General features: G+C 36.6%; 1 protein-coding gene and 1 pseudogene across 5 annotated transcripts; both read left to right on the forward strand.

Moving 5' to 3' along the window:
- Positions 1-31,703: 31,703 nt before the first annotated feature.
- On the forward strand, positions 31,704-172,162 carry PRKACB (protein kinase cAMP-activated catalytic subunit beta; the record flags this gene model as incomplete). 4 transcript variants are annotated; one of them, XM_079696334.1, is made up of 10 exons in its annotated part: positions 31,704-31,749; positions 126,325-126,386; positions 128,440-128,568; positions 140,701-140,799; positions 141,372-141,454; positions 144,177-144,303; positions 145,223-145,318; positions 147,733-147,855; positions 165,985-166,149; positions 172,037-172,162. In XM_079696334.1, the coding sequence occupies 10 exons, from the start codon at positions 31,704-31,706 to the stop codon at positions 172,160-172,162; spliced, it is 1,056 nt and encodes a 351-aa protein (XP_079552460.1). The 4 variants fall into 4 exon arrangements, with proteins under 4 accessions (XP_079552460.1, XP_079552459.1, XP_079552461.1 ...); XM_079696333.1 differs by lacking the exon at positions 31,704-31,749 and adding an exon at positions 95,342-95,525; XM_079696335.1 differs by lacking the exon at positions 31,704-31,749 and adding an exon at positions 121,787-121,805.
- A 61,148-nt stretch (positions 172,163-233,310) lies between these two features.
- On the forward strand, positions 233,311-233,896 carry LOC307048706 (large ribosomal subunit protein uL6-like; annotated as a pseudogene). Its single transcript has one exon. The product of its transcript is annotated as a large ribosomal subunit protein uL6-like (transcript).
- The last annotated feature ends 13,745 nt before the right edge of the window (positions 233,897-247,641 follow it).

Genomic DNA, 247,641 nt, shown 5'->3' on the forward strand with positions numbered 1-247,641 from the left:
TTTCTTCTGTATTCTAGCCTATGTTTTGCACTCCAGTCCCAGATAGGTTTGCTTATCAACTGTTCAGGCTGTTCCCACCACTGAAAGTTCTCCCCTAACCCCGCCCCCTTATATAACCATGTACCCAGTCATTTCAAAAACATCACTCTTGAATCTTCTTCTCTGTGGTGCACCAAAGACTAATATTCCTGTGCAGGCTGAAATGAGGCTATGGAGTTTGAAGTTGTTTTTATAATCAGTAAGAAAAATAGTAGAGGTAATTAAGCAAGGGAGCAACATAATATGCTTATAAATTTCCTGTCTTTACTGTAGTGGCATGACAAGTAAAAGACATTTTTGAGAAAAGTGATTTAAATTCTGAGCTAAAGTAAATAAATAAGAATTTGGTCTAAGACCATAAGAAAAGATTGTTTAAGCAATCTTACTAGGAATGTAAGGCAAACTCTGTATTTAACTATATTACCAATTTTCTTATTATGACTGGTTATTTCTTAAAATAATATCTACTAACATTCTAGCGGTATTTATCAAAGTAAAGTTTTGACTGAATCACAATGAAAGTATTGAAAGAGGAATCAGTGGAATAGTATTAGCATGAGAATTTAATCTCAGTAATTTCCGTGGATGAGTAATATATATCAAGGTTAGGTGTAGGTCTTTGGAATGTTTATATTCTTCTAAAAGATTTACTATTTGCCTTTTCTTGTCCCTATTCTACTTGGTAGGTGTCATGCTGGTCCTGATCCAGCCTCTTTTGAGGAAGTATTGTTCAACGAAAAAGACATTACTCCATTGTTAGGGTCAGTACTTGCCTCCTCTTGAGGAATCAGGAAGCAGGACACAAACCTTTTTATTTCCTAGGGAGTACAGCAGATGGTGAAGAAAAAAAAAAGAGGAGAGAGGAAAGAGAGAGATAGAGGAAGAGAGAAATTTTGATCTGTTGACAGAATTTGAGGGAGAGACATTAATTTTGGGTGCAGCATGGACTGAGATGTCTCCCTAAATATCTTCTAGACAAGTGTTTCAGGGAACTCGTGCCAGGTTCTTAGGTGTAATGATAAAGTCCTGTAAGAGACCTGTACATTAGGGGCAATTATAACTCGAACTTTTCACCTGAGCTCCAGACTCCCATATCCAGTTGTCTCCTTGACAACTTGACATAAGGTATTTAATGGTCATTTCTAAACTTAATGTGTCTAAAACCAAACTCTTGATTTCCACTCTCCTCAGTGTCCTCCAGCACTTCCCCCTCCCCCTCACTTCCCTTGCCTTAATACATTTCAAATTTTATTCTTTTGAGTTGCACTGTCTAAAAAAGCTATGTGTCTTCCTTTGTTCCATTCTTCCTCTCACGTCATACAACCAATTCATCAGCAAATCTTATCATTGATTTCTTGTTTCATACTATTGTGATCAGAAGAGATACTTGGTATAAATTCACTCTGCTTAAATTTGTTAAGACTTGTTTTGTGATCAATTATATGATCTGTCCTGGAGAATGTTCCATGTGTACTTGAGAAGAATGTGCATCTGCTGCTGTTGGATGGAATGTTCTATTTTGTCTGTCAGGACCATTTGGTCTTACATACGGTTCAATTTCACCATTTCATTGTTGATTTTCTGTCTGGATGAGCTATCCATTGTTTAAAGTGGCGTATTAAAGTCCCTTATAATTAGTGTATTGTTGTCTATTTCTCCCTTCAAATCTGTTATTATTTGCTTAATATATTTAGGTATTCTTATGTTGGGTGCATATATGTTTACAATTGTTTTATCTTCTTGATAAATTGACCCTGTTATCATTATGTAATGAACTTCTTTGTCTCTAGTTACTGTTTTTGGCTTAAAGTCTATTTTGTCTGATAAAATTATAGCTCCCCCTGCTTTCTTTTGGTTTTACTTCCATGCAATACCTTATTCTATCCCTTCGCTTTTAACCTATGTGTGTCCTTAAAGCTGAAGTGAGTCTCCTGTAGGCAGCATATAGTTGGGTCTTGGTTTTTTTAATCCATCCATCCACTCTATGCCTTCTGATTGGAGAATTCAATCCACTTACATTTAGAGTAATTATTGGTAGGTAGAACTTCTTAATGCCATCTTATTAATTATTTTTTTGGCTGTTTTCTAGTTTCCTTGTTCCTTTTTTTCCTCTCTTGCTGCCTTTGTGAATTGATGATTGTCCATAGTGGTATGCTCTGATTCTCTTCTCTTTATCTTTTGTGAATTTACTGTAACTTTTTTGCTTTGTGGTTACCACAAAGCTTACATAAAACATCTTATATATATAACAGCTTATTTTACACTGGTAACAACTTAATTTCAATCACATACAAAAGCTGTACCTTTTTACTCCCTCCTTTTCTGTTTTTGATGTCACAATTAACCACATTTTATATTGTATATTGATTAACAAATTGTGTAGTTATAGTTATTTTTAATCCTCTTGTCTTTAACCTTACACTAGAGTTAACACACCACCATATTACAACATTAGATTATTCTGAATTTGATTATATACTTACCTTTATGAGTGTGTTGCATACTTTCAAATGTTTTATGTTCAAATGTTTTATGTTCAAATGTTACTAATAAGCAACCTTTCATTTCAGCTTGAAAAACTCCTTTCACCACTTTTTACCTCTTCCTTCTCAGTTGCCAGCATTCTTCTTCTATTTTTTTAATTTTTAAAAATTGAAGTATAGTTGATTCACAATATTTTATTAGTTTCAGGTGTACAGCATAGTGATTCAATATTTTTATAGATTATGCTCCATTTAAAGTTATTGTATAATATTGACTATATTCCCTGTGCTATATATTATATCCTTGTAGTTTATTTATTTTATACATAGTAGTTTGTGCCTGTTAACCTCTCACCCTTCTCTTGTCCCTCCTCCCTACCCTCTCCCTACTGGTATCCACTAGTTTGTTCTCTATATCTCAGTCTATTTCTGTTTTGATATATCTATTCATCTGTTTGTATTTTAGATTCCCCACATAGTGAAAACAGTATTTGTCTTTTTCTGTCTGACTTATTTCACTTAGCATTATACCCTCCATATCCATCCATGTTGTTGCAAATGGCAAAAAATTATTCTTTTTTACAGCTGAGTAATATTCCATAATATATATATATATATATATGTATATGTATATACACACACCACATCTTCTTTATCTCTTCATCTGTTGATGGACACTTAGGCTGCTTCCATATCTTGGCAATTGTAAATAATGCTTCTATGAACATTGAGGTGCATGTATGTATTTGGGTGAATGTGTAAGGTACTGGCATAAAAACAGATACATACATCAATGGATCAGAATAGAGAGGCCAGAAATAAATCTATACACTTATGGTAAAGTAATCTATGACAAAGGAAGCAAGAATATACAATGGGTAAAAGACAGTGTCTTCAATAGTGGTGCTGAGAAAACTGGACAGCTATATGTAAAGAATGAAAATAGAACATTTTCCAACACCATATACAAAAATGAACTAAAAATGGATTCAAGACCTAAATATAAGACCAGAAAACCATAAAACTCTTAGAAGAAAACATACACGGAACAATCTTCGACATAAATCATAGGAATATTTTTTGGATCTGTCTCCTAAGACAAAGGAAACAAAAGAAAAAATAAACAAATGGGACCTAATTAAACTTAAAAACTTTTGTACAGCAAAGGAAACCATCAATAAAACACAAACATAACCTAATGAATGGGACAAAATATTTTCAAACAATATGACTGATAAGTGGTTAATATTCAAAATATATAAACAGCTCATAAAACACAATACCAGGAAAAAAACCCCACTAAACAATCCTATTAAAAATGGGCACAAGGCCTGAACAGATATTTTTCTGAAGATATATAGATGGTCAACAATCACATGGAAAGTGCTCAACATCAGTAATCATCTGCAAACCAAAAACACAATGAGATATTACCTCACACCTGTCAGAATGGCTATCATCAAAAAGACCACAAATAACAACTGTTGGCAAGGATGTGGAGAAAAGGGAAACCTAGCACACTGTTGGTGGGAAAGTGAATTGGTGCAGCCAGTTTTGGAAAGAGTGTGGAGGTTCCTTACAAACTAAAAATACTACTATATCCAGCAATTGCACTCCTGGGTATATATCTGAAGAAAATAAAAACACTAAAATTCAAAAAGATACAGGCACCCCAATATTCATAAAGCATTATTTACAATATCCAAGATACGGAAGCAATTTAAGTGTCTATCAAGAGATGAATGGATAAAGAAGATGTGAAGTATATATATATATATATATATATATATATATATATATATGTGTGTGTGTGTGTGTGTATACACACACACACACATTGGAATATTACTCTGCCATAAAAAAGAATGAAATTTTGCCAATTGCAACAATATGGATGGGCCTAAAGGGTATTATGTTTACTGAAATTTGTCAGATAGAAAAAGACAAATGCTGTATGTTATCAGTTATGCGTGGGATCTAAAAAATAAACAGATGAATGTATATAACAAAACAGAAAGACACTGACAGATATAGAGAACAAATTAGTGGATACCAGTGGGGACTGGGTAGCTGTAGGGCCAGAATAGGGATGAGGGGTTAAAAAGCACAAACTACTATGTATAAAATAAATAAGCAACAGGATATACTGTACAGCACAGGGAATATAGTCAATATTTTATAATAGCTTTAAATGGGGTATAATCTATTGAAATATTGAACCACTATGCTCTATATCTGAAACTAATGTAATATTGTAAATCAACTATACTTCAATTTTTAACAATTAAAAATTAAAAAATAAATAAGTTTTCTGCCCCCTTTTTCTCTTCTCCCTCTGGAAGTCCAATGATTTGAAAATTGGCCATTTTGATGGTATACTATAGATTACACAGACTTTCATTATTTATTTTTTCCCTCTTACTAAACAATTTAAAAAGTCTTATCTTCAATTTCAATGATTCTTTCTTCTGCTTGATCAAGTCTGTTCTTGATGCTGCCTATTGCATTTTTTATTTCATTCATTGAATTTTTCAGCTCCAGGATTTCTGTTTGGTTCTCTTTTTATGACTTACATCTCTCTGCTAAATTTCTCATTTTGTTGATGTACTGTTTTCGTGATTTTGTTGAATTGTCTTTCTGTGTTTTCTTGTAACTCATTGAGTTTCCCTCAGACTATTTTGAATTTTTTATTGGGTAGATCATAGATCTATGTGTCTTTGGGTTCAGTTACTGGAAGACTACTGTGATCCTTTTATGGTTATGTTTTCTTGATTTTTCATGTTTCTTAAAATTTTGTGTTGCTGTCTTTGCATATGAATAGCAGTCACCTCTTCCAGTCTTTACTAACTGCTTTTGGGTGAGAATTACCTTCCACCAGCCCTGCTAGAAATTTTGAGGCTTTCTCAGACCTTCTGTGGTTACACCTGCTCCCTCTTGTGGCAGAATTCTTAACCTGTATGCCTTCTCTCAATCCTGCAGTGCACCAGGTGGAGTGCCTGACAGCCTCTCTTTTGTTTTTCCAAAGCTGGTGCTACAGCTTAAGTTTGTGGTCACTTCCTGACCCAAAGATTCAGACCTGCTTTCTGTGCATGCTCACTAGCCATCCTCTAAAGTTTGTTTTTGCTCACCACCTTTGGGATCATGAACAGTGTGCTGGCTGAAGAGTGGAGAGGATGTGGGGGTAAAGCACAGGATGTGCTGGGGTTGCCTGTGGCCCAGTCAGGGGTATCCACAAGTGGGGCTTCCTCAGTGTTTTGTGGGCAGGCTTCTTGATGGAGTCCATATTTAGTTAATAGGATCAGTGTCAGTTTAATGCCCTCCAAACATTCTATGTGTGACTTTCCCAGACTCTTCCTGTCCCTTAGTCATGGAACTCTTCATTTAGTTTTGTAGATGGGGTGAGGGAGAAATGAGCCTCTTTGGAAAAATCCACACAGCTGGGGAAGCTTGGTTCTCACTCACATGCTCTCATTTTCCCCCATGGGAGAAACCATGGGCCGAGGAAGAGTTCTCTTAACCCTAAACTGTGCCTCCCTTGGGGGAGGAGTGACTTGGGTAAAATCAAACTCTTCCCCTTACCCACACCAATGCATCCAAACTCAAAACTCGTATTTTTTTCTCCAGTGGCATGTTGGATCTTCTCATCTGGAAACCTGGACTTCAGCAAAGTCTCTCTCATCCATGGGTGATTGCCTGAGTCAATGTTCCCCTGGGGCTTCCAGACTGGTTGAGAGGGGCTAGAGCTAGTATGTGGGTCACATCAGTGTCCACAGCTGGAACCAAGGTCCCTCTGCCTGTATTACCTGATGCATGGGTGGGTGAGATTCCTCCTGTGTACGTTGGCCCAGAACTGTAGTGCTGGACCCCCAGCTCCCACAAAGTCACTTTTATTCGACAAATTCAAATGAATATTTGTTGTTGGTGGGGGGGGGGAACAGCACGTTGAACTCTCAGCCAACTGCTCTCTAACTTATGCCTGAATGAAGCTTATCTAATACACATTTTCTCCGTAAAGCCCATCACACCTTTCTTGTGCTTAGGAACACTTTTTTCCCCCTGAGATCTGAAGAGTATTTCCCCCCCACACGCCCACCCCCACCCTACCTACTTTTTAACAGCATTATGGGTGGGGAGGGGAAGCAGGCTCTCCGGAGATTTTACTATCCTGATTGAATCACCTATCCTCAGGGTCATGACTCAGCTTCTCCTGACTCAGACACTATCACCAGTACTGAAGTCTGAAATAATAACAACTTAAAATTTTTTACCAGTTCCATTCTGCAATCCAACACTCTTCCCATGAAGGGACTGGAGGGTGGAATATCAGGAAACCTCATTAAGAGAGATGGATAAAGAAGAAAATGATTTTAAATGGTACCAATATTTTTTAAGCTCAAATCATATCACTGCCCCCAAACTGGGACAAATTAAATAACCCAAACAAGTGGTCATGGTGCAGGTCAAAGTGAACTGATGCTGTCCCCTTTGTTGTGTGTGTGTGTTGGGGGGGGGACAGAAATGACCACGGTGGTCTTATGCTGTCATGATGCTGACATAACTCTACCTTGGCTTTAAAATATATTTTAACATCTGATAAAGAAAGCTAGTTCTCTCCCAGTTACTTTTCACTTTTAGAATTTTTCTGGTTATTCTCTCTTATCTGTGGTGGACTGGGATTGGGAAAGGGTGGAAATGAAAGATAGCATTGGGTTATAGGATAGATATGACATTTGAAAATTATGGGAACTGTGATAATTATAAGGACTGTGGAGTTGCTGCAGGCTTTTGTTAACTTTTTAAAAGCTTGAAGAAGAAAAAGAGAAGCTCAGGTCATCCAATTCTTAATCCACATATTAATAACTTAATAGTGGTGTTTAAGGTAATCCTTATTTTCTGCAGGCTATGAGAATTTGACTCAAGATCTGTTTGTAAGAGTGTCAGTGCTATGATTAAGATGGAATGCCCAGCCTTTCCAGGTCTCCAGCATCAAAGACAGGGACCTGATAGTAAAAGGATGGAATCCTAAGACCCATAGGCAAGCCTGAGACTAATACCACCAGAATATGCTGAACAGCAGAACAGACTCCTGCCTCTTATTAGAAAGAATCAGTCTCCCCTTAGGTAAAAATCGTGCAAGAACTTCAATTGAGACATGTTCCTCAAAGACAATACTTGTCGTCTTCAGGATCTACTTTCTCCACTCCTCATTGCCTTGAACAGCGAGACGTAATCCCTGCTCGAGGAGAAAATACAGTTGATCCTGATTATTCATGAACTCTATATTTGTGAATTTGTCTACTTGTTTAAATTTATTTGTTACCCAAAATCAATATTCACAGCACTTTTGTGGTCATATACAGAGCTCAAAAGATTTGAGCCACTTGTTGCATGCATACTCACCTGAGGTCCAACAAAGCCACACTCAGCCCTCACATGATAAACAAGTGCTCTTTTTCCAGTCTATTTAGTGCCATATTTTTCACAGTTTTCTGGGGGGGGTGGGTGGGGTGGTTGGACAATTTTGCTATTTAAAATGGCCCCCAAGGATAGTTCTGAAATTCTGTCTAGTGTTCTTAAGTTCAGGAAAGCTGTAATGTGCGTTATGGAGAAAATATATATGTTAAATATGCATCATTCAGGCATGAGTTATAGTGCTGTTGGCTGTGAGTTCAATGTTAATTAATCAATGATATATATTAAATAAGGTGTCTTTAAACAGAACCACACATAAAACAAGGTTGAGGAAAATGTTGTGACCCAAGGCTAGCAGAAACCTAACCCTGCATTTAACCTAAGAGTAAGGGTTCAGTGTCTTTATAGAACATAACTACCTCAAAGAACAAAGTTGACTGCACTTTATACACAAAAGGAATTTCAGATCCTGGCTAAGAAGTACTTGAAGGAGCTAGGAGTACACCTGTGGGAGTAGATTGGTGGAAGTGAAGGTGGAGAAATATAAGACTGGATAAGGGAAATTTTATTGGCATGGGGAACATCCTCCCAATACCTTGTGATTCAACATTCTGGCAAGGACTAGTGGAGCCAGTCTTAATATGGTTTGAGGCGGCATTTTTGAAGCCTGGACCTGATGATGCCTACATAAAGGAAGCGAGGATACTAGAAATGCTTTGGAATAGTATTAAAGAAAGGCTCAGAAGGCTCCAGATGTGAGAATTTTGAATAGATATTTAATGTGAGACTAGAGAACCCACCACCTGACTCTTTTTCCTGGTAGAGCCTAGAGGATATTCTCTTCATTAAGGCAATGAAGAATCTACAAATGAGTGAGCTCAATAGCTCAGGGATGACAGGAGGAAATACTGCTGTGGAACTGATTTTCCTACTAATTAGTGGAAAATCTCTTTTCACGTGGACTTGTAATATGTACAACATTTGACCATGTAACTGTCCATAAAGTCCCTCTAAACAAATTATAGATTGAAATAATGCAAAGAATGTACTCTGACAACAATGCAACAATCTAGAAATCAATAAAATTTAACTAAAGAATCTCTTATAGTTTTTACATTTGTATATATGACATATTTTGAGTTATTTTTTCTATATAGTGTGATATATGGATCAAAATTCTTTTTTTAATATGGATATCTAATTGCTGAAGAACCATTTTGTTTAAAGACTATCTTTATCCACTGAATATGCAACATATCTTTTTTGCCTTTGTTAAGAATCAATTAAAAAAAATATATATATATACACACACACACACACATAGGTCTCTTTCCGGATTCTCTATTCTGTTCCATTGACCTACTTGTCTATGTTTATACCAATAGAACATTCTGTTGATTACTGTATATGATGGTTAATTTCATGTTTCAGCTTTACTGGACTAAGGGATGCCCAAATAGCTTGTGAAACATTATTTCTGAGTGTGTCTGTGAGAGTGTTTCCAAAAGACATTAGCATCTGAATCAATAGACTGAGTAGAGAATATCCACCCTCACCCATGCAGGTAGGCATCATCCAATCTGTTAAAGGCCCGAGTAGAACAGAAAGGTGGAGGAAAGGTAAATTCTCTTGAGCTGGGACGTCCATTTTCTCCTGCCTGCGGATGACAGAGCTCTTGGTTCTCAGGCCTTGGGTCTCTGTACTTACACCAGCTGCACTCCCCACATCCCCAGGCCTTCATTCTGAGACTTAAACCATCGACTCCCCTGGTCCTCATGCCTTCAGACTCAGACTGAGTTATACCACCAGCTTTTCTTCTCCTGCTTGCAGATGCCCCTTGCAGGACTTCTTGACTTCAGCCTGTGTGAGCCATTTCTTATAACAAATTTATATATATATATATTTATATATATATATATATATATATAGATAGATAGAGAGAGAGAGAGAGAGAGATATATATCTATCTATATCTATATCTATCTATATCTATCTATCTATATATATCTATATATATCTATATCTATATATCTATCTCTCTATATATATATATATCTATCTCTCTCTCTCTCTCTCTCTCTCTCTCTCTCTCTATATATATATATATATATATATATATATATATATATATATATATATCTCCTATTAGTTCTGTTTCTCTGGAGAACCCTAGTACACCATAGTTTTATAATAAATCTTTAAGCCAGGTAGGGTAAGCCTCCCAAATTAGTTCTTCTTTTTCAAAGTTGTTTTAGCTATTACAAGTCCATATGAATTTTAGAATCAGCTTGTCAATTTTATAAAAGACTTACAGTAATTTTGCTTGGGAGTCTATTGAATCTGTAGATGAATTTGGGGGAGAACTGACATCTTAACAAAACTGAGTCTTCTGCTTCATGTACATGCAATATCTCTCCATTTATTTAGTTCTTTAACTTATGCAGCAATTTAATAGGTTTCAGTTTGTTGGTCTTGTACATTTTTGGTCAAATTTATTCCTAAGTATTTAACATACTTGATGCTACTGTAAATTGTATTTTTAAAATTTCATTTTCTAAACTCTAAAAATACAGTTGATCTAAAAATCATGACTTGGTATTATGCAACCTTGTTAAATTTATTTATTAGTTCTAAAAGTTTATATATATATGTATATAAGTTCTGTTGTATTTCCTGCATAGACAATCTTCTGCAAATAAACAAAATATTACTTCTCCCTTTCCAGTCTGGACGGCTTTTTTTTTTTTCTTAATTGTATAAACTGTTGAATAGAAGTGGTGAGATCAACCATCTTTGTCAAATTTCTGACCTTAGGGAAAAAGCATTTGATTTTTCACCATTGAGTGTTATGTTAGCTGTAGGATTTTTGTAGATGTCATTTTATCTGGTTGAAGGAATTCCCTTGTCCTAGATTGCTGAGAGGGTTTTTGTTTTTTTCCCAATCAGAAATGGAAGTTGGATTTTGTCAGATGATTTTCTGCATCTACTGAGATGATTATATGTATTTTAAATTTTTTACTCCGTTAATATGGTGAATTACATCGATTGATTTTCAAATGGTAAGACAAACTTGCATTTCTGGGATAAGCCCCACTTGGCCATGATTTATTATCCCTTTTATATATCATTGGATTTGATTTTTTTAATTTTCATTTAGAATTTTTTGCGTATATGTTTACTATTGATATTGGTCTGTAGTGTTTTTTTTTCCTTATAAAATCTTTGCCTGTTTTTGGTATCAGAGTAATGCTGGCCAAATAGAGTGAGTTGAAAAGTATTTTCTCCTCTTCAATTTTTGGAAAAATTTTGTGTAGAATTGGCATTATTCTTTTTTTCTTATATGTTTTGTAGAATTCAGGAAAAACTGGAAACAATTTAAATGTGGATCAATAGGTGTAAACATAACCATATTTTAGAATACTATTAAGCAATTAAATTAACTGTTAATACATGAAACAACATGGATTTATCTAAAAATTATTATGCTAAGTGAAAGAAGTTAGACAAAAAGAGTACATACTGCATGAGAACATTGCATAAAATTCTATGAAATGCAAACTAATGTACAGTGACAGAAATATAACATAAGTCATGCCTGGAAATGGGCAAGGAGGGACAGGAGATAAGGATTACAAAGGGGCATGCCAAAACTTTTGAAGGTGATATCTATGTTCATTATAATGATTGTGATGATTGTTTCTTGAGTGCGTGTTTATGTGTGTATCATATTTTTAAAATTTTATTGTACATTAAATATGTGCAGTTTATTATATATCAGTTATTCTTCAATAGAACTAAAAATTAAATACATAAAAGTACTGTAAAGAAAGTAAAACTATAAGTGGAGAGAAGATAATTGCCACATATTCAGATTACAAAGGATTAGGATTCAGTAAATTTGAAGAGCCCCTAAAAATCAATAAGAAAAAGGCTAACAATGCAATATAAAAGTGGGTTAAAGTTATGAATGGAAATTTCATGTAGGAGGATGCATAAGTGGCTCTCAAACATATGAAATTATTCAATTTATTTGGTATGAAAATTAAAAGCACTTTCCAGATTGATTAAAATTGAAAAGTTAGATGAAATAAGTATATATTAGGATGTGGAACAATAGGAATTGGACATAAATTGGTACAACCACTTTTGAAAACAGTTTTCTGTTACCCAGGAAAATTTAACATGCTTAAATTCTACAAGCCCCACAGTCCCACTATGAGCTATATACCTAAATAAATTGTCAAATGTGTGTTTATAAGCAAGAATAAGAAACATTGTCAAAAAATTATAGAAGCAGTCGAAATATCCATTAACTGCATAATGGGTATATAATTTATGGTATATTCACACAACAGTATGAACAGACCCTTGAACAACACAGGTGTGAACTGCACGGGTACACTTATATGTGGATTTTTTTCAACAGTATATACTGCAGTACTACATTGTCTGAAGTTGGTTGAATCTGTGGATGCAAAACCACAGATACTGAGGAAGTGCTTTATGGAGAGCTGACTATAAGTAATACACAGATTTTCCACTGTATGGATGGTTTGTGCCCCTAAGCCCTATGTTGTTCAAGGGTTAACAGTGTTCCTAAGATATTATAAACATGTATAATGAATGAATTATAGTACATACATCAACATGATTATATCTCAAAAAAATGTTGAGTGAAAGAAACAAGTTACAGAAGAATTCTTATGAATTCTTAAGGCAGGCAAAACTAAAAACTGTATTTTAAGAGCTATATACTTAGGTAGCAAAATAAGAACAAGAACAGAAAGCCCCACAATAACTATAAAGGGAAGCAAGAGAATCATTAATTCAGGGTACTGCTTATCTTTGGAAGGGGACAATAAATGAGAGGGTCTCAGGATGAATCTGAGGTATAGTAATATTCTGTTTCTGGTCCAGATATGGATATATGGATTTTGGTTTATTATTATTACTATAATTATTGAATTTGCACTTTGTATTTTACACACTATTTGTTAGCTATGATCTCTTTAACAGTTGAAGAATATTTAATAGAAGAGATGGGAGAAAGAGGGGAGACGGGGTTAAGAGACTGGTTATAATATCAACCAGGGTTCTTGGCCTTCCCCAATCAATAGAGATTGACTAGAGGACAGACAAGAAATTCAGGCAAAGCTTTACTGGGGTCCCTGCTGCAGGAGGGGGTAGTGAAAACAAGTAACAGGTTGCCTTGCTTGCTCGCTCGCTCCCTGAGGGGGGGCAAGCTTGTTCCTTATATGGGGTGAGGGTAGGGGTGTGTCCAGGGGTCAGGCTGGAGGGGTGGCTTAGGTAATTGGCCCACCCCTTTGTGGTGCTGAGTGCAAGGGGCATGCGCAATACCCTGGTTTTGCTCCCCACCCCCAGTGTTTGCTCCCAGCTCTTCAGAAGTGGCAGCTGGGCTTTTTTGGTCTTTTTGTATCTTTTGTCCAGAATTTGCCCTAACTGTGCATGCACGCAGTTATTTTTAGTCACTTATAGTTTCTTTGTGTTTTGTTGTTCAAGGAGAGGTTTGTCTCTGTGCAAGCATTGCAGCACTGCAGCAAAGGGTCCCAGGTCCCATCCTGTCTCAATTATAAGACTAATGAAGTTATTTACACAAAAGAAATCTGAAGACCTGATGTTCTGTATTATCTGGAAGTTGGGGTGGTAAGTAGCTTGGATAATTATTTGGCATTAAATGAGTTTATGTAAGTGTTTTGCACAGTATAGGGCCCAAAGTAAGACTCATTAATTGTTAGTTTTCTATCTTCAACCCTTTTCTCACTGATTCCCCATATTGTATACATGTATAAATAGATAGCAAAGAATGAGTACACTAGATAAATTTTCAGTACCAATACTAGAAGTTCAGTACTATCCTAAGTATTCTCAAGGGTGTTGAACAACCTGTGTTAGTGCTGCTAATCTAGGGCAGTTAAGACTTTGAATGCAACACAGTAGGGAAGGGTAGTGGTTCTCAAACCTAAATATGCATAAGTCTCACACTTAAACACATCAGGATTACACATACACACACACACACACACACACACATACACAAGGATTACACTTTGTTAAGAAGTAGACTAGGGCTTCCCTGGTGGCGCAGTGGTTGAGAGTCCACCTGCCAATGCAGGGGACACGGGTTCGTGCCCCGGTCCGCGAGGATCCCACATGCCGCGGAGCGGCTGGGCCCATGAGCCATGGCCGCTGGGCCTGCACGTCTGGAGCCTGTGCTCCGCAACGGGAGAGTCCACAACAGTGAGAGGCCCGCGTACCGCAGAAAAAAAAAAAAAGAGAAGTAGACTAATTAGAACCCACACAAATGATTCATATTTAATAGGCTTTGATTGGGTCCAGAAATCTGCATTTTTAAAGCAAGCACTCCCCAATCATAGTAACGCAGATGGTCTGGACCAGACTTTTAGAAACGCTGAGTTTACTTGCTAAAGTTCTGGGATGAGACCGATCTGGATTCAAATGAAGTACATCTAGTTCTTCATTTCCTAGGTGTAAAATCTTGGGCCAGTTACTTTATCTCTCTATGTCTCGTGTTCATCTCGTGAAATAGGAATATAATAGTTCCTACTTCATGGGATTGCTATGTGAATTACATGACATAATGTATTTTCAGGGTTTAGTGCAGAGCCTGGTACATAGAGAACCTTCTATACTTTTTAGTTACAATTACAAATGTCGTCGTTGTTGTTGTTGGTGGTGGTGGTGATGGTGGTTGTGTAGCCCATCCAGCTACTTAATTCTCTACAAAACATTGATTCAAATCCGTTACATGGATTGCAGTATTCAAAGCCCTCCTTATAATATTGTACAGACTTCACATTGGCTTATGTTTTCATGGACCCATCTGGCTTCGATTTCCTGCCTCTGAGGAATTTTTGTTCTTTGCTCTCCAATAGCTTATGGCTATTCACTTTTCCATCATAATTTTAAGTCAAAGGCAAAAGTTTCCTTTGTACCTTATGATTTCCTTCAGAGCAACCACAAATACAAAGCTATTTCATATAGCAGAAATTTAGTTTAAGATCTGGGGACGACCTTAAGTGCTACATAGGAAACAACTTAGAGTCACATTAGAGCTTTTAGCTGCCATTGTCTGCACCATTCCATATAAAAACCCCAGTCTCCTGACACCTTGCTAATTCTTCCTTTCCTATCTCTCCTCTTCACTCCCTTCCTCCTGGATTACTCTGGAATTTTGAATTCTCCCTTAATTAGACTGAGCAATTCACTTTCTCTAGCCACTCATAAACTTGCACAATTATTCTTTAAAAAAAATAGCACCCTTTATTTAGCAAGAGTGAACATTTCTTAGAGAGTAATTGTGGTTATAAGTAGTACATAGTATAAGCTAAAACATTTGGAAGTGAATATTGAGAAGCGTGGTTGTCAGATTTAAAGTAATAAATAAATAAAAATCACCTTAATTTCCAACCATGGTTCTGCCACATTCCACAGATGTTATTTAAATAACCCCTTAAACTTCCAGATCAGAAAAACTAAGTTTTATTTAAACTTCATTCTCTTTAATTAGACACTCAATAGTTATTTAACAGAATAATTTAGAAGGCAATTAAACTCCCTTTTCCTTCTTTATCCTGTTTCCAGGAAATCAGTGTTTCCAAATAATGAGTTTCAGTGGTAAGAATTTCTAACACCTCTGTGTGAAGTGCAATGAACACTGGCTAGAATCTAGGGCCTGGGTTTCAGTCTTGATAATTTAGCAAATTATTTAACCTAACTCTCTGTCTACTCTATTTTTAAAATGGTGTGGGGTGTATTAATTTTCTATTGCTGCTGTAACAAATTACCATAAAGGTAGTGGCTTAAAACAACACAAAATTATTATCTCACAGTTCAATAAGTCAGAAATCTGACCCAGGTCTCACTGGGCTCAAGATGTCAACAGGGCTGGATTCCTTTCTGGAGATTCCAGGAGAGAATCTGTTTCCTTGCTCTTTCCAACTTCTACTGGCTGCCCACATGCCTTGAGTTTTGGCCCCCTTCCTCCATCTTCAAAATCAACAATGGCACTGAGTCCTTATAACATCATTCTGACTTCTTTTTCCCTCTTCCACTTTTTACCTTTGTGACTGCATTGGGCCCACAGGGATAGTCCAGGATAATGAGTTTTAGTGGAAGAATTTTTTCCAGCTAATTAGCAACCTTAATTCCATCTGAAACCTTAATTTCCCTTTGTCATTCGAGGCGACATATTCAGATTCTGAGAATTAGGACATGGACATTTCTGGGAAGGGCATTATTCTGCCTACCATATCAGGAAACAAAATATTTCTGGTATATTTAAACAAAAAAAATCTACGATTTTATGATAAAGTCCAGCACATTTTTTGGAGGAGAGAAGGGTAGTCCATTATAACTCCATTGAGGGGAAATATTTGTCTTTACTAACACTGTTTAATAAATCCTCTGCAGGGGACATTGTTGCCTTATTGAGTGCTCAGCTTCTATTCCATCTTGTTTTGGTTCTGGGAAATTTCTGCTTCCCCACTGATGAGTTCCATGGGACTGCTAATGAGTTGCCTTGTTCTGAGGAAGAAGCAGAAACTTAACCCAAGGTAGCAACTGAATTCGCTCCTTAGAAACTAAATTGTGGGAAAGGAACAAGACTGAAAACAGTATATTTTTTGTTGTTGTTCCGTTGGCTATTTCAGGTGAAAATGTCAAGCAGCAACTACTATTTGATTCTGTGGGCTGCCTGTTTCTTGAGTGTGCCAAGCTTGGTTCCTTAGTTTTCTTTTCCTTCCTACAAGCATCTGTATATTCTTTCAATAAATTTGTTTGCTTACATTAGTTAGAGTTGATTTCTTGTATGCAGTCAATCAAATTGATAGACCACTTTCTTTCTTGACTTGTGTGACTGCATTTCCTGGTTCTCTTTCAGCTTGTCCGTCCACTCCAGGCTCCTACCACACCAGGATTCTTTTAGCATTCCTTTTTCTCCTTTTTCTATAACTGCCCATTCCTAGCTGCCTTTTTCTCGCCTATATATTTTCCCTCTATGAGATTTCATTCAGAGCTGTGGCTTTGACTTTCATTTTTACACTGAGTTTATGACTCTTACATTGATCTAACACTACATTTGCCCGCTATTCGTTATCCCCATATAGATGTTACACTACCAACTCAAAGTCAGTATGACCCGAATCACACATCTCTCATTAATTTAAAAACTAGTTTCCTCTCCTTCATTCCTGATGTCTGTTATCCAGTCACCCAAGATGGAAGACTGACTGGGAGTTTTAACTCTTTCTTTTCACTGTATTGAGCATCAGTTGTTTTTTGTCTACTCTATATGACAATTTCTTCTAGAAAATTGCACTTCTCTCGTTCCATGTCAATCATGGTACCCTGACTCCTTTCTTCACAGGAATGGTCATGTGATCTATACAGAACAAATATGTATAATATATTTATAATAGATCAATATTGGGAAAGAGAAGGCATTGTTCTTTAAGCTGCTAAGCTGGGAGAATGTAAATCTGTCATGTGGAGACAGCCTATTTAGCAGAATACACTCAATATATAAATAGAATAGGATGAATAAGTGGAGTACATAGCTTTGAACCTAAGCCTAAAACTGTGCCAAATCTAGACTTTCCAGTTCTTTGACCCAATAAATTTTGCTGATTTTTTCTTAAGCTAGTTTGAATTGGGCTTCTATCATTTGTATTATGCTAAAGAGCCCTATTATTGGGTTGGCCAAAAAGTGTCTTCGGTTTTTAACTAAAAATAAAAGGAGCATTTTTCCTTTTCACCAAGAACTTTATGGAACAACGTATTCACACTTTCGTTCCACTACCTTTTGACATTTTTCAGGCAACTTCATAATTTCATCTTCCCAAAACTTTTAATCTTTTTGAGAAAAGAACTCTTCCAGGTGCCTTTTACAGTCTTCCAGGTAACTGAAATTTTTTTGCATTAAGAGAATTTTGTAAAGATCTAAATAAATGGAAATCCGAAGGTGCAAACTCTGGTGAATACGGCAGATGAATCAGAACCTCCCAGCCAAACTGTAACAGTTTTTGCCTGGTCAACAAAGAAACATGTGGTCTTGCGGTATCCTGATGGAAGATTATGCGCTTTCTGTTGACTAATTCCGGACGCTTCTCATCGAGTGCAGCTTTCAGTTGGTCTCATTGGAAGCAATACTTGTTAGAATTAATCGTTTGGTTTTCCGAAAGGAGCTCACCATAGAGGACTCCCTTCCAATCCCACCATATACATAACATCACCTTCTTTGAATGAAGACCAGCCTGTGGTGTCGTTGGTGGTGGTTCATTTCGCTTGCCCCACAATCTCTTCCATTCCACATTATTGTACAGTATCTACTTTTCATGGCCCATCACAATTTGTTTTTGAAACGGAACATTTTCATTACATTTAAGTAGAGAATCGCATGTGGAAATATGGTCAAGAAGGGTGTTTTTTCTTCTTACGTGGAACCCAAACATCAAAGTGATTCACATAACCAAGCTGGTGCAAATGATTTTCAGCACTTGATTTGGATATTTTGAGCATGTCAGCTATCTCCCACATGGTATAACGTAGATTGTTCTCAATTAATGTCTTGATTCGATCACTATCAACTTCAACTGGTCTACCCAGTTGAGCATCGTCCAGAGAGAGATCTCCAGCACGAAACTTCGCAAACCGCTTTTGACATGTTCGATTAGTCACAGCACCTTCTCCATACGCTGCACAAGTCTTTTTTTTTTTTTTATCTCAGTTGCATTTTTACCTTTTCTGAAATAATAAAGCAGAATATGCTGAACATGTTGCTTTTTTTCTTCCATCTTCAATATTAAAATGGCTACACAAAAATTCACCAGTTTTGATGAGTCTTTTTTTAAATGCATGCTGATATGACAGCTGTCACATACAATCTAACAAAATTATTTTGAATGAAGTTAAAGACAACTAAGTGCTACTAGAGCCATCTTACGGAAAAAAACGAATGAAGCTTTTGGCCAACCCAATAGTTTCTTAATCCTGTTACTCTTACATTCAAATGTCTCACATGCATCCTTTCTTTTGTCTTCCACTGCTGCTACACCACTCAATGATTTCATGTCATTCTTCTATTACAACAGCTACCTTACAAGTCTGCTTGCTGACAGTCTATTGATCATCCAATATATCCAACACACTGCTATCAAAGTTAGCTTACTAATAAAATGTGGATTATATCACTCCTTTCTTTAAATATCTTCAGTGTTTATTGCATAGTGAACGAAGTCCACATTTCTTAAAAGGCATGTAAGCTTTCCCCAAATGAGCATGATCTTAGTCTGAAACCACAATTCATTCACTTATGAATAAGCACCTACTTTTTTTTCAGACATCACTCTGGATACAGTAGATATAGTGATGACAAAGTAGCTTATATTCCAGTGGGAATGTTGCGACTCTTACAACTCGTTCCATAGCATCTGATTTTGATCTAAGGACAGTCATACAAGCCCCTGCTCTGAGTTTGCTGTTCTTAGTTTTCAATGATTTTCCCCACTTTTTTAAGAACAAAATCCAATGCTAAATTCTCTATGTCGTTGATCATTTAACAACACTTTTTTTATGTTTCCTCAGTGATTTATTTACATTATAGTACAAAGTTAATGAGTCTTGCTTTACATAATTGCTTACTTGCTTAAGCAATTGCTTAATGTGTCTTTCTTGCCTTAAACAAAAACTTTTTGAGGGCAGGGCACAGATTTTATTTACCTTTGTAAGCCCATCATGCTTTGCATATAGTAAGGACTCATTAAATTTGTTGGAATCATATTTATTGAATGATTGTTATTGAAACATAAATGCAAGAAAACATAGAATGTTATTGGGTTATTGCGCCTATTATACAACAAGTTATCCTAGGTGCTTTTCATAGGTGATTTAATTTAATCCATATAACTTCACACTTTAGGAAACTAAGGCAAAAGGGAATAAAGTAACTTATGTGAAGTTCTCAGATAGCGGCCGTACCAAAAGATGTACTCAGGTTTTTCTGACTACAAAGCTCAAACCCTTTCTACTTTACCACATACCACTCTGGTTTGTCGCTATCAGTAATATGAATAAAGTTTTAATGTAGTGGGCCAGATTCACCTTGGTCACAGATGGGCTTCAGTTGTAAAAGCTGAGATTTCATGAAAGTTCATGCTCCATTTGTTTGGTGATTTCATAAAGAAGAAAAAGGTTTGTAAATTTGAGTGTTATTTTTTGATCGAGTTACTCTCTAAAAATGTATAGTGCCGAACTGAAAGAGCAGAAATTTAGTCATAGTTTTGACAAAACACACTGGTAAAATCAGAATATCCCAAACATATACTTTTCTGAGTGTATTACATATTAAGAAAGGAAAAAAAGGTGTTGGTTTTGTTCTCCCCTCCAGGTTTTCTCTTTTTTCCTTAACGTTTCCTGTTTGTATTCTAGTCTCTATCCAAGAGATAAGCTACAACTCCACCTGGTACGTTCATTTTTGTTGACTTTGAGCAGGTTACTTAACCACAGTCAACTATTTTAGTCACCTCATCTGTAAGGGAATACCCAAAAAGGTGAATATCAAACTTCAGATAATAAATTTGTTTATGAACAAAGGGATTAGGATTATGCTCAACTGGAAAACTTTGCACTGTACTAGAATGATTTGAACAATTATCATATTTGTAATTTATTAACTATAAAATAACTTCCCCACTTTGAAAGTACTATTCTGCCCTTTGATACTTAATGTGGTATCATTAGGTTCAGGACATATACTACCATATAATAATGAAATATTAGACTGTGTGGATTACTAGTTATCATTCAAAATAATCATAATTTTATGATGGTTAAATAAATTCTCATTTGCACTTACTTGATGTAAAATACAATATAAAAACAAAATGACCTGGTCATATTTTCCAACGATTATCAATATCAGTTTACCTGTCCTGGTGATTGTAAAGGAAAAACAAGTGTTTTTGACATACATTGTTTTTGAGGGTGCTTACTTTTTAAAGGACTTGGAAATCTAGTTGATAGTATAAGTAAAAACTACAAAATAAATAGGAATAACAATTTACTAATTTTTCCCCACTTTCTCACTCCTTTCTGAAAAGGTGACTCTAGGAAGAATACAGGGCCAAGACTCTTTGTTCCTAAGGCTCAGTTTTCTCATCTGCAAAATGTGGATAATAAAACCTAATCTTAATGAGACTGAGATTACACTTGTTTCACACATTAATGGTATATAACCTAGTGCTCTGTCACTTACCATTTGAGTGAACTTGGCCTAGTTACTTCACTTCTTTGAACTTTTTTCTCATTTGTAAAGTGTGGATAATATAATCTGTCTTGTTCATGTAGGTTTTTTTTTTTTTTTTTTTTTTTTAGTTTCTGCTTTATAACAAAGTGAATCAGTCATACATATACATCTGTTCCCACATCCCCTCCCTCATGCATCTCCCTCCCTCACACCCTCCCCATCCCACCCCTCCAGGCGGTCACAAAGCACCGAGCTGATCTCCCTGTGCTCTGCGGCTGCTTCCCACTATCTATCTACCTTACGTTTGGTAGTGTATATATGTCCATGCCTCTCTTTCCCTTTGTCACAGCTTACCCTTCCCCTTCCCCATATCCTCAAGTCCATTCTCAAGTAGGTCTGTGTCTTTATTCCCGTTTTACCCCTAGGTTCTTCATGACATTTTTTTTTTTTTAAATTCCATATATATGTGTTAGCATACGGTATTTGTCTTTCTCTTTCTGACTTACTTCACTCTGTATGACAGACTCTAGGTCTATCCACCTCATTACAAATAGCTCAGTTTCGTTTCTTTTTATGGCTGAGTAATATTCCATTGTATATATGTGCCACATCTTCTTTATCCATTCATCCGATGATGGACACTTAGGTTGTTTCCAGCTCCGGGCTATTGTGAATAGAGCTGCAATGAACATTTTGGTACATGTCTCTTTTTGAATTATGGTTTTCTCAGGGTATATGCCTAGTAGTGGGATTGCTGGGTCATATGGTAGTTCTATTTTTAGTTTTTTAAGGAACCTCCATACTGTTCTCCATAGTGGCTGTACCAATTCACATTCCCACCAGCAGTGCAAGAGTGTTCCCTTTTCTCCACACCCTCTCCAGCATTTATTGTTTCTAGATTTCTTGATGATGGCCATTCTGACTGGTGTGAGATGATATCTCATTGTAGTTTTGATTTGCATTTCTCTAATGATTAATGATGTTGAGCATTCTTTCATGTGTTTGTTGGCAGTCTGTATATCTTCTTTGGAGAAATGTCTATTTAAGTCTTCTGCCCATTTTTGGATTGGGTTGTTTGTTTTTTTGCTATTGAGCTGCATGAGCTGTTTATAAATTTTGGAGATTAATCCTTTGTCAGTTGCTTCATTTGCAAATATTTTCTCCCATTCTGAGGGTTGTCTTTTGGTCTTGTTTATGGTTTCCTTTGCTGTGCAAAAGCTTTGAAGTTTCATTAGGTCCCATTTGTTTATCTTTGTTTTTATTTCCATTTCTCTAGGAGGTGGGTCCAAAAGGATCTTGCTGTGATTTATGTCATAGAGTGTTCTACCTATGTTTTCCTCTAAGAGTTTGATAGTTTCTGGCCTTACATTTAGGTCTTTAATCCATTTTGAGCTTATTTTTGTGTATGGTGTTAGGGAATGATCTAATCTCATACTTTTACATGTCCCTGTCCAGTTTTCCCAGCACCACTTATTGAAGAGGCTGTCCTTTCTCCACTGTACATTCCTGCCTCCTTTATCAAAGATAAGTTGGCCATATGTGCGTGGGTTTATCTCTGGGCTTTCTATCCTGATCCACTGATCTATCTTTCTGTTTTTATGCCAGTACCACACTGTCTTAATTACTGTAGCTTTGTAGTATAGTCTGAAGTCAGGCAGCCTGATTCCTCCAGCTCCGTTTTTCGTTCTCAAGATTGCTTTGGCTATTCGGGGTCTTTTGTTTTTCCAAACAAATTTTGAAATTTTTTGTTCTACTTCTGTGAAAAATGCCAGTGGTAGTTTGATAGGGATTGCATTGAATCTGTAGATTGCTTTGGGTAGTAGAGTCATTTTCACAATATTGATTCTTCCAATCCAGGAGCATGGTATATCTCTCCATCTATTTATATCATCTTTAATTTCTTTCATCAGCGTCTTATAATTTTCTGCATACAGGTCTTTTGTCTCCTTAGGTAGGTTTATTCCTAGATATTTTATTCTTTTTGTTGCAATGGTAAATGGGAGTGTTTTCTTGATTTCATTTTCAGATTTTTCATCATTAGTGTACAGGAATGCCAGAGATTTCTGTGCATTAATTTTGTATCCTGCTACTTTACCAAATTCATTGATTAGCTCTAGTAGTTTTTCGGTAGCATCTTTAGGATTCTCTATGTATAGTATCATGTCATCTGCAAACAGTGACAGCTTTACTTCTTCTTTTCCAATTTGGATTCCTTTTATTTCCTTTTCTTCTCTGATTGCTGTGGCTAAAACTTCCAAAACTATGTTGAATAAGAGTGGTGAGAGTGGGCAGCCTTGTCTTGTTCCTGATCTTAGTGGAAATGGTTTCAGTTTTTCACCATTGAGGACAATGTTGGCTGTGGGTTTGTCATATATGGCCTTTATTATGTTTAGGAAAGTTCCCTCTATGCCTACTTTCTGCAGGGTTTTTATCATAAATGGGTGTTGAATTTTGTCGAAAGCTTTCTCTGCATCTATTGAGATGATCATATGGTTTTTCTCCTTCAACTTGTTAATATGGTGTATCACATTGATTGATTTGCGTATATTGAAGAATCCTTGCATTCCTGGAATAAACCCCACTTGATCATGGTGTATGATCCTTTTAATGTGCTGTTGGATTCTGTTTGCTAGTATTTTGTTGAGGATTTTTGCATCTATGTTCATCAGTGATATTGGCCTGTAGTTTTCTTTCTTTGTGACATCCTTGCCTGGTTTTGGTATCAAGGTGATGGTGGCCTCGTAGAATGAGTTTGGGAGTGTTCCTTCCTCTGATATTGTTTGGAAGAGTTTGAGAAGGATGGGTGTTAGCTCTTCTCTAAATGTTTGATAGAATTCGCCTGTGAAGCCATCTGGTCCTGGGCTTTTGTTTGATGGAAGATTTTTAATCACAGTTTCAATTGCAGTGCTTGTGATTGGTCTATTCATATTTTCTATTTCTTCCTGAGTCAGTCTTGGTAGGTTGTGCATTTCTAAGAATTTGTCCATTTCTTCCAGGTTATCCATTTTATTGGCATAGAGTTGCTTATAGTAATCTCTCATGATCTTTTGTATTTCTGCAGTGTCAGTTGTTACTTCTCCTTTTTCATTTCTAATTCTACTGATTTGAGTCTTCTCCCTTCTTTTCTTGATGAGTCTGGCTAATGGTTTGTCAATTTTGTTTATCTTCTCAAAGAACCAGCTTTTAGTTTGGTTGATCTTTGCTATCGTTTCCTTCATTTCTTTTTCATTTATTTCTGATCTGATCTTTATGATTTCTTTCCTTCTGCTAACTTTGGGGGTTTTTTGTTCTTCTTTCTCTAATTGCTTTAGGTGCAGGGTCAGGTTGTTTACTCGAAATGTTTCCTGTTTCTTAAGGTGGGATTGTATTGCTATAAACTTCCCCCTTAGAACTGCTTTTGCTGCGTCCCATAGGTTTTGGGTCGTCGTGTCTCCATTGTCATTTGTTTCTAAGTATTTCTTAATTTCCTCTTTGATTTCTTCAGTGATCACTTCATTATTGAGTAGTGCATTGTTTAGCCTCCATGTGTTTGTATTTTTTACAGATCTTTTCCTGTAATTGATGTCTAGTCTCATAGCATTGTGGTCGGAAAAGATACTTGATACAATTTCAATTTTCTTAAATTTACCAAGGCTTGATTTGTGACCCAAGATGTGATCTATCCTGGCGAATGTTCCATGAGCACTTGAGAAAAATGTGTATTCTGTTGTTTTTGGGTGGAATGTCCTATAAATATCAATTAAGTCCATCTTGTTTAATGTATCATTTAAAGCTTGTGTTTCCTTATTTATTTTCATTTTGGATGATCTGTCCATTGGTGAAAGTGGGGTGTTAAAGTCCCCTACTATGATTGTGTTACTGTCGATTTCCCCTTTCATGGCTGTTAGTATTTGCCTTATGTATTGAGGTGCTCCTATGTTGGGTGCATAAATATTTACAATTGTTATATCTTCTTCTTGGATCGATCCCTTTATCATTATGTAGTGTCCTTCTTTGTCTCTTCTAATAGTCTTTATTTTAAAGTCTATTTTGTCTGATATAAGAATTGCTACTCCAGCTTTCTTTTGATTTCCATTTGCATGGAATATCTTTTTCCATCCCCTTACTTTCAATCTGTATGTGTCTCTAGGTCTGAAGTGGGTCTCTTGTAGACAGCATATATATGGGTCTTGTTTTTGTATCCATTCAGCCACTCTGTGTCTTTTGGTGGGAGCATTTAGTCCATTTACATTTAAGGTAATTATTGATATGTATGTTCCTATTCCCATTTCCTTAATGGCTTTGGGTTCGTTATTGTAGGTATAGTCCTTCTGTTGTGTTTCTTGCCTAGAGAAGTTCCTTTAGCATTTGTTGTAAAGCTGGTTTGGTGGTGCTGAACTCTCTCAGCTTTTGCTTGTCTGTAAAGGTTTTAATTTCTCCATCAAATCTGAATGAGATCCTTGCTGGGTAGAGTAATCTTGGTTGCAGGTTTCTCTCCTTCATCACTTTAATTATGTCCTGCCACTCCCTTCTGGCTTGTAGAGTTTCTGCTGAGAGATCAGCTGTTAACCTGATGGGGATTCCCTTGTGTGTTATTTGTTGTTTTTCCCTTGCTGCTTTTAATATGATTTCTTTGTGTTTAATTTTTGACAGTTTGATTAATATGTGTCTTGGCGTATTTCTTCTTGGATTTATTCTGCATGGGACTCTCTGTGCCTCCTGGACTTGATTAACTATTTCCTTTCCCATATTAGGGAAGTTTTCAACTATAATCTCTTCAAATATTTTCTCAGTCCCTTTCTTTTTCTCTTCTTCTTCTGGAACCCCTATAATTCGAATGTTGGTGCGTTTAATGTTGTCCCAGAGGTCTCTGAGACTGTCCTCTGTTCTTTTCATCCTTTTTTCTTTATTTTTCTCTGCATCAGTTATTTCCACTATTTTATCTTCCACCTCACTTATCCGTTCTTCTGCCTCAGTTATTCTGCTATTGATCCCATCTAGAGTATTTTTCATTTCATTTATTGTGTTTTTAATCGATGCTTGATTCATCTTTAGTTCTTCTAGGTCCTTGTTAACTGTTTCTTGCATATTGTCTATTCTATTTCCAAGATTTTGGATCTGGGAAATAGAATCTTGGATCAGCTTTACTATCATTATTCTGAATTCTTTTTCAGGTAGACTGCCTATTACCTCTTCATTTGTTAGGTCTGGTAGGTTTTTATCTTGCTCCTTCACGTGCTGTGTGTTTTTCTGCTTTCTCATTTTGCTTATGTTACTGTGTTTGGGGTCTCCTTTTTGCAGGCTGCAGATTCGTAGTTCCCGTTGTTTTTGGTGTCTGTCCCCCGTGGCTAAGGTTGTTTCAGTAGGTTGTGTAGGCTTCCTGGTGGGGGGACTAATGCCTGTGTTCTGGTGGTTGAAGCTCGATCTTGTCTTTCTGGTGGACAGGTCCACGTCTGGTGGTGTGTTTTGGGGTGCCTGTGGCCTTATTATGTTTTTAGGTATCCTCTCTGCTAATGGGTGGGGTTGTGTTCCTGCCTTGCTAGTTGCTTGGCATAGGGTGACCAGCACTGTAGCTTGCTGGTCGTTGACTGAAGCTGGGTGCTGGTGTTGAGATGGAGATCCCTGGGAGATTTTCGCTGCTTGATATTATGTGGAGCTGGGAGGTCTCTTGTGGACCCGTGTCCTGAAGTTGGCTCTCCCACTTCAGAGGCACAGCACTGACTCCTGGCTGCAGCACCAAGAGCCTTTCATCCACCCGGCTCAGAATAACAGTGAGAAAAAGTAGAAAGAAATAATTAGTAGAAGAAAGAGAGATTGAAAGAAAGGAAGAAGGGAAGTAAGGAAGGAAGGAAGGAAGAAAGAAAGAAAGGAGGGAGGGAGGAAGGATGGAAAGAAAGGAAAGAAAGGAGGGAGGGAGGGAGGAATGAAAGCAAAAGGAAGAGTGAATGGAAGAAGAGAGGGAGGGAGGGATGAAGGAAAGAAAGAAAGAAAGACAGGAGGGAGGGAGGGAGGGAGGAAGGAAAGAAAAAGAAAGTGGAAAGAAGAAGGGAGGGAGGGATGGAGGAAAGAAAAAGAAAGAAGGAAAGGAGGAGCGGAGGGAGGGAGGGAGGAAGGGAAGGGAGGAAAAAAAGAAAGAGCAGGTAAAGTACAATAGAATAAAGTATGAAATATAGTAGCGTTATTAAAATTAAAAAGTAATTATTGAAAAAAAACACGGACCGAAAGAACCCTGGGACATATGGTGGAAGCAAAGCTATACAGAGAGAATCTTACACAGAAGATTACACATACACATTCACAAAAAGAGAGCAGGGGGAAAAATCAAAAATCTTGCTCTCCAAGTCCACCTCCTCGATTTGGGATAATTCGTTGTAAAAAGAGGAAAAGGGCGAAAAGTCTGAAATCTTGCTAAGTCCACCTCCTTAATTTGAGATAATTCGTTGTAAAAAGAGGAAAAAAAGGGGGGGGAAAGTCTTAAATCTTGTCCTCAAGGTCCACTTCCTCAATTTGGGATGATTCGCTGTCCATTCATGCACTCCACAGACGCAGGGCACATCAAATGGACCGTGGAGCTTTAATCCGCTGCCTCGGAGGCTGCACAGAGAGATTTCCCTATCTCTGCTCTCACAGCTCCCGGGTCTCAGCCTTGGACCTGGCCCCGCCTCTGCGCGTAGGTCGCCGGAGGGCGTCCGTTCTTCGCTCAGACAGGACGGGTTTAAAGGAGCCGCTGATTCGGGGGCTCTGGCTCACTCAGGCAGAGGGGAGGGAGGGGAATGCCCTCTCCTCGCGCACCAGGAAACAAAAGGGAAAAAAGTCTCTTGCCTCTCCGGTAGCTCCAGACCCTTTCCCCGGACTCCCTCCGGGCTAGCACTAACCCCTTCAGGGTCTCTTCCTGCCGCCAGCCCCAGACCTCTCCCTGCGCTCCGACTGAAAGCCGATACCCGAGCCTCAGCTCCCAGCCCCGCCCGCTCTGGCGGCCGAGCAGACAAGTCTCTCGGGCTGGTGTGTGCCTGAGGGCACCGATCCTCTGTGCCAAAATCTCTCTGCTTTGCCCTCCACACCCCTGTTGCTGTGCTCTCCTCCGCTACTCCGAAGCTTTCCCCCTCCGCCACCTGCAGTCTCCGCCCTCGAAGGGGCTTGTAGTGTGTAGAAACCTTCCCTCCTTCACGGCTCCCTCCCACTGGTGCAGGTCCCGTCCATATCCTATTGTCTCTGTTTATTCTTTTTTTCTTTTGACCTACCCAGGTATGTGGGGAGTTTCTTGCCTTTTGGGGGGTCTGAGGTCTTCTGTCAGCGTTCAGTAGGTGTTCTGTTGGAGTTGTTCCACGTGTAGATGAATTTCTGATGTATCTGTGGGGAGGAAGGTGATCTCCGCGTCTTACTCTTCCGCCATCTTCCTCCGGCTCCCCGCTCATGTAGGTTTGTTGTGGGATCAGATAAAAAATGGCATGTGAAAGTGTTTTTATAAAGTACTAGAAAATGTAAGGATAATTATTTCCAAAGCAACTACCACTGGTCCAATTTTCCCTGCTACATAGTGCTGTATGTTCTTAGATAAAATATTATACAGAAGGGAACTCAAAGTCTTTTCTCCGTTATCACCTCCTTTTTTCTGCATCTGCTTTCCTAGGGAAACAAGATTTAGTTCTACCTTTGTGCTTGTCCAGGTTATAGAAAAGGCATTAGTGGCAAAGGATAGCAGTTGCCCCATTCTAGCTCCAGTTATTCAAGAATAACTCTACGGTTAATGAAATTTCTGCCCTTTCTAGGTGTAAATAAACAATTCTTGAAACATAAGTCTTTTATTTTATTTTTATTTTATTTTTTTTTTGCGGTACACAGGCCTCCCACTGCCGCGGCCTCTCCCGTCGCGGAGCACAGGCTCCGGATGCACAGGCCCAGCAGCCATGGCTCACGGGCCCAGCCGCTCTGCGGCATGTGGGATCTTCCCGGACCGGGGCACGAACCCGTGTCCCCTGCATTGGCAGGCGGACTCCCAACCACTGCGCCACCAGGGAAGCCCGAAACATAGTCTTTTAGATGGTATATAAACAATGGATTCCTAAAGAGAACTCTTCTCTAATAATGAAAAAGCAACTTGTATATAATTACAACTTGATGATTGTGAATGTTTACTAATTGAAAACGATTCATGAAACTATACTCTTGAAGTATAGTCTTCCTTGAATCAGAGCAGCAGTGTAAGTTAATATAAAAAAACAGAAATAATAGTATACAGAAAAAAACCCAAGATATTTCCAATTGTTGATGATCTTTTTCTTTCTTAACAATTAATTTCTTAAACAATGAATGATAAAGTTAAATTGAGAGAGAAAGGGACAAATTTGTAAAGCTGAAATTTTTGTCTGTTAACTTTCTAGGATGTAGTTATAATGCATCTTAACTCTGTGATCCCTCTCAACTGTCTCTTCTGCAAATTAATCATTTACAAAACAGATGGCTACCCTCTTGTTAGAGACCTAGAATTCAAAATTATGTTAAGGATAGGGACAAATTATGCATATAACCACTCTTTTATTATTAAAGCTGGTCTCTAAAAACAAGTACATTTCAAAACTTACCCCAATGAGGGCAGTATGAGTCTCCCAGGATTCTAGAAAGATTTCATCCAGAATAAAGTATATCAAAAAGTTTTTTTTTTTATTTCGTTTATGGCTTAATGCTATTTATTGAACTTCCTATGTATGTAGGGCAAAATATCACATCCACAACACAAAACTAAATGTGATTGGAAGGATGTGACATTGTTGGAACATTGTTGCATGCTGACACAATACCTCACAGCTAGTTCAAATCCTTCCTTCTCTACAATTTTCATATTACTTGGATTTAATGGAAACCCAGAAAACAATAATGAATTTCCCCAAGAAATAAACTCATTATGCATCCATCTTTTCAAGTCAAGGTAATTTTAAATGGAGAGAAAGCAATTTACCATAACATCTACATAATATTATGGACAAAAAGTCAGACTTTAGAGCCCAACTACCTAGGTTCAAATCCTGCTTCAAAGAGATAATAGCTGTGTAATCTAGGGTAAATTGCTTAACTTCTCTGTGCCTCAGTTTGTTCATAAGTGAAATAATGATAGTAAAACTCCATATCTCATAGGGTTCTTGAGGATCAAGTGAGTTGCTACCTGCATGGTAGTACTTGGAATACAGTATACATGATATAAACCTTTGTTGAATTAATTTAACAGAAATAGTAATAAGAAACAGCAGGAAGAACTTACTGAGAAACTTCTACAGTTACGACTCTGTTTTTGTCAGTAATGAAAGCTATTTCAAAAAAAATTTTGAGAGATTTCCTCTGCTTACTTTCAAGTCATCAAGTATCCATTAAATACCTACTGTGCCTGGTGTCTTGGGGACACAAAATAAATTTAGTAGTCTCTGCCCCGCGGGAAGTTACAGTCTTTCTACACTAAATTTAGAATCAAGGCTCACGGCGCAAAATTCAAAGAAACATGCAACAAAAAATACTAGAGTGCCGCAAAAAATTAACCTGGTAAGTAAAACTATTCACAAATTCAATATGTATATTAAGAAAAACGCAGTTACCAATTGGGAATGCATTTATTTTGACATCTACACAGAGAGCTGCTAAATACAATGATTCACATCAACAGACATTCTGTAGAAATAGTAATACTTTCCTTTCTCTCTGGGGTATTTGACAAAACCTGAGAGCGATCCTGCAAAACCACAGAGAATGAAAACTGCACTGGGAACATCAAAGGTCTTGTGACTGGTGCCTAAGAACCAGGAGGACAACGTGGTGGGCTCGGTGAACACCTGGATCTGGGAGGCAAAGACAGGCTCGGAACCACGATCAGGATTAGGGACGAACTTGTTCCCGCAGCTGATACTGACCAGTCCGCAAAGCCCAGTGGCGCGAACCAGGGGGCTCCCCTCGCGTCCGACCTCCCGGGCGTGGGGGACGCCAGGCTGAGAGACGACGGGTTCCTCAAAGCTAACGGTCCCCACGCCGCCTCCTAGATCTCGAGGATGGGCATCCGAGAGCAAGTCCGGGCCACCACGTCCCGGCTCGGTGGGCCGCTGAGGTGCCAGCCGAGGTTACCCGAGTCCGCTGCCCTCGGCTCGGCCCCCCTCAGCCCGCCGCCCTTGTACCCGGCCGGCACGTCACTTCCGGCGCGCGCGCCCGCTGGTGAAAAGGGACAGGGTCGGGGCCCCGGCGCGCGGCTGCCAGGGGGCGCGCAGGGGGGGCGGGGCGGGGGAAGGGGGAGTGTCTGCCCGCTGCAGCCGCCGCCGACGCCACCGTTGCTGCCGCCGGGGCTGAGGAGTTTGCTGAAGCCTTGGCCTCAGAACCGGCCCAGTCTTCCCGCCCGCACTCCGGGCGCCAGCGCCGAGAGCACTGACCGCTCTGACCGGTGCAGAAGCAGGAGTTGCCTCAGCCTGTGGAGCGGCGGGGACGGCCCCGGCTCCCCTTCCCCTCCCTGACCCCTTCCTTTCATCGTCTCAGTCATGGGGAACGCGGCGACCGCCAAGAAAGGCAGCGAGGTGGAGAGCGGTGAGTCAAGGGCTGGGTCTGGGGGCCCGCCGGGCGGGCCGGAACGGGGCACCGAGCGCCCCTCCGGGTCGGAGCCCGGAGGTCGCTGACACGGTCCAGGCCTCGCAGCGGCCTCCGGGAGCCACCCGAGGGGACCCTGGGGGACCCACTGCCTTCCTCTTCCACCCCCTCCCCCCAGCTCCGGCGCGAGGGCTGAGTGCCGAGGGCCGGATGGAGAGGGTGAGGGAGGAGAGCGGTCCCTGCAATTCCGTCTTTCACTAGAGCGCGCGCGCGGGGGTGGGGGGGTCTCCCATGCTTAGATACTTCCCCAAATATGGTCCGGATAAAGAAGTCTCTTGGACCATCCCAGCCCTCGCTCCCCCCCAAAAAAACCGCGGGCCCCCTCTTTGGGAGCCACAGGTAGTGTTGTGAGCAGAGTTGGCTCTTTTCCCTCCATCACTTGGGTCCATCCCAACCTTATCATCAGGTGAGGGGCTGCGGGTCTGGTCCTCCGCAGGTGAGGTTAATCCTAAGTGGGCAACTACGTTTTAGAGATCCTCCATCTTTTCAGATTAGGAGTGGAAAATACAGTAAGAGTAAACAAAAACTTTTCCCATTAGAGAAAAAAAGCAAGGCAAGTTTGCCTTTTCTTGAGACATGCAAGAATTTGCTACAATGTCTGTAAAACTTAAAGGTCCCTCTGAATTGAAGTGCTTCCAGAATACGGTGGATTTCTTCTGAGAGCTGAAAGTGCAGGCACTCTACACTTTACACCAAACAGTAAAAAGTGATGAATTTCTGTATGGCTGTATGGTTTTATTTATTTATTTATTTATTTAGCTATCAGTCAATCCGTCAGTCAATCTGGATGGTTTTTGCCTTTGCCAGGTTCAACTCAGATTTGATAATTCAGGATGAACAGAAAACAAATAGTATTCATTGTGTGACCGCGAGTAACATCTCAGCACTTGAGGGAATGCCTGATGAATTTATTCCAGTTTGTGTAAATAGTATCTTTTAATGCTTCTATGTTTTTACTATGTTTTAGGTTAATTTCATAATTTAGCATGAAGGAAATAGCTTTTTTCGGTATCAGTAAAGCAGAATCGATTGGGAAAGATCTAGTCATTCATTTTGTTTAATGTGAATAGTTAGATCAGATTATGTGGTTTGTGTTTCACCAATAAAGTTTTGGTGTTAATTTTCAGGAGCTCCAGAAAAGTTTAATGTCTTTAATATGTGATATGGAGATTTTAAAAAGCCAATATAGAGGTAGAATTTTAGTGTTTTTTTTCTTTAATTGCACAAATGTAGTAACTAACTGTACAAAAAGTATTAAAAATGCAGAAAGTAAAGAATTACTTGTGCCTTTCATCATTTTCCTTTTTAATTTAAAGCTAAAGATAAAACGTGCTAATTGTATTACAAAGAGTGTGCTTGGTAATGGAATCATTTCAGTGATTTTTATTAACAAGTGCTGGCCTGTACAGTGTTTATATTTTTAACAATGATAGTAGACTCTTTTGTGATTTATATATTTCCATTATTAAGTTACCAAACTAATTCTCCCCTAGACAGTATTAATTTGAAGCTCGTAGCTATGGGATACTCTTGGAATATTTATAGGAAACAGAAAGGAAACTTTAGATGTTTATCAAAATATCTTGAAATTATTCCTATGAGTAAATTCTTTCCTAAGCTTTAACTGTTAGTGATAGCCTAGTTCTTAAGTATGTTAGCCAGCTTTTTATATAAGTTTATTTATGGAAACTGAAGGTCATTATAGTAGTGTGAATAAATGTTGTGAAGTGATAAAAGAAAATAGCAAGCTATGTCTCATTGGGAGAGTCATTGCAAGTGTCACATGTTGATCAGTTTGTAATTTCATTTGGAGCAATGTTATCAGGTGCATGTTGCTGCTGTTCTACTGTGGTGAACAAAGAAATGTTATCAATATATCTTAAAACTTAATGAAAGAACAACTTTTACCATTATATACCTAACTGTTCTGTATAGTTTTTAAAAATTACTTTTGAAAATATATACCTTTCAAAATTTGAATGTAGTTATTTAAACTTCAGCTGATATATAAAAGCATAAACTTTTAGAAATATAAGTGATTCTAGAGATCAGCCTGTGTAATCATTCCATTTCAAAGCCAAAGTGCCTGACCTCTGAATAAGCTGGAGCTGAGATCATGCTATTCGTGATATCAGAGTAAGGAATAGAATCTGATGCCCTGACTCCATACTGTATCACTAAATAATCAATTAATATGAATATTTTCAAAATATCTACAAAGTGTATTAGTTTCATTTGGAGACTCTGTAAGTAAAAGCTCAAGAACTTTTACTATCTAGTATGAGAGAGAAAATGTACATATAAAAGTTAACTGAAAAATAAAATATGACAAGTGCTAACATTATGGAAAATGAACTTAAAACTCTGAAAACTACCAATAGGAAAATGTTTGACTTGAAATGAAGATATAAAAATATCAGGCCAGTTAGGATTTGAGGTTTGGCCCATGCCTCATACAGGTGACTCTGGAGCTTAGTTCTAAAAATATTCCAGAAGAATGAAGCTGGGCATAAAAATATTTGAGAACGGTCTTAGTTAGCTTTGACCATCTGGTGCTTATGTTGTACTCTATTGAAATTTATCCCCCTACACTTAGAAGAAAACATTTTCTGGGGTAAGACTTGAAAGCTGGGGAGATTTCATTTTCAACTCCACAGTTTCTGGAGATCACATTAAGTTGGGTACCTATTATTCTACTGTAGTGAACTAGGAAATTGTATTGATATGTCTTAAAACTTAATGAAAGAGCAACTGTTACTTTTACATACCTGTTCTGTGTATTTAAAAAAAATTACTCTAGTAAAAAATATGTGTCTCAAAATCTGACTGTAGTTATTTAAACTTCAGTTAATATGCAGAAGTATAAATTTTAGAAAAATAAGTGAGCATACAATTCTCTGAGAAATTTTAAACTTGTCATTCAAAGTTGTTTTACTTATCCTATCTCCCACTTTTTACTTTACTCACAGTCCCCAACATAAAAACAGATGCCACCTATTTTAGCCTAGGAGGGGTTTTTTGTTTGTTTATTTCATTAAAAAACAAACAAACATTAGATTTCCTCTACCCCCCACCACATGTTGCTTGGGAGCTTTATGTTACACTCTTAGCGCCAAGGTGTTGAGACTTATGGGTAAAGTGTTGGTAGAGATTTGGATGCAGATTCTCCCATGACTGCAAGTGGTAGAGCCACCTGTAAGCCAGTGTTCATATAATGATTTTTGAATGTTTTCCAGAGTCTCTCTGTCTTAAGAAGTTTTGAAGGTGAATGGAAGTTAAAAAAAGTCACCAGTAGAGTAGTTTCAACCAAAATGCAAGTTTCATAAAAACTAGCATTTTTTTAAAGGCTTACTATGTGCCAGTTTCTCTAAGTACTTTGCATGCATAATTTCACTTAATCTTTCCAACTGTATGATATAGTTTAGTTATTTCTCCATTTTATAGATGAGAAAAACGAGGCTCAGAGAGCTTAAATGACTTGTCTTAGGTTGCACAGCTAGTAAGTCAGGGAGTAACGTTTGAACTTAGGCAGGTTAACCCCGGAACCTGAAATCCTAACCACTGTGCAAACAGCCTCTGTATCCAATGGAAAATCTGATTCTAAGATACACAGAATAGCTTATACTTCATTTTAATCAGTTTGTTATTATAGAAAATTTTGGTGGTTTTCAATAGTGTCTTCATTTGGATATAGTAGATATCTTAAATGAAAGAGTTAATTTTTCCTTGTACTGTCTTCTAGATTCAATTTCTGTAAATTGAGGATGAAGGATTAAATTACGTTGAAAGTCTTTTCAGATTCAATGTGGTATAATTTCAAATTAATTTCAAATTAAGCCATAGAAAATTAATTTTATATACTTAAAGCATTCATTAATATTTGTGTTTAATTCTTTTTTTTCTCATTTGTAAATGTATACTTTCCCTTTCTGTGAAATAGCCAATTGACAAATTACTTTTGAACTTATATTGCCATTTTAAAAGTATTTGGAAATTTGTATTTTACCATGGTTTACAATAGCACTATCCAATCAGACTTGCTGCTGTGATGGAAATGTTTATATTGTCTCATGTGGTAGCCACTAGCTACATGCAGCTATTGAGCACTTGAAATGTAACCTGGGCAACTGAGAAACTGAATTTTTAACCTACATGTGGCAGGTTAGTGTTTGGTATATTGGACACCACACGTTTAGAGCATAGCTGTCTTTACATGTAATAAAAACACCAACCCATCTTTCCATCATCTTGGTAATTTGTGGATCCTCACAAGTTTGTACAGATGAACAAAATGCTGTATTTGTCTTTTTTCATACTAGAAATTAACTTATTTCTTTAGTATTTCCTCTGAATAAGCATTTGTACACCTAGTGAACAGATTATTATAGCTTAGTAATTTGTGTATAATCTGTAAAGTTAGGTACAAAGTTAATTTCCTTATTGGACTCTACTACAATTAGAATTTATTAGTTTTTAATACTGAATCCCAGTGAATAAATTTTTTTGAAAATTTTTATAGATTTAAATGTTGATTAGGAACAAGTTCACAGTGATCTCATATCTTATGTCTTTAAACTTTTCAATTATCATATTTTTTTAAAAGAAAATCAGCAACAGATATTTATTCCATTTTAATAGATTGGCAGAAGAATTTTGGAGTAGTCTTCCTTAGGTTAAAAAGTAAAGAAAAAAAAGTGAAAATAAACAGCCACACTATTTGGATGATAAATACATATTATCTCATACAGTTCCATGATTCTCTGATTCATTTAGTGCAGATCATCTACTGTGTAAAATTACCCTCCTGCTCAGGAACGATTTTTCCCATTCTCCTGGTCAGTGTCCTCTACTTAGGATATAAACAGATTGTTGATTTTCATTGCCAGCAGCAGGATAATTAGAGGCATGAAAGCCAGTTTAGAGAAGTAAGCCATGGCTGAGTGGCAGAAGCAGCAGATGAAAAGATACAGGTAAGCCAGCATAGCTATTAAGATTCTTTCAGATAGTAAGGAGTTGACCATAAGTCATTTTGATATTCCATTAAATTAATAAAATAATTAGTATAATTTATAAAATTATCTATATATCTGTGTGATAATAAATGTTAGTACACATATGTGTCCACATTTCCTCAAGGGAATAAATCTTAGGTTTTTAATGGAAAAAAAAAACTATGTGAAATAGGAAAATGTGGAACTTATAGGAGGTAAATATACCTTGGTCAGTACTATATTATTTTGAGTATTTTATCTTAATTTAAAAAATATTCCTCAAGAGTCCCTGTATTGTTCTTTTCTTTATTCATTTGTTCATTCATTCATTCTACATATTGAGTTACTAATATGTGACAGACTTTATGTAAGTCTATGGGAATAAAGGTTGAATAGGATACAGTATCTGCTCCAGAGTACCTGTGTTTCAGAAGGGGGAGACAGACATGTCAACAACTTAATGAAAAACAAAAAACAAACAAACAAACAAAAAACTGTTACAAATGCTTTTGTAAAAGTTCACTGGGGGAACCAATAGAAAGTATGGTCATTTCCACAGAGGTGAGGGAGGTGAAGTTCAAAAAGGACTGCAAAGAGGAGGTGAGCCCTGAGTTGAACATTGAAAATCGTAAATGTTCAACAGCAGGATCACAGGAGGAAGTTATGTTCTGAGTAGAGAGAGCACACAGAGTGAGCAAAGATACAGAGGGGTGAAACAGCATGACATATTCAGGGAAGAAAGTAAGTTGTCCATTATGACTAAGTGATAGAGGATGGGGTTCGTGGTAGGGAAGAGGGGAGATTGTACAGTGAAAGATGAGACTGAAGAAATGGACAGAGACCATGAAAAGAGTTTGAATTTTATCCCATGGACATTAGGGAGCTACTGTGAAATAAGAGAAAGATATGATAAAATTTGGGTTTTAGAGAGATTACTTTGGTGGTAATGTGAAGATGTCACCATGGAACAAGTGAAGTGTTTGGAGGCAGGAAGATCAATTAGAAGACTCCCTCTCTCAAGTGAGGGACTTTGAGGGTCTGAATCAAGGTGGTAGAGGTAGGGATACAGGAAGGATCTGAAATGTGAGAAATTTGGAAACTAAAAATAAGCAGACTGTACTGTACTGATTGCATGTTGGGAATGAGGAAAAGGAGGAATTGGGAATAACTCCCAAGATTTTAGCTTCTGTGTCTTGGTGGCTGGGTTGTAATGCCAGTAATGGAGTTAGGAAATGGATATAAGGGGAGGAACAGATTTGGGGGGGCATATTGAACTCAGGGTGCCTATGGCATTTCTGAAAAATGATTTCTGATTGGCTGTTTTATGTGTGGATTGTCTATAGTTCTCCCAGCTGTGGGGGAAAGAATGACCTTGGATGGTCAAAGGATCTTTTCCAAATTTCATCCTCATTTTGCTCCCCTTTTAAGGCCAGCTGTTTAGAAGCTATAAAACTATATATGACATCTGACATGACTTCTATAAATTAAGAACTATAGCCACTAAAAGTTTAGCTTCTTTGTTTTGAAAAAAGTAAAAGCCAACGCACTGATGAGAACAGCATAACTTTTAAAGAAACAAAATAATTTAAAGTCAGATAAATTGTGACTTTTATAAGTTACTTTTATAATTAAAGTAAGAATCCTATAAGCTGTTGAGTTTTGTAGAGTCATGTGGAATAGTGGAAAAAACATGTAAAATATAGTACCAACATATATTGTACTAAGTAAATATCAATATTCTTCCCTTAGTGTTCTTTAAAATTGATATTAAAAAGTTAAAGTGTGACTTAATAGTAGGAATATGAACTTAGAATAAGAAAAATCTAAATTCTCTTTTCTAATTCTTTCCATTAGTTTGCTTTAGACAAGTGTTTTAATACCTCCAAGCTGTACTATAAAATTGAGAAGGATGAATTTGATAAAGAGGCTGTGGCCTTTTCCAGCTTTATAATTCAGTGATTCCCATATATTTATTAAAAGAAAGAAGGTATATTTAAAAAGTAGCAAGACAAATAAATTATAGAAGATTCTTACAGAATTATGTGGGTAGAGAAATGGCAAATGATCCTCAGTGTGAGCAAATACAAGGTAATTTATTTAGGGGAAATTTTTGATCTGTACTTAAAGAACGATAGCCTCTGAGTTTTGGCCTAAGAAACAAATTTTGGAATCACTGTATTGATCGTTGAAGATATTTTCATGTTCTGCTGTAGGTAAAGGGACCACTTAAATGTTGGTCGTCAAGGGAGTGTATTAGAAACAAAACATAAAACAGTCTACTCAGTGTAAAATCCTTAACATATTATGTGTAGTTATGATGTTTTGTTTATAGCAGAACTGGAGAAAGTTAAGATCAGGGCAGCTAATAGGAGTAAGAGAATTGAAGGTCTATTGTATGAGGATAAACTTCAAACAAACAAACAAACAAAAAACCCCCAGAACTCTTCATTCTAGAAAGATTAGGGCTACACGATTGAAGTGTATAAACCAAATAGTATAGACAGAGAAAATCTGGCATTGTTCACCTAAATTTAAAACACTAGAACTCATGGGCTATTCCTCAAAACTTATAAAAGCTAGTTGTAGCGCAAATAAAAGGAAGTACAGTGAAACCTTCATAAACTTGGCTTAGAGAATAAATATATTTAACTGATTATTTATGTTTAAAGGTAAAAACATTTGTGCTTACAAATTCAGCTAGTATTTTTATCAACTTAAAAATTGCTGGAAAGTGTTGATGCGCTTTTACTCTTTTTATAGGTTTTGTAACCCTTTCAGCCCCTTACAGCTTCAAAAAGACTCATCAGTATTAGTAGACCTCTTTCTTGCTAATATTGAGGTTTACTACCATAATGCAAAAAATAAATTATTTCCCCTGATATGGAGGTATAGCTTAAAAGTTGCTTAAATAGATATAGAGGTATAACTTAACTTGCTTAAATAGAGATGGAGGTATAGCTTAAATTTTTATATTTCAATCCATTATAATTCATCTATTCATTTTTTTTAATTTCCGGGGGGGGGGGCGTGTAGGAGATACAGTTTGTCTTCATGTAGCTCATAGTCTAGTGGAAGCTTTAGATAAGTAAATGCATAATCATGAGAATTTTGTAGGAAGTATATTATAGAGTATTTCCTGTAGTAACAATTTGGTTTTTCACTTTTTGGTTATAATATAAGTTAGATTCAGTAATGTTCTATATCTATGTGGATAATTTTCTGAATCAAATCTGGGACTACTTGGGACTTCCCTGGTGGTCCAGTGATTAAGACTCTGTGCTTCCACTGCAGGGAGCACGGGTTTGATCCCTGGTCAGGGAACTAAGATCCCACATACTGTGTGGCGTGGCCAGAAAAAAAAAGGGGGGGGGACTCCTTTAAAGAGAGAAATGAACTAATTGACAATTCACAGTGAAGGATAATTCAGTAGCACATTTGACATTAGGGCTGCCTTATAAAATCCAATGTAAATGCCATATCTGTAGCTGATTTGCTGTTACAGGTATAAAGTCCCAGGCTTTATGGCTATGGTTTAAGGTTGTATTCCCTGTTGCCTACTATTCATATAATGTTAACTTTTCAATGACTTCTGAAATTTTTGTTTTCTAGTAAAACAACTGTTGAATCTAAACCTATGAATCCTTGGAAAATCTGTATTCTCCATCTGGACTTTGACCCAGAAAATCAAAGATACTGTCTTGAGATCTCATTATTTTAAGGTTCTACTTAATGAGTATTCAATTTCCACTTATTCAAGTAGAAGACCATATAGCATCAGCAGACCATTGTGGTATGTGAGCCACAAAATTGAAAGAAAGTGTTTATACGGATATTACTTAGCTTCTTTTCTAAGAGCCAATTCTGCTAATTTAGCTCCTCCAATCCTAGCTCAGCTAGGATCCTGTCCTAACTCAGCTCCCTAGATGTATAGAAGCCATGAAAGGTTAAACTGGGGAAGAATATGAATCTCTCTTTAGGCTGTAGTCTTGAGGTTACTAAATAAGCTATAGTTCAACTGATAAGAATGACGCAGAGACAGAATAGTCATTTGTTTGTCATTCATTCAATCCTTTAGTTATTCTCAATCAGTACTTAGTAAGTGCCTACCTTGTACCAGGCATTGTGCTAGTCCATAAATGCAAATATGAGAATAAATGTAAGACTTAGTTCCTATCCTTAAGCTGGGAGACAGATACATTCAGATATTTATGATAAAAATGTACAATGATACACAGGTGCCTGAGATTGATACTAGGGTGAAAGTACAACATAGGGGTTTATATGGGAATAAGAATTTCTGAGATCATCTTGGGAAATAGACTGTAACTGACTGAAATAGAAATTGGTTTTGAGTCCATTTTGGAGATATTTACATCTGTAACTCTAGCACTTATACTAACATTGATTTCCCAGCTGTTTCTCCTACTACACATTGTGATATGTAAGGGCAGAGACAATATCTATCTTGTTTAGGTAGATATCCCCCAAACACAGTTCCCAGCTCATAGTGGAAGCTAAAACTATGGATAATTAAATGGATTAAAAAAAACTCAAGCTTCTTTTAGAAATGTTTACCCTCCCCCCTCCCCAGTTAGCAGGTACTTTCTTTGTAATATATTGACTATTTGGGCCTAGTAGTTGATTTATTTGATAAGAGCGTACCTCTTTCCCTCTCTTCTTAGCACATAGTAGTTTATTCGACATTTGTATGTTAAAATTATATCATTTTTAGTTGGTAGGGAGAGATTGGTCTCAGGCTTCAGTTAGGAAGACATTAGATTAAGAAAAACTGTTATGCTCCCAACCTCTTAAAAAAACCCTCCTCATTTGAGGCCTGAATGTTTGTGTATCCCCCAGATTCATATGTTGAATCCTGACTCCCAAGTTGATGATATTTGAAGGTGGGATCTTTGGGAGGTGGTTATGTCATGAGGGCAGAGCCTCATGAATGGGATTATAAAAAAGGCTGAGAGCTCCCTTGCCCCTTCCGCTGTGAGGTTAACAGTGAGAATACGGCTGTCAATGAGGAAGTGGGCTGGTACCAGACACCAAATCTGCCGGCACCAGATCTTGAATTTCCAGCCTTCAGAACTGTGAGAAATAAATTTCTTTTATTTATAAGCCACCCAGTCTGGTAAACAGACTGGGTGGCTTATAAACAGACCAAGACAAGACCTATACCATTCAGCTGTATCACCATGTTCCTCGTCTATGTTGCTGTCATTTACCAATCTCTGGCTCACTTACTTTCATTCATCAAAAACTTCGGGTTACAAAATTTCTCTATACTGTAAGCCCTGTATTCATCCTTGATGGCTTTAACTTCTGTATGATGACTCATCCATTACCATTGCATCTCAATTCCTTGACCACATTATCCTTATCCCCTTCTCTTCACTTCAGTTCAGATAGCCAGTCTCGACAGCAACCTTGTCATACTCATTAACTGCGCAAGAATCACTATTGTAGGCGTGTCATTCTCTGATTATAATGTCCTCTCCTTATTGTTTGCTTTTTAAATATTCCCATTATGATCATTCTTCATTAGAACCTCTCGCTTCTTCATTTTTTCTTAACCAGTTTAGATTACGTGGTCCCTGAAATCCTTTGCACTTTTCTCTTTTTATCACATCCTTCCTTATGGAAGTCCAGTTGATAAACTTAACTTCCGCTTTCTTAGTGCTTTCAGCCAGGAGCTAAGCACTGCTGGAGAAAGCCACATGGAAGGGGCACTATAAATTCAATCTCAAATGGGCTGTCAACATGACTTGACAGTTGAACCACATTTCTCTGATTAACTCTGTTTCCCATTCATTACAATTTCTGTTTCATTCTCTTCTTTACACTTCTGAAATCCCCATTATGTCTCTCATTCTAAGCAATGATCTTGCCTCGTATTTTGCAAAGAAAATAAAAGGTATCAGACAAGAACCCCTTCAACTTCTTATATCAAACATCCAGATATCCTATATTTTAACTTTATCTTGTTATTCTGTTATAGTAAATGAGTTGTCTATTCCATTTATCTATTGTTAAATCACATCTCTCGTTTAGTGTCTTAAAGCAATGACAACATTTATTTTGCTTAGGAAAGTGCACTTTGGTCAGAGCTCTACAAGGACATCTCATCTCTGCTCTGTTTGACAACAACTAACTCAGCTCAAAGGTTGGGGCCTAGAATCGCTTAAAGACTTGCTCATTCACATGTCTCCTTGTTGTGCTGGCTGTAGGTGGTTGGAACCTTAGCTGGGATTTTCAGCTGGAATATCTACAGGTGGCCTTTACATGTGGCTTGGGCTTTCTTATAACATGGTGGTTGAGTTCCAAGGGAGAGGGAGAAGAGCCAGGTGGAAGCTGTATCCCCTTTTATGACCTAGCCTTAGAAGTCAAGCAATGTCACTTCTTCTGCATTCTGTTCGTTAGAAGTGAGTCACTGAGATGAGTCCATATTTGAAGAAGGTGTATTAGATTCCACCCTTTGATGGAAGGAGTTCAAAGAATTTTTGGCATATTTTAAAAACCCACCACATCACACATCTTTCTCTGCAAGGCCAATCCCTCTACCATTACTTTGGATCCCATGCTCTCTTGCTCTCCCAGGAACCTTATGCAATTGTGTATTCTTCTTTTTTTATATTCAACCTGTCTTCTCATTTGTTTTAACAATGTGCACCCCTTTTTCTTTAACTTTCTTTTGCTTTTTGACTACATTTTCTTCCCTTTTTCATCTCTCACCTAAAGTAAACTGGCCTATGACTTACTGTACACGTGGCCATTTCAGTTGCCTTCGGTGGCTAGGCAGGTAATTAAAATCTGTGTTGGATAAAACCTGAAGCCAGGATTTAAAAAAAAAGAGAAAGTGTTCTTTTTTTCCTCTTCTTGCTGTATTATAGCTACTTACAGTCATGACGCAGAGAATGTAACCTACACTTAATGCAGTTTAGCTTTTAGAATATAACACGTTTGAAAACTTGGACTGCCTGTAAGTAAATCAGTACGTAACAACATAAAAACATAAAAAAGTCTTAAAATGAGAGAGGGGCAAGTGGCTAAAAGTGTGTGCACGGAGGTGATCATAATGCTTGGCCTAAGGATTTATGCTTTTTTTTTTTTTTTTTTTTTTTGCGGTACGCGGGCCTCTCACTGTTGTGGCCTCTCCCGTTGCGGATCACAGACTCCGGACGCGCAGGCTCAGCGGCCGTGGCTCACGGGCCTAGCCGCTCTGTGGCATGTGGGATCTTCCCGGACCGGGGCACAAACCTGTGTCCCCTGCATCAGCAGGCGGACTCTCAACCACTGCGCCACCAGGGAAGCCTCGGGATTTATGCTTTTAAGGAGGAAAAAGGATATAAGGATATGAAGTAGAGTGAAAAGAATTGGAGACCTTGATAAGGTCTGAAGATTGTTGGAGTTGAGATATTAAAGTGAGTGGGCTAAAAAGATAGAAGATAGATAGATGGTTGCCAGAGAGAGGATAGAATGAAATGGGTCTAGGGTATAATCTTTCAAGTAAGTGTCTAAGATAGGGTAGGGTGGAAATGTATATATTAAGTGAATATAGATACTAAACTAGAAAGGTTGGAGTATATACATACTAAATAAACATGTATATTAAATGAACTACAATAGCCTAGTTTTATTTGTAGTGTTAAATATAAGAAATATACTCATATGTACAATGCCTGTTTAAAAATTCTATTAAAAATCTTAGCAGAGGCTTCTCTGGTGGTGCAGTTGTTAAGAATCTGCCTACCAATGCAGGGGACATGGGTTCGAGCCCTGGGTCTGGGAAGATCCCACATGCCGCGGAGCAACTAAGTCCGTGTGCCACAACTACTCAGCCTGCACTCTAGAGCTTGCGTGCCACAACTACTGAGCCCACGTTCCACAACTACTGAAGCGTATGGGCCCAGAGCCCGTACTCTGCAACAAGAGAAGCCACTGAAATGAGAAGCCTGCGCACTGCAACAAAGAGTAGCCCCCGCTCGCCGCAACCAGAGAAAGCCCACACACAGCAATGAAGACCCAATGCAGCCAAAAAATAAAAATAAATAAATAAATAAATAAATAATATTAAAAAAACATCTTAGCAAAGCACTTAAAAATTAAATTTTAACAATATAATTTTCAGATAAAAAGACAATATATTAAATATATTTTAGTGGCATGAGTTTTCAATTAATAGTGATAGCCAAAGACCAAGTGGGGTCATGTTGGTTTATATATTCTGTAGATAAAAATATACTTCAGTTTAAATATGTATCTCTTCTTGAATTTAAAAATATTCATACTTGCATAGTTAAAAGAGAATGTATTCTTATTCTCTGTGGAACTATAGCTTTTATTAACAGCTGATTTAAATTTATCTAATAGAGAAAGGAATCATTCCCCTCCCCCCTTTAAAAATCAATTAACTGAAAAGCCTTTGAGAATTTAGAAGCTAGCTAATTAGGTGATCAGAGGTTACTTGCCTGGGCACTTAATATTGTTAACCTGGTGTCTGGATCACACTGAGATCTAGAAAGTAATAAAAGTGTTCTCAAAGAAATAATAATAGATGTTACAGCCTATTTATATCAGTTCACACAGGTACTTTCAAAATCTTTCCTAATCTGCAAAATGGAGATAGTGCTGAGTTGTGAGATTTAGGAATCGTATATGATGTGTTTCTCTTGGCACCTAGAAGATGGTCAATAAATAGCAGCTATAGTTTTTAAGGGAAATCCTTAATCACTGTGTGTATAGATTGGGCACATTTTTTAACAAGTTGTCTGAATTGCAAGTTAATGGACAACTAGAAACAGCAAATTAATCTACTGGGGTAATGTTATATTAGATTATAAGGAGCTGACATATTCATAACCTCAGGATCATCAAGAATAAAAAGATATAAAAATTCAGTGGGAAATTTTAGCATTATCCACCAAAACTTTAAAAATTGCATAAAGCAGCTTATATCATTTATTTCTCACCATAACCCTATTAGTCAATACTATTATTATCATCACTTTTTTTTTAGTAAGAAAATTAAGGCTTAGAGAATTTTAACAAGGTCACACAGTTAAATGGCAGAGCTGTGTGCAATGCAAACTTAGTCAATTTGTTCTAGGCTTTCTACTCATAATCACTAGTTATTCTGCTCTCCTAACATGGTAATGATAATTTTCTTTTAAAAATTGTACATTTGAAACTGTACTAGAATCCAAAGAGCCCTTAGAAGATGTGTCTACCTACCATATCACTTTTTAGACTATTACTTAGCTTTTCCTATGTGCCAGGTACTGTTGTTGGTGCTATATGTATAATAACCCACTTAATCTTCACAACCCTTTGACATAGGAACTATGATTGCTCTTATTTTATACAAGAAGAAATTTAGGCATAAAGAGGCTAAGTAATTTGTCCAAAACCACATGGTTAGTAAGTAGTCAGGCTGGGATTTGAACCCAGGCAATGTGACTCTAGAGTCTGTGTTCTTAACCAACGTACCATATTGGCTGCTTTTCTAAAAAAATCTGTAAATGTTTTACTTTATTTACTTATCTCTTGCATAATAATCTTACCAGTGGTAGAAAACTCAGTACTCTATCAGCCAGGGTTACACCAGACAAACAGAATCAATAGGCTATATATTAAGAGACATATTGCAAGGAATTGACTTATTGATTATGGGGCTGGCTAAGCAAGTCCAAAATCCATGGGGCAGGCCGTCAGGAAGGGCATGCTGGAACTCTCAGGCACAGGCTGAAGCTGAAGTCCACAGGCTGACTTCAGGGAAGCTTCAGTTCTGCTCTTCAAGGCCTTTGAGTTTATCGAATCAGACCCACCCAGATTATCTAGGATAATCTTCTTTACTTGAAGTGACCTGATTGTGGACTTTTCATCACATCTACCAAATACCTTCACAGCAACACCTAGATTAGTGTTTGATTGAATAACCGGAGACTATACCCTAGCCAAGTTTACACATAAAACTGATCATCACAGACATTGTTTTTTTTTCTTTTTTAACCCTGGGGTGGAGGGTGGGGGGAGCTTTTCATTTTCCTAAGCCAAAAATGGAACTTTCTATTTTCTTTTCAACCTTCATTTACTTATTAATCACTCTGGTACCTCCTCAACACCATGCAGCCCCCCACCGCCATTACCACAGCCAAAAAAGATTTCAAGTGTTTTGCGATAGAAGGCATATACATAAATCATATTATCTTTAAAGTAAAATTTTAAAAATAAACAGGACCCTCAAAATAAAGTAGATTAAGATTGAACCAGAAAACTGATGGTGAGACTAGTTATTATATTTGAGCATAAAATTTAGCACTTTTTACATGGCAAGGGAGTTATACAGTATAGAACCTCTTCCGAATTCGCTGAAATTCTAACAGAAATTTAGGATTGAATTCTAACAGGAATTTAATCTATCTAAATATAAGGAGCATTGGCCTACATAATTCGCAAGATAACTATTGTTTGATAAAAGAGAGAACTCTCTTTAGATTCCTAGGTGCAAGAAGGAGGGTTTCAGAAAGCTGCCTGCAGTTATTATTACTATTTTTTGGCAATTTTTATTTGTATCTTGACCATTTTATCCTTTTTTGATAAATACAATTTAAAATGCCATAAGATCCTTTACTAAGAAGAGAATTTAAAGTGCTGCGTCATAGACTTTCAACTGGACTAAAAAGGCTTATAAGAATCTTTAAGTGTGTGTCTTACAGACCCTGTCAATTAGACAGTTGGGGTTTCTAGTAATGAGGACTTTGTCCTGTAACACAGCAGTCCCCAGCCTTTTTTGGCACCAGGGACCGGTTTCATGGAAGACAGTTTTTCCACAGACGGAGCGGTGCTGGAAGGTTGTGGGGGGATGGTTCAGGTGGTAACGTGAGCGATGGGGAACGGTAGATGAAGCTTCGCTCGCTTGCCCGCTGCTCACCTCCTGCTGTGCGTCCAGGTTCCTAACATGCCTTGGATTGGTACTTGTCCACAGCCCGGGGGTTGGGAACCTCTGCTCTAGCAGCCTTACATGAGGCCCAAGGTAGAGAATGGCCTTTCAGAGAGAAATGTGAATATGCCTTTTGTCTATTGGAGTTGATTATAATATGATAACATGAAACCCAGGGTTTTAAAAGGAACTGTATCACTTAGATTGAAAGGGGCAGAGAGAATTCATAATGAAAAGAAGCCTCTGGGCCCTCAACCTCCTGTGGAAAGGAAACAGGCTGAGAAGCTACTCAGCTCTAAACATAGGCCATTTGTTATGGAAAATGAAGGATGACTCAGGATGCAGCCCAGAAGCCAGAGAGTAGAGCTAAGAGACATGGAGAACCACTCCCAGGACTAGTCAAGGAACTGGTGACTTGTGCCCAACTGGATTTCAGACTTGCTATTGACTAATGACTGTTATGTACCTCTTGTTTTCTCCCTTTTTGAATGGTAGTGTCCCTTTCAATTTTCCTGTTCCTTGCCTCACCATTGTATATTGGGTTTGTACTGGGCAGATAACTTGCATCTTCACAGGTCGTCAAATTAGAGGAATCATACTTGAGGAGCTGCAGACAAGAAACTGGATTTGAGGAGCCTCCTCTCCATCTGCACCTGATTTAGACTAGGTCCTGGACTCTGAGCTGATGTTTTAATGGGACTTTGGGGGGACCTTGGGAGGGGTTAAGTGTATTTTGAAAATGGAGAAGTGTAAATAATATGTGGCCAGAGGATACTGTGACAGAGTAATGATGGCTGCAAATTTTTAACCACCCTTTCCATCCAGAGGCATAGTTGATTTCTTCACTCCCTTTAATCTGGGCTAGACATATGATTGTTTAAGCAATAAAATATGGTGGATGTGATGCTGGGTCAATTCCAGGCTTATGCCTTTGAGAGGTCTAATAGCCTGTGCTCTTACAGAAACCAGCTGCTATGTAAGAAGTCTGACTATTTTGAGACCAGCATGCCCAACTAGCCACTTAGAAAGAGAGAAAAGTGACAGTGAGAGAGAGAAAGAGAGAGAGGGGGAGACAGAGACAGAGGGACAGAGGGAGTTAGAGATAGGCTATATGGAGTAGCACCTAGGCACCAGACAAGTGAGTGACACTTTCTTAGCCGTTTCAGTCAGCCCAGCCTTCAACTGAAGCCAGATGAGTGAGTGACTCAGCCAGCAGTGAGAAGTGAGACGCCAGACATATGACTTCAGCTGGGCTGTTCCAGCTATCCTCCAGCTGTTTGAGTCACCCAGCTCAGACCCCAGACCTTGTGGAACAGAGATAAGCAGTTCCTACTGTACCTTGACCAAATTCTTGAACCACAGAATTGTGAGCAAAATATGCTCACAATTAACACTAAGTTTTGGTGTTTGTTACATAGTGATAGACAACCGAAATACATGCGAAGGAACTGAAATACAGAAAAGTTCTGCGAAGGAACTGAAATACAGAAAAATTCTATCGCCTGCCCAAGTTCAATCACATTTTAAACTGCCTATGTCCCTGTTCTTTCCAGAGGACTCTCTGGAACCTCTTTTCCATTATTAGCAAACTTGTCTGCACCTACATGTTCTCCATGTACTGCACATTTTTTCCCTACTACCTTGCATTAATAGTTGGACAGTTATGGTTAGCATACCTCCTTGATTTAATTCTAGAGTAATGATAGAATCTGAGATACAGCTGGGTACTATTTCTTAGTTTAAAATATCTCAAGTGGGATCTTCTCCTCTGAGTATTTCATAAAAGAAATCCCTCACGCAAAAGCATTTAGTTCTTAGCAAAGTACAACTGACTGAAAATTTCTTAAAGGAAATTCAGGATCATTTATGTAATATACCAAAAGGTAAACAATTTAGTACTCATGAGACATTAAGTTTTTCTCAAATGTCCTTCTGATTGTACTCTTGATTAGAGGTCTTCTTTCTTGACCATTCACTAGAACAGATGCTACCCTGGTCACTTCTCCCTTTTGGATATTTTTCTCTGGAACATCTAATTCCTTTCCACCACCTCATTATTCAGAGAAACTTCTTGCTTTCACAGAAAACCCAGGCACTGACACTTGCTTTTTTTTTTTTTTTTTTAACCTGGAGTGAGTTTATTCAACCATTTCTTTCAACAAATGAATTTTCATGATAACAATTAGGGGAAATTTTCTACTCACCATTACTTATCTACAATAAAAAGAAAAGAAAAATCTCAACTAGAATCCCACCATTCACAGATAACCAGTTAGCATTTTTTTCTTCAATATATCCTTTTAAAAAATATATGGGTTAGTTTTAACAAAAATGGGATTATAATAATATTGGGTTGGCCAAAACGTTCGTTTGGTTTTTCCATAAGATGGCTCTAGTAGCATTTATTTGTCTTTAACTTCATTCAAAACAATTTTGTTAGATTGTATTGTGACAGCTGTCATATCAGTGTGTGTTTAAAAAAAAACCATCAAAATTGGTGAATTTTTGTGTAGCCATTTTAATACTGAAGATGGAAGAAAGAAGCAACATTTTTGGCATATTATGCTTTATTTTTCAAGAAAGGTAAAAACACAACTGAAATGCAAAAAAAGATTTGTGCCGCATATGGAGAAGTTGCTGTGACTGATCAAACATCTCAAAAGTAGTTTGCGTGCTGGAGATTTATCGCTGGACAATGCTCCACGGTTGGGTAGACCAGTTGAAGTTGATAGTGATCAAATCGAGACATTAATTGAGAACAATCAATGTCATACCACACGGGAGATAGCCGACATACTCAAAATACCCAAATCAAGCGCTGAAAATCATTTGCACCAGCTTGGTTAATCGCTTTGATGTTTGGGTTCCACACAAGTTAAGTGAAAAAAACCTTCTTGACCGTATTTCCACATGTGATTCTCTACTTTGAAAATGTGCTGTTTTAAAAACAAATTGTGATGGGCCATGAAAAGTGGATACTGTACAATAATGTGGAATGGAAGAGATCGTGGGGCATGCGAAATGAACCACCACCAACCACACGAAAGGCTGGTCTTCATCCAAAGATGGTGATGTTATGTATATGATGGGATTGGAAGGGAGTCCTCTATGATGAGCTCCTTCCGGAAAACCAAACAATTAATTCCAACAAGTACTGTTCCCAATGAGACCAATTGAAAGCAGCACTCGATGAAGCGTCTGGAATTAGTTAACAGAGAACACATAATCTTCCATCAGGATACTGCAAGGCCACATGTTTCTTTGATGACTAGACAAAAACTATTACAGCTTGGCTGGGAAGCTCTGATTCATCTGTTGTATTCACCAGACATTGCACCTTCGGATTTCCATTTATTTCGGTCTTTACAAAATTCTCTTAATGGAGAAAATTTCAATTCCCTGGAAGACTGTAAAAGGCAGCTGGAACAGTTCTTTGGTCAAAAAGATTAAAAGTTTTGGGAAGATGGAATTATGAAGTTGCCTGAAAAATGGCAGAAGGTAGTGGAACAAAAGGGTGAATACGTTGTTCAATAAAGTTCTTGGTAAAAATGAAAAATGTGTCTCTTATTTTTACTTAAAACTGAAGGCACTTTTTGGCCAACCCAATAATAGTATGGTACTTACCATGTGTCAGTCACTATTATAAGTGCTTTAACCTGGTTTATTTTTTATTTGATCCACCTCACAACCCAGTGCGGTCTGTACTTTTGTTAACACCATTTACAGGTGAAGAAACTGAAACAGTTAAGTAATTTGCCCAACAGCCCATAACTGGGATTCAAATTTAGGTAGGCTTGATTTTAGAGCCTTCAATTTTAACCATTACCCTAATCTGCCATCTAAGTATACATTATACATTCTTATACTTTGTTTTGTATTTTTTCATTTTTACAGCACGAATTTTTCCATGCAGTCAGATGTTATTCTGTAGGGAATTTTTTTTTAACATTCAGTTAAGTTTATTGAAATAATAACATGTATAGAACTAATTTTTTTAACTCTCAACTTCAATAGTAACCATTCTTCCTACTTCCAATAGCATTAATTAGTTTTGCTTGTTTTATAAATGTTATCATACAGTAGGTGTTCTTTTGTGTCTGATTCATTCCTGTGGTTGAGTATAGTTAGAAATTGTCTGCTCTCTTGGCTGTATTGTATCCCATTGTTTGAGTATATAATAATTTATCCATTCTGTTGTTGGTATATGTTAAGTTTCCATTTGGGGGCTATTATAAATGGTGCTGCTATAAACATTCTGGTACGTGTATTCTGGTGAAAATATATATGAATTTCTATTGAGTATATACCTAGTTGTGGACATCCAGCTTTAATAGGTACAGTCGATAGTTTTCTGAAGTTGTACCAGTTTGCATTACTATCAGCATCGTATGAGAGTTCTCATTGTTCCACAATCCCAACAACTTTTGGTTTTCCTTCCTTGTTTGCTTTAGCAAAATGCTAGTGTTCCATTGTATGATTATGTACTGTCTTTAAAAAGGCAGCTCCTGTTGTTGGGCATTTAGGTTGTTTTCATTCTTTTTTTTGAAAAGTGTTGAGACTAGTATTCTTGTAGATTTATTTTTTTAGACTTCTGGTACATGTTTTCCATGCACATAGTAGTACAAATAACATGAGTGTTTCACTGAAACATTATAAGAATGAGTTATTGTAAGTTTTACAGCTTTAGTTAATCAGCATGAAATAGCGTCTCATATTTTTAATTAATTTTATTTCTAGCAAAAGTTGAACATTATGTTTATTGGTAATTTTTATATTTTTAATAAGTAACCTGTTCTCATCCTGTGCTCATATTTCACCTGAAATATTTGTGAGTGTCTTTATTATCATTATTAACCCTTCTCTGGCTATATGTTATAAACTTTTACTATTTGTCTTTCAATTTTGCAAAAATTTAAGTTTTTATGTAATCAAAAGTATATTTTACAGTTTTTGTCTTTGGTATCATGCTTTAAAAGATCTACTCATATTTTCAACTATTCCATTCCATTCTCTTCTTCCCCTTTGTGTATATATATGTGTATGTGTACATATATGCATATATTTGTACTATATACATACATTTATATATTCAAGTTTTACCATTTGAAAAATAATATGAAAATGTAAACTTTCTCCCTCTATGTCATGTCATCTTCTTTTTCTCAAATCTCTTTTAAAACTAAACTTCTTAATTAATAGGCTAATTTCACAGCTTTTACTTTCTTTCTGTTTATACCTCAAATCCTAAGGTTGATCTCTGTTCCGACCTGCTTTGGTAAGCGTCATCAATAATCCTGTTTGTGACCTTTTTTCTTTAGTTTCTCTCCTCCATAATGTTTCCCCAAGTGAGTCATCCACTCAGTTACTTCAGATACTGCCACTTCCTATTACTCCTTTGTGACCAACATATCTCTCTTCAGTTCTCCAGGCGTATTTAATTTTTACTGGGTGTGTTACCTGGAAAGTCAAATTGAGGAAATTGTCTTTTCCCTAAGTCTGTATCCCCTATTTAGGTGAAAATGGGGAACTTTCTTAGTCATGTAAGCCAGAAATCTGGGAGTCATTCTAGATTCTTTCATTTTCCTTATCCCCTACCTCTCATTGGTGACTGCATCTTATCAGTGATTTGTCCCCTCATTTCTGCTTCTACTGCTTCTGTCTTAGTGAGTTCTTTATCATCCCTTTCCAGGATATCTAAAATATTTGCTTAAGCAATCTCCTTACCTATGTTTTCTTAGCCATCTCCCAAAACTGATCTGGTTGCTCCCTGCTTAAAATCATTTTTTTGTCCTCCATTGAATGTCGTATAGAATCTGTTCTTAGCATGGCATATAAGGCCTGTCATGATTTGGCCCCTGTAACTTGTTTGATTTCCTTCCTATCACTCCTTATAGTGCGTTTTAAGACACAATAAGACACTGTTATTAACTATGATTGCTTTGGCATTTGTTAATGACTTTAACACCCAAAGCAGTAGTATTCAGAAGTATGCCCCAAACACAAAATTAATCTTTCTGTATTGCTAGCTAATGTTTATTAAGATATTACAAATAAATTTTTTAATTAGTTTGAGCAAAACAAATCAATCTACTATGGGAAAAATGGATTAATTCAAAACTGAATCAAAATAATTTTGTCTGCTGTTTCTTGCTTGAGATTATCTATATTAATATCTCCCATTAGTATGGATTATTGATTTACTGTACCTGATCTCTTCTTCCATTATTGATTTTATATAAACTTCTCAAAGGAATCAACCAAGGATATAAATAGTACCCGTACATAATTACCAAGTTCTTGATAATTAAAAAAATTGGTAAGTATGCCTTTTTTTAAGCTATAATTTCTGAAATTCACCCTGCTACTTTTCTTTTGTAAGGCCTTTACCCATACTCTCTCCTGTCTGGAAATCTTTTTATCTCTTTTCCTTTCACCTAATTAACCCTTTATCACATCCCTCATATTTCATTTCAATTATTATGCTTTTAGGAAGGTGTTCTCTGATCTTCCCACATTAGATTAAGGTCTCCTGTTGTATATTTTCATAGAATCATGCCTTTTTTTTTTTTTTTTTTTTTTTTTTTTGCTGTACGCGGGCCTCTCACTGCTGTGGCCTCTCCCGTTGCGGAGCACAGGCTCCGGACACACAGGCTCCGCGGCCATGGCTCGCGGGCCCAGCCGCTCCGCGGCACGCGGGATCTTCCGGGATCGGGGCACGAACCCGTGTCCCCTGCATCGGCAGGCGGACTCTCAACCACTGCGCCACCAGGGAAGCCCAGCCTTTTTTTATAGTACAGTCTTTCTCACTGAATTATAATATCTGTTTCTGCTATTAACTGAAGTCTAGCACACAGTACTGTGCTTGGCACATAGTAGGGACTCAGGAAATACTTGGTGAATAGATAAATACAGTTTCTTGATAGGCAAAGAGGATAGATTGGAAATATTTTTTCTGAGAGATGCTTATTTTAAATATAGCCACAACAACCTTGATATATCTAAAATACTGTAAAAAGAAAAAATCTAATCCTATAGAATGATATGCCAACTGGTGCTTTTAATTTTTATTTTGTATTTATTTCTAATATAAGATTGGGAAGATAGCCATCAAAATACTTCTGCTAGGTAGCAAAGAAGACTAATTATGTTCCTGGAAATAACTACAACTATATACTTTCAACTTCAGGCCTGGTTTACTTGTTACATTAGAAGCAATGTCTTAACAAGATACTAATATTGCAAGTGGTCTTGTGAACTTGACTCAAAAACAGAAGATCAAATGGAGATTTATTTTGGAGAATTGAGAATATAGTGGTGTAGCAATGAATATCCATTGGTGGCATTGCCATGGAGGTGAGTGTCCATTTCACAACAGACAGTGTCTTAAGTGCATTACTTCTCAACTGTGGCTTACCTCCTTTGGTTCCTCCCTTCACCTGGTTTTCAAGTCTTCCTAACCATTCTATATTATACCCATTTCATGAATTCCTTTTCTTCTTAAAATAACTAATATCCATTTTGTTGTTGTTGTTGTTTGTTTTTTTAACAACAACCTGACTAGTACATGTTCTAAAGGGGAATCTGATTCACATGTCCTCCCAGGAAAGGCAGCTAGAGGTCTTATTTTTATGTATATTTCATAGGGCTCCCAGGGAAACAATGAAAAGTACTCTTAGGATGGATAGTTAAGCTCTTAGGCACAGGAATCAAGGATCATAGAAGTGTAATTGATAGTTGGGAGTAATATTTTTGCATAGAAGAATTCTGAAAGATGGTGCTCCAAATTTCTTAAAAGATTGACAGGAAATATTTTCAGTGCAGAAAACTGACAGGATTAATATCCAGAATACAAAAACACTTTAAAAGTCAACAAAAACACTAAAAATGAGAATGGAGAGAAAAATACAGTAAAGGATGTGAATAGGTAAATTACTGAAGGTGAGATTCAGATGATCATTTGACATATGAAGAGATATTTGATGTCATTAGTAATCAGTGAAATTTAAAATAAGATGTCTTTTTTCATTTACCAGAATAGGAGAGATGAACAAACCACACATCTGTGTATTATGTATTGCAAGCATGTTGAGTGTAAATTGGGATAGCTCCTCCTGAGATGATTTGGTTATATCTATTAAAACTGAAAATGGGTATAAACAGTAACTCAGGAATTCCTCTTTTTGGTATCTTCTGAATAGAAACACACATGTGCAAAAACAAGTGTGTGCTTTTAAAAAAAAGACAACTATTGGCAAGGGTGTGAAAAAATTGGACCCTCATACATTGCTGGTGGAAATGTAAAATGGTGCAGACACTTTGGAAGCTGTCAGTTTCTCAAAATGTTAAGCACCAAATTACCATACCCAGCAGTTTTTACTCTTAGAAATCTGTCCAATAGACTTAAAAAAATATGTCTACACAACTTGTACACAAATACTCATAGCAGCATTGTTTATAATAGCCATAAAGTGGAAACAACTGGTGAAACAGAATGTGGTGTATCTGTACAGCAAAGTATTGATACATGCTACAACATAGATAAAGTACAAAAACATTATGCCAAGTGGAAGAAGTGAGACAGGAAAGACCGAATATTGTATCATTTCATTTCTGTGAAAATGACAAAATCTGTAGAAACAGAAAGTAGAATAGTGGTTGCTCAGGGCACATAGTGGGAATGGAGAATGACTGCATATGGGCATGAGGTTCCTTTTGGGGTCATGGATACTCAAATTAAGTAGTGGAGATGATTGTGCAACTATAAATTCACTTTAAAAACGCCATTGAGGGCAGAGTCAAGACGGCAGACTAGGAGGAGTGGAATTTATGTCTCCGCACAACTAGGGCCCCTACCAGGCACTGGTGGGGGACCACGGAAACCTAAGGGGATAGAGGAACCCCCAGTTACTGGCTTGTGGGATCTTGGTTCCCAGATCAGAGGTCAGGCCCGAGCTGCTGTGGTGGGAGCTCTGAGTCCAAACTACTGAACTAACAGAGAACCTCAGACCCCAGGGAATATTAATCAGAGTGAGGCCTCCCAGACATCCTAATCGCAGCATCAAGACATGGCTCTCTCCAACTTCCTGCAAACTCCAGTGCTTGACACCTCAGGCCAAACAACGAGTAAGAGGGGAATACAGGCCCATCCATCAACAACAACAACAACAAAAAAAACAAGAAATGACAAAAAAATATGTTATAGATGAATGAACAAGGTAGAAACCTACAAGACCAAATAAATGAAGATGAAATAGGCAACCTACCTGAAAAAGAATTCAGAGTAATGATAGTAAAGATGATCCAAAATCTCGGAAACAGAATGGAGAAAATACAACAAACTTTTAACAAGGATCTAGAAGAACTGAAGAGCAAACAAATAGTGATGAGCAACACAAAAACTGAAATTAAAAATACTCTAGAAGGAATCAATAGCAGAATAACTGAGACAGAAGAATGGATAAGTGAGCTCGGAGATAAAATGGCAGAAACAACTGCCGGGGAGCAGAATAAGGAAAAAAGAATGAAAAGAATTGAGGGCAATCTCAGAGACCTCTGGGACAACATTAAACACATCAACATTCAAATTATAGGGGTTCCACAAGAAGAAGAGAAAAAGAAAGGGTCTGAGAAAATATTTGAAGAGATTACAGTCAAACTTCCCTAACATGGGAAAGGAAATAGTCAAGTCCAGGAAGCGCAGAGAGTCCCATACAGGGTAAACCCAAAGAGAAACACGCCAAGACACATATTAATCAAACTATCAAAAATTAAATACAAAGAAAAAATATTAAAAGCAGCAAGGGAAAAACAACAAATAACATACAAGGGAATCCCCATAAGGTTAACAGCTGATCTTTCAGCAGAAACTCTGCAAGCCAGAAGGGAGTGGCAGGACATACTTAAAGTGATGAAAGGGAAAAACCTACAACCAACATTACTCTACCCAGCAAGGTTCTCATTCAGATTCGATGGAGAAATTAAAACCTTTACAGACAAGCAAAAGTTAAGAGAATTCAGCATCACCAAAACAGCTCTACAACAAATGCTAAAGGAACCTCTTTAGGCAGGAAACACAGAGAAGGAAAAGACCTATAAAAACAAACCCAAAAGAAATAAGAAAATGGTAATAGGAACATACATATCGACAATTACCTTAAATGTAAATAGATTAAATGCTCCTACAAAAAGACATAGACTGGCGGAATGGATACAAAAACAAGACCTGTACATATGCTGTCTATAAGAGACTCACTTCAGACCTAGGGACACATACAGACTGAAAGTGGGGATGGAAAAAGATATTCCATGCAAATAGAAATCCAAAGAAAGCTGGTGTAGCGATACTCATATCAGAAAAAATAGACTTTAAAATAAAGACTATTACAAGAGACAAAGAAGGACACTACATAATGATCAAGGGATCAATCCAAGATGAAGAATTAACAATTGTAAATATTTATGCACCCAACATAGGAACACCTCAATACATAAGGCAAATGCTAACAGCCATAAAAGGGGAAAATGACAGTAACACAATCATAGTAGGGGACTTTAACAGCCCACTTTCACCAATGGACAGATCATCCAAAATGAAAATAAAAATGGAAACACAAGCTTTAAATGACACATAAAACAAGATGTACTTAATTGATATTTATTGGCCATTCCATCCAAAAACAACAGAATACACTTTCAAGTGTTCATGGAACATTCTTCAGTATAGATCATATCTTGGGTCACAAATGAAGCCTTGGTAACTTTAAGAAAATTGAAGTTGTATCAAGTATCTTTTCTGACCACAATGCTATGAGACTAAGTATCAATTACAGGAAAAACACTGTAAAAAATGCAAACACATGGAGGCTAAATAATATGCTACTAAATAATCAAGAGATCACTGAAGAAATCAAAGAGGAAATCAGAAAATACCTACAAACAAATGACAATGAGAACTCAACGACTGAAAACCTATGGGTTGCAGCAAAAGCAGTTCAAGAAGGAAGTTTATAGCAATACAATCCTACTTTGAGAAACAAGAAACATCTCAAATAAACAATGTAACCTTACACCTAAAGCAATTAGAGAAAAAAGAACAAAAACCCCCCAAAGTTAGCAGAAGGAAAGAAATCATAAAGATCAGATCAGAAATAAATGAAAAAGAAATGAAGGAAAGGATAGCAAAGATCAATTTAAAAAAAGCTGGTTCTTTGAGAAGATAAACAAAATTGATAAACCATTAGCCAGACTCATCAAGAAAAAAAGCAAGAAGACTCAAATCAACAGAATTAGAAAGGAAAAAGGAGAAGTAACAACTGACACTACAGAAATACAAAGGATCATGAGAGGTTACTACAAGCAACTATATGCCAATAAAATGGACAACCTGGAAGAAATGGACAAATTCTTAGAAAAGCACAACCTTCCAAGACTGAACCAGGAAGAAATAGAAAATATGAACTGACCAATCACAAGCACTGAAATTGAAACTGTGATTAAAAAATCTTCCAACAAACAAAAGCCCAGGACCAGATGGCTTCACAGGCGAATTCTATGAAACATTTAGAGCAGAGCTAACACCTATCCTTCTCAAACTCTTTCAAAATATAGCAGAGGGAGGAACACTCCCAAACTCATTCTACAAGGCCACCATCACCCTGGCTACCAAACAGACAAAAATGTCACCAAGAAAGAAAACTACAGGCCAATATCACTGATGAACACAGACACAAAAATCCTCAACAAAATACTAGCAAACAGAATCCAACAGCACATTAAAAGGATCATACACCATGATCAAGTGGGGTTTATTCCAGGAATGCGAGGATTCTTCAATATACACAAATCAATCAATGTGATACACCATATTAACAAATTGAAGGAGAAAAACCATATGATCATCTTAACAGATGCAGAGAAAGCTTTTGACAAAATTCAACACCCATTTATGATTAAAAACCCTCCAGAAAGTAGGCATAGAGGGAACTTACCTCAACATAATAAAGGCCATATATGACAAACCCACAGGTATCATCATCCTCAGTGGTGAAAAACTGAAACCATTTCCACTAAGATCAGGAACAAGACAAGGTTGCCCACTCTCACCACTCTTATTCAAAATTGTTTTGGAAGTTTTAGGCACAGCAGTCAGAGAAGAAAAAGAAATAAAAGGAATCCAAATCGGCAAGAAGAAGTAAAAGTGTCACTTTTGCAGATGACCTGATACTGTACATAGAGAATCCTAAAGATGCTACCAGAAAACTACTAGAGCTAATCAATGAATTTGGTAGAGTAGCAGGATACAGAATTAATGTACAGAAATCTCTTTCATTCCTATACACTAATGAGGAAAAATCTGAAAGAGAAATTAAGGAAACACTCCCATTTAACATTGCAACAAAAAGAATAAATTACCTAGGAATTTATTACCTACCTAAGGAGAGAAAACACCTGTATACAGAAAGCTATAAGACACTGATGAAAGAAATTAAATATGATACAAACAGATGGAGAGATATAACATGTTCTTGGCTTGGAAGAATCGACATTGTGAAAATGACTATAATACCCAAAGCAATCTACAGATTCAGTGCAATCCCTATTAAACTACCAATGGCATCTATCACAGAACTAGAACAAAAAATTTCACAATTTGTATGGAAACACAAAACAACCTAAATAGCCAAAGCAATCTTAAGCAAGAAAAACGGAGCTGGAGGAATCAGGCTTCCAGACTTCAGGATATGCTACAAAGCTACAGTAATCAAGACAGTATGGTACTGGCAGAAAAACAGAAATATAGATCAATGGAACAGGATCGAAGTCCCAGAGATAAACCCATGCACATATGGTCACCTTATCTTTGATAAAGGAGGCAAAAATATATAATGGAGAAAAGACAGTCTCTTCAATAAGTGGTGCTGAGAAAACTGGACAGCTACATATAAAAGAATGAGATTAGAACACTTCCTAACACCATACACAAATATACACTTCAAAATGGATTAAAGACCTAAATGTAAGGCTAGACACTGTCAAACTCTTAGAGGAAAACATAGGCAGAACACTGTATGACATAAATCACAGCAAGATCCTTTTTGACCAAGCTCCTAGAGATATGGAAATAAAAACAAAAATAAAGAAATGGGACCTAATGAAACTTAAAAGCTTTAACACAGCAAAGGAAACCATAAACAAGATGAAAAGACCACCCTCAGAATGCGAGAAAATATTTGCAAATGAAGCAACTGACAAAGGATTAATCTCCAAAGTATACAAGCAGCTCATGCAGCTCAATATCAAAAAAACAAACAACCCAATCCAAAAACTGGCAGAAGACCTAAACAGACATTTCTGCAAAGAAGATATACAGATTGCCAAGAAACACATGAAAGGATTCTCAACATCCCTAATCATTAGAGAAATGCAAATCAAAACTACAATGAGGTATCATCTCACACCGGTCAGAAAGGCCATTATCAAAAAATCTACAAACAATAAATGCTGGAGAGGGGTGGAGAAAAGGGAACCCTCTTGCAGTGTTGGTGGGAATGTAAATTGATACAGCCACTATGGAGAACAGTATGGGGGTTCCTTAAAAAACTAAAAATAGAACTACCATATGACCCAGCATTCTCACTACTCATCATATACCCTGAGAAAACTATAATTCAAAAGAGTCATGTACCACAATATTCACTGCAGCACTACTTACAGTAACCAAGACATGGAAGCAACGTTAAGTGTCCATCGACAAATGAATGGATAAAGAAGATGTGGCACATATATACAATGGAATATTACTCAGCTGTAAGAAGAAACGAAATTGGGATATTTGTAGTGAGGGGGATGGACCTAGAGTCTGTCATACAGAGTGAAGTAAGTCTTAAATTGAAAAAAATACCGTATGCTAACACATATATACGGAATTAAAAAGAAAATGGTTCTGATGAACCTAGGGGCAAGACAGGAATAAAGATTCAGATGTAGAGAATGGAGTTGAAGCCATGGGTTGGGGGAAGGATAATCTGGGCCTAAGTGAGAGAGTAGCACTGACATATACACGTTACCAAATGTAAAATAGATAGCTAGTGGGAAGCTGCTGTGTAGCACAGGGAGATCAGCTTGATGCTTTGTGATGCCCTGGAGTGGTGGGATAGGGAGTGTGGCAGGGAAACGCAAGAGGGAGGGGATATGGGGACATATGTATGCATATAGCTGATTCACTTTGTTATACAGCAGAAACTAACACATTGTAAAGCAATTATACTCCAAAAAAGATGTTAAAAAAATGCCACTGAATTGTACACTTAAAAGTGGTTAATTTATGGTATGTAACATATCTCAGTAAAACTGTTATACATGATTAATAGCTGGGCACTTTATAAACATTGTAACCTAAGATGGTGGTCCAACACGTGCATGAAGGATCGCTGGAGGAAATTAAGACCAGAGGTATTTTATTAGGAGAAATAAAGAAAATGGAAAACAGAGGGGGTGAGTATGGAGGGGAGAGAGGAAGAGAGAGAGAGGAGGGGAGAGGGGAGAGGGAGGAAGATCACAATGTTCATTATCACATTCTTTGTAATAATGGAAACTGAAATAGCATAAGGGCCCATCAGAGAAATAGCTAAGTAAAATATGGTACATATGAAATAAGTAACTTGCAAAGAGGTATTCAGAGCATGATACCATTCAGGTATATTAAAAATTTAGTATATATGATATCTGTGGAAATATATGTAAAAGTATAAAAAAAGAAAATTTAAGGCTACAAGTAAATTTGGAATAGTGGTTGCTTCTAGGGAGCAGAGCATGGGAATCAGGATGAGGGTAGAAATCAGGAGGGCCTTCAGTATTGTATATAATTAATTTCTAAATAGATACTACATTCAAAATTATATAATTTTTGAAAGTATAAACAGGAGGCTTCCCTGGTGGCGCAGTGGTTAAGAATCCACCTGCCAATACAGGGGACACGGGTTCGAGCCCTGGTCCAGGAAGATCCCACATGCCGTGGAGCAACTAAGCCCATGCACCACAACTACTGAGCCTGTGCTCTATAGTCCGCGATCCACAACTACGGAGCCTGCGTGCCACAACTGCTGAAGCCCATGCGTCTAGAGCCCGTGCTCCGCAACAGGAGAAGCCACCACAGGGAGAAGCCCACGCACCGCACTGAAGAGTGGCGCCCCGTCGCCGCAACTAGGAAAGCCTGCACGCAGCAACGAAGACCCAAGGCAGCCAAAAAATAAATAACTAAAACAAATAAATTTATTAAAAAAAAAGTATAAACAGAAAAATGGACTTGAAGCAAGTATTCCAAAATATAAATAGTGGTATTTCTGGATGGTGGGAGTAAGGATGAGGAAAAAAATCAAATTTAAGAAACAAATATAAAAAAGCATCCTTTTCTTTGATTAGCTAGTGTAAAGCTGTAAAAAAAAAAAAAAATGTAAAAGTGGAAAAAAAAAGCCTGAAAAGTGGCAGTGATAACCCTGCAAGCCGAAAGCGGACCTGAGGAGCAGCAAGAGCACAACAACAGCTCACCATCAAGGTCACTGACTTTTGGAACAGAGCATCACTGACCACAGTAGGAAAACCTAGGATTCTGCCTGGAAACAGGGAATTTAGGGATCATGGTATTTTATTGATGGGGGCCATAATAATCCAGATTATAATACTTTAAACGTCTTATATTCACATGTGACACACTTGCCATCCTTTTTTGGTTTTTATTCAACAATAATCTTGCTTATAAAATTTGACAGTGTTTTTCAAACCACTAACAATGTTATTCACTTTTTCAGTTGAGGAAGTTGAGAATTCACTTCTCAGTATCTACCTGCTCTTAAAGGGTCTTCTTTCTATCTTCCATATATCATAGAAGGACATCTAATGGGGAGAACTTTATGTGCATCCCCAACTTTAGGAAGTGGAAGTCCAGGAAGTATTTTATAGCTTTCTAGCTTCTACTATTATAGTTGGAAAAGATGGAAAAAAGCAAATACGTTTTAAAGTTTTTAGCCTTGCCTGTTATTATAGAATGGAAAGGATGTTGCATGAGCCAATTAGCAACATCCAATGCAGTCTACTCCTTTGACTGTTCATCACCTACATATACCCTTCTACTGACATTTCCATACATAATGGTAATCACAGTATGCTACATAGATTTAATAGTAGATTTAATAGTAGATTTAATGCTACTATCCTTCATATAAATGAAAACACACTCAACTTCTACCTGGAAGGAGAGACTCAAAATTCCGTCAGTCCCTGTATCAATATCTGGATGATACTCATTTAGTCATAATATCAGTGTAATTTTCTGCTACCCTGTGCTAAATTATAAAGTCCACAACCACTAACATACCTTATATAAAATTACTGAGGAATGGGGAGAAGGATATTGATGTGTTAGATATATACATACATACATATGTGTACACATACCAGAACAAGGTGGTATTTATGAGTAGCTGCAATAGTCCTTGTTCTGTCTAGAAGTTGTGATGGGGGTGAGTATGCGTGTGTAAGCGTGTGTAACATCTCCACAGCTCCTTCATTGTTGTTCCGTCTGTCAGTATATAAACTAGAAGGGGTTCTATTCCAGGATAGTTGTTCAGAATTGTAGTTCAGACCATCATTCTTGAATTATTGAGACCTTGATAGTGTTTTCTATGTTGGATTGCTGAAGTAACCTATCCTTCTCACCAGTCAATGGAAATTATAAGAATATATCCCCACAAAATTTCCTGGGTTCCAGTCCTGTTCTTCTCTGCACACATTCTACAGAAAGAGCCTATGTTTCACTGATAAACAAGATTAAATACCCAAACAAAAATAATAACTCCCCTATTTTGCCTTTTCTCTTAAAGAAAAATAAAAATTGTAACAAAGCATTATCTTGTAGTTTAATTGCTGCACTTCCTTTTTTCTTTCTTAGTGGTATATAAATGATGATGATTCTTACAATTGGTAGTCTTAGATTCAATGAAATAGAGTAGTGAGGTCTACCACTCTCAGCTCTATTCCAGTGGTTCCCATATCTGTGTCTTCTGTGGTTGAAGAAACACCACCATACACTGGTGGCTGACAGATTTCTTTCGTATATGAACTGTAAGGTTTCAGGACATTTCTGGTTTTCTTGGCAATAATTAATCTTAATTTTCAAACTAACAATGTTCATTAATCATTTTTTCTTCAGTGTCCTCATTGTACTGGCTATTATGAATTTTAGGTATCTTTATCAATGTTAGAATTTTGTGTCAAATCAGCAAGAAACAAAACTATTTTATTCTCTTCATTAATTTGATTATGAAACAAAGTACCTATTCATTATTTTTATTTAGAATTTGTTTTCTTTTTAATAATTTAGTGCTTTGTGGGGGTGGTGGTTGTGGGATGAACTGGGAGATTGGGATTGACATATATACACTAATGTATAAAATAGATAAGTAATAAGAACCTGCTGTGTAAAAAATAAAACAAAAATAATATTTTAGTGCTTTTGTTTGATCCAGAAAAATTTTTGTTGTGATTCACCTTTCTAAATAAGAATAATTTTGTTGATTTCATGGCTCTTTTTCATCTTTGTTTTTATATTCCATTATGTTTTTATCTAAGTTTTATCTTACTTTTTTAAATACATAAATTTAAAGATGAAAAACGAGGTATTCTTCAAATGCGTTCAAATCATGAGTCCATAATTTCTTTTTTATTGAAAAATTCTAAAACTTCTTCCCAACTGCAGCTAGAATGGCATATTCCTATCTCAATTTCCCCTTAGCAAAGTCTCTAAAATGCTCGCAGCCGTTCTTTTAGCACCTGACATAATAGGAAGTGTGAAGGAGGGGAAGTTGGAATGAAAAGAACAGTTTTAATGGATTGTAGTTAAAGTATCTTTTGCAAATCTTACAAAAGCATATAGCCTGTGAACACAATGCTAAGAGTCTCTCCCAGGGTGTTAGAATCCCTCTCCCCTACCCCGACTTGTTTTCTGAATTTTAAGCTTCTTTAGCTTCACAGTAAATCTGCAGTGGATATTGGGTTTTCATTCTCTTTATGAAGGAAGACGTCTCCTCTGGCTGGCCACTTATGACTCCTTTGCTCATCTTCCTTTTTCTGAGATACAAAGGACAGAGATGCATTTTCCCTGCCATTGCAAATGGAGCTCTAACAGGTCTTTACTCTGCCACTGGGCCTAGGTGGCTTCATCCACCATTAAGTATCTGCATTTGGTACATTTGGTGAGTCCCCCATAGCAGCCCTTAACTACTGTGGACTCTAGAGAATGTCAAATCTCTGAGTGGTTCCCTAGAAGCACCTCATTTGATTTGAGGTGAGGGTGAAACACCTCTTCTCCTAAATGGTGTTGCCTGTCTCACAACTTGATTCACTACAGTTCTCTCCAGGACTCTTCAACCTCTACTTCTGATGTAAATTGGCTAATGTTGGCATATCTGGTTTGATGATCTGTTAGTTTGTCTCTGTAGGTAGCCTGGTCCTTAACTGAGGGCAGTTAGCACCTATTGTTTTGTGTTCAGTTTGAAGGGGCTGGTCACCTGATGGAAAAATAAAGAGAACCATTTTAGTACAGATTGATGTCTTAGGTATCTGCTTAATTGCTCTTATCCCTCTATTTTCTCCTTGAATCCTGCTTATGTGTTCTAGGTCCTATGATAGGTACCAGGAATGCAAAAGTAAACAGATCTATTGTAAACAGTCAAATGCAATACAAAGAATAATGTGGTTTACCTTCCATATATTAAGCCATAGTGCTTAAACCCCATTTAAAAAACCCAGTATAAAAACAACTGTTTTCTTTAAAGTTATATGAGATTTTGTAAAAGATTTCACTTTGCCACTATGTAGTAACTACGATTGAACTTATGAAATTAAATATATTACATGATAAAACATTTAGTAGTAATTCTTCATTAAATAATTCAGATGTGATATTGGAATAATATGGGGGACTTTGGAGGACTTCATTTTTCATAGCATTGTGGAAATAGGGAAGATTTATCAAAAGGGAGAATGGGGATTCGTTTCTACTATGGTAGTCTATGTGGGAAATTTATAGTTTGTATACATGAAATAATGTTCTTGCATATCTCTAGTACATAAAATTCTTACTTGTATAAGGATCTAAAATTGTGATTTTTGTGTACTGCTAAAACCTAAGGTAATGATAACAAAAAGATTTTTCTGGATTTGTATGTGAAGCCTAAGTGGCCTCATTCTGCCATCTTCTGGCTGACTCCATATCTTATAGTGCTATGAATTAAGTGTCATCTAACTGTTCCTGCTATTGTTGGCACCAGATCATTTATTTGGGGGCCTGGGAGATTACAACTGGAGTCAAGTTAAGCTATAATGTAGTTCTAGTGCCTCAGGCTCACGATTATTTCTTAATTCTAAGTGTGTCAGGGTTTATTGGAATAGCTTACCCCATGATGATGTGTCAGGTTGTTTCCTCTAACAGTATGTACTTACAACTACTACTGCTTTTCCATTGATGTTAAAACTATATCAAGTTTTTTAGCTATTTATCATAGTCGCAATAAGAAAATTATTTGGAGAACGATAGAGAAATCAAAGTTTTTGAAATCGCTCCTAAGCTCTTATAGAGAAAGTAATGTTGGGTTCAGTAATCACTTATCAAAGCTCTAAAATAAAAGCAGAAACCATGTGACTGCTAATTAAATCTTAGTATTTTATACCCTTGGTTTTATGACTCTTCAGTCTATTTTCATTTACTCAAAAAAGATTTTGGTAAAGGCTTAAAACTTTTGAAAATGTAATTCATTTTTGAAAAGTATGATATACTTCTTGGGGGAAGGTAGGGAGAAGGAATTAATATAGAATATTGCAATTTTGTCACCTTTTATAACATACTTTTACCTCTCTGTACCTCTGGAAAATTCGATAATAATATTCATCTTAAACGTGGGTTATTGTGAGGAATAAATATGTTATTTCATATAAAATGCTTACAACAATGCCTAAGAAGTTAGCATTATCATCAATCTTACAAAATTCAGAATATATTACATATTTTTATATAATTTATAAGTAAGTAGATTCCAAAATATCCTAGACAATGTTTTATATTTTCTTACAGTTTTATATCCAGTTATTTAAAAAAATAGAAAAATTGAAGATAGTGGAAATATTCTTCTAAAGTAGTGTAGAAGTATATGTGATATACCGGTGCCTAATAAAGGCCCTCTGTTTCCGTGTGAGACTCATCTTTGACTTGAGAAACCTAAAATTATCTCAAAAAAGAGCTATGGTGGGCTTCCCTAGTGGCACAGTGGTTGAGAGTCCGCCTGCCGATGCAGGGGACACGGGTTCGTGCCCCGGTCCGGGAGGATCCCACGTGCCGCGGAGCGGCTGGGCCCGTGAGCCATGGCCGCTGGGCCTGCGCGTCTGGAGCCTGTGCTCCGCAACGGGAGAGGCCACAGTGGTGAGAGGCCCGCGTATCGGAAAAAAAAAAAAAAAATACTATGGTGCTCTAAAGATTTAATCAATTCTAAAACATTTATTGAATGTTTACTATGTGATTACCGTTGTGTTAGATTCTAGAGATAGAAACTTATGGGAGAAGCTCAAAGAAGAGTTAGAAGTATAAGCATATAGTTATTGTACAGTGTGGTCAGTACAATACTGTGGGTATTAATATATTTTAGGAGCTAGAATAGAGGAAATAATATTAGACTTTAAGTAACAAGTAGGAATTTGCCAGGAGAAAGTCATCTTACATAAATGGAACTTTTATATTGATTTTTTTTGGACTACTGGTTTATCTGTGCATTCTAACATTTCATATTAGTACTGCTATACTGCCTTTCATATCCAGAATGCTTTGTCACACATTCCCTGAAGAATGAGATTTTCAAGCATTTGTATTTTAGTAGGGAAGACCAGGTTTCCATCATGGTAATTCTAGGTAAAGGTAAACTGTATTTTTCTGGGTGGATATTTGCAGTGCTGCTCTCTGAGCCTATAGCTCACTACATTCACCTCCCTATTCTGTGGAGCCAGATCTACCCTGGTGGCAGTCAGATACCTGAGGCCTGGAGCTTGCCCTTGTCTACACCGATGAGGAATCTAATTTGAGTGAAAAGAGTGACTCCATTTGTATAGTGGTAGTGGGAGTTGAGGCGATAATTTTCATCTTCTTTATTTCTGTTCCAGGTATTTAAAAAGTCCTTACATGGAAATTTAGATACTGGGCTGCCTGGATATAATGTTGGCTAATGAGTCAGTAGTGAGTCAATGGGAAGGTTCTAATCACTATAAAGAACTAAAGGGCTAGAGGGAGAGAGTGCCTCCATCAACCATGATTAGAAGTTTTATATTTTCATACTTCATATATTTTAGTACTTTGGAAATAGAATCCCACTTTTCCCACCCCTGTCACCTTATTACATTTAAGTCTGGTATTAGCTTTCTATTGCTGCTATAACAAATAACCATAAGTTTAGCAGTTAAAAACAGTACCCATTTATTATCTCACAATTCTGTAAGTCAGCATTCTTACAGGCTCTTATCTGCAGTTTCTGGGGAAGAATCTATTTCCAAGCTCATTCATATTTTGGCAGAATAGTCTCTTTTGACTATAGGATTGAGTTCTCTGTTTCCTTGCCATCTGTCATTTTGGGGCTGCCCTTATCTCCTAGAGGCCTCTCTATAGTCCTTGCATATGGACCCTGATATTTCAGAGCCAGCAGCGGTGCAATGAATCATTTTCATGCTTGCAATCTGACAGTTTTTTGCCTTGGCTCTCTTCTTCAAGCTGGAGAAAGTTCTCTGCTTTTAAGAGCTAATGTGATTAGATTGGGCCCACCTAGATAATCCACCAGAATCTATTTTCAGGTCATTAATTAGTAACCTTAATTATATCTGCAAAATTCCTTTAGCCATGTATTGTAACGTATTTACAGGTTCCAAGGAATAGATGGAACAAATTGGGGGAGGGAAGGAGGATTCTGCCTATCACAAATCTGTTAGCTTTCAAGTATGGCTTTTGAACCAAAGTGGGAGATTGTGTATGCAAAGGCATAAAGTTAGGAAAGGGCATTTTGTTCTCAAGAAATGGCAGTTAATTTAGTAGTATTATTGTTGAGATATAAATTGGTGAAATGGAGCTAAATGGAGGCCTGTTGAAAATTGGCAAAGGTCCTTGATTACTATGCTAGGGGTTTGGATTTTGTGGGCCATGGGAAATCACTTGAGTTTTTCTTGGGAATGACCTGGAATCGCGTTTTAGTAGTATGACAAATATGATGAGAGTCAGAATGAAGATGTCGGGAGTTTGGAGAGAAGAGGAAGTACAGAGAGACTGACCTTTGGAATGCATATCAGACTCTCAGTCACCATTGAGAGGAGGATTTATTTAATAGTTAAATTAAGCCATTCTTTCTTTCCCTGGACAACCAGAAATGTAAAACAGTTGATAACAGATATGCCTATAATTAAAATAAAATTTAGAACACAGTAATGTGTTGTTGACTCATATCCAGCTCTTTTTGGAATCTCCAATTTGATGTCTAATAAATGTCTAAGAAAACCTTTCATTATTAGAACATCCTTCCAACCTCTTCCTTCTTCACCCTTCCTCCTCTTAGTAATTGGTATCACTATTTACCCAGATGCTCAAGCCAAAAACATAGGTAATTTTTTTTTTTTTTTTGGCGGTACGTGGGCCTCTCACTGTTGTGGCCTCTCCTGTTGCGGAGCACAGGCTCCGGACCCACGGGCTCAGCGGCCATGGCTCACAGGCCTAGCCGCTCCGCGGCATGTGGGATCTGCCCGGACCAGGGCACGAACCTGTGTCCCCTGCATCGGCAGGCGGACTCTCAACCACTGCGCCACCAGGGAAGCCTGGTAATGTTTTTTGATGACTTCCTTTTATTCATTCTCTAGATTTAAACTATCAGCAAATCTCCCTATTTCTCCAAAAAATATATAAAATTTGTCCATTTCTCTCTCCCCTACCACTATCTCAGTTCAAGTGGCTACCATATCTTGCCTGGACTGTTAACTATAGTCTCAGTGGTTTTCTCTGCTTCTACTTTTACCCTAAACTTAGACCATTTCCCAATCCATTCTCTGCCCAGTATTTATACTGTTTCTGCCTCATTTTTCTTTCAGAGTCTTTAATTCATTGTTCCTTCTGCCTGGTGTACTCTTCTTCCATCTTCCCTCAACTTGCTCCTTTTATTAATACTTCAGGTCATACAACTCAAAAAAAAAGTCATGTTCCTCACATTTTTGACCTCTCTATAGAAAGTAGCCCTCTCCCTGCAATTAATTTCTATCATATCTTCTCTTATATTCTTTGTTTCTTAATGTGAAAAGGAGAGTAAATGGGAGGAATAGAGCATGTCATATTTATTCTCACCTTTAAGCCTTTATTCATATAGTTTTATCTCCTTGAATTAGCTTTATTACATTTTCTGGCCTATCTAAATTCTACCTGTCCTCCAAGACCCTTTTCAAATTTCACATATTCCATTCCATTTTCCTCAATACCTAGTATACACTGAACTCACCTTTCTACTCTTTATGGTGCTTTAAAGTTTCCTTAGTCCTTTAAATTCCCTTAAGCTGAACATACTAATAGGGATGTTAGGGTTCTAAAATGGTCAAACTTTACATTTGCTGTGGTGTCTTCCATATAGATCAAGTGGCTGGAGTTCCTTGGTATGTGAGAACTATTTCACAAATGCGTTTGGGTTAGTGTATCAGTAGGGTTGCTTTGTTAAAAATTCTAAGAGAACAGTCATTTGCCATAAATATTTAATTATTCCTAGTATATTACTGAACTAGTTTACTGTGTCTGACTATGATATAAATGAAAATTTTGTGTTTTTTTCCTTATGTTTTTTTCTTATATTTGATAGCTGTACACAGCAAATTTAGTTCTTATTGCCTGTTGGACTCTGACTTTTGAAAAGTTATTTTAACAACACATTGAATTGTCTATATTGACTCTTTTCCTATCTGGAGATTTATTAGTTATAAAAGTATTTTCAGTGAAAACATTTCATGTTTTGAATAAAATTTAACATTTCCTATTTTTAATGCCATAAAATTATATTAAACGTACATATATGTTCAATGGGAGTTTTTTATTTAAAGAAAACCAATTTGCAAAATTTTTCATTATGCAAACAAAAGTCTTTGCCCAGGACTGTTTAGAACCTAATCTATTTTTCATTAAAATTATTTTCATAATATAGGTACCTTACCTTCTAAAAAGCATAATTTTAAAAAGAATGTCTTGTATGCAAGATATATTAGTCAGTATGGGACACAATGAACTGACACCTTTCTTATTTTAAGAGCAGTATTGCCTTGATGTCCCTGCAATGTCCAGTCACATCTACAGTGTTCTGTCCAAACTGCCTAAATTGACTGTTATGGCACACCCACTGCTTTCTCATAGAGACACTGCAATATTATAACACAATAGTTTCAAAAAATCTTATTTGTGTATTTTGGTGTTTGAATGCTTCCAGTGTTTAGACATTAAAAAATGATGCTGAAGTATACTTGACCTTCCTTAATCTAAGTAAATAATAGCAGTGTGTTATTAATCAAATGTGTTAATGTAAGACCAGTCTGTATTTTTATAATATTTACAATCTACAAAGCCGTTTCACTTACATCATCTTATTTGAGTCACACATAAAACCAGTGATATAGTCAGGGAAAGTATTAATAATCTTGTTTTGCAGAAGAGGAAACCAAGGATTATTGAGATAACTGACTAGTTTAAAAGTGTCATAAACCCATCTATCAGCAAGTATAACAGATCGTAGTTTCTTTAAAATACTCGGCACGAAGGAAGACAGTTAATTCATAGAAATAACTAACTTGAATCGCAGTCTCCACAGTTCTTCCCATCTACAATATTCTCTTCAAATCTTCTATTCAGAACTGTTTTAAGAAAAGTAGTATCTATCAGCAGTTTTGTTTAATATTATCAATATACCTATCATTATTCAGTGGTTAAGTGGATAATCAGCTAAGATAATAGGACTCTTACCATCTTTTTTCCTATATCTTTTGATCCTGGGTATTTAATCAAACAAGTTTTTTCATTACTTTTTCTTTCTTTTTCTTGTTCAGACGGTCCCCTGACTTTCGATGATTTGACTTACAATTTTTCAACTTTATGATGGTGCAAAAGCAATATGCGTTCAATAGAAACTGTACTTCAAGTTTTGAATTTCCATTATTTTCCAGCCTAGCAGTATGCGGGTACAGTATTCTGTTGTAATGCTGGGCAGCGGCAGCAAGCTGCAGCTCACAGTTGGCCACACCATCATGAGGGAGAACAACTGATACACTTACATCCATTCTGTGTCTATACAACCATTCTGTTTTTCACTTTCAATATGTATTCAAGAAATTACATGAGATATTCAATACTTTATTATACAGTAGGCTTTTTGTTAGATGATTTTGCCCAACTGTAGACTAATATAAATGTTGTGAGCACGTTTAAGGTAGGCTATGATGTTTGGTAGGTTAAGTGTATTAAATGCATTTTCAACTTACAATATTTTCAACTTACAATGGGTTTATTGGACTGTAACCCCATAGTTAGTTGAGGAAGATCTATTATTTTAAAATTTAAGTCATTTTGTATCTCCTCAGTAAGCCTTGAATCAAATCAAATATATGGCTTGATGAAATCATGGTTCAAATAAATAATAACATACATAACTCCTAAAAATACTTCCAACTGGGAAATTTAAAATAAGAAGTTCATATTTAAAAAAATAATGTAAAATTCTTTTCACCATAAGCATGAACTAATAAGGGCTAACACAATTCTGGCCTATAGATATCTCAGGAACTGTGCTTGCATAAAATTTTGGATGTTCCCGTTGCCCAGTTCTGTCTAATAGAACTTTCTGTGGTGATGGAAATGTTCTATATCTACACTATTTAAAAGGTAACCACTAGCCACATGTGGCTATTGAGCACTTGATATATAACTAGTGTAATTGAAAAACGGAGTTCAATTTTGTTGAATTTTAATGAATTTTAATTTAAACAGCCATGTGTTGCTAGTGACTACCATACTGGACAGTGTATTCCAGACTCAAATATCTGAATAAAACAGTTTAAAATCTTGAAAAAGAAATTACAGAATGTTTCTCTTTCAATGTAGAACATGTTTTGAGCAATTATATATTCTTACATTAATATTTCAAGAGTCAAATCAGCTTCAACTTCTCTTTTAATGTGGATTAGTAAAATAAATACTATCTTTGTATCTTGTATTAATTTCTTATTACTTACTATGTAGCAAGATTATAAAGTTTTTTAGATTGTTATACATTGAGATTTATGTGTTATATTAGGTGTTATGGATAGCCTAAGAATGAAAAATATGGAGTAGGATCATGTAATTTTGTTTATATATTTGAAAATATATCAGTTTTCCAAGTGTGTAAGTTAATTCCATATTAATGATGGCACCATCTTTTTTATTAATAGTAATTATTAAATTTTATATAAAAATCATATTCAAAGAAATGTGCATTTAACTTTTTTGTCACATGAAGTACAGTAACAAAATACTACAGCATTATTGTGGGTTTATTTAGAGGACATGTTTGTTAATTTTACACTGAGATCAAGGTGGAGCATATTGAAAATCTAGCTGTATCCTTTAAATTTTTTGTTTATAAATTGATTATTAAATTGTTAAAATGAAAAGTGGTGAAATTGGTTTCTAGTTCCAATTAAGATAGAATAAGCACACATCACCCTATCTGTCCTACTGATTACACATAAATCATTGAACAGAACACATTATGTAGTTATGGGAAGACTTTGAAAAGTAAATAATAGCAAGCAGACTGGGGATGGAAATCCAAACTTGGAAGAAAGATACAGTAGTGAATTTCCTTGTTTTTCTGTTTCCTCCCACATCTCCCAGTTTAGATTCAAGGCAGTCTGAATCCCAGAACTGAAGGTTCTTCAGGAAGGAACACATGAGGGAAATTCTGGTTGTTTTTTTTTTTTCCTGGTCCTGTCTCTGAGTAAGACACACTCCTAAAACTGCACTCCTGTGGCAGTGGTGGGAGCAACAGGGACTGTACAGCTGCCTAAAGCTCTGAGAGAGAATAAGATGACAGAGGAAAGAGTGAATTAGTATAGAAGATCAGAAGAAATGTTCTGATGTAAAAAACAGAAGACAATAATTTTAAAAGAACAGAGCTTTAGGGACCTGTGGAACAATATAAAAACTTCTAATATACACATCATTTGTTGACTGAAAAAAACTCACAACCTAAAAGTTGAGAATTAAGTTTTATTTGGCACACAAAACAGGACTTAAGCCTGGGTCGCAGCCTCTCAGACCTCTTTGAAGAGGTGAAGGAGGAGCCAGGATATATAGGAGTTTTTGCAACAAAGACCAGGCAGTAGGAACATCAAAAGTTCACTGTTAATTAAAGAAAACTAGACATCTCAAGTTAATGAATTTAGCATTTTTCTATGTATGGGAAGATGCAAAAGTCAGAGCTCATTGAAATCATTCCTTTGATATGTACCTCAGCTACCTGGGGCTAGTATCCTGTGCTGTCTCATCCTGAGTCTTCTCAGGGTGCACCACTGGGAGGTGGCTGCAGTGGCTGATGGCTTGATGGGAGGCATCCTGTTTGTATCCTGAGTTCCCTCGGGGCTCACTGTCAGGGCAGCTGTAATGTGATCGCTTGATGGCTGCAACATCCTTTGTTTAGTGATATGGCAGGCAACATTTTTTTATTGACACATTAAAATTATAGTAGGAGAGGAAAGAGATTAATGCAGAAAAAAATGAAGACATATGGCTGAAAACTTCCCAAGTTTGGCAAAGCACATACATTTACAAATTCAAGAAGCTCAGTAAGCACCAAGAAAACCACACCCAAATACATCATAATTAAATTACTAAAACCAAAGATAATTCTTCACCAGAAGTCCTGTTCTAAAGAAATGGTAAAGGAAGTTTTTCAGGCAGAAGAGAAATGATACCAGAGGGAAATTTGGAACTTCATGAAAGGAAGAAGAGCAACAGAAATGGTAAATATCTGTGTAGATATAACAGTTTTTCTCTTGGATTCATTAAAATATGATGGTTGAAATAAAAAAATTGTAATATCTTTTCAGGTTTCCAATGTACATTGATGTATATACATGACAACTACAATATAAAGGAAGAGTTTAAAGGGAACCAAATGTCTATAAGCTTTATAAATTTCACTTGAAGTAAAATTTTAATTCTACGTAGACTATGAAAAGTGAAGTATGTATTGTAATCTGTAGAACAACACCAAAAAAACCCCACAACTATACAGATATGCAATGTTCAGGTAATCCAAAAGAATGCAGGAATAAGGAAACAGGAATAAAAGAGGAAGGTAAGAGACTTCTAGTTTCAGCTCTGACATATAACAAAGCTAGAAGTCATTACTCCTGTTTCTTTTTTAAAATTTTTTAAAGAGCTTTTATTTATTTATTTATTTGGCTGTGCCACGTGGAATGCAGGATCTTAGTTCCCTGACTAGGGATTGAACCCGTGCCCCACTGCAGTGGAAGCACAGAGTCTTAACCACTGGACTACCAGAGAAGTCCCATCACTCCTGTTCTTATAGAAGCAACCACCAACCTGAAATCTGGAGTGAGGCAAATCTAGAAAGTTGCAGTAGAGACCAGCTTACCAAGAGAGCAAGAGCCACTGGAGCCATAAATGGTTAGGAACATTTAAATGATAATTTTGATAAGTTTCTGGAGGCTGAGTATGGACTTGCATGAGGGTGTGAAACTCATGGGAGCCATAGTCTTAGGGAGGCCCTCATACTCCCATGGGCTTTACCTCCAGGAACCCCATCAGGTTCTCAAGATGAAGATCCTGGAAAAGGTCCCCTTGTGGCTTTTGAAGGAGGGAAGGGTAATCATTGTGAAATACGCCCAGAGCATATCTGGGGGAAAAGATATTACCAGAGCCATATCCCAGTTTGAGGTGGACATCCCTCCTACTCCAGCCCCCTCAGCCTTCCTAATTCATCTTAAGGGGGCTATACTGCTGGAGAAACACCTATGAAGTTCACATCCCAGAGAAATAAGCCAAGTAAAATATTGAGATTTAATCCTAAAATTGTAGAATGCTTTTCCTCCCCCACACTTTACCCTCATACCAACACCAAAAAAGATAAAAACAAAATATGCAGATGTATAACAGGGCTCCAGTATAGGAACAATGGATTACAACTGAATAGCTACAAGGCGTGGACTCTCTCTGAGTAGTACTGAGGGAAGCCCAGAGTCAAAACAAGGATACTAAGGGAACTTGAAGCTTCTGACACCTATAGCAAACATGAAACACAGTTCACCTCCTTGGACAAATTAACAGATCCACCCAGTAAATGCCTGTTTACCTCTGTTCTTATTACCCAATGCTATGGGTATTTACCCATGGTAAAGTTTACCCATGGTAAACTTTGAACAAAAAATTAGAAGACATGCCTAAATGCAAGAAAAAATAGTCTGAAGAGTCAAAGCAAGCATCAGAACCAGACTCAAATACTGTAGATGTTGGAATTATCAGATAGGGAATTTAAAATGACTATGATTATGTTGAGTCTAATAGAAAAAGTAGGCAATATGCAAGAACACGTGAGTAATGTGAGCAGAGAGAAACTGTAAGAAAGAAACAAAAGGAAATGCTAAAAGTAAAAAAAAAACACTGTAATAGAAATAAATGTTTTGATGGGCTCATCAACAGATTGGACACAATGAAGGAAAGTATCAATGAGGTTGAAGATAGATCAATAGGGACTGGCTAAACTGAAATGCAATGAGAAAAAAAGAATGAAAAAAAAAAAAAAAAAAAAAACCCAGAACAGAACATCTAAGAATTATGGGACAATTTTGAAAAGTGTAACATATGCATAATTGGAATACCAGAAGGAGAAGGAAAAGGAACAAAAGAAGTATTTGAAGTAATAATAGCAGAGAAAGTATTATAAAATTAATGACAGACATCAAAATACAGGCCTGGGAAGCTTAGTTTAAAAGTACCAAGCAAAATAAATACCAAAATAACTGCACCTGGGCACATGATATTTATACTGCAGAAAACCAAAGACTAAGAAAATCTTGAAAGAAGTCAAAGGGGGGATGGAAGAAAACCTTACTTGAAGAAGAACAGAATAAGAATTATGGCAGACTTCTCATCACCATGCAGGCAAGAAGAGAGTGGAGTAAAATATTTAAGAGTTGAAAGAAAAAACCCACTAACCTATAATTAATTCTATATCCAGGAAATTATCCTTCAAAAATGAAGGACAAAGACTCTCTCAGACAAACAAAAATGGAGGCTAGGGACTTCCTTGGTGGCGCAGTGGTTAAGAATCTGCCTGCCATACAGGGGACACAGGTTTGAGCCCTGGTCCGGGAAGATCCCACATGTCGCAGAGCAACTAAGCCTGTGCGCCACAACTACTGAGCCTGTGCTCTAAAGCCTGTGAGTCACAACTACTGAGCCCACACCCACAACTACTGAAGCTCGCATGCCTAGAGCCCGTGTTCCGCAACAAGAGAAGCCACCACAGTGAGAAGCCTGCACACCACAATGAAGCATAGCCCCTGCTCACTGCAACTAGAGAAATGCTGCGCACAGCAATGAAGACCCAACACAGTGAAAAATAAATATAATTTAAAAAAATATATAAACAAACAAAAATGAAGGTTATTCATTGCCAGCAGATCTGTCCTGCAAAAATCATAAAAGAAGTTCTTCAGTGAGAATGAAAATTACATAGGTTAGTAATTTAAATGTACGTAAAGAAAGGAAAAGCATCAGATAAGAAAAATGAAGGTAAAATAAAATCTTTTTCTTCATCATTGATCTAAAAGATTACTGTTTAATAATAGTAACAATATACAGGGTGATTATAGAATATGGGTAAGTGAGATGAATGAGAGCAGTATCATAAGGGATAGGAGAAAGGATTTAGAAATACAGTATTATAAGGTAGCTACACTACAAGTGAAGCATTATAGTGTTATTTAAAGATGGACTTAATTCAGTTAAAAATGTATATTGCAGACACTAGGACGACTAAAAAACTCTAAAAACAAGTATAATAAGAGAGGAGATGAAATAGAATCATAAAATCAGAAGAGGCAGAAAAATAGGGGAAAAAAGAAAAAAGAAAATAAGTGCTGCAACAAGTAGGAAACAGTTACAAACAATAGTGGATACTAATCTAACTATGTTAATAGTCACTTTAAATATGAATCGTATAAATACATCAATTAAAAGAGATTGTCAGAGTGGATTAAAAAACAAGCTCCTTGTATACAAAAAAAGACCCAGCTATGGGTTGTCTGTTAGAAACTCACTTTAAATATAAAGAACCAGGTAAAAAGGAAATGAATGGAGAAAGATATACCATGCTATCATTAACCAAAAGGAAGCTGGAGTACCTATATTCATTTCAGACAAAAGAGATTTTAGAACAATGAAAATTATGAGGGATGCAAAGAGATATAACGTAATGATTTGGTGGTCAGTTCTCCAAAATTTAACAATTTTTTTTTTTTTTTTTTTGTGGTACGCGGGCCTCTCACTGTTGTGGTCTCTCCCGTTGTGGAGCACAGGCTCCGGACGTGCAGGCTCAGCAGCCATGGCTCATGGGCCTAGCTGCTCCACGGCATGTGCGATCTTCCCGGACTGGGGCGTGAACCCACATCCCCTGCATCGGCAGATGGACTCTCTACCACTGCACCACCAAGGAAGCCCTAAGATTTAACAATTCTAAACATTAGCTTTTAACAACAGAGTGTCAAAACACATGAGGCAAAAGCTGATAGAATTGGAAGGAGATATAGACAAATCCACTACAACAGTTGGAGACTTCATCCCTGTTTTGATAATTGATAGATCAAGCAGGCAGAAAATCAGTAAGTATGTAGATGACCTGAACAACAGTATCAGTCAGTCAACTTGATCTAATTAACAGACTATGCCATTTAACAAAAGAATCTACATTCTTCTCTAGCTTGCCAGGAACATTCACAAAGATAGAGCACATTCTGGGCCATATACCACACCTTAACAAGTTTAAAACATAGTACTCGTACAAAGTATATTTGCAGACCACAATGGAATTAAATTAGAAATTGAAAACAGGGACTTCCCTGGTGGTGCAGTGGTCAAGAATCCGCCTGCCAATGCAGGGGACATGGGTTCGAGCCCTGGTCTGGGAGGATCCCACATGCCACAGAGAAACTAGGCCTGTGTGCCACAACTACTGAGCCTGCACTCTAGGGCCCATGAGCCGCAACTACTGAGCCCGTGTGCTACAACTACTGAAGCCCGCATGCCTAGAGCCTGTGCTCACAACAAGAGAAGCCACCGCAATGAAGAGTAGCACCTGCTCACCACAACTAGAGAAAGCCCACGTGCAGCAACGAAGACCCAACGCAGCCAAAAGAAGAGGTCTCAAGAAATTTTAAAATATTTTGAACCAATTTTTTATTATCAAAATACAGCTTCTCAAGATTTGGGGGATTTAGGAAAAGCAGTGCTTAGAGGGCAATTTATAACCTTAAATGCATGTACTGGAAAATAAGAAATATCTACATTCACTAAAGATATTGATGGCAAATAAGCCATATGAAAAGATGCTTAACATTATTTGTCACTAAGGAATATTAAAACAACAATGAGATACCACTATACATCTTTTAGAATGATTAAACACACACACACAAAACTGACTGACAATTGCTTACAAGGATACAGAGTGATAGGAACTCTTTATTGCTGGTAGTAATGAAAAATGGTACAGCCATTTTAGCAATTTCTTGCAAAGCTAGGCATAGTCTTACCATACAATCCAGCAGTCACACTCCTAGGAATTTATTATACTGATTTAAAAACTATGTCCACACAAAAACCTGCACGTGAAAGATTATAGCAGCTTTACTCATGATTGCCAAAAACTAGAAGCAACCAAAACATCCTTCAGTAGGTGAATGGTTAAGCTGTGGTACATCCGTACAATGGAAGATTATTCGGTGATTATTAAAAAATGAACTATGAAGCCACAAAAAGATATGCATGAATTTAAATGCATAATGCTAAGTGATAGCAGTCTGAAAAGGCTGCATGGAATATGATTTGAGTTAAATGACATTCTGGAAAAGGCAAAACTCTGGCAATGGTAAAAAGGTCAGTGGGTGCCAAGGATCAGGGAAGCACAGGGGATTTACTAACATGGTAGACCATTCTGTATGATACATAATTGTGGATACATGACAGTAGGTATTTGTCTAAACCCATATCACTTAAAGTACAAAGAGTAAACTTTAATGTATGCAAAATTTTAAAAAAATCATTTAGAAGGTTGGGGAATCCAAGAACCAATGCAGAGTGTGACAGAACAATCTAACTGTATTACAAATGTATGAAGCAGCTTCACTGAAGATGACACAATAGTTGCTGACCTAAGTAAATTTGGAAATAAATGAAGACTCTAATAGTAGAGGCAAAAGAAACTACATAGTAGTGTACTCTAGTTGATAAAGTTATTTCCCACGAGATTAAAGTTTTTAACTGTATCAAGTTCACAATGCTGGTGTTGCCATCCTTGTATACCAAAATTGAACAAGTAAGTAAATAGATGGTGGATGGTGGAAGCTAACTCCAACTCTCACTATTGGAGTGGGAGTTTTCAGATAAGAAAGGGGAGGAAGCTAAAATGAATTGTACAGTAATGAATTAGAGTTGGCGATACCAGGAAGAACTTATGTTTACCTTACTATAGACATAGGTGGTTACATCTAGAAATACTTATAGATTTGGGTATACATACATGTTAGTATTCATATATATTTCTCTGTTCTGACAGCTGAGAGGGCCTAGAAGCAACACCCCAGTAGCAACAAGCATACCTAGTTCCAAAGTATTGGTTTCTAATACCATTCTCCAGTAAAAGGAACTAGGGCTCCTTGCAGAAATGGCTGATTCTGGGACTGGGGTAGGAAGTATAGAAAATGAGCATGGGCCATTTTATAGCGGTAGAAAGTAAGTGCTCAAACACGCATGCACGTGTGCATGCACGCACACACAATTATATGTCAGAGGGACATAGAGACAATTGAAAGAGTTTCCAATGACCAAAGCTTGAATAATTTGAGCAAAAAAATAATGTAGTATTGGATTAGAGCCCAAAGTATAAAATAAATATCCATGAGTCTGTATTGCTGTTAATGATGAATAAATAAATAAATGGGGGAAAAGAGACACATTGCCCAGGCTGAGAAATTCCACTCTTCCTTCAAGGAGGTAGAGTAAAACTCTCTATTCTTTAAGTGTGCACTGGGCATAGTGACTTTATTCCAAAGAGTACAGTGTGGAAAGGGAGGGAAAAAATGTAATTATGCAGTGAAGACACCTGACAAACACTACCTCAACCAGGTGATGAAGGTCAACATCCACAGTGATAAGCCATGTTGATAGTGTGTAACTTTGATACAATATGATATAAATGGCACTTCTGTTGTCATCTTCTCAATAACCCATAACCCCAGCTAATGATGAAAAAAACACCACACAAATACCAACAGAGGGATACTCTACAACATACCTGAACAGTACTCCTCAAAGTTGTCAAGGTCATCAAAACAAGGAAAGTTTGAGGAAACCATCACAGCCAAGTAGAGGCTAAGGAGATATGAATACTAAATGTAATGTGGTATCCTGGATGAGATCCTGGAATAGAACAAGGACATTAGGTAAAAACTAAGGAAATCTGAATAAACTTTGGACTTTAGTTAACAATAAGGTAACAATATTGGTTTATTAATTGTACAAATCTAACATACTAATGTAAGATGTTAATGATAATGGAAACTGGATGTTGGGTACATGACACCTCTCTATACTACTATCTTTGCAATTTTTCTGTAAATCTAAAACATTTCAAAAAGTTTATTTTAACAAAAAGTCCCATTTTATATAAAAGTCTTGAAAAATGTAAATTATCTATATTATAAAAAATATCCATTGCCTGGGGATTTGGAATGTCAGGAGAGAGAGATCATGAAGAGTTCTGAGAAAAGTTTTGGAGGTGATGGATATATTCATTCTCTTGATTGTGGTGATAGTTTCACCATTGTATTTATATAGCAAAACATCAAATTCTACACTTTGAATATTTGCAGTTTATTGTATGTCATTTATATTTATTAAAGCTTTTTCTTTTTAAGAATAGGGGACAAACAGAAAATAACAGAACAATAGACCTAAATCCAATTATACCAACTATTACATTAAATGTAAATGGTCAACACCCAGCTATGTGCTGCGTAGAAGAAGTCTACCTTATATATACTGATAATTGGGGGTGGGGGGAAAGATATGCTATCCAAACACTATCAAATGAAAGCTTGTGGTGGCAAGATTATCCAAGATTAAAGAGGGACATTTATAATGCTAAAAATGTCAATTCAATAAAAAGAACAATCCTAAATGTAAATTAATCTAATAACAGAGCTTCAATATATGTGAAACAAAAACTACTATAGCTGAAAAGAGAGAAATAGCAAAATCTACAAAGTTGAAGACTTCTATAGTCATCTCTCAGTAATCTATAGACCAATTAAACAAAATCCAGAAGGATATAGAAGACCTGAACAATACCATCAGCCCAATTGACTTAACTGACATTTGTAGTGTATTCTACTTAATAACAATAGAAGACACTCTTCAAATGTACATGGAACATTCACCATCAGAGACCATATCTGGGGTCATAAGACAAAGCTTAACAGTTTAAAAAAACTAAAAATCATGCAGAATATGTTCTCTGACCATAATGGGACTAACTAGAAATCAATAACAGAAAGATATCAAGAAAATTCTCATATTTGTTAATTTAAACAGCACACTTCTAAATAATCCATGGTCAAAGATAAAGTCTTAAGGGAAATTAGAAAATATTTTTGTGATGAATGAAAATGAAAATGCAGAAGATTGATTCAAGATGGCGGGAGATGGGTTCAAAACGGCGGAGTAGAGGGACATGCTCTCACTCCCTCTTTCGAAAACACCGGAATCACAACTAAATGCTGAATAATCATCGATAGGAAGACACTGGAACTCACCAAAAAAGATACCCCACATGCAAAGACAAAGGAGAAGCCGCAGTGAGACAGTAGGAGGGGAGCTATCACAATAAAATCATATCCAATAACTGCTGGGTGGATGACTCACAAACTGGAGAACACTAATACCACAGAAGTCCACCCACTGGAGTGAAGGTTCTGAGCCCCACGTCAGGCTTCCCAACCTGAGGGTCTGACAACGGGAGCAGGAATTCCTAGAGAATCAGACTTCGAAGGCTAGTGGGATTTGATTGCAGGACTTTGGCAGGACGGGGGGAAACAGAGACTCCACTCTTGGAGGGCACACACAAAGTAGTGTGTGCATCAGGACCCAGGGGAAGGAGCAGAGACCACGTAGGAGACTGAACCAGGCCTACCTGCTAGTGTTGGAGGGTCTCCTGCAGAGGCGGAGGGCAGCTGTGGCTCACCAAGGGACAAGGACACTGGCAGCAGAAGTTCTGGGAAGTACTCCTTGGTGTGAGCCCTCCCAGAATCTGCCATTAGCCCAACCAAACAGCACTGGATAGGCTCCAGTGTTGGGTCGCCTCAGGCCAAACAACCAAGAGGGAGAGAATCCAGCCCCACCCATCAGCAGACAAGCGGATTAAAGTTTTACGGAGCTCTGCCCATCAGAGCAACAAAGCTCTACCCACCACCAGTCCCTCCCATCAGGAAACTTGCAAAAGCCTCTTAGATAGCCTCATCCACCAGAGGGCAGACAGCAGAAGCAAGAGCTACAATCCTGCAGCCTGAGGAACTGCACACACATTCACAGAAAAATAGACAAGATGAAAAGGCAGAGGGCAATGTACCAGATGAAGGAACAAGATAAAAACCCAGAAAAACAACTGAATGAAATGGAAATAGGCAATCTTCCAGAAAAAGTATTCAGAATAATGATAGTGAAGATGATCCAGGACCTCACAGAAAGAATGGAGGCAAAGATGGAGAAGATGCAAGAAATGTTTAACAAAGATCTAGAAGAATTAAAGAACAAACAAACAGAGATGAACAATACAATAACTGAAATGAAATATACACTAGAAGGAATCAATAGCAGAATAACTGAGGCAGAAGAACGGCTAAGTGACCTGGGAGACAGAATGGTGGAATTCACTGCTGGGGAACAGAATAAAGAAAAAAGAATAAAAAGAAATTAAGACAGCCTAAGAGACCTCGGGGACAACATTAAATGCAACAACATTTGCATTATAGAGGTCCCAGAAGGAGAAGAGAGAAAGAACCTGAGAAAATATTTGAAGAGATTACAGTCAAAAACTTCCCTAACATGGGAAAGGAAATAGCTACCCAACTCCAGGAAGTGCAGAGAGTCCCAGCCAGGATAAAACCAAGGAGAAACACACCGAAATACATAATAATCAAATTGGCCAAAATTAAAGACAAAGAAAAATTATTGCAAGCAGCAAGGGAAAAATGACAAATAACATACAAGGGAATCCCCACAATGTTAACAGCTGATCTTTCAGCAGAAACTCTACAAGCCAGAATGGAGTGGCATGATATACTTAAAGTGATGAAAGGGAAGAACCTACAACCAAGATTACCTGGCAAGGATCTCATTCAGATTCGATGGAGAAATCAAAAGATTTACAGACAAGCAAAAGCTAAGAGAATTCAGCACTACCAAACCAGCTGTACAACAAATGCTAAAGAAACTTCTCTAAGTGAGAAACACAAGAGAAGAAAAGGACCTACAAAAACAAACCCAAAGCAATTAAGAAAATGGTCATAGGAACATACATATCAATAATTACCTTAAACATGCAGGGATTAAATGCTCCAACCAAAAGACACAAGCTCGCTGAATGGATACAAAAACAAGACCCATGCATATGCTGTCTACAAGAGCCCCACTTGAGACCTAGGGACACATACAGATTTAAAGTGAGGGAATGGAAAAAGATATTCCATGTAAATGGAAATCAAAGGAAAGTTGGAGTAGCAATACTCATATCAGATAAAATAGACTTTAAAATAAAGAGTGTTACAAGAGACAAGGAAGGACACTACATAATGGTCAAGGGATCAATCCAAGAAGAAGATATAACAATTATAAATATGTATGCACTCAACATAGGAACACCTCAATACATAAGGCAACTGCTAACAGCTATAAGAGAGGAAATCGACAGTAACACAATAATAGTGGGGGACTTTAACACCTCACTTACACCAAAGGACAGATCAACCAAACAAAATTAATAAGGAAACACAAGCTTTGAATGACACAATAGATCAGATAGATATGATTGATATTTATAGGATATTCCATCCAAAAAGAGCGGATTACACTTTCTTCTCAAGTCTTCATGGAACAGTTTCCAGGATAGATCACATCTTGGGTCACAAATCAAGCCTTGGTAATTTTAAGAAAATTGAAATGATATCAAGCATCTTTTCTGACCACAATGCTATGAGATTAGAAATCAATTACAGGGGAAAAAAACGTAAAAAACACAAATGCATGGAGACTAAAAAATACGTTACTAAATAACCAAGAGATCACTGAAGAACTCAAAGAAGAAATCAAAAAATAAGTAGAGACAAATGACAATGAAAACATGATGAATCAAAACCTATGATATGCAGCAAAAGCAGTTCTAAGAGGGAAATTTATAGCTATTGAAGCCTACCTCAAGAAACAATCTCAAACAATCTAATGTTACACCTTAAGGAAGTAGAGAAAGAAGAACAAACAAAATCCACAGTTAGCAGAAGGAAAGAAATCATAAAGATCAGAGCAGAAATAAGTGAAATAGAAGCGAAGAGAACAGTAGCAAAGATCAATAAAACTAAAAGCTGGTTCTTTAAGAAGATAAACAAAATTGATAAACCATTAGCCAGACTCATTAAGAAAAAGAGGGAGAGGACTCAAATCAATAAAATTAGAAATGAAAATGGAGACGTTACAACAGACACAGCAGAAATACACAGCATCCTAAGAGACTACTAAAAGCAACTCTATGCCAATAAAATGGACAACCTGGAAGAAATGGACAAATTCTTAAAAAGGTATAACCTTCCAAGACTGAACCAGTAAGAAACAGAAAATATGAACAGCCCAATCACAAGTAATGAAATTCAGCCTGTGATTAAAAATCTTCAAACAAACAAAAGTCCAAGACTAGATGACTTCACAGGTGAATTCTATCAAACATTTAGAGACGAGCTAACACCCACCCTTCTCAAACTCTTCAAAAAATTACAGAGGAAGGAAAACTCCCAAACCCATTCTACAAGGCTACCATCACCCTGATACCAAAACCAGACAAAGATACTACAAAAAAAATTACAGACCAATATCACTGATGAATATAGATTCAAAAATCCTCAACAAAATACTAGCAAACAGAATCCAACAACACATTAAAAGGATCATACACCATGATCAAGTGGGATTTATCCCAGATATGCAAGGATTCTTCAATATGTGCAAGTGAATCAATTTGATACACCGTATTAACAAATTGAAGAAGAAAAACCATATGATCATCTCAATAGATGCAGAAAAAGCTTTTGACAGAATTCAACAACTATTTATGATAAAAACTCTCCAGAAAGTTGGCATAGAGGGAACCTACTTCATCATAAAAGGCCATATATGATAAACCCACAGCAAACATCATTCTCAATGGTGAAAAATTGAAAGCATTTCCTCTAAGATCAGGAACAAGAGAAGGATGTCCACTCTCGCCACTATTATTCAACATAGTTTTGGAATTCTTAGAAACAGCAATCAGAGAAGAAAAAGGAATAAAAGCAATGCAAATTGGAAAAGAAGGTGTAAAACTGTCACTGATTGCAGATGACATGATACTATACATAGAGAATCCTAAAGATGCCACCAGAAAACTACTAGAGCTAATCAATGAATTTGGTAAAGTAGCAGGATACAAAATTAATACACAGAAATCTCTTGCATTCCTATACACTAATGATGAAAAATCTGAAAGTGAACTTAAGGAAACACTCCCATTTACCATTGCAACAAAAAGAATAAAATACCTAGGAATAAACCTCCTTAGGGAGACAAAAGACCTGTATGCAGAAAACTTAAGATAGTGATGAAAAAAAGGAAAGATGATACCAACAGATGGAGAGATATACCATGTTCTTGGATTAGAAGAATCAATATTGTGAAAATGACTATACTACCCAAAGCAATCTACAGATTCAATGCAATCCCTATCAAATTACCAGTGGCATTTTTTACAGAACTAGAACAAAAAATCTTAAAATTTGTATGGAGACACAAAAGACCCCAAATAGCCAAAGCAGTCTTAAGGGAAGAAAACGGAGCTGGAGGAATCAGACTCCGTCTTTAGTCTATAGTTCAATGCTACAGTAATCAAGACAATATGGTATTGTATTGGCACAAAAACAGAAATAGATCAATGGAACAGGACAGAAAGCCCAGAGATAAAACCACACACCTATGGTCAACTAATCCATGCCAAAGGAGGCAAGGATATACAATGGAGAAAAGACAGTCTCTTCAATAAGTGGTGCTGGGAAAATTGGACAGCTGCATGTAAAAGAATGAAATTAGAACACTCCCTAGCACCATACACAAAAATAACCTCAAAATGGATTAGAGACCTACATTTCAGACCGGGCACTATAAAACTCTTGGAGGAAAACATAAGAAGAACACTCTTTGACATAAATCACAGCAAGATATTTTTGATCCACCTCCTAGAGTAATGGAAATAAAACCAAAAATAAACAAATCAGACCTAATGAAACTTAAAAGCTTTTGCACAGTAAAGGAGACCATAAACAAGATGAAAAGACGACCCTCAGAATGGGAGAAATTATTTGCAAATGAATCATTGGATAAAGGATTAATCTCCAAAATATATAAACAGCTCATGCAGTTCAATATTAAAAAAAACAAACAACCCAATCCAAAAATGGGCAGAAGACCTAAATAGATATTTCTCCAAAGAAGACATACCAATGACCAAGAAGCACATGAAAAGCTGCTCAACATCACTATTAGAGAAATGCAAAGCAAAGCTACAGTGAGGTATCACCCCACACCAGTTAGATTAGGCATCCTCAGAAAATCTACAAGCAACAAATGCTGGAGAGGGTGTGGAGGAAAGGGAACCCTCTTGCACTGTTGGTGGGAATGTAAATTGATACAGCCACTATGGAAAATAGTATGGAGGTTCCTTAAAGAACTAAAAATAGGGCTTCCCTTGTGGCGCAGTGGTTGAGAGTCCGCCTGCCGATGCAGGGCACACGGGTTCGTGCCCCGGTCTGGGAAGATCCCACATGCCGCAGAGCGGCTGGGCCCGTGAGCCATGGCCGCTGAGCCTGTGCGTCCGGAGCCTGTGCTCCGCAACGGGAGAGGCCACAACAGTGAGAGGCCCGCGTACCGCAAAAAAAAAAAAAAAAAGAACTAAAAATAGCATTACCATATGACTTAGGAATCCCACTACTGGGCATATACCCAGAGAAAACCATAGTTGAAAAAGACAGATGCACCACTGTGTTCATTGCAACAGCATTTACAATAGCCAGGTCTTGGAAACAACCTAAATGGCCATTGACTGATGAATGGATAAAGAAGTTGTGGTATATATATACAATGGAATATTACTCAGCCATAAAAGGAGAGAAATTGGGTCATTTGTAGAGACGTGGATGCATCTAGAGACTGTCATACAGAGTGAAGTAAGTCAGAAAGGGAAAAACAAATATCGTATGTTAACACATATATGTGGAATCTAGAAAATGGTACAGATGAACTAGTTTGCAGGGCAGAAATTGAGACACAGAAGTAGAGGGAAAATGTATGGACATGAAGGGGGGAAAGCGGAGGGGGGGTGGTTGTGGGGTGATGAATTGTGAGATTGGGATTGACATGTATACACTGGTGTGTATAAAATGGATGACTAATAAGAAAATAAACATTTTTTAAAAATTCAATGTTTCAGAATTTTTTAGATGTACTGTATCATCTTTCAGAAGGAAATAGTCTAAATTTCCATATTATGAAACTAGAAAAAGAGCAAAATAAAGCCAAAGAAAGTAGAGGGAAGGGGAAAAGATAAGAACAGGAATTTATGAAACTGAAAATGGAAAAAATGATAGAGAAAATCAATGAAAACAAAAGGTGGTTCTTTCAAAAAGATAAAAAGTTAGAATCCTTTCGCCAGACTGACAAAAAAGAGAAGGCAAATTACCAATATCAGGAATGAAGGAGGGGATATAACTACAGGTGCCACAGACATTTAAAGTCTAATAAGGGGATTTTAGAAACAAGTTTATGCACGTGAATTTGATAACTTAGTTGAAATAGATCATTTCTTGGAAGACAAAAACTACCAATATTCATTGAAGATGGTATAGATAACTGAACAGTATGATATCTATTGAAGAAATTGAATTAGTATTTGTGGCCTTCCGAAAATGAACTACTGGCCCAAATAGTTTTCCTGACAAACACTACCAAAAATTTCAGGAAGAGGTGATACCAGTTCCCTACAGTCTCTTCCAGAAAATAAAAGACAGAATACTTCCCAACTTATTTTATGCAGCTATTTTTAACCTGATATCAAAATCGTGCAAAAACAGTCCATAAAAATAAAAGTTCACAACGGTATATCTTGTAAACATATAAATCTTCAATAAAACATTTGTAAATTGAATCCAGCAACATACAAACAGATTAGTACACCAAGAAGAAGAGGTGTTTATCCTGGGAATTCAAGGCTGGTTTAATGTTTGAGAATTAATTGGTAAGTGTAATACACCATATTAGCAGACTAAAGAAGTAAAACCATATGATATCAACAAATACTGAAAAAGTATTCGATAAAATTCCACATCCCTGTAATATATAAAAACACTGCACTAACTAGGGATACAAGGAAACTTCTTTATCTCAATAAGGGGCATCTACAAAAATTTTCTACGGCTGACATAATGATGAGAAAGTGAACCATTTCTTCCTAAGATTAGGAATAAGGCAAGGATCCTCACTTTCACCACTTGTTTAATGTACTACTGGAAGTCCTAGCCAGCGCAGTATGGCAAGAAAAGTAAATAAACAACACAGGGATTAAAGAGGAAAAAATAAAACAAACTATCTGTTTGAAGATTACATGATTTTCTGCATAGAAAATCCCAAGAAATCTACAGAAAAAAAAAGATTCCTAAATATAATAAGTGAGTTTAGCAAGGTTGCAGTATACAAAGTTAGCATATAAAAATAAGTCATATTTCTATATACTAACAATGAACAATTGTAAACATATATTAAAGCACCATTTACAATAGCTCCAATTTAAAAATAATAAATGCTTAAGTGTAAGTCTAACAAAATACGTATGGGATCTGTATGCTGAAAACTAAAACACTGATGAAAGAAATCAAAGATGATTGAAAATGAATCAAAAAATGAAATATATATCATGGATTGAAAGACTCAGTATAGTTTTGATTTCTCTCAATAAACATAATCTCAATAAGTCCTAGCAAGATTATTTTTGTAGAAATAGACAGACTTTTAAAATTTATATGGAAAACCTAAGAAACTATAATGGCCAAAACAATTTAGAAAAAAAAATGTTGAAATATTTATACAATCAGATTTAAGACTTAGTAAAAAGCCACAGTAACCAACACAGTACGCTATTGATGAAAAAGAATCGACACAGATCAGTTTTCAACATTGAAAATTTTCAATTTTCAACATTTCAAAATTTCAAAATTTTCAACATTGAAAATCCAGAGTAGACCCACATAGATACAGTTAACTGATTTTTGACAATGGAATACTATTGAATAGTACAATGGAATACTATTCAATAAAAAATTAGTAAGCTCTTAAAACACACAACATGGATGAAGCTCAGTTAGTTATGCTGTGCTAAATGAAAGAAGCCAGTCTTAAATAGGTGAATCCATTTATAAAATGTATGAATCCATTTTGGGAAAGGCAAAACTATTACTGTAAAAGCTTTATTTGAATAGCAGGGGTCATGGTCATATCATTTGCCCTCCACATGGAACAAATACATTATTTACATATAAAATATGCTTCCGTGTTTTTCTTTAACCTTCAAACTCTAAAGTACATAGTTCTCCTTGGCCCCAAGATGACTGTAAACATAAATGTGGACAATGAAATTGCATGGCTATAAGGTGACCATCTGAATGAAAACATTCTCATAGCAGAATCTCAGACTCTGGACAGTGTGTCCAAGAACCATTCCCACCTCCTACCATCCTTTTATCCCTACTTCCCCACCGTTGTTTGAAAAAATCTTTACTTGTGGTAATCATTATTGTCAGTACAAAGGAGCCTTGATTTAGGAGACAGAAGACATAGGTCACTTTGCACAAGTCACTTAATATTTATGTTTGTTTTCTCATCTTAAAATAAGGATAATAATACCTGTCCTGCTTACTTCATTTGTAAAGATCTGATGAATCAATGGAAACCATTTTATGTGTTGTAAAATGCTTTGTAAATGTAAGGTATCATTACTATTATTAAACATAAGAAGTAAACCAATATTTTGTGATATCTTATGGCTATCAAAGGAGGTTCAACTCTGAAAATTATTATAATTTCTAAAATTAATGCAGAATGAAAAATAAGGACTTGATAACTTCAAAGTTGATTACTCTCTAGTTTTATTACCATATACTATTTAAACTATTAATAGGATATAAGATATGTTATTACAGCAAATTTTTGGGTACATGGCTAGATATCTTAGTACAAATTCAAGTTCTGAAAATACCATCAGGAAGGATAGCAAGCAATATACTTATTAACATTAATTTGAATTATGAAAGAATTCAGTTTCAGTTAAAGCTGTAGTTGTTTCTTTCTAGCAGTAGATGCCAGTAGAGTTCTTTTTAATAAAAATCAAATTGCCTAAGTACTTCGATAGCAACAGTTTCCTGGTCACAATACCATATATAGAAATATTGCTCTAAGGACTAAAGATTCTACTTTCTCTAAGGACTTTATAACAGATAAAAAACAGTTTTATTGAAAAAAATGCATAAATTTTAAATGTAGTGTTTTCTAGCTCTTCATCTAGTGAAGATTACTTTCTTCTTGATATAGTAATTTTGTTATAAAGCTTATACATTGCTTTAAATAAATTAATTTCGTGTTCTAATTAGAAATCTGGAATATCTGTATGAAACTCAAGCAACATTGGATGTAAGTCTGGCTAGACATGTGTTAAAAACGAACATCGTGGGGCTGAAATGTTAGAATTAGCCTGCACTTTTGGCAAGGGAATGCCATGAGTGTAGTATTTTGGGGAGGTTAATATGTCAGAGATGAGTGATTGAAAGGAGTGACTGGAAGTAGAGAAAACAAGTTATTTTGAAATCCACATTTTCACTAATAAAAATGAAACTCAAAGAATGAATAAATTTAGTAACTGAACGTAGAGAAAAAGAAGTTAAGTGGCATTACTTCTATTGCTGTTGTCTATATATGAACAACTAGGTGGTCGTTGGATAATTTACAAATATGATCCTATCACATATATAATTAAAATATTTTCAAGTGTTTGATTCTACTTAGACCTTTAATTTATTAAAACTGAATACTTCAACATATATTTATTGAGTATGTAACTAGCACATGCATTGCATTTATGAATTAAAGTAATTCACAATTTGAGACATAAATTTATAAATAACAAATTTTAACATAAAATTATAAGATCATTGGAAACAGTGGAGAGAGCAGTTTATTTTTCTAGGAAGTATGTGGGAAACTTCAGTGAAGATGTGACATTTTTGGTGAGCCTTGAGGATGAATAGAATTTATCCCAAGAGAGCAAGTCAAAGAATTCAGGAATTTTATGCACTTATGCCCATACAGAGACAGTTCCTCCTCTGTAGATGTTTATTGAAGACTGCAGACACCTGTTCAGGGTCTGTTTTGTATAAAGTCGGATGTTAATAAAGAAATTATTATTATATACACACATATTTACCAGAAAGCTACAATTTAAGAAGTTTGGTGTTGTAGATACTGTTGCCTGTTTGTTTAGATTGATCTAATTTTATTATACAAAATAAAATGTACACAAATGAGCTGTTATTTAGCAAAATTCATTAGCCAATGTTTCCTCTGTATGTGTGTGTTGTGTCCTAATTTGATTACATTATTATTCCTATTTATTCTATTTGTCATTATTGTTTCTATTTATTCTGTTTGTTAAGCAGTAGGCACGAAGTCTTGATTAAGACTTTTTTTAGATAGATTTTTAAAAATATCCTTCCTTCCTTCTTTTCCTCCTTCCTTCTTCCCTCCCTCCCTCCCTCCCTTCCTTTTTTTTTCTTCCTTCTTTCTTTCCTTTATTTAAAGCTTCCAAAGAGAAAACCACACAAATTTCTCATCCTTTAATAAGTATCAGAAGGCAAGTACTCAGAATCATTGTTAAATGTCACAGGTTACTTTTTTCATGCAAATGGACAGTTTACTTTTAACCAAAGGAGCTGTTTCCAAGTGAGACCCCCTAAATCAAGGATCAGGTAAGCAGTAGTCCTCAGTGTTAAGTTTAAAAATTAACATGTCTCAGTCAACTAGAAGGATTTTTTTTCCCTCTCAATTGAAATTTCTTGCTATGACTGATTTTATATAATTTTAAATATTATATATTTTTTACAAATTTTAGAATGTTTGAAAATGTACTGCTGATACACACTTGTCAGCAGATTATGTTTGGTAAGCAATACTGACACACTAAGTTTTTATAGTTTTTGTATATATTAGACTTAAGACAGTGAGTTAGCAACATTGAGTTTTTTTAAGTGCTAGTTCAGAGTTTTTCGTTAAAATTTATGTGTTAAAATTTGTTTTGCAAGTGTTTTGTGATATCCCATACCAGCTTTCAGTGGAAAGTTAACTATTTATAAGGATTCATAAAATCTGTACTAATCTGTATTAGCTGATTTCCTGGATAAAACACAACCTTTTCAACATATTATATTTGGAGAGTGGTTTGGCCTTCAGTTGTTTGTATAGGGTTGTAATACACGTTTAACTACTTTTCCTTTTTAAAAAAAATTTTTCAGCCTACTATCCATATGTAAAGCTTTATATTTAATGTTCTTATTAAGTGTGTATTAATATTAAAACACTCTTAAACATAGCCTTTTAGGATGATATTGCAAGTCTTTAAAATCTTCATCTCTAGTTGAGATGAACAGTTTTGCTAAGAAAGGCTCAGTAATGCGCTGTTTTATATTAACAGGAAACAGAACAGCAGTAGTGGTTTGAATACACTGCAAACAGGAAGTTTGATACATGCATAGCTCTTGGCTTCTGTGTAAGAAGTTGTTGAGCTCCTTCTGGAAATATTTTCAGTTACTTTAAATTAAGTGTAAATACACATGAATGGCAGCTTATAGAGCACTACCCTGTAATCAGTATACAGGTACAACTGCTCTTCAGAAATTGGAAGGTTTTGCTAGCCGATTATTTCATAGACACTCCAAAGGTACTGCACATGATCAGAAAACAACTCTGCAAAATGACAGCCTTCATTTCTCTGAACATACTGCCTTATGGGACAGATCAAGTAAGTTTTTTTTTTTTATGTTGCATTGTAACTGGAAACTAAAATGCTAATTGGAGTTTTAGAATCAAGCACAGAACTGTGTGTGTGTGGGTGTCTTTTTTATGATTTGCCCAAGGATATTTTGCAAGGTAAAGTTGAAAAAAAATTACAAAAACTTGATTATAAGTTGAGCTGAATCACATAGCTCATGGTTCTGTTTTAAATACAATTAGTTAAGTTGAATATCAGTGGGAAAATTTTCTACAAAATTCTTACATCATTTCTAGTGTATTTTTTTAAATTAAAAAAATTTTTTTTGTTCTTAAGTGAAATGCCTACAGTTAAGAAAAATAATCATTTTATTTAAAAAAATATCTTGGATTTATAAGCCTTAAAATTCAAAAGGGGCAAAAGGACTCTTGAATTTATAATTAAATTTTTGTTAAGTTTGCCATATTTTATTTTTAAATGCATGTGTGAAAGTTACTTGAGTTTAATAAGCAGGATTTATAATATGAAAGCATAGTATGATTATTCTATGTGAAATCTTATATTTGTAACATTATAAATATCAGAATCTTTCATATGGGGGGGGGAAACTTGTTTATGCATGCATCACATTCTTTCCAGGCATGGTAAAATGTTTGGACTTACTGCTTTGCTGAAATGGTTATACGTAATGATTTTTTGTGACATGCACATTTTAAAGGCTACATTTCACATATAAACAATACCAGTGCCTTCATTCCACATCTCACCTTGGACCCTCCCCAAGGTATTTTTGTTATTCTGATTAAAGGAACAATAGAATTACTCTTGGTACTTTTTAGTGTGTTTGATCATCAAATAGCACTGTTTTGCCTCTTTCTGTTTACATACACCATAGCAGTTAAGGAAGAAAACTCAGCTAAAAGAAAAGCAACAAAAAACCAAGAATGGCTTACAAAATTGACTCTTTTGTTTATATAGTACCTTCATAGATCCGCAGAAGTTTATTTGAATTTTTTTTTATTGCATTAGAATTTTTTACCTTCCTTAAGCTATTTTAGGGAGAAAGTAAAGAACATATATTTGTACAATTTTTTTTTACTTTATAGGTTTTGATTATTTATAATTAATTCTTACTATATAGCAAGTTGATGGATGAGGAATCTCAAATATCTTCAAGGTAATGAACTGTTGAGTATTGAAATAATAGTATATTATTAAAATTTACCATGCAACAAAAGTTTGTTATTCATTTTACTTGCCCTATTCTGTTAAATTGCAGTCTCCTAAGCCCTTTTGGAAATCATTTTTATGCATTTCAAGGACCTTTTAATTAAACATTCAGTGAGGAATGAGGACAGTACTGAATTAGTACACTAATCCCTGTTTCTACAAATAGTGGGTGTTTAGTAAATGTATCTCAAATGAATGAATATCATGGACTTTTAATATTTAAAAGTTATGTTTGAATTATACTCTCACCATTTTTAAATGTGTGGGGCTTGTAACATTTTCTGAGACACATTTTAAAATCTAGCAATTGAAGATAATATTTTGAGCTATGATTTCTTTTGGAAAAAACAGACTGATAAAATGCTGTTAACATTTTTCTTTATGGTGATGCCACAAAATAAATAGAATCATAGTGTACAGTGAAATTAGGTGCAAACCTTGTAACTGTTCAAATAATAGGTATGATATAAGAAATGCTTAAAGAGTAACTGAATGTTCAGAATCAAGCATTCTTTCACTTTCTCTTTCATATCAAATATAGAAATAGACACAATAATTTTATATATGTAGTGATGAGAATGGTAAGCATAGTGTTCTAGTTTCTTATTATGGAATGTGTTGATATAGAGGAGAAAATATGGATACAACAGAAACAGAGCAATCCTTTTGTTTCGAAATTCCAAGGTTTATTTTCATGATGAAAACACAGATTTTTATTCATTTATAGTGTGAGTTGTGGAAAGAGTTTTGACAGTATGAAGTTTTCGTACAAACCACATTCTTCAAAGCTACTTAAAGCAGTTTACTTGCATGACTTGTTTGACAAGGAAAAGGAATGTAATATCTCCTGATGATAAGCTCTCTGAGTATGCTTGTTCCAAAAGTGTGATTTAAGAAATGAGCTAAGCACAGAAACTACATGTAATTTTATAAAAATTAGGTTTGTGAACTACTGAGTAAAGATTAATTACCAATCTAGGCATGTATGAAATGTAAGAATTTTAATCCAAGTTTCTTTATTCCCCAGTGACATTAAATATAGGAAGAAATACAAAATAAAGGCCACACAGTGGTTTCCAGGTGCCTTAAATGTTTTATCTTTTACTACTAAATTAAGTAGTAGGAATTCCTGTTTGATAACATAAATATTTAACAGCTGATTCCATGCACATATAAGTACTTGAAGTTCACAACAAAAAACATGAAGGAATTCTTTTTATTCTGGCTCAGAATGAATGGGTGTATTGACATTCATTGAGTTCTCTTTCTAGCAAATTTATTTTGGTTAGCTTTTAAATCTTTCTTTGATCATAAATGGTGTGTTGAGTTATATAATGCTGAATTTAATGGAAGTTTTGCACATTTTAAATCTTGGACTTTATACATTTAATGTCTAATTACAATATTTTAAGGACTGAATAGACAAATACCATCAAATGCTTTACCTATTCTCCTTTCCCATGAATTGACAGGCTATTTCTGTGGCAGACACAAATCCATATTAGTGAAGCTTAGATTGAAATACTATATTGAACAAATGAACAATTTTGAATATGGATTTTTTTAGGTAGAATCAGAGCTAAAGTGGTTGTAATAAACCACTTTATCTAGTTAGTTTTACCTTTCCAAAACTCATACAGTCTTTAAGGCAGTACACTCCCATGCTTAATTTCTTAGTCCACTAAATCTGTATCATTCTAACTTCTAAGCTAAAAGACCGCCGACATTATCCTTTCTTAAAAAATTTTTATTGGAGTATAATTGATTTACAATGTTGTGTTTCACGTGTACAGCAAAGTGAATCAGTTATACATATACATATATCCACTCTAAGAATCAATATTGTGAAAATGACTAAACTACCCAAAGCAATCTGCAGATTCAATGCAATCCTTATCAAATTACCAATGGCATTTTTCACAGAATTAGAACAAAAAATTTCACAATTTGAATGGAAACACAAAAGACCACGAATAGCCAAAGCAATCTTAAGAAAGCAAAATGGAGCTGGAGGAATCAGCCTCCCTGACTTCAGACTATACTACAAAGTTACGGTCATCAAAACAGTATGGTACTGGCACAAAAACAGAAATATGGATCAGTGGAATAAGAAAGAAAGTGCAGAGATAAACCCACACACCTATGGTCACCTAATCTATGACAATGGAGTCAAGAGTATACAATGGAGAGCCTAAAAAATTTTAACTAGCATAATACAGGAAAAGTTAACTTGCTTATTCTACTACAGGGAAATGTATTTAGCTACTATACATCTTCTGTTGGAGCTGGACACTTAGTTAGAATTAGCACTTTTCTTCAGGACCTTTTTTTTAATTGAAGGATAGTTGATTTACAATATTTTTGTGTTAATTTCAGCTGTACAGAATAGTGATTCAATATTTTTGCAGATTCTATTCCATTATAAGCTTATTTCAAGACAATGGATATAATTCCCTGTGCTATATTTAAATCCTTGTTGCTTATCTACTTTATATATAGTAGTCTGTATTGGGTTGGCCAAAAAGTTCACTCGGGTTTTTCCATAAGCTCTTACAGAAAAACCAGAATGAACTTTTTGGCCAACCCAATCTTAGTTTGTCCTCCACCCCTTCCCTCTCCCCTTTGGTAACCACCAGTTTATTTTCTATGTCTATGAGTCTGTTTCCGTTTCTGTCTGAGTCAGATTTGTCTTTCTCTAAGCCTAATATTCTCTAGGTCCATCCATGTTGCTGCAAATCGCAGTATTTCATTCTTTTTTATGGCTGAGTATTATTTTATTGTATGTATATATATATATATATATATATATGTATATGTATATATATATATATATATATATATATATACACACCACATCTTCTTAACCCAGTTGTTTGTTGATGGGCATTTGGGTTGCTTCCATGTCTTGGTTATTGTAAATAGTGCTGCTATGAACGTTGGGGTGCATGTATCTTTTTGAATTATTGTTTTCATTTTTTCTGGATATATACCCAGGAGTGGAATTCCTGGATCATATGGTAGTTCTATTTTTAGTTTTTAGAGGAACTGCCATACTGTTCTCCATAGTGGCTGTACCAAATTACATTCCCATCAACAGTTTATGAGACTTTCCTTTTCTCCACATCCTCTCCAACATTTGTTATTTGTAGATTTTTTGATGATAGCCATTCTGTCTGGTATGAGTTGATATCTCATTGTGGTTTTGATTTGCATTTCTCTTAATAATTAGTGATGAGAGCTAACACTTTTGGTCACTATGTGAACATGGCAATGAATAGTCAGACAATGGAATCCCTTTATAACAACAGTGGTTATTTATGATGTTTCTCCTACCTGGAATTTCCTGTTCCTACTACTGCCAATGGTGAGATTTGCCCATACTTTAAGACTCTGCTCACATATTAGCTTTGTAACAAAATCACCAAAGCATTCTTCTGTTCCTCTGTTCTTTATCCTTTTTAGAATTCATGATCTCTTCCTGTGTTCTCATATCATACTCACTTCTATTACGTTTTATTTTATAGTATTAAAATTGTATCACATTAGTCCTCAAGTTACCTCTCTCCCCTATTTGAACTCCTTGAAGGCATAGAATTTGTCAATTTATTTTGGTATTGCCAGCATAGTTCTCAATACATCTTGAGTTCTTTGTTAGATTAACATTAAATATCACTACAGTCTTACACTAACAAGCTTTCTCTCAATTTGTTCTATTATGATCTTTGCAATTTATTTTAAAGGCCTGTGGCCATTAACCAAAAACAGTGAAATGCTGATCTGACCCTGGTAAATAAATATCACATTTCAGAGGCACTGGACTTTTCAGTGTTACCTGTACATTTTTATCATGATTGTTTATAAGAATCTGAGTAATTAGCAGCTTTTATAGTAAAACTAAGAAACCGGGGTATTAAATGATTTGAAATTAGAAAATGTTTCCATGGAGTGTTTAACAGTGCCAAGTACTATATCAAGTGTAATAATGAGAAGCTTGTACTTGCTTGTGTTTTACAAGAATAGCCATACTACATAGTTAGAGAAGGAAGATTGAGTATATACTCTTGATAGTGTCTTGCTCAAGTGTGGTCCCAGTTTAGTAACATTAGCATCATCTGGGAGCCTGTTAAAAAGGAAGACTTTCAGGCCCCATCTAGACCTACTGAGTCAGAACCTGCATTTTAACAAGATTACCCAGCTGATTCATATGCACATTAAAGTTTGAGAAGCCCTTTTTCCCTAATAACATTTTAATCTGATTGCCAAATACTATGTCTTCATTGGAGAAAATTTGCAAACCATAGAAAACAACAAACAAAAAAGTAAAAATCACACATAATCCCACCCAAAGATAATCACTATTAACCTGGTTCTATATATAGTCTATTTTGTGCATAGATACACAAATTTCCACTGGCCCTTAACTTTGGATCTCTCCGTACAGTGGTTCATAACATTTTTCCTTATTGTAAAGATTTGTTATACAATATTTTTTAAGATAGCTGTTTTGTATTGTCTTAAGGATGCACCACAATTTATTTAAACAGTCACTAGCCATCTAGATTGTTTTTAATTTTTTGCTATCATATAAAAAAACACTGTGATAAACATTCTTGTAGCTAAATCTTTGTGCATATCATTATTTTTATATTTTATAGGACAAATGTAGAGAAATGTTATAACCATTTTAAGCTTTTGTATTAAATAAGTTGCATCCCAGATATACACATAATATATTCTCTTGGAGTTAAATTTGTTTCAATATTCAGAGAAGACATGTTTAAATTCCCTAGTATAATTTTCTGGCACAAAAGCATGCTTTACTTTCTTATTATTAGTGTTTATCAGAAATTTTCCACTTTTCAAAATTGGTCAATTATTAGTAGCAAATGGTCTGAGAGACTTGTTTTAGTTGTTGAATAGAGCATTATCTTTGGTAATCAACATACTATAATCTGCTTGGGTTGGAGATTCAGTCATATTATAAAGTATATCCTTTAAATCTGATTCTGCAATATAGCAGTGACTCATACCACTTCACTCCCACGTTTCCTGGGTGGAATATTGTCATATACACTATCACATGAAACATTTATTTACTATCTGTCAGGCATTGTTCTAATAAGCACATTGCGTATATTAGTTTATGTAATCCTTTAAAAAACCCAATAAGATGTATACTATTATTATTCACATCTTTCAGATAAAGAGACTAAAATACATTGAGGTAAAGTAATTTCCTCAAGGTAACATAACTAATAGATAAAATTTGAATCCAGGCAGTCTGGCTCCAAAGCCAACACTGTTAATCACCATTCTGTGAAATCTTTCTGTATGTTTGTAAGAAAAACCGGTCTTTGGGTCCTATAGAAATGATTTCTGTCTGAGGTTTTCTGTTAGTTGCAGACCTAGTGCATATTATGAGGACCCAGAAGAATAACAAGCTGGTCAGAGAACTTTGAAAATAAAATGTCATCCAAAACGAGCTAGTAATTTGAAACTGGAAGGATGATGCATTTTCTGAGGGAGTGAATATTACTTGCAAGTCCTGAAACAATGGCTGCTTTTAGCTCTGGGGTCTGGTTATGGTTGTATAACAAGTGTAGCCCACTTGGGATACATATTAGGTCTCATCTTTGAAATATTCGAATTAATCACTGTACTCATCTGCTCAAGTTAGCAGGACTTCTAAATGGCAGTTTTCTTGGGATCTTCTTCCAGTCCTCTTTCAAGTATTGCTAAACTTCTGGGAGTTTACTCATTCCAGAGAAGCTAATCTTCTTTCCAAAGGTTGGATGAAGAAAGAGATGGGTATTTTGATTAGTATAGAGGCTAGTAATCTCATTTTCAGCTGCTATTGATTTTGCCAGTGCTACATAGTTTCACGGTTTAAACTGGTCCCAAAGAATTTGATGTATCCTTGCTCTTGATGCGATGCCACTGATACTTGTGGAGACCGGATTCTTAATGGAAGGATGTCTCCTTGTGGAGACACTGATTCTTTTTTTCTTTCTTTTTTTTATTTTGAGACACCGATTCTCTTTTTTTCATATTTTATTTAAATTTTATTATTTATTATTTTACAACAATCATTAAGAAATCCTTGTACTGTTTCATTAAAAAATTTTTCTTTTATTATTTATTTTTTAACATCTTTATTGGAGTATAATTGCTTTACAATGGTGTGTTAGTTTCTGCTTTATAACAAAGTGAATCATCTGTACATATACATATATGTATAAATATGTATTAATTTTTAAATTAATTTTTATTGGAGTATAGTTGATGAGACACTGATTTTTTTTTTTTTTTTTTTTTGCGGTACGCGGGCTTCTCACTGTTGTGGCCTCTCCCGTTGAGGAGCACAGGCTCCGGACACGCAGGCTCAGCGGCCATGGCTCACGGGCCCAGCCGCTCCACGGCATGTGGGATCCTCCTGGACTGGGGCATGAACCGTGTCCCCTGCATCGGCAGGCGGACTCTCAACCACTGCGCCACCAGGGAAGCCCGAGACACTGATTCTTAATGGGAGGATGATCCACCCTTTCCAGTGTTATACTCATTCAAAGCTTATATCACAGATTTAGTTTCCTTAATTTATACTTATATACTTAGTCATCCTGGCTTCATGCCAGGTTGAATGTGAGAAGGTGCTTTTGACTCATCCCCACACTGTACCAAAATTGGCCTTCCTTTCTTGAACATCTTTCCAGGGATAGCAAACTGGTTGTCTGTGACCCAGATGTAAATCACAGATATGTTTTCTTTAGTCCTCATGATATTTTAAAATAATTGAGTGTGATACCATTATTTTATATGTAAATAAAAAATATTGATTTTAAAACAAGATCTTTCATATTAATATCTGGACTTTCATATTCTTTTTTATAATTTTAATTTTTTAATTTTAATTTTTTTGGTTTTGTTGGGTCTTCATTGCTGCGCACAGGCTTTCTCTAGTTGCGGTGAGTGGGGGCTACTCTTCATTGTGGTGCATGGGCTTCTCACTGCAGTGGCTTCTCTTGTGGAGCACGGGCTCTAAGCATGCAGGCTTCAGTAGTTGCAGCATGCAGGCTTCAGTCATTGCGGCACGGGCTCTAGGGCATGCGGGCTTAGTAGTTGTGGTGCACAGGTTTAGCTGCTCTGTGGCATCTGTGATCTTCCCGGACCAGGGATTGAACCCATGTCTCCTGCATTGGCAGGCGGATTCTTAACCACTGCACCACCAGGGAAGTCCCTGGACTTTCATATTCTTGAACCATTTGAAAAACTGATTTCAGTGGCCTCTTATTCCCATATGAGAACAAATGGGAATTTGCACTGAATAACTATTCTCTTTAGTCGGGATTTATACTGTCTCATTTGTTCTAGCCTCCACTACTTCACTACTTCTGTTGTTTTACCTGCCTGTCCTCGGTAGGCACTTGAATTTGACCTACAGAGCCCCTAATATGAGCCTAAATCACCAGATTCTCCTTTATTCTTTGATAAAGCTTATTTAATGTTCCTTCTTACTCATGGGACACAGATACTATCACTAAAATCGATAAGAAGTTCTCGTAATTCTGAACCTTAGAAAGAATGGGGTCTAGGTTTCGATCCCTCCTTTTCAAATTCCTGTTTTATTTTTAATGCAGATCTACTTACCTCCTTCCCATTCGTTAGCTCTCTTTACCATAGGGTATTGAGAGGAACAACCTTTACCAAGCTCCAAAGGGTTTTGTTAGATCATTCCCCCAAGGTAATAGATGCCTACCAGCCTTAAATTTACATAATTAAGTTGTCGGCTGAAGTGATTCTTCCCACAGCAAAGAAGATCTGCCTCAGATTGATTCTACTTACGTAGAGACAACTTTTTTAAAAAGAGAAATATAATTTACATGCCATAAGACGCACTCATTATAAGTGTACAATTCAGTGTTTATTAATAAACATAGAGTTGTGCAGCCATCACAATTCAGTTTTAGAACATTTTCATCACCCCCAACAGTTCTTTTGTTCTCTTTTGCAATCAGTCCCCACCTCAGACAAACACGGATCTGTTTTCTATCCCTACAGATTTCCTTTTCTGGATAGTTTATAAAAATGGAATCATACAATATATATAATCTATTGTTGCTGGCTTCTTGAACTTACAATAACATTTTTGAGGTTCATCCATGTTATAGAACATATCAATAGTTGGCTCTATTTTATTGCTGAATTGTACTGTATTGTGTGGATGTAACATTTTTGTTTAGCCATTCAGCAACTGATGAACATTAGGATTGTTTCCAGTTTTTGGTTTATTTGGATAATGTTGCTCTATCTATCTGCATGCAAGACTGGGTAGACATATGCTTTCATTTCTCTTGAGTTGATGTCTAGGGGTAGAATAACTGGGTCATATGGTAAGTTTATGTTTATCTTTTTAAGAAATTTCCAAATTGTTTTCCTAAGTAGCTTAATATTTTATATTCCCATCAACAATGTAGGAGGGTTACAGTTTCTTCACATTCTTGTTAATACTTGGTATCATCAGTCTTTTTGATTTTAGCCATTCTGTTTTGTGTGAATTGGTATTTAATTGTGGTTTCAGTTTGCATTTCCCTAATGATTCATGATGTTGAGTATATTTTCATGTTCTTATAAACCATTCATGTATCTACTTTGGAAAAATGTATTTTCAAATCTGTTGCCCACTTTCAAAATTGAGGGGTTTTTCTTATTATTTTCAAGTCTTTAAAGTTCTTTATATATTCTGAACACAAGTTCTTTACCAAATAAATAATTTGCAAATATTTTCTCCCCATTGGTGGCTTGTATTATCTTCTTAAATGAATATCCTTGAAGAGCAAAAGTTTTTAATTTTACTGAAGTCCAGTTTATCATTTTTTCCCTTGATGGATTGTACTTTTGGTGCCAAATCTCAAGAAATCTTTATCTAACCCAAGGTAATAGAGATTTTTATTCTATGCTTTCATCTAGAAATTAATTTTTTGTGTTGTTTTGTGTGAGCTATGGAGTGGCGTTCTTTTTTTTAACTCATGTAAATATCTAATTTTTACTGCGCCATTTGTTGAAAAGACTTTTCTTTCTCCATTAATCATCTTGGCACCTTTTGTCAAAAATCACTTGACCATAATTGTAGGGGTTCAATTCTGAATTCTCAATTTTGTCCCAGTGATCAATGTATGTCTATCCTATGCCAATACCACATTGTCTTGGTTATTGTAACTTTAAAAAAATTTTGAAATCAAGTAGTGTAGGTCCTCGAACTTTGTTCTTTCCAAAATTGTTTTAGCTATTCTGGGTCCTTTACATTTCCATATAAATTTTAATCAGCCTGTCAATTTCTAAAGAAAAGCCCACTGGGATTTTCATAGAGATTTCGTTGAATCTATAGATTAATTTATGGAGACTCTTCTCTTAACAATATTGAGTCTTGAAGTCCATGAAAATTAAATAGCTTTCCATTTATTTCAATGTTCTTTAATTTCTCTGCAATGTTTTCTGTGTGTTTTTTTTTTTTTTAAGTGAGCAAGTCTTGTTAAAATGGATTCCTAAGTTTTTTTTTTTCTTTTAATACCATTGTGAATGGAGCTGTTCTTTTAATTTAATTTTTTGATTGCTTGTTCCTAGTATATTAAAGTGTTATTGATTTATATATATATTATGTCCTGTGATGTTGATAAACTTACTTATTAGTTCTCATAGTTTCTTTATAGATTCCTTAGAATTTTATACATATAGAATCATGTCATCTGCAAAAAAGACAGTTTTATTTCTTTCTTATCAATTTATATGCCTTTAATATCTTTTAAAATATCCTTTTTCTTACCTCATTGCACTGGCTAGAACCTTTCATACAAAGTTGCGAAGAAGTGGTGAGTGTAGATATCCTTGCCTTATTCCCACTCTTAGGAAAAGCGTTCCATCTTTCACCATTATATATAATGTAAGCTATAGGGTCCCCCTCTCCACTTCACCCCCAAACTCACCCTTTATCAGCTTGAGGAAGTTCCCTTCCAGTCCCAATTTGTTGAGAGGTTTTATCACAGGTATTGGATTTTGTAGAATGCTTCTGCTACATATATTGAGATGTTTATGTAGTTTTGTCTTTTATTCTATTAATATGGTGTATTCCATTAATTCATTTGCAATGTTGAACCAACCTTGCCTTCCTGGGATAAATCCTACATGGTCCTGGTCCTTTTAATATACTGCTGAATTAGGTTTGCTAATATTTTGATAAAGGGTTTTGTGTTGGAATGGATACTGATCTGTAATTTTCTTTTGATCTTTGTCAGTTTCATCATCAGGCCTCATAGAATAAGTTGGGAAGTATTACATCCTTCTTTATATTCTAGAAAAGTTTGTGTTGGATTGGTATTATATCTTTTAATGTTTCATAGAATTCCCCAGTGAAGCCATGTGGACCTGAGCTTCTCTTTGTGGGAAGAATTTTAATTACTGACTTAAAATTTTTGTTTGTTTGTAAGTCTTTTCAGATTTTTTATTTCTTCTTGAGTTAGTTTTGGTAATTTGTGTCTTTCTATGAACTTGTCCATTTCATCTAAGTTATATCATTTACGTAAAGTTGTTCATAGTATTCTCTTTTAATCCTTTTAATTTCTCTAGCATCAGTGGTTTTGCCATTTTTTCATTCCTGATTTTGGTAATTAGTGTCTGCTCTGTTTTATTTTGTCTTGTTTTGTTTTGTCTTATTTTTGGTCAGTCTAGCTAAAGGTTTATCAGTAAGACTTTTGGTCTCTTCATTTTCTCTATTGTTTTTTTTTTTTTTTTTTTTTTTTTTTTTTTTTTTTTTTTTTGCGGTAGGCGGGCCTCTCACTGTTGTGGCCTCTCCCCTTGCGGAGCACAGGCTCCGGAGCACAGGCTCAGTGGCCATGGCTCACGGGCCCAGCCGCTCCACGGCATGTGGGATCTTCCCAGACCGGGGCACGAACCCGTGTCCCCTGCATCGGCAGGCGGACTCTCAACCACTGCGCCACCAGGGAAGCCCTCTCTATTGTTTTTATGTTCCATTTCATTGAATTCTGCTGTGATCTTTTTTGGCTTTGGTTTAATTTGCTCTTCTTTCTAAGTTTCTTAAGGTGGAAACTTAAATTATTGATTTGAGACTTTTCTTTTTTTCTAATACATGTGTTTAAAGTTTTGAATTTCCCTCTAAGCTATGCTTTATCTGTATCCCATAAATGCTGATTTCTTGTGGGGTTTTTTCTATTCAGTTCAAAATATTTTCTAATTTCCTTTGGGATTTCTTTGTGATCTAAATCCAGATATTGGGATTTCCAAAATTTCTCTCTGTTGTCGATTCCTAGTTTAATTCTCCTATGATAAGAGTTCATTTTTGAATGAATTTTCTATCCTTTCAAATTACTATGAGATTTGTTATATTGCTTAGCATATGATTAGTATGGAGAATTTCCATGTGTACTTGAAAAGAATGTGTATTCTGCTGATGTTAGATGCTGTGTTTTATAAATGTCATTTTATAATATTATATTCAAGTTTTCTGTAATGTATTAATTTTCTTTTTTCCATGAATTATTGAGAAGAATATTGAAATTTTCAACAATAATTTTTGAATTATTTAGTTCTTTTTAAAAAAAATTTTTAATTAATTTATTTATTTTTGGCTGCATTGGGTCTTCGTTGCTGCATGTGGGCTTTCTCTAGTTGTGGCGAGTGGGGGCTACTCTTCGTTGAAGTGTGTGGGCTTCTCATTGCAGTGGCTTCTCTTGTTGCAGAGTACGGGCTCTAGGTGCTCTGGGGCTTTGGTAGTTGTGGCACGCAGGCTCTAGAGCACAGGCTCAGTAGTTGTGGCACGTGGACTTAGTTACTCCACGGCATGTGGGATCTTCCCAGACCAGGTATCGAACCATGTCCCCTGCATTGGCAGGCGGATTCTTAACCACTGTGCCACCAGGGAAGTCCCTAGTTCTTCCTTCAATTCTGTCATTTTTGTTTTAGCATTTTGGAGCGTATTTTGTTCATTGCATATACATTTCTAATTGTTAAATCTCCCAGAAGTATTGGCCCTTTTATCATTAGGAAATTTCCTTTTTTTGACCTTAGTAATATTTCTTGTCTTAAAGTCTGTTTTGTCTGATATTGATATAGGTATTCCACCTGTATTATGGTTACTGTTATATGGTATAACTTTTTCTCTCCTTTCCGTTCAACCTATTTTTATCTTAAAATCTAAAGTGTGGCCCTTGTAGACAGCATATAGTTGGACCTTTTTTAATCCAGTCTGATAATTTCTGCCTTGTGATCTGTTTATTCGAATTTAATATAATTATTGATATGGTTGGCTTTACATCTTCGATTGTGCTGTTTGTTTTCTATATATCTTAAGAGTTTTTGTATTGTTGTTCCTCTCTTCCTTCTTTTGTGTTAAACAGATATTTGTAGGATGCCATTTTAATTCCTCTTTGATTTTTAAACTACATTTTAAAAAGATATTTTCTTAATAGTTGATTTAGGGGTTAAAATACACATTTTATCTTATCACAATCTACTTTTCTAGTAAAATATAGTGACTTTGATGCACTATAGCTCCATTTCTTCTCTAATTTTGTGTTATCATTTTCACATGTTACCTTTATATTTTTATAAACCTAGAAAAGCGTGTTACAATGATTGCTTCATACAATTTTAAGGTCTTTAAAGAAATTAAGAAAAGAAAGATAAATGTGTTTATATAGTCTTTTACTTATATATTTATCATTTCTAGTCTTTATTTCTTCCTGTCCATTTGAGTATTGTCCAGTGTCTTTTCATCTGGAACAACTTCCTTAAGTATTTCTGCTTGAAGCACATATCCTCTGTTGTTGTTTATCTGAGAATGTTTTTATTTTACCTTTGTTTTTAGAGGATAGTGTTCCCGGATAGAGAATTGTGAAAAGGTTTGTTTCTTTTTTCTTTTAGTACTTTGAATACATTATTCCACTGCCTTCCGGCCTCTCTTATTTTCGTGAAGAAGTCATCATTAATCATATTGCTTTTCCCCTGTACATGATTAGTCATTTTCTCTTGCTTCTCTCAAGATTTTTTCTTTGTCTTTGTCTTTTAGCAACTTGAATATGAGGTGTCTAGGTATGAATCTCTTTGTACTTATCATACTTGGCATTGGTTGAACTTAGATTGCAGGTTAACATTTTTCATCAGATTGGACATTTTCAACCATTATTTCTTCAAATATTTTTTCTTTGCCCTTTGTCTCTCTCCTCTCCTTCTAGGATTCCTGTTACATGTATGTTGATACCCTTGGTATCCTACAGGCTTCTGAGGGTCTGTTCATTTTTTTCCTATCTTTTGTTCTCTGTATTCTTCAGACTGGATGATTTCTATTGATCTATCTTCAAGTTCACTGACTGAGTCTTTTGCCCTCCTCAAATCTGCTATTGGGCTTATGTAGTGAGTTTTAAAGTTTGGGTTATTGTACTTTCCAAGTCTATAATTTTTATACCTTGAATAGTTTCTCTTTCTATCATTATATTGAAATTCTCTTTGTTGTATCATTGCCATCATATTTTCCTTGAATTCTTTAAATACAATTTCCTTTTATTCTTTTGATGTATTACCAATAGCTGTTTTGAAGTCTTGTCTGCTAAATCCTATATCTGGGACCATTCAGAGACATTTTCTATCATTTTTCCTCATTATGAATTATATAATGTTTTTGTCAGAAATTTGAGTTTTCAAAATAATATTTTGTAGCAGCTCTGCATTCTGATTATTTTTTCTTCTCTCAGGATTGTTTTTATTTATATTGTTTTGTTTTAATAACTTCCATGGCTTTAATCTGTGGGCTGTATCTGCCATGTTGTCTGGCTGCTGATTTCTCTGTTAGGGATTACCCTGTGCCTGCATAGCTTAGTTATTATTCAGTGATTAATCAGAGTTTGTGCTCAAACATTCTGAGCCAGTCTGTGCTGATGGAGCTGTTTGTGGGTTGGAAAGCATATTCAATGTCCAGGCAGTTTTCAAGCCTGTACCAGCTTTAACTTTCCTTTGGGTCCTCTTGGATCTCTCCTATGGAGTAGATTCCTTGTCAAGCTGGGATATGTGGAGAGCTTATTTAGGCCCTCTCTGCCTCTCTCATTTACATTTTCTATACTAAATTTTTTGCTAGACCATCAGTCTACTGCTCACCCCTACTAAGGCCACAACTTCAGGTTAGCAAAGCTGGATACTTTCCCTCTTCATTTGCTACAGTTTGCTTTTTTTTTTTTAATAGACGGTATCACTTGTATGGGGTTTTTTAGCTTCCTCTCCAAATCATGTCAGCCCTCTCTGGCAGTAAAGCTCCTGGTTGTCATGGAGCCCCCCCCCACCCTGACAGAAGTACTGCACTGACTGAGCTGTGGGGGAACAGGAGCAGCACCAAGCAAGAATACCACAGACTCCCACTGTTCTCATGCAAAGTGTAGCAATTTTTCATGAATAAATGCTTCTCAGTTTGTTGTTTGTGATTACTAGATGTCCAGAACCATGAAGTCATTGTTTTTGATAATTTTGTCCAACTTCATAATTGTTTCTTGGAGAGAAGATTTGCTGACTTACTCATTCTCTCATCACCGGAAGTCCTGTCTCACCTGGCAACTTTTAAAATGGCATGCTCACTTGGTGACATTCCACTTAACAAGAAACCATTCTATAGATCCCTTGTACCATTTTGGTACAAATTTTGGGTCTCTGGGAATCAGAACAGCACCATACCATCTACCTTGCTATACAGTCTGTCATCTTAATCCTGTTTAATGTAAGGGATTTTACACTTCAACAATAATTGTCAGTAACTTTTTTGTGTACTCCCCTCTTTTGAAAATCACATAAGTGGCATCTGACACTGTTTGTGATACTGAATATAATGGAAGTTTATAAATAAGTTGTTTTACAATTCTCCTTTATAAATGAAGATACATAGTATTATATTTTGTCTCTTCCATAATAACAGAATGTTTAAATGGTTAACATTTGTGCTGCAGTATAGCTTTCTGGCTCATGAAAAATGAAAGCTATCAGCGATCTGGGCAATAAGATTCATCGCCAATAGTCACTAGCAACAGCACACAGCATTTTAATATCAGTGAGGTCCACAGCGAGCAGTAAGAGCTGGTGTAATTGAAAGACGTTTAGGTGCAATCATTCTGCTGTTTGTTCCTTGCCAGGTTCAACATGGGATTGTGTGAGTATTTGAAGAAAACAGCAATTTTTAAAATGTCTTTGAAAGATGTAAAAATGGTAGATAAGTGCTTAAATTTAAGAAACATGGTAATTTTTAAATCATGTGGTTCTAAAATAAAAAGGCATTTTATTTGTCTTGGTTGATTAAAGCTTTAGAAAAGCTACTCCTTGGTTACAAGTGAACCGATAATTCTGCTCTAATGTTGCCGTGGTAACAACTCATGCTGATATAATTGAGAACATCTTATACATCCTGGTTCGAACATTTTCTCCCTGCCATTTTGAGTTGTTCTACTGGTATATGAAGAAGCCTAGGATAACTAGCTTGAAAGAAATTAAATCTAGTTTTACACATCTTTGGCATTAATCTGATGTTTACTAGTGATATCTCGCACTGAGCAGTTATGCTTTGCTTCTAGAGGCTTCTCTTTTTAAAACAAAAGAAAGCTCTTTTAATTTTCTGTGTGCTGCATGCTCTAATGTATGTGTTTACACCATCGGTTCTTATACCTCTAGAGATTAGCATAACTCCCTTTGCCGTTGGATTGTTGTTTTGAGCAGTATGTTTTGGAAAGGTTGATTTTCATCATGAGTGGTAAGTATGCTCTCTGAGACTCTGTAGGTTTGTATTTTTAAAAAATATTTAACTATAAAAGCAAAAAAATGTTTTTTAGAGGGGCAGTTGTAAAGCCAGAACTACAGTGGATTACATTTTCTCTTGATGCTTTTGCATTTAGGGATTATAGTCATTTGCCTTTTAAATCCATTAAGAACTGTGAATAATTAATACCACTATTAATAGTCAATACCAGTAATCAGTTTCTAATCTATTTTATGGTGTGATTTATTGTATTCATTATATTCATTAATACATTGTTATTAATTGTTATAAATTAGTGAGTAAAAGACCCACTGTGGTAAAGGAGGAATTTTTTTAGTATCTGATCCTGAAGATAATTAAACTTTCCTTTTATTGGCTTTGTCTTTCTAATATTAATTTTTGTTAGCTTCTTTTTGGTTATATAAAAAATACTCAATTTTACATAAGATGTTGCCAAAATTTTATTGATTTATTTGTTGCTTTTAACTATAATTCATTGAGAAATAGGAGTTTAATTATGAAATAAATATATGCATTTTGGTTTTGGAGCCTTTGTTAAAATTTTTAGAAATAATTTTTTGGGAAATAATTTGTTAGAACAAGTACTTTTGTGATAGTTTACTTTTTGTTTTTGTAAATATGATTTATTTTTTTCTAAACATTTCTAAAAATGTTTTTTGAGAAAATATACTACAGTATATACTGCAGTTTATCATAGGGTAAAAGCTGTTCACTTTAAGCCAAACCTGAAGCTAAAAATAGATATCCTGTTGTTAGAGGCAGAAATATTTGCTTAGAGCATAATTCATTAGCATCTTTTTGCTTAACTAAAAAAGAGGATGTTTATTAAGTTAACCTTTGAATCAGATACATGTTTAGGAGAAGTGTTATATGGTTTTTCTCTTAAAGTAGTCTATAGTTTATACTTAAAAGATTTGGAATTGGAATTCAGAACCTGAGAGAGTTGGATTTTTGTGGTATAGTGGTAGAATTCCAAATAGATGAACATTTTCTTCCATAATTGGAGACTATCTCATTATTGCCAATAAACATTTTTTATCCTACTGCTGTATAATACAAACCTCTTCAACACTGTTAGGTATTTATTTATAGAATGATATTAGACGTTAAAAGAGCAATTTTGCATGTAATATATTAAGAATGAATTATTGTTATTATCCTGTTATTCTTCTGTTAGATAGATCTTTCTGTTCGAGTGTTTTAAATTTGTGCTAATATTACAAAAGCAACGTGTTGACATTTCTTAGGATTTCTTGGATATCAAAACTGAATATACCTGGTTATCACACTTAAAATACTGGATTTCTTTGAATCCAGGCAGTGTGTTTTTCTCCCTGAAAATGTTCTAGAGGTTTTACAATTGGATATGTTGATTTTAGCTGAAGAAAATTGTTACTGCTTCTCTATTGCTTTTTCTTTCAAGAAAGCTATGGATTATTCAGATAGTATTTGATATACTTGATCATATTGGTCTGCCCTTATAGCCTTTTTTACCATAGGAATTACAGTAATGACAACTAAACATTCTGACTTTTTCAGGATTGTCCAATTTCAACTAATGTTACTCTTAGTGGTTAAATGCCTCAGCCATTTCAAAATGTGGAAAATTTCAAATGAAGTGTGGTTTTATTTGTAAAAATGAGCAAATGCCTGACCTTTTAATCTAAGTCTTTAGCTATACATGTGATATTTATGTGTATATGGTACTTTTCTAGTTAAAAAGCTATTTCTTTTCTCCTTCCTTGCCTATTAAATATCAGCTTTTGGGGGGAATAGTTTTCTCTGGAATCTATCTTTAGCCCTCTTTTAATGCTGCATTCTCTCTGAATGATCTCATCCAGTCCCACATCTTCAGTTGTTACCTGAATGTTTAGTGCAAAAGTGAATTTTCTCTTTCCATCCCAAATCTGCTCCTTTTTCATTCATCCTGATTTTTGTTAATGATCCCACTCACCATGCAGGAACTTAAAACAGAAACCTTGTAATCACTCTGAACTTGTTTTTTACTCCCCAGACATGCACTCAGCCATAAATTTCTATTGATTCTACATTAGAAATGTCTCAAAATCACTCAATTTTCTCCATTATCACTGGCACTGAGAATGCTTTTGGATCAGGAATTCTGTATCTTTTCAATCCTATTGCAGTAACAGCTTCACTGGTCTCAACTTCCAGTTATATATCCCTCCAGACCATTTTCCATGCTGCCATTTTAAAACTGCAGATACGCCCATTTCTTAACCCAACGTGAAAACTTTCAGTTACTCCTTAGTGCCTCTCAAATAAAGGCTAAACTCCTTAGTGGGGCATATGAGAGCAGTGGCCTGCCTTTCTGGCTTTATTTGCACCACTCTCATAAAATTCTGATCTAGTCATATTATACTACATATTATTCCTTGCTCCTTTTCCATATTTATATCTTTTATTATAAAAATTCTGAAAACCAGGTATGCTTTTCAGTGCCTCCATTATTGACTCTGTAGAGTCAGATGATTCCTCTATACTCCCAAAGCAAACTTATAAACTATAACAATTATTTGTATTATACTGAAATTATATATTTGCATATCAGTTTCCAATCACCATCCTTTGAACTCCTTAAGTCAGGGATAGTTCAGTGTTCATCTCTGTGTTTCCAGCGGTTACCCTAGTGCCCCAAACATAGTAATGAACTCATAAATTCTTGTGAAATAAGTGAATGATTAAAACTTATCCATTTTTTGTATAGTACAACACTTTTATTACATTATTGATGAAGAATATCAGTCATGTATTTTGATTTTTTTGGTTCATGTGCTTATCGGAACACAACTAGCATCATATCAAAATCTCAAGTGAAAACTCTGATTGGCCTTGCAGTAGTTGAGGGCAAATCTCTGAAAAAGATTTGCTATGCTTTGAATTACAGGAAAGTTACAGACTTGAGCAAAAGCATTTGAGTAATTCCCTTTTTTAGATCAATATTTTCAAAATTGAAAATTTAAGAACACAAAACTGGAAAAACAGTATATCAATGGAATTAAGGAAGGGTACTTGCCTAGAAATGTACAGTATCAGATTGAAGATCAGATGCCAAAGTTTAACAGTTTTATTTTGAGTAGTTTGCCTTCATGGAAAAGAAATAAAAATAATTTCACCCTTACTAACTTGGATGGATGAAGCTTTTAAGAAAGACTGTGGGAGAGATGAGTGGAAAATCCAACACTGCTGATTTCTTTCATTCTAAAACAATTAATAGTGGGACAACCAGAAATTCGTTAGTCTAATCAAGCTGAGAAAGTGGCTTTTTTTCTTCCAGATATAACAGGGCTCTTCCCTGATGTGACGGGCATCACAACTAGTAAGGAACCCTATAGTCCTGGCTCCATTCCCATTTTGGATTATTTAAATGATAATATAAATATGTATATGTATCAACTAAAAGATCTGAGAAGTTGATTCTGACATACCCAAATAGGAGGTGGGAGGGTCCACCTTATTTTGGGGGAGCATTTGTAAAGTTTTGAAAGGCTTCTCATTGTTCATGAATGAATAAACAAGAAAAGTACCAATGTAGAGCCTATAAAAGAGATCATGCTCAAGGATAAGTTCACAGCCTTCAAGAGGAAGAGAATGAACTTAAGTTTAGAAAATATTTATGAGGGAGGGTTTAAAATAGGAAATTATAGGTAGCGTCCATGTGGAATTCTTAAAAATTTCAAGTGAACATGGACTCTATAAAATAAGATGTTAAAGATAAAACAAGAGACTAGGATGAGAGGAGAGCTGGACGAGAGGCAGGAATAGAAAAGAAGCAATAATAATATGATAAGAGAAGGTTATAAGAAAATGAACCTAGCATTTGTAGAGTATAAAGCTGCATTAGAAGCAGTAAAGAGCAAAATAATCACTGCAGGAAGGTAAATTGAACATGTAAAGCACTAACTTGATAAAAGCTACCAGAATGTAGGGAAAATGGACAGGATAAAAATTATGAGGTGAAAAGTATGTTAGATAAAAGTAGGAACTCTACAAATTGAATGCATAGCATTCCTTCAGAACAGATAATGACTAATAGAACAGAAAAAATCATAAAAAATTATGATTCAGGAAAACTTAGTTGAAGAAAAACCTAAAAGTATACACTGAAAGAACTCATTGTGTATTGACAAAAATTAACAAAAATACCAGCACCTAAATATATCCTGATGGAAGTTTGAATTACGAGGATAAAAAATGAATTCCACAAATATCCAGGTCTCCTTACATCTTACAACTTAACACACATTTTTTCCTATACAGAAAAAAATCCATAAATTGGAGACTGGATAATTTGAAAATCCTTCTAGACCAAAAATTAATGAAGATACAACAGCACATAGAAATACTGAATAAAATATAACAAGCATCCCTTTAAATGAATACTTGAATTTACAAGAATATAATAGAAATCCCCAGTGTGAAAAAAGTCAAATAGTAAGTGAAAAACCAGAGCTGTAAGGAGGAGCATACTTTGACTACCCTGAGGAAATTTTCATACCTTGGTAACAAAATGGCTTTTGTTTTAAATGACCTCACAGAGACAGAAAAGTTCTTTGATCCATGCAACTTGGGATTTCTTAGACTCGTGTATAAAGCCAGTATCCTCAAAAGATCATAACCTCAGTGAAAGCATAGACTAAAAAATAAAACGTCTCCACTGACACAGGGGGAAAATAAGGAAGCTTACATTTCTTGGCTTGGGTTCCTGGGGAGGGGGGAGGGCTGTGTGTGCATGTGTATAGGATGCTTTTCCTGAGAGTTTGTAATCAACTGCTTCTTCTCCAGTAGCTTTCACGTTATAATCTGTATTAATTGTGTGGTTTAATAATTTTAAATAAAATATCTTATAGTAACAGTTCCAGGCTGGTAACATCTATTGGATGCCAGGCAGAAGCTAATACAAAACATATCCTCATATCAAACCCTGCGATTTTCTCACAGATAAAGTCCCCCTGAACTTTGAGTTCAAAGTCCAAAATCAAAATAGATACATAACACACACACACACACACAATCTACAACAAAAGATATTTAGCAGATACAACAGCATTAGACCCTACCAAGAATGTCAGAGTAGAATTGTCACATACAGACTACCATTTAAATTAATAATCACGTAAAAAAGAAATATAAGAGAAAAAAATTGTATGTGCTTCCCACAGAGCCTCAGAATATATAAAACAAAATTGACCTGTTTAGAAGGAAAAATTATAACTATGTAAGATTTATAGATGTATATAAAGAATTCTCACCCAGTAATTGGAGAATACACAGAAATATATAGAACACTTACAAAATTGATGATTTGACTACACATATTTGATATACTTTAAAGAATTGATACATAGGCTGTGGTCTCTGACCACAAAGCAATTAAGTTTAATCAATAATAAAAGACTAATTAAACAAGTAAACACAAATGTTATATTTGGAAATTAAAAAAATTCAAATAACACACAGGTCAAGAAATAACTCATAAATTTAAAATTCAATTATGTATCAGAACTTGTGGGGTGCAGCTAAAGGATTTAGAGACAAAATCTTAAATGTGTATGTTAGGAAAAGAGAAAGACATTTGTGATGTAAGGATGCAAGTAAACAAGTTAGAGAAAGCACAGCATGGTTAATCAAAAGAGGAAAAAAACTAATAGAGACATGAACAAAAATCAGCGGAATAGAAAATATTCATCAGAGCCAAAGCTTAGTTCATGGAGAAGACTTTTAAGAGAACTGATTAGAATTGTACCTATTTAAGATTTAATCATAGTTAAAATGTTTATTCAAAACTTAGCAAAATTAGGACTGGACAGTTTTATAGTCAAGTTCAAAAAACAAAAATTTTAATCTTGTACAAAATTTTTCAAAGAATTAAAAAGGAGATATTTTTAACTTCTTAAATATATGTATTCTAGTAATAGTTTTACAAGTAAAGTATGGGAAAGAAAAGCAGTTAGAAACATGTTCTTTGAAGTTAGGAACAGCAGTAGGATGCTCATTGTCTCTATCTGTACAGTATAACACTGTGAGTCATAACCTACACGGTAGGACAAGAAAAAGTTGGAGTAAAAAAAATTATCATTATTCACAAATATGTGATTATCTACATAGAAAATTCAAGAGAATCTACCAGTGTTATTTTAGAATTAATGAGAGTCTGCCAGTCTGCCATATAATAAGATCAGTATATAAACATCTACTATGTGCTATACATCAGCAACAAACAAATGGTAATTTTTTAAAAAGTCTCCCTTTTACAATAGCAACCAAAGCTCTAAAGAACCTAGGAATAAATCTAATAAAAGAATAAGACCTTTAAGAGAAAAAAGTTATAAAATTCTACTGAGATATTTAACAAGCAGATATCATTTGATACCCATTATATAAGTAAAAATTAAACAGTAACATTTTGTTGAGGATATGGATCATCAAGGATAGAGTGGTAGTATAAACTGGCACAACCATTTATTGAGCCACTTACTATTTAGTTAAGTTGAAAACGTGCATACCCTATCATCTAGGGATCCACTCCTAGCTCTATACTGTCCGGCAACAAGACAGAACATTTGAATTCAGGACCAGATGGAAAATCTTTAGCATATGATTCTGGTAGATATAATGTCCTCTGAGAAAAAGCCTCAGTGAACAATTAAGGAAGTAAAGTACTTTTCAAAGAGCATTTCAAAAATTGCCTGGGTCATTAGTTTTATGACTATAAATTTACTTTGTTTTATCACAAAATCCTTTAGGGAACATCTTCAGTCAAACATGGCTTGGATGGCCTAGAAAATCCACAGCATCCCTAGATAGAGAGCAAGTTTGGAGAGAAAGCATGTACATTTGATCATTTAAATATATATGTCTCACCAAAAGTTTAAAATTTTTTTAACAGTGTAGTGAAAGAGTGGGTCAATTATAATGTTCACTTGTAACCAAGACTTGATAAAAAATTAACTAATAAAAAATTATAAGAAGAGGACAGAAGAGTAAATGTAAGTAGTATTGCAATAAGAATAGCCTTTATTGCCTATTAAATTTTCAACCACTCATTCATGTTTGACTTTGTGCAAGACTAATTAATATCTTAGAAAACAAAAGTAGGCCCGTTTGTGCCATTAAGTAGTCCCATCCACTGAACTACACAAATAACAGTTATAGTAATTAAAGTTGTTTTTTATACCCACTGTTATTGTAAGGTTACAGTGAATTTGCTTTGAACGAACATGTTTGAATATGGTGAAGCAAAGTGTCTCTTCAGCAAAGTGAACACAATTGCTCTTCAGATTAAAGGGATAGAAATATGATATTTCATTAATACATTTCCAGAGTAGGGTTTTTGACGGGTTAAAAAAATATATGTATCCAAAGAATTAATTGTAATCATTGTATAAAACACTTTTGAATATGTGTTTTTCATTCTATTCCTATGTGTGAATATCTAATGAACATGTGTGGGTTGGTAACTTCTTGTGTGTGTGTTATTTTATGTGTTATTTAATCTGTTTAATTTATTCTTTTTGATCAAGCACGCAAATCATCAGAAGCATCTGGTAGGAAACCACTTTTTACAGAATAATTTGTTTGCTTTGTTGCTATAAGTTGGATTTTATGAGGCATTTTGTAGCAACTAGAATATTTTATATTAGTTTACTGAAAATATTTATACTACAGCATGTATGTGTGTGGGGGGTATACTTAGAAATAACAAATATAGAGTTCTAAAGAGGTGAGTGTTTGAAGTAGGAGTGCCAGAAGACAGTATTACAGTCTACTAGATTTACACTTCCTAGAGGTTTTGGAAGAGATTGTACTGTTATTTTGTTGATAGAACTTGGTATTTTCATAACTAATTTACCTCCCTTCCCATCCTGTTTTGTGCTTTCTGACATACACTAAATAACCTAAATAGAATAATGCTTTTACTTAGGTAAAGAATGAAGATGAAAATAATTTAATTACAAAGAGATTAGGGGGCCCATGAATTATAATCTCATTAAAAAAAATTTTAACTTATTACAAAAAAAAGATACTGTTAAGAAACAACTGCTTATAGTACCTAATACTTGCTCTTTCCCTAATAGAAAATTTTAGAGGAACAGCTCCTTCTCTTATTCCCTAAATGGATAGCCATCAAGATTTAAAATATTCAGACCTGTAACCCCCACTGTTCTTCCTCCTTACTCTATCTGGCTCCCCTCTTTCTTTAGCAAGTGATCTTGCCTCCTGTTTCCCAGAAGAAATAGAGTACAGCAATTGTGAATAACTCAGTTTACTCCTGGGCCTTTCCACATACTGAAAAGCGTCGCTGTGGCGAGCAGCTACGTCCGGGATTGGGCACTTTCTTGCCCATACACTTCACCTCCCACTGCTGCTCTACACTTTTACCCTATGCTGCAGCTATTTCAGGTCTGTTGACATTTCCTGAGTAAACCGTGCTCTTTCCTTTATGCATTTGATTCAAGATCATCCCAGCCTATCTTTGTCCTCAACTTCATCTGCCAGAGGAACTGTTTATCCTTCAAGATTCAGCACAAATGCTGCATCATCTTTTATGCCTTACCTTACTACCCAAGAATTTCCTCTTTTGAGCTCGAATAGCACCTGTAGATTTTTTAGTTGTAATCCTTGTCACATTCTATTACAGTGGTTCATCTATTTCCCCTTTAGCTTCTCATCTCCTATATAGTGGAGATGTGTTCCCAGAGTCTAGCTCAGTTTCTGGTACCATTGAACAGTGCTCAATAAGTGTTGAGAAGATTGTTAAACCAGCACCAATGAAGTAAAAATACCTGGAAGACACTACTGTCTCTCAGAAGGGACTTAATGAAGTATTACAATTCAGAGTGTCTTTCCTACAGTAGAGTTTTGAAAAAGAACAGAAGTCCAGAGATGGCATTGCAGTAATTATAGGATGTGTATTTCAGTATATGCTACTTAATATTATTAGCGCTATTGCTATGAGGAGTTACATTTTTTGTTAGCTGTTTTAAGGAAAATTAGAATGGTATTGATTTTGGTGCTGAACAGTAATTATTGATTTTACTTCCTAACCATTTAATTTTAAAATATTCTATTTGAATATGTTCAGTCAAATAATCATTTCTACATTAATGTTTTAGTCTGTACATAATATTCTGTAAAAATGTGTATAAGTGATTTCATGCTAATATGCTGTTTTTATGAGTGTCATTTAATCATTGTTTAATTTATTTTTCGGATACAAGCTTGCTCCTCTTCAGAAGTATCTGGTAGGCAATTACTTTTAATAAAACAAATGTTACCTTTTAAAACTTTTTATTTGGTTGTTTGCAAGTTGTTATGCTCCTCTTAAAGTTATATTTTTATAAAATATTCTGAGTTAATAAAATATTTTAGTTGATGGGAGAAATGGTTTATTTAGTTTTATGTTGAGTTTTATCCACAGAAATTATTTATATTGCAGTTTCTTGTGTGATATTTTAGAAACAACAAATATAGCACTGTGAAATAGTGGGAGCTGTACAGGGTAGCATAAGACAGATTAATACACACCACTTAAATTAGATAACAGCTTAATGAAAGGTTTTTGAAAGAAAAATATAGTTGTAAATTTTGAGTAAAACAGCTAATATTTTAATTGGGTATTTACCCTAGGAAGTTTATATTCTATTTTGTTCCGTTTTCTATTTGTTTCCCTTCTATTTTCTGACATCCATTAAAAGAAGTTAAATAAAATTGTGCTTTTATTGTAAAAGAGGTGTCAAAGAGAGAGGTGACATTTATCACATTACAAAGAAAACTGGACAATTCAACATCTGGAGTAGTTATAATCTGTTCAGTAATAGATTTCTAAACCCTTCTTATAAAACATGAATGATAACCTCCTTTAAGCTTCACATAATGGCATACTGTAATGAACAACATGCCCTTTTTATAATCAGTAGCAATCTAGAATCTAGCAGCAACACAGAACCAAAAATTGCCCAGTAAATAAATTTACTAACTATAATTAGTGAAACATTGCAGAATTATCTGAATCACATGGAATAAAGATATGCCGTACTTGAATTTTTAATAAATTTTCCTAATGTTTAAAATGAACTCTCTAATTTTTAACAATGTCATGTGTATAAATATATTCAAAGATATTTTGAGGGTGGTAAGATTTAAGTTTTTTTTAATGTACTTGTAGATATGCATAAAAATTATCACTTTGTTTCTTCTTTCTTCATCTCATGAATGTGGGTAAATATTTCTACAAACCAACCCTGGGTGAACATATAGATTCCTTTGGTATTTCTTAAACTGAAGAGAAAATAAATTTATGTGGAAAATAAATGTAATTGAAGTATATACTTCTGGGAAGAAATTGAGGTAATTTTTGGTGTGTCCTCATTTTTTTTAGTACCTAGTTTGCTCCATTATTGACCAGTACAGAACAAAATATTTTTGCAGAAAAATCCTTTGTTGAGATGTTTTTTCCTAAGGAGTGTTACTAATCACTGTGTTTTTAGATAGGTACTGATGATTACTAAGAAGCATTACAACCAATATTATAACTCATATGTGTTGAGCTCCAAAACCTGTGGCTGTTGCAGGATATCACAAGGGTTTAAATTGAGTGTAAATGTAGATATGGCTTATATACGAACACAAGAAAACAATTGAGAACTTCAAGTATATGCTTTATAGGGAACTCCAGATTAAATGTGCTGCAGTGTTTGAATTTGGCTTTCTCCCACCACTCGTTTTATTAATTAGTTGCCAACACCTTATGTCAGTGGATATAAACTTTAAAAATAACTAGAGAAAAGCATTTAGAAAGTTAAATTCACCACTGTGTAAAAATAATAAAATCCAAAGCAAATACATGTGGTTCTAGATTGCCTATTGTTTTAGAGTTATTCGTAATCTAGCATGTTATAAAATATTTTATTTTTTGTGTTTATATTTATAACGTATATATTTTGTGTTTATATTTATTTTTTGTGTTTATATTTATAACGTATATATTTTGGTTAGCCAGTATTTTTACAAAGAGTTAACTGTGTTCATCTTTGCATCTAAATAGTACACATATAAACCAGATATTTCATGTGTATATGTATACTTATGTGACAAAAAGTGTTGCAGGAACAGAGTTTACTTTGTGGAATTATTTAATGACATTATAATTAATGCTTATCCTTACTCTAAAAGGGAATCTATTTGTTGAAATAATTTTCAAAATTTAACATCTTTAATTCATACCATTTCTGATAATTTTCATATAAGACCTTTATGAGAACTGTTATTTACTTTCTACAGTAAACTCAGAATACTGATGAGTACAGAGAGTATTTCAAAGATTTTCCTGAATATCCTATCAGTGCATGAAATTCAGTAGTACTTAAAATTTTTCGTTTAGTTTACTCACCAAGCAGGAAAAAAGGAAATTTTCCTTCAACTTACCATCTTTGGCAAATACTGCCAGTCCTTCCTTTGACCAGTTACTTTTTTCTTAACTCAAGATCCAATTAGCAAGAAGTGACAGGAGAAGCTGAAACAGGATGTTAGGGATTTTTTCCTTTTCCTGATTTTCTTCCATGTCTCCAAAGTATCTGTACTCATGCAGGCATCTGGAGAGTTTATACTGCAACTTGATGTGCAAGTTCTATAGATAGAAAATAACTAAAAATATTTTTCAAAAGAAATCAGAGGTATATTTTGGGAATCACAAGTTGTTTCTTAAAAGCCCCAGTTGCATTTAGCAATAAATTATGTTTTTAATTTATTTTATAGCTGTCGTTTCCAAGTCATTGGCCTGTGCAGATGTCTGTTTCATGCAAAAAAAAAAAAAAAAAAGATCTTACTTATAAAACCACTCTTCTTCATTTGTAACTAGTATATTAACTTTTTAGAAGTAGGATGCCTTGAACCTTCCTAAACTCAAAGAAAATGTAATAATTTTCCACCCCCAAATCCACCGCCAGGAAGAATTAGATCATATTTGCATAATTAGTTGCAATTATTTGATTCATTGTTTTGGTGAATGAGATTTTCATACAATGGAAAATTCTAATTTTAAAAATTATTTTTCTCAAATTTTCTAAAATAGGTATTTTGAGAGTATTTTGCAAAATACAAGTGACAGTTTATATAAAGTAGTAAAATAATATCTTCAGAAATGCACACTAGTGTTACATAAAAACTAATGTCTGGGCTTCCCTGGTGGCGCAGTGGTTGAGAGTCCGCCTGCCGATGCAGGGGACACGGGTTCGTGCCCCGATCCCGGAAGATCCCACATGCCGCGGAGCGGCTGGGCCCGCGAGCCGTGGCCGCGGAGCCTGTGTGTCCGGAGCCTGTGCTCCGCAACGGGAGAGGCCACAGCAGTGAGAGGCCCGCGTACAGCAAAAAAAAAAAAAAAAAAAAAAAAAAAACTAATGTCTGCTGTTGGTGCCTGTTAACACCATTTTGAAATCTCAAAGCACTTAAAATGCCAACAGCTTTCTTGTTTAACAGTATTTTGCCAAAGGTACTTCAGTGGGGGTAAAGGAGGAAATTACAATATATCTTACACGCCTCAGTTTAATACTACTGCATCATTAGAAGATCTTATTAAAGTATTTGTGAACCCCTCATTGAACTTTTGTCTTTTTATCATCATTATCATCATTCTTATTATTACTTCTGAAATAAATGCCACTGTGCCATTTGTTTAGCCTTTTACTATTTCAACACTATTTAAATCCTACTTTCATCTTTATTTATAGATTCAGATATGAGAGGAATATTGGGAACCCCCCCCCCCCCAAAAAAAGAAAGACTAAAATAATTACTTCTTGTGTAGTTAGGTTTTGCTCTCTCAAACCTAACTATGGGAAAAATAATACATTTTGTTAATGCCATTTTATCTCTCTGAAATTTTTTTCCTATTTGTTTCTAAAACACTGAAGTTATTTTGTAAACAGAAGTCATTGTTAATAGCTTTGTGGGAAGACAATGAAAAAGAGGAATCCTTTTAAATGATTCATCATTTATCCAATCTAAAACTTCAAACCAAAGCTCTATAAAATAATGTGGCTATTATTGATCACTATATAAACATCTGATTTTGAATTGCTTTACTTTAGTTTATATTATAAATTAGGCATTCAGGCCTTTCGTTTGCTCCAAATTTAGAATGAGAGTTTTAAGCTGTTCGGGTTTTTTGGCTGTGGTTTCTTCTGTTTTATTTTTAAGTCTTTGTGGCTATTCTTTGTGTTATTCTGTAGTTTTTCCCTTTCACTTTACCTTTAGTAGAGAGGATACAAATCTAATAATATAAATCCTTATACCTGAAAACAGCCCTTTATCAAAGTCAGTTATTTTTGAAACTCCACAAATCAACAAATCCACATTCTCCGGATTTTTTACTTCTTATGTTTAAATGCTCTGTTAATATCTGCTGGCTTATTTATTTACAATAAGTATTTTGTCCTATATTGATTTCTAACTTTTTTCATTACTTTCAGGTATGTTTTCAGGAACAGTATTTTTATTATTAAATTTGAAATTATCAAAGTGACCTCCATAGAGAACAGTATTAGATATTCTTAGAAACTGGAGAAACTGTTTGCTTCTTCTTTAGAGAAACTAAATAGCTCTCAAATATATCATGGTTGTGAATACATGTTTCATGGCAACCATAGTTGACTTAAGTCTGTGTTTTTTAAGCAAGTATATTTATGTGTAATGTATTTATGTATGTAGTATAAATATTCTTAGAAGTCAAAATTTGGTTGTTTTTTTTTTTTAATATATTTTCAGTGAAAGAGTTTCTAGCCAAAGCCAAAGAAGACTTTTTAAAAAAATGGGAAAATCCTGCTCCGGTAAGGAACATTTAAAATTTTCTATGATTTAAAAATCTTGCTTTAAGTAAAATCATGATTCTCACCTAAATAATTAACTACTTCAGAAAGTTTAATTTTCAAATAGCGTTAATAAATGTAGGCTGAACGTGAGAATTTTGCCATAATATTATGTTTTGATTAATAATTTTATGTATACCTAAATTGGAGAAGGAACTAATTTCTGATATAATACCTGATTATACATTTTGATACTAATTCCAAGTTGCTACAAACTCTTGATATTTTCTAATATTCTAGTAATTTTAATTTATGCCTTTGATACCATATTTATTATTTTTATTAATTATGACAATTAGGGATCATATTGTGCAGTTTCAAATTCTTAATCACAAATACTTGGCCACTGACAACATACCAAGTACACTAGGATCCTTTCATAAATGTTTTGATGGGTTAAGTTCTATATAATTTAAGTACTTTAGATCTTAACTAAGATCTAAAAATTATATATAAAAAGAGCCATCTACACTTGCCAAAAACTCTTCTTCAATTTATTTTTATAAATAATTAATGACCTTTAATAGTAGGTGAAATTTTGAAAACGTTTTTCCTAGCATAAAAATCCTTTTGAAGTATTTTTTTCACTAAAAAATATGTAGTTCTAAATAAAATGTTATGTTTTATGAAGATGCCATCATTACCAAGATTTAGAGCATGAGCTATATAATTTATGAGGAAGATGGCATATTCGTATGAAAAGCAGTGACTAGCAGAAAGAGATGTTTTGTTGTCTATTAATGATGTTTATTTTCATTATTTAGTTGGGAACTTTATTAAACATTTCAATCCATTGTTGTTGATAAAACCAAAAATTAAATATTAATCCATAAAATTAAATACTTTATTCAGTCAGAATTATAAGGACTTTTTCTTTCTGTATTCATACAGAATCTCATGGCAATTTAAAATTATTAGAAATAAGAATGACAACAAGTTTTATAAATAAAAACTTAGAGTTACTTGCTTTCTCCTTAATGATTCAGTAAGAAGCTGTGATGTGTCTACAAAGGCAAGGTTGATTTGCAAAAGATTAAGTCCAACTACAGTGAATTCCAGTAGCAATCCAAATTCCTCACTTATAAAAGAACCATATTGCATCACATTTTTCTCAAGCTTAATGCTATACAGAATGGCCCTTGGAAATATTTTTTCCAAGATTTTCATGAAGATGTTTATAATGAAAACCTATTAAGCAAATCGGTTAGCAATTACTATTTGGTGCCACTTAGCGCATAATTTGTTCCTAGTAATTTTCATTTTATTGTGGCAGCAACAAATTCAATAGATTGATGCCTTCAATTCTTTGCTTCTATGCTATAGTCAAAGCCAAACAAAGATGTTTGCTTATAACAAAGCATCTTTCAAGGAGAAAGAGAGTGATTATTCTTCTGGGACTCCGACTCCTGGTTATCTTTGTGGGAGTGAGGAACTCTTTTTACCTTATTGTTCCTTTTTTAGGTAATACTGGGTTATTATCACATCAGAGAGAGAAAACCATTAGTATCTCTCATGCTGTTATTATCTAGTTCATATAAGGATAGAAATGAAGTAAGACAGTGTTTCTTCAGAGGTAACTAGTGAAAGGACTCTGATCCTCAGCTTATCTATTCATTATAATTACTTGTAAGTGCATTAAGATTATGTGGCTTCCATGACTGCATACTTCTGGTCAGTTTGTAATTATTAAAATATGGAGCTAATTTATTAGAAGTCCAATACTATGAATTCATATTAGAATATGACCTTTCATATTTCAACTGAAGATCTTACTTCCTCACATTACTATTATACTTTGTTTTGCGATGTAAGTCTCTTCTCAAATATTAGATCCTTTCTTATTCAAAGGGAAAAATAGAACCAATAATCTGTAATTTCAGTAGTCTCTTTGTATTGTTTTTAAATGGGTAGTTATAAATTACCTATTCTGATAGTATATCATTAAATCTATTATAGTTTTCATAGTCTTATGAAAATTTCTAATTTTAAAGTTTATTTTTTCATGTATATGTAGAATAATGCCGGGCTGGAAGATTTTGAAAGGAAAAAAACCCTTGGAACAGGTTCATTTGGAAGAGTCATGTTGGTGAAACATAAAGCCACTGAACAGTATTATGCAATGAAGATCTTAGATAAGCAGAAGGTTAGTGTATTCATTGGTTTGGGTTTTTTTGGGGGGGGAATTTAAAAAAAAATTTTTAATTGAAACATAGTTGATTTACAATGTTGTGTTAGCTTCAGGTATACAGCAAAGTGATTCAGTTATATACATATATATTTTTATTAGATTCTTTTCCATTATAGGTTATTACAAGATATTGAGTATAGTTCTTTGTGCTATACAGGTTCTTGTTGGTTATCTATTGTATATATAGTGGTGTGTATATTTTAATCCCAAACTCCCCATTTATCCCTCCTCCCCCACCTTTCGTTTTGGTAACCATAAGTTTGCTTTCTATGTGAGTCTATTTCTGTTTTGTAAATAAATTCATTTGTATCATTTGTTTAGATTCTACATATAAGTGATATCATATGATATTTGTCTTTGTCTTGCCTACTTCACTTAGTATGATAATCTCTAGGCAGAATACTCTTTAACATAAATTGCAGCAATATTTTTTGGCCCCATCTCCTAGAGTAATGGAAATAAAAACAAAAATAAACAAATGGGATCTAATTAAACTTAAAAGCTTTTGCATAGCAAAGGAAACCATAAACAAAATGAAAAGACAACCTACTACAGAGTGGTAGAAAATATTTGCAAATGGTACGACTGACAAGGGATTAATTTCCAAAATATACAAACAGCTTATTACAGCTCAATATCAAGAAAACAAACAGCCTAATCAACAAATGGGTGGAAGATGTAAATAGACATTCCTCCAAAGAAGACATACCAACAGTGGCCAACAGGCACATGAAAAGATGCTCAATATTGCTCATTATTAGAGAAATGCAAATCAAAACTACAATGAGGTATCACCTCACACTGGTCAGAATGACCATCATCAAAAAGTCTACAAGTAATAAATGCTGGAGAGGGTGTAGAGAAAAATGAACCCTCCTACACTGCTGGTAAGAATGTAAATTGGTACAGCCAATATGGAGAACAGTATGGAGGTTCCGTAAAAGACCAAAAACAGAGCTACCACAGGATCCTGCAATCCCCCTCCTGGGCATATATCTGGAGAAAACCATAATTTGAAAAGGTACATGCACCCTAATGATTATAACAGCACAATTTACAGTAGCCAAGACATGGAAGCAACCTAAATGTCCATCAACAGATAAGTGGATAAAGAAGGTGTGTATATATACACAATGGAATATTACTCAGCCATAAAAAATGAAATAATGCCTTTTACAGCAACATGGATGGACCTAGGGATTATCATGCTAAGTAAAGCAGTCAGACAGAGAAAGACAAATATCACATAATATTGCTTATATGTGAAATCTAAAAATGATACTAGTGTATTCACTGTTATTTACCTGAAGAATAAATTTTATCTGCTAGATTATTAAACACATGCAATAGAATAACTTACCATTGACACCTTCAGATAATTTTATTGTTGTGTTTAATTTGCATTCCTCTTTATTGTGACTATATGACACACACAATTAATAGTTTGAGTGTAGGGGGGTACATTATTATTTCAATAATTATTTATACATAATAGGTATATATATGTTTGCTAACAAAATATTGAATTCTATATGTAAAGAACAGGCATCTCTGTTACATTCGGCTTTGTGGAAAAATGTTGGGACCAATTACTTGATCCTTAGATTGAGGTAACAGAAATTTAGTGATTTATTTTATGACTTATTTTAATTGACACTTGAAGCCCTGTTGTTTAACATGATTGAGCTGTTTAATTTAAAATGTAAGTTAAAGTAGGGAAAAATTTGAAAACCTGCATACTGTAATAAATATCAAATCATTATATTATACACCTCAAACTAATAATGTTACATGTCAGTTATAGCTAAAAGAAATTAATTAATTAAAAAATGAATTTTAAGTATTTATCATATATTAGTGTTATCTAATGAATCAAGGTGTCTGAATTATTCATGCTTTAAATATTAAGCTTCTGTTTTCCTAGTAATCACGATTGAGGGAAAGTAAAAGAAAAATGGCGAATCTTGATATGTTATCTTACAGATATTATGTACTCAAGAATGACATTTTGGCTTGCTGGGATACAGATGGGAAAATGTGGAGGAAACAGTACTGAATGAGTAATCAGGGTTAGAGATGGTGGGTAAACTAGTGCTATCCAATAGAAATATAATGTGAGGCACATATGTCATTTTGAGTTTTTTAGTAGGTACATTTTTTAAAAAATAAAAAATAGTTAAAATTATTCTTAATTAATAGATCTTTATTTAGCCCAACGTATCTAAAATACTATCACTGCCACATGTAATTAATATAAAAATTACTGGGGCTTCCCTGGTGGCGCAGTGGTTGAGAGTCTGCCTGCTGATGCAGGGGACATAGGTTCGTGCCCCAGTCTGGGAAGATCCCACATGCCGCGGAGCGGCTGGGCCCATGAGCCATGGCCACTGAGCCTGCGCGTCCGGAGCCTGTGCTCCGCAACGGGAGAGGCCACAACAGTGAGAGGCCTGCATACTGCAAAAAAAAAAAAAAAAAAAAAATTACTGAGACGTTTCATATTCTTTTTTTCATACCAAGTTTCCAAAATCTGATGTTTATTTTACACTTACAGTATATCTCCATTCAAATTAGCCACATTTCGAGTGTTAAATAACCACATGTGGCTAGTGGCTACCATATTGGACAGCACAGCATTAGATTGGTCTGAGGCTTCAGTCCAACCTCTATTTTTTTTTTTTTCCTTTTTTTTGCAGTACACGGGCCTCTCACTGTTGTGGCCTCTCCCATTGTGGAGCACAGGCTCTGGAGGAGCAGGCTCAGCGGGCATGGCCCATGGGCCTAGCCGCTCCGCAGCATGTGGGATCTTCCCAGACCAGGGCACGAACCTGTGTCCTCTGCATCAGCAGGCGGACTCTCAACCACTGCGCCACCAGGGAAGCCCAACCTCTATTTTAAAACAAAAACCAAAACTAACCTTTAACATGAAAAGTAGTAATGGATTAAGTCTCTCTAAAATTAAATACACCCATACACACATTTGTGCATCTTTGTCTACTGCCCTCTTTCACTTTATCTTTTCTAACCATGCTTCTTGAAAAAATAGTTTAATCACTATCCGCTAACTCACTTCCTTTTAATTCTTCAACCCACAAGAATTTAGCTGCCTCCTTGTTTATCTCCTGCTTCTTGCTACTCTACTGAAATGGCACTACCGTGGACCACCAATCCAGTGACTTAATCACCAAGTCCAGTGGACTCTTTTTGCTCATCTTATGTGACTTTTTTAGAGCCTATGACTGTAGTGATGCTCCCTTGAAACTGTCTTGTCCCTGGACTTCTGGAACCCCATGCTCCTAATTATAGTATTTCCTTTCTGGGCTCTTCTTTTTCATGTGCCTTTTCCTGTTTTGTTCTATTTTTTCCTTCTCTCTGCTCTTTAAAGATTGCTAATCTCAATCTCTGGACTATCCACTCTTCCTGTTTTCTTGTTCTATACCCTCTTCCCATGTACTCTAATCCAAGCTTCAACTCATCCTTGAACTCTACACTTCTGATTTGTACATGCATGGAGTAAGAGCATGGAGCTCTTAGAGATCAACTAGTCCTTACCCTAATTATCTAGATGAGGTAATTGGATCTTAGGGAGGGTAAGTGACCAGCATACTTGTATTGCTAGCACAACAACAAAATGTCTCCAATTTGCTTGCTTGCTTGTTTGTTTGAAGCATAATAGACTTACAATATTATATTAGTTACAGGTGTACAACATAATGATTTGATATTTCTATACATTACAAAATGATCACCATGACAAGTCTAGTTACTATCTGTCACTATACAAAGTTATCATAATATTATTGACTATATTTCCTACGCTGTATTTTAACCTGTGATTCATTTATTTTGTAACTCTTAATTTATCCTGTAAACTCTTAAAGTTCATATCTCTTAATCTCCCTTACCTATATCATTCATCACCCCACATCTCCTCCCCTCTGAGTTCTCTGTATCTATGAGTCTGTTTCTGTTTTGTTATGTTGTTCACTTGTTTTTTAGATTCTACATATAAGAGAAATCATATGGTGTTTTTCTTTGTCTGTCTGACTTATTTTTTACTCACCATAATACCCTCTAAGTCCATCTATGTTGTCACAAATGGCAAGATTTCCTTCTTTTTTTATGGCTGAGTATATTCCATTTTATATTCCATCTTCTTATCAATCCATCTGTTAATGGACACTTAGGTTGCTTCCATATCTTGGCTATCGTAAATAACACTGCAGTGAACATAGGGGTACATATATCTTTTTGAATTAGTGTTTTTATGTTCTTTGGAAAAATACCCAGAAGTGGAATCGCTGGATTATATGGTAGTTCTACTTTTAATTATTTGAGGAACCACCATACTGTTTTCCATAGTGACTGTACCAGTTTACATTCCTACCAACAGTGCGTGAGGGTTCCATTTTCTCCACGTCCTTGCCAACACTTGTTATTTGTGTCGTTTTGATAATAGCCATTCTAACAGGTGTAGGGTTGTATCTCATTGTAGTTTTGATTTGCATTTCCCTGATAATAAGTGATGTTGAGCATTTTTTCATGTACCTGTTGACCATCTGTGTGTCATCTTTAGAAAAATGTCTATTCAGGTCCTCTGCCCATTTTTCAATAGGGTTGTTTTTTGATGTTGAGACTTATGAGTTTTTTTGTATATCTTGGATATTAACCCTTTATCAGATACATTGTTTGCAGTTATTTTCTCCCATTCAGTTGGATGCCTTTTTGTTTTGTTCATAGCTTCCTTCACTGTGCAGAAGTATTTTAGTTTAAGGTAGTCCCATTTGTTTACTTTTGTTTTTGTTTCCCTTGCTTGAGGAGACATATCCAAAAAAAACACTGTTAAGACAGGTGTCAAATAGCATACTGCCTATGTTTTCTTCTAAGAATTTTATAGTTTCAGATCTTACATTTAAGTCTTTAATCCATTTTGAGTTTATGTTTGTATATGGTGTGAGAAAATAACCCAGGTTGATTCTTTTGCATATAGCTGTTCAAGTTTTCCAGCACCGTTTATCAAAGAGACTATCTTTTTTCCATTGTATATTCTTGCCTTGTTTGTTGTAGATTAATTGACCATATAAGCATGGGTTTATTTCTGGGCTTTCTATTATGTTTCATTGGTCTATGTGTCTGTTTTTATACTAGTTTCATACTGTTTTGATTACTGTAGCTTTGTAGTATACTTTGAAATCAGCAGGCATGATACCTGCAGCTTTGTTCTTCTTTCTCAAGATTGTTTTGGCTATTCAGGGTCGTGTTTACATATGAATTCTAGAATTATTTGTTCTAGTTCTATGAAAAATGCCATTGGTATTTTGATAGAGATTGCATTGAATCTGCAGATTGCCATGGGTAGTATGGCCATTTTAAGAATATTAAGTCTTCCAATCCATGAGCTCAATGTATCTTTCCATTTGTTTGTGTCATTTTTAATTTATTTCATCAATGTGTTTTAGTTTTCCGAGTACAGGTTTTTACCTCCTTGGTTAGATTTATTTCTAGGTGTTTTATTGTTTTTGATGCAGTTGTAAGTGGGATTGTTTTAATTTCTCTCTCTGATAGTTTGTTGTTAGTGTATTAAAACACAAATGATTTCTATACATTAATTTTGTGTCCTGAAACCTTACTGAATTCATTTATTAGTTATAATAGTCTTTTTTGTGGCATCTAAAAAATGCAGGGGGGAAGTAAGAATGCAGCGTCATTAGAATGCATTCAAACATAAGAGATTATCAACTTAAATAACCACATGTATGTATAGTTTGTTATATATAGACCTCCTGGTGTCCACAAACCAAAAATCTATAATAGATACACACACAAAAAAGAGAAAGGAATCCAAACATAACACTAAAGATAGACATCAGATCACAAGGGAAGAGAGCAAAAGAAGAAGAAAGAAACAAAAAAAACCCACCTGAAAACAGTTACCAAAATGATAAGTACATATCTACCAATAATTACATTAAATGTAAATGGACTAAATGCTGTAGTCAAAAGATAGAGTGGCTGAATGAATAAAAAAGCAAGACCCATATATATGTTGCCTACAAGAGACTCACTTCACATCTAAAGACACACACAGACTGAAAGTGAGAGGGTGGAAAAAGGTATTCCATGAAAATGAAAATGAAAAGAAAGCTGTGGTAGCAATATTTATATCAGACAAAATAGACTTTAAAACAAAGACCATAATAAGAGACATGAAGGACATTACATAATGATAATTGGGTCAATGCCAGAAGAAGTAATAATAATTATAAATATATATATGCACCCACCATAGGAGCAGCTAAATACATACAGCAAATATTAACAAACATAAAGGGAGAAATTGATAGTAACATATTAATAGTAGGGGACTTTAATATTCCACGTACATCAATGGACAGATCGAGATAGAAAATCAATAAAGAAACACTGCCCTTAAGTGACACATTATACTAGATGGGTTTAATAGCTATATATAGAAAATTCCATCCCAAAGCATCAGAATACACATTCTTTTTCAAGCACACATGGAAATTATCCTGGGTAGATCAATGCTAGGCTACAAAACAAGTCTTAATAAATTTAAGAATTTTGAACTCATATCAAGCATCTTTTCCAACTACAATTATATGAGACTAGAAATCAACAACAAAGAAAAAGTACAAGAAACACAAACACATGGAAGCTAAATATAGCGCTACTGAGCAACCATTGTGTCACTGAAGAAATTAAAGTGGAAATCAGAAAATACCTGGAGACAAATGAAAATGAAATTCAATGATCCAAAATCTGTGGGACACAGTAGAAGCATCTCTAAGAGGGAAGTTTATAGTGATACAAGCCTCCCTCAGGAAACAAGAAAAATCTCAAATAAACAACCTAATCTTACACCTAAAAGAACTAGAAAAAGAAGAATAAACAAAACCCAAAGTTAGTAGAAGAAACCATAAAGATCAGAGCAGAAATAAATGAAAGAGAGACTGAAAAAAACAATAGAAAAGATCAATGAAACTAAGAGCTGGTTCTTTAAAAGATAAGAGGCTTTAACCAGACTCATCAAATAAAGAGGAGAAAGGGCCCAAATAAATAAAATCAGAAATTAAAAAGAAGAAGTTACAACTGACACCACAGAAATACAAAGGATCGTAAGAGATTACTACAAACAATTACATGCCAACTAATTGGACAAACTAGAAGAAATGGATAAATTCCTAGAAGAGTACACTCTCTCAAGACTGAATCAGGAAGAAATAGAAAATATGAACAGATCGACTACCAGTAATGAAATTGAATCAGTAATTAAAAGAAAATACCTCCCAACAACAAAAGTTCAGAACCAAATGACTTCATGGGTGAATTCTACCAAACATTTGAAGAAGAGTTTACATCTGTCCTTCTCAAAGTATTCCAAAAAATTTCAGAGAAAGGAATGCTTGTGACCTCATTGAATGAGGCCAGCATCACCCTGATATCAAAACCGAAAAAAGACACCATAAAAAAAGAAAACTATGGGCCAATATCTCTGATGAACACAGATGCAAAAATCCTCAACAAAATATTAGAAAACCAAATTCAATATATTAAAAAGATCATACACCACGATCAAGTGGGATTTATCCCTGGGATGCAAGGATGGTTCAGAATCCTCAAATCAATCAATGTGATACACCACATTAACAGATTGAAGAATAAAAATCATATGATCATCTCAATAGATGTAGAAAAAGTTTTTGACAAAAAAGCTATTGACATGAACATCCATTTATGACAAAAACTTTCAACAAAGTAGGTATAGAGGGAACAATACCTCAACATAATAAAGGCCAAAAATGACAAGCCTACAGCTAACACTCATACTCCCTGGTAAACTGAAAGCATTTTCTCTAAGATCAGGAATGAGATAAAGATACCCACTCTGTCTACTATTATGCAACATAGTATTGGAAGTCCTAGCCACAGCAAACGGACAAGAAAAAGAAATAAAAGAATCCAAATTGGAAAGGAAAAGGTACAACTGTCACTGTTGGCAGAGGACATGATACTATATCAAATTTATATGTTTTTTATTAAACTTATTTAAATGTTATTATCTGTACAGTCCCTAATATTTTTTGTTTCTTAAGATGTTAACAGAATATACTCTAATCATAAAATATTAAAAGGATTACAAAAGATACCATTTTTATGCTTTAAAGTATTTAGGGAAGTTTCAAATTCCTTTTTTGGTAAGATAGTGACTTGTGTAAGTTACTGAGAAGATTAACTCATTGATTAAATCTTGGTGAAAGAGCATTTTCCAGAAGAATAGCTGCCATTTTAAGTCATTTCTACTGTGGCAATGTTCTGGATCTGTTCATAATTAGGACAAAGTGTTTATGTTCTGAATTTTTTTCAAGTTTATTTACTGTAATTTGCTAAAGATAAGTAATAAAATAACACTCCATAATAACCTTTTTGCCATAAATCTTTCAATTAACTCTTTTTGGCTTCTATCTTATAGTGTATGGAGCATGGGGAAGAAAATCAGTGCAGAAATCAAGGGAATCTCATTTCTTTATTCCTTACTATATGTCTAGCATTGCTAGGTACTTTATATTATTGTATCAGTGAATCTTCCCAACAACTTTGTGTGATATTAATTTCCCTTTTAAGCCCATAACCTATTTAAGTAATTTTTCCAAAGTCAAACAGCTAGTAAGATGAACTAGGAATCTGCACAAGCTTTGTCTGATTTCTATGCCTCCACTCCTTGTTTAATTTTTCCTTTGGAATGTATTTGTTATCCCTAAGATTCTTTCTACCACCACATAGTTTGGTCTCTCACTAATGTTAACTGGGCTTTCACAATAGCATCTTAATTAATTTTTACAACCCCACACTTTTCCCCTGTACTAATTCACCCTCCTTGTTGCCAGTGAAGTTTTCTTACCATGTCATATCACTTCACTTAGTCAAAAAGCTTCCTGATGTTTATTAAATGAAGCCAGAACTCTGCAGCCTACTTTCAAACACTTTATAATTTTCTTCCAGACTCCATTATAGGCTTATTTGACACTGTTTTCCTACATGTCCTCTACTTCTCTGATTGAAACTTGACTCACAGGAGTATTTGGTGCTCTGCTGGGTGGTGCAGGGTAATATGTGATGATACATGGCCTATCTTCTATATTACTATCTTCTCAAGTGTTTGGCTAAAAAAAAGTCAGCTGATAAGTAATTATTTAGAAGTGCTTTTAAATCTATATATTTAAATTAACATAAATGTTAAGAAGTAAATATAAATTTTATTTGAATTTTGAAAATAAAACATGGACTATATTCTCAGGGGTACTTGTTAATTTTCTCTGCCATTCTGGCATACTTCATTACCAAATTTTGAGAAGCACTGTCCTAAGCTATTACCAAATGGAATTAGCAATCAGACTTACCTTTTTTTTTTCTTTCCAGTTTTACTGATATATAATTGACATATAGCACTGTATTAGTAATGATTTGACTTATATAATAACATCATGAAGTGATCAGCATAATAAGTTTAGTGAATATCCATCTTCTCATAGATGCAAAATAAAAGAAAAAGAAAAAAAATTTTTTTCCTTGTGATGAGAACTCTTAGGATTTACTCTCAGCAGCTTTCATATGTAACATACAGCAGTGTTAATTATATTTATCATGTTGTACATTACATCTCTAGTACTATTTATCTAAGTATAGAAGACTTATCTTTCTATATTTTCCCCCTTCAGGTAATGGTTCTGGATATTAACCCTGCCTGTACTACTCTTCTATGTTTTTCTAACCTTTGATATCTATCCATCTTTAAGACCCAGCTGAGCCCTCACCTTTTTTAATAGATTATAATAACAATTGACATTTATTGAGCTTTTACTTTGTGTCAAGCACTGTGTTAATCACTTGACATGTATTGTGCTACACAGTCACTTTCAAAGTAGGTATTATAACTATCGTCAGCATTTTATAGATAAAGAATCTTGGACTCAGAAAGATTATGTACTAGGCCTAATGTAAACATTTTCTCCTCTGAACAATTATAACATCATAACTCTTATTTGGCAGTTATTCATAAATTGCTATTCTCATATTTATGCATCATACTTTCAAGTAAATGTTATGGAGCATGAAGGGAGATACTCTCTTGTCCTTATCTCTCTTGCACTTGTTGTGCCTTACATGTAGTAGATATGCATATTTAAAAGTAAATTAAAATTTAATTAGTTAATTTAAAAATTAACCAACATTATTTGCTTTGCCAGCTCATATGTCTTAGATTCATTTTAATTGTTATGCCCCCCAACATACACACACATTTGGCTTAAGGCTATAATGCAGAAAGCCTCTCTGTTACAGTTTTCATTACTTATTTCACAAGGTAACACATTGTCTATGCCTAACTAAAAACCCAGTATATCGTAATACATAAAAGTAAACACTGTGGTATATCCAAACAATGGAATGTTCTTCAATGCTAAAAAAAAAAGAAAAATGAGCTATCAAGCCATGAAAAGACATGGAGGAAACTAAATGCATAAACTAAGTGAAAGAAGCCAATCTGAAAAGGCTAAATAAATACTATATGATTTCACCTATGGAACATTCTGGAAAAAGCAAAACAATGGAGACAGTAAAAATATTAGTGGTTGCCTGGTTTTGATGGGGAGGGAGGGATGAATAAGTGGGGCACAGAGGATTTTTAGGGCAGTGAAACTACTCTGTATATTATAATGGTGGGTTCATGTCATTACACATTTGTCCAAACCCATAGAATGTACAACACCAAGAATGTACCCTAATGAAATTAATGGGTGATAATGATGGGTCAGTGTAGGTTCATTAATTGTAACAAATGTGCACTCTGGTGAAGAATGTTGATAATGGAGGAAACTATGCATGTGTGGAGGCAGGGGGTATATGGGAAATCTCTGTACTTTGTGTTCAGTTCTGCTGTGAACCTGAAACTGCTTAAAAAAAAAGTCTATTAATAAAAAGTAAACACAAAGCAACAATAATTCTCCAGCTAATGTTATATAATTTATTGTGATAAGTATGGACTAATTGGTTCTGTAACCAGTTAGAATGTGGACAATAGTGATTCATTCACTTCATGTTTTCAGGTAAAAAAAAAACAGCTGAGGTCTGACGAGTTGAAATAACATCTCCAGTGTCACAAACTGGTTGAATAGAAGGTCTAGAGAACACAGGTCTTCTGACTCTTAGTCAGTTATTCTTTACTCAGCATTATTTTTATACTATAATTTTATATCCTAATAATGGATGGTATCTTTGATAACCTTTCTTATTCATGTTCAACTTCTTGAGTTCTGTGACTACCCCACACTGACAATAAGCCTCTGTCAAGAAAAAATGCCACTTCCTAATGATTTACACATATACAAAGCCCTGTTTTTCTTAAATTCAGAATAGAATCACATGTGGAATAGAATCACAGTCTTCATGAAGTCAAGATAAGTTTCTTTCCCTACTATGTAGCTGATTGATTAGACAAACCAGTGGAAGCTTGATTAATCCTATATGACCTTATTTGTTATAAAGACATAGTCATTTTTTTCAATATTTTGTGGCTCTGCAAATGTTCTTGTATTTATTCAAGTATTATGAAATTAACAGATTGTTCATTTTTAACCTCCTGTTTTTTAGTTATTGACTTTTCCTCAATCTTTAATTTTCTTGCTTATCTTCTCAAGATTTAAAATCAATACCTACTTATTACAGTAATTTGTGCCAGCTCTTTTAGTGGACTATAAGTCATTAGGACCTCAGTATTTTTGCATATTAATTTTTTAAGTAATTTATTATAAGTCCCTTTTTTCTTAGTTCTTGCTTCTTTACTGAAAGTTATAGTTAACCTTCCGAAGACCAAGTTTTAAACCTCTGTTAGGTTTTTCATTTGAATCTGATAAGCCTAGTTGGTAGTTATTATTATTATCCTTATTTAAGCTAGCAATTTTGTTTATCCAAGTTCATTATTATATGGAAAACTTTTTTTTCTTTTAAAATTATAACAACTTTTAAATTTTGTTCAAATACATAAATATATCTTTTTTTTGTCAATTACAGGTTGTTAAACTGAAGCAAATAGAGCATACTTTGAATGAGAAAAGAATATTACAGGCAGTGAATTTTCCTTTTCTTGTTCGACTGGAGTATTCTTTTAAGGTAAATTTTACTTCTATCTAAATGAAATATTTTCAACTTCATATTTTTTAAATTAAAAGGCTATAATAGGATTCTAATCTATATGATAAACCTGGAGAAAATGAATAAACAAAAAAGTAATCTATTTAGATTTATTCTTTAAATCAAATGAAGATCTGTGTATTTAGGATGATGTTAAAAATCTAATGTACTAATTTATGTACTAATTTAGTACATAAAATGTAAATATTCTTACTAACTTTTTCAAATTTTTTTTTAACTTTTGCTTACACTATAGCATTATGTCATTGCCAAAGTGTTTAATTGTTCAAGAGTTAAGTGTTCCCTGCAAGAGCAGGAGCAGCAAAAATCCCAGACTAATCTGTGGCAAGAGTACCAGGGGGGGAAAAATAAGTGCCCCAGTGTAGAAAAGTTAGGGCCTTTTCCATTTATTCTCTATTTCCCAATGTTAGTAATGTATCAAATTTTTAAATTTGTCTTTTTCTAATTGAACATGGTGTTATCTTAAAATATTTTCGTGCAAAATAATGTTTCATAATTTTGATTTATTTATCCTTTTTATTTGTTCATAGGATAATTCTAATTTATACATGGTTATGGAATATGTCCCTGGTGGTGAAATGTTTTCACATCTAAGAAGAATTGGAAGGTTCAGGTAACTAACACTTTACACTCCTCAAATCTTTATATACTGTTAAACCAAACTTTTAAGTTATTGTCAATGTTAAAAATTTATTTCATTTAATTTAGTAATATTTTAGCTATATGAAGAATTACATGGAAACATTAATAAGAGGCCACATCATACTGAGTTTTAAAAATTAAATAAAAGCACCATGATAGCAGTATAAATATTCTAGCGTTCGTAGGTATCATGAGGGTCCATTATTTGAAGAATATCCAGATATTGCAAAAATTAATTGAATTTAGACCAGTATTTACTGAATAAATATTAATAATACATCTCTGGGGAAGAAGTTTGTGTAAGGATGAAGATAAGAAAGAAATATATAGAAAAGATAATCATTGGTATCATAGTGATAAAATTATGCAAGTTTATTTTGCACAAATTTATTCTCCTTAACGTTGTTGCCATGTTGAGTTTTAAACATATATATGTCATTTAAAAGGAGTTTGTACCTTATCATTAGGTTATTACTAATAAGGTCACACAGTTATTAAAAGAGTTTATAGATTTTGTTAACTTTCCCTGTGTGTAATAGTTTGTAAGCTACTACTATTCATTAAAAATCACTATTAGAATGAAGCTGAAACCAAGAGCAGGTCCAGCTTTGTTCAGTATACTGTATATTGACATAATTAAAACATCAGTATGAATTCAAACAAGACTGAAGATGGTAATTCAATTCATGAAAACATGATGGTAGACTTGGATTACCATGAGATCATATTCAGTAATGGGCCAGAATGAGAGTTATTTTAGTTACCTGAGGCCTAAACCAAAATTCATTTATTGACCTAATATGTATAGGACACCTAATATATGTCAGGCACTGTGCTGATGCAGAGTAACTTCTCTTTAATGATTTTTTTTAACTTCCTGTTGTCCTCTCCTACACTCCTTGTCCAGGCAGGTCCAGAATTCTTATATTGCCCTATGATAATTTAGAGTTTTACACTGAATTACCACACCTTAACCTGTCTTCAAAAAATATTTTATCCATTTTCTGTGATTGTTTATTTTTTTGCAACTCCCCACACTCTTATTTCTTTAATACTTAACTTGATACTAAGAGGAAAGCAAGTTGATTGACATAACTCACACAGAGACATTGTCTTTTCTAACCTTTCACACATACTATTTATATACTTGAAAGGTTGCTAACACCCACCTTAGAAACTTTGAGGCAACAGGAAGACTGAGTTATTGTTGAGCATGGTTCTAATCAGAATCAGTGGAGTCATTACGATTCTCTACTTAAATAGTAACTGTCTAGACTTAAAGCTGCTACAGCATTAAATGCTCCTTATAGAATATTTTGCTCTGACCTTTCAACAATTTGATTAAAGATCTATGTAATGTTTGTGTACCTCCAATCAAACACCAGTGTGGAGATAAACATAAAATGCTGAGTGCATCTTATGTTTATGATGATAAGATGATAAATGCATCTTATATTAACGGGTGTATGAAGAAAATGAGAGGGAACTTCCCAGGTCAAATGCTTCCAAAATTAAGGATAAATGTTTCAGTGACCAGGATGATTCTTCTAATCTCCCTTTACAGTATTCTCATTCCTTGTCATAGGACATATGGTATAGCTTGTTACAGTGTCATGATAGGGCTGGAACTGGAAGGATATCATAAAATATTGCCACAAAAATGTTTTTCTTATTGAATGAATATTCAAATGAATATTCATTCATTTAACAAATATTTGCTGAGCACTTGGTGTGTATCAGGCTAAGACCTTGGAAATATAGTGAGTGACAAGCAAAAGTAGTAGCATATACAATCTCTTTTTAGAATTCCTATTTTTGGTGCTACCAGATCAAACTCATGCCAGCCATCTTGAGGGAAATTCTATTCATAGTTAAGGTTGTTCATTGAGGACACAAATCTGAAAGTCATTGCAATATATCAGGAAGATTAGAAGAATTCAGTGTATACACGACAAGATGAAATAGAAACTCAAACTAGAAAACAGTACATCCTTTTGGAGTAATACTCAGAATGTGGCATCAAAATTACCATAATCTATCAGTTAATCTAACCTATGTATCCAGAACTGTGTGTATTTACCTAAATATACAGATTATACCTATGTTCAGGTATCTGTATAAATATGCATAGTAGAAGATTTGGAAATTCAGACACCAGGATTAAATCTGGTTTCTGAATGGGATTATTGGTATCTTTATTCTTCATTAATATTTTATGGCTCTTTTTCTATAATGAGCATACGTCACTTTTGTAATAGTAACAGCCTGGGTAAAATGGCATAAATCTGCAGATTAATGCAGAAATTCTTTAAGTATTTGAAATTTATCTGAAAGGTAGATGAGATGAAGCCTATCAGCAATAGCAGTTGCCCCGACAGATAATCTAACTGGTGTTTTTCAGTCATTCTCAATGTCTTCTAACATGGCCAATAATAATTTAAATTACAATGACAATCTGAGAGTTAAGTTTTCTTCAACATATGCTGCCCAGTAAGTATATCAAAGCATTATTTGAAGATGATTTATAGATTTAGTAAATATTTGGAAACTAACATATTTCTTTACATATGTTTAAAAGAAAAAAAAATTTTTCTCCCCAAATGCCTCTACCTCATGTTATTTTTTTTGTATATCCTACTAATTACTATATGTTAACCTATTTTACTGAAAATCAATGTTTTGTTTCTTTGTAGTGAACCCCATGCACGGTTCTATGCAGCTCAGATAGTGCTAACATTCGAGTACCTCCATTCACTAGACCTCATCTACAGAGATCTAAAACCTGAAAATCTCTTAATTGACCACCAAGGTTATATCCAGGTATGACTTGAACACATTATATATAATATATTTGAGAAATACTGGGTAAGAAGTTATATGTATTTAACCACAACTACCAATATTGGATTCTTTTTTTTCTTTGAGGGAGACAATTCTTCCTAACAGTTTAAATTGAGCTCACAGTTCTGTTGCTATTACAAAGAACCAAAAGTTCCATCAAAGATGGAACCTGTTTCTATCTCCCTTAGTCTATAGTTGTGAACTGATTTCAGGCTCCTGTGTAAAGAAATAATAGCTAAATTTGTGAGTACTCACTTAGTGCCAGGCATTATTCTAAGTGTTTTACATGTATCACCTCTTTTAATTCTGATAACACTATGAAATGTAAATACTATTGTTATCCTCATTTTAAGGTTAATGAAACTAAGGAACAGCAAGGTCACACATGTAGAGTCATAATTTGAATCCTGTCAGCCTGTCCCAAGAGTCCATGCTTTTTAACGCTACAGTGCAGCTACCAAAGGAGGCCCAGCTACCAATAATGGACTGGTGGTAGTGTTTTCTTTCCATCTGTACTATCAATAGAATGAGAGCATTCCTTTTTACGCAGTTATTAAGATTCTCCCAGTGATGCTTTTGCACTTCTGAGGATGTAATTAAGGGCAGAGGACAATGCTGGACTTAAGGAACACTCCTAGCACTGCTTCATTTTTATTAAAACTATTTTTTTTTTTTTTGGTTCATTTGTTTCTTTGTTTGTGTCAGGGAAAGGTTCTCCAGCATGGGTTGCTTTAACCTTTATTCACTAAACAGTGCCTTCTTGGATTAGTCTCAATTACATTGACTTAATTTTTTTCATGGTGTTAATTTTAACTCTGACTTTTAACTTTCAACTTAGGTACAGTAGTACATTTATTATGAAATAATAAATGTTTACAAGTTTTTTTGTCTTTTTTAGGTCACAGACTTTGGGTTTGCCAAAAGAGTTAAAGGCAGAACTTGGACATTATGTGGCACTCCAGAATATTTGGCTCCAGAAATAATTCTCAGCAAGGTATATTTATAATGTAGTTATGTAAGAAGTAGAAATATAAGGCATGCATCACTGTGGACGTTTATAAAAATAAAGTTTATTGATCTAATTTTACATGTTTATTTAATCTAAATATGAATTTAAATCTATTTGTTCATAATTATTACAAAGTAATTATTTAGAGTCTACCAGTAATCCCATAAACTGGTGATTTTAACTCTGAATCTGAGAGAATTAGTATGAATAAATCTGACCTCTAGATCCATGTTTTGAAGCCAAAAGCATAGCCTTTTCATAATTATTCCCAATACAGAAGGGCGAGGAGGCCCTTGCTCTGGGTTACACCAAGAGACAAACTAAAGACGACATGTACTAGTTGTCAATTCTTCCTTTGTTTCAACTTTACCACTTAAATGAAAAAAAAGTATGTGAATTATTTTTTAAAATAATCTCACCATCCAGAGGTAGCCTTTTTAAAAAAACATTTTAATATATTTTTCTATGCATGTTATAGTGAATGTACAGTTTTATATTCAGCTTTTTCACTTGAATGGTAATAGGCATGCAAATATAATTCTAATGGCTTACTTGAAAATGTACCATATTGTATTTTGCCATTTTCTGTTTTTGAGTATTCAGGTTATTTCGTTTTCTTCTATTATAAATCACTGTGATAAACATCTTTGTACATAAAGCTTTTTCTATATTTTAAATTATTTTTTTAGGATAGATTCCTAGAAGTGGAATTACAGGGTCAGAGAGTATGAACATTTTTAAGGCTTTCAATACATGTTGCCAAAGCACTGTCCAAAAAGATTGTAACAATTTTGCACTTCTCAGCAGTGTTTGAGAGTACCTGTTTCACCACACTTTCTCCAGCATTGGATATTCTTGTTTTAAAAACCATTACTAATTTGATAGACAGTAAATGATATCTAATTATTTTAAGTCTTATGTTTGATTATTAGATTTTTTTAATGCTTAATAGCCATTTGGTATTTCTTTGTGTGTATGAATTATTAGTTCATGTCCTTTGCCCATTTTTCTATTATAATTTAGTTTTTCTTACTGATTTGTTTTCGTTTTCCATACCTAGGGTATTGAAAGCATCTGGAATACTTATTATGAACATTAGTACACAATCCAAAACATAGAAATCAAAGTTTGGTAAAAGGATCTGTTTCAACGTTACATGCTTTCATTATAGCAAAAAAACATGGTAATTACATTATTAATGAGTTGAATTTAAAGAATTAAAGCAAAGTTGATGCCATTTCTATTAGCAAAACAAAGTGCTATTCCTGTTTTACTAGTCTCTCTCTTTTTAAAAACATACAGAAGCAGGAAATAAAAAGAAAAAAATCTCTATATTATTATATTTTAGCCAGTAATTTGAAAATTAAATAGTTTATAAGCTAAAATTTTGAAAAACGGTTGGACTAGGGGGAGTGGCAAAGGTAATTAAAGGCTGTATCTGATGGCAGACCAAAAGATCTGGCAAGAACTCAGCTCATTTCTCTCCATGATCAAGTTGTTTTGTTTTTTTTTCATAATCTTTTGTGCCAGTTGACACTGATTATGGCTGATAACAAACTTTATATAAACATGTTAATATTTTATTCTTATTTATTTTCTTATCAGTACTTCTAAATCTTAATTTTAGTAGGCTTAACATGAAAAAAACAAACCCAAATAAGAAACCTTAGAATTGTACATCTGGTTTGCAACACACTCTTTGTACACATCATTTCCTTTCATTTGATGTAGTCCCCACAAAATCCCATGAATTAGTTATCTTTCTTTTATACCTTTTACAGATGAGAAACAAAACACTAGATGAATAAAGTATACTTAAATATTTACATTTATTATGTTCCACATTAAATTTTTAGCTTTCATAAGATCCTGTGAAATGGATGGGATTATCCCGAGTATACTCACCCTCTTAACCCCAACAATATAGAATATTTTGAAGTCAACTCCACTGTTTATTATGAAGTACAGTATGTACTCTTTCATTTCAAAACTTTTGACCTAAGTATTCTCTAGAAAACCTGATTCATAATATTATGGAACTAGATTGGGCTTTAAGGGGGTAATTTGGTCCAATTCCCTTCCTACTGTTGAGCAACAACTAAATTATCCCAATTAAACAGGGCATTTTTTATTGTCTTTAATATTCTTAATGATTTTAGGAAGAAGAATTAATAATATTTCCTAATATCCAATTTCAGTATCTGGAAATTCTCCCCTTTGTTTAATTCAAATCTGACCTGATACATTTTGTTTATTTTTTATTTTATCCTGAATTACTGCTCAGCAACTGCTTTTAAAAAATTTTCATATGCTTGAAGATCACTTTGAAATAATTTATGACTTCATTCTCCTCTGAGTGAATTAAGTAATAATTGACATTTTGTGTTGGTTTATCTTAGGGCTACAATAAGGCAGTGGATTGGTGGGCATTAGGAGTGTTAATCTATGAAATGGCAGCTGGCTACCCCCCATTCTTTGCAGACCAACCAATTCAGATTTATGAAAAGATTGTTTCCGGAAAGGTAAGTAATACAATTTATTATTCCTTTATTATTCATTATTTCTATAAACGAATTTTAAGCTTTGTAGACTGAAACCATTTGATGTCATCAGAATATTACCCTAAATTGGGAAAAAGACAGAAATATCCATAGTTGCTTCCCTTATATTTAGCAGCTTAAATGAGCAGCACTCATTTAAGATAGCATAAATATTGAATCATTGAAGTCTTTTAAGTAAAAAGGGGCAATTTTACAAACATATTAGCAAAATAATAAAGCAGTTTCCATTATTAGCATTTTTATCACTTGTAAAAAACACAGGATCATAGCCCTAATTCTTCCATATTCCTTCAAATAAATAAAAATTGTTAGTTATTTCATGTGGGTATCTGCTTGGAGAGAAGTTTTAGGGGCTGTTTTTATATGCCGTTGCTTTTTTAGGAGAGACTTGTTTGAATTATGTCAAACATTACAAAATTGGAAGTAGACATAGAATAGATAAGCCTTTTTAAGATGGGAATACATAGAAATTACGTAAACAGTTTTTCATGTTACTGTGATTATAATTGCCATTGATCTTTAGCAAATATGAAACTAATATTAATTCTTCTTGAATATGAGTAGATGTACTCTAAGTCAGAGTATTTTACATTTTGTAATTACTCCATAAACCTTCCTTCTTTTGCATTTATAATCCCTAATTTTTTTTCCAAGAGTATTTTGTTTAAGGTCAATCATTCACTCTTGCCATAACTCATGCATTGCAGTCAGTTTTAATAGAGATGAGCCTGATTCAGTAGGCTTTCAAAAATTCCCAGAAGGCCTTCTATGCATTTATGACAGAGTTCATGGGAATGTTCATTTCCTTATATTTCCTTATTTTTCCTTTTCCTACATGTGGTATGCTCTATTAGTTAGTTTTTGTTTATTTGTTTGTTTTTGATCATATAACATCAGTCTTGACATGACATTCCCTGAGATGTGATATAGTTGACTTTTTTGTATTTTGTGACCTTCTAAGGCAGAGATAAGCCTAATCAACCTAAAGAAACTGGAAGGAGATAGAAGAAAAATCTGTTTCTTTATATCTCAGCCAGATTCATGTTCTGTATTTTGTATGAAAGCTGACCCTTAGGATTCATGAACTTAAAATTTATAATGTCACCTATTCAGAAGATACCTTCAATGTCCATAATACAATAATTTATCTTTTTTACTAAGACCCAAATTTAAATAGCTGGATGGAACAAGACACCAATAGAATGAGTCTCTCCAGCCACCTAGAACCCACATCTCAACACGACAGTGCTGTTCCATATATCATAGTGTATATGCAGTCTACAGGGATCACAAGATTTTCAGTTATATTTTACTGTATATTATGGGGGGAAGTTTTATATTATGGCAGGTTCACAAACTAGGGGACTAACTAAAGAATGCATACTTCAACTATGTCAAAGGTTGAAAAAATAAGTACCTCTTACAGCTAACTAAGCTAGGTTTTTGAAAGATTCACACTAAAGTAATATAGAAAGGCAGAACGAAGAATTGATATTTACGTAATTAAGTATTACTGCTGTCCCTGCTACATTTGTAGATCTCTAAGCTTCAGGTTTCTTATCTTTGTAATTGTTTTCACCCAGCAGAATATTAAAGTCAAAGTAAGAGAACTTTTGAGATGAACAAAACAAAAAATCAAGAAAAATTAATAGACAAGACAGTGATTTATTTTTTAAGAATTTGAGAAGTGATTATGTAAAATCTCAAGAGAAAATAAGGCCAAAGGTCATATGAAGAATAATGAGAGGACTAAAATACTTTTAAATAACTGAATGGGAGAAGCATATTTTACTAGTACACAGACTAAAAATGCAGAAATTATAGTAATAGTTCCAAGTAATTTAATTACAGTTAATTGTAGAGTTCCTGAATCTTTACTATATTGCTTTTATTTATACTTAATTTCATAGGAGGAATCAAATTTTCTGACAAGGATGCTGTCCTAACTAAATTTTATTTACTTAGAAAAATTGTTTTAGCTAAAACAAATGTATCTTCATCTGTATGAATTGGCCTCTGTTTGCCAATCATTGTACATTGTGTAAATTTTTTTTGGCTACTTATGAATATGTTTTTATTTCATATCAAACTTTAACATTTAGAATCCAATGGTAGCACACGGTTTAAATTTAAATCTGCATAAATTCTAAAATTGTAACAGTTTAAATCCTGGTCACCTTAGAAGAGAAGAGTAGCAACATAAAATTTTATCATATCACAATATCTGATTTTTTTCCTTTATTTATTAGAAATACGATAGGGTGTTTGGTGTACTATTGTTTTTAACTAAAGGTGCCAGATTATCTCTCCCCATATTGGATGTAAAGTTTTCATTCCTTGTTCTCTTTATGCATTTAAAGTAGAACTCGTGAAAACAAAATAATTGTTATTAAGTGATCTCTAGGATCTGTATTATTTGAATGTAAATATTCACTAATGAAACTTCAGAGCTTTTGCACAGCAAAGGAAACCATAAACAAAACCAAAAGACAACCCTCAGAATGGGAGAAAGTATTTGCAAATGAAGCAACAGACAAAGGATTCATCTCCAAAATTTATAAGCAGCTCATGCAGCTCAATAACAAAAAACCAAAAAACCCAATCCAGAAATGGGCAGAAGACCTAAATAGACATTTCTCCAAAGAAGATATACAGACTGCCAACAAACACATGAAAGAATGCTCAACATCATTAATCATTAGAGAAATGCAAATCAAAACTGCAATGAGATATCATCTCACACCAGTCAGAATGGCCATCATCAAAAAATCTAGAAACAATAAATGCTGGAGAGGGTGTGGAAAAAAGGGAACACTCTTGCACTGCTGGTGGGAATGTGAATTGGTACAGCCACTATGGAGAAGAGTATGGAGCTTCCTTAAAAATCTACAAATAGAACTACCATATGACCCAGCAATCCCACTATTGGGCATATACCCTGAGAAAACCATAATTCAAAAAGAGTCATGTACCACAATGTTCATTGCAGCTCTATTTACAATAGCCCGGAGATGGAAACAACCTAAGTGTCCATCATCGGATGAATGGATAAAGAAGATGTGGCACATATATACAATGGAATATTACTCAGCCATAAAAAGAAACGAAATTGAGCTATTTATAATGAGGTGGATAGACCTAGAGTCTATCATACAGAGTGAAGTAAGTCAGAAAGAGAAAGACAAATACTGTATGCTAACACATATATATGTAATTTAGGAATAAAAGAAAATGTCATGAAGAACCTAGGGGTAAGACAGGAATAAAGACACAGACCTAGTTGAGAATGGACTTGAGGATATGGGGAGGGGGAAGTGTAAGCTGTGACAAAGCGAGAGAGAGGCATGGACATACATACACTACCAAACGTAAGGTAGATAGCTAGTGGGAAGCAGCCGCAGAGCACAGGGAGATCAACTCAGTGCTTTGTGACTGCCTGGAGGGGTGGGATAGGGAGGGTGAGAGGGAGGGAGATGCAAGAGGGAAGAGATATGGGAACATATGCATATGTATAACTGATTCACTTTGTTATAAAGCAGAAACTAACACACCATTGTAAAGCCATTATACTCCAATAAATATGTAAAAAAAAAATCATATTCACATTTCCCAATAAAGCAATCTGTTTCAGCACTGAAATCCAAACTAGAAGTTATCTCTATCCACATTACAAAGTATTATTGTCTCTCTAGTTAGTAGCTAAAAGTCAAATTGGAGACAAACTTGTTTTCAAATTTTTTAATTGTTCAAGTCATTGAAAATCCAGTTTTGGTCTTACAGATCCTGTATTTGTATTTAAATTTTTTAATGGTTTTAATGATATCAAATAACATTTAAAAATATACTTTGCATTCAGAATTATTTTCTTTTTTTAAAAAGCATGGTATTTTATGCAACAGTATTTTATGTTGATTATATTTTCGAAAACCATGTTATAAAGGTTATAGGTATCATTGACTTATCAAAGTTAAATGAAATGTGTTTAATGAAGTGATTAATTCACTAAAGTACATATAGTTGAACATTAGACTTTTACGTTCTTTCTCTATATACCATATTTTAATTCAAACTGGTATTTATAAATGCACAGAAAGATGATCGATCAGCTTGTTAGATCCTCTCCTACACATATTTTGCCTTTAAAAGAAACAGAGAAGGTGGTATTATTTATTTATTTATTTATTTATTTATTTTTATTGGGATATAGTTGTTTTACAATGTTGTGTTAGTTTCTACTGTACAGCAAAGTGGATTTCCCTGTGCTATACAGCAAGTTATTATTTATCTATTTTATACATATTAGTGTATATATGTCAATCTCAATCTCCCAATTCATCCTACCACCCGTGCCCCCTGCTTCCCCCGCTTGGTGTCCATACGTTTGTTCTCTACATCTGTGTCTTTTTTTCTGCCTAGCAAACTGGTTCATCTGTACCATTTTTCTAGATTCCACATATATGCGTTAATATACGATATTTGCTTTTCTCTTTCAGACTTGACTTCACTCTGTATGACACTCTCTAGGTCCATCCATGTCTCTACAAATAACCGAATTTTGTTCCTTTTCATGGCTAAGTAATATTCCATTGTATATATATACCACATCTTCTTTATATATTTGTCTGTTGATGGACATCTAGCTTGTTTCCATGACCTGGCTATTGTAAATAATGCTGCAATGAATATTGGGGTGCATGTGTCTTTTTGAATTATGGTTTTCTCTGGGTATATGCCCAGTAGTGCGATTGCTGGGTCATATGGTAAGTCTATTTTTAGTTTTTTAAGGAACCTCCATACTGTTCTCCATAGTGGCTGTATCAATTTACATTCCCACCAACAGTGCAAGAGGTTTCCCTTTTCTCCACACCCTCTCCGCATTTATTGTTTGTAGGCTTTCTGATGATGCCCATTCTGACTGGTGTGAGGTGATACCTCATTGTAGTCTTGATTTGTATTTCTCTAACAATTAATGATGTTGAGCAGCTTTTCCTGTGCCTCTTGGCCATCTGTATGTCTTTGGAGAAGTGTCTATTTAGGTCTCCCACCCATTTTTTGATTAGGTTGTTTGTTTTTTTGATATTGATCTGCATGAACTGTTTATATATTTTGGAGATTAATCCTTAGCCCGTTGATTCGTTTGCAAATATTTTCTCCCATTCTGGGGGTTGTCTTTTTGTCTTATTTATGGTTTTCTTTGCTGTGCAAAAGCTTTTGTTTCATTAGGTCCCATTTGCTTATTTTTATTTCCATTACTCTAGGAGGTGGGTCAAAAAAGATCTTGCTGTGATTTATGTCAAAGAATGTTCTTCCTATGCTTTCCTCTAAGAGTTTTATAGTGTCTGGTCTTACATTTAGGTCTTTAATCCTTCTTGAGTTTATTTTTGCATATGGTGTTAGGGAGTGTTCTAATTTCATTCTTTTACATGTAGCTGTCCAGTTTTCCCAGCACCACTTACTGGAGAGACTGTCTTTTCTCCATTGTATATCCTTGCCTCCTTTGTCATAGATTAGTTAACCATAGGTGCGTGGATTTATCTCTGGGCTTTCTATCCTGTTCCATTGATCTATATTTCTGTTTTTGTGCCAGTACCATATTGTCTTGATTACTGTACCTTTTTCTGCATCTATTGAGAGGATCATATGTTTTTTATCCTTCAATCTATTAATATGGTGTGTCACATTGATTGATGTGTGTATATTGAAGAATCCTTGCATTCCTGGGATAAATGCCACTTGATCATGGTGCATGATCCTTTTAATGTGTTGTTGGATTCTGTTCGCTAGTATTTTGTTGAAGATTTTTGCATCTATATTCACCAGTGATATTGGTCTGTAATTTCCTTTTTTTGTAGTATCTTTGTATGGTTTTGGTATCGGGGTGATGATGGCCTCATAGAATGAGTTTGGGAGTGTTCCTTACACTACAATTTTTTGGAAGAGTTTGAGAAGGATGGGTGTTAGCTCTTCTCTAAATGTTTGATAGAATTCACCTGTTAACGCATTTGGTCCTGGACTTTTGTTTATTGGAAGATTTTTAATCACAGTTTCAATTTCAGTACTTGTGATTGGTCTGTTCATAATTTCTCTTTCTTCTTGGTTCAGTCTCTCAAGGTTGTACTTTTCTAAGAATTTGTCCATTTCTTCCAAGTTGTCCATTTTATTGGCATATCGTTGCTTGTAGTAGTCTCTTAGGATGCTTTGTATTTCGGCACTGTCTGTTGTAACTTCTCCTTTTTCATTTCTAATTTTATTGATTTGAGTCATCTCCCTCTTTTTCTTGATGAGCCTGGCTAAAGGTTTATCAATTTCGTGTATCTTCTCAATGAACCACCTTTTAGTTTCATTGATCTTTGCTATTGTTTTCTTCATTTCTATTTGATTTATTTCCGATCTGATTTTTATGATTTCTTTCCTTCTACTAACTTTGGGTTTTGTTTGTTCTCCTTTCTCTAGTTCCTTTAGGTGTAAGGTTAGATTGTTTGAGATTTTTCTGGTTTCTTGAGGTAGGATTGTATTGCTATAGCCTTCCCTCTTTGAACTGCTTTTGCTGCATCCCATAGGTTTTGTGTCATTGTGTTTTCATTGTCATTTGCCTCTAGGTATTTTTTGATTTCCTCTTTGATTTCTTTAGTGATCTCTTGATTATTTAGTAACATTTTTTAGCCTCCGTGTGTTTGTGTTTTTTACATTTTTTGTTTTTCCTATAACATTTCTAATCTCATAGCATTGTGGTTGGAAAAGATGCTTGACATGATTTCAGTTTTCGTAAATTTACCAGTGCTTGATTTGTGACCCAAGCTGTGATCTATTCTGGAGAATGTTCCATGTGCACTTGAGAAGAAAGTGTAATCTTCTGTTTTCATGTGGAATGTCCTATAAATATCAATTAAACCTATCTGGTCTATTGTGTCATTTAGAGCCTGTGTTTCCTTATTTATTTTCATTTTGGATGATCTGTCCATTGTTGAAAGTGGGCTGTTAAAGTCCCCTACTATGATTGTGTTACTGTTGATTTCCCCTTTTATGGCTGTTAGCATTTGCCTTATGTATTGAGGTGGTCCTATGTTGGGTGCATAAATATTTACAATTGTTATATCTTCTTCTTGGAATGATCCCATGATTATTATGTTGTCTCCTTCTTTGTCTCTTGCAATAGTCTTTATTTTAAAGTCTATTTTGTCTTATATGAAAATTGCTACTCCATCTTTCTTTTGATTTCCATTTGCATAGAATATCTTTTTCCATCCCCTCACTTTCAGTCTGTATGTGTCCCTAGGTCTGAAGTGGGTCTCTTGTAGACAGCATATATATGGGTCTTGTTTTTGTATCCATTCAGCCAGTCTGTCTTTTGGTTGGAGTGTGTAATCCATTCACATTTAAGATAATTATCAATATGTATGTTCTTATTACCATTTTCTTAATTGTTTTGGGTTTGTTTTTGTAGGTCCTTTTCTTCTCTTGTGTTTCCCACTTAGAGAAGATTCTTTAGCATTTGTTGTGGAGCTGGTTTGGTGGTGCTGAATTCTCTTAGCTATTGCTTGTCTGTAAAGCTTTTGATTTCTCTGTCGAATCTGAATGAGATTCTTGCTGTGTAGAGTATTCTTGGTTGTAGGTTGTTCACTTTCATCACTTTAAATATATCATACCACTCCGTTCTGGCTTGCAGAATTTCTGCTGATAAATCAGCTGTTAAATGTATGGAGTTACTTTGCATGCTATTTGTCATTTTTCCTTTTTTATTTTAATATTTTTCTTTGTCTTTAATTTTTTTCAGTTTGATTACTATGTGTCTCGGCTTGTTTCTCCTTGGGTTTATCCTGCCTGGGACTCTCTGTGCTTCCTGGACTTGGGTGGCTATTTCCTTTCCCATGTTAGGGAAGTTTTCTACTATAATCTCATTAGGTAAGCTTTCTACTATAATTTCTTCAAATATTTTCTTGGGTCCTTTCTCTCTTTTCCTTCTGGGACCCCTATAATGTGAATGTTGGTGCATTTAATGTTGTCCCAGAGCCTCTTAGGCTGTCTTCATTTCTTTTCATTCTTTTTTCTTTATTCTGTTCTGCGGCAGTGATTTCCACCCTCTGTCTTCCAGGTCACTTATCCATTCTTCTGCCTCAGTTATTCTGATGTTGATTCCTTCTAGTGTATTTTTCATTTCAGTTATTGTATTGTTCATCTCTGTTTATTTGTTCTTTAATTCTTCTAGGTCTTTGTTAAACATTTCTTGCATCTTCTCAATCCTTGCCTCCATTCTTTTTCCAAGGGCCTCAATCATCTTCACTATCATTATTCTGAATTTTCTGGAAAGTTGCCTATCTCCACTTCATTTAATTGTTTTTTCAGGTTTTATCTTGTTCCTTCATCTGGGACATAGCCCTCTGCCTTTTCATTTTGTCTATCTTCCTGTGATTGTGGTTTTCGTTCTTCAGGCTGCAGGATTGTAGTTCTTCTTGCTTCTGCTGTCTGTCCTCTGGTGGTTGAGGCTATCTAAGAGGTTGTGCAACCTTCCTGATGGGAGGGACTGGTAGTGGGTAGAGCTGGGCATCCCTCTGGTGGGCAGAGCTCAGTAAAACTTTAATCCGCTTGTCTGCTGATGGGTGGGGCTGGGTTCCCTCCCTGTTGGCTCTTTGGCCTGAGGAGACCCAGCACTGGTGCCTACAGGCTGTTTGGTGGAGCTAATGGCAGATTCCAGGAGGGCTGACTCCAATGAGTACTTCCCAGAACTTCTGCTGCCAGTGTCCTTGTCCCTGCCTTGAGCCACAGCCACTCCACCCCGCCCCCCGCAGGAGACCCTCCAACACTAGCAGGTAGATCTGGTTCTCTCTCCTATGGGGTCACTTCTCCTTCCCCCTGGGTCCTGGTGCACACACTACTTTGTGTCTGACCTCCAAGAATGGAGTCTCTGTTTCCCCCAGTCCTGTCGAAGTCCTGCAATCAAACCCCATTGGCCTTCAAGTCTGATTCTCTGAGGATTCCTCCTCCCACTGCCAGACCCCCAGGTTGCAAAGCCTGACCTGGGGCTCAGAGCCTTCACTCCAGTGCGTGGACTTCTGTGGTATAATTGTTCTCCAGTTGAGAGTCGCCAACCCAGCAGTTTTGGGATTTGATTTTATTGTGATTGCTCCCCTCCTACCATCTCACTGCAGCTCTCCTTTGTCTTGGATGTGGGGTATCTTTCTTGGCGAGTTCCAGTGTCTTGCTGTCAATGATTGTTCAGTAGTTAGTTGTGATTCCAGTGCTCTCGCAAGAGGGAGTTGGAGGTGGTATTTAAATGTCAAATTATTCATGCAATATTAAGATTCAGGTTTAGAAATGCATAGTTAACAGAAAAGTCTTATAATTCCCACATTAACTGTGCCTCATCCTAGCAATACATATGCTGAGTTTCTGTATATAGTCTTTAAATTTAATACTTCAGTGCCATATACTCTATACAAGAATCAGTTATGGTTTCCACAGCAACTCTATCTGGCTGCATTACTCTTGTTAATACAAAAGTTAACGTTGTATTCAAAAATGACATTTGCAAATAAGGTGGCAGGCAAGTAAGAGCTGTGTGGAAACTTTAAAGTTAGAGGGTTTTTTGGTTTTTTTTGTTTTGTTGCGGTACGCGGGCGTCTCACTGTTGCGGCCTCTCCCATTGCGGAGCACAGGCTCCGGACGCGCAGGCTCAGCAGCCATGGCTCACGGGCCCAGCCACTCCGCGGCATGTGGGATCCTCCCGGACCGGGGCACGAACCCACGTACCCTGCATCGGCAGGCGGACTCTCAACCACTGCGCCACCAGGGAAGCCCTAAAGTTAGAGTTTTTGACTTACGTAATTAAAAAAAATTCTTAGCTCCATTATGTATGAAGTAAATATTATTCCATTTTTAATGAGCACCAAAAATGTACAAGGAGACACTATACAAAATATAAAGTTGTAAACATATGTATACACAGAATGATCCAAGAGTCAGTTAATTTTTTTTTTTTTTTTTTTTTTGCATTACATGGGCCTCTCACTGCTGTGGCCTCTCCCGCCACGGAGCACAGGCTCCGGACGCGCAGGCCCAGCGGCCACGGCTCATGGACCCAGCCACTCAGCGGCATGCGGGATCCTCCTGGACCGGGGCACGAACCTGCATCCCCTGCATCGGCAGGCGGACTGTCAACCACTGTGCCACCAGGGAAGCCCCCAAAAGTCAGTTAATTTTTTCCTGAAGAGCAATCCACATTCACATGAAGTGTAGTTGATTAGCAGCCAGATGGCTATTCCCTTCTATGTCCAAGGTCCCCAAGACCATTCCCAGGTTTCGTGATTCACTAGGAAGACTCACAAAATTCAGCATATAGTAATACTCAAGGAATGAATACCTTTCATTGTAACAAGTACCTTACAAGAAAGTTTATAAACTAAAATCAGCAAAGGCAAAAGTCACATGGGGTAATGTCCAGAGGAAACCAGCACAAGCCTTCAAGAGTCCTCTCCCAAAGGAGTCGAAAAGGACGCTTCATTCCTCCAGCAACAAATTTGGCAACATGGATGAAATGTTATCTATCAGGGAAGCACAGTAAAGACTCAGTGCCCAAGGGTTTTATTGGGATCACATATACACCCTCTACCTAACACATAGCAAAATCCCAGACTCCCAGAACAAAAATAGATGTTCAGCATAAACCATATTATTTGTACCAACAGTCTAGGTACAGTGAGCCACTCATGTCATTTAAGGAAGTTTCTTTTCAATGTACGGAACTTTGAATCACCATTCCAATTCCCAGATAACCTGCCAAGTACCAAACTTGCAGGCAGGCCTTCCTGAAGGGTAGCAGTCTCAGGCCTGCTATATTTTCTCTTTTTTGTGTATTCCTAAGTAATATATACATATACAGATGTACCACTACACTTTTTCTAAGGCAGCATTGTTAATGCTTTTGGAGAAATTAAAATGGCTTTTTCTATTTGGCATGGCTACAGTTAAAGAGACTTAACAGTACGCAGGAGTTATTTTCATGAAGTACAAAAGCAGTTATATCATTTACATAAAATCCAGGGCCGTGTTTTAACATCTTGCTGTGGACATTTAAAATTCTTCTTAATACATTCTTTGAGACAGTCCTTACCTTAGGGGTCCTATGGGCAAATGATTGCAACTTGTTTTGCAGGGGATGGAATGAGGATGGGGTGGGTAATAACCTTTTGCAACCATCTGAATTCATTATGTCTATGCACTGTTTCTGCATAGGTAAGAACAGATCAGAGAGCCCACAATCATGGTACTAATATTTATAAGTATTTTGTTAATGTCCTAGATGTTTCTTTTTATATATAGGATCCAGACTGATTAAACTTTCCCTGGGTCCTATGAGGCAGTGTGGAACTTAGCACCATATCTATTAGAAAGCCTAATGTATGAAAAGTTATTATGTGTTTTGAAAAATTAACTAATGTATATGCTCAGTTTTTCTAGACAATTTTTTTACTGGGATGGTAGTTTTCTTGAACTGTACTAATTTAGAGAGAGGATTTCTCAAAATTTATTCCAGTATGCATGTGGACAGAAGTTAACAGATTATTTACTGTATGCAAACTCTTTTGAGTCATTTAAGCCCAGTAAATTTTACCCTGATGCAAAAAAGATAATGTTACTGGTTGAACAATCTTTTCCTGTATAAATTGCAGAAGAATAGCAGTAAAATTTTTCTCTTCTTCAATCAAAGATCAACTTTGTAATTTCTGTGATTAAGCTGAGTGTAGACAAACTTGATTTTGGTCTTATTTTATTTCTAAAGTTAAAAAAGAGTCAGTGAATTTAAATCACCCAGTATGGATACTATAATAACATGCACTGATTTGCTTTCTGGATGTAACTTCTTAAATTTTTAGAAAGTAATAGTTACTCCTAAAACTAAAATGTACAAGACTTTATAATCAGTGCTGAAAGCAGAACAATATTCTGTTTGCTCAATTCAGAGTAAATTTCACAGTTGTTTTAACATATTATGTAATATAATTTGACAAAGTTGTTTAAGGTATCAGCTATATTCACAATTCTGTCCTTATAAAACAGTTATGGCTGTCCATTTTCTCCCTGCCTCTATCAAATTTAAGAACCTTAGGAAAAGAAAAGAGTGTTTGTTGTACAAATTTAACAGGTGGAGCATGAGACAAGAAGAAAAGAGGAACTTCTTACACTCTCCAATGACTTTTCTAGCACAAGTGCCCTTGGGTAGTCTGGACACATAATGATAGATATTGCTGACTTCCAGGTTCCTTCTTTGATTCAGAAATTCAACTTCAGTTCATTAAAATATTATCCTAATGAAAAGACTTAAAAATGAAACATGTGGGCCTCCCTGGTGGCGCAGTGGTTGGGAGTCCGCCTGCCGATGCAGGGGACGTGCGTTCGTGCCCCGGTCTGGGAGGATCCCGCATGCCGCGGAGCGGCTGGGCCCGTGGGCCATGGCCGCTGAGCCTGCGCGTCCGGAGCCTGTGCTCCGCAACGGGAGACGCCGCAACAGTGAGAGGCCCACGTACAGCAACAAAAAAAAAAAAAAAAAAAAAAAAAAAAAAAAAAAAAAATGAAACATGTATTGAATTAGTGCCTGCAAGATGCAAGGCAGTTTCACAGGGAGTTCCCTGGCAGTCCAGTGGTTAGGACTTGGTGCTTTCACTGCCGTGGGCCTGAGTTCAATCCCTGGTTGGGGAACTAAGATTAAGATCTCATAAGCTGCATGGCACAGCCAAAAATAACAAAAAGGCCGTTTCATAAAAGTTAACTAATTTCTTTTCATACCTGCCGGATGAAATATACTCTTATCATTTTATAGATGAGGTAAGTGAGACTCAGAAAGGTAAAAGAGTTTGCCCTAAAGCATAGAGAATGTATGTAACTGGAGTTGGGATTGGAACCCAGATATTCTTTCTACTAAAGAAATAGCTTAGTAGAATTTTTAAGATGACAAGAATGTTCCATTTTACTTAATTTAACTCCCTTATCCTATGTGTAGGTAAATCAAGGCTCAGAATTGCCCAAAGATAAAAGCTAGTTTGTGGCAAAAAGAGAAACAGAATCTAGTTCAGTGGTTCATTCATTACTCCTTCACTTGGCTTCAGTGACTCTTCATAATCTTAGTTTTATTCCTGAATTACTCATCTTTCCTTCTAAATCTCTTTGGCTTGATCCTCTTCTTTTTCTGCATTTCTTCCATTGGTGGTCTCATTTTCGTTATGACTTTTAATGCTAGCTGACAGCTCCCAAATTCATTTTTTCCGTCCATACGGTACTCACTGAGTTGCAGACTTTTGTATCCAACTTCCTACCTGAAATCTCCACTCAGCAGTCTCATAAATATCTCAATTTCAACCTAAAACTGACAGATTTTTGTTTTCCGTAGCTAATCTGTTCTTCCCACCATCTCAGTTGATGGCAACGTTATCCTTTCAGCTACTTTCAGTTACTCAAGACAAAACACCCTGGAGTCCTCACTCCGTATTTGATGCACAGGAAAACCATTTTGGCTCTATCTTTAAAACATATGCAGAATTCAACTACTTCTTACCACCTTTACTGATACTGCTCTCTAACATTAAGTCAGATCCTGTTACTCCTTTCAGAACTTTGCAATGATTCCCCATTTTCTTCAGAGTAAAAAATTAAAGACCTTACAAAGCAAGGTTTTGTCAGGATAACAACATTTTTAAAGGGTCACTCTTGTTGCTAAGTTTCTTTCTCACTAGAATATAAACACTGTTGGAGGCAGGAAACTTTATCTCCCTTTGGTTTACTACTATATCCCAAGCACATCAGTGCCTAGCACATAGATGGCATTGAATCAGTGTTTGTTGAATTTAAGTTCATGCATTCATTAAATATTTATTAAGCTCATGGTATATGACAAACCAGTGCTGGATACAGCAAATCAGCTGTGGTCTCTGCCTTCATGAAGCTTTCATGAAATAGATGCCCATTCTCAGAGATACTGATTCTGTTGGTCTTCTGTGTATTCCAAACATCTGTATTTTTTAAATTATTACAGATGATTTTGATACACATGATGTGTTAAAAGTTTGTTGTGTGTGTCTGTACCTCACTGTAGAAATAGATTTATTCTCAAGAATACATCATTAGGAAACTCAGAAGTAACTTGGTCTCTAAGGGTTGAAAAACATTCCTAAACAGGAAATATGAGGGGAAAGAAGACCCAATAAACACTCTAGGGAGTACATATTGCACAAACACCTCTTTCATGTTAAATAGTGCCAGTTTCCAATAACCTTATCACTCACCTCTACTGGTTGAATGGGGTTAGAGTGTCTCTTTTCCATATCTAGCTGTTTACAGCTGTTTTCACATTATTTGCCCTATCATATATTTTGTGCTATTATGGACTGCAGAAACATGTAGGAGTCAAAAGAATTAAGTTATTTTCCCAACAATGAAATTAAGTGAGTTGGTAGTCTCACTGAAGCTAGGGTTCCTTATCTTTCTTTAAAAAAGAAAAAAAAAATGTTCCTCATCTTTAAAAGGTAGGTTTAGACTAAATTAAGCTCCCTCTAGCTGCAATATTCTAGAATTCTGATTTTACTTTTGACATCTACAGCAGTTATAATAACAGTGATAGAAACAATACAGTATCAAAATTTGATACAGTTTTGAATCATCTCATTATAGAAGTCTTTGGTGTTTCCAGTTTAACATACTATAAATAAAGGTCTTGCATTTAAAACATAATTTCATTTATTTTCTAGTTTTTGCTAATTTCAGTTGATGAATCAACATGGCTCTTTGGAAAGTTCAGTCAACAAAGAAACTCCATTTCTGATTACATTTCAGAACAATCATGGAAAAAATACTCTCACAATGATTCTCATTATTTCCCCTCCAGTAGACTTTAAGGGTATGACAGATCCCCATCATTAACATGGCTTACTATGGGAGTGTGGGCTACCTATCATAATCTCTGGGGAGGAAGAGGGTGTGATGTGGAGGTGAGGAGGACATGTCTAGAATTTGAAAAGATTCCCAAATGGTTCTGATATCTACCATCACAACCCTCTACCACCATTCCCCATTTGAGAATCACTGTTCTGGGGATTAACCAAATAAATGTTCTCATTAACTATTCAAGACCATCACTGTATCTGCATTCCACATGAAAAACTACTTTATTCAGGTGTATATATTCTTTATCCATTGCATTGCATATTACCTGAATTCAGAAGATAGTTTATATGTAGTACATCACTGTCTACCATTCTGAACATCATGAAGTGGAGAATAACTGACACATTATATTGAACAGTTCATGCAAACTCTATTCTAAATGAAGATAAGTATACTTCAAATAAGTTATTTCTTTGGAATCTAAAGAAAATTAGAATATAACCATTGTATCAATAATCGTGGTATTTTTCAAGTGGACAGTGTGTCTTTGAATACCCTATATTCTCTAGTTTTTACTCCAAGAAAGATAAATGAGGAAATATACAGCAAATATTTTTAAGATGAAAATTTCATTCTTTTATAAAGTTCCTGACAACAACCTGAAGCTAGAGTATATACCCTGGAGTTGGAGAGTCTGGTTTTCCATTATAGCCCTACCACTTATTATCTCTGCAGTCCTGGGCAAATTACTTAATCTCTGTAGGTCTTAACTGCATCACCTGTAAAGTGGGGATAGTAATCGTATTTACCTCGGTGTTATGTGCTGGATTTTATGAGCCAGTGCATATAAACTGTTTGGCATAGTGCCTGACTTCTAATAAGCCATTGTGTCAAAAGCAAAAACTAGAGAGGGTGGTAGTTCACGTCTTTTTTTTTTTTTTAGAACATAAAACCTCTAATAATCTGTAGTAATATAGGCTTTGCAAAAATGAAGTTTTTTTAGTTGCTAATATGAGTTGACCCCAAACCTTCAACCTTCAAATAGTCTTTGTTTGCTTGACACAATACTATTCCTCTGGTATGATGGTGACTTAGTTTATTACTTACACTAAAATTGTTTTTTGATCTGTCACTAGCAGAAAAAATAAAACTTCTGCATAAATAGTAAATAGTGTTACAAATAGTGCTTCTCAAGCTTTCATGTACAGATTAATTACTTGGAGATAGAAGCTCAGATTTTCAGGCCCAATACCATTAACATCTGAGATAAGCCCCAGGAATCTGCATTATCATCCTCTACTTCCTAGTTGATTTAGATGAAAGTGGTCCCTAGGACCACACTTTGAGAAATATTTATTCACAGAATAGCATGAGAGTGGCAATCAGAAGACTATGGGTATGAATCTAGCATTGCCATAGATTTCTAGCTTTGCATCCTAATGATTTAACTTCTGCTTTGAGAACATGAGAATGTACATCAAGTATGTTGAACTTTTTCAGTCAGAATATAAATTAAGAAGTTCTATATGTTTGAAGACAATGTAATAAAGAGCAAAATTCATTAGGCTGAGAACTGTAAGACAAGATTTCTCGTCCCAGCTCTGCTACTTTATAGTGTAATGATTGGGTAAGGTATATAATGTCTCTGAAATCTTAGTTTCTCCATCTTTAGAAAAGAGTTAATACCATATTCACCAAGTATGTCATATCCAACTAGGATGTAAGTACCAAGAAATCAGACTTTGTTTTTGCTCACTGTTGTATATTCAGCACCTAGAACAGTGCCTGGTACATAGTAGGTACTCAATAGGTAATTGTGGAATGGATGAAGTATATTATTTGAAGTGATCTAATAAATCCTGGGAATAGAAACAAAAAAATAGCATAGTACCTTCCCTCCAGAAGCTCACAGTCTGGGCGAGACAGACATGCATAAATACTACAGCATAGTTAAATGAATGAGTGCATTGTGAAGATCACCTGAGGTAATGTAATGATGCACATTGCAAGTTATAAGGTGATGGTGGCACTTGTAGAGAACAAAAGAAAGAATGCAAGTTCAGAAATGGATCTGTTAACCCTTTAAAGCATTTCTTCAGAGATTTATGGTCAGTTTGAAGTTAAAGCCATGATAATCCAGAGAATAATGTTTGTATTTAGTGAAGGTGGGAACATGAAATGGGACCTACAAGTGCACAATAGTAAAATGGGATTAAAATGAAAGTGCATGTGCTCACACACATGTGTATATATGCACATACATACCTTGTGTGTGTGATGGGGAAGAGGGCAGTGGAAATGATTGAACACAAGTTGAAAAGGATAATGGAGAGGTGGTAGTAATGAAGGAAGAGTAAAGAGACATAGATGCAGCTGTTTCTTCTAATATCATCCTTTAGTAGTACTCATTTTAATTTAATTTTTCAGTACCCATATTAATAATAGGGTGAGAACTGGGAGTTAGGTTGGAGTAGAGAGTTAGAGGAGAAGAATGTGTTTAAACAAAACAAAAAGTAGACCTAGGTCTCTGATGACTGGTACTTTATTTTATTGATTACTTGATATATAACATCTTAAGTTTTTTGGGGGTTTTTTTGTTTGTTTTTAAGGCTGGGGGCCAGTCAACTAATTGTAAAGCCTTCACAGTTTAGAAAGTGGAAAATGCTTTTAAACCAATCTAAATCATTTTTTGCACTATTGCATAATAGAATATTTTTAAAAGTCACTCATAAGTAAAAGAAAAGTAGTTTCCTATGCTATGAAAGGCAGTGTGGATTTTTATAATCATTTTTAGACTTCCTTTTTGATCATCTCTTTCAAAAATGTGCATACTGATATCTTTCATAGGGTGTTTTTTCTATTTAAGTTGCAAGTTTAAATTTGTATGTCGCTAAGACACAAGATTTATCATGTGGGATCCAAGGGGTCTCTCTTGAAGATGGGTAAACCTTCTGACATTGCTGGAAAAGTTCTGTAGTTATGCACATTTTTCTGGAGAGAGGTCCTTGTTCTTAAAGAGAGTCCATGACCAAAACAAGGCCCTACGAGAACAGTTTTAATTCATTGACTCAGTTCTCTTTTTTAAAGACTACTATGGAGACTGAAGTGTGTAGTTAAAAGTATCTGAAGGTCGTCACTATATATTTTTGTTTATATAATGATCTATCACCTCAAAAAAAATTTTGGAATGTGTGTTTTACCACATGGTCTGTTTTGCAGGTTCGATTCCCTTCTCACTTCAGTTCAGATCTCAAGGACCTTCTAAGGAACCTGCTGCAGGTGGACCTTACGAAGCGGTTTGGAAATCTAAAGAATGGTGTGAGTGATATAAAAACTCACAAGTGGTTTGCCACAACTGATTGGATTGCTATTTACCAGAGGAAGGTGAGCCTTTTCTTTCTTTAATTTAAAAGCTTTTTAAAAGTTGCTGTTTAAATTATATGTAGTAGAGGTATCTAACTTAACACATGGTTTTATTTTTTTTTTTTTACCTTTTGAATTAATCTTATGCAGGACTTAAAGAACCTTTATAGCCCACAACTTAAAAATGAGTTTTCTCCTTGATAGAAGGGAAAGTGTATATTCTATTTTGACCACCAATTGAAATGTTTTCCTGGTTAAATTTTTCCTACCCATGCCTCTTTTCATAATGCCATGGCAGTTATATATTAGACAATGTCGTAATGGTTTGCACTTCAAAACTGATGTGAAGCCACATTAGTAGGATGATATGTAAACAAATATATTCTCTTACCCAGAATTGGCATACAGCCAGATATAATAACGTTTAAGTGCTGGATTCATCAGGTATTTTTCAGTCATTATTACTTTACCTTTGTAATAAATTGAGACATTTAAGAAAAGATTTTGCGGTGCTGAATTACTTTTATCTCTCCTTTTGCTTCTTAAATGCCCAGTTAAAGATAGTTTGTATGAATAAAGTGTTTTCATCTTGAATATGTTATTTTTTTCTTTTTTTTCATAAAACAAAAACTTATAATGTTTCAGAAATTTGCCATATTTAATAATGCCATGCAGCCACATGAGTGAATTTCCTTAGGAAAAAAATGTAAATGCTCAAATTATTAATAGCACAGTTTTTCTAATTTATATTTTTTTATAAAAGATTTTTTAAAAAACATTAAAAGAATTTTAGAATGCAGCAAATAGAAAATATAGCAAGACCAAAACAATGTGAGTGCAGTACAGCCTTTGCATCTCAAAGGGGTTCAAAAACTCTCTAACCATTAAATTCATGAAACATAGCCATTAGCATCATTATCTCACCTGGTTGTGTTTAGTCAAGAACAAGGTCCAAAGCAATTTAAAATAGATTTTAGATCTAATAAATAAATATTTTATATTTTCATGTTTTTTCTAAATTTCCTAGCACCAATGCAGTACTTTCAAATTAATGAAAGCAACTCTGTAACCTCTCATTTTAATCTTTGAAGTAATCCTATGTGATAGGTGGTACCATTTTCCCCATCTTACTGATAAGAAAATCGGCTCAGATAGGCTAACTGCTTTAAACATAATCATACAGCTGCTAACTAATGCCTGTGTTTGATTCCAAGTTCTTCAGATTCCCAATTCCAAGATCACATTACCCCTTTAAAGACCTTTTAACATGGTTATTAAAATAAAGCCCCAAACCACTGAACAGTACATTGTTTCATAAGATATTCATAGATTTTACATATTACATGCTTAACTTTCATGCTTTGAGCAATTTTGGAGTAGAAAGACTCTTCCTCAGAAGGCAGAAAAGAGCGAGCATGAACTCTGGGGTTAGGTAGACATTGATCTGAATCCCAGATCAGACAACCATTAGGAGTGAGATCTCAAGCAAATTACTTAACCACTTTTAAGCATCAGATTTCTCATCCTTAAAATTTGTATTAAGGTAGAGGATGCAGAAGGAAGAGTAGTTTGGAGAGAAAGATTAAATAGATTGGTCCAGGCTCTATTTTTCTTTCTGGTTGAGGTATGTTTCATGTAGTTATAATCAGGTAATATGTTAAGTAAATAGATATGAAATCATCGTAATCCCATCATCCAGACAGCACCTCTATTAACAGTTGGTATATTTATTCCTTTTTTCTGTGCTTTTCCTCACCACAGTCCATTCCCATGACTTCAGTGACCACCTTCAGTAGTAGATCTACTTCTTCCGATCCTGCATTTTCCCCTTAGCTTCAGGCCATTACATCACAGTTACTACCTACTACAAGATTCTATTTGGGTGACTTATTTAATCTACATTTTCTTTTAGTGCTTTTTGATCTAACTTCTTTTTGCTATTGTTGTTTAATAATTAACCAATTATCCTCTTAGCATTTGTTGAATAATAATTATCTGACTCCTTATTTGAAACTCCACCTTTCCTAATACTAAATTATTATACACTTCAGTCTGTTTCTGAACTTCATTTTTTATGAGCTCTTTTTGTCTCTTCTTGTACTGTATACCACACCACCACACCATTTTATGTAGCTTTGTATTTTTTTATTTCAATTTTCAAAATACTTATATATTTAATATGTGGAATTCTTATAAATATTTATGAAAAATACATAATTCAGTTTTCTCCAGTTTTATTGTAGTAAAGTACACATAACGTAAAATTTAATATCTTAACCGTATGTAAGTGTACAGTTCAGTGGCATTAAGTACATTAATATTGTTGTGCCACCATCACCACCATCCATCTCCAGAACTTTTTCTTCTTGCAAAACTGAAACTCTGTACCCATTAAACAATAACTCCTCTGTTTTATTGGTCTTTCCAAATATTTATGTTGTATTGGGTGATCTTAATTGGGATTATAGTATATTAATTAGAAGAGAACCAAAATCTTTAGGATTCTTTTTAATGAGCATGTTATATTTCTGCAGTTAATTCAGATATTTTCTGTCATTTGATAAAGTTTTAGAAACCCCTTCCCTCATACAGGTCCAATTTCTCTCTCAAAGTTATTCCTTAAATTTATATTTTGGTTGCCACTGTGAATGTGTTTCTCTCCCATTGTAAGAGCACATGGGAGAAAACATTTCTATGTTTGTTACAATTGGCTACCTTACTAAATAAATTCTGTTATTGATTTCCTTGGATTTTATTGACAGATAATCACAGTGGGCAGAGGTGTCATTTGCCTCTTCTTTTTCAATATTTATATATTTTATTTCCATTTTGTTTTATTATATATGCTAGAATGTCTAGAATAATATTTTAAAACAGTGGGCCTGTTGAGCTGTCTTATCTTGTTCCTCTTTTGAATGGGAATGCCTTTTATGCTTTACCACCAAATATGAAATTAGCTATTTGCCTTGGATAAGTATTCTTGATCAGGTTAAGGAAATATCCTTGATTGCTAGTTTACTGTATTTTATCTTCTTTGACATGTAAGGAGTTACATCAGTGAGATATCCTAACATTCCTGAACTGAACATCATTTAATCCTAGGGTATTATTATTTTAATATTTGCCTAAAATCAATTTGCTAAAGTTTTATTTAGGATTTTTACTTCCATAGTCATAAGTTTTATTGATCTATAGTTTTTGTTTTTCTGGAGTTGAGATTATATGCATTCATAAAATGAGTCTGGAAATTTTCCATGTTTCTTATTCTTTGGGAAATTTAAGGAAAATAGGAATTATATTTATACCTTGGAAATTTTAAGAAATTAATTCTCCTGTTGATATTGGCCTCTTCAAATTTTTGCCTCTTATAAAGTCAATTACAGAAATTTATATTTTCCTATAAAATCGTTTATATCCCTTTGCAATTATCACTATTTATATTATCTTTATTATATTATGTTAATTAATGCTATATTTAGATGAATTGATTAGACTTTGTTGAAGTTTATACTTTTTATTAGTATCGTAAAGATTTATAATGTATTTTGAATATTTTCAAATTTATTTTAGCCAACATTTACTAATCTTTACATATCATGTATTTTAAACAATTATTCTTAAAATGGGTAGAACTTCTACTGCTCATTTAGCATTCATGTGCTTTCCAAAGGGCTGGATTTATCTCAGGTAGTAAACAGCTTATCTGCCAAGAAGTAGCACACTATAACAAACAGTTTATTTTATTGGGCAAATTGATCAATAGCAAATCTTGATGATTAACAAAAATGGACTTGGGGCTCTCCAGATAATTTACAAACAGAAATAATTCAGTACTTTAACATAGCCATTTGTTTTACTATCATCTCAATTCTAAGTATGTAGAGAAGTACAAAAATGATAGTAAATTTGCATAATTTTCATAGTCCTTTTTTATTCTCTGACCAAGTGCTTATGAACAACGGAATAGACAAAGGCATCTGGCAGAAAGACAAAAAATGGGAGAAAATGGCCTGGACAGCTCAAACTGTACAATCATTTTCCAGAGATTGCCTCAGTAGGTGTGATCCTAAACTGCTGCCTTGCTAGTAGACATGAGGCAACTGTCTGCTTAGCCCATTCTTCTGTGCAGTGTAGAACTGCAGGCCCCAATGCAGGGCACATAGGCAACCATCTGGCAAACAGTAAGATATTAGACTTCCCATTCCTACTTATTTTTTACCTTATTCTTTTTAGATGTCTTGTTTGTGTGTATCTTATAATAGTTTAGCCATGTGTGTAAATAATTTATAAATAAATAACTATACATTTATTGGTGATATATACTCAAAAATGTTTTACTAAAGGGCATATAAATCAAAAAATTTTGGAAACCACTGGTATAAATATTAGAAACAGCTCTGGACTGGAAGTGGAGACCTAATGAATTTGAAACCTGCTTTAGCCACTTATTAGTCACATGAATTTGGTCAACTTTCTGTTTTATAATCTGTAAAATGGGAATAAGGCTACCTTCCCTGCCTCCCTCACAGTGTTATGTTGAGGAAGAAATGAAACAGCCTGCATATAATTGTTTGTAAACATTATAGATGCTGTGTAAATTGTGGTGTTATTGTTTCAATTTTTCAAATCTTTTCCTCAAACATATTCAATACACTGCATTATCTTTATACAGACCATATTTTAAGTAATGGAAAGACATTTTATTTTTAGGATCGAAAGAGAAAACTGTCAGAATTTAACAATTTTGTAATTCTAACAGAGATTTTTTTTTTCAAATTTCTCAGAAATTTTTGATAGCCAGATATTTTAAACAAAATCGTGTTGGGAATTTTTAAGAAATGATTAAAAATAAATCTGAATTATCTGTAACCTCAGGAGGAAGGAATTAAGGAAAAGGGGATAGAAAATGGACTTTAGAAGTAAGGAACTGATACAGGAAAAACTGGAGTTCTATAACCTTAAGTGCCAGCATTTTGATGCCAGCAGTTAATTATCCTAGAAATCTCAAGTATTGTTGTTGGCCTGTACCATTCCTTGAATGAAAATATTGAGATCAGTAGCAAACCTATAGTTTGCTTCTTCTTTTAATGTTGTGATCATTTAGGGACTTAAAGGCATTTAAAGATTGCCACTGTGTAGTAATAGTTGGAATTTATTTTCCTTAGTGTTTGTTTGGAAATTCTGTGGCATTTGTTTTTCCTCTTTTTCCATATCACCAAGCAGTTAACAGTTCTGACACTATCTATCTGGAGATACCAATTGCCAGTACAGTTTTTGCTTCTGACTAACGGGCTATAGGTCAAGAGTCCCACAAACACCTGGGGGTCGATTAATTTGCTAGAGCGGCTCACAGAACTGAGAAACTACTTACTGGGTGACCAGCTTATTATAAAGGGGTATAACTCAGGAATAGCCAGATGGAAGAGAGGCACAGGGCAAGGTGTATGGGAAGGGGCTCAGAGCTTCCTGCTCTCTCCAAGCATGCCACTCTCCCCAAATCCCCACTTGTTCACCAACCCAGAAGCTCTTCGAAACCCAAACCCCTTCCTTTTGGGGTTTTATGAAGGCCTCATTACATAGGCATGATTGATTCATTCATTGTCCATTGGTAACTGAACTCAGTCTCCAGTCTCTCTCCCCTCCCAGAAGGTCAGGGAGTGGGGCTGAAAGTTCCAACCTTCTAATCACAGGGTTGGGTCCCCTGGGAACCAGCCTCCATCCTTAGGTTACTTCGGGGCTTTCCCAAAGACACCTCATTAACATAACAAAAGACACCTTTGCCACTCTCAACTCAGGAAATCCAAGGGTTTTAGGAGCTTTGTGCCACTAACTGGCACAAAGACCAAATATATATTTCTTATTATAAATCACAATATCACTCTTGTTTCTCTCTCTGTCTCAATTATAGGTTGAAGCTCCATTCATACCAAAGTTCAGAGGCTCTGGAGATACCAGCAATTTTGATGACTATGAAGAAGAAGATATCCGTGTCTCTATAACAGAAAAATGTGGAAAAGAATTTTGTGAATTTTAGAGATGAGCAACAAGATGACATCAGAGCTCACACTCAGTCTTTGCACTCTGTTAAGAGATAAGGTAGAGCTGAGACCGTCCTTGTCGAAGCAGTTACCTAGTTCCTTCATTCCAGCGACTGAGTGAGGTCTTTATTGCCGTCATCCGTCTGTGCACTCTACATCCACCTATGTAACAAGGCACCGCTAAGCAAGCATTGTCTGTGCCATAACACAGAACTAGACACTTTCCTGCTTCTCTTTGGTTCGTCTTTCTCCTCTTCTCCTAAATCCATTTCTTCGCGTTTCATTTTCATTATTTTTTCTGCAAATAGTGCTTCATTTTATTTTGTTGGTGTTGCAGATGGGCAGTGTTACGGCTATGTGACATTGGAAGGGAAGGATAAATGTTTCTTTTAGTAGTTCTTACCAATATTTTTGTTGGTCAGTTGCTTAAGGATATACTTTCTAATAATTATTTTTACTTTGAGTAGCTCATATTCGGTTTTGCCAAAACGCTGGACAATTTTTGAAGGTAGAATGTCTTTGCACCAAGGATATTTATACAAATAAAACAATAACTTTCCTAGAACTAATACAGAGTAGCTAGACCCAGCAATTTGGATTCCTACAGATCAGAAGCTCTATTTCACTTCACCGCCTTTTCTGTCATCCTCCCCTTGAGTAAATAAGTGACCAGCCTGTGCAGTATGACAAGCGTGTCTCATTTGCAGGAAAAGCTAATGATATGGATCATCATCGCCCAGGTTCTCTCACTTGATACCAGCATTTATGTAGGTATCAGAGAAGAGTTCTAAGATTTCTAAACTTTAACTTTCCATAAGGGTTTTAGCCAGTATTTTAATAGAACATGACTAATGAAAGTGACACATTTTTAAGTTTCTCAAATAGTCCCCATTGTAAACTTTTGAAAGGAAGAGAAATGAAGTAAAAAGAACATTAATGTGAACAAATACTTAGCTAAGTCAAACAAGTGGCTTGATTCTTGTAAACAATATAGAGGCACTTTTGTTTAAATATAGAGGTTTTTTTGTTTATTTTGCTTTTCTTTGCTTTGTTTTGTCACAGTAAGAACAAAAGTTGTTGTCAGGTGATTATGCTGGTGTACTATATTTGTCAGCCTGAGGTAGAGGCCCTGTTGCAACTTCGGCTTTCATCCTATGCCTCAGCAATGAGGAAAGGGGACAAAATTTATAAAACTACCACAACTGTGTTTTAATTTTGAGGTGTGGTATTTTTAGATATGTTGTAATTTCTTGCCTCTTCTTTCAGTAAATGGAATTATGATCATGCAGATACAATTTTAGTATTTGAGTTTAGTTTTTTTAATATACTTTTTTGCCAGTTGACTTAACATTGCTGTCATGTGGAAATTTCAAGCACTTTTGCACATTTCATTCACTGTCTGTTGAGACTCCACGGCTTAACTCAGTTTTTTAAATATGTTTTTTCTTTGCTTTTAAATTTCCTGTCTGGTTTTATCTCTATATGTCAGTGACCTATCTTAAAACAACACACCAAAATAGTTGAAAATAAACTGTGTTCATTTTTTATGATCAATTTACATGCATATAAGATGAGTTGTGTTTAATCAAACTGATCTTAATGTATATAAGCACTCTATTTGCTTCATTATCGGTGCAGGTAGGTCACTGATTCTACTTCTTTTCTTCTGTACCACATCCTTGTAAAACCTTTGAAGACACTGAAAAAATCTGTCTGAGATATTCTCCTTATCAGTCTGTACATCTTTTGGTTGTCAAGTGTTTCTGCATGGTCATGTCACTTAAAAGTTGATACTGATTCGTTGGTCACCTATATTTAAAATGTGCAAGAAAAATATGAAATACTTTGCTGTAGCAAGTTTTATGTAACAAAAATATATCATGTTAATAAATCTAAAAAATTTTAATTACTTTTTTTGTATTTCATTTAGACCCAAGAACATGCTCATCATGTATTCTATATGTATGCTATAAATGCTATGGTACCTTTGTTGTATATTATTGTAAAATTATTACAAAATAATTTTAGTAAATCATGGGGGTGACATTTTGATTATTACATTTTTAGTTTTCAGTAATTAAAATGATTTCTATGAATTCTAAAAAAAAAAAAAAAAATGAAATTACTACTGCCCAACACAATTTGCTATAGAATCTACCTAGGTTGATTACCCTAGGCATACATTGGTTTTTGAGGGCTATTTAGCCGTTCCATTTTAACTCTCCATTTAAAGGACACCAGCAAGCTTTCAAATATATCAAGGGAGTCTATTTCTGACCACTCAAGTACACTGAATTAGAATATCTTTGAATTATATAAAACTCCCAGTTTCAGCCACAATTGGGCCAAAAATAAAAGTTTGATTAATAAATAAGTGGAATGAACCAGTGTTTAATATCAGATTACATTATTTGAAACAGAAGAAATAATGAGATGGCATTGTCGAGGAAGGAGCCCTAGACTGAAAGTCAAGGCATCTGTCAAGACTGGCCTGTCACTATTAGCAATGACATTGGCCTCAGTTCTCTTATCTATGAAATGGAAGAGTTCCATTAGGCAGTTTCTAAGGTCCCTTCTAACTTTCATATGTTGTGGCAAGACTCTTTTTGACGTTTTGAAGGGATAACATGCTTAGAAGCAAGTCTCGGTAAGGCTATATTTTAGGGCATCTTTCTTCTTACTCTACAGTGTTCTTACAATTCTTTGAATATCATGAGAACCTCGTGTCCTGATTCCTTCCTCCTTCACTGATGCTAAATATCCAATTGATATCAAACTGTCAGCCTACCAAAAAGATATTGTGGCTTGTGGGCACTGCTGTCTTGTTCTGATATGTTCTTGTAGTGACTGCCCATTGGCCTGAAAATACTCATTGTAAGCCTAAAAAAATCATTTTTCTTTCCCACTGTTTTTTCTGCTTGTTGAAGAATCAAATGAAATAATGTATGTGAAAGCACCTTGTAAACTGTAACCTATCAATGTAAAATGTTAAGGTGTGTTGTTATTTCATTAATTACTTCTTTGTTTAGAATGGAATTTCCTATGCACTACTGTAGCTAGGAAATGCTGAAAACAACTGTGTTTTTTAATTAATCAATAACTGCAAAATTAAAGTATCTTGAAAGGATAAAACAATTTATTGAGTCTTGGATTCTATTCAGTGCCCTTATTTCCTGATTTATTTTCTGCGTATACCACGTATGCTTATGGATTCCTAGTTTTTATGTATTTGGGTGAGAACAGAGCAAGAGAGGGTGAAATGTCCACCAACTGTGTGTTTACTGAGAAACTACTAGATTTATTTCATAGTATCTAAAAGTGTTTCTACTTTTTCCTCATGCTATTAGTCTAAATTATTCTTAAAATAATGTTGAAAATATTCATATTTAAAAGATTGACACTACAAGAGTCCTCATACTATTGTAATAATGAACTATGAATTTATACTTTTTTCTTTAGAGGTGCTTTTGTGCTTCACCATTACCTCTTCCAGTTTTAGCCAGGTTGATTAATGTGTGTTTCTATAGTTGTCCTTTACCTCAAGAAATACATTTTTAGGTAATTATTTTAATAGCTTACAATTGTTATTGCTTTGTTACTACAAACATAAATATTGATGCATTTTATAACATGATACTACTTTTATGATTGCTTCATTTTCTCATTGTTAGGGCTTAATATAAATTCTGGTTTCCTCACTTCCTTATATAACTAATTATAAAAATCTGGGCATATCTTCACTCCAGAACTATCATCATTTGAAATTCACTTAACTTTTCTCTTACACACAAATACTGGATGAGAAGTTAAATACTTGTGATTTTAGCTTTCCTGAACATTTTCTATATGCCCTATTTAATAGACTTCATGCCTTCTGATAAGGGCTGAATTTTGCCCCACCAAAAGTCCTGTGTTGAAGTCCTAACCCCCAGTACCTCAGAATATGATTGTATTTGAAGGTAGGGCCTTTAAAGAGATAATTAACATAAAATTAGGTCATATGTTGGGCCCTGATCCAATAAGACTGGTGTCTTTGTAAGAGGAGATTAGGACAGAAAGAACACGCAAACTGAGGGGAGACCATGTGCGAACATAAGAGGAAGATGACCATCTATAAGCCAAGGAGAAAGGCCTCAGAAGACAACCCTGCTGACACCTTGATCTTGGACTTCTAGCCTTCAGGAAGGTGAGATAATAAATTTCTGTTGTTTAAACCACCCAGTCTGTGGTATTTTGTAATGGCAGTCCTAACAAACTAGTACACCCACTGAGTGTACTCCCATGGTGAACGGCTTGCATTCATCATCTCCCTTCAAATGCTTTATACTTGGCTAATACTTACCATAAGCCAAAAAGAAAAAAAAAAAAGTGTACTCACAGACCTCACTGCACCTGCTGCTTGTTTCTATTCTTTCCTGGAACATTAGCAGGAAACAGGAAACAGTAGCTAATGAGAGTACGGGAAAGCATGGATAACTGAAACCATGACTAACACCTGGTCAGACTTACCCTTGGCATCAAGCTATCCTTTTGATAATACAACATAAAATTGAACACACAAGAGTGGTTGAGTTTAGAGTCTTCGCTCATCTCTTAATGGTGATGTTAATGAAATGGCCAGAAGGAAAGTTGGAATGGGGATGAAGGTATAGTGAGGGAACCCCAGTTGGTTTATTGTCATTACTGAGGGGGTAGTAATGCTCACAGCAAATGATTACCTTAATATGTCAGTTTTCTATAGCTACTGTAACAAATTACCACAAAATCAGTGGTTTAAAACAACACAAATTTATTATCTTACAGATCTGGAAGTCTGACATCTGAAGTGAGTCTCACTGCATTAAAAATCAAAAACTTCATGGTATATCTCTCCATCTGTTTGTATCATCTTTAATTCCTTTCATCAGTGTCTTATAGTTTTCTGCATACAGGTCTTTTATCTCCTTAGGTAGGTTTATTCCTAGGTATTTTATTCTCTTTGTTGCAGTGGTAAATGGGACTGTTTCCTTAATTTCTCTTTCACATTTTTCATCATTAGTGTATAGGAATGCAAGAGATTTCTGTGCATTAATTTTGTATCCTGCTAATGTACCAAATTCATTGATTAGCTCTAGTAGTTTTCTGGTAGCCTCTTTAGGATTCTGTATGTATAATATAATGTCATCTGCAAACAGTGACAGCTTTACTTCTTCTTTTCTGATTTGGATTCCTTTTATTTCTTTTTCTCCTCTGATTGCTGTGGCTAAAACTTCCAAAACTATGTTGAATAACAGTGGTGAGAGTGGGCAACCTTGTCTTGTTCCTGATCTCAGTGGAAATGGTTTCAGTTTTTCACCATTGAGAATGATGCTGGCTGTGGGTTGGTCATATATGGCCTTTATTATGTTGAGGTAAGTTCCCTCTATGCCTACTTTCTGGAGGGTTTTTATCTTAAATGGCTGTTGAATTTTGTCAAAAGCTTCTGCATCTATTGAGATGATCATATGGTTTTTCTCCTTCAATTTGTTAATATGGTGTATCACATTGAGTGATTTGCATACATTGAAGAATCCTTGCATTCCTGGAATAAACCCCACTTGATCATGGTGTATGATCCTTTTAATGTCCTGTTGGATTCTGTTTGCTAGCGTTTTGTTGAGGATCTTTGCATCTATGTTCATCAGTGATATTGGCCTGTAATTTTCTTTCTTTGTGACATCTTTGGTTTTGGTATCAGGGTGATGGTGGCCTCATAGAATGAGTTTGGGAGTGTTCCCATTGCTATATTTTGGAAGAGTTTGAGAAGGATAGGTGTTAGCTCTTCTCTAAATGTTTGACAGAATTCGCTTGTGAAGCCATCTGGCCCTGGGCTTTTGTTTGTTGGAAGATTTTTAATCACGGTCTCAATTTCAGTGCTTGCGATTGGTCTGTTTATATTTTCTGTTTCTTCCTGGTTCAGTCTTGGAAGGTTGTGCTTTTCTAAGAATTTGTCCATTTCTTCCAGGTTGTCCATTTTATTGGCATAGAGTTGCTTGTAGTAATCTCTCATGATCCTTTGTATTTCTGCAACGTCAGTTGTTACTTCTCCTTTTTCATTTCTAATTCTACTGATTTGAGTCTTCTCCCTTTTTTTCTTGATGAGTCTGGCTAATGGTTTATCAAGTTTCTTTATCTTCTCAAAGAACCAGCTTTTACTTTTATTGATCCTTGCTATTGTTTTCTTCACTACTTTTTCATTTACTTCTGATCTGATCTTTATGATTTCTTTCCTTCCGCTAACTTTGGGGGTTTGTTTTTTTGTTGTTGTTGTTCTTTCTCTAATTGCTTTAGGTGTAAGGTTAGGTTGTTTATTTGAGATGTTTCTTGTTTATTGAGGTAGGATTGTGTTGCTGAAAACTTCCATCTTAGAACTGCTTTTGCTGCATACTATAGGTTTTGGGTCATCGTGTTTTCATTGTATTTGTTTCTAGGTTCTTGGATTGGAAGAATCAACATTGTGAAAATGACTATACTACCCAGAGCAATCTACAGATTCAATTCAATCCCTATCAAACTGTCAATGGCATTTTTCACAGAACTAGAACAAAAAAATTTCACAATTTGTATGGAAACACAAAAGACCCTGAATAGCCAAAGCAATTTTGAGAAAGAAAAACAGAGCTGGAGGAATCAGGCTTCCAGACTTCAGACTATACTACAAAGCTACAGTAATCAAGACAGTATGGTACTGGAACAAAAACAAATATAGATCAATGGAACAGGATAGAAAGCTCAGAGTTAAACCCATGCACATATGGTCACCTTATCTTTGATAAAGGAGGCAAGAGTATATAATGGAGAAAAGACAGCCTCTTCAATAAGTGGTACTAGGAAAACTGGACAGCTACATGTAAAAGAATGAAATTAGAACACTCCCTAACACCATACACAAAAATAAATTCAAAATGGATTAAAGACCTAAATGTAAGGCTAGACACTATCAAACTCTTAGAGGAAAACATAGGCAGAACACCCTATGACGTAAATCACAGCAAGATCCTTTTTGACCCACCCCCTAGAAAAATGGAAATAAAAACAAAAATAAACAAATGGGACCTAATGAAACTTCAAAGCTTTTGCACAGCAAAGGAAACCATAAACAAGACGAAAATACAGCCCTCAGAATGGGAGAAAATATTCGCAAATGAAGCGACTGACAAAGGATTAATCTCCACAATATACAAGCAGCTCATGCAGCTCAATATCAAAAAAAAAAAAAAAAACAACCCAATCCAAAAATGGGCAGAAGACCTAAATAGACATTTCTCCAAAGAAGATATACAGATTGCCAACAAACACATGAAAGGATGCTCAACATCACTAATCATTAGAGAAATGCAAATCAAAACTGCAATGAGGTATCACCTCACAACAGTCAGAATGACCATCATCAAAAAATCTACAAACAATAAATGCTGGAGAGTGTGTGGAGAAAAGGGAACACTCTTTCACTGTTGGTGGGAATGTAAATTGATGCAGCCACGATGGAGGTTCCTTAAAAAACTAAAAATAGAACTACCATGAGACCTAGCAATCCAACTACTGGGCATATACCCTGAGAAAACCATACTTCAAAAAGAGTCATGGGGCTTCCCTGGTGACGCAGTGGTTGGGAGTCCGCCTGCCGATGCAGGGGACACGGGTTCGTGCCCCGGTCCAGGAGGATCCCACATGCTGCGGAGCAGCTGGGCCCGTGAGCCATGGTCACTGAGTCTGCGTGTCCGGAGCCTGTGCTCTGCAACAGGAGAGGCCACAACAGTGAGAGGCCTGCGTACCACACACACACAAAAAAAAGAGTCATGTACCACAGTGTTCACTGCAACTCTATTTACAATAGCCAGGACATGGAAGCAACCTAAGTGTCCATCGACAGATGAATGGATAAAGAAGATGTGGCACATATATACAATGGAATGTTACTCAGTCATAAAACGAAATGAAACTGAGTTATTTGTAGTGAGGTGGATGGACCTACAGTCTGTCATACAGAGTGAAGTAAGTCAGAAAGAGAAAGACAAATACCGTATGCTAACACGTATATATGGAATCTAAAAAAAAAAAAAAATAGTTCTGAAGAACCTAGGGGCAGGACATGAATAAAGACACAGACGTTGAGAATGGACTTGAGGACATGGGGAGGGGGGAGGGTAAGCTGAGACGAAGTGAGAGAGTGGCATGGACTTATATGTACTACCAAATGTATAATAGATAGCTAGTGGGAAGCAGCCGCATAGCACAGAGAGATCAGCTCAGTGCTTTGTGACCACCTAGAGCGGTGGGATAGGGAAGGTGGGAGGGAGAGGCAAGAGGGAGGAGATATGGGGATATATGTGTATGTATAGCTGATTCACTTTGTTTTAAAGCAGAAACTGACACACCATTGTAAAGCAATTATACTCCAATAAAGATGTTAAAGGCCTGCATTCCTTTCTAGATCTCTATGGGAGAATCTGTTTCCTTGCCTTTTCCAGCTTCTAGAGTTTGCTCACTTTCCTGGACTTGTGACTTTATTCCTCCATCTTCAAGGTCAGCAAAATTGAGCTGAGTCCTTATACTGCATCTCTCTAACATCCTCTTCTGCCTCCCTCTTTCACTTTTAAAGACCCTTATGATTATATTGAGCCCTGGGTTATATAATCTGGGTAATCCAGGCTACTCTCCTCATTTTAAGATCAGCTGATAAGCAACCTTAATTTCCCTTTGCCATATAACCTAACACATTCACAGGTTTTGAGGATTTAGGCATGGGCAACTTTGGGGCACAGGGAGTGCGGGGGAGACATTATTTTGCCTACCAGACTTAATGTAATTTTAGGTGGAAAATATGATTATCTGAGAGATGGGGGTAGAGACAATATTCACAATTCAAATAGAACAAAGGCTTAAACTGAGATTTTCCTGAAGCATAGAGCTTAGCATGCAGTGAATATTCAAGTACATTGTCATAGAACCTAATTGAGTAGCAATATCAGTTCTGCATACCTTAAAAGATACTCAACATCACTATTCATCAGCAAACTGAAAATTAAAACCACAAGTAGATATCACTACACACCAACAGAATGACTAAAAACACTGAGAATACCAAGTGTTGGTGAGGATGTAGAGCAATGGAAACTGTCTGCATTGCTAGTGGGAATAGAAAATGGCACAACCACTTTGGAAAACAGTTTGGCAGTTTACTATAAAGTTAATCATTTTCTTACCACACAACTAGACTTTCTACCTCTATGTATTTACCCAAGAAAATGAAAACATATATCCACACAAAGACGTGAATGTTAACTGCAACTTTATAACAGTCCTGAACAAATGGATCAACAGATGGTGGTGTATCCATGCAATGGAAGACTACTCGCCAATAAAAAGGAGCAAGCTACTGATACCAGCAACAACATGAATGCATCTAAAAAGCATTTTGGTTGTATACATTTGTCAAAACTCATTGAACTATATACTTTAAAATGAGTACATTATACCTTTGTAAAGATGATTTTAAGAATTATGAAAAGAAAATAAATTTTACAATAGATATGATTATAATAGAAGGTTAGTGATCTGGAAGATATAGTCTAGGAAATCCCTCAGTTAATATTCAAAGATAAAGACAGAAAAAACATGAGAGAAAACTTAAGAAATATGGGAAATTAGCTTCAAGAGTGAAGAAAATTGTTTAAAAGTTCTAAAAGGAAGAGACAGAAAAATGACAAAGTAATGTCTTTGAAGTTCTGAATGATTGTTTTACTTAGAATTATATATCAATACCTCAGCAAACTATTGCTTGATTGTAAAGCGGGGACTCTAGTTCCCAGGTACCCTAGCCCTCTGGCACCTAGATAGACCTGGCCAGTGGGAAGTGATGGGAAAAGACTGGAGGATGGCCAAAAGATGTAATCAGAGTGTTTCTCTTCCTATCTCTCCCTGCGATCGGTACAATTTCCTGAGTCTTCATTGTTCCATCTCTTGGTCACTGTCATGGTTCCATGTTCCAGTGGGCAGCCCAAGCTTCTGAGCTCTGTGAGCCCTGACTCCTTTTTTTCTTCCAGTCCAGGGCTGATAGAGCTCCCTGTTGTTGCTCGTCTTTGGTTAACTTCACCATCCTAATATTTGTCTTTATTTTTGGTTTTTTATAAACATTTTAGTAATAATATTGCTTGTATTCTTTATAATGATAGAGTAATTAATCAAAAATAAATATGCTCCATAACAGAACATTAATATCTTTATCCATTTAAAAAATCATCAAATATTATGAGACTTACTCTTAGCAATTAAGCCATTTTCATCAGAGTCCAGTTTTAAGAAATCCTGATTCCTTCCTTTCAAGATTAAAAATGATAATACTTTTTGAGCAAGCCACCTGATGTCACTGAAATGGCTCACTAACAGTAGCATTGCCCTGAAGAAATATTTTCATCTCATTCCTCATTTCCCAAGCTCATGAGCACCCTCCCTTTTAACAGCCAACACCATTGTCATGTGGAGAAAAGGCTCTTGTCTCAGCTGCCCATTTCTTCACACAGTATGCTAAAAACTCACACTCAGTAACCACAACCAAATTGTTATTAAAATTTTCACTATTTTCTGTAATACTAAGTCCAAGTCAGGAAGCACATAGCTGAGTTAAGTGCAGACTGTTCTCTGTGAATACATATTATGGTTACTGGCGTCCAGAGAAAAGCTTCTTTCATTCAAGTAGCAATGTCCTTCTTTGTCACTTACTGATCTGAAGATAACCTCATTCCTATCTATACTGTGGCTCAGAAAATAATCACTAACCAAACAGAAGTTTTCTTCTCTGTGATAAACAAATTAAAAAAGGTGCTGAGCCCTTCTCCTTCACATATAATTCAACACTTAAAACCCAATGTAATAGAATCTACTCATCAGTGGTCTTACCTACATTGTTCTAGATAGTATGCCACCATTTTTTTCCTCTCATTTTGCTTTCCCACCATACACACTTGTCATTTATTTGGGGCTGGTTTTGCACAATTCTTAATTTAGTATGCTTAGTATGCTTTTTGCTATAAGGAGGAAGACTTTGAATCTTGATTTCATGCTTTTGGAATTGATATTAGTCAAGGTTCTCTCAGACAACACAATGCAAAGTAGCTTTAGCAAAACAAGGGAAGCAGTGAACTCACATAACCAGGAAGTCCAAGGGTGGACTTTTGTCACAATAAGGTCTAAAAGATCAAACTATATCATCAGAACTCTGCCTCTCATTCCACCTCTTAACCCTGCTTTCCTCAGAAGTGACTTCAGCCTCAGTAGGTGCTCTCCATGGGGCAGAAAATAAAACCAGCAGCCACTCTAGGCTTGCACTTTCTGAAGAGTTCATTGTTCTCAATGAAGGAGAAGGTCTCTCGTGCATTATATCAGTCCCTGAAAGGGACTCTGATGGTCCAGCCCGGGTCAGAACCTACTTCTGTGGCCAGGTAAAGGGATATACATGATGACAGTCTCACCAGAATTAACATGGATTGGGGGAGGTGTAGTTCTCCAAAGAAAGATCTGTGGGTCAGAAAGGAAAAAAAGCTGATGTTCACTAAGATCTCTTCTACATCTTCACCATCAAAAACCAAAACTTTTGTATGGAAAATAATTATTTTGTGTGTTGTGGAAAAACTTTATAGGTTTACCAGAATGACGGGTGTAAACACTTCACTGGTACCATACCACTTATTAAGAAATTATCCTAATAAACAACATCATGGGCTATGGGCAAATGACTGACCAATCCTACAATATTCTATTTTCAAAGATATCTGGTTCTTCCCTCTTCCCATTTTTATTTTTCTTTTGCTTGTGGGAAATCATCAAACTCAAAGATTTATTTGTTCTGATACATGGATTCACAATTAATATTCTCACTGGAACCTACTTCACTATTTAAGATATTAAAATTATTATGAAGTTAAGTATTTTTTTGTTATTTTCATCACTACTTTTATCCTTCAATAAACTCTTTGGAGACATTAATACCTTTCTAGAAAAAAACATGAAATTTAACAATAACACATAAAGTGTTATTCAAAACTAACTACACCCTGTTAACTGAATGTCATTTTAGAGAAAAAGACCAAACAGCACTTGTGGGGCATGACGGCTGTTCTAAACATGGTCACAAATTCTTCGACATTCTTCCCATTGGGAGGTGAGGTCTATGTCCCTTCCCAGTTAAGATGCTTTCAGATGGTACCAGCCCCCTCCGTGGAGTCACTTCCAGCTGTGTAATTTTCCCAGCTGAGTCCCCAGACATCTTTGTGGCGAGACAAGCCGTTTCTGCTCCTATTTGTTTGAATTTGTGATCCATGAAACATCTGAACTTAATAAACTGGTTGTCTTAAGAGGCTAAATTTTGGGGTAATTTGTTATTCACCAAGAAATAACTGGAGCAGGCATACCTTCATAAAGTGTTAAGAATGTAATGGCTAAAACCACAGTAAGACTATCGCATGCACATCAGCTGGGCAAAAACTAGAAAGCTTAAAATATAATTGTGTTGGGGACCCGGAGGAAGATGGCGGAAGAGTAAGACGTGGAGATCACCTTCCTCCCCACAGATACATCAGAAATTCATCTACACGTGGAACAACTCCAACAGAACACCTACTGAACGCTGACAGAAGACCTCAGACCCCCCAAAAGGCAAGAAACTCCCCACATACCTGGGTAGGGCAAAAGAAAAAAAGAATAAACAGAGACAATAGGATAGGGACGGGACCTGCACCAGTGGGAGGGAGCTGTGAAGGAGGGAAGGTTTCTACACACTACAAGCCCCTTCGCGGGCGGAGACTGCAGGTGGCGGAGGGGGAAAGCTTCGGAGTAGCGGAGGAGAGCACAGCAACAGGGGTGTGGAGGGCAAAGCAGAGAGATTCCGGCACAGAGGATCGGTGCCTTCAGGCACACACCAGCCCGAGAGGCTTGTCTGCTTGGCCGCCGGGGCGGGCGGGGCTGGGAGCTGAGGCTCGGGTATCGGCTTTCAGTCGGAGCGCAGCGAGCCTGAAGGGGTTAGTGCACCACGGCTAGCCCGGAGGGAGTCCGGGGAAAGGGTCTGGAGCTACCGAAGAGGCAAGAGACTTTTTTCCCTTTTGTTTCCTGGTGCGCGAGGAGAGGACATTAAGAGGGCTGCTTGGGGAAGCGCCGGAGATAGGTGCGAGCCGCGGGTAAGGCGCGGACCTCGGAGACGGGCGTGGGACGCTGGGGCTGCTGCTGCCGCCGCCGCCGCGGGGCCTGTGTGCGAGCGCGGGTCACTGTCCGCCCCGCCTTCCGGGGGGCCTATGCACCCCGCCACTGCCGGGGTCCCGGGACACAGGGACGGCTTTCCCGGGAAAGCGCACGGAGCGCCTCAGGCTGCTGCAACGTCACGCCTCGGGCTGCTGCAATGTCACGCCGGCCTCTGCCGCCGCAGGCCCGCCCCACACTGCGCGCCCCTCCCTCCCCTCTGCCTGAGTGAGAGAGAGCCCCCGAATCACCGGCTCCTTTAAACCCTTCCTGTCTGAGCGAAGAACGGACGCCCTCCAGCGACCTACGTGCAGAGGCGGGGACAGGTCCAAGGCTGAGACCCGGGAGTTGTGAGAGCAGAGACAGGGAAATCTCTCTGTGCAGCCTCGGAGGCAGAGGATTAAAGCTCCAAGGCCCATTTGATGTGCCCTGCGTCTGTGGAGTGCATGAACGGACAGCGAATCATCCCAAATTGAGGAAGTGGACTTTGAGGACAAGATTTAAGACTTTCCCCCCTTTTCCTCTTTTTACAACGAATTATCCCAAATTAAGGAGGTGGACTTGGAGAGCAAGATTTTTGATTTTTCCCCCTGCTCTCTTTTTGTGAATGTGTATGTGTAATCTTCTGTGTAAGATTCTCTCTGTATAGCTTTGCTTCCACCATATGTCCCAGGGTTCTATCGGTCCGTTTTTTTTTTCAATAATTACTTTTTAATTTTACTAATGCTACTATATTTCATACTTTATTCTATTTTACTTTACCTGCTCTTTCTTTTTTTCCTACCTTCCCTTCCTCCCTCCCTCCGGTCCTCCTTCTTTTTCATTCCTCCCTCCCTCCCACCCACCCTTCTTCTTTCAACTTTCTTTTTCTTTCCTTCCTCCCTCTCTCCTGTCTTTCTTTCTTTCTTTCCTTCCTCCCTCCCTCCCTTCTTCCATTCACTCTTCCTTTTGCTTTCATTCCTCCCTCCATCCCTCCTTTCTTTCTTTCTATCTTTCCATCCTTCCTCCCTCCCTCCCTCCTTTCTTTCTCTCTTCCTTCCTTCCTTCCTTTCTTCCCTTCTTCCTTTCTTTCCCTCTCTCGTTCTTTCTTCTACTAATTCTTTCTTTCTACTTTTTCTCCCTGTTATTCTGAGCCGGGTGGATGAAAGGCTCTTGGTGCTGCAGCCAGGAGTCAGTGCTGTGCCTCTGAAGTGGGAGAGCCAACTTCAGGACACGGGTCCACAAGAGACCTCCCAGCTCCACATAATATCAAGCAGCAAAAATCTCCCAGAGATCTCCATCTCAACACCAGCACCCAGTTTCAGTCATCGACCAGCAAGCTACAGTGCCGGTCACCCTATGCCAAGCAACTAGCAAGGCAGGAACACAACCCCACCCATTAGCAGAGAGGATACCTAAAAACATAATAAGGCCACAGGCACCCCAAAACACACCACCAGACGTGGACCTGTCCACCAGAAAGACAAGATCAAGCCTCAACCACCAGAACACAGGCATTAGTCCCCCCCACCAGGAAGCCTACACAACCTACCGAAACAACCTTAGCCACTGGGGACAGACACCAAAAACAACGGGAACTACGAATCTGCAGCCTGCAAAAAGGAGACCCCAAACACAGTAACATAAGCAAAATGAGAAGACAGAAAAACACACAGCAGGTGAAGGAGCAAGATAAAAACCTACCAGACCTAACAAATGAAGAGGTAATAGGCAGTCTAGCTGAAAAATAATTCAGAATAATGATAGTAAAACTGATCCAAGATTCTATTTCCAAGATCCAAAATCTTGGAAATATAATAGACAATATGCAAGAAACAGTTAACAAGGACCTAGAAGAACTAAAGATGAATCAAGCATCGATTAAAAACACAATAAATGAAATGAAAAATACTCTAGATGGGATCAATAGCAGAATAACTGAGGCAGAAGAACGGATAAGTGAGGTGGAAGATAAAATAGTGGAAATAACTGCTGCAGAGCAAAATAAAGAAAAAAGAATGAAAAGAACAGAGGACAGTCTCAGAGACCTCTGGGACAACATTAAACGCACCAACATTCGAATTATAGGGGTTCCAGAAGAAGAAGAGAAAAAGAAAGGGACTGAGAAAATATTTGAAGAGATTATAGTTGAAAACTTCCCTAATATGGGAAAGGAAATAGTTAATCAAGTCCAGGAGGCACAGAGAGTCCCATACAGAATAAATCCAAGGAGAAATATGCCAAGACACATATTAATCAAACTGTCAAAAATTAAACACAAAGAAATCATATTAAAAGCAGCAAGGGAAAAACAACAAATAACACACAAGGGAATCCCCATCAGGTTAACAGCTGATCTCTTAGCAGAAACTCTACAAGCCAGAAGGGAGTGGCAGGACATAATTAAAGTGATGAAGGAGAGAAACCTGCAACCAAGATTACTCTACCCAGCAAGGATCTCATTCAGATTTGATGGAGAAATTAAAATGTTTACAGACAAGCAAAAGCTGAGAGAGTTCAGCACCACCAAACCAGCTTTACAACAAATGCTAAAGGAACTTTACTAGGCAAGAAAAACAACAGAAGGAATATACCTACAATAACGAACCCAAAGCAATTAAGGGAATGGGAATAGGAACACACATATCAATAATTACCTTAAATGTAAATGGACTAAATGCTCCCACAAAAAGACACAGAGTGGCTGAATGGATACAAACACAAGACCCATATATATGCTGTCTACAAGAGACCCACTTCAGACCTAGAGACACATACAGATTGAACGTAAGGAGATGGAAAAAGATATTCCATGCAAATGGAAATCAAAAGAAAGCTGGAGTAGCAATTCTTATATCAGACAAAATAGACTTTAAAATAAAGACTATTAGAAGAGACAAAGAAGGACACTACATAACGATAAAGGGATCGATCCAAGAAGAAGATATAACAATTTTAAATATTTATGCACCCAATATAGGAGCACCTCAATACATAAGGCAAATACTAACAGCCATAAAAGGGGAAATCGACAGTAACACAATCATAGTAGAGGACTTTAACACCCCACTTTCACCAATGGACAGATCATCCAAAATGAAAATAAATAAGGAAACACAAGCTTTAAATGATACATTAAACAAGATGGACTTAGTTGATATTTATAGGACATTCCACCCAAAAACAACAGAATACACATTTTTCTCAAGTGCTCATGGAACATTCTCCAGGATAGATCATATCTTGGGTCACAAATCAAGCCTTGGTAAATTTAAGAAAATTGAAATTGTATCAAGTATCTTTTCTGACCACAATGCTATGAGACTAGACATCAATTACAGGAAAAGATCTGTAAAAAATACAAACACATGGAGGCTAAACAATACACTACTCAATAACGAAGTGATCACTGAAGAAATCAAAGAGGAAATTTAAAAATACCTAGAAACAAATGACAATGGAGACACGATGACCCAAAACCTATGGGACGCAGCAAAAGCAGTTCTAGGGGGAAGTTTATAGCAATACAATCCCACCTTAAGAAACAGGAAACATCTCGAGCAAACAACCTGACCCTGCACCTAAAGCAATTAGAGAAAGAAGAACAAAAAAACCCCAAAGTTAGCAGAAGGAAAGAAATCATAAAGATCAGGTCAGAAATAAATGAAAAAGAAATGAAGGAAACGATAGCAAAGATCAACCAAACTAAAAGCTGGTTCTTTGAGAAGATAAACAAAATTGACAAACCATTAGCCAGACTCATCAAGAAATAAAGGGAGAAGACTCAAATCAATACAATTAGAAATGAAAAAGGAGAAGTAACAACTGACACTGCAGAAATACAAAAGATCATGAGAGATTACTACAAGCAACTCTATGCCAATAAAATGGACAACCTGGAAGAAATGGACAAACTCTTAGAAATGCACAACCTGCCAAGACTGACTCAGGAAGAAATAGAAAATATGAATAGACCAATCACAAGCACTGAAATTGAAACTGTGATTAAAAATCTTCCATCAAACAAAAGCCCAGGACCAGACGGCTTCACAGGCGAATTCTATCAAACATTTAGAGAAGAGCTAACACCCATCCTTCTCAAACTCTTCCAAACAATATCAGAGGAAGGAACACTCCCAAACTCATTCTACGAGGCCACCATCACCTTGATACCAAAACCAGGCAAGTATGTCACAAAGAAAGAAAACTACAGGCCAATATCACTGATGAACATAGATGCAAAAATCCTCAACAAAATACTAGCAAACAGAATCCAACAGCACATTAAAAGGATCATACACCATGATCAAGTGGGGTTTATTCCAGGAATGCAAGGATTCTTCAATATACGCAAATCAATCAATGTGATACACCATATTAACAAGTTGAAGGAGAAAAACCATATGATCATCTCAATAGATGCAGAGAAAGCTTTCGACAAAATTCAACACCCATTTATGATAAAAACCCTGCAGAAAGTAGGCATAGAGGGAACTTTCCTCAACATAATAAAGGCCATATATGACAAACCCACAGCCAACATTGTCCTCAATGGTGAAAAACTGAAACCATTTCCACTAAGATCAGGAACAAGACAAGGCTGCCCACTCTCACCACTCTTATTCAACATAGTTTTGGAAGTTTTAGCCACAGCAATCAGAGAAGAAAAGGAAATAAAAGGAATCCAAATTGGAAAAGAAGAAGTAAAGCTGTCACTGTTTGCAGATGACATGATACTATACATAGAGAATCCTAAAGATGCTACTGAAAAACTACTAGAGCTAATCAATGAATTTGGTAAAGTAGCAGGATACAAAATTAATGCACAGAAATCTCTGGCATTCCTGTACACTAATGATGAAAAACCTGAAAATGAAATCAAGGACACACTCCCATTTACCATTGCAACAAAAAGAATAAAATATCTAGGAATAAACCTACCTAAGGAGACAAAAGACCTGTATGCAGAAAATTATAAGAAACTGATGAAAGAAATTAAAGATGATACAAATAGACGGAGAGATATACCATGCTCCTGGATTGGAAGAATCAATATTGTGAAAATGACTCTACTACCCAAAGCAATCTACAGATTCAATGCAATCCCTATCAAACTACCACTGGCATTTTTCACAGAACTAGAACAAAAAATTTCAAAATTTGTTTGGAAAAACAAAAGACCCCGAATAGCCAAAGCAATCTTGAGAACGAAAAACGGAGCTGGAGGAATCAGGCTCCCTACTTCAGACTGTACTACAAAGCTACAGTAATTAAGACAGTGTGGTACTGGCACAAAAACAGAAAGATAGATCAGTGGATCAGGATAGAAAGCCCAGAGATAAACCCACGCACATATGGCCAACTTATCTTTGATAAAGGAGGCAGGAATGTACAGTGGAGAAAGGACAGCCTCTTCAATAAGTGGTGCTGGGAAAACTGGACAGGGACATGTAAAAGTTTGAGATTAGATCATTCCCTAACACCATACACAAAAATAAGCTCAAAATGGATTAAAGACCTAAATGTAAGGCCAGAAACTATCAAACTCTTAGAGGAAAACATAGGTAGAACACTCTATGACATAAATCACAGCAAGATCCTTTTGGACCCACCTCCTAGAGAAATGGAAATAAAAACAAAGATAAACAAATGGGACCTAATGAAACTTCAAAGCTTTTGCACAGCAAAGGAAACCATAAACAAGACCAAAAGACAACCCTCAGAATGGGAGAAAATATTTGCAAATGAAGCAACTGACAAAGGATTAATCTCCAAAATTTATAAACAGCCCATGCAGCTCAATAGCAAAAAAACAAACAACCCAATCCAAAAATGGGCAGAAGACTTAAATAGGCATTTCTCCAAAGAAGATATACAGACTGCCAACAAACACATGAAAGAATGCTCAACATCATTAATCATTAGAGAAATGCAAATCAAAACTACAATGAGATATCATCTCACACCAGTCAGAATGGCCATCATCAAGAAATCTAGAAACAATAAATGCTGGAGAGGGTGTGGAGAAAAGGGAACACTCTTGCACTGCTGGTGGGAATGTAAATTGGTACAGCCACTATGGAGAACAGTATGGAGGTTCCTTAAAAAACTAAAAATAGAACTACCATATGACCCAGCAATCCCACTACTAGGCATATACCCTGAGAAAACCATAATTCCAAAAGAGACATGTACCAAAATGTTCATTGCAGCTCTATTCACAATAGCCCGGAGCTGGAAACAACCTAAATGTCCATCATCAGATGAATGGATAAAGAAGATGTGGCACATATATACAATGGAATATTACTCAGCCATAAAGAGAAACGAAACTGAGGTATTTTTCATGAGGTGGATAGACCTAGAGTCTGTCATACAGAGTGAAGTAAGTCAGAAAGAGAAAGACAAATACTGTATGCTAACACATATATATGGAATTAAAAAAAAAATGTCATGAAGAACCTAGGGGTAAAACGGGAATAAAGACACAGACCTACTTGAGAATGGACTTGAGGATATGGGGAGGGGGAAGTGTAAGCTGTGACAAGGCGAAAGAGAGGCATGGACATGTATACACTACCAAACGTGAGGTAGATAGATAGTGGGAAGCAGCCGCAGAGCACGGGGAGATCAGCTCGGTGCTTTGTGACCGCCTGGAGGGGTGGGATGGGGAGGGTGGGAGGGAGGGAGATGCATGAGGGAAGGGATGTGGGAACGGATGTATATGTATGACTGATTCACTTTGTTATAAAGCAGAAACTAATAAAAAAAATTTAAATATATATATATATATATATATATATATATATATATAATTGTGGTAAAGATGTTGAGTAATCAAAACTCTCATACACTGCCATTGGAAATGTGAACTGGTCAACCATTTTGAAAGCAAACCAGGCAAAATCTAGTAAAAGTGCTTATGCATGTGGTCTGTGAACATCAGCTTCACTCATACAGTACAGCTTAGAGAAACTGATTTGTCCAGTAGGAGATATGTATAAAAAATATTCATTGAAAAATTACTTGTGAGCCGGAGGAAGATGGCGGAAGAGTAAGACGCGGAGATCACCTTCCTCCCCACAGATACATCAGAAATTCATCTACACGTGGAACAACTCCAACAGAACACCTACTGAACGCTGACAGAAGACCTCAGACCCCCCAAAAGGCAAGAAACTCCCCACATACCTGGGTAGGTCAAAAGAAAAAAAGAATAAACAGAGACAATAGGATATGGACGGGACCTGCACCAGTGGGAGGGAGCCGTGAAGGAGGGAAGGTTTCTACACACTACAAGCCCCTTCGAGGGCGGAGACTGCAGGTGGCGGAGGGGGAAAGCTTCGGAGTAGCGGAGGAGAGCACAGCAACAGGGGTGTGGAGGGCAAAGCAGAGAGATTTTGGCACAGAGGATCGGTGCCCTCAGGCACACACCAGCCCGAGAGACTTGTCTGCTCGGCCGCCAGGGCGGGCGGGGCTGGGAGCTGAGGCTCGGGTATCGGCTTTCAGTCGGAGCGCAGGGAGAGGTCTGGGGCTGGCGGCAGGAAGAGACCCTGAAGGGGTTAGTGCTAGCCCGGAGGGAGTCTGGGGAAAGGGTCTGGAGCTACCGGAGAGGCAAGAGACTTTTTTCCCTTTTGTTGCCTGGTGCGCGAGGAGAGGGCATTCCCCTCCCTCCCCTCTGCCTGAGTGAGCCAGAGCCCCCGAATCAGCGGCTCCTTTAAACCCGTCCTGTCTGAGCGAAGAACGGACGCCCTCCAGCGACCTACTCGCAGAGGCGGGGCCAGGTCCAAGGCTGAGACCCGGGAGCTGTGAGAGCAGAGACAGGGAAATCTCTCTGTGCAGCCTCCGAGGCAGCGGATTAAAGCTCCACGGTCCATTTGATGTGCCCTGCGTCTGTGGAGTGCATGAATGGACAGCGAATCATCCCAAATTGAGGAAGTGGACCTTGAGGACAAGATTTAAGACTTTCCCCCCTTTTTTTTTCCTCTTTTTACAACGAATTATCTCAAATTAAGGAGGTGGACTTAGCAAGATTTCAGACTTTTCGCCCTTTTCCTCTTTTTACAACGAATTATCCCAAATCGAGGAGGTGGACTTGGAGAGCAAGATTTTTGATTTTTCCCCCTGCTCTCTTTTTGTGAATGTGTATGTGTAATCTTCTGTGTAAGATTCTCTCTGTATAGCTTTGCTTCCACCATATGTCCCAGGGTTCTTTCGGTCCGTGTTTTTTTTCAATAATTACTTTTTAATTTTAATAACGCTACTATATTTCATACTTTATTCTATTGTACTTTACCTGCTCTTTCTTTTTTTCCTCCCTTCCCTTCCTCCCTCCCTCCCTCCGCTCCTCCTTTCCTTCTTTCTTTTTCTTTCCTCCATCCCTCCCTCCCTTCTTCTTTCCACTTTCTTTTTCTTTCCTTCCTCCCTCCCTCCTTCCCTCCTGTCTTTCTTTCTTTCTTTCCTTCCTCCCTCCCTCCCTCTCTTCTTCCATTCACTCTTCCTTTTGCTTTCATTCCTCCCTCCCTCCCTCCTTTCTTTCCTTTCTTTCCATCCTTCCTCCCTCCCTCCTTTCTTTCTTTCTTCCTTCCTTCCTTACTTCCCTTCTTCCTTTCTTTCAATCTCTCTTTCTTTCTTCTACTAATTATTTCTTTCTACTTTTTCTCACTGTTATTCTGAGCCGGGTGGATGAAAGGCTCTTGGTGCTGCAGCCAGGAGTCAGTGCTGTGCCTCTGAAGTGGGAGAGCCAACTTCAGGACACGGGTCCACAAGAGACCTCCCAGCTCCACATAATATCAAGCAGCGAAAATCTCCCAGGGATCTCCATCTCAACACCAGCACCCAGCTTCAGTCAACGACCAGCAAGCTACAGTGCTGGTCACCCTATGCCAAGCAACTAGCAAGGCAGGAACACAACCCCACCCATTAGCAGAGAGGATACCTAAAAACATAATAAGGCCACAGGCACCCCAAAACACACCACCAGACGTGGACCTGTCCACCAGAAAGACAAGATCGAGCTTCAACCACCAGAACACAGGCATTAGTCCCCCCCACCAGGAAGCCTACACAACCTACTGAAACAACCTTAGCCACGGGGGACAGACACCAAAAACAACGGGAACTACGAATCTGCAGCCTGCAAAAAGGAGACCCCAAACACAGTAACATAAGCAAAATGAGAAAGCAGAAAAACACACAGCACGTGAAGGAGCAAGATAAAAACCTACCAGACCTAACAAATGAAGAGGTAATAGGCAGTCTACCTGAAAAAGAATTCAGAATAATGATAGTAAAGCTGATCCAAGATTCTATTTCCCAGATCCAAAATCTTGGAAATAGAATAGACAATATGCAAGAAACAGTTAACAAGGACCTAGAAGAACTAAAGATGAATCAAGCATCGATTAAAAACACAATAAATGAAATGAAAAATACTCTAGATGGGATCAATAGCAGAATAACTGAGGCAGAAGAACGGATAAGTGAGGTGGAAGATAAAATAGTGGAAATAACTGATGCAGAGAAAAATAAAGAAAAAAGAATGAAAAGAACAGAGGACAGTCTCAGAGACCTCTGGGACAACATTAAACGCACCAACATTCGAATTATAGGGCTTCCAGAAGAAGAAGAGAAAAAGAAAGGGACTGAGAAAATATTCGAAGAGATTATAGTTGAAAACTTCCCTAATATGGGAAAGGAAATAGTTAATCAAGTCCAGGAGGCACAGAGAGTCCCATACAGAATAAATCCAAGAAGAAATACGCCAAGACACATATTAATCAAACTGTCAAAAATTAAACACAAAGAAATCATATTAAAAGCAGCAAGGGAAAAACAACAAATAACACACAAGGGAATCCCCATCAGGTTAACAGCTGATCTCTCAGCAGAAACTCTACAAGCCAGAAGGGAGTGGCAGGACATAATTAAAGTGATGAAGGAGAGAAACCTGCAACCAAGATTACTCTACCCAGCAAGGATCTCATTCAGATTTGATGGAGAAATTAAAACCTTTACAGACAAGCAAAAGCTGAGAGAGTTCAGCACCACCAAACCAGCTTTACAACAAATGCTAAAGGAACTTCTCTAGGCAAGAAACACAACAGAAGGACTATACCTACAATAACGAACCCAAAGCCATTAAGGAAATGGGAATAGGAACATACATATCAATAATTACCTTAAATGTAAATGGACTAAATGCTCCCACCAAAAGACACAGAGTGGCTGAATGGATACAAAAACAAGACCCATATATATGCTGTCTACAAGAGACCCACTTCAGACCTAGAGACACATACAGATTGAAAGTAAGGGGATGGAAAAAGATATTCCATGCAAATGGAAATCAAAAGAAAGCTGGAGTAGCAATTCTTATATCAGACAAAATAGACTTTAAAATAAAGACTATTAGAAGAGACAAAGAAGGACACTACATAACGATAAAGGGATCGATCCAAGAAGAAGATATAACAATTGTAAATATTTATGCACCCAACATAGGAGCACCTCAATACATAAGGCAAATACTAACAGCCATAAAAGGGGAAATCGACAGTAACACAATCATAGTAGGGGACTTTAACACCCCACTTTCACCAATGGACAGATCATCCAAAATGAAAATAAATAAGGAAACACAAGCTTTAAATGATACATTAAACAAGATGGACTTAATTGATATTTATAGGACATTCCACCCAAAAACAACAGAATACACATTTTTCTCAAGTGCTCATGGAACATTCTCCAGGATAGATCATATCTTGGGTCACAAATCAAGCCTTGGTAAATTTAAGAAAATTGAAATTGTATCAAGTATCTTTTCCGACCACAATGCTATGAGACTAGACATCAATTACAGGAAAAGATCTGTAAAAAATACAAACACATGGAGGCTAAACAATACACTACTCAATAATGAAGTGATCACTGAAGAAATCAAAGAGGAAATTAAGAAATACTTAGAAACAAATGACAATGGAGACACGACGACCCAAAACCTATGGGACGCAGCAAAAGCAGTTCTAAGGGGGAAGTTTAAAGCAATAAAATCCCACCTTAAGAAACAGGAAACATTTCGAGTAAACAACCTGACCCTGCACCTAAAGCAATTAGAGAAAGAAGAACAAAAAACCCCCAAAGTTAGCAGAAGGAAAGAAATCATAAAGATCAGATCAGAAATAAATGAAAAAGAAATGAAGGAAACGATAGCAAAGATCAACCAAACTAAAAGCTGGTTCTTTGAGAAGATAAACAAAATTGACAAACCATTAGCCAGACTCATCAAGAAAAGAAGGGAGAAGACTCAAATCAGTAGAATTAGAAATGAAAAAGGAGAAGTAACAACTGACACTGCAGAAATACAAAAGATCATGAGAGATTACTATAAGCAACTCTATGCCAATAAAATGGACAACCTGGAAGAAATGGACAAATTCTTAGAAATGCACAACCTACCAAGACTGACTCAGGAAGAAATAGAAAATATGAATAGACCAATCACAAGCACTGAAATTGAAACTGTGATTAAAAATCTTCCATCAAACAAAAGCCCAGGACCAGATGGCTTCACAGGCGAATTCTATCAAACATTTAGAGAAGAGCTAACACCCATCCTTCTCAAACTCTTCCAAACAATATCAGAGGAGGGAACACTCCCAAACTCATTCTACGAGGCCACCATCACCTTGATACCAAAACCAGGCAAGGATGTCACAAAGGAAGAAAACTACAGGCCAATATCACTGATGAACATAGATGCAAAAATCCTCAACAAAATACTAGCAAACAGAATCCAACAGCACATTAAAAGGATCATACACCATGATCAAGTGGGGTTTATTCCAGGAATGCAAGGATTCTTCAATATACGCAAATCAATCAATGTGATACACCATATTAACAAGTTGAAGGAGAAAAACCATATGATCATCTCAATAGATGCAGAGAAAGCTTTCTACAAAATTCAACACCCATTTATGATAAAAACCCTGCAGAAAGTAGGCATAGAGGGAACTTTCCTCAACATAATAAAGGCCATATATGACAAACCCACAGCCAACATTGTCCTCAATGGTGAAAAACTGAAACCATTTCCACTAAGATCAGGAACAAGACAAGGCTGCCCACTCTCACCACTCTTATTCAACCTAGTTTTGGAAGTTTTAGCCACAGCAATCAGAGAAGAAAAGGAAATAAAAGGAATCCAAATTGGAAAAGAAGAAGTAAAGCTGTCACTGTTTGCAGATGACATGATACTATACATAGAGAATCCTAAAGATGCTACCGAAAAACTACTAGAGCTAATCAATGAATTTGGTAAAGTAGCAGGATACAAAATTAATGCACAGAAATCTCTGGCATTCCTGTACACTAATGATGAAAAATCTGAAAATGAAATCAAGAAAACACTCCCATTTACCATTGCAACAAAAAGAATAAAATATCTAGGAATAAACCTACCTAAGGAGACAAAAGACCTGTATGCAGAAAATTATAAGACACTGATGAAAGAAATTAAAGATGATTTAAATAGATGGAGAGATATACCATGCTCCTGGATTGGAAGAATCAATATTGTGAAAATGACTCTACTACCCAAAGCAATCTACAGATTCAATGCAATCCCTATCAAACTACCACTGGCATTTTTCACAGAACTAGAACAAAAAATTTCAAAATTTGTTTGGAAAAACAAAAGACCCTGAATAGCCAAAGCAATCTTGAGAATGAAAAACGGAGCTGGAGGAATCAGGCTGCCTGACTTCAGACTATACTACAAAGCTACAGTAATTAAGACAGTGTGGTACTGGCATAAAAACAGAAAGATAGATCAGTGGATCAGGATAGAAAGCCCAGAGATAAACCCACGCACATATGGCCAACTTATCTTTGATAAAGGAGGCAGGAATGTACAGTGGAGAAAGGACAGCCTCTTCAATAAGTGGTGCTGGGAAAACTGGACAGGGACATGTAAAAGTATGAGATTAGATCATTCCCTAACACCATACACAAAAATAAGCTCAAAATGGATTAAAGACCTAAATGTAAGGCCAGAAACTATCAAACTCTTAGAGGAAAACATAGGTAGAACACTCTATGACATAAATCACAGCAAGATCCTTTTGGACCCACCTCCTAGAGAAATGGAAATAAAAACAAAGATAAACAAATGGGACCTAATGAAACTTCAAAGCTTTTGCACAGCAAAGGAAACCATAAACAAGACCAAAAGACAACCCTCAGAATGGGAGAAAATATTTGCAAATGAAGCAACTGACAAAGGATTAATCTCCAAAATTTATAAACAGCTCATGCAGCTCAATAGCAAAAAAACAAACAACCCAATCCAAAAATGGGCAGAAGACTTAAATAGGCATTTCTCCAAAGAAGATATACAGACTGCCAACAAACACATGAAAGAATGCTCAACATCATTAATCATTAGAGAAATGCAAATCAAAACTACAATGAGATATCATCTCACACCAGTCAGAATGGCCATCATCAAGAAATCTAGAAACAATAAATGCTGGAGAGGGTGTGGAGAAAAGGGAACACTCTTGCACTGCTGGTGGGAATGTGAATTGGTACAGCCACTATGGAGAACAGTATGGAGGTTCCTTAAAAAACTAAAAATAGAACTACCATATGACCCAGCAATCCCACTACTAGGCATATACCCTGAGAAAACCATAATTCCAAAAGAGACATGTACCAAAATGTTCATTGCAGCTCTATTCACAATAGCCCGGAGCTGGAAACAACCTAAGTGTCCATCATCGGATGAATGGATAAAGAAGATGTGGCACATATATACAATGGAATATTACTCAGCCATAAAAAGAAACGAAACTGAGCTATTTGTAATGAGGTGGATAGACCTAGAGTCTGTCATACAGAGTGAAGTAAGTCAGAAAGAGAAAGACAAATACCGTATGCTAACACATATATATGGAATTAAAAAAAAAAAATGTCATGAAGAACCTAGGGGTAAAACGGGAATAAAGACACAGACCTACTTGAGAATGGACTTGAGGATATGGGGAAGGGGAAGGGTAAGCTGTGACAAAGGGAAAGAGAGGCATGGACATATATACACTACCAAACGTAAGGTAGATAGATAGTGGGAAGCAGCCGCAGAGCACAGGGAGATCAGCTCGGTGCTTTGTGACCGCCTGGAGGGGTGGGATGGGGAGGGTGTGAGGGAGGGAGATGCATGAGGGAGGGGATGTGGGAACAGATGTATATGTATGACTGATTCACTTTGTTATAAAGCAGAAACTAATAAAAAAAATAAAATAAAATAAAAAAAGAATAAAAAAGAAAAAAGAAAAATTACTTGTAATAGCAAAAATTTGGAAGTGATCTAAATATCCATCAAAATGAGAATAAATAAATAAATAGAGGTAAATTCACATGGTTGAGTTCTATACAGGAGATAAAATGAATGAATTAGAGCTACAAATATCAACATGGTTGAACCTCAGAAGCATAAAACTATGAACAATTTCAAAAGAAAATAAAGGAAACACAAAAGTACTAGAAATAAAGAGGGAGCTCAAAGCCTGGTGTGAGCAGGAGCTGCTGTCAGGGTGGCTCGTGGAAATACTGGACTAGCTTGAGGCCCTAGGGACTGGCTGATGTAGTTTTATTTCCCATTAGGGTCAGGAGAGAAGATGTGGTCTTAGGCACATACAAGGAGAGTAGCAGATACTTCGGCATTAAATATAGAACTTAAAGACTGAACATCTATGAAATGGGTACTAGAGTTAATCCAACCTCTATCCCTGGCCAGTGGGAGGAACGAAGTTTATCATTTTGGGGGACATGTAGAAAAAAAAAATACCTTGAGCTATCAATCTCCAAGTCTGAAACTTACACAAATGTGAGGTCACAATGTATTGGTGTGGGATATCAAGCAGAGGAATTAACAGAGAAACTTGTTCAGGATTAGTTAAACTCCTTTGTCAAACACAAATGCAAAACCATATGACAGTGAAACTTCCATAACCCAATATTCCCCCTGGGAAAAATCTGAAAATGTTGTAAAAAAAATCAGAAACCACATAAGGAAGTCAACTACCATGAGGAGGAGTGGCAAATACAACGAAACGGGAAAGTAGTGCTCTAACAGTTGGAGGCACTAAAACAAAAAATAATCTGCTCTCAAAAATTAATTTAAGATCATAAGATTGAGAGAAGAATCAAATGGAAAGTCTAGAAACAAAATATATAGCCATTGGAGATCGGCCAAGATGGCAGAGTAGACCCTGAGCTCAGCTCCTCTCACAGGCACATCAAAATCACAACTATCTGCAGAAAAACCATTGATTACAAAAAGACTGGAAACTACCCAAACAGATCTTCTACAACTAAAGATATAAAGAAGGAACCACAATGAGATGGGTACGAGAGGTGGACTCATGATATAGTCAAGTTCCATACCCTGGGGTGAGTGATCCACAAACCAGAGGATAATTACAATTGCAGAGGTTTTCCCAGAGGAGAGAAAAGTCTGAGCCAAATTTAATCTCCGCACCCCAGGGGTCCTGCACTGGGAAGATGAGCTCCCAGAACATTTGGCTTTGAAGGCCAGCAGGACTTACTTTTAGGAGTCCCAGAGGACTGGGGGAAATAGAGTCCTATAATTTCATAGTAGTCTGAGTCAGACCTACCTCCTGATCTTGGAGAGTCTCCCAGAGAGGCAGGAGGCAACTGCAGCTTACCCTGGGGACAGACACTGGCTTCAGCCAGTTTGGGGAGCTCCTTCCACCAGGTGGGCACTGGTGCTGGCAAGTGCCATTGGGGAATCCTCCATGTAGCCTAATAGCCCCAGGATCAAGCCCCACACTGGCTCAAAAGCCTCTAGGTGCCAGTGCTGGGATGCCTCAGGCCAAGCAACTAACTGGGCAGGGAAACAGCCCCATGCATCAGCAGACAGGCTGACTTAAGAGCCCCTGAGCCCACAGCTGCCTCTGGACATGGCCCTGACCACCATAGAGCCCAGGACCAGCTCCACTCACCAGTGGGCACGCACTAGCCCCAGAATCCCCTGGGTACTAGCCATGCCCTCCAGGGAGTCTTCTCTAGCCTCTGGATCAGCCTCACCCACTGTGGGCAAACACCAGATGCAAGAAAACCACAATCCCGGGACTTCCCTGGTGGCACAGTGGTTAAGAATCTGCCTGCTGATGCAGGGGACATGGGTTTGATCCCTGGTACAGGAAGATCCCACATGACGCAGAGCAACTAAGCCCATGTATCACAACTACAGAGCCTGTGCTCTAGAGCCCGCAAGCCACAACTACTGAGCCTGCATGCCACAACTACTGAAACCTGAACGCCTAGAGACTGTGCCCGACAACAAGAGAAGTCACTGCAGTGAGAAGCCTGTGCACTGCAGCGAAGAGTAGCCCCTGCTCCCCGCAACTAGAGAAAGCCCGCACGCAGCAACAAAAACACAACACAAGAAAGAAAGAAAGAAGGAAGGAAGGAAGGAAGGAAGGAAGGAAGGAAGGAAGGAAGGAAGGAAGGAAGAAAGAAAGAAAGAAAGAAAGAAAGAAAGAAAGAAAGAAAGAAAGAAAGAAAGAAAGAAAGAAAGAAAACAACAATCACACAGCCTGTGGACCCAGCCTCCACACTAGCAGGCCAAATGCTTCCATGGGAATAACTGGGTCCCAGCCTTGCCGACTACCAGGACAACATAAGCAACAGGACACACCAGACCCCATACCCAACTGTGTCAGGAACCACCCCCTGCCACCAGTGATCCAAAACCAGCTCTGGGACTCCTGGGACCTGCAACCAGACTCCAGGACCTGGCTCTGCCCACCAGTAGGCTGGCACAAGTGTGTGGGAAACAGCCCAGGAGTCTTCTGGACCCTGACTCTGTACACCAGTGAGCCAGCACTAGCCCTGGGGCCCCCTAGGCTTCCACAGTCAGCTGCCTCATGACCTAGTCCCCCCAAACAGTGGCCAGCAGCCTCCACACAAGGCAGGACCAGGCAGATAACTGGACTGGGAGCCAACAAAGCCTACCAGGCTGCCCACATAGTCAGCCTGTCACAACAGAAGGACCTACGCAGCCCTCATAGAGGAACCCCCTGGAACATATAGCTTGGTGACAAGAGGGGAGTGCACTGCTGGGATGCAGAGGATGTCTCCTACAAAAGACCACTTCTCCAAGGTTGAGAAATGTAACTAACCTACCAGATACATAAAAATAAAAACAGCAACTTAGGCAAAAATGAGACAACAGAGGAATATGTTCCAGACAAAAGAACAAGATAAAACCCCAGAGGAAGAACTAAGTGAAGTGGAGATAGGCAATCTACCCAGGAAAGAGTGCAGGGTAGTGACAGTAAAGATGATCAAAGAACTTGGGAGAATAATAGGTGAACAGAAGTTAGAAGTTTTAAACAAAGAGTTAGAAAATATAAAGAACTGAACAGAGATGAAGAATACAATAACTGAAATGAAAAATACACAAGAAGGGATCAGCAGTAGATTAAATGAAACAAAGAAATGAATCATAAGCTGGAAGACAGATCAGTGGGAATCACTGATGCTGAACAGAAAAAAGAATGAAAACAAATGAGGACAGTTTAAGTGACCTCTGGAACAACATCAAGCATACTAATATTTACATTATAGGGGTCTCAGAAGGAGAAGAGAGAGAGGAAGGGGCTGAGAACATATTTAAAGACATAATAGCTGAAAACTTCCCTAACAGGGGAAAGGAAACAGACATCCAAGTCCAGGAAGCACAGAGAGTCCCATACAGGATTTACCCAAAAAGGAATACATCAAGACACATTGTAATTAAAAAGGAAATATTAAAGGGACTTCCCTGGTGGTACAGTGGATAAGACTTCACATTCCCAGTGCAGGGGGCCTGGGTTCGATCCCTGGTCAGGGAACTAGATCCCACATGCATGCTGCAACTAAGAGTTCGCATGCCACAACTAAGGATCCCACCTGCAGCAATTAAGCAGCCTGTGAACCAAAACTAAGGACCCTGCCTGCCACAACTAAGACCTGGCGCAGCCAAACAAATAAATGGAACTATTAAAGATAAAAAGAGAATATTAAAAGCAGCAAAAGAAAATAACAAATTACATACAAGGGAACTCCCATAAGATTATCAGCTGACTTTTCAGCAGAAACTCTGCAGGCCAAAATGGAAGAGCATGATATATTTTAAAGTGAAGACTGGAAAAACTAAACTAAGAATGCACTACACAGCAAGGCTCTCATTCAGATTTGATAGAGAGATCAAAAACTTTCCAGACAAGTAAAAGCTAAAAGAGTTCAACACCACCAAATCAGCTTTGAAAGAAATGTTAAAGGAACTTCTCTAAGTGAAAAAGAAAAGGCCACAACTAGAAACACAAAAATTATGAAATAAAAAAACTCCTTGGTAAAGGCAAACATACAGTAAAAGTAGGAAATCATCCATGCACAAAGCTAGTAGGAATGTTAAAAAGCCAAAGTAGTAAAATCATCTATATTGACAATAAGCAGTTAAGGAGTACACAAAACAATCAGATGTAAAATATGATATCAAAAACAATAACTGTTACTGAATATGTTGTAATAACCTATAAGGGAAAAAATCTGAAAAAAAAATATATATCTCACTCATTTTGCTGTACACCTGAAACTAACACAACATTGTAAATCAACTATAATTCAATTTTAAAAAATGATAGTAATTGTGAGGGGGGGAGAGTACAAATGCAAGGTTGTTAAATTCATTTGAAATTAAGAGATCAGCAACTCAAAACAGCCATGTATATATACATAGATTGCTCACGTTAATCACAAACCAAAAATCTGTAATAGATACACACACAAAAAAAGAAAAAGGAATCCAAACATAACACTAAAGATAGTCATCAAATCACAAAAGAAGAGAACAAAAGAAGAAAAAAGGAACAAAAAACCCCCACAAAAACAAACTCAAAACAATTTTAAAAATGGCAAAAAGACTATACCACTATCCAAAAATTACTTTAAATGTAAATGGACTAAATGCTCCAATCAAAGACATAGAGTGACTGAATAGGAACAAAAAAAAACTTGTATATATGCTGCCTACAAGAGACTCAGTTCAGATCTAAAGACACACGCAGACTGAAAGTGAGGGAATGGAAAAAGATATTTCACGCAAATGGAAACGACAAGAAAGAGGGGGTAGCAATACTCATATCAGACAAAATAGACTTTTATAAGAGGCTATTAAAAAAACAGAGGAGGGCTTCCCTGGTGGCGCAGTGGTTGAGAGTCCGCCTGCCGATGCAGGGGACACGGGTTCGTGCCCCGGTCTGGGAAGATCCCACATGCCGCGGAGCGGCTGGGCCCGTGAGCCATGGCCACTGAGCCTGTGCTCCGGAGCCTGTGCTCCGCAAGGGGAGAGGCCACAGCAGTGGGAGGCCCGCCTACCGCAAAAAAAAAAAAAAAAAAAAAACAGAGAAGAGCATTAAAGTGATCATTACAAGAAGTGGATATTACAATCATTAACATATATACACCCAATATAAGAGCATCTCAATGTATAAAACAAATACTAAAAGATATAAAGGGAGCAATTGACAATAATATAATAATAGTAGGAGAATTTAACGTCCCGCTGACATCAGTAGACAGCTCACCCAGTCAAAAAATCAATAAGGCAACTTCAATCCTAAATGACAACAGACCAGTTGGACTTAATTGATATCTACAGGACACTACAACTAAAACTAACAAAAAACAAAAACAATACATGTTCTTTTCAAGAGCACATGGGACATTCTCTGGGATAGACCATATAGTAGGTCTCAAAACAAACCTCAGTAAATTTAAGAGGATAGAAATCATTTCAAGTATATTTTCTGACCACAAAGGTATGAAACAAGGAATCAACCACAGAAAGAAAAATGAGAAAACAACCAATGCATGAAGGCTAAACAACATGTTACTAAAAAAACCAGCAGGTGAACAATGAAATCAAAGAAGAAATCAGAAAATACCAAGACAAGTGAAAATGAGGACACCACCTTACAAAATCTGTGGGATGCAGCAAAAGCAGGTCTAAGAGGGAAGTTCATAGTGATACAGGCCTTTCTCAAGAAACAAGAAAAATCTCAAATAAACAACTTAACCTACACCTAAAAGAATTAGAAAAACAAGAAGAAACAAAACCCAAAGTCAGCAGAAGGAAGGAAATAATAAAGATCAGAGAGAAAATAAATGAAATAGAGATCAAAGAAACAACAGAAAAGATCAATAAAACCAAGAGCTGTTTTTTTAAAATAAACAAAGTAGAGAAACCTCTAGCTAAACCCACCAAGAAGAAAAGAGAGAGGACCCAAATAAACAAAATAAGAAATGAAAGAGAAGAAATAACAACTGATACCACAAAAATACAAACAAAATCACAAGAAAATACTATGAACAGCTATATGACAACAAATTTGACAACCTAGAAGAAATGGACAAGTTTCTAGAAACATACAGCATGCCAAAACTGAGTGAAGAAGAAACAGATAATTTGCACAGACTGATCACTAAAAGTGAAATAGAATCTGTAATAAAAACAAGAAAAAACAAAACAAAACAAAAACTACCTGCAAACTAAAGTTCAGGATCAACGGCTTTACTGTGGGATTCTACCAAATATACAAAGAAGAACTTACACCTATCCTCAAACTATTCCAAAAAATTGAAGAGGATAGATCTCTCCCAAATTCATTCTATGAGGCCACCAGCACCCTATACCAAAACCAGACAAAGACACCACAAAAAAAGAAAATTACAGGCAACAACTTGGATGAATATAGATGTAAAATTCCTTGACAATATATTAGGAAACCAAATCCAACAATACATAAAAAGGATCATACACCATGATCAAGTTGGGTTCATTCCAGTATTGCAAGAATGGTTCAATATATGCAAATCAATCAATGTGATATACCACATTAACAAAAGGAAAGACAAAAACCACATGATCACCTTAATAGACACAGAAAAAGCATTTGAGAAAATTTAACATACATTTATGATAAAAACTCTCACCGAAGTGGGTAGAGAGGGCACATACCTCAATATAATAAAAGCCTTTTTTGACAAACCCAAGCCAATATAGTACTCAATGGTGAAAAGCTGAAAGCCTTCTTTCTAAATTCAGGAACAAGACAAGCATGCTCACTCTCACCACTTCTATTCAATATAGTATTGGAAGTCCTAGCCACAGCAATCAGACAAGAAAAAGAAATAAAGGTATCCAAATTGGAAGGGAAGAAGTAAAACTGTTACTATTTGCAGATGTCATGATATTCTCTACAGAGAACTCTAAAGTCTCCACATGAATACTATTAGAACCAATAAATGAATTAGTAGCAGGATGTAAGATTAATATACAGAAATCTGTTGCATTACTTTACACTGATAATGAAATGTCAGAAAGAGAAACTAAAAAAGAAATCCCATTTAAAATCATATCAAAAAAATTAAATACCTAGGAATAAACTTGACCAAGGAAGTGAAAGACCTAAACACTGAAAACTATTAAACACTGATAGAGGAAACTGAAGATGATTCAAAGAAATGGAAAATTATCCCATGCTCTTGAATTGGAAGAATTAATATTGTTAAAATGGCCATAATACCCAAAGCAATCTATAGATTTAATGCAATACCTAGCAAAATACCCATGATATTTTTCACAGAACTAGAAAAAATAATCTTAAAATTTATGTGGAACCACAAAAACCAGAATTGCCAAAGAAATACCAAGGAAAAAGAGCAAAGCTGGAGGTATAACCCTGTCAGGCTTCAGACTATACTACAAAGCTACAGTAATCAAAACAATATGGTATTGGCACAAAAACAGACATATAGATCAATGAAGCAGATTAGAGAATCCAGAAATAAACCCACGCACCTACAGTCAATTAATCTATGATGAAGGAGGCAAGAATGTACAATGGAGAAAAGACAGTCTCTTCAACAAGTGGTGTACACTCCTTCACACCATATAGAAAAATAAAGTCAAGATGGTTTAAAGACCTCAATATAAGACATGATACCATAAAACTCCTAGAAGAGAACATAGGCAAAACATTCTCTTGTGTAAATCGTAGCAATATTTTCTTAGATCTGTTTTCCAAGGCAAAAGAAATAAAAGCAAAAATAACCAAATGGGACCTAATGAAACTTAAAAGCTTTTGCACAGCAGAGGAAACCATTAACAAAACAAGACAACATACAGAATGGAAGAAAATATTTGCAAATGATGCAATTAACAAGAGGTTAATATCCAAAATATACAAACAGCTTTTACAACTCAATATCGAAAAAACAAACAACCCAATCAAAAATTCAGCAGAATGCCTTTTTCCAAAGAAGGCATACAGATGGGCAACAGGCACATGAAAAGATGCTCAATATCACTAATTACTAGAGAAATTCAAATCAGAACCCAGTGAAGTATCACCTCAAACCAGTCAGAATGGCTATCCTCAAAAAGTCTACAAATAATAAATGCTGGAGAGAGTGTGGCGAAAAAGAAACCCTTGTATACTGTTGCTGGGAGTGTAAATTGGTGCAGCCACTATGGAAAAGAGTATGGACAACCCTTTAAAAAACTAAAAGTAAAGCTGCCATATAATCCAGCAATCCTACTCCTGGGTATATATCCAGAAAAAAAGGAAAACTCTAATTCAAAAAGATACATGCATCCCAATGTTCACAGAAGCACTATTTACAACAGCCAAGATATGGAAACAACCTAAGTATCCATCAACAGACGAATGGATAAAGAAGACATGCTATGTATACACAATGGAATACTACTCAGCCATAAAGAATGAAAATTTGCCATTTGTAACAACATGGATAGACTTGGAGGGTACTATGCTAAATGAAATCAGTCAGAGAAAGACAAATACTGTATGATATCACTTATATGTGGAATCTAAAAATTAAAACAAAGTAGTGAATATAACAATAAAGAAACAGACTCACAGTTATAGAGAAAAAACTAGTGGTTACCAGGAGGGAGAGGGAAGGGGAAAAGGTAGGGGATTAAGAGGTGCAAACTATTTATGTATAAAATAAATAAGCCTCAAGGATATATTTTACAACACATGGAATATTTTATAATAACGATAAATGGAGTATAACTTTTAAAAATTGTGAATCATTATGTTGGACACCTCTAATTTGTATAATATTGTATGTCAACTATACCTCAATAAAGGAAAAGTGTCACTAAAATATATGTATATAGCCATTGAGGAGAGGAACAGAAGATCACGGCGTAGTAATCTATACACTGCTGAAGCAAGAATTTGAAAACTGGAATGAATAACTCAGAATATGGAACAAAGAGTTAAAAATGTGTAAAAGTTTAAAGGAATTGTAGGATAAAATGAGATGATCCAAAATACATCAAAAGGAGAGTAGCAGATATTCAATTTTCATAGCAACAATGACTGAGAATTTTCTATAATGGAAGAAACATGAGGTTTTAGATTGATAAGTACATCAAGAAAGGTGAATAAAAGCAAATCCACACTATACAGCAGAGAAAACTGTAAAGCATCAAAGAATAGGAGAAAATCTTCAGAGAAAACAGAAAGAAGAAAATTACCTATAAGGATGGCAATTAGACAGACTTTTTTTTTTTTAATTAGCAAGTATATGTGCTGGAAGATCACAGAGTAATATCTTCAAGAGCTGAGAATAAGTATCTGTCAACCTAGACTCCTATTTCTAGCTAAGCTGCCCTTCAAGAGAAGGAGGGCAGGGAAGACATTTTCAAAGTCAGAATTAACCACTCAGGCCCTCCCTGACAGAAATATTTTTTAAATGTACTTTGGTAAGAAAGAAAGTAAGCCCAGAAGAAGGAGTGGATACAAGAAGCAATAATGAGAAAAGAAATTAGCAAATACCTTAATAAGCATAAATAGACAAAAGGAAAATTTGTGAAACGAATATGAATGAGATTAGTTCATAGATCTACCCTTTGAAGCCACAAGCCATTTCTAACTACACTTTGAAAAACACTCAAATAGGTTTTTCTCCAATAATTCAAAGGAGGTTCAACCTTAGTAGATCAATAATTATATTATAATTTACTGCATTAGCATCCACTCCTAATTTTAAAATTAAAAAATATCTTAGTAAATTATGAACAGAAGGAAGCTTTAGTAATGTGACAGTGGTAACTACAAGAAACCTCTCACAAAACATTTAGTTCACAGTGAAATAGTAGAAGCACTCACATTTAAATGAAGAATAAGACACCATTATTATTTAAACTTTTCTTGAGGCCTTAACACAATAATATCAGAAAAATAAATAGAGGTTTAAATATTGGCACTAAAGGGGCAAAACATGTCTACATTTAAATTCTAAGACAAAGAATTGAAAAATGACTGAACTTAATAAGAGAAAAAAGTAAGATGGCTAAACACAGAATCAACCTACAAAAATCAAGGTTTCCCATATGACTCCAATTAAAAAATTGGAAATGTAATTTTTAAAGCCTCACTCACAATATCAACAAAAACTATATCATACTAAAGAATAAATGTAACAAAAAAGGAGTAAGTTCTGATTAAAGAAAACTGTGAATCTTTGTAGAAGTACATAGTATATAATTTGAATAATATAGAGAATGATTATGTTTCTGAATGGAAAGAGTGATAAAAACTCCCTCTTTGACCAAACTGTAGACAGGCTCCTCTGAGACCTCTTTTTCACCCAGCCTCATCCTTGGGACATGTCTTCGGCCTGCTTAGCCCAGTTTTAGAAGAATCTTGCAAAGTCAGTTTGGTGAGAATCCCCCCATATTTGATATCTTATCACTATTGCCTTCCTTCAGCAAGAATCCTGTTAAGTTGGTTTACAAGAACCCCCCTCCCCTTTATATCTCTTAATAATTTTTCATCCACTAACATCCCTCACTCTGCTCATTGGCTATAAATCTCCACTTGTCTTTGTTGTATTCTGAGTTGAACCTGATCTCTCTCCCCCACTGTGATAGTCTTGACACCTATTGCAATAGTCCTGAATAAAGTCTTCATCACCATTTTAACAAGTGTCAAAATAATTTTTTCTTTAACAAGAGTCAATATTGTAAAGTCTCTTCAAGTTAATCTATAAATTCAATGCTATCCAATCAAAATCCTAGAGAATTTTTATGGAGCTTATCAACCTTATTCTCAAGATTTCATATACATATATAAAATTCCATAAGATGATTCAGAAAGATAACAAGGAGAGGTAAGTTGTCCTGGGTACCTTAAGACTTTGTAAAGCTTTTGTAATTAAAACAACAAAGTACTGCTGAGGGGCCAGACAAATAGATCAATACAAAACAATAGTTCAGAATTAGTCCCAAGAATATAAAAGTTTATAATCTAATGCAGATTGTATTTCAAACAGTGGGGGAAAAGATAGAATAAATATCTAAATGGTGTTGATTTGTTTGAAAATTTTAACAAATTATAACAAACATAGAGTCAAATTCCAGATGGATTAAAAATAAAATATAAACAATAGAAGTACACATTTATTAGAAAAAATCAGAATAACATTTGTATAACTTGGAATATGTAAGTCTTCCTAAACAAAACCCAAAACCCTGAAGCCATGAAGGAAAAGACTGAACGCTATAAATTTAAACCATAAATTTAAAATATATGAAACAAAAAGCTCCATAAAAATTTTTAATAAACATTATTCTGGAAGAAAATTTTGCAATATGTATTACAAAGGATTAATCTTCACTATATATAAATATAGCTCTAGCAGAAGCTAATCCAACTAAAATTTTGAAAAAAGAAAATGAATAATTCACAGAAAAAATATAAATGACAATTTTTTTTTTAGAAAGCCAAATCATATTCGGAATCAGAATCAAAGTAATAGAAATGAACACAAGACAACGAAGCAATGCAAAAGACTGGGAGAGGTCATTTTTCACACGTTAGAACTCAGAGAGGTTATCTTCCATGTATTGTTTCATGAGAAGCTGCTTGGGGACTGGAGTGAAAAACAACAAATATGAAGATGTAGAATATATGAAATGGTGGGCTCATACCAAGAGTTCAAGGACAAGAAACCCAAAGTGAAGACAGAACAGTGGACCTAGAGAACAACTGCTCCCAACTAGAACAAGAATTGGGTGAGCTCAAAAAAACTGGTTTAAAAAAAAAGAAGACTTAACTTTACCTCAATTTAAAGAAAAAAAAAGAGAAAAAGAATTAGGTGATATTAATAATGCATAGGATGGAAGAGAAAAGCAGGTAGTTATTAAGGATTTGGTAAAGAGAAAATACACTTCTTTTAAGAAAGAAAGAAAAATAGAGGCTCTACTAAAAACAATAAAAAACCTAAATAAGAAAATTGTAGTCTAAAAATGAAGCACATTAATGTGTGGTGTGGATTTTGAGCAACTGATGGAGCATGAGAAGTAGAATCCATTTTTTCTCAACACCAGGAACATTTCATTTTTGTGTGGTAGGCAGAATGACTCCTCAACAATGTCCATGCCCTAATCCTTAGAACGTGTGCACATGTTACTTTACATAGCAAAAGGGACTTTGCAATGTGATTAAGATTATGGAATCTGAGATGGGTAGATTATCCTGGATTATCCAGGTAGGCCCAATCAGATCATATGAGTCCTTAATAACAGACAACTTTTATGGGCTATGGTCAGAAAGAAATGTGATGAGGGAAGAAGGACCAGAGAAATGCAATGTTACCTGCTTTGAAAATGGAGGAAGGCGCCATAAGCCAGGGAATGTAGGTGACCTTTAGGATTTGTAGGTGACCTTTAGTAGCTGGAAAAGGCAGGAAACAAATTTTCTCCCCTAGAGCCTCCAGAAGAAACCAGCCTTGCTGATACCTTGATTTTAACCCAGTGAGACTCCTGGAGGACTTCTGACTCCCAAAACTATAGATGTGTGTTGTTTTAGTAAGCTATTAAGCAACTGTGTTGTGTCGTGCTCAGCTTAGAGAAATTTGTTACAACAGATGCTGGCATCATGGTATTGACATGTGGCCCTGCAGGGAAAAGTATTTCATGCTCAAAGGAACAACTTTATTTTTGATTCTCAACCATTTTGAATCAACCTACATATAATGTAAAATAAGACTCGAGGGCTTCCCTGGTGGCGCAGTGGTTGAGAGTCCGCCTGCCGATGCAGGGGACACAGGTTCGTGCCCCGGTCTGGGAAGATCCCACATGCCACGGCCCGTGAGCCATGGCCACTGAGCCTGTGCATCCAGAGCCTGTGCTCTACAACGGGAGAGGCCACAACAGTGAGAGGCCCGCGTAACGCCAAAAAAAAAAAAAAAAAAAAAAAGACTCGAGTATAGTTACAGAAGATAAACATTAATTATCCAAATGACAGAAATTAGAAGGTGAAACGTGTAATGGATAGAGAAGTGCCCTTATTTTACATGATGGGAATTTGGGGACATCCCTGAAAGTTCATGGGACAAGGAAGGGAGATTTAAGTATATAATTTGAAGTTACACAAAGGTACCAGTAAAAGAGCTAAAGACAGTGTTGTTAACTACCAAAAATTAAGATGAAAAGGGAGAAAACACCATGGAGTGGCATAAGAGAATATCTAAAGTTGAAAAACCAGCAAGTAGCAATATAAATGTTATAGAGTCACAAAATTTATTTCACACTCCACTTAGGGTCGCCCCTTTATTTTATCCCTTCTTAATCTGATCTCCCACCGCCCCACCCTGCTTCTAGCCCCTACTCTCTGGCTAAGGCAGGAAACAGTTTTCATGTTATTCAATTTAAAACATAATCCAGTCTAATAAATCATGCAGTTCCTTCAGGAAATTCAGTCTGCCTGATTCTCTATCTGAGATACTGTAGCTGCAGGGAGGGAGTGGGAGGGTTTACCTTTGAGGCTTCATTGCATTGGAGGAAGGCAGTCCTGCCTCGTGCTGGACCTGGTGACTGGCCAGCATCTGTAGGTCTTTGGCATTGTGTGCCCTGTGTTTTTCAGTTCAGTTCATTCGTGAATCTCCTCCACATGCCAGGCACAATGCTAGGCTTGAGTCTACATCATCTGTTCATTCCTGGAAGACACCCCAGTCTGCTCTGGCCCCATCAAGGTCCCCCTCCTCTCAGCTCACAGCATGTTTTGTCCACAGGAGATATTCAGCTGCCCCCCTGCAGTGATTCTCAGGCACATTAGAATCACATGGATGTACTGTCATCTATTGTAAGATGGCAACTGATATTTAGTTATTAATAATTAAAATACCAAAGATCCTTTTTGATTCAAGTAATCTCTTTGACAACATCCTCTCAATTACTTGCAGTCTAACACACTTTAAGTGGGCAAAAGAGGAGACGTGACAGCTATGACCCTACAAACACCCAGGGGAGTGTGTCACATATGAGGTCATCACCATCATGGGTGTCACGGTAGAAATGTCCAGAGTTGCTGACATGCTTACTTGTTATAGCTCCTATGCTATCACAGTACTCTTGTGTTACTCCTTACTTTCTTCATCTTGCCAGACGCCTGTAAGTCCTGGCAGGTCAGGGCCAAGTCTTGCATCTCTTTGGATCAATCTGGTAGCCCCTTCACAGAATGTATGTTGATTGATTGCCTGAATGTTGGCCTGAGAATACTCTGGGCACATTAGCCCAATAAGACTATAAACTGGATGAAGCTAACATAAGCTGTCAATTTTGGTACACAAGCACAAAAATTAGATTTTACAACTATTTTCCTATATCAGCAGCATCATAAGTGGAAAAAAGCATGGGCTTTAAAATAACACCTACGTGGAATAATATCTCAGCCCTACCATTTCCTGGTTGTGTAGAATCAAGCAAGTTACTTGGCCTCACTGGTCCTGTCTCCTCACTTATAAAATGGAGATTTAAGAATGCAAATAAAATTAAAATATTAAAAAAAGGAAAGCCTCTAAAGCATCTAATGCATTTCCTGGTTCACATTAGGTGTACAGTGGATGTTCATTCTTTTCCCCCTTGTCCCTTTCCCTCAAGGAGCAGTGGGAGCTGATATACCAGGGACATAGGAGAAGAGAAAAACCTCAGACATCAAAAAGGTGATTGCTGTCTGGTAACTAACTGAAAAGCAATGTGGGTCCAGGAACTGGATTTTCTTTCTTGCCCCTGGCATCTGCCCTACTACACTTGGGCCAATTGTAAGTGACTGGGAGACTGTGAGATCAGCCTTGAGGCTGATCTTAGCCCAGCTCTTCCAGTCGGTCTACAAGCTTTGCTGGCCAGCCTCCCTGAGAAGACAAGTGCCGCTTTGTGCCTGTTCCTCCCATTTTTAGAAAGATGACTAATCTGCTCTCTGTCTGAGAGAGAAACTCCTTGTAAATTGTCATCCTTCCCCAGATCTATGACTGTGTTGCGGGAGCCTGCAAGGTTCACAGGGTCCTGGCACTTCCTGAGGTGGCATCACCATGGGATTAAACTCCAGACCTGGAGTGGCTTTCTCCTGTGTATCTAGACAGAAGAGAGTCTTCACACCTGGAAGGAACACCTAGGGAATACTGGGGAAGTGAGAAAAGCTAAAATCCACTCTGGTTAATCCTCTTTTTCCCTGAAAAATCCTCTTTATATGAAACATTAGCCAAAGGTTGTTGTTTTGTCTGGGTCACGGGGAAAATCACGTTATTCTAGAAATGAAAGGAAGTGGTGTTTCTTGGCAGCCAATTTTGAATTCTGCATTTTAAATCATTCAAAGAGCTTCTGCAGCTGGTGGAAGATAGAAACTTATTTGAAGGGAGGAACGAGAAACTCATCAAAGAATTACAACTCCTTGAGGTAATTTTGATTATAAATAGGATAGATGCTATCTGTCTAGCATGGTTCCTTCATTCATTTATTTGTTCATTCAGAAATATTATTAGGCGTGTCTATTGTGAGGCCCTGTGTTAAGTACTCATGACACAAAAATGATAAGACACAAAGATGGGATACATATATGTGAACAAATACTTAAAATCACGTGAGACAGGTTCAATAAAAAATTCATAAGTAAAGCAGTGAGACCTGGGAGGAAGCACTGTGGAAAGGCAGAGGGGAAGGAGTCAGGGAATGTCCCACAGAGTAAGACCTGAGCTTTGCTTTAAGGATGAGTAGGTCTCCTGGGATATCAGTGGGGAAGGGCATTCCAGGCAAAGGGAAGAGCAGGTGTTAAACCACATCATGTACACAGGGCACTGCAATTACTGTTCTGTAATACTGGCATCCCAGACAGCAATGGGAAAGTGATGGGACTTCCCTGGTGGCGCAGTGGTTAAGAATCCACCTGCCAATTCAGGGGACACGGGTTTGATCCCTGGTCCAGGAGGATCCCACATGCCACAGAGCAACTAAGCCCATGCGCCACAACTACTGAGCCTGTGCGCCACAACTACTTGAGCCTGTGTGCCACAACTACTGAATCCCAAGCACCTAGAGCCCATGCTCCGCAACAAGAGAAACCACCACAATGAGAAGCCCATGCACCACAACGAAGAGCAGCCCCCGCTCACCACAACTAGAGAACGCCCGCATGCAACAATGAAGACCCAATGCAGCCAATAAAATAAATAAATTTATTTTTAAAAAATGGGAAAGTGCTAAGAAACGAGGTTGGAGAGGTAACGTAGGCTGCCATCATGAGCGGCATGGAAGGCCATATTGAGAACTTTGGACCTTATCCTGTGGGTTCCTGAAAACCACTGAAGGATGTTAAGTAGAAGAGAAAGATGATGTGCCCTATGATGCATTTTAGAGCTTAGACTGGAATCAGGTAAGGATGAAGAATAGATCATAAGGGATGAATATAAAGAGTGTTACAATAATCCAGTAAAGGGGGCAATCAAGGTCCCCCATAAAGTGCAAAGAAGGGGATGAATTATGGCACTTGGTGACCATTGGATCAGAAAGTAAAGGACCCCCATGTTTCAGGCTTGAGAAGCAGATTTGTGCAGGGAGATCACAAGTGGGTGTGGCCATGGGGAATGTAATCAGAGATGTTCTCAGCTCATCAGAGAGGTCTAGATGGACTCATAGGTTTGGGAGTCATCCAGCATAGCTTGGGAGTGGTTGAATCTTTAGGCATAATGTGATTGTTTCAGGGGTAATGTACAGGGCAGAAGTTACAGATGGATAGCTCAAGGTCAAGTATACCAGTAGATGTTTTTGGTTTGGCTTGTGTAATAGTTTTAGATAGATAAATTTATTGGCAACATTTAAACGTTGGGGGATATAACAAAGAAAGGAAATCTAAAATTCTGGTTTTAAAAAATCAGAAGATCTGGCAACACTGGGACCACATTCTCACATAGCAAAAAATGGCCATAGTAGATCAGCCGCTGCCCATTTAAAAGGGGCATCCAGTTCACCACTGTCTCTCTGTCCTGATTCACTTACTTATATGGCCTGTTGGGCCCCAAGAAAGCCTGAGTTTGCAAAGAGAGGGCTAGACAACAACAACAAAGGGCCCTGCAGCAGGAGAATGATGCCCTCCTCCAAAGACATCCACATCCAAATCCCCAGAAGGTTGTGCACCAGCAGACCTTAAAATAGGGAGAGTATTACTGACTACTCAAGTGGGCCCAATATAATCACAAAAATCTTTAAAAGTGGAAGCAGGAGACAGAAGTCATAGTGATGCAGTGTGAGAAGGACCCAGCCTCATGCCGCTGGCTTAGAAGATGCAGGAAGGGAAGAGCCCCTAAAAGTGGAAGAGGAAGGAAGGAGGAGAGTCAGAGAAAGAGATGTGACTACAGACGCATGGTCAGAGCAATGAAATGTGAGAATGACTCCACCAGCCTTTACTGGCTTCGAAGACAGAGAAGGGCCATGAGCCACTAGAAGCTGGAAAAGGCAAGGAAATGGATCCTTCCCTAGAGCCTCCAGAAAGAAACGCAGCCCTGCTGAGAACCACATTGGACTTCTAACCTACAGAACGGTAAAATAATAAATTTGTGTTATTTCAAGACACTAAGTTTGAGGTTTCGACAGCCATAGAAAGCTAAGAAGTGGCTGATAGAAAAGAAGTAGCAGGCAAAGAGTCTGAGAAAAAGGGATAGGAGAGAACCAGAGGGGGTGCAGTTAGAGAATCAAGAAATGACCCATTTTCAAGGAGATACCTTCAAATGACACCGAGATGTCAAGTCCAGTTCTGAAGGCAAAGGGTAAAATAGATCCATGATGTCCAAATTCAGGGGCACATCAGAATCACTCAGGGGCATTGTTAGAAATCCTAGTTCCTAGGGTCCACCCCAGGCCACTGGTCTAGACTCTGATGTGAGGCCAAGTTTAGTCATCACGAAATGAGATGAGCTGGTGTTTTACCAGATTAAAGGAGTATTTCATACTTGTTGACTTAACTCTTACTCTTAAGGCTCCATGTGGCCTTTAACAGAAGGAAACCTGTTTGAAATTTAATGGTACATTTTATTAAAGCTATTTATCTGCATGATTTTTTGTCCCTATGTGGATAATAAACTCCATGCAGGTGGTAGATGCTTGCCAAATATTTGCAGAATGGATAAATGAAAGAGATGGAGCCACTGGAGGACTCTGTTGTCTTCCAAAGCTAGCAGGATGAACAGAGAGCACTTACCTCTAAAGCCTCTATAAATTATTCATTTGTGCACGTTTGCTTGTTATATGGATGAAGTCATAATTTTCAACTTAGAAGCCCAGAATCCTCCACTATTGTTAGGTCATCAGAACAAGCCAGGATTAACCTTCAGAGGGGTTCCTGGATCAGTGTGACAAGGCACTTTCTTTCATAGTCCCTTTCCTGAAATGGCCTTTGGTAACAGTAAAATAACCCAAATAAAAAGAAATTTATCCCTAACCTAATCCTAGAGGTGGCACAAATATTCCCAGTTCAACACCTGAAGGGCTGACCTAGAAGACTGGCCTCTGAAAATGATTGGGCTGAGAGTGCCAGCCATGGGGGATGGCTGAGCCACAATGACCAGCCTCCACTTGGTGTAAGTCCAAAGGTCAAAATGTGACATCAATGTAGGCCCCGGTTGCCCTGGATGACAGAGGCCTGACCTACTTTGACACCTGGGGCAATATACAAAGGCCAAGGAGAAAGAGCTTGTGCTGCAGCAGTTCCAATGCAGGAACAGAATTCCAGATGCTCTGCTAAAGGAAGGCTAGACTTCAAGCATAACTTTCAGGCAAAGGGAAGAGCTGTGAGCTGAGATTCAGTGGGTGGGGTCTGGGATTCTGAGGGACATCCTGCCTCCTAGGAAGAAGGGGTATCAATCAGCTGTGCAGACAGTAATAAGTTGCTGGTGGAGAGTCTGACTACGTGCTTTCATGTCACTGATGAGTGTGACATCGCTGAAACAGTTAGGACAGAAGCCAGGTTGCAGCGAGCTAAGAATATGTTTTTGAAAAGCTCAGATGAGATGGAAAAGTAGGTCAGGGTGCTAGAAAGAAATGCCATAAGGAAGGAAGATTTTTGTTCTGTTGTTATGTGCTTGGCTCTATTTTTAGGATTAAGGGGACTTGAACATATACAATGTCTGAGGAAGGGAGAGGCTTAAAACACAGGAAGGAAAATGATAAAGGAACAAAGATGGATGTGAGGTAAAGAGATGGGACCATCAACACTAGTTACAGGTAGTGTTAGTTAATAGATATTTATTGAGCACTTACTATGTGCCAGGAACTGTCGTAAGTCCTGGAATGAACAACACAGACACAGATATAGTCCTTTCCTAGTGACATTATGGTTTAGAAGAAAGGGTGTTTTCTTTCAGGCCTCTTTAGTTGGAAGTGCCAGTAACCCAACCTGCTTAAGAGAAAAAGAGAACTGACTAATTCATGTAACTGAAAAATATCCAGGCATGGCTGCCTCCAAAGACTCAACAAAATGTTGTCGGGCATCTCTCTCCCTCTCCCTCTCTCTCTCTCTCCCTCCCTCCCAGTTCCACTTTTCTCAAGCAGTCTGGACCCATGTAGTAGCAAATATGGTGCCCCCATCTCCATCATTACATGGCTCATGAGGCCAATGGTTTCAGTAAAATAAACTACATCTCAATGGTTCTGCCAAGAGTCTCTGGACTGACTCTGAGGGGCTCAGGTTTCAGTTATGTGCTCATTCTGACCTATTTCTGTGGCCAGAAAGTTGGTGTGTTTTGATTGGCCCCAAAGTGGTCACATGTCCTCTCTGGAGCAGGAGTTGGGGTAGGGTCAACCACATGGATTAAGAAAGGAAAAGGATCGTTCCAAAAAGGCAATTGGGCTTCTTAGACAGAGGAAGGGACATGGTTGAGGCAAAAAGAACAAGAGTTCACTACAGAAGGAGTGCCCTTGAATAGAAGAACAGGCCTCCCATCTCTTCAGGCTGGAGGGGAAGAGGGAAGGATTGCTGCCAGGTGGACAACTTTGAAGATGCGGGGTGAGAATGGGAAGGTCAGTACCTAGCACACTGGTTTTCCTGAAAAAGTGGAGGCCAGTCCATGTTCAGAGAGGGTGGGGGTAGAGGTAAGTTAGGAGACTTGTGGGCAAGGGTTAAGGTTTGGAAGAGCAGCTGAGGGAAACAGGAGGAGGAGCTGGCCCGTGACAAAAGGATCGCTAATGGTTAGCAGATTTTGAAAACCATGAATTTGTCATGGCCCTAATCTGCACAGTTACACGATTTTCTCCATGGGCTCAACCCTGAATAACAATAGCCGTGGTCATCTGCGGAGAAATGCACAGCGAGGAGCCCAGTCTTCCTACCCATTCTGGGACAATTTGGCCATCAGGGAGACACCCAGGAGCTGTATTCATACCAGGGCCCCTAAACCCCCCGGGAGAAGTGGTGAAGAAGGACAGAGGATGGGCCTGTAGGACACTGACTCTTGGTGCTACAACCTTCCCACACCTCAGGAAACCAGCCACCAAGGACAGAAAACTCACTAAGTGGCATGAGAATACCCAGTACTTAGACCCTGGCTCCTTGGAGATGAAGAATGTGCAGGTTGCTCCTCTGGCTGGTACCTGGCAAACACTTCCCAGCCCCACCCCTGGTACTCTTCTACACCTCTAAGCTGTTGAAGAATTAACTTTTTAAGCTCCCTCTGAATACCAGGCACTTTTAGTTTGATATCCCATTTAGCCCTCTCATCATACTGATAAGATGGATATTATCACTCTAATTTTACAGAAGAGTATATTGAAGCTCAAGATGCTGATAAGGGCTTCCCTGGTGGCGCAGTGGTTGGGAGTCCGCCTGCCGATGCAGGGGACGCGGGTTCGTGCCCCGGTCCGGGAGGATCCCACGTGCCGCGGAGCAGCTGGGCCTGTCAGCCACGGCTGCTGAGCCTGTGCGTCCGGAGCCTGTGCTCAAACAACGGGAGAGGCCACAGCAGTGAGAGGCCCGCGTACCGCAAAAAAAAAAAAAAAAAAAAAAAAAGATGCTGATAAACTTGCCCCACGGTGACACAGCTGGCAGCTCTCTCCTAGCACAGCCGGGAGAGGGTCTGGGATGTGGAAAGGCCATGTCTTTCTCAGTCATGTGCCTTCCTGTTTTCCATCACTGGGTATCCAAGAACACTGCTCCCTCCACTGGGACCCAAAGATTCCTAGAGGTCCTCGAATGTATTCTCAGGATCTGTGAGAATGTTTTCTGTCTTTAAAGAGCCTGTACTTTGCTTGAGTTTCAGAGACTTTGGCCTGGAGAATTGTGCTCGCTTGTGGGGAGGTACTTCTGAGTCCTGAGCGGGTTGGGCAGGAGCTTGAGGGGCAAATACTAAGCATGTCCTGGTGTGGGTCGCAAAACACTGGGGCCGCCCTGGCTGACCACAGCAGTGTCTTTGCCAGGGATGTGTTAGAGAGGACGGCTGTGGCTTCCCAGCAAGTCAGGTGGAGGCGTGCAAGCTGCCAAATGGAAAATGTCAAGGACAATAATGCTTACAGCAGAAAAAAACTTGACTGACCTTCAGGGGGTAAGGTGCTCAGTTTTAACATTCATGGAGGCCCAGACTGTACTTCAGGGCAAGTGTCACCCACTCCCACTCTTGTTCCCAGGACTAGGGGGACTTGGAAAAAGGACAGTTCAAAGGTTAGCACTGCATAGAACATTACATCTAAAAAGCACTTCCACTTAAAAAAAATATTTTACTCCTTCCAAAAGCCCCTCCAAGGAGGTGCTATTAAGCCCATCTTATAGGGGAAGAAAGAGAAGTCAGTACGGCAGGTCACACAGCAAGATAGTAGTGGGGCAGAAATCAGTCCCAGGACCTTCCAGTCCAGGTCGGTTCCACTGAGTCCCCTTGAAGCACCTTTCCCGGCAGTGCCAGAAGAGGTCAGTTGCTGTTTCGAGTTACTAGTTAATATACTTTCATATCAATGTGCCATTTTCTCTTCCTGTAAACAGTCAGTGAATCAACAGATGTTTTACAAAGGAATATTCTTTGGTGGAAAGTTGTAAAATGGGACAAAGGTCTTTAATACTTCACGTTCAGTTGATGAGAAGTTTTCTCTGACTACCCACCAAGTGAGGCTCTCCCTTAAATAAAAGTCAAATATGCCATTTGCTTTCATTGCCATGGTGAGCACAGGTAAGGCATATGGATTTTGACTTTGGTAATAAAAAGGAAGAAATGGGACTTTGGAAAGCACTATGTGTTAAACAGTGGATGCCCTTCATTTGGTCCTTCTCACCATGCTTTGTTTTCTGGACTACACCCCTCAGAACCATCCATACCTGTCTAAAGCAGAGGCAGTGAACTGGCAGTACTCGGGCCAGAGCCACCTGGCTGATGGGATTTGACCTCCACAGTTTTTTCACAGTATTTTAAAAAATGTTTATCTGGGGGCTTCCCTGGTGGCGCAGTGGTTGAGAGTCCGCCTGCCGATGCAGGGGACACGGGTTCGAGCTCCGGTCCGGGAAGGTCCCACATGCCGCGGAGCGGCTGGGCCCGTGAGCCATGGCTGCTGGGCCTGTGCATCCGGAGCCTGTGCTCCGCAACGGGAGAGGCCACAACAGTGAGAGACCCACATACCGCAAAAAATAAAAAATTAAAAAAAAAAAAAATGTTTATCTGGTAACTATTATTTAACATTTGGTGAAGACCACTAAAAAAAAATCAGATTTCTGACCCAACTCAAAAACCAACAAGCTGATTGGAAAATGGACAAAAGACTTGAACAGATACTTCTCCAAATATATACAAATGGTCAATAAGCACATGAAAAGATGAACAATATAACTAATCCTGAGGGAAATGCAAATCAAAACCACAGTGAGATACCACTTTATACCCATTAAGATGGCTATTACCATTAAGAAAGAAAAAAAGAAGGAAGGAAGGAAGGGAGAGAGGGAGGTAGGGAGGGAGGAAGGAAGGAGGATAACAAGTATTTGTAGGATGTGGAGAAATTGAACCTTGTGCATTGCTGGGAGGAATGTAAAATGGGATAGCCATTGAGGAAAATAGCATAACAATTCCTCAAAAAAAAATTAAAATAAAATTACCATATAATCCAGCAATTCCAATTCTGGGTATATACCAAAGATAACTGAAAACAAAGACTTGAACAGATATTTGTACACCCATGTTCATAGAGTTTTATTTACAATAGTTAAAAGGCAGAAGCAATCCAAATGTCCAATGAGGGATGAATGGTTTAATGAAACATGGTATATTTATGCTATGATAGTATTCACCCTTTAAAAGGAAGGAAATTCTGACACATACTACAACATGGATGAAACTTGGAAGAAATTATACTAAGAGAAATAAGCCAGTCACAAAATGACAAATATGTTATGACTCCACCAATATGAGTTATCTGTAGCAGTGAATTCACAGAGGTAGAAAGTAGAATAAATTTGCAACACTCTAGCAACTATTTACATAGCATTTACAGAGACGATGGTATCGTGGTTAGCGTAACTGCCTTCCATAGCATTTATATTGTATTTACAACGACTTACATAGCATTTGCATTGTATTAGGTATTATAAGTAATTTAGAGTTGATTTAAAGTATACAAGAGGATTGTGTAGGCTATATGCAAATACTATGCCATTTCATATAAGGGATTTGAGTATCCTCAGATTTTGGCATCTGCAGGGGGTCTTAGAACCAATCACTCACAGATACCAGAGACCACTGTATATATATATAGGTCTCATCTCAGGCAGGACCCCATCATATTTTCTAAGCAGGGAAGACTCTTCTGCATGTGCGTGTTTTTCCTGGGCCTGGTTGGTCAGGTGGAAGACCACTTATAGCACATAGTATGTCTCAGCTGGGACCCAGGTAGCTTGGAGATTCACAAATCCCTCCAGCCAGGGCAAAAAACCCATGAACACTGTTTTCAGTTCCACATTTAAGAATCTTGGAAATCACCACTCAGTGCTAACAAGTAAAAAGCTGAACAGACTGAAAAACAAACATTGTTTCTTGGATTCATAAGAGAGGGAGAACACAGGGCAAACCACTGGCCCTAATATTGGAGAGACAGACAGGCAAATGCAGGGAGTCACAGCTTACCTGAGCAGAGATTCTTGAGCAGAAACTACTGTGGGAACCAGTGCCAGGGTAGGAAAACCTGAACTGTAATTAATCAATTAAAGAAGGCTCAACGTGGACAATTCTATGAGTTAAAAACTACAGGGGACCGCGTCTTAGGGAGAGCCCCAAATTTTGTGAGTCTTACCTCCAAGAACTTGACCAGTTTCTCACAGCAAATATCTAAGAAAAATCCCCTCAGGCTTCCAGCAGGGGAGGGAGAAAAGGAACCATTTTGAAATAGGTCGGCACGTCAAAACACAGCTGTTCTTAATAAGGCCTGCCTCCAGGGGAAGCTAGTTAACCAGAGGTAATCTGCTGAGGTATTACCAGAGCCTAACTGTCCTGGAAGGGAAATACCCAACTCCATCTCATCCTGTCCCACCTAAGTGGGGAGAAAAATACTTGTGAAGTTCAAAGTCCAGAGGCATAGGCTCACCAAGAGACTGAGTCCTAAAAATAGGACTATAGAACACTCCATCTCTTCCCACAGCTCACTGACACATTACTAAAGGCCGATATACAGAAGTTTCTTTTACCAGGTACATCACGTCCAGTTATCAAGAAAAAATTACAAGGTATACTACATAGAAAAAAAAAAAAAAAACCCTCACTTCTTTTAAGAGACAGATCACACATGAGAACCAGACATGTGTCCCAGAAGCTGAATAATGTCTTAGGGTCCCTGAAATACTGAGCTGCTTTATTTACCTAACAAATATCAAAAGAAATTAGGATGGAACCTGTTTTCCTGCTAACATTGCTGGTGTTGGAATTATCACACCAAGAATTTAAAACAACTATGATTAATATGCTAAGGGATCTAGTGGATAAAGTAGACAGAATGAAAGAACAAATGGGCAATGTAAACAGAGATGGAAATCCTTAGAAAAAAAACAAAAAGAAAAGCTTGAGGTCAAAACCAGTAAAACAGAAATGGAGAATGCCTGTGATGGGCTTGTTACTAGATTGGATACAGCTGAATAAAGAATCTGTGCTTGAGGATACAGCAATAGAAACTTCCAAAAGTTAAAAAGAACAAATAAAAAAAAAACAGAAGTGAATATCCAAGGACTGTGGGACAACTACAGAAGGTGTAACATATGTACAATAGGAATACCAGAAGAAGAAACTAAGAAAGAAACAGAAGAACTAATTGAAACAATAATGACTAAGAATTTCCCAAGTTAATGTCAGACACCAAATCACACATCCAGGAAACTCAGAGAACACCAAGCAGGATAAATGAAAACAAAAATAAAAACTAAAATAAAAACAAAAAAAAAACCCTCCACCTAGGCATATCATTTACAAACAACACAAATCAAAGAAAAAATCCTGAAAGAAGCTGGGGGTGGGGGAGGGGTGGGGGGAAACACTTATAGAGAAACAAAGATAAGAATTATATTCAACTTCTCAGAAATCATGCAAGAAAGAAGAGAGTGGAATGAAATATTGAAGATGTTGAAAGAAAAAACCTACCACATTAGAATTCTGTACCCTGCAAAACTGTCCTTCAAAACTGAAGCGGGAATAAAGATTTTCTCAGGCAAACAAAAATTGAAGGAGTGTGTTGCTAGTAGACCTGCCTTGCAAGAAATGTTAAAAAAAAAAAAAAGTTCTTTAGAGAGAAGAAAAATGATATGGGTCAGGAGCTCGGATCTACAAAAAGAAAGGAAGTGCATCAAAGAAGGAATAATGAAGGTAAAATTTGTTTTTGTTTTTCTTAATTCTTTTGACAAATGTTTGCTCAAAATAACAAAAGCAACAATGTATATGATTAAGTATGCTTATCTATATATCTTTAATATGTGTGTGTATATATATGCTTATGTATGTTTATATGTAAGTAAAATGAATGACAGAAATGACACGAAAGGGAGGGAGAAATCAGGATTATTTTGTTATTATAAGGTACTTGCACAACCCAGGAATTAATATAGACCCAGACTTTACACAGTTTGTGAGAATTAACTAAAAATACATCATAGACCTAAATGTAAAATGCAAAACTATAAAACTCCTAGAAGATATCACAGAAGAAAATCCAGATGACCTTGGGTAAAGTGATGACTTTTAGATACAAATCAAATGCATCATCTATGAAAGAAATAATTAATAAGCTGAACTTCATTCAAATTAAAAACTTTGTTCTGCAGAAGACAATGTCAACAGGGGGTGGAGTCAACATGGCATACTAGGAGGACATGGAATTTGTGTCTCCTCACACCTAGGGTACATACCAGGCACCTGTGGGGGGCCATGAACACCTAAGGGGACAGGAGGAACCCCCAGCAACCAGCTTGTGGGATCTTGATTCCCAGGCGAGAGGTCAGGCTTCAGCTCCTGTGGTGGGAGCTTTGAGTCCAAACTGCTGGACTAGCAGAGAACCCCAGATGCCAGGGAATATCAATTGGAGTGAGGCCTCCTGGAGGTGCTCATCTCAGCACCAAGACCCACCTCTATCCAACTGCCTGCAACTCCAGTGATGGACGTCTCAGGCCAAATAACCAGTAAGACAGGAATACAGAACCACCCAGGAAAAAAAACAAAAACAAAAAAGACAAAAAAATTTGTTACAGACAAAGGAGCAAGGTAAAAACCTACAAGACCAAATAAATGAAGATGAAATAAGCAACCTACCTGAAAGAGAATTCAGAGTAATGATACTAAAGATGATCCAAAATCTCGGGAACACAATGGAGAAAACATGAGAAACTTTAACAAGGATCTAGAAGAAATAAAGAGCAAACAAACACTGATGAATAACACAATTATTGAAATAAAAAAAACTCTAGAAGGAATCTATAACACAATAACTGAGGCAGAAGAATGGATCAGCGAGCTGGAATATAAAATGGTGGAAATAACTGCCAGAGAGCAGAATAAAGAACAAAGAATAAAAAGAATTGAGGATGGTCTCAGAGACCTCTGGGACACATTAAATGCACGAACATTTGAATTATAGGGGTCCCAGAAAAAGAAGAGAAAGAGAAAGGGTCTGACAAAATATTTGAAGAGATTATAGTCAAAAACTTCGCTAATATGGGAAAGGAAATAGTCAATCAAGACCAGGAAGCACAGAGAGAACCACACAGGATACACCCAAAGAGAAACATGCCGAGACACATATTAGTCAAACTATCAAAAATTAAATACAAAGAAGAAATATTAAAAGCAGCAAAGGAAGAGAAACACTTAATATACAAGGGAATCCCCATAAGATTAACAGCTGATCTTTCAGCAGAAACTCTGCAAGCCAGAAGGGAGTGGCAGGACATATTTAAAGTGATGAAAGGGAAAAACCTACAACCAACATTACTCTACCCAGCAAGGATCTCATTCAGATTCGACGGAGAAATCAAAACCTTTACAAACAAGCAAAAGTTAAGAGAATTCAGCAGCACCAAAACAGCTCTACAAAAAATGCTAAAGGAACTTCTTCAGGCAGGAAACACAAGAGAAGGAAAAGACCTATAAAAACAAACCCAAAAGACATAAGAAAATGGTAATAGGAACATACATATCGACAATTACCTTAAATGTAAATGGATTAAATGCTCCTACAAAAAGACATAGACTGGCAGAATGGATAGAAAAACAAGACCTGTACATATGCTATCTATAAGAGAATCACTTCAGACCTAGGGACACATACAGACTAAAAGTGAGGGGATGAAAAAAGATATTCCAAGCAAATGGAAATCAAAAGAAAGCTGGAGTAGCAATTCTCATATCAGACGAAATAGACTTTAAAATAAAAACTATTACAAGAGACAAAGAAGGATACTACATAATGATCAAGGGATCAATCCAAGAAGAAGATCTAGCAATGGTAAATATTTATGCACCCAACATAGGAGCACCTCAATACATAAGGCAAAAGCTAACAGCCATAAAAGGGGAAAACGACAGTAACACAATCATAGTAGGGGACTTTAACAGTCCACTTTTATCAATGGACAGATCATCCAAAATGAATATAAAAAAGGAAACACAAGTTTTAAATGACACATTAAATAAGATGGACTTAATTAATATTTATAGGACAGTCCATCCAAAAACAACAGAATACACTTTCTTCTCAAGTGCTCATGGAATATTCTCCAGGATAGATCATATCTTGGGTCACAAATCAAGCCTTGGTAAATTTAAGAAAATGGCAATTATATCAAGTATCTTTTCTGACCACAATGCTATGAGACTAGATATCAATTACAGGAAAAAAATGTAAAAAATACAAACTCATGGAGGCTAAACAATATACTACTAAATAACCAAGAGATCACTGAAGAAATCAAAGAGGAAATTTAAAAATACCTAGAAACAAATGACAACGAAATCATGATGACCCCAAACCTATGGGATGCAGCAAAAGCAGTTTGAAGAGGGAAGTTTATAGCAATACAATCCTACCTCAAGAAACAAGAAATATCTCAAATAAACAACCTAACCTTACACTTAAAGCAATTAGAGAAAGAAGAACAAAAACACTCCAAAGTTAGCAGAGGGAAAGCAATCATAAAGATCAGATCAGAAATAAATAAAAACAAATGAAAGAAACAATAGCAAAGATCAATAAAACTAAAAGCTGGTTCTTTGAGAAGATAAACAAAATTGATAAACCACTAGCCAGACTTATCAAGAAAAAAAGGGAGAAGACTCAAATCAACAGAATTAGAAATGAAAAAGAAGTAACAACTGACACTGCAGACATACAAAGGATCATGAGAGATTACTACAAGCAACTATATGCCAATAAAATGGACAACCTGGAAGAAATGGACAAATTCTTAGAAAAGCATAACCTTCCAAGACTGAACCAGGAAGAAATGGAAAATATAAACAGACCAATCACAAGTACTAAAATTGAAACTGTGATTAAAAATCTTCCATCAAACAAAAGCCCAGGACCAGATGGCTTCACAGGCGAATTCTATCAAACATTTAGAGAAGAGCTAACACCTATCCTTCTCAAACTCTTCCAAAATATAGCAGAGGGAGGAACACTCCCAAACTCATTCCACCAGGCCAACATCACTCTGATACCAAAACAGACAAAGATGTCACAAAAAAGAAAACTACAGGCCAATACCACTGATGAACATAGATGCAAAAATCCTCAATAAAATACCAGCAAACAGAATCAAACAGCACAGTAAAAGGATCATACACCATGATCAAGTGGGGTTTATCCCAGGAATTCAAGGATTCTTCAACATATGCATATCAATCAATGTGATCCAACATATTAACAAATTGAAGGATTAAAACCATATGATCATCTCAATAGATGCAGAAAAAGCTTTTGACAAAATTCAACACCGATTTATGATAAAAACTCTCCAGAAAGTGGGCATAGAGGGAACCAACATCAACATAATAAAGGCCATATATGAAAAACTCACAGCCAACATTGTTCTCAATGGTGAAAAACTGAAACCATTTCCTCTAAGATCAGGAACAAGACAAGGTTGCCCACTCTCATCACTACTATTCAACATAATTTTGGAAGTTTTAGCCATGGCAATCAGAGAAGAAAAAGAAATAAAAGGAATCCAAATCAGAAAAGAAGATGTAAAACTGTCACTGGTTGCAGAAGACATGATACTGTACATAGAGAATCCTAAAGATGCTACCAGAAAACTACTAGAGGTAACCAATAAATTTGGTAGAGTAGGAGTATACAAAATTAATGCACAGAAATCTCTTGCATTCCTATACACTAATGATGAAAAATCTGAAAGAGAAATTAAGGAAACACTCCCACTACCACTGCAACAAAAAAGAATAAAATACCTAGGAATAAACGTACCTAAGGAGACAAAAGACCTGTATGCAGAAAACTATAAGACACTGATGAAAGAAATTAAAGATGATACAAACAGATGGAGAGATATAGTATGTTCTTGGATTGGAAGAATCAACATTGTGAAAATGACTATACTACCTAAAGCAATCTACTGATTCAATGCAATCCCTATCAAACTACCATTGGCATTTTCCACAGAACTATAACAAAAAATTTCACAATTTGTATGGAAACACAAAAGACCCCAAATAGCCAAAGCAATCTTGAGGAAGAAAAACGGAGCTGGAGGAATCAGGCTCCCTGACTTCAGACTATACTACAAAGCAACAGTAATCAAGACAGTATGGTACTGGAACAAAAACAGAAATATAGATCAATGGAACAGGATAGAAAGCTCAGACATAAACCCACGCACCTATGGTCACCTTATCTTTGATAAGGGAGGCAAGAGTATATAATGGAGAAAAGACAGCCTCATCAATAAGTGGTACTAGGAAAACTGGACAGCTACATGTAAAAGAATGAAATAGAACACTCCCTAACACCATACACAAAAATAAACTCAAAATGGATTAAAGACCTAATAAGGCCAGACACTATCAAACTCTTAGAGGAAAACATAGGCAGAACACTCTATGACATAAATCACAGCAAGATCTTTTTTGACCCACCTCCTACAGGAATGGAAATAAAAACAAAAATAAACAAATGGGACCTAATGAAATGTAAAAGCTTTTGCACAGCAAAGGAAACCATAAAAAAGACAAAAAGACAACCCTCAGAATGGGAGAAAATATTTGCAAATGAAGCAACTGACAAAGGATTAATCTCCAAAATATAAAAGCAGCTCATGCAGCTCAATATCAAAAAAACAAAAAACCCAATCCAAAAATGGGCAGGAGACCTAAATAGACATTTCTCCAAAGGATATATACATATTACCAACAAACACATGAAAGGATGCTCAACATCACTAATCATTAGAGAAATGCAAATCAAAACTACAATGAGGTATCACCTCACACCAGTCAAAATGGCCATCATCAAAAAATCTACAAACAATAAATGCTGGAGAGGGTGTGGAGAAAAAGGAACCCTCTTGCACTGTTGGTGGGAATGTAAATTAGTATAGCCACTATGGAGAACAGTATGAAGGTTACTTGAAAAATTAAAAATAGAACTACCATAAGGCCCAGCAATCTCAGTACCAGGGATATACTTTGAGAAAACCATAATTCAGAAAGATTCATGCACCACAATGTTCATTGCAGCTCTATTTACAATAGCCAGTACATGGAAGCAACCTAAGTGTCCATCAACAGTTGCATGGATAAAGATGTTGCACATATATACAATAGAATATTATGCAGCCATAAAAAGAAACAAAACTGAGTTATTTGTAGTGAGGTAGATGGACTTAGAGTCTGTCATACAGAGTGAAGTAAGTCACAAAGAGAAAAACAAATACTCTATGCGAACACATATATACGGAATCTAAAAAAAAAAATGGTTCTAATGAGCCTAGGGGCAGGACAGGAAATAAAGACATAGACCAAGAGAATGGACTTGAGGACATGGGGAGGGGGAATGGTAAGCTGGGACGAGGTGAAAGAGTAGCATTGACACATATACACTATCAAATGTAAAATAGATAGCTAGTGGGAAGTAGCTACATAGCAGAGGGAGATTAACTCAGTGCTTTGTGACCACCTAGAGGGGTGAGATAAAGAGGGTGGGAGGCAAGTTTCTTAACCCCACTAAGCTAATTTCCTCAACCATAAAATGGAAAAAATAGATGTTGCAAAGATTGAGACTACATATGAGTTATGGGCTGAATTGTGTCCCTTTGCCAATTCATACCCTGAGGTCCTAAACCCCAGTACCTCAAAATGTGACTGTATTTGGAGATAGGGCCCTTACAGAGGTAATTAAGTTAAAATATGGTCACTAGGGTGGGCCTGAATCCAATATGACTAGTGTCCTTACAAGAAGAAGAAATTTGGACAAAGATAGGTACAGAGGGAAGATGTTATGAAGACACGGGGAAAAGACAGCCATCATCAAGTCGAGGAGAGAGGCCACAGAAGAAACCAGCCCTGCCCACACCTTGATCTCAGACTTCTAGCCTCCAGAATTGTGAAAAAATAAATTTCTGTTGTTTAAACCACATAGTATGTGGTACTTTGTTGAGGCAACCCTAGCAAAGTAATGCAATACATAAAGAATTTAGAATGGTGCCTGGAACATGATAGGTAATCAGTAACTTAATTAATACTATTATTTTCTCAGAGCTCTTCTAATATTCATTTCCAAAAACTACACACATAAATTCAGGCCTTATAATGTTCACTTTATGGCTAAGTAGCAAAGAACTTGCCCAAGTAATAGGTAGTAGAGCTGGAATTTGAACTAAGGTTTTATCTGGCTCCAAAGTCCATATTTCTGGGCTTCCCTGGTGGTACAGTGGTTGAGAGTCCGCCTGCCGATGCAACGGACACGGGTTCATGCCCAGGTCCAGGAGGATCCCACATGCTGCGGAGCGGCTGGGCCCGTGAGCCATGGCCACTGAGCCTGCGTGTCCGGAGCCTGTGCTCCGCAATGGGAGAGGCCACAACGGTGAGAGGCCAGTGTACTGCAAAAAAAAAAAAAAAAAAAAAAAAAAGTCTATATTTCTAAGCATTAATTGTGATATGAAGCTTTTTTTTTTTCTATAAGGTAACAACAAAACAAAAGAGAGTGCCTGGTTTATTTACAGGGCTACTTTAAATGTATCTGAAAATGTAATTTGATTATGCTCATGCTTGGGTAAAAGAATATCATTTTTGGTTTGGTGCTTGTCTTATAATGTGATAATGTGAGAACTTTGCACAGATAATCATTCCAATTATACATACTGTCTTTGTTCACAGTTAGAATAATAACAATGTTGAGTATTGAACTGTTTTTAAAAATAAAGGATATTATTTTACTTGAGTAGATAGTGATACTTTTATTCTCCCTCTGTATACTATTAACACATAGTTTTTGTTAAAATAGTACGAAGATTATGAGTGCCACTAATGTTAACATAGATGTTCAGCTCATTTAATATAGATTTTTTAAATGAAGTTCGTATTTGCATGTATTCATACTATTAAGTACTGAGTAGATCTTGTAATAAATACTTTCCTTTGGCAAAAAAAAAAAAAAAAAAAAGAGGGTGGGAGGGAGACGCAAGAGAGAGGGGATATGGGGATATACGTATGCTTATAGCTGATTCACTTTGTTATACAGCAGAAAATAACTCCACACTGTAAAGCAATTATACTCCAATAAAAATGTTTAAAAAAAAAAAAAAGACAATGTCAAGAGAATGAGAAGACAACCCAGAGACTGAGAGCATGTCTTGAAAAAGACACATCTGATAAAGGATGTTATCCAAAATATACAAAGAACTCTTAAAACCCAACAATAAGGAAATGAACAAACCAATAAAAAGTGGGCCAAAGACCTAACGAGACTCACCAAATAAGATATACAGATGGCAAATAAACATATGAAGTCTTTGTCACATCTACTGCAAGAATGAAGACCATTCTCAGCAATCAGGCTGTCCACATTCTAGAAAATATTGACATTACTCTGAAAGAATACACAGTTATTATGAAGGGCCCCAGAGGAATCCCGAAGAAGGATTTCAGTCACATCAAAGTAGAACTCAGTTTCCTTGGAAAGAAAAGAAGAGGCTCCAGGCTGACAAATGTTGAGGAAATAGAAAGGGACTGGTACCTCTAGCACTATCTATCTGTAGTCACATACAGTGCATGACCAAGAGTGTCACCCTGGGCTTCCATCACAAGATGAGGCTGTGTATGCTTACTTTCCCATCAATGCTGTTATTCAGAAGAATGTGTCTCTTGTTGAAATCCAAAATTTCTTGGGTGAAAAATAGATCCACAAAGTTTGGATGAGGCCAGGAGTTGCTTGCTCCATATCTCAAGCCCAGAAAGATGAGTTAATTCTTGAAGGAAACAGCAGTGGACTTAAATCAAATTTAGCTGCTTTTTTTCAGCAAGCCACAGCAGTTAAAAACAAGGATATCATAAAATTTCTGGGTAGTATCTATGTCTCTGAAAAAGGAACAGTTCAGCAGGCTGCTGAATAAGTTTTAAGATGTCCAGCTACTGAAACAAGATGCTGAATGATTCCCAAGACATATTTGTGATACTTTAAAGATACAGTAAAAACCCTGTATTGAAAAGATATTCCACATCACATGTCATCAGGGAAATGCAAATTAAAACCACAGTGAGATTCCACTACACACCCAGTAAAATAGCCAAAATCCACAACACTGGCAAATGCTGGGAGGATGTTGAGCAACAGGAACTCTCATACATTGTTGGTGGGAATGTAAAATGTACAGCCACTTTGGAACACACTTTGGCAGTTTCTTACAAAACTAAACATACTCTTACCACATGATCCAGGAGTTGTGCTCCTTGGTATTTACCCAAAGAAACTGAAAACTTATGTCCACACAAAAACCTGCCTATGGATGTTTATGGCAGCTTTTCTCATAATTATCCAAACTTGGAAACAACCAAGGTGTTGTTTCAGTAGGTGAATGGATAAATAAACTGAAGTACATCCAGACAATGGAATATTATTCAACGCTGAAAAGAAATGAGCTATCAAGCCATGAAAAGACACAGAGGAAACTTAAACGCATATCACTAAGTAAAAGATGCCAATCTGAGAAGGATATATACTATATGATTCCAACTATATGACATTCTGGAATAGAAAAACTATGGATATGGTACTTGCCAGGGGTTAGTGAAAAGAGAGGGATTAATAGGTGGATCACAGACGATCTTTAGGGCAGTGAAAACACTGTATGATACATGCCATTATACATTTGTCTGAACCTGTAGACCATACAACACCAAGAGGGAACCCTAATGGAAACTATGGACTTTGAGTGATTATGATGTGTCAGTGCAGATTTACCAATTTCAACAAATGTAGCCCTCTGGTGGGAGATGTTGATGATGCAGGGAGGCTATGCATGTGTGGGGGAAGGAAGGTATATGGAAAATCTCTTTACCTCCCTCTCAATTTTGCTATGAACCCAAAACTACTCTAAAAAAATAAAGTCTTTAAAGAAACCCAGGAGCTGGCTGAGGTCTCCCTGATACACTGAGGTGAACCTCACAGGGGCGGGGCCAGCAGTTCACTGCAGCAGCGCCCCCCGGGGTCATATTGTGGGAGTGACCCTGGACTGAGTAGGAGAGGTACCAAGATGGTGTTTGAAACAAGCACCAGATCAAAGAATAGATCTGAGAAAACAGACAGAGGGTATGGAAGAAGGAAGAAGAAGGAAGCCCATCAGTTGGAATAGAATCTTACTAAGTTGGAAGAACTAACAAGATGACAAATTGGGGGGAAAAGATAAGAGTTAAATTAGAGTCAGAGTGAGGTGCCGGGGCTTCTATGGCTGGTTCCATTTGCACCTCAGAAGCACAGAGCCCCAGCCTGAGTACTCCTGTCACATATGGGTATGGGGTATTTCCCCTCCCTAGAGACAGCTACATGTGTCCCTGAGAAGGGGGAGAATACCAAACACATCGGATGCCACCAGAAATACATTTATGGAATTTCAGTTCTCTGGAAATCTCTCAGACAATGTCCATTTCAGTAATATCATAAAATGACTTCTTTAACAGGCACAGTTTATAAGAGTAGAATTAGAAAGACAATTATAGAAAACTCTGACAGTTGTGCAAACAGAAAATTGTTTCTAAGGGCTTACACAGTCAGCATTTGCTAATGTCCTGATCTTATGTCCAGTAGGCACTGGATGGTCAGGTTTCTGTGATCATGGCAGATAGAAGAGTTTCAAACTAAAGGCTGAATTTGTCCATGGACTGACTTCCTCCTGGCCCTGAACTGATTTCCCATGACTGACTTAGTAATATAATTTGTGGTAATAATGTGTTAACATGTCATATAAATCTTCATATATTCAGCCTTGACTTTATTATTGTGGGCCTCCTGGGGTGTGGATTCATTTCCTGTTAGGCAGCCTTTACATAGTTTTTGCTTTCCTTAGCCCATTTGTGTGAAGTTGTGCCTTTTTACTATGTTCATACAAAGAAGTATATGGATAAGCACCTAAGCGTCATATTAATTGTTAACCCAGACCAGAGAAGTTCCATAATTTTATTTATTTTATTTAATATACATTTCATTGTATAGAAAAATAAAAGTTAGAAGGAAAAAGCATTATGTGTTAAGTTAGTTAGAAAGAAAACTCAGTTAAGTTTTAAGTTTTAATTAAATTAATTTTACTTAAGTGCTAATATTTTGAAAGCCAAAACTAGAACCAGAAATTCTGTTAAGGCGTATGGCTATACACAACGAGGAGAGTTGTGTCCCAGAAGTTGAATAATGACTTAGGGCTCCCCCTAATACTGAGCTGCTTTATTTACCTAACTAACAAATATCAAAAGAAAATAGGATGGAACCTGTTTTCCTGCTAACATTGATGATTGCTAGATAAATACAGAAAGGTCTGACATATGGTCAGGTATCAATAAAGGCAAGGGCATGAGTCCTAATTGAACAGCTATTGTGTGCTAGGATTTCACCAGGTTCTGGGGGTACTGGGGTGAGGAAGGGGTCAGGCTAGGGAGACGGGAAAAGCAGGTCTCTTATGTCCAAAGTTGTCTGGGCACTTCCATGGCTGAGTTCTCTGAACTCATCGCTCACTTCTCCACTTCCCTAGTTTCAATAAGCTTGTTGCTTGGAAACTCACATAAAAGTGGGAGCATTGCAAAGCAACCTGTCATAACCCACCATACCCTGTTTTATTACCTTTATGGTATACCAAGGTGAAAGCCTATATTCAGCCTTGTCTTTTGCTTTCTCGGGGAAATTCCAGACGGCTGCAGAGAAGCTATGAAGCTTCTCGTGCCAGTCGGTGGGACCTTGTGCTCTCACACTCTGATCTGCAGGAAGCAGGTCCAGAGGTCGGCTCTTCTCTACGACAGGGGTTAGTCTAGGAGCCATTTACGAAGCGGGGCATGACCGCCAGTCCCTTTATCTCCTCCTAAATTCCACAGTACAACCTTAGATATGAAACCTTTTTTTTTTTTTTAATTTGAGTTTTACATAAAGAAATAGCTTGGAAGTTATTTCCAGACCAATTTATCTGCTGTTATGGGAACCCTCTTTAAGGAAAAGACATAATCTGTCTGACATCCTTCATACACCTACTCCCCTTTCTCTTTTCTAATGAAAAAATGTGCTGTGGTGAAACTCCCTCTGCATCAATCTTAGGCTCCAAAGGCCATCTGGCTAACGCAGGACACTGTACTTTCCTGTGACAAGAAAATGAACATTTTTTTTAACTGAATGAAAGTAATTCCTCACATTTTTTCAGATATAGCAAAAAACTGGAAGAGAATCCTAGGAAAGAGTTAGCAAACATTGCCAATAGGCCAAAGTCTCTTCATATTTAACAGGGAAGAGGGTGTTTGACCTTTTCTCCACACCACTGCGTATGTGAATTTCTGACCTTGCCCCTGAATTTCTTACTTGCTGTCTCTTGTACGACAGGTGGTAAATCATCACTCCGCCGAATCCCAGCCCTGCTGGAAAGTGTCTCTGACTGTAGGTGACTGTTCAACTAAAGGCACAGGGTCTGCAGTCAAAAGATCTCCATTTGGGACCTGTGTCCATCACGTACTCACTATATAACTTCGAGTGATGTTATTTACACTAGCGAAGACTGATTCCTCATCTGAAAAGGGGGATAATAGTAGTACTTACTTCAGTTTCCTCATCTATTAAAAGGAAATAATAACATTATGTATCTTCCTGGGTTAGTGTGAAGATGAAATAAAGAACACAAGGTGCATGGCACGGAGTGTGGTATATAGCAGGCGTTCAAAAAATGGTAGTTACAAGGATGATGACAATAAGAGGATGGCATTGAGAAAATGACCTGCAGTTTAGGTTAGGACATACCAACACGGAGTGAGAAGAGCTCTCCTCTGGCCAGAATGCAGATTCTCTTGAAAAATGCCTAAAAGGCCTTGCTGTAGTTAGTCTAAACTAAGTTTATTCCGCTCTAACTACCCATCAGTTGTCTTTACACCTGTATGTCCCACAGGCAGCTCAGATTCAATGTATTTAAATTTAGGCATCTTAACTCTTTTGGCCTCTCATGTCAACCATGCCCTTCTTTCTGTAGTATTTTAATGTTACCTATGCATCCTGCAAAGCAGCAGCCTGAGAGTCACCCTGAGACCTTCCCCAAACCTCTGCCTCCCTAATCTTCCACCTCCTGAATATGCCCTGAGTCCATCATTCTCGGACCTTCCATATCATCACTGCCTTATTCGAAGCCTCATCCCCTCTCTCCTGCACGACTGCAATAACCTCTTAGCCGCTCCTACCCTCTAATCTCTTTGCTCTCTGCTCCACCCTCCATACATCCTTACCACACACGTGATCATTCTAAAAAGCAATTTGATCGGTGTCACTTCTCTGGCTAATAACTCCCTACCAATAAAAGGATTATCTCCAAACTCCTGGCCAAGTGTACAGGTCCTCCATGTTCTAACCCTCCCTTCCCACGCCAACCTCATCCCTGCCAATCTTTCATGATTGTCGAACATTCCAACAATGAGAAACTCTTATAATCTCAAGAATATTGTAGGATCCAGACTCCAAGATGGTCCCCAATGATCCCCACCTCCTGGTGTTCACAGCCTTGTGTAGTCTTCTCCCACTTTGTACCAGAGTTGGTCTGGGTGACCAACAGAATGGCAGAATGATAATAACCTAATCACTCCTGAGATTAGGTTATAATGACAAAGGCTTCTATCTTGGACTGTCTTTCTCTTGGATTACTTGCCCTATGGAAAGCCAGCTGCCATGTCATGTGAGTAACGCTACAGAGAGGCCATGGTGAGGAACTGAAACCTCCTGCTGACAGTCACATGAGTGAGCTTGGAGACTGCTTCTCCAACCCCTTCAGATGACCACAGTCCCAGCCAACACTTGAGAGCAACCTCATGACACACTGTAAGGCAGGACCATCCAGTTAAGACTCTCCCAGATTCATGACCCTCAGAAACTATGTGAGATCTCAGATACCTACTATTGTAAGCTACTAAGTTTCAGAGTAATCTGTTATTCAGCAATAGATAATACAAAAATCATCTTCATTTAAACCTCCTTTCTCTTGTACATTCCTTTATACATGATATATACCATCCATCCATCGCCACCATGCAAGCCTCAGCTAAAAAGTCACTCACTCTATAAAGCTGTCCCACTCCTCCTCCACACACTGTCTGCACTGTCATTTGTGTTTACACCGCATCTGGTACTTAACTCCACTGTGACCCTTGTCACATTGTCCTCTGTGGTGGACTGAATAATGGTCCCCCCATGATGTCAATATCCTAATCCCCAGCACCTATAAATGTTACCTTATATGGCAAGAGGGACTTTGCACATGTGATTAAGTTAGGATCTTGAGATGGGGAGTTTTCCTGGATTATCTGGATTTCCTGGGTTACCTGGATATCATCATAGAGACCCATATAAGAGGGACCCAAGAGGGGTTAGAGTGAGGGGAAAAGGTGATGTGACCATGGAAGTAGACACTGATGTGCTTTGAAGATGGCAGAAGGGGCCACAAGCCAGGAAGACAGGCAGCCACTAAAACCTTAAAAAGGCAAGAAGACAGATACTTCTCTAGAGCTTCCAGAAGGATGTGGCCTCCTGGCACCTGAGTTTAGCCAAATAAGATCCATTTTGGATTTCTGATCTCCAGAAGAGTAAGAGAACAAATGTGTATTATGTTAAGCCACTAAATTTGTGGTCATTTGTTACAGCAGCTATAGAAAACTAACACATCCTGTATTTCTTTATTTATCCTGACCTCTGCCCCCCTGCCCCATACACAGTAGACTGTTAACTCCTTAAAGATCCTGTCACATTTATCTGTCCCCAGGACCTAAAATAATGCCTGGCATATATCAATAAATATGTGTTGGTTAGTCAAATAAATGAACTAGTCTAAACTCTTCAGGTTACAACTTGAATATTTCACCATACAGTCGCCCCTCAGTATCTGCGGGGGATTGGTTGCAGGACCCTTACAGATACCAAAATCCTCAGATGCTCAAGTCCCTTATATAAAATGGTGCAGTATAGTTGCCCTCTGTATCCACAGGTTCCTCATCTGCAGATACAGAGGACCAACTATATAATCAAAGGTATTGACTTCCTTCAAGCAATTTTTTTTTCCTGGTAAAATGTCACCGGTTTTCATAAATCCAGATAGAAATACAATTCCTGTCTGGAAAAAAAAAATCTCAAAAATCTCTTATCCTTGGAGCAAAAGAATGTCAGAGGTCATCTCCTAGGTGTAATGACTGAGATAGAATATATTTCTGGAGTAGATACTTTTCTTCTTAAGTGTGAGTCCTAAAAGAGGCATGAAATTGTGGGCAGAGTCCAATGGAGTAACACAAACGTAAGTAAAAGGCTGAGATCTGGGTGGTGGCATCTGCATTTCTGATCATTAGCATTTGATATACAGAGAGTGCCTCTACTCTGCCCTTAACTCTCCGTGAGACCCTGAAAAAGCCACTTATTCTCAGTTTCTTCACCTGTATAATTAAGTGGTTGATTAAAACTCATTCAGTATTTCATTTAACAAATATTTGTTGAGCACCTACTATGTTCCAAGCATAGTTCTCAATGCTAGGAGCACAGCTTTAAACAAGATTCCCTGCCCTCATGGATTCTACGGAAGAAAATAAATTAGTGAAGGGGCTCAGTGAATACAGGAGTGGATGAGGAATTTAATTTCAGCAGGGTGGTCAGAGAAAGCTTCATTGGAAAGGTGAAGTTTGAATAAAGTCCAGAGAAAGTTAAAGTTAAAAAAGTTAAAGAACAAATCATCCAAATAATTGGAGGGAAAGCTTTCTAGGAGTAAAAACAGCAAGTACAAAGGCCCTGAGGCAGGAGGGTGCATGGTATGTTTTTATGTTCGAAGACTAGCAAGGAAGCCAGTGTGGCTGGATTGCAGTGAGCGAGAACTGGAGTGAGCAGGAGACAAGATGAGGAAAGGTTTTAGGGAGGGACCAAATAATGTAGACCAGTGCTGTCTGATACAAATTATAAATATAATTCAAGCCAGAAATGTGAGCTACATATGTCATTTTAAGTTTTCTCTTAGCCACACGAAAAAAGTAAAAAGAAACTTGTGAAATTATTTTTAATAATATATTTTATATATTAAATATATTCAAAATATTGTAATTTCAATATATAATGCATGCACCCCAATGTTCATAGCAGCATTATTACAACAGCAAAGATATGGAAGCAAGCTATCAACAGATGAATGGATAAAGAAGATGTGTGACATATATAGAATGTGACAATGGAATATTACTCAGCCATATAAAAGAATGAAATTCTGCCATTTGCAACAACTTGTTGCCATTTGCAACAACATGGATGGACCTACAGGGTATTATGCTTAGTGAAATAAGTCAGAAAGAGAAAGACAAATACCCTATGTTATCACTCATATGTGGAATATAAAAAAAGAAACAAACAAATGAATATAACAAAATAGAAACAGATTCACAGATATAGAGAACCAACTGGTGGTTACCAGTGAGGAGATGGAAGTGGGGAGGGGCAAGACAGGGGTTGGGATTAAATGGTACAAACTACTATGTATAACATAAATAAGCTATAAGGATACATTGTACAGCAGAGGGAATATAGCCAATATTTTATAACTTTAAATGGAGTATAATCTATAAAAATATTGAATCACTAAGTTGTACACCTGAAACTAATATAATATTGTAAATCAACTATACTTCAATTAAAAAATAATGAGACTATTGGGAAAATATTATGGTTGTTTTCATGGGTTTTAATCACTTGGTCAAAGCATTGAGCTTTTCTGAGCCCATGTGTCTTTCCCTGTAACATGGAGACACCATTTCAGAAAGAGGACCCCCAGTGCAGAGGCCCGAAGGCGAGAGTGAGCCTGGTCTGCTCCAGGATGACCAGTGTAGTTGAAGAGGAGAAGCAAGGAGGAAAGTAGTAGGAGATGTGGTCAGAAAGTAATGGGAGGTGGGTGGTAAGGAACCATGTGGCTCTTTCTCCAACTTCAGGGAATATAGGGAATAATAAGTAAACTCACCAACCAAGCCTAGGTCGCTATGTTGTGGTTAAAAACACAGCTCCAGACTCTTCTAGGCCAAAACGATCTATTTCTCTGGGTTTTTTTTTCCCCCTTTTCATTTCCATAAATACAGGTCATCTAATACATATGGAAGGTGTAGACAATTTGAGCAACAGTGTTCTTTTGATTTGCTCCAGAAGGAGAAAGCAGTTCAGAGGCAGAACTGCTATGTAGGTGACGAAGTTTAAGCTTTTGGGTTTTTCACGTGCATAGGTCTCTTCCAAGGCTCTGTCTTTAATTTTGTATTCGTACTTTGATCTTCCTTTCCTTAAAGAAGGATTCTCCAAATTGTATAATCTTCGGGACAAACAAAACCTAGATCTCCCCCTACTTAGGAAGAACATTCCATCGTAGACCTCTCTTAGGAATAAAAATAACTGACTTGGGTAAAAGTCGGGGAGGGACTTGGACACACTTGTCTGTTAAGCATACCTGGGGAGGGCTGGTCATTTATGCTGCAGGAAAGGAGCCGACACCCACCCAGCTGCCACCCTTTGGAAAGGTAAATTTAAACAACGAAAATTATGCAGGAAGAGTTATGTGTTTGTCCTTCCCAAATCTGTTTGATTGTAAAATCAGGTGTGTTGCTTTAAAATGTATAGATTCCTGGGCCTTTCCCCAGATCTACTGATTCAGTCTCAGTGGTAGGGCCCAGAAATCTTTAAGAAAACTCCACCTGTGGGCACCAGTGTGTTAGGGTTTCTGAAGCATAATTTTGAAATAATGATGCATAACTCTGAGAATTTCTGGAAGGAAGAGAAGCCTCAGTCCCAGAAGTGGGGGTGGGGGAGTTCCTGAGCTTCTCGTTGTTGAGAGAGACACTTGATCAATGATTTACAGTCTGGGTAGCTCTTTCCCTACCCTCAAAAGTGTATCCAATTAACTGAAAGCTCATTATCGGCTCCCTAAGACCAGGCCCAGGTAAAAGAAGATGGACTCCAAGATGTTGCCTTCAGGTGTCCTCCAAGGATGTGGTTGTGTTCATCGCCCAGGAGGAGTACCGCCCTCTGCATCTGCAGGGACCTGCATCAGAGCAGTGGGAATCATTGCTTCCTGGACTTCCATCTTCCACTCCTGGCATGAGTCTGGGGGCCACAGGGAGAGGCTGAGGAGAGAAAGCCCAAGGGCATCCATGTACAGGACAGAGCTGCAGTTTAGAAAGGCAAAGTAATGGGCTCAGGGTTACCCAACCAGTAGATGGTAGATCTGGGATGTAAGACTGAAAGTGTCAGGGAGAAATAGACAGACTTAGTTACATACAGCTAAGAGAGTTTGCATCATAGGGAATTAAATGTGCAGAGTCTAACCAGTTGATGAAAATACAAGAAGAGCTGAAAGAAGTCATCTCTGCTTCAGTCTCACAGTTTGTTGGGGAGGAAGGTGGTGGGGGTGGCGGATAGGGAAGCAGAAACCTACCCGGGGCTTCTCTGTAGATGTACAGAATGGAGAGGGGGGCCCACTGGCTAGATCACAGAGGGAGCCTGTGCAGGTGCTGAAAACTTGAGCATTACCACTTCCAGTCACATGGGGAAGACATCAAAGGAGTGGGGGTAGAGAGGAGCCTTGGAGAGGGAGTTAAGAGGGTGTCAGCAAGTCACAGTAAGTTAAGAAGGCTAATCCAGAGGCAGAACCTCACTCCCCACTAACGGAGGTGGGATAGACCCCAAGAGAGTGGCTTTAAAAAAAACTCTGTTACCTTATTCAAAGGACTCAGCATAAGGGAGGCCCCATGACCTTGTATATTATTAGAGAGGTAACATAAAAAAGATATATATTTCCTCTGATTCACAAGACACCAGCTTCCAGGAATTAACAAAAGAAAGTGTAAATCTCTTAGTACTAACTCGCAAATTTTGCAAACCTGGCATGTAGCAAGGAATCAGAGATGGGTCAATACTTTTAGGACAAATGTACCAGAAAGAGCACGAGGTGAAAGGGACTGAGTCAGAGGGAGTATCAGCTTCTATTTTCAGAAAACAGCAGCCTTGGACACAAACCAAAAGGCAAGGCAGTATGCAGGCACTGGCCCTGAGACCAAGCCCACATGAATCTCTGGTCACAGCTGTGCACAGAGATAGCAAATCGCTCTTTCCCATCTGAGGAACTAAGATAAAGACTGCATGACAATATAGTTCTTCCACAAAGAAGCTTGCACCAGTGGGCACTCTGCCTCTGGGTTAAGACTCTTTCTGCCCTCCCCATTGATCTGCAGCCTCTAGTGCTAAGTTCTTTCCCAGCCAGAGAACGCTTGTTTGTCATACTGGACATGCTCAGCATTCGGGAACTCTCCTATCTTAGCAGCTAGGTAGAGGCAGAGGCAGAACCCAAGCAAGAGTCTTCACACTCTGACTTCAAATTTGGCTTTGTTTGTCTTTCTTGTAAACCTGGATCTGTGGAAGCCCAGGCCAAACATCCATCCATCCACATTCATCTAACCGGGAAGGTGTCAGCACTAATGCCAGGTACTGGGGAGAAAGAGTTAAAGACATTGTGGGACCAGATGTGAGTGTGGTACTGCCATTATAATGGTCTGGCCATGAACTTGCTACCTCACTCTCTAAGCCTTAGTGTCCTCAACCTTAAAATGCAGCTGAAGATAGAGTTGGATGGGGAATTAGAAATAATATGTAAATTGCCTACAACTGCTCCATAAGTGGCATTTATTACTATTATTACAGACTGTTAAAGGAGGAGACATCTGAGTACACTGAAGTTGACAATGTAGTGCTATTTTGCACCATGATATATTTATATGATATTTCAGAGAGCAGAGGGGAGGCTTCTAAATCAATACTGGGCAAAGCTGTAAAGTGAAGTTTTGGAATTTTGATGGATGGGTAGGAGTTACCTAGGTAAAGAGGTAGGCAGAGTGTTTCTGGGAAGGGAAAGCAGCATGTACTAAGACACGGAGGCGTGAAATGCCATTATGCACAGTTTTGGAAGAAGGTCCATGGAAATAGAGAAAGGATTAAGGGGGTGGCTGTGACCCAAAGAGGACGGTCAGGGGCCAAAGCACAAAGGGCCGTGTGCTAAGCTAAGAGGGTTGAACTTGAGTCTTGATGCTGGGGAGAGACATGGAAGAGTTTTAAGTATAGAAGTATGACCGTATTTGTGGAAGGAGTAAATTGGACAGAAGTCAAGCTAGTGGCAAATGCCTAAGTGCCAGCTGACAATGTAAAATCCAGGGCTCATTTAGAGACACCTATTTCAGAGCTACAATGTCATAAGAACTGGCATTTTAATTTAGTGCCTCAGTGTAAATCTTATCGACAATAAATTTGGGGAAAAATTGAGATGCAGTATCGAGTGGTGGATAAGAGTATAGGCTCTGGACTCAAACTGTGTTTGAAACAAGTCTCTGCCACTTCCTAGCTGTGAGATCTTGAGCAAGGTATTTGTGGATCTCGTTTTGCCCATCTGTAAAACAGGAATAATAATAGTACCTGCCTCAAACAGCAGCTGTGAGGATTGTATGTGGTTAGAACAGTGCTGGACAGAGCAAGCACTCGTTAGTGTTGACCAGTAGTTAGGGGTGGAGGTGGCGTGAGGCAGGCTCTTTGGCCTCCAAGTCACTCTCCATGAGACAGTCACCTTCATTGACTTCTTGGCTCTGACCCTATGGACACAGATTAGCTGTCAGTTAAGCCACATGCGTGACAGTAACTCCCAGTTACTCATTTTATGTAAAAATAGCATTTTTAATACTCACTCGAGCATCAAGTAAATTGTAATGCTTCAAACAGCTCAGTTAATTATTTCAAGCACCACAGGACAAATCTACATTGTCATACTTAGGGTTTTTTTTTTTCTTTCTACTTCCATCTATTTCTTAATATATGAAATATTCAGTGCTTACAAAATAATATATGTAATATGTATGTTACAAAGCATCATGACAAACCCAGTGAAATTACTACTCTGGAGCATTGCACTGAGAATCTCTATGTGCCTGCTATGGTCCCCCAAATTCATATGTCTTAACCCCCAAAGTAATGCTATTTCAGAGGTAGGACCTTTGGGAGATGATTAGGTCATGAGGGTGGAACCCTCTTGAAAGGGATTAGGGTACTTATAAGGAGGTTTCAGAGAGGGCCTGTCCCTCTGCCATGTGAGGACATAATGAAAAGAACCAGGAATGAGCCCTTACCAGACACCAACTCTGCCAGCATATTGATCCTGGACTTCCAGTCTTCAGAACTGCGAGAAATAAATGTACATTGTTTATAAGCTACCCAATTTATGGTATTTTGTTATAGCAGCCTGCCTGAACGACTAAGCTAGTCTTGGATTAGTTTCCTACTGCTATTGTAACCAATTACCTCAAATTTAGATATTCAGTGGCTTAGAACAACAGAAATGTATTACCTTAATGATCTGGATGTCGGAATCTGAAATGGGTCTCACTGGGATAAAATCGAGGTGTTGGCAGAGCTGCATTCCTTTCTGGAAGCTCTAGACTTTTCTAGCCTCTAGAGACTGCCCACATTTCTTGGCTTGTAGCCCCTTCAATCTTCAAAGCCAAGAGTGGCTGGTCAAGTCTTTCTTAGGAGTCATCTCTCTAGTTTTGACTCTCCTGCCTCCATCTTCCACTGTTAAGGTTCCTTGTGATTATTGGGCCCACCTGGATAATCTAGGATAATCTCCTTATTTTAAGATTAACTGATTTGGCAACCTTAATTGTATCTGCAAACTTAATTCTCCTTTGCCATGTAACCTAACATATTCACAGGTTCTTGGGATTAGGATGTGGACAGATATCCTGGGGTAGAGGGTGTTATTCTGTCTACCACAGAATAAACCTAGGTGTGGAATTGCTGAGTAATAGAGTATATGGATCTTCAACTTTACATGATAATGTCAAATTATCTTCCAAAATAACCACACTAATTTACACTCCAGAAAAATAAGAGTTCTGATTGTCCCACACTTCACATCTCCTCAAACTATTAAAATTTTGCCAATCTGTTGGGTGTAAAACTGCATCTCAGGATTTGAATTTCTATTTTCCTAATATTGAGATTGAATATCAATATTTTTTTGGCCATATGGGTTTCCTCTTCTGTGAAATGCCTGTTTATCCATTTGGTTGTGAGCTTTTTTTCTTGAAATTTGTAGATTCTTTCTTCTTCTGGATATTATTATTTTGTCAGTTAAACGTGCTACAAGTATTTGTGGTATGTTCTGATGTACTAAAGTTTCTAATTTTATTGTGCTAAAATTTCTTCAATATTTTTCTTTATAAATTACATTTTTGTGTCTTTTTTAAGAAAATTCTTTCTTATCCTGTTGGCATAAAGTCTCCTATATTTTCGGTCAAAAATTTTAAGGTTTTTCCTTTCATATTGATGTCTTTAATCTGCCTGAAGTAGATGTTTTTTGATATGATGTAAGGCAAAGATCCAAGTGTATTATATTTTCCGCCCACATGGGTAACCAATTGTCGCAATGCCAATTACACTTATCTGCAATGACATTTCCATATTAAACACACTCATTTACTTTTACATTTATCCATGCATTTAAACGATGATATATTTGATCACTCATGTTAAGTGCTTCAGAGTAAGAGAAGTCCTCTATATATTTTAACTTAATATTTTTATTATTTCTAATTG

The sequence above is a fragment of the Hyperoodon ampullatus genome (assembly GCF_949752795.1).
Source record: "Hyperoodon ampullatus genome assembly, chromosome: 2".
NCBI classification, from domain to species: domain Eukaryota; kingdom Metazoa; phylum Chordata; class Mammalia; order Artiodactyla; family Ziphiidae; genus Hyperoodon; species Hyperoodon ampullatus.